General features: G+C 35.3%; 2 protein-coding genes across 2 annotated transcripts; one reads left to right on the top strand and one right to left on the bottom strand.

Annotated features, from left to right (window-relative positions):
- Positions 1 to 26,738: 26,738 nt before the first annotated feature.
- Positions 26,739 to 111,426, bottom strand: LOC118180249 (GRB2-associated and regulator of MAPK protein 1-like). Its single transcript, XM_085809215.1, has 3 exons — positions 110,914 to 111,426; positions 43,263 to 43,411; positions 26,739 to 28,227 (listed from the first exon to the last, which is right to left on the bottom strand). Exons 1-3 carry the CDS (start codon positions 111,185 to 111,187, stop codon positions 27,208 to 27,210), a joined length of 1,443 nt encoding a protein of 480 aa, XP_085665341.1. The 5' UTR covers positions 111,188 to 111,426; the 3' UTR covers positions 26,739 to 27,207.
- Positions 111,427 to 139,505: 28,079 nt separating this feature from the next.
- LOC146992801 (uncharacterized) lies at positions 139,506 to 246,257 on the top strand. The gene is made up of 2 exons (XM_085809956.1): positions 139,506 to 139,906; positions 245,084 to 246,257. The coding sequence occupies exons 1-2, from the start codon at positions 139,732 to 139,734 to the stop codon at positions 245,689 to 245,691; spliced, it is 783 nt and encodes a 260-aa protein (XP_085666082.1). The 5' UTR covers positions 139,506 to 139,731; the 3' UTR covers positions 245,692 to 246,257.
- Positions 246,258 to 262,748: the final 16,491 nt, after the last annotated feature.

Here is a 262,748-nt window from a genome sequence, read left to right as displayed (position 1 = left end):
TCCTGGTGAATTCTTTTGTTACGTAAGTACAATAGCGAATCTGTTATTTGGTGCAGAACGCAGTTCTGTGCCGTTTGCAAGCCCATGCAGAGCATGCATTACATAATACTGGACGCAAGATGGATTTGTAAATGAGTAGCTTGTTGTCATTGGATAGAACGATGTTTCAAGCAATTAAGGGGAAGAGTTGTGCTTTGCGTACTCTAAACTCCTTAATACACTACACTCCAAAAGTTAAGGAGCAGCATGTTTTTCAAAGCTCACCATTAAACAAATATCAGTAATTCTTAAATGCACAGTTTATGTGCATGACAGTAACGAAGTTTAAGAAAATATATGCAAAAACAATAGCTACCACTTTTATTTTATAGAAAGGAATACTTATATAGGAGTTGGAGAAAAAAACAAAATTTGTAAGTTTTGTTCACGAGTGCTGATCTTCAATTATTATTATCAGTTTCGTTGACAATATTCAGGAGAGTCTGTCAATGTCCAAGAGAAGCCGTTTGCCCGATTCGTTAACGTGGCGGACGATTGGATGGATGGAAATAGGGATGTCACAAGCTGATGCTGCTAGACGTCTTGTAGTGCAGTCCTCCGACTATGGAATCAGTTTGAATCCGAAGATTCTGGGTCTAGAAGACATGTTTCAGGCAGACCTAGAGTTACACCACCTGCGGAAGACCGTTATTTAGCTCTTTTGCCCAAAGGAGGAGTAACATTACTGTGCCTCAGCTCATGGCAGATCATTTACCGGCAACAGAAACAAGAAACTCAGCTACTACAGTGCGCAGACGCCTGCACAATACAGGTCTGAATGCAAGACGACCAGTTGTTTATGTACCCTTGACACGAGGACATAGATGTGCCCGTTTATGTTGGGCAAAAGAACACGTCTCCTGGACCAGTCAACAATGGGCGTCTGTTCTCTTCACAGACAAGTCCAGGTTCACATTGGCGAGATAATCAGGTCATCAGCTGATCTGGAGGGAACAACGCACCAGATACAACAAATCCCACATTGTGGAAAGACACAGTTACAGAGGTGGTGGAACATTGGTTTGGGCTGCGATCTCTCTCCGTGGTCACTCTGACATACATGTGGTTCATGGAGGAACTTTGACCGATATGAGATATGGAGACGAGATCCTTGATTAATATGTCCGCCTATATGCCGCTGCTATTGGTCCTGGATTTCTTCTGTTGGACGACAATGCGCGACCACACCTAGCTCGGGTTGCTGAAGAATATCTTAAGGGTTACGGTATGGAGCTGATGGAATGGCCAGCTCAGTCCCCGGACCTAAATCCGATAGAGCATCCTTAGGACTACCCTGGGAGACAGGTTTCTCCTTTACGTTCTCTTTGAAGGTCGTTAGATGCGCTTGAAAAAGAATGCTCCATGTCTGGGTTTTGCTTCCCATTTCACTCACCGACAACTTAATTGACAGCATGGAACGTCGCTGCCACCAATACATTGCAGCTAGGGGTGGACACATTCCTAATTAGAACTCATTTTTGTAATGTTACCTACCCATTTTCTTCCCCAAAACCATGACACACTGTTTCTCCAAAACTGGATTTCTCTGCCAAGAGTGCAGTTTTTTTGTTTTAATTCATGTTTGTGCTTAACTTTAGAAACATTTTACGTCGCATTCATTAAAGAATGCGACGAATTAATGAACATGTCCTGTGAATTGTTGTTTCATTGTTGCTTCATTCTCAAATAAGACAACGTTTGGAGGGCAGTTTAATAGGTGTAATGTGAGGGGTCCATGTGAGAGAATTACAAAACGCCGTCTTAGATAAACACTGACCTGACTTTGTCATAAAAGTCTTACAGTGTTAATAGTCATCCTGGCAGAAGGGAATATTTCCTCCGTGTAAAAATATAAGTATAAATATTACATGGGCATTCAAGGCCTGCGTATAAGCATAGATATGTTAATTACAAACATTGTCTTGTGCAAGTTACATGTGATAGTTACATAAAATCATGACAGTTATGTGTACATTTAAACATTATCTGAATTCATATTTACAATTCTTTTACGGAGATAGTCAAAGTAAACTTGTAATTCATTTACACATTCACTGGATTTTCAATATCATTTAAACTGCTTTACAATATTATTTTTATCAAGTACATATAAACTGGATAGTAATATGCTTACATTACAGTAGTTCTGCTCTTACAGTCCTGTTACTATTCTACTGGGTGAGCTTTTTTTTCTAGTGTTAATTTTCAGTTGTTGTAGTATTTTGAACTGCTATTAAAATTACGCGGCGAAGATACAATTCTTATGGGAGAGGGAGAATTTCTTAGTACCTTGCTGAGCATAGCCTGATCACCTCCTCTATTTTAGTTTTCGTCTGCTTGTTGCCGCAGGTATTCTCCGCCCATTGCGGCCAGTATTCATTACTTGGTATTTTTAAATACAGTTTGTCGGTTTGTGGGAAGTTGAAGAGGAAGTGATCTGCGTCTCATACCGCACCATATTCACACAATTCTGATGCTCGTTGGCCGAATCTCTTAAGATAATGTGGGAAGGGACCATAGCCAGTATAGAATTGAGTTTGTGTTCCGCTGTATGTATTAATTGAGCATGTAACTTTCGGAAAGAACTTCTAGGTTCTCCTCCCCGTGCTTTCCCTTTCCCATCTTTTCTGCCTTTCTTGTAAAAGCCTATTGAGCGTGATTTTTTTAAATACGACTGCGGAACACTTACTGCGTTTTCCAATCTACTGGAGTCATTGGCTGCAGATTTCGCAAGCACGTACGCCGCTTCGTAGCCAGTAATACCCACATGAGTTAAAACCCAGATCAGGATAGGTTTGTCATCTGGTGGGACACTTAGAAGAATTTTCTGAATAACTTGCACCAAAGGACTCCTTGTCTTGTGCCCTCGGATGGACACCAAATTTAAGGCAGAGTCGCTATATATGTTGATCTTTATTTCTAATTGATATTTTGCCAAATTGATGTCTGCTTTTAATGCAAGAAGCTCTGCCTGAAAGACGGTATTTTTGTCTGCCAGTCGTCTTTCCCAAGTTTTAACCACTTCTCCTTCTTGGAGTACACAGTAGGCGCAGCCTGTGCCTTTCTCCGTCTTTGGGCCATCTGTATAAATAGCTAATGCTTTCTCATTTGGCGGGGTTTATTGCATGTATATTGCGTGCGATGAATCTGTATCTGCAGGGTGTCCAAGCATGATCGGCTTGCGCATCTCATAGTCTGTGGGATAGAATGTCTTTTGCCACAGAGAGACGTTATTTTTCAGGCACAATGTTCTTACTAATAGTGATTCTCTCTCCACTAGAAGGTACAGTGGAAGGATACCCGCCAGCACTTGCAATGCCGCAGTTGGGGATGTTCTATTACCTTTGCATACGATCAAAAGTTGCGTTCTTTGTATGGTGAGAAGCTGCCTCCTCATATGGTCAGTAAGCTTCCTTCCCCATATAATATGATTTTTCCTGAGATTGTTCTGTACCAGCTTTTGAGCATAGTGATTGGAATGTCCCAATGAGGTCCTGTTGTTCTAACCATAGAATTACTAAGCTGATTCATTTTCTGCTTAAGCTCTTTAATATGAGGTACCCAGGAAAGCCTATTGTTAATTATAATACCTAGATATTTAAGGTCAGTGACCTCTTTTATAGAGACTCCATTTAACTTAATGTTGGGATTCCTATTTCTCGCTCCATGCCTACATATAAACAGTTGTTTAGTTTTATCTGATGAGATATTTAATTTGTGCTGATTTGCCCAGCTTGCAAAAGTATTGATTGCCTTTTGTGCCTTTAACCTAATGTCTGTGCTACCAGAAATGACCAATAAAAAGTCGTCCGCGTACGCCTGGATACCCACTCATTGCTGTTGGTCATAGAAAGCAAAGGCTGTGTTCCCTACAAGATTCCAAAGTGTAGGTCCCAAGCAAAGAGCCCTGGGGACAGCCTCTTTCCAACTTGACTTTGAGTACATCATTGTTCGTTGTAACCTGTATCCAACGATCCTGCAAGTAGCTGAGTATAAGATTTAGGATTTCCTTTGGGCATTTGAGGATGTCTAGGCATTCGACTACGTCTGGCCACCATAACGAGTCGAATGCCCCTTTGATGTCCAACGAAATAACCAGTGTGTCCAAATTGTTGTCTTTGTTCTGCTCAATGTTATCTAGCAGTTGTTTTAAGGCATTGCCTGTGGACTTTCCTGCCCAGAAGCCATATTGTTTTTCGTTTATAGAATTGTTCCTGTACATGTGGAAATTAATGCGTTGTAGAATTACTTTTTCTAAAATCTTACTGATTGAAGGCAGTAAGCTTATAGGCCTATATGATGCTGGGTCTGACGTGTCTTTGCCTTGCTTGTGAAAGAGTGCAATTTCGGCTAGTTTCATGCTTCTAGGGAAGTGGCCGAGTCGCCAGCAGGCTCTACATGGCTTTGGAAACAAACCTGGGAATTCTTTGTGAAGTTCTTTAACAATGGTATTATCTACGCCATCGGGACCTGGTTCTTTTTTGTCTGCCAAGGCTTTGATGATATTATGAACTTCGTGGTCTGTAGGAAGAGTAATATCTCTGTTGTTGCTTTTCCAGCTTTTCCTATTAAACTTCTGCCTTATTTCTGTATGAGTTACTAAATCAAATTCCATCTTATCTTTAACAAAGATTGTTTCTAGGATAGTGTTTAGAGCTGCTGTTTTGCTTTTTTCATCTTGTTTTACTTTAGCGGTAAGTTGTGGGGGTTGAAAAGCCTTATTGGTGGCTATATTCTGTAATGTACCATAGGTTGCTTGCACGTTACTGCAGTGCTTAAGCCATGACTCTTGTTTCGCTGCCTTGATTTGTTTTTTGTATTGAGCTAGTTCCTTCCTGTAGCGTACCAATTTCAAAATTTTATATTTTCTGTTCTTCATCATTCTCCGCTTGCACTTGTCTTCTCAGGGCTCGTATTTTGCTTCTCCTTTCCTTGAGATGGTTGCTCCACCACGATGTAAATGTTTTCTGCTTAATAGTTTTAAGTTTGTAGGAAGCTCTTGCTGCCTGAGTTAATTTAGTTATGAGGGAGTCATATGTAGTATCCAGTTTCTCCGGGGAGTCGCAGTTATCCAGTTGTTCCGAGATTTCACTCACCCATGGCCTGAGGTAAAATTTTAAAGTATTGTGCCCTCCGTAGCAGGTCTTGAAACGTCTTTTTGTTAGGTACGTGAGTCTACTATTGATCTCATATTGAATTATACGATGGTCACTCAGAGAGTGTATGTCCATTATCTCCCAGTTGTTTATGTACGCGGACACTGATGATGAGACAAATGTGACATCTGGCCAGTCTTTTGCTCTTCCATTGTCGAATGTTGATTGAGAGTCTTCTTTATCTATTACTATCAGTCCGGGTGAGCTATCGCATATTCCAACAATTTCTGCGCTATGCGATTTTCTATTTATGCTCTCCATAAGGGGCTGGTGGCGTTAACCCACCGGGCGGCTCGCATTCAAATCTATTTACGTCTCGAAAACTGCAGTAAAAATTAACCATGTTTACAATTTTTTTTCACTTAGAGTGAACCAAAATTGTCCTGAAAACGGCCTTTGTTACATTTTCTTCCCCCCTCCTTGTAGGGCGATCAACAAGTCGTTTCACTTAAGTGATGGCTTCCTACTGTCCTTTGATTACCGCCTAGAGGCGATTAAGCAGATGGGCTGCTTTTGCCCTTACGGAGGAAGGAACACGTTTTGTGTCCATGCTTTGGTTAGACGAAAAAAGATATTTTTTCTGGAAATCCAAAACAGAAAAGGAAGTTTTGTATTGCATTGCTACTAATTTTGTGCATATTTCTAATCTTAATTGCTTATCAGAGCCGTGCCAAGATATTTTTTCACCTGAGGCAGAAAGGTCAATGCGCGTCCATATAAATATAAAAATAGCTACACTTGTATTAAGCAAAAGTAATTGTATTAAATCAAAATGTCGTAACTCTTATAGCATAATTATACCATAATTCTTAAAGTATTTTTTAATCGTAGTTTTATAAGTTCAGAGAAATAATGTAGCCAATTATTTATAATTTTCAAATGAAACGTTAAAAAATTCGTTTTTGATAAATAAGAAATAACACTGAAATGCATATTGCATTAATTTCCAGGTTTTCTTGCAATTTTTTTGGTTTGTTTTATTGATTTAAGTTTGACGAAGCTTATTTCCCCTAATAATTAAAGTAATTTTTGAATTCGCATAGCCAATTTGGCGCCTCTTCTAGTGAATCACATGAGCCCGGCTTTGTTGCTTTTTAAGTATAAATGTTATTAATTTTTATTGCGTTTGGGTATTTTAACGTACGTTTATAGAATGTTAATTTGTTTTTATATGCATATTTCAGTAATATAATCTTACGACTAGTGAGAGTGTAGTTTAACTAATTTTCTGTTTTTGATTCATGTCATCGAGCTTTAACGCTAAGAAAAAATTTATAAGAGGCTTAAAATACCTAATTCCTATTGAAAGCTACATGTAATTGATAATTAAATTACTATTAAAATAACAAACACATGCTCAGTGTCAGTCATTTCGACATAATGTTTGTAATTCATTTTACCACAAATTTATTTCGTTTATCTTGTTTCATATTTATAAAAGGGGAGTTTACCTTCACCGCATTTATTGGTTGATTGAATATTTTGAAACAAATTTCAGTCATAATAACCTTATTAAAAATTTTCTACATATAGACAAGATGTCACAGATACATCTCAGTTTCCGAACTAAATTACATGGTACTGAAATTCGGTGCATTTTCATATGATTATTTTTGACAGAAAGAGTTACCTTACATAAATCACAAAAGAACATTGTTTTAATTCTTAATTAAATATAGCACTTGTATTAAATTTTAAAATTCATTGTTAGGAAAATCTCGCTCTAAAAAATTAGACACTTTTACTTTTCAAAGTGGAATTTTTGTGGTTTTCTCTGTGCATAATGTGGGCGCGAGTAAGTTTCTCTTAGAATGTCCTCCACGGAGGCATTCCTCTCTTTAGGCAAATAGCTCTCGCGTGCTTTGAACAGGGTTGCCACGCTACCTGGAAAACCGGGAGAACCGGGAAAAGTCAGGGAATTCGAAAATTGACCAAAATATTCAGGGAAAAGTCGGGGAATTTAAGTATTTTTGTCAAAATCTGGAAAAGTCAGGGAAGTTCATACAACGATCCCGCCAAAAAAAGCGATTTTTGCGCCGACGTCGGAAGAGGTAACTTTTTTGCCGAATTATGTATCACGTGAGTGTCATTCGGGTAGCTGGCATAGAGCCAATTTTCGCAGGTCCAATTTGATTGTCTTTTAGAAAGGCAAAGCAACTTTCCCGCAACTTTTGGTTTCCAGTATTCTCGAGAATCGCATGTGCAGTGCATGAACTAAAGAAAGTACCTGTTCTCGTATAAAACAAAATGGGTTTAATCCTAGTATACGGTACTATGGAGGTTAGAATCAAAGAATATGTATTGTAAAGAAGGAAAACTTCTCTGCAACAGACGTGGCTGTGGCTCCGTTCCATCATAGAGGGAAACAGCTGTGCATGTCTGATATATCTGTCACCAAAGCTCGAAACCGGTGTCGAAGTTCGAAGGTCACGTTATCAAGAGTTCATAAAATGAATATCGTTTAAAATTTCTTTAACCACTTGCGCTAAAAAGACGTGCCACGCACGTCAAGATGCTTTTGTCTCAAACCGCGAGCGACGTGAACACCACGTCGATAAGCATTTATCGCAAAAATGAAAATAACGTGGTGCACATGTCGCCTAACAACGAGATTGTTTATTTCTCGAGTTACAGCTCTGGATTGCACTCGCAGATGCGGAGCGGCGTAAATGAGACACTTTACCGCTTGTTATATTGTAGCGCACGGCACCGCAACCGTGAAGTTTAGTCTTAGCGCAAGTGGTTAAACTCTAAAGGAAAAGAAAATATTTTTTGGCGCAAGTAAATTAATTCATGGATTAGTTATTTTCAGAGAAAAAAAAAAAAAAAAACTACGAAAATCCGTTTTTAAAATTATTGCGAAAAATCCAAGAAGAAATGTCCTTTGATAAAACGTTTCTTCTTGGATTTTTCGCAATAATTTAAAAACGGATTTTCGTAGTTTTCTTTTTGTCAAAGAGCGTTTCTTCTTAACACGTGTTTCTCAATTTCCTGTACACATCGCGGAGAGGGAAATTCTGACCGCCAGGTTCCGTCGCCAAATCCCTTGGCAAATTTTCCCTCCGCATTCTAGCGGCATAATAGCATTTTACTTGTATGGAACCTTTTCTTCTTTACATAGACGTTCTTTGGTTAGAATAATAATGGGATTTGGCGACATCTTGATGCGCAGTAAACGGGTCATTTTGGTCTTGGCGACAATTTTCAAAATCGTGCCAAAGCCTTACCGTATACTAGAATTCTACCGCAAAATCTTTTTAACCTTTTTTTTTTTTTTTCTTTTTAATAAATACCTTGCCATTTTGCAGTAAAATAAAAAAATAGTAATCAGTCATCTAGAGCCATGTAATATAACTATATTTGCTAAAATATAGATGATTATTCTAATTCAATTTTTAAGTAATTATTTTTAAGTTATTCATATAATTTAATGTTGCTTCTTCACTCTAAATTTATTTATTATTAGTAAATAATAATTCCAAATTTCAGGAAATTTTCTCTGGCATAATCCTGAAATTAATTATAGCAGTATGATGACATACCATCACGAAATTTAATGCACATATTTTTTCCTTATGTATGCTGCAAAATAAATATAAAATACCTCAATTTATTAAAATAGATTTCTTTCTTTCGTTTAGCTGCAGAATGTCTGCAAAAAAAGCCCTTTTTTATACCAGATTGGGAAGATTCTAATCTCAATCTTCAGTGGAGAAAACAACAACTATTATAATTATATTTGTGTTTTCAAGTGTTAAGGTTTTAAGAACATACCTCACGCAAATTAAATTTACCTAAAATCTAACCTAACTATTTAGCATTGCGTTGTGATTTATAAGGACCGGATTAGCCTCGTGTTGAACTGGTGATGATCATGAGTAATAATTAAATAAAACATACATTTGTTATCCAATATATATATCTTAAATTTTATTAAGTTTCTTAAGTGGAAAACTAAACAAAATTATCAAACAAAGTATACCAAGAATAATTAAGAATAAATGTCCTCTGGGATTTATTGAATAATTAAGTGAATTTGCTACACAATACAAGTAATACCATAATTAATTTACCTCTTAGCACAGCCAACGTACATTACGCGGATAGACTGGAATTTTCTTGAAACACACCTGGAAAACCTGGAAAAGTCAGGGAATTTCATTCTCCTGTTTGAGTTGCAACCCTCTTTGAAGGAAAAATAAAGCAAACCAAAACAAAAGCTTCAAGATTGGTGTTTAACTTTTTTTGGGTTCAAATACGCAAATTACTTAGAGATCTCAATTCACATTATCAAATGTTATTAGTTAAATAAATAAAAGCAAGCTGAGGATTTCCATTTAAATTGTTTGTTTTAAACTAAAAAATAAGAACAGTCAGTTTTGAATAAATCTTGTCAACATCAAGCAGGGACAGGAACATGCCAATGTAAAATTTAATATTAGGCCATAAAGAAACGCTTTGACGTAGATTTTGGATAAAACTTAATCAAATTCGCAGGTAGTCAGAGACAGGCCTTTCTTCAGTAGAGAGAAAAAAATGTTTCTGAAGTATTTGTGTGTTTATTACATAAATGTTTTAATGCTTCCATAGCACTGCTAATCGATAAAATTTATTTGATGAAAAGTAGGAAGTTTGCTTTTAAAATTCCGATTTTTCAACCTTTTTCAGTGACATATGTGGCATCGAAAAACACGTCTGGCCAGGAGGCAGATTAATGGCTGAAAAATTCTTAGAATTTAAAGAGGCATCGAACAAGAAAATTTAGGGATGGCGAAATTCTAAGAATTTGGCACTTGACAACGGCAAATGTTTTAGAATGTAGAGAGCTACAGAATTTAGGCAGGGCAAAATATTTTAAATTTATAGAACATCGGTCAGTAGAATTAAGATCCCACAGCGATTGCACTGAGAAACAAATCGACCTGCTTCTCGATTATGCGGATGGACGCAGATTAACTTCCGAAAGCTCAGTGAAGCAAGAGCTATACATAATGCAGCTATTAACGATTTCTGCTATAATAAACTGAAATTTAATATAATAATTTAACACTATATATCAGTTTACGAAAACATGATGATACTTTTGAGAAATTTTCTTTAATTCCCCAGTACACTAAAAAAAGTACAATAGATTATATAATGATATTACTAACAAAATGATGCCGATGACGCATTTAATTTTTATCTTTTTATTAATCTAAATAAATATGTCATAGAGTTTTCCATAACTTATAGTTTTGCAAATTAAAAATATTCAATAATATAATATGTGATTATGGTATTATTGGTATGGTACTACTCAAGGCAAAGCACACGAGGGTTATCTGCCTAAATGGAGGGATGCCTTCGTGGAGAACTTTCTAAGGGAAACTGGCTCGCATACACGTTACACATGGGGAAAACCACGAAAACGACCATGCAGCTAGCCCGTTCGCGGGATTCGAACCACGGACCGAACTACCAGCGTTCAGCGTCTTTACCGCTCGGCCGCTGGTGGGTAATATGTGATTATGAAAGCTGTGTAAAAGAAGAAAAATTCTTGCACATTCGTCAGGCAGCATACGATGGGCACCTGCTTGAGGAAAAGGATGCGTTTGTAGATGACTTTTTCAGGGAAACTGGTTTGGTATATCCAACCTAAAATTCACCAAAATACCAAGCAACGAACGCATTCGCCGGAATTCAAACTTAGGCAAAACTACCAGTGTTCATTTGCAAAAGAGAGTTAACAACATAAACAGGTAACATGTCTGAAATTAGTATTTATTGCATCCAACAGTGATATGATTTTCTGATATAATTTAATGGAATATCACTGTAAAAGAATGGGAATCTTTTTTTTTTTTTCTCCTTTTGCAAGGAGATTTTTTTCCGCTTTGTTTTCAACACTTGGTTGAAATGCAAATTAAATAAATATTTACAAATGCAGAATATTGGATAGTTATTGATGATTTCGAGATTCAGTTTCTGAAATCCATTTCATGTGTCATTTCCTTAAAAAGGTGATACTGAAACCAACTTTCGAGGAGTAAAATAATTACTAGAAAAGAGTTTCCGATTTCTTTCATTCTTTTATTCCCGTTATAAATTTATCCCGTAGTTCTTAGAACATTCTTCTATCCGTAAGTGATGATTTGCTTTCCGAGAAAATTTTCTGAAAGGAATAAATTACTTAGTCTTCAAACCATGGGAAAATCTTGCCATCGCCGATACTTAATTCCCTTCATTTACTGAGATAACCTGCTTTGTTATAAGTATGGTACTTGTTTTCTGATTTTTACTGAATTTGCATGCTCAAAGATATCTAAATAAAGAAACGCTATTGTGAATATCAGGGTATGAGTACATATATGAAAGGGTTATATATTTTTCAGAATTCCCCTATGAGCTGTTTATTCTTAGGGCAGAAAGAGGAAAAAGCTTGCATACATCGCCATTCCCGGAAACTAGACAGTACCGAAAACATTACTAGACAGTCCGGTTTACCAAACAATAGAGTTTATCTGATTCCAAGTTGTAAAAGCTGACAGTTATAAAAGCTGACAGTTATAAATTGTTATGTTCATGGCGACCTTCAGAAGGCATCAAATTACTTCAAAAGTTCCGCTGCTATAAATTTTCAGACTGCAATTTTGTTCCTTTAAATTTTCGAAAATACCTATTTTTTAAGTATTTTTCGGTACTTATATTAATATTGATACAAATAATATAGAAAGCACCAAACGTAGCTATGATGTATTTTAATTTGTCCTTAGTATTTTCTCACATATAAGTATTAACACTTTGTCTACACGTTTCTAATGTTTCACCATAGTAAGTCTTCTCTTTCCGAATGTATTCAGTTCCTTTTCACTTTCGTTTTCTGCTTCTTCTTTTTTTTTTTAATTTTATTTATTTATTTATTTAATGTTACCATATCCTGAGTTTTACTCTAGCTATTAGTTAGAGTAGCTACTAGGTAGCATTCATTATAGTACATTCATTATATTCATATAGCTACTAGCTAGCATTCATTATAGTACAAAAACTAATACAGCTTGTCAATATCAACACATTTTTATCTTCAATAAAATCCACTAATTCGATTGATGCTGTAAAAATTACAATTTAATACTTTAGCCAATTATTCTGATTATAGTGATTTAAATTCGATTTTAGGCAACATATGCATTCTTTCAGAAAACGCGATATATTGAGCACCGCTGTTACAAGTAAATACTGTACATTCAACCATTTCATAATATGTAAATGTAGCATAACTTCTTTTCGAGTGCTTGCATTGAGAGTCTCCTTCAAGTAAACCTTAATGGAACTTTATTTCATGAAAATTTAGAAGTATTATAAAAGCCTCAGAATTATTTCCATTGCAAACATTTATGAATTATGCAGAAAAATATATAAGAAAAACATCAATGAGAAACTATTATCGAATATACATTTCATGACAGTAGTAAAACATTTTTTCAGTACCGACGGTATTAAAAAGCTCAATATTGTGATAAGATAAATAAAATAAAACGGTATTTAAAGTTTAATATTGTGATAAGTAAAAGTGTACTAATCTATAGCACTCATTTGATATTTTTGCCATTAGAACTATAATGCAATTCTAACTGTTAAAGTAACATTGTATTTGTATTAACTAGAAGTATAACTTCTTTTCGAGTGCTTGCACTGAGAGTCTCCTTCAAGTAAACCTTAATGGAACTTTATTTCATGAAAATTTAGAAGTATTATAAAAGCCTCAGAATTATTTCCGTTGCAAACATTTATGAATTATGCAGAAAAATATATAAGAAAAACATCAATGAGAAACTATTATCGAATATACATTTCATGACAGTAGTAAAACATTTTTTCAGTACCGACGGTGTTAAAAAGCTCAATATTGTGATAAGCTAAATAAAATAAAACGGTATTAAAAGTTTAATATTGTGATAAGTATACTAATCTATAACACTCATTTGATATTTTTTGCCATTAGGAACTATAATGTAATTCTAACCGTTAAAGTAACATTGTATTTGTATTAACTACAATTGTAATTGTAAATTCAATTAAATTTATCAGTACTCGTTGTTTCCTGCACCTTGAGGGAGACGCATTATTATTATTTTTTTCTATTATATAAAATACTGTCCTCAGAAAAAAATGTCTCTAGACATAATTCTGTCTCCAAAATTAATGGATGAGGTGAACAGAAATAATCTTGGAACAGCCTTTGGGCAAGTGCTGCGAGTATGCGAAATGTAAGACTGTAATTAAACTTCGACCATCCTGGAGACTACACTTTCTTAGAATATTGCCATTCGACAAATTATAAGACCTTCCATTTATCTTTAAAGTTTAAGCTATCTGTTATTGACTGAGAAAAGCTGGTAATTCATTGTAGTTACTTTGTAGTTAAAACTACAACTAATGCAGTTATAATTGTAATAGTGCCGCACAGATGGTATAGTGGTTAGGAAAGCCTGACTGCGATACCGAAGGGCCTGGGTTCGAATCCCGGAGAAGGCATGGCTTAACTGTTCGTCCTTTCATAGGAGGCGATGGTGGCCCACATATCTGTAACTGTTCCCAATCTGCCATTGGGGAAAATAATAATAATAATAATAATAATAATTGTAATACAATGATTGTTCGAATTACAATACAACTTCAAAAGCAATTAGATTTTTCGCTCAGCAGCGTAATAAGTCGTCTTTTGAATACTACAAGTTCAAATCGGATGCCCATTCTGGCAAACAATCTAAATGTTTAGATAGCTCCGTGGATTTCCTTATGTGTAACATGAATACAAATCATTTTATTTTAGAAAGTTCTCTATGAGTACATCATTCTTCTTAAACGTTTCGTTGCATTCAATTAAATAAAGATCTTTTCCTTCTTTTATTAACGGGTGATGTGAACATGAGCCAGTTTCCCTTAGAAAGTCCTCCACAGAAGCATCTTTGCAGTCTTTACCGTAATCCAAATAATATGACAATCACAGGTGCATAAGAAAATTGTACTTTTATTTGTTCTTACGTGAAACAATGATGGAAAATAGTTCATGCAAGTGCTTTCACTTGTAACTGAGTAATGCATTTTAACTATTTATGGAAAATGCGTGTTATGTTGAATAAAAGACCAATTCGTAATTTTTTTTTTTCCAATGGCAGGTAGTAGCCGTTTATAGACATTGATCACTACTAAGGCCGGTCGTGTTATTAAGGAGGGAACTAATACGTGGGCCACCGTTGCCACCTATGAAGAGGACGAACAAATTACATTCATGCCCTATCCGGGATTCGAACCCAGGCTCTTCGGTACGGCAACCAGAGTCACGAACCGCTTTACTGTCTGGGCGGTAATTCATAATAAATGGCAATTAAGCATACTGATTGCTGATCAGAATCCTTTTTTACCAGCTAAAGCAATAGGTTGGACAAGCGTCCCGTAACTAATCCTTTGCGAAAACATCCCTTTGCACTGGCATAAACTCTTTGCTTAATCTTGTAATTTAAGTTCACATGTATATCGAAGATCATAAACATACATATTTGCTTACTAACGTTATGTGCATTTCGGTCTATATAAAATATTTCCTTTAAATAAACCCCTATTTATGCTGGTACCACAAACTACAATATATGTAAGATGATTCAGAAGACACGACAGAGAATATTAATATTTTTCTTATAGGTGATTATCCCGTTGTATTATTTAAAAACTCATTATCCAAAATGCAGAAACATTTCGAATATAATATTATTGACTGTAATTTTCAAATATTATCTCGATTTCCCTAGCCTATGTCACTGAAATTATAAGGGGCAGTTGTTTTTCTGATTAAATAGTTATAATCATCTGCTGCGCAATTTTAATTAAGAGGTCATTACAATTGCATTGTAATTTTTATTAGATTATATAATTACAGTTATACCGTTTATTCAATTAGATTTCACAATTGAAATGCAATTATAATTAAAATGCATTTGAGTAAATTGTATATATAATTAAAAATTGTTACATTGTAATTACAAGATAATTGCATAATATTATTCCAATTAATATGTGTTTTCAATTGCATTCTGCAATTACATTTGCAATTAAGATCATGATTTTCCTGGGCTACGTAACTGCTTTTATCAGAAACAATTGCTATCCTAATTACATTATTATAATTACTTACTGGAGTTACAATGACAGTGTAATTGTAATTAGATTATATGTTTGCAGTTGCATTGAATATGAAATTGGATTTCACAAACATAGAGTAATTGTAATTTAAATGAAATTATGTAAATTGTAATTGTAATTAAAAAAACAGCTACTTTTTAACTATAACTACTTAGTAATTGCATAATTTTATTACAATTGCATGTTACACTTAGAATTACAATTATGATCATAATTTCACTGTTAAGTAATTCTAATTATCAGAGACAATTACTTTCCTAATTACGTAGTTATAATTACCTACTGCAATTGCAGTTAAAATTACGTTGTAATTAGCTAATATTACCGTAGTTGTGATTAGATGCAATAAAATTTGTCATTGTAATTAGATTATATAATTATAATGTTTGTGATTATCATTGCATTGTAATTGTAAAACTTAAGAATTAAAATGCAATTACATACATTATTGTTGCATTTAAAAAGTACTTACTTTCTTATTGTAATTGCGAAGCTAATTACAATTGCAATATAATTGAAATCACATATTTCAAAATATTGTTGAAGTTTCTTGCAATTTTAATTTTAATTCCAATTACATTTTGCCAAACTGCATCTAAAATTTGGAGAATAATTAGGCTGGAAAATGAAAATTCTCTTTACAAGCATAAACATTTAAGTTTACTATAGCTGGTATAAGCACAGAACAGCTGAAACAGCTGGAAGTTTTGAACGAGCTATTTATTCCGAGCTGTTATTCAAAACCTAACGATAAAACCCATTTGCCCCTAGCGAATAGATAGTTTCCTCTCCTCAATTACCTCCCGCAGAGAAAAATTATCACCTGTCAGTTTACATTAACAGCAGAGAGGGGAGGGCACTCTGAGACAGGCCGTATATATGCTGCTTTGCCGTTTCGGGCCAAAATTTAAGTTTACGTATATATGCTGCCTTGCCGCTATGAGGACCAAAATATTTGGACGCATATATGCTGCCTTGCCGCTATGAGAGCCATTATTTTCGAACGCATATATACGGCCTTGCCGCCTGGAGGGTTACAGTCAGCAGCCACTATGGTATTCTGGAATGTACGTAGTAAAGCTGGGTTTAATTCCTGTAGCAGGCATTCAATTTGCATGCTTGGGGGAAGTAAAAGCAAGTGATTGCTATTTTCATGTTGTAGGATTCAATCAAGATTGTTACTGTGTAATCTGTCGTATCCAGAAGCAATGGACTTAGAGGGCCGTTATACAAGATGGTTGCCATTCCTGTACTTGAGGCGTAGGATTTACGTGTTGAAGGTTGGCCAAGAAGTTTACCTTCCCTCAAGTACGGTTCTTGTAAGAGTGCCAGATCTGCTGCACTTGAGGACATCACCTCCACTGGAGGACATCACCTCCATGAAATGAGTGTGGCTGCTCTTGCCCTATGGAGATTGCACTGTAAAATTTTGATGTTGGACTGATCTCTGTTATAAACTTTCTCTGTTATTGAGTGGAATCCCTGGCTGAGCGCATTCTCGCCAATTCTTGTATGTAACATGGACATTTCGATGCGCTTGCTGGATGTTGTGTGTCGAAGGTGCTACCTGTCTTCTCGTTCGCGAGGCTGCAGTTGACACAATTGATGGTAACTGAGACACACTTTTCTATCAGGTGACATTTACCATATTTGGAGCAGGCTGTACCAGACTTGCAGTAACGTCTAAAGTGCCTAAATTCTTAGCAGTTGTAACACCGTTTCACTTAGAGATATTCTTTGAAATTGCAAGCGCAAAGTCCAATGTAGGTTCTTTTCTTTTATAATAACTCTTCGGCCTGTTCCCTTGCAACACCCACTAGTCAATGGCAGGTGTTATCCCCCTTTGGGTAGGAACGAATAAGGAATATAAACTCTTTCGTGTTACTTGGGAACAAGTTGGAGAAAGCCTCTGTGATATCTGTAGCTGTACTGTCCTGTGGCACTCCAAAGACTATTAAGGTACGCCTAGGTGGTCTGGGCACTCCTACATTTAATGAGTTATCTAAGTCCGGAATTTCACTGATGGCGGGCCAGAGTTTGTCCACGTCTGTCTTCTCTCTACACCTGATAAGTAGTTAATGCTAGCGCGTAGACCTTACTTGGACGACGTTCATCCCCACTTTCTTAGGCTTAATACTACTCACTAGCTGCTTCTGAACACTTTCAGTAGCGTAGACGTCTTAACTTTTAATAAGAAGTACGTGGTCAGGAAGCTTTGTGGCTGGAGAAACGTGTTTTAGTCTTCTGCGTCTATTAACCACAACGGTAAAGCCTTCGTTTGCTGCTGCTTCTTCCTGCTGCTGCCTGTCCTCTGCTTGCTCTGCTGGTGAAGTTGCTGCTACTTCCACAGTTGCTGCTACCGATGCTAAGGACTGTCGTTGCAAATTTAAATGTCTTGTTAGTTCCAGAATTTGCCCCTCTTGGTTAGCTATAAGGATCTCTTGCTGTGAGGCTAAATTTAGAATCTCACGAATAAAATCCTGTAATTTCTCGTGATCTGCAATTTTAAGCCTCGATCTGACCCTGCACACTGTAAGGTGCTCTCTAATATCCTCCGTAATTGCGTTAATTTTCTCCAGTCTTGAGGCCTCACACAATGGATTGTCTGGAGTAAACAAGGTAGTAATATCTTTGCCTGAAGTAGACGAGGTATCGAGTGTTCCCATTAAAAATGGGAAAAGAGCACTGCTTAGTACACAGTTGTAGCAAAATGATACTCCCTAATCAAAGAAACCTGAAGCTGAATGTACTAAGTGCTGTGGCCAAATATGGCTGCAGGTAAGTACTGGTACTACTGATATGGAGAGCTGTGATGAGAGCCGACAGCAGCAATTATAGGAACAAAACAACTATTCTAAGAGCTTATTACTACAGTAAGTTAAACCCTGAGAAACTAACAACAGTAAGTGTAACAACAGTAACTAACAACAGCTTATATACATACATACATCAAATAAAAGGCGTAAAAATAAATTAATACACAAAAAACTATGAAACTAGGTACCAAAATATTTATCAATGCGTGCTGAAATGTGCTTGTGTTGCGGCATTATCACGAGACCAGCGAAAATAACAGAGCGCTGTTATCCGAATTGCACATAATACACATAATTTAAGTTACTTTACATATACACAGAATACACACAAGTTATGCAAGAAACAAAAGTAAATAGACACACAATAATGAATGATGATTACACTTCTTATATGTTGGTGCTAACTGCCATAAAATTAAATTGAAAAAGAAAATTGTGCAATATTAGATTGCAACAACAAAATACCTATGCACTATGCTTAAAAAAAATCAGATATAGTAAAAACAAGAATTGCAAAACTTAAAAGAAGGGAAATAATAATAATAAATAAATAAATAAATAAACAGTCCAAAAATGAGCAGTGAATGTGCTACAGGAAAATTGCTTATTGATGAGAAAAAACTGTATTCAGAAAATGGGTATGACGTGCTACATTAAAAAAGTTCTAAAGTCCTGTAAATAAACAGTAGCACGTGGGAAGTTGTATTAGCGCAATCCCAAAGTAGACTTTACTCTGAGATGACCTTTGAAGGTTAGGTTGTTATTTTTGCAGGGGGTTGATCAAGTGGACTTACCCTGCGCCGTTTCTTCCTCAAGGACGAAGAAGGGAGTCGGCAGGGGGAAAAATTAAATGCAAACGCTTAAAAACGTGAAAATCAGTTAATAAAATTAGAACTGTTGTAGCTCCAAATCTAAGATACACAGCAAAATGTAGATAATAGAGTGGTCTACCTTTTTACTGTTAAAACGCTGCAACACTCCCAGTAGAAGAAGAGATAATAAAAAAATTAAATCATGAAAATAGCACTTGTAGAGGCACTTTATAAAAGCATATAAAAAGCACTAACTATCACATTACAGACTTGAGACTTGTACCGGAAGCAAGCGAAAGGTACCAGTTTACTGTTGGTATGTAGATTGAAGTTGGATGGCTAAAAGGTGCTGAGAAATCCTTTAATATAAATTCGCGTCTGAGCGGCACGTCACTGAGCTGATCACACCCAATTCCGTTTACAATGGTAATTCCAAAGAGAATGGAAATAACATTATATTAAACCATATCTCTGGAAATATTCGGCGTAGCCACGGGTAGTTGACACCAAATTGAAGCTCTCGACGAGATCTTTTCGTTGATATAAAAATTATACACTTCTTCACTTTAATACAGCACTTTTACCGAGTAAAACGTGAAGCTCACTTCTTCACGTGCGTCTCCCGTATCGAGGAATACTCCTGAGAGAATTACTGAGGATCACCCCGAGATAAGGTACCTACTTAGCCCAGGTAATAGATGTAAAATAAAATTTTAGATTTTTTTCTTGATATTTTTCTTTTTAGTGAACAGGATGGCTTCGGTCTTGTTCACATTTACTGATACCTTGGATTTTTTTAGCCATGTTGTGCGGCAAAATATGCATCATGAATAAAGGAAGGAATGTAAAGAAGTAAATGCATCATGAATCTTTAGCACATAACATAATATTCATTAAAGACTATTTCATTGAAAGAAACACCCAGCGTATGTCTTTCATATTCACATTATTATTAGTAATAAAGTGAGGAGGTGGCCACAAGGCCATATTGCAAACGGTGCCGTCGCACCAGGCGGTTAAATTTTTAGAATTTAGAGATTCACCGAAAAACAGAAATATATAGATGGCCAAAGTTTTAAGAATTTCGGGGACGAACTGAGCGTCTGAATTTAGGGATGGCAATTTTTTTCCAAATTAGGGAAGCAGCATTAATTACCATAATTTAGGAGGCGCTGGAGGACTGCAGCGAGTGACAAAATACCTTACAGTCTTTTACCGCGTATTTCTAAACCCTAATACACTTTGAATTTTGAATTTCACACGGAATAGCGACTAGTTTCTCTCCTGGTAAATAGAAGTATACCCCTACTCACGCTACTACGTTGTACTTTCGAGTGAATCACGGTGTGTAACAGCTGTATTTGTGTCCTTGTTTAAGGAGATTTTTCTTAATCTCTTATGACTGGAAATTTATGTGCAATCTTGAATGAATTCATACTGATTCTACTTCATATGATCTCAGCATAAGCGTTTTATTGTTTTGAAATGTTTTTGTTTAGCAATAAAAAATTGCATTTAGTGGATATGTGTGTGTTGGTTTTTGATGATGTTACTATAAATGTGTTTAAAAGTACAGGCAAAGCTCAAGAAATGCTGAATACATGAGTATATAAAAAATATAATTTACGTAGAAAAGTCAAAGGAATGGGAAAAGAAATTTCTGCTCTAAAATTTTAAACAAGCATATTATTTGTTATTCAGCTTGAATATCAGAGCCCCTATTCAATATTATGTAAAATTTTGAATTAAAAGTTTGCGGTTGATCTTCGGTATACATACTAGTTATTTAGACAATGACTATAAAGGTAATATAATAGACAGATTTTTATCGCTATAAAGACTGCTAGTTAATAGTTTGAAGAAGAACATCAGTATTCTAAAAAGTTTCGAGGTGATAATCTGACATACACATAGAATACCCTTCTCCAAATACAGTTTTGTGTCTTAAATACTTGCAACCACTTTTCAGTAGATTAATAAAATATACTTCATAATTTAATTTATGTTGAACCATTTTAATGTTTACATTATGGATTTCATGGCATTTTTTTAATGAAGATTCCATAGTTGAAAATTTAGAGATCAAAACAGAACTTATTTTATACTTAAATGCTGCTCTGACGGGAAAGTGGTTAATGACTCTAAGGTGGCATATCGAAGGGCACGGGCTCGAATCCCGAAGGAGGCATGAATGTTAATTGTCTATCTTCCTCAGAAGAGACAACGGTGGCTCACATATTAGGTGTCTCCATACTCAAGTAAACACTGCTTTCGGCCTTAGTAGAGATCAACGTCCATATCGACTTGTGCATGCCGTCATGGGGGCACTACGTAAATTATATATTTTTATACTTATCTCACCATTGTGAAAAATAAGTATAGTTTTCTAAAGTATATTAATTATTTTATATATGCATATATATTTCATCCATCAAAAGAGGTATATTCAAAGTCGTTTAATATACAAATATGTTTGGAATCTATTCTTTTGGGAAGGGAGAAGGGATTTTGCCTTTTCATGCATGTTTGTTTTGCTGATACATTAATTTCATTGGATTTTTGTTCAGAATTTTTCTAATTTATACTAAAGCTTTCCGAAATGTTATATTAAAAAATTATTCTGGAAAAACATTTTTCTGTACGCATTTGTTCTGCTTTTTCATTAGAACCACCAGTGGCTAAGTAGCTAAATTACTGACTACTCTAGTTGAACATGGAATCAATTCTAGGCAAACGGACTGGCTGCATAGACATTACCATGGTTTACATCTATAATGTGTGTACTAATCAATTTCCCTGCGAAGGTTCTCGAGAAAGGCACCTCTTTTCCCTTGGGCAGATTTTCTTTGTGTGCTTTGCCATATCCAAATAAATCAATCTAAACTTGCTGTTTGAATAAAAGTTTTGATCGCAGTTTCAGTTAATAGACATTGTAAAGCATTTTATCACCAGTTTTTCGTCCTTATTTCAAAAGCAAAGCATTTTCGTTGAATTGAAATACTAAGAAACAAAAGGGAAAGAATTCTATTGGCTATAAAATTAGGCCCAGAATCATAAAGCAAACCCCATCCTCCAAGACTACCGATTATTTATTTTGCTTACAGTCATTTTAAAACATTTTAATATGTATTTTTCATCTCTGCTTCAAAAGTGAAGTATTTTCAATCTGCTGAAATAGTAAGAATATGAAAAATTTCTAGTAGAAACATAATTCAGCCTAGAATCAAAGCTGAGAAAAACGGCATTGGAAGAAGTAGGCTACTCACCAAATTAGTATGAATTGAAGATTCACCAAATATGCATTTCAGATATAAAAGCCAACATATTTTCACAAGCCTATTTAAAAATATGAAAGTAACGCATCTTTCCGATTATGAAATCATGGTGATTATGAAAACTGGTGTGAATCCCACCAAACTTGCGCCATTGATTCTGGCAGAAATGTGGAGGAACTAATCGCTCTTTGTTTAGTTAGATAATCAAGAGCTACAAGTTACAGATATAGCATAGCCCACAATTATCTTAATGGTTAGAACCTTTAATTAAAAAAATGCATTACTGCATGCTGGGCCGTTTACGAAATATCCCAAAGTTTGATCATTTTGAGCAAATGTGAAAGGCAGTAATTTTTATTCTGAGTCGCAGTCCTGTTTGTGCTTTATGGTGTTTGTAAAAGTCTCATTTGCTTAGATTTTTATTAATTAAAAAAATATTGTTATGAATATTGTACATATGTAAATGATTTTAGTGAAATTGTATGTAAAATTGTGGTATCCGTTTTGTAAACTGTAACATGAAAAACTAAAGAGGCGATGCTTTGCCAGAAAAGTAAGAACACAGGGGAAAGTCTATTTAACATTGAGTAAATGGCTACATAGCTGAATTGGCGAGATATCTCCATACGGATGATGGCTTTGAAGGCTAATTTTTACGGCCAAATTTGGCAAGAAATCGCTAAAAATTGCCAACCTTCGCGATATTTGGTCCGATCATGTATAACTATAATGGGTATTTTAACTGAATAACTGTAATTAATCCTCTATGTAGTTGTAACTGTATCCGAGCCTGATATGTCTTCAAATAATTTCGAAAACTACGAAAGAGTTTTCGGCTGCTGGAGGAAAACTATATAAGACCTGAGAGAACATCAGTTTGGAATAGTAGTAGTTGTTAGTTCAGAGTTGACAGTTGAATTCGGAGTACTGAGATATCTGTGAGATCTTCATCTTTTAGATGCGCTCTGCATTACGTTGTGTTTAACGTTCTTAGTAGTTTGAAGTGTAACTACTGATTTTACTCTGGGATACTGTGAAGAGTTGTAAAACTATTTTCGCTGAAAGCTCCAGAACTGTGAAGTGTTTCCTTTGGTAAATAATTTTTATCAAGCCATCATCGGTTCTATGTGCATTGAATCTATTACGAACCTATACGGAAGCAACAGTTTTTGGTGTCCTCAGTCAGGTAAAATGCCGGTGACCAGAGCGCTGGATCAGCAACTAAGACAGCTGGTGACTGCCTTTGCTGCATTTCAAGAAAAGATGGAAGGGGTTGTCAAGTCAGTTCAAGAAAACATTGAAGCAGGCCAAGAGGAAATGAAAAGAGAAATTACTAACATAATAGAAAACAAATTCGAATCTATGGAAGGTAGAATAGACACGGGTGAAAACAAAGTTGGAGAAACTGAAGAAAAAGGTTTTTTTATGTCAGAGAACAAATCGAAGAGAGATTTCTTGCCGTCGAACAATAGATCGATTACAGAGTTTTTGGTATAGCCGAAGAAGATGACGCTTTAAAGACAATCATAGCCATAGTAGGAAGCCATTCTGACCGTTTCATCTTTACCCATGCCTTATAATCTCTCTCGAAAGCCGTCCACATATGATGGAAAAATCTCCTCTCAAGTGTACAAGATGCAATTCTCTGCAGTAACAAACTCAGATGGATGGAATTCCCAAGCTAATGTTTTCCATCTCGCCACTTCTCTGACAGCAGAGCCAGTGGATATCTTTCAAACTCTTCCCGAAAACCAGAGCCCAGATTTAGAAGCTTTATTTGGCGCGTTGGAGCTACGCTTTGGTGAGAAGTGTCTAAAAGAGTATAGCAGGCATCAGTTAAAATCTCGCCAACAGAAGCCGGTGGAAGCACTCCAGGAGCAAACCGCAGATGTAGAACGGCTATTTCATGTCACCTTTTAGGCCTGCCCATTAGAAACAACTACAATCCTGTCCTTAATACTTCATCGACAGCATTCGAAATTCTGAGATACAAAAAGCCCTGCGAATGGCGGATGTCAAGAATGTGAAAAGCCACGTAGTTTGAGACAGCCCAGCAAGAAAACTGTAGAGATCACCACCCAATCAGAGATGCTCAAGTCTAAGAGCCAGTGGATCAACTAACTGCTCGTCTAGACGATTTAATTAATCAAGCGGTGGGGAAGGCCACGTACGAAGCAACTGCAAAACATCCCAAAGCGCGGAAAATAAGACTGCTCCACAGCAAGGACGCAGAAAATAAATTAGTGGCCATCTCGCGACCAGATAGTAATTAGTGGCCAGATTATGAGAGGTCTCATTTTAAAGCGTTTCAAATATCTGCAATGAGTGGCGGCAGTAATGGACTCTTCATCATGGGACACATGAAGGGAGTTCCTTGCAGCATTAAAATCGGTAAAGAAGCCAATATTACCATAATAAGAAAAGATTTGATTTAACAACTGGAAGGTAAACTCTCATGCTCTTCAGTCTCTACTTCTGACATTTGGTTTGGTTTAGTTTATTATGGCAAAGCACGTTAGGGCTATCCGCCTAAGGGGAAGGATGCCTTCATGGAGGACTTTCTAAGGGAAACTGACTTGTATACACGGTACACATGGGGAAAACCACACAGACGCCCATGTCGCCAGCCCGTTCGCCTGGATTCGAAACCAGGTCTGAACTACCAGTGTTCAGCGATTTTACCCCTCGGCCACAAGCGGGCTTTCTTCTTCTGAGGAGAAGATACTCTAAGTGTGAGAGATGATACCGACGAAGCAGCGAGTCACAGTCGATGAACAAGCATGTTTTCAACTCATCAGTCATGGTTCCGCCTATCAAATGATTGTTGCTGAACTCACCTTCTATAAGATCCTTGCGAGACGGATGTCAATAGAGCTTGTTACAAAGCGCAATCACAAGACTATTGAGAGTATTAACTATTTGGTTTTTGAAGTGCTGGAACTTCCTGCCAAAACTGGTCTCTTCTTGACTTTAATTTGTGGACTGATCAAAGATGCTTTAGGAGGTCTTTGATTTTTTAAGAACAGAGAAATATAGAGAGCGGTGCATAAATAACTACACGACCAACCGAAAACCTTCTTGGAGAATACTCAAACTTGTGAATCTATAGACCAAGTGCATCATTCAGCAAAGTGACTATGCAGAAAAATAACGGATTTATCAACCCATACTTTTGCTTAAACAAACTGGTGCAACACGAGTGCGGATAATTTTTGATTTTTTTCGTATTTCACTATCCGATCGTGTTAGTCTCAAATAGACTTTTGAATGCAAAAGTGTTAGGCAACTTTTATGTGGACTCAAAGAAGCTAAAATTTTTCTATACGTATAAGCTGATCCGAAAATAAAGAGTGCAGCAAATACAGTAAATTCTTCAAGTAATAAACTACAATTATATGCTGAGATGTGAATAAATCCTTTCACGAGTTTCCGGGTTATACTAACTCGATCCTCATGAAGGAGTGCTAATAACTTCTGTTTTGAGGAGATGTAAAAAGAGGATTATAAAAATTACCTGCTTCTATTTAAATAAAAATTCTATATTTTGTATCATAATTATTGTACTTAATTTCATTCAGAGTCCTGCTGAAAACTCTTACACATGCCTCGCTTAGCCTACGTGCCATTAGATGGTAAAACCTGTTTTATACATTTAAACTAAGATTCAATTTATTGCATTTTAATTTTAAGCTTTCGTTCATTTTTCCCCTTTGGTGAGTACTTTTTCACCCTAGCAACAGCATGACTATACGTATAGCACAGCCGTTAACGAAATTGTCACTTAGATTATGTTGTAAAAGTAATTATGCAAAGTGTCAGATCAGAATATTTTTCTCAGTGTTTTTAATTAATATCTTTATTTTGTTCTTTGTAAAACTACTTAAAACTTTTTATCAAATTTTTATTACAATAACAATTTAAAAAAATAGCAATTAACTGAAAATGATAAAAGCAATCTAGAAAAAAATTTTAAGTACACAGATTTTTTTCAGAAGAAAATGTAATTTAGGGGGAAAAAAAGATAAACGTTTTTTTGCTTTCTTTCTGTGTTCATAATACTGCAACATGTTACTTTGTGGGATTTTATTATCGCTGTATGTCTCCCACAGATTTACCTGGTATATTTAGCTTCATTCCACAGGTTTTGGGGCTATGGGTCCTAGTAATTTTATGATTGATAATGATAGAATCCTACGTTGTATATTATATGATATACTAATGATAGAATTATGTAATAGGGATAAATCTAGTTGCAGCTTGTGGGTGCGTTTAACAGTTTCTTTTTTAAATTGTTAAAATATAAGATTTCAGTTATTTATTGCTTGCTAATTACTTTTAAATGCAATTTTAGATTACATGTTCTCAAGTTTAGCAAAGGATTGAGCTGATTTTGCTACAGAAAATAAAATTGAAAATAATTTTGTTATGAAAAAAGATATAATAAAATCTCAAACATGATTTATACAAATGTTTGAAATAAAATATTTATTGCACTATTCTTTAATTGATACATAAAAAAATGCAATTATAATAACTTTTTATGTAAAACGGAATTTCATTATTTACATATTCCTCTTTTATTCACTCTTTTCTTTGGTTTTCAAAACATTCTCTGCGCAGTACAATTTTACCAGTCCAGTAGCACCAAAACAGCAGAAACCAGCGGCTTCTGTGCCGTCTACTGAGCTCTCTACTCACTTAATAAGTATACCGTAGTAAAACGGTAACTTAAAGCTTTTGTTTCAGCGTACAATTTTGTACTTTCGAAAGAACTAAGAGTAAAAGTAGTTATTGCAAGAAAATGTCTTGTTAGGTATGTTAAGAAACTGAGGAAACAGAAATACCTATAATAAAGAAACTGAGAATTAATACGCACGTACTTATTTTTTTGTTAAAAAATATTGCGCTACACACACTTTTTAACCAATCAGCAGATAGAATGATAAATTGATTCATCGTCAGCGTAAGATGTTCCGTAGCCAGCATCTGAGTTAGTACGTCTTTGCACTTCCAATCTAGCTTTTTCAGCATCAATTAACATAACGGAATCTTTAGGCGCAGTGATTTTTAAAGTTAAACATTTTCTACCTTTAGATTTTGAGTAATAGGCTTTTAGAATGTCGAAAGGTAGTTTAGAAATTTTATCGCTGTTATCTGGAAATTCAAATTTCCTAGATTTACGGAACATCCAGAACTTCTTGGGAAACATATAACCACGATAGGTATATTTCAAGAAATCAATTAATTCAAGAGTAGGAAGGGCTGGTTTGATATCCTTGCACTTGTTTGGCTTCGATGTGTCAACGGGCGATTTAGCAAGTGAAGAACGAGTTATTTGCGATCTAGAGAGGGTGGAAAAAGATGTAAGCTTCTCTTTCTTCGGAAGGTCCTCTTCTTTCTTCTGCTTTGAAACCACATGATGGGCTACTCGAATCTGTTGTCTCCATCTATCTCCTTCAACTGTGCACACCTGGCACATGCGTTTAAATGTTTCTGATTTTTGCAGCAGTCTATCATCTGTAGCTTTAAGGAAAGCAAATTCTGAATTAGCGTTTATTTCTAAAAGGATTGGTTCATTGTTAACAAGAGCACATCCTAGTATAATGGTCTCGTGGCCCACATCTTCCAACTTAATAATGTTCGTGAATGGTAAAGATACGTGCGGTTTCGGTCCAGATACTATTCTAACGAAGCAGGGCAGTCTCGATACTTTTAGCAGATTTGATAAGAGGAATAAGTGATTGATGGAATGTGATTTAGGAGTGGCAATGCAGTAAAATCTTCCTTTAGCACTATAAGGTAGATATACCGTTTCTCCATGCTGAGTAAGGCATTTTAAATACATCATAAGATCATCATGGATATTTCCTTTGCTTGCCAATAACACATTTTGCCGATTTAGGTCTTCGTAAGGACCCATTGATTTTAATACATGGCCACCTGTAATCTGCAAGAAAAAAGATTTAAAATTAATGATTTTACATCAAATGCTATTTAGAAAAATTATTGACACATAATGTGGAGGGGGAAAGTGTAATCAATATTCAAAGGATTTTGCTACAGCTTAAATATTTTTCAAATAAATCTAGAAATTTATGCAGAAAATACAGCTACTAATTATACCTATGATCCTACCTTTTGTATCTTCCAATATACGTGTAAATCTTGCACAGAAATATTATTTCAAATGCATCTGTAAGCTGGAGTCAAGCAGACTAAAAGGTATATCATCTGATTAAGAAAAAAGAAACTTAATATGGGGAAAATTTCTAGAAAACTTTGAAATGGAGATTTGAAATGAAAACTGTAAATAAAGACAACCGTTTCTAGAGCAACGTTTTTTTTTTCATTTTTCCCTCAAGAAAACGCTGTAGTGGTTAGTTAACAACTGCAATCAATTCACTGAATATTTTGGAAAATTTTAAATGTCACATATAAATTAAATAAGGATCTAAGTTAAGCATAAGCAAAACAACAGTATTATTCATTTCAAGTGGTGACTGTATGGAGGCTGTAAATTTCTAAATATTGAAATCCTTTTGATTGCAGTGTTGTTTTCGTATAATTGTTGTAAAACAGTGCGCTGTTTTATATAATTATTTGTTTATTTATTGCTTTTGGGTGTGATAATTTTAGGGTTTATTTTAGTGTAATGAAATTTACAGCTATATGTTTTCGGCATAAGCCAGGCACAATTTAAAGAGAAATAAACGGATCACAACAGTATGTAGGCTGAGATGTAGTTTCTATATAATTGAATTTTCCGTTTGTAAAATGAAATAATTCAGCCAATACACTTACCGAGTACCGATTAAATGAACGAATTCGAAAAACCGAAGTATTGCGGCCTTTTTTTTTGCTATATTTGTATTTCATCCATAAATTTACTTTTAAGCAATGTTCATTAGCTGAAATATTTAATAAATAAACACATAGCATCTTTTAATCAATTAAACTCTTTGCAACTAGATAAAAAAATTGAAAGTATAATCTAAATTTTTCAAGATATCCAGCGTCATGTGCAACTAGCGAAAACAGTTTAAGGATACCAGATCTGTACAAAGGAAGTTTGAGCATGATCTTCCAATAATCACGATGACCAATTAAGATCCTTATTCGTCCACTTCAGTGAGGAGTAACAGGAGTGCTACAGCTTTTCAGCTGTCTGACCTCCACGCAGACATAGGAAGACGAATTTCAAAGATTACTATTTCCAGAAGGTTACATAAAAGAAGTCTGCTTGCTAGAAAACCTGTTGTTTGTGGCCTGTATATACTTTTGCGCGCAATGGAGGCCGTTTAGCATGGTGTACATAACATCGAATTTGAATCACTAATATATGGGGAACCATTCGCTTCAAAAATGAGTTGCGATACAAACTAACCCCAAAGTCACGATGTAGCATCTAACCGAAGGGATCCCCAAACTTTTTCTTGAATCAACCTTTTTTAAAGGAAGGGTTGTCTTCATCGAACCCCTTACATATGCTTTGCAATATACAGTATATAAATAATTATGATACAAAAATTTGCACACATATAACTTAAAGGTAACAATTAGATTATGAATATGAGCAACAATTTTGAACAATATCATTTGTTACATTTACGTTTAATTATTGTTTTGCATTAATTATTATTTTCAATGTTACAAATATAAACACGTTTTCAGAAATAAAAATCACGGATAATAATTGCATAAATGTTCGATTTTAAATAATGGGAAGACCTCGTTTAATGTAGTGACCTGTTTATGTAGTAATTTGACTAAAGCCTGCTTCTACACATAAGAAGCGGGAAAACTCAATAACAATTCGGTAACAATTCTTATTTTGGGATATTTTTCTCAGATTACTTATACATTCTAAAAATTAGCGTACATATAGTGCTCTGAATAAGATTGTACGCGAACATCCCTCTATACCTTTCAATGCAGCCAGTTCAGCCGTTCTACATTCAAATTTTCAGCGTCTTGGAAAAAAGCATTAAGATCTTCATTTAAATTTTATAAGCAGCTTGTATATAACAATATATCTTCTGAGGAAGTTTTGTTTTCTGGGTATCGTTTTCGGATTTTTTTTTGTTTTTGTTTTGTTCTTCATGCGTCTTACTCTTCTATATTATACTTGTGCAATATATATGTATTTAAAAATGTTACTTATTTTTAAAACAAATTAAAATATTTTGTGTACTTTTTTCTTTATACTTATTTTATATGATTTTTTCCTTGCCACATGATATAGTTTTATATCTATAAAAATATTTATCCCTTGTGCAATATTAAAAATGTTTGTTTTCAATCAAAAGGACTGGTATGGCAGCGAAGATATAATGGTTTTAACAGGCATCACGTTGGACGCGGACACAAAACTTTGTATATTTGGCAGAGGCTTTGTGACTTTTTGCGAAGTTTCAATAAGATATCTTGGAGTTTTATGTTCACCTTATCCGTTGCGCTGTTGACTCTCAACAACACCGTTACTTCAGGAGTGGAACTAACAGCCACAAGGACGCTCAAATAGCTTATATCCAGTATGAAGTCATGTTGTGAGATTTGAATAATTGTTAGAGAGGACCGTTCCCCGTTATTACCCTTCCTTCTTGTCTGATACTTTGATACTTTAGTTGTATACTGGTTTGCAGCAGGAGAATGAGTTTCCTCCTCTTACCAGTTCCGTAGATAATCCCTTATGGGGCCGGACTATTGTAGAATCTTAAGTGATACTTTCTCGAAATGATGTATACATCATATGAGAAGAGAAATTGAAGCATCTTACTTCGATGATAAAAATGCCAAGACTGAGAATGCCGGAAAAAAGAGGTAAAATCCAAAGATGCTTGCTGGTCATGTAGTATAGTGCGACGAATCCGAACATGTGTGACATGAAGCTTGCCAACTACTTCATGTAATGAAAAATTGCCAACTACTTCAGAATGAAAAATGTAGGAAAAGGTAGAAATAAATAAATGTATTTAAAATATGTACAGGCATCAAAACTGTTCAGATTGAACAGGAATTTTTATGAAATTAGTTTCTATGCTGAATTATTGCCGGGAGGATTGCTTGGCCAATCAGCTACGTCCACTAAGTTCAGAGTCTTTCTTGTCTAACCTGGCAACCTCTCTTGTATACCTTCCGGCGCCGATGAGCCTTAAAAACACTGTTAAAGCCGCTGTAAAACAAACAAAAAATGCAAGTCGTTAGCGCTACCAAGTTACTATTTGCACTGTATTAAGAGCTGTATTTGGAGTGCTCAGTATGGCAACACTTTTTACTATGAAAAAGGTAGTTTTAAGCCTTTAGTCGTTCGATTGTTTAGACGCTTCATAGGAAAATGAATTTTGTAAAAGAATGAAAATAAATTTTAAAATTGCTTTTGGATTTAATAGTATATTACAAACCACTATGATACCACTTGAACATGTATGTCCGATAGTAGCCGAAGGAGCACCGGCTAAATAAGCTGTCGTTTCGAACTTTAAAGATATTAGTCTTAATTGTGTTTTAGCAATGTCAGCAAAATGGCTAATCAAGGCGATGAGTCCTTGCCTTTTGCAAGGAAAATTTTGTAATATTGTGAACTGATAAAAAACCAAAATTGCTTAATCGACGTCGTGGAAACTATAGAAATAGGATTACAAGAACTGGAAATTTTTTTGGAAGATTCAGCTTTGAATGTTGACAAGTTAGGCATTCAAATTAAATAAGATATGGTTTCAGACATATTAGCTCATATCGAATCACTGCAATTGGAATATTACAATGCTGTTGATGATGAAAATTTATCGAAGGTTTATTTAGAAATTGAAGAATTGGAAGAAATAAGGATAAGCTTCAAACACTATTATTAAAGTATAATTTAGTTCATAATGCCTTGGCAGATAAGACTGAGAATCCTAATTCTGTTTCCATTAAGTTGCTTGACACGTTTACCAGAATCTGACGGTTGTATTTAGAACTGGAGTAATTTAAAACAACAGTTTGATAGTTTGATAATAACTCCTCTTCAAGTGGTATTAAAAAATTGTTCTATTTGCGTTCTGCGTTGAAAGGAAAAGCAAAATCTATGGAAAAAGAGTCTTAGAAATTTAGTTGATGTTTGAACAAAATCCTAACAAATTTAAACTTAATGAAATTAGAAACTAATGAACTAATGCACCAATTCTTAATAAACATTGCATTTCAAAAGTTAGATAAAAAAACAAGAAAACAGTATGAAATGAGTTTAACGTCGACTGTATTACCCAATTTTGAAGAGTTCAAGGAAATTTTAGAAAACTTATCCCAAATGTTAGAAGATTTGCCTGGAGTTAATTATCGTCACAGAAAACTAAACATTCTTATCTAAACAAAACCAAAAATTTCGTATTAAAATCAAACAATTATTCATGCACAAATTGTTTAAGAGACAAATATAAGCTTACATTATGCAAATCGAAATATTCCCGTCACTTGTGCTAAGGAAAGCATAATTATCGATAGTGTCGGTTTGAAAATAATAGTCCTTTGTGCGGAAAACACTTCGTCAGTCCAGGATATCTTGCCAAGCACGCAGTCGGGAAGTCTTCCCTTTTCAGAAGCTGCAGCTGTTCATGATGCGCAAAGAATAAGCAATCGTAGCCCGCCAGAAGTAATAAACAATCCAAGCCTAAAGAAAGCGTTAAAGACTCTTACCTCAAGTAAAATATCAAACAAAACAGCTCTGCTTTCTAAAGCCATTGGTTTGGTCACCGATGCTGAATGATTATGCTAGCAGAAGAATGGTACTCGATAGTGTACCTCAGTCGGATTTTATGACCGTTGTTTAGCCCTTTGTTATGCCTTAGTTTTACTCATTACGTGCTCTACCTTAGGCACTACACGGAAAGGGAGGGATGCCTCGTGGTTTTTAGGGAAAAATGGCTCGTATCCCTGTTACACAGGGAAAAACCACGTAAACACCCACGCCGCCAGCCGTTCGCCGGGACTCGAACCTCGGACCGAACTACCAGTGTTCAGCGGCTTTTACCGCTCGGCCCCTGGTAGGCTATGACCCTATTTTACGACTGTTTCATTGACCTTTGCGCTGGGTGCTGTCAAACACAATGTAAACATTCCTGTTTAACAGGAAATGCGATGAGTATTAAACAGAAAATAAATGACGGTCCTATTAACAATAATGATTCTTCTTGTTGTTTACATACGCTCACTTGTCTGACTAACATCAGCTCAAGCCTACGAAGTTCCTTGTGGTAAGGAGCGTGCAAGATACGCCTACGTTGGCAACCGCCTTAAGCACCATGCAGGTGAGAGAGCAATTTAGCTCTTTTTCGCTCCCAGTTTTGATGGAGAGAACCCCGGGGTAATGAGTCAGAGGGTCTCCCATCCCTCTCCTCTTCTACCAAACCATCCGAGAGGGCTTTCGGCTCGCCGCATATTTAGAGTGCTGCCATGCCGCACCGACAATATACATTTTCAAACAACGGGAATTACGAAACCGGGCCCTTCGGTGCGGCAGTCAGCCCCGCTAACCACTATACCTGTTGGAAGGCAGACTCTTCTTTTACTTCACTAACAGACTTTCTCGTCGTACCTAAAATTACAGATTTATTTCCTTTAGCGGATTTTGGTGCATTACACATAGAAATTCTCACTGATCTAACAGCTGAGGCTTTAACTGCAATTTTAAAACGAATTTTTGCTCGTTGTAACATTTGTTCTACAATATTTTCGGACAATGGTACTAATTTCATAAGTGCTAATTAAAAACTGAAAAAACTGTACCACCTCGCTTCCAAACTCCTGAAAATATAGCTACTTATTTAGTGTCGAAGTTCATCCAACTTCAGTTACTTGAAAATTTTTGCCTGCTACGTTTCCTAATTTTTGGTGAACTCTGGAACGCAAGAGTTATATCATTTAAATATCATTCGAAAAGAATAGCAGGGAATTCCAAATTAATTCTTGAAGAATTCGTAACATTTGTCAGTCAAAAAGAAGGTATTCTTAATAATCGACCACTTGTTCCATTAACCTCCGTCATCTTAATTGATCGATTCATTAGTGACATTCCTGCACCTCAACTAATTAATGTTTCGATTAATAGAATTTCTAGACGGCAACATTAAAAAACTTAACCAAATCATTTGGCAAAAATGGTCAAGACTATATTTAAATAATCTCCAGCAATGAGAAAAATGGCAGTTTGAGAAAGGTAATATAAAAAAATAATTCCCTTGTACTGTTAAAAGAAGATAACCCCAATATTCTGTTCGTTAATTGCTTCACGATTTAATACTGAGAAAGTACATTATTTCAGTAAAAACTCATCGTGGGATTTTCAAATGTAGCTTTTCTAATGTACTCTTATTACCGGTAAATAATACCTAAACGTTGTGTACCCTTACAGAATTTTATTATAATTTTTTCATGAATATTATATGTTATATTTTAAATACTGTTTGTTATATTATCGTGAATTTTTGAAAAATTTTATTGTCTAACTTATAAAAAAACTTCTTAACAGTTTTACTAAACCAATTTTGTTGAAATCCAGAGTATTTCAAAGTCGGGTGGTACACTGTAAATCAAATAAAAATTGCAAATCATATACCGCCACCAAATTGGCTTATTTGTATTGTTTGGTATGGCAACCCTTTTTTCTGTGAACAGTGTAGATTTTATGCCTTCAGTGGGCGGAGGTTATCGCACAACAGCGTCCAGCGCTGCCACGATACTTGCTGCCATTACACATAAATGGCCTGCTGCCATTACACATAAAGGCAGAGGCAGAGGCTACCTATGTACGAATCACCCATCACAGACAAGAAGCCACATATGCAGGAATTACGTTCAGAACAACAGACTATGAACTCCCTGGCAGTGTGCAACACATCCACCCTGCCATCAAAGGTAGAGGGATCCATGTCAAAATCCAACATCAGCAATCGCACTCCAAACAACACACACCTCTGCGATTACACAACTGTTCACTGATGGATCAAAACATGATCAGGGAGTGGGCTGCGCGTTTGCTCACTACGAACATGGCACACTAGTAAAGGAATGGAAAGGACATCTCACTAACAGCAATAGTATCTTCTAAGCAGAGGCACTAGCAATATTGAATGCGCTACGACATGCCCTCAACCTTTCCCTTACCAATGCGACTTTTTACACGGACAGCATGTCAGTGCTACACGCACTCAGGGATCACCACCACACTTCACCCATCATCATAGATATACAGCAACTTTTACGCAATAATCATCAAGCCCGCTTTAACATGGTATGGGTGAAAGGACACTCCGACAACGAAGGGAATGACGTCGCAGACCGACTGGCTAATGAGGCTGCCAACAACATCCACGCTCAAACTATAAGAGCCCCTACCCCGTCTCACACCTCAAGAAAACTCTGCGTAATATCTGTAAAGAAAAGTGGCAAGAAGAATGGAATAGTGGCGACACAGGGAGAAGGACGTATAACTTCCTACCAAAGGTAGACACGGAACGTCTTATAACAATAGCCCCACTGACACAGTACATAACGGGTCATGGCCCATTTCCATCTTATTTTATGCGTCATGGCATCTCAGCATCTGACAATTGTGTCTGTTTCATGCTAGGTTCTACCGAGCAATACCTATTTGACTGCGGTCTAACAACAAACCACCACTTACCACATCCAACGAATGATAGAACACTTTACTATCGTTTCATAATCAAACACCCGCCAGCTATAAGGAGTATCTGCGCAGTTGTACAGCAAATCAACGCCCTAGGGCAAGACATTTGCGAGCCACAATAGCATGGTACTGCAGACAATGTACTCAACGATTAGATATTCGCAGTATGTACACATTCTGTAATACACATGTAGAGTTGCGCGCCTCCAACTTGCACGCAACCAAGAGGTGACTGTTGAAACTGGATAAATGACAGAGTCTTGCTAAGGGTTTAAGTCCCTTTTATTCCTTTTATTCCCTTTTATTCAACGTAATAAATTACAAGTGCGTGCTCTTGACGCTCACAAACTACGCCAACTCGGCGGTAAAATAAAAATAAGAACCTGAAAAGAAACTAATAACAAGACTCTAACTACGAGGCTCTCTAAAAGTAACTAACCTCACCGCGTTTTACAATACCGCTGCTAATTCAGCAAACTTGAAGATCACGTTGAACGATTAACAATTCTTCAAGGCAAGCACACAGGCCGAAACGCGGGGTTCTTCAATTTCTGGCTAACTACCTCCTCGCTCGTGAAGTACGAACAGCACACCTCGAACTCGTTTCCTTTCTATTTAACTCAGAATACTTCCGCTGATAATTTGAATCCTTGCGCGTTCAACTGAAATTTACATACTCTGGCATTGGCAGTTCCAGGGGAAAGTAAGGCTTGACAGGAAAGATAGTTTAAACTTAAAATAAATGTTAGTTAAAATAAATATAAACCCTACACACATTCCACATTCAATTTCGAGCCTCATGTTAACATCTGCTTTCAATAGCCAGCAACTTGCAGAAATAATGTTACTGACATGTTTATCTGTGTAAAGCACTGGGCACCCAATGGAATGATGTGTTACCGTAAATCGAAATATATAATATCCGTACAATGCACGAATGTAGCGTATGCAACGAAATATGTAAATCATGCAACAGATGCCCCTAATGAAAATACGTACATTATGTATTATGGGAACTGAGCATATTTCCGCACAGCGCTACTGCTTTACGCACACCTTACTATGTCTCATATGTTTCTTCTGTGTGTAATATTTACTTATGTGCTCTACGTGTTTCCATATGTATTCTATGTGTCATGATATGTATTCTAGTGTGTGTTTTTATGTCTTTATGTTACGTAATTACGAGTGTGTTTTTATGCTTTTACGTTTAATTTTGTATATCTATGTGTTTCAGCTTATATGAGTGTTTTAGTGTTTTAATGCTATTCTTTATATTCTTTTTAAGTTACTTTGTGTTATTAACAACGTCCTATGTAAAAACTACTCGACATCTAGCCCCTGTATGGCCATGTAAACTCCCGGTGCAGCCTCACGGGGTTCCAGCGAGTTGCTTCTTCGAGATAGTGGAGGACGTGGGACATATGCCTGTTTACCTATGTTATACGCCAGGCGTCCCCGTCCTCCGTCACCTGTCACCTGTCTCCATCTTCATAAGGAAGCGGCCAACAACGTCGAGGCGGAAGATATTCAAATGTCAAGACCCATCTCGTGGCTCAAAAAGAGTCTCTTGCAAACAGTAAATGCACAATGGCAGCAAGCCTGGGACAGGGGAGACACAGGGCGTCGCACCCACTACCATCTGCCCAAAGTGAACCAGGACAGTCTCACCGCAAATGCACAGCTGGTCCGATACATTACGGGTCATGGACCCTTTCCAACACATTTTCATAAGCATGGAAAGACAGATTTTGACCAGTGCATTTGTGGTGAGACAGGTACACCAGAGCATTACGTATCAGCCTGCCCCTAACGGAGCAATGGCATCTCCCCATACCGGAGAACAATATGCAGGCCTTCTGCAAATTTATAGTTAAAAACAGGCACACAGCTCGGAAAATAGTACAAATCATGAACCATCTAATGACACTTGTAACGGACCTGTGCCAAATATAAATGTAAAAAGCATCATTCACAGTATTTCAAAATTCATCTGTATATATCTGTATCATTTGTATATAAAGCAGTTGTATGTGTTGCATAGTGCTGCACGCATCCCAAGTGAAAATTACTCCAATAAGATATCTTGTAAAAAGCACAATTTGCAGTATTTCACAATTCATTTGTATATAAAGCAGTTATAAGTGTTGCATAGTGCTGCACGCATCCCATGTGAAAATTACTCCGATAAGATATCTTGTAAAAAGCACAATTCGCAGTATATAAAGCAGTTATGAGTGTAGCATAGTGCTGCATGCATCTCAAGTGAAAATTACTCCCATAAGATGTCTTTATTCATATATGGTAATCAGCATTTCTATATAAAGGCATAAGCTCTGCAGCGCAAATGTGTCATCAATGTGTGATCATCACATCAGTGTATATAACTATTACGTGTGAATTATGTGACTTTGCATTTCATCTACAAAGGCATATGCTATACCTCGAGGGCATTAGTTACAACGTGAACCATTAACGTACTGCCAACTATTTGCATATAACTGACTCTGCATGGTGGAATTTCCCACTAATTGGATCCTTAGTATGGTTTCATTAGACTTTGTAATTAATGTAATCTGTATATTGTATTTCACCAATGTAAATGTATTAATTTGTAAGCAACCAATGGAAATGTATTAATTTGTAAGCAACCTATGCTCACATGCCCCTGTATGGCACTGTATTACTCTTTAGTTTGTAATAAATTCCCAGGGGCCCTTTTGTTCGTCGAACTGCTCCTGGGATGAATCCGGCGTTTTGTCTGGGCGTCTCGTGCGAGCCGCACGTCAGGCCCCACGGTTACCTCTAGATAAGGGTGGGCGTGACCCTATGCTAATTAACTTCTTAGCAAAGAGGTAGTGGTCACGTCCTCCGTCACTTGCCACTTGTCTCCATCTTCGTTGCGGGATCCGGACGATACCCGACTAGTCTATGTAAGCCGTCCGGGTGTCCGGACCTGCTCTCACCTGTCACCTGTCTCCATCTTCTCTTATTATAGCAAAATATTTAAAAATGAAACTAATCTATAAAGTAAGTTATTAAGTTATGCATTTTATATATTTTAAAAAATCATATTTCCGAAATCAATGCAAATCACATGTTAGCAATTATTTTACTGCTGAAATATGACTTTATTTATTATTTTTGAAGTAAGGACGAATTTATTTGAATTAATATGCTGACATAATATGAAACATTTTTACTGCATACAGAGCAAAAATTACAATTTTCGCGAAGATATGATTGTGCGTGAAGATGTATTCACGATTATAAATGGGGCGATTTTAAGAATTCCGAGAAAACGTCCAGTGTTAAAAGACGTTGCATATCCATTCATAGTTAACGGCTGTCTCCAAAATATCTGACGGAAAATTAATGGAAAATGAGAAAGAAATATTAACACTTTTAATGGAAAACGACAAAATTAATGACTTTGATAAATTACTAATAAATGTTGACATCAAAATTAGAGAAACTGTGAACAAAAATACGAAATTCATGACCTACAAAAGTTCTGATGAACTGTTTGTTACGTTTTTGTCCATCTCCATGCATTTAAAAATGCTTGGTGTAATCCTAGCATACGGTACACTCGGGATTTGGCTCTATTGACATTACAAATGTTTTAGAGAGCCCAATAAATATTTTTTGTAAATATAATCTTGTGAGCATTATTCGTAATTCTATTCAGTTGAAATAATTCTTCTAAGCCATTTAAAAAAGATTCTATTAAATTATCAGAAGAACCGTCGAAAGGTTTAATGCAATCGTATAACTCGCTGAAAAGTTACACTGAAACGCCGTTCAACCGCTTGACATTCCATGTGTATAATTTACTGGATGATTATATAAAGGAACACCTGAGTTCGAGGGTTGCGCGCTTTGGCTAACTGCCAAATTCGAACACGTTAGTTAACTGCGCAATAAATTTCAGACTCCATCTTATTTTCAGGAGTGTTTTCTTCCCGGTTTTGAATTTCACCGTTGTAATTAAATATTGGAGAGCTTCAATACAGAAAGAGAATGATGCACAAGAATATAGTGATGGCAGTTTATTTTGAATTGAGGAGAAAGCATCGTTTTAGTGCCGAATTTCTGCTTATTTTGTTTGTGAATATCTGCTCTACAAGACCACACCAAAATTTTGAATTCTGGATGCATTGTTTAAAGAAAATATCGTTTGCAGTGTGCTAAAATCGTCCATATATAGTGAAATAGTGTTCGGTTTTGGTGTTTTATGTGTTACCAGTGATTAAAATTATGTGGTGGTTTTCTCCAATCTTCAGTGACCCCAGCAGTGCAATATTTGGATACACGGATTAGCGATTCGGTTATAACGTCGTACGTGCTATATCGTATATCATTCATATTAATCGATTATTGTGTTGGTGCTCAGAATTAATTCATAAAAAACCAAAAACAACATACAACGTTAAGGCATTTTCTGATTTTGCTGAAAATGCAATCCATGCAGAAGCAACAACAATTCAAGCTGTTATGGTATGCTCATGAGTTTCAAAATAGAAAGAAATTATTGGACTGGTACTTAATATGACCGCAGAAGATGAATTAGATATATGTAATAACATACTAGAAAAGTACAAGGAATATATTAAAATTAATAATAATGCACATTCTATATTATGTTGTCTTTTGTATAGTATGCAGAAAAGGTTAATGATTTTAAAGTGTATGAAATGTATGATCGAAAAAATAGTGTTAAGGAAACATTAGCATTACTATGAAATATTGCAATTTATAATTATGTGATATTTAATTGTGTAATATTAAAAAGCACTAAATATTTTTTATTGATTGCAAATCGCAGTTTTATTGCTTTTCGTTTGGTATCTATTCTATGTAATTCGCGTTTTTTTAAATATTGTCGTTATGTATGTTTATTAGATTATCTTAATAAATTAACGTTGGAAATTAGGTTTTTATCTTTTATTAAATTTAAATATATTCTATTTTCTTCGCTTACTTTTTATGTACTTGTGATATTGCAGGAATTGAAAAAGTAATTCCTGGGAACTGTGAAATTGGACTATTTGCAGATGACATTGTTCTTTGGAGTTCCGGCTCTGATATTGGAAAGGTCGAGGAGAGTATGAATCTGGCTCTAACTGACATGTGGAGCTTTGCTGTAGACCACAAATTAAGTTTTAACCCTTCAAAACTATTACTGTGAGTTTCTTCACAACCAATAGAAAATTATGTAATTTTCGACCAAGAATCATGTTGAACAGTCAGCCTTTTTAAGTGGAGAAACACCCAAAGTATTTGGGCTTCCTATTGGATTCTGAGATTTTAGGTAATAGCCAGTTGAAATATCTTGTTTTGAGAGCTAAGAAACGCATTAATATCCTTAAGTACATCTCGGGCCGTGATTGGGGTGCCGATGCTAGTACCCTCAGAAACACCCGTTTCCCTTATTCGACCCATTTTGGAGTACGGCTTCCCCGTCTTTTGTTGTGCCTCTGATTCAAACCTACAGAAACTTGAACGTGTACAGCTTAGTGCTGCAACGATTATTACTGTCCTTTGCAGTTCATGCCCGAAAGATATCGTGCTTTATGAAGCCCATCTGCCGCCTTTAAGTCTTAGGTGGTGTGGTGTTGGTGTGGTGTATGGAATTATGGTAAAGCACTCTAGGGCTATCTGCCTAAGGGGAGGGATGCCTTCGTGGAGGACTTTCTAAGGAAAACTGGCTCGTATACACGTTACACATGGGGAAAACCACGAAAACACCCATGCAGCCAGCCCGTTCGCGGGATTCGAACCTCGGACCGAACTACCAGTGTTCAGCGACTTTACCGCTCGGCCGCTGGTGGGCTCCTTTAAGTCTTAGGAGAAATGCATGTTTAGTGAAATACCACAATAAGCTCTCCAGTCTTGGCCTCCAGAATTGTACCTCGAAATTTCTAGGGTCATGGAGCAATTACCAGAGGCTCAAACGTGGTACTCCCTTTGGACAGGTTGTTTCTGACCACCTTATCGCCAGTTCTACAGAACATCACAGCCTGTCTCAGATTATCGACCCCTTTGGAGGTCTGGATGGGGTTTACTTTCATATTAACCTTTCTGTCCAAGTCAGCAAACAGATGGATTGCCATGCTTCTTGAAACAGTTACCTCTTGAAATAATTAATAATGTCCCTATGGACGCTGTCCACATGTATACGGACGACAGTAAACTTGTTATTGACTGTTCTGGTAGTGGCATTTATATTAGATTTCGGGATCAAGAAATAAGAATTCAAAGAAGAAATCCAGACTTCTGCTCGGTATTTCGAAGCAAGTTTATTGCAATTCTGGAGAGTCTGGACTCCATCATGTGGCTTCCTCAGTTAAAAGATATTTGAATCTTTTCGGATAGTAGAAGTGCCGTGCAGCACTTGGTTGATTGGCATAATGTGAGGGATAATAAAGTGCAGACATTCTCAGGAGACAGGAGACTAAAACAACTTTCCTTTTCTCATCGGATTCACTTTCAATGGATTCCGTCCCATGTCGACGTTGCTGGAAATGAAATTGCGGACAGCTTGACTAGAGCTGGTGCTAGCGAGACCACAATACCTGCGGTTCCTCTTACTTTATGGAACTATTTTCTAAATGTAAGGCAAAAAATAGGACCGTTTGGATGGTCCCACCAGTGCACCCATAGTGTCAGAGTAAATACCCTGGTGGCTCCTTGGTTCAGAGCAGCAATAGACGAGATCAAACTGCCCTTACTAGATTCCTTAGTGGCCATCTGTTATCAATGACTTTTGTCGGTGGTAACAAACACTTTGAAATATGCATTAGGTGTTCTACCGCACAGGGCTCTGTTGATCACATTTTATCTTGTCTGGGGCTTACCAGACAGGATTTGGTTCAAGACCCCCTTTTTGTACTGGACACTTTCAGGGTGAATGGGCTCATGGACTTGATCTAGTTCTGCTGGTAACGGGGATGAGAAACAACAACATGATACCACCCGAACAAGTACGATTACGTGCGTACAACATGATAATTGTATGGTGTATTTTTTGTATTATATTAAACTAAATCCATACCACATTACCTTACAGTATTTCCCTGAGTTCTGGAGATAATTTACCAAATGCATAAGTTGTTTTAATTTTTAACGCCAGTGTAATTATCAGTATGCATTAAGAATATCCATTTCCTCACAAGATATTTAAACTTTGCATTATAAAAAGTACCATTAATCTAATTTTTCCCACCGGAGATTACATACTCTTGCAACAGAATTTTAAATTGAATACATTTCAGTTTCAACTTTGAATGCGCAGTTGACAGCATTTAACTTACTACTGTGCGACACATTCCCGCATTTGTTGCTTTTAGTCCCACGACTGCATCTTGAACGAGAAATAAACGCACTAGCGCTCTCGATACTTCACCGACGCTGTTGAAATATCCAGCTGTTCTTCCGTCTTTCGATACCGTTGCAAGCCATCCTGTAAAGAAAAGTAATTTTGTGCTATATTTATTAAAGAACTATATTAAAATGAACTTCTTATGCTTGTTTTTAATAAATCAAAGGGAATTAATTACATATTTTGTTTTAAATGCTGGAAAAGCATTCAAATGCAAATTTATTAAGGAAAATGAGAAATTTCTATGAGAATCCATAATATAGGACTTTTAGCAAGTGAAGCCTCAATCGTCATTAGTAAATTTTGGAACAAATGCAGTGGTATGCAAAATATAGAGAATTTGCAAACTATGTCTATTTTTACGAAATGTATTGAACCAATGGTACTAATTATGCCGCGGAAGAATTATGCGAGTCTGTAAGCATACACATTCGTGTCTGCGTATCTGTGATTGTGGAGGGGATGTACTCTTTGACGACATTCGCCGTGTTTCTAGTAAGAATTTTGTAAATGTATTGGGTAAAATGGGTAGCCACGAATGTATGGATAACAGAATTAGATAAAGAAATGTCGGTAGACTGGAGGCAGGCTAGTAGTTACAAGAGCAGGTAACTACAGTCCTCAATGTACCGCCCAGTGTCGTCTGCAGTTTGTGAAAACAGTTTCAAGACCCTGGATCCATATCGAGAAGATCTGGACCAGGTCAAACAAGATTTACAACGACGAATCATGATCTTTAATTGGCACTTTCAGAGCTACGACACAGGACTGCTACAGCTTTACAGCTCTCATGTAAGCTGTATACTGACGCTAAAACCCGAGTTTCACAGTCCCAGTTGCCCGAAGGCTTCATAAAATAAGGCTGTATACCAGAAGTCCCGCTGCTTACTTCCCGCTCACTGCAGCACACAAGACAGCGCGTTTAACATGGTGCAGACAACATGAGCCTTGGCTCAGACTTCAATGAAGCACCGTAATTTTTTAAAGATGAGTCGAAATTCAGCCTGGACACTGGATCTTCGTGTACCTGGATGTGAAGGAAGCCTAGAACAGGATACCATCCCTTCATAATCAGGGAAAAGGATCACTACGATAGTAAAGGTGTAATATTTTGGATAGGTATTATGCTGGACGACCACACACACCCTACATGTGTTTGACAAAGGCTCCCTCACGGCTGTGAAGCACAGAGAAGAGATTTTTACAGCCTTATGTTTGACATTTTTATAGGCGCAATTGGTCCTAGATTCCTGTTGATGAACGACAACGCTCGTCCACGTAAAGCTCGATTGGTCGACGGTTACTTAGAAAGTGAGAATATTCACCGCCTGTATTGGCCAGTTAGATCTTCTGAAATTAATTCCATAGAGAATGTTTGGGACGCTCTTGGGAGGGCGATTTCATCTCGCCATTCCTCTCAGAGACACACCTCGAAGTTAAAAACTGCCATGCCTGCAGGAGTGGGATCAATTGCGACTGGGACTCCTCATTTGACTTAAACTCATTTTCATTTCGCTATCATAACGTGGATTTTGGACATTCCTGCACCATGAGCTATAAATCATGCGTTCATAAAATGACTTTTGAATGGTACTTACACTAATAATTACACTTTCTCCGTTATAAATGTATATTCATGCCAAATTTCATCAAAATGTGTTCATTAGTTTTTCAGAAATTTGACATAATGAGCAAACAGTCTTAATTTTGCACACTAGTATATATAACACAGGTTATTCACTTAATATTTTAGATAAATACGTTCTCTCTGATGGTATCGAAACATAAATACGTAGCGTATTCGGAAACTAAGTACCGTTTCATTCTAGCGCCGCGCAGCGCTGTGATAGGCGTCCCGCGCATGCGCACAAGTCTTTCTTGTTCACTGACTTTCAATTGTTACCATTTTGGTTGTTCTATGTTGTGTTTTCAATTTGCTGTGCACATTTAAGACAATTAGTTCTCCCGCTGAGACTGTGAGATTCGTGCCGTGATTAAATTTTTGAACGCGAGGAATGTTAAACCGGCCGAAATTTATTGTCAAGTGACAGAAGTTTACGGTGAATACGCGATAAGTGATGGAATGGTGAGAAAGTGGGTAAGAATGTTTAATGCAGGTCGAACAAATGTCCACGCCGAGGCTCGGAGTGGTCGGCCTTCTGTTGTCACCGATGATTTGGTAAGGAAAGTTGATGAAGCAATTCATGAGAACAGACGCTTTGTAAGGATCTTAAGTTTTACTAACGTTTATTTTATTTTTAATCTTTACTATCACTTCTTATTTTCTACTTCCGGCCAGAATTATAAGCGTTAATGTATTTATGCAAAGTTTGTCTGGCGAACGCCAAGTATTTAAGTTGTGGCTTTTTGCCAAGCCAGACAGAGGAAGCAGTGAGTCGAAGCAGACCGCTTACCTTAGAAGTTTTACGCAGTTGCTGGTTGCCTTCCAGGCCAGAGGTTTTAAGCGTCTTGATAAATTTTAAACGTATTGTAGTGTTCACAGTTCTCTGTACTACATACGGCTTCCTGTTAATATAAGGCCAATCTTCCACGTTTATTATTTTAAAGTTAAATTAGAGTTTAGTTCTATTTTTATATTTTTACGTTAGACCCCAAGTAGCGGGTCTGTGTATTCCGAAGTACGGAAGTTATTGTAAATAGAGAAAAATAAAGGGTTTTGTATACCCTTCTTGTGTATCCTGTCTACTTCCCACAGTTTTGAAGATAGCTTTAGTAAGCTCTCTGTTCCGAGTCAGGTCCTTGCATGTTCCCGAAGAAGGTAAGACGGAACATTGAACCTGATAGTGGCGCCCAACGAAGAAGAATAACCATGGCCGAGTTTCAAGAAGAACCTGTGCTGTCTGCAGAAGCGGCTCAGAATCCAGAAATGCCAGCTGCCGCCCTGGAAGGATTTGGTTACATCGTCCAGACCATGCGCGCTTCGATGAAACCAGAAGCAACATTTAATGGAAACTCACCGGTAACCAGTTTTTTGGGAAAATTGGATGACCACTTCATGCTCTACCCCGTACACGAATTTCAAAAAGTTACCTTAGCTACCAGCGCTTTGAGGGGCCAAGCGCTTAACTGGTTCAAGTGTATAGGCAGAAGTCTCTTGGGTCAAGCAGGAAGTCCCACCTATACTTACGAGAATTTCAAGACTGCCCTAGTAAAAGCCTTCCCTGTTGTAAGGGATCGTGCGAAATTAGAAACGGAACTTTTCAGCATATATCAACAAAGAATCGAAAATCTCTCAAGCTTTATTTTAAGAAAAATTCACGTCTTCAAACTCTTGTATGGAAACCGTCCGGATCCTGAGATAATTCAAGTGATTTTGCCGAGGTTACTGCCCCAAGTGCAAAACTTTATTGAATTAAGAAATCCGACTACACTGGAAAAGTTATTTGAGCTAGCAATCCAGTTTGAAAGTAGAAGAACGGCGGACGTTGAAAGAAGACGCCAATATCAACAGCGAAACCAATTTGGTGCGCCAAGACTACAGCAAACTCAAGCACACGGCTACGGAAGCAAAGCGAATCAGTGGGCAAGGAAACCCGAGCATTCAAAAACAGCCGGCGAACGTCGACAGTTCAATAGCAATCCAGGAAAAAAGTCTCAAGGCCAGTGGAAGAAGAAGGAAAGCACGGAAATGAAAAATAATTTAAACTACAACGGATTTCTGCTGACGAGAGGGTGCGGAAATCCGAAGGCCACGAAAAGCCCTCTTCCTTCAAGTTAAATACAGTAATGGTGAAAAATTTGACTCTTCCGAAGATTGAAGTGTTGGTGAATAATATCCCAGCCACCGCACTCCTGGATACAAGCGCGCAGTGTTCCTGTGTGGCAGAAGAATTTTTTAGGAAGTATTTTCGGAAATACCGCATATATAATTCGGATAATACGACAGTGTTAGCGGCGCAAGGAGAAAAATGTAAGTGTATAGGTAAAGTACCGCTGTATGTCCGTATCAAGAACGAACAAGTAAAGGTGATGTTTTTTATAGTAAAGAATCTGCAAGCACATATAATTTTAGGAATAGATTTTCTTTCAGAAGCACAAGCAACGCTGGATTTTAATGAAGCGTCCCTTAAGCTGACGATGAAACCAGTTCGTGCAGAAAAGGCTGAACCGCCGATGTTAAATCTTGACCCCCTGCCTAATGACGAGCAAGGAAGAATCCGACAAGTGGTAAATGAATTTGCTTCGTTATTTAGTGATATTCCAGGATTTACTCAGGTTACTAAGCATAGTATTGACACCGGAGATTCAATGCCAGTTCGCCACAAAGCATACCGGTATGATAAGAATAAGGAAAAAATTATAGAATGGCATATCACCGATATGCTGCGTAAAAAGAACATAACGCCCATCTCAAGTAGTTATGCTAGCCCGGTGGTTTTATGTAAGAAAAATAATGACTATCCTTTGACACATCCAAAAAGGTGGAGATTCGCGATTGATTACCGTAAATTAAACTCCATAACTAAATATCCGGTATATCCGTTACCTATTATTGAAGAAATTCTAAGGAACATAACATCCACCAAATATATGACGACTTTAGACTTAACGACTGGTTATTTTCAAATAGGGCTTAGGCCTGAGGACGTGCCTAAGACTGCTTTTATAATCAAGTCTGGCACTTATGCATTTTTGCGTATGCCGTTTGGCCTTTCAGGGGCCCCGGCAACATTTCAGCGATGTATGGACATTGTGTTAAGACCTGTTCTTGGAAAGTCCACATTTATCTATTTAGACGATATCATTATTACTAGTGATAATCTCGACCAACATGTACAGGATTTAAGACAGGTGTTTTCTTTATTAAATGAGGCCGGTCTAAAAGTTAATGTCGAAAAGTGCAAATTTGCAGCCCCTGAATTAAAATATTTAGGTTACAAGATATCTCAGAAAGGAATCAAAAATAATCGCTGTACAAAAGTATCCGACTCCAAACACGGCAAAGAAGCTCTCTTCTTTTCTAGGACTTTGTTCATATTATAGGTCCTTTATAAAAGATTTTGCAGCTATCGCTGAGCCGTTGTTAAAATTAAAAAGGAAAAAGGCAAGATTCTCGTGGACGGCCGAAGCCAATAGTGCTTTCGAAAAATTAAAACAAGCATTAACGCAAGCCCCTGTGTTGAAATTTCCTGAAAAGGATGAGAATTTAGAAATTTCAGCGGATGCTTCGGATTATGCGGTAGGAGCGGTACTTTCGCAAAATCAGCAGCCCGTGGCATTTTTTAGCCGAACTTTAAATCAAACACAAAGAAACTATTCCGCGACCGAGAGAGAGGCACTTGCAGTTCTGTTAGCAGTGCAAAAGTTCCGAGTCTATTTTGGAAAGGCGCCAATAACAGTGTACTCTGATCATGCGGCGGTAACTAGATTGTACTCAGGGAAAAACTTATCCCCAAGGTTAATAAGATGGGCACTCAAGCTACAAGAATATAATCTGGTAATCAAGCATACCCCCGGAAAGGAAAATATCGTAGCAGATGCCCTATCAAGAATTAAAATAGATGAACAAGGTAATACTGTAAAGGTAGCAATGCCCACAGCATGTACAATAAATTCCCGAGAAACTGTAATAACCGAACTGGGTAAGGATCCTGAGTTTGGAAGCATTTATGAGTATTTAAAGGATCCTGAAAATTTTAGCCACCAAGATATTGTGGCGATAAGAAATAGGGCGGCCCATTACGAACTAATAGATGGTCTATTATTTTATACAAAAACTACAAATTCCAACAACGAATTTCGACCTGTTATCCCAGCTAGTCTTAGATTAAATATCCTGCAGGAGCTCCATGACAGCCCTTTAGCTTCTCATGCTGGTATTCGAAAAACTATCCAACGCGTACGCGAGGCAGTCTATTTTCCTGAACTGCAAAAGTTAACAAGGGCGTATGTCCAGTCCTGCCCAACATGTCAGGCAGTTAATTATATTAATTTCCGCCCGGCCGGGTTTCTAAATAGTATTAAATCCGAATTTCCAAATGAAATAATTGGCATCGATTTATTGGGCCCTTTCCCAAAAAGTCAGTTAAATAAAAGTCGCTATCTCCTTGTTATGGTTGATCATTTTAGTAAATGGACCGAAATTGTTCCCTTAAAACGAGCCTCCGCGAAATTAGTTACTGATTCTATTTTAAATAAATATATTTTAAAATACGGGGCGCTCGTAAAAGTTATATCGGATAATGGTCCTCAATTTGTAAGTAATATATTTGAAGACATGTGCCAAAAACTGGGCATACGTCATTTAAAAATGGTCCCGTATCGGCCGCAATCAAATATAGCGGAACGGGTCAATAGAAATATAGTGAAAATTATCCGTAGTTATGTTAAAATTTTTCATAAAAGCTGGGATAACTATGTCAATGAATTTGCTTTCGCCCTTAGGACCGCAAAACATGATACAACGGGCAAAACTCCTGCTGAGTTATTTTTAGGCAGAAAGATTATAACGCCGTTAGATAAATTATTTTATGTGCAACAAAGAGCCCCAGAATTTAAAATGGGTGATATAGAAGAACTAATTAAGGAAGCAAAGAAGAATACTGAAGTAGCACAGAGAAAACAAAAACTCTATTACGACTTGAAACGACAGGGAGTAACTTATAAAGTAGGGGATGAAGTTTTAAAAATTAAGCATTCACATTCTTCAGCACCAGAAGATAAAACTGCCAAATTTTTTCCACGATTTGAAGGACCATATGTTATAGAAAAAATAACTCACGCTGTAGTAGTGTTAAAAGCCAGAAATGGTGAAACCTGCTCCGCAAACATTGATCAAATCAAACCCTACTATGATCGTAATAAAATGCAAATATTTTCAGATCTTTTGCAGGATCCGGCACGGCAGACACCGCAGGCACAAGCTCCAGAGGTGGAAAAACGACAAGTACAAGGGCAAGCCATTAAGAGGCAGGAGCAAGTGAAAAGAAAGTTTCCCCGCGGAAAAATTGAAGGTAGCAAGAAAAAGAAGCCGTTCCAACGTCCAGAAAAGAGAGTTCACGAACACCCCCAGAATGAAGAAGGGAGAAGGACGACGCATGCAAAGAGAGCCAGGAGAAATGACGGCAACTATAACCCGGCTCTAAAACGGAAGATCTACTCATCCGACAGGACTCTCCGCAGCAAATGTCGCCGAACTGCGGAAGGGCCACCAGCGACGGAGGAAAAGTTACAAGGAAAATTTGAACGGCCAGCAACGAGGTCCAAGCAGGAACACGAAAGAAGTTTCCCGGTTCCGCCAAGACTAGCTGCCATCAAACGACCAAGACCACAGGCAGAAGCGAAAAAGAAGGTATTCAAGGGTGACCGAACTGGAGAAAAAAGAAAGCATCTAGAGGAAGGCACTGAAGGGCGAGCTCGTACAAGAAGGAGGATAAATCAAACAACTATCTGCACTACCTTTAAGGACTGGGTCCAGAAAAGAATGTCCGAATATCACAAAGATAAGTAAAATTTTATGTTACTTTGCAAACATTAAGTTAATCTTTCATTCTTACTGCAAGTGGCAGATTTCAAGAAGTTTTACCTCATGCGAGGTCTACCTTTATCGCCAAAAGGGCGAGAAATGAGTTGTTACCGATTTTGGTATTATGTTTTTCAATTACTCGCGCGTAAAACTAAAGTTGATGTATAATAGCGTTGTGTAAAGACTTAAATATTGTAAAAAGTTATTGTATAAATATTATTTAAAACATTCTGGCAAGAAAGAAGTTTTAGTCTGAAAGACTTTTTGAAATGTATTATTTCAATGTAGAAAGAATTGGCACTTGCTTTGAAAAGAATAGAAGTTAACAATGTACTACTAATGTATGTTTTCAAATGTGTAAAATTAACGGCATGTTAATATGTTCTTATATACAATGTGAACTGTTATTTTAAATGTTAAGAAATACCGTGATATGGTAAAAGTGAAAGTAATGTTAAAAATTTTTTTTATTCGTGTGACTGTAAAAAGACTAAATCATGGTGAATATGTGTTAAAGGTTGAATGATGTAGTTAGGCTCTCTAACGCTACACTTCAGAGTTAGCCACTTTCAGAATAGTACCTCAGGGTTTAGAGTTGAAATTAGGGTGTGTTACGAGGTCTTGGTATGTTGAATTTTAACACGTTAGTGTTTTGATTGTAGGAGGAAGTGTTGAACACATAGACATAAACACATTCGTGTTTGGTGTTCTTTTACAACACATGTCAGAGAGCACGGGGAGAGATAACTAAAATAGTTATGAATGAAATAAGAATGTTAAGAGAAATATAATTATACATGTTACTTGCCATTTCATTGTGTAACATTTCATTAAACTAGTTTTCCTTCCAGATCTCTGGAAGGAACCAGATTTGAATAAAAGCTCCTGTTTAGAGGCAGTACAGATGAAAAAAAAATTGTGTGTCCTGGGAGCTGCTATTGTAAAAACAAATTTCTTTCTTTTAAATTTCTAGTTTCTAGCGAAAAATGTTTGTAAAAGATTGGCCTCGCGTTAGATTCTAGAGCTAAAAGTTTTCAACAAGGTCGTTTTAGACCTCAGTTTCAAACTAATTAACTCTGGCGGGAAGTATGTAAGGATCTTAAGTTTTACTAACGTTTATTTTATTTTTAATCTTTACTATCACTTCTTATTTTCTACTTCCGGCCAGAATTATAAGCGTTAATGTATTTATGCAAAGTTTGTCTGGCGAACGCCAAGTATTTAAGTTGTGGCTTTTTGCCAAGCCAGACAGAGGAAGCAGTGAGTCGAAGCAGGCCGCTTACCTTAGAAGTTTTACGCAGTTGATGGTTGCCTTCCAGGCCAGAGGTTTTAAGCGTCTTGATAAATTTTAAACGTATTGTAGTGTTCACAGTTCTCTGTACTACATACGGCTTCCTGTTAATATAAGGCCAATCTTCCACGTTTATTATTTTAAAGTTAAATTAGAGTTTAGTTCTATTTTTATATTTTTACGTTAGACCCCAAGTAGCGGGTCTGTGTATTCCGAAGTACGGAAGTTATTGTAAATAGAGAAAAATAAAGGGTTTTGTATACCCTTCTTGTGTATCCTGTCTACTTTCCACAGTTTTGAAGATAGCTTTAGTAAGCTCTCTGTTCCGAGTCAGGTCCTTGCATGTTCCCGAAGAAGGTAAGACGGAACATTGAACCTGATAGTGGCGCCCAACGAAGAAGAATAACCATGGCCGAGTTTCAAGAAGAACCTGTGCTGTCTGCAGAAGCGGCTCAGAATCCAGAAATGCCAGCTGCCGCCCTGGAAGGATTTGGTTACATCGTCCAGACCATGCGCGCTTCGATGAAACCAGAAGCAACATTTAATGGAAACTCACCGGTAACCAGTTTTTTGGGAAAATTGGATGACCACTTCATGCTCTACCCCGTACACGAATTTCAAAAAGTTACCTTAGCTACCAGCGCTTTGAGGGGCCAAGCGCTTAACTGGTTCAAGTGTATAGGCAGAAGTCTCTTGGGTCAAGCAGGAAGTCCCACCTATACTTACGAGAATTTCAAGACTGCCCTAGTAAAAGCCTTCCCTGTTGTAAGGGATCGTGCGAAATTAGAAACGGAACTTTTCAGCATATATCAACAAAGAATCGAAAATCTCTCAAGCTTTATTTTAAGAAAAATTCACGTCTTCAAACTCTTGTATGGAAACCGTCCGGATCCTGAGATAATTCAAGTGATTTTGCCGAGGTTACTGCCCCAAGTGCAAAACTTTATTGAATTAAGAAATCCGACTACACTGGAAAAGTTATTTGAGCTAGCAATCCAGTTTGAAAGTAGAAGAACGGCGGACGTTGAAAGAAGACGCCAATATCAACAGCGAAACCAATTTGGTGCGCCAAGACTACAGCAAACTCAAGCACACGGCTACGGAAGCAAAGCGAATCAGTGGGCAAGGAAACCCGAGCATTCAAAAACAGCCGGCGAACGTCGACAGTTCAATAGCAATCCAGGAAAAAAGTCTCAAGGCCAGTGGAAGAAGAAGGAAAGCACGGAAATGAAAAATAATTTAAACTACAACGGATTTCTGCTGACGAGAGGGTGCGGAAATCCGAAGGCCACGAAAAGCCCTCTTCCTTCAAGTTAAATACAGTAATGGTGAAAAATTTGACTCTTCCGAAGATTGAAGTGTTGGTGAATAATATCCCAGCCACCGCACTCCTGGATACAAGCGCGCAGTGTTCCTGTGTGGCAGAAGAATTTTTTAGGAAGTATTTTCGGAAATACCGCATATATAATTCGGATAATACGACAGTGTTAGCGGCGCAAGGAGAAAAATGTAAGTGTATAGGTAAAGTACCGCTGTATGTCCGTATCAAGAACGAACAAGTAAAGGTGATGTTTTTTATAGTAAAGAATCTGCAAGCACATATAATTTTAGGAATAGATTTTCTTTCAGAAGCACAAGCAACGCTGGATTTTAATGAAGCGTCCCTTAAGCTGACGATGAAACCAGTTCGTGCAGAAAAGGCTGAACCGCCGATGTTAAATCTTGACCCCCTGCCTAATGACGAGCAAGGAAGAATCCGACAAGTGGTAAATGAATTTGCTTCGTTATTTAGTGATATTCCAGGATTTACTCAGGTTACTAACCATAGTATTGACACCGGAGATTCAATGCCAGTTCGCCACAAAGCATACCGGTATGATAAGAATAAGGAAAAAATTATAGAATGGCATATCACCGATATGCTGCGTAAAAAGAACATAACGCCCATCTCAAGTAGTTATGCTAGCCCGGTGGTTTTATGTAAGAAAAATAATGACTATCCTTTGACACATCCAAAAAGGTGGAGATTCGCGATTGATTACCGTAAATTAAACTCCATAACTAAATATCCGGTATATCCGTTACCTATTATTGAAGAAATTCTAAGGAACATAACATCCACCAAATATATGACGACTTTAGACTTAACGACTGGTTATTTTCAAATAGGGCTTAGGCCTGAGGACGTGCCTAAGACTGCTTTTATAATCAAGTCTGGCACTTATGCATTTTTGCGTATGCCGTTTGGCCTTTCAGGGGCCCCGGCAACATTTCAGCGATGTATGGACATTGTGTTAAGACCTGTTCTTGGAAAGTCCACATTTATCTATTTAGACGATATCATTATTACTAGTGATAATCTCGACCAACATGTACAGGATTTAAGACAGGTGTTTTCTTTATTAAATGAGGCCGGTCTAAAAGTTAATGTCGAAAAGTGCAAATTTGCAGCCCCTGAATTAAAATATTTAGGTTACAAGATATCTCAGAAAGGAATCAAAAATAATCGCTGTACAAAAGTATCCGACTCCAAACACGGCAAAGAAGCTCTCTTCTTTTCTAGGACTTTGTTCATATTATAGGTCCTTTATAAAAGATTTTGCAGCTATCGCTGAGCCGTTGTTAAAATTAAAAAGGAAAAAGGCAAGATTCTCGTGGACGGCCGAAGCCAATAGTGCTTTCGAAAAATTAAAACAAGCATTAACGCAAGCCCCTGTGTTGAAATTTCCTGAAAAGGATGAGAATTTAGAAATTTCAGCGGATGCTTCGGATTATGCGGTAGGAGCGGTACTTTCGCAAAATCAGCAGCCCGTGGCATTTTTTAGCCGAACTTTAAATCAAACACAAAGAAACTATTCCGCGACCGAGAGAGAGGCACTTGCAGTTCTGTTAGCAGTGCAAAAGTTCCGAGTCTATTTTGGAAAGGCGCCAATATCAGTGTACTCTGATCATGCGGCGGTAACTAGATTGTACTCAGGGAAAAACTTATCCCCAAGGTTAATAAGATGGGCACTCAAGCTACAAGAATATAATCTGGTAATCAAGCATACCCCCGGAAAGGAAAATATCGTAGCAGATGCCCTATCAAGAATTAAAATAGATGAACAAGGTAATACTGTAAAGGTAGCAATGCCCACAGCATGTACAATAAATTCCCGAGAAACTGTAATAACCGAACTGGGTAAGGATCCTGAGTTTGGAAGCATTTATGAGTATTTAAAGGATCCTGAAAATTTTAGCCACCAAGATATTGTGGCGATAAGAAATAGGGCGGCCCATTACGAACTAATAGATGGTCTATTATTTTATACAAAAACTACAAATTCCAACAACGAATTTCGACCTGTTATCCCAGCTAGTCTTAGATTAAATATCCTGCAGGAGCTCCATGACAGCCCTTTAGCTTCTCATGCTGGTATTCGAAAAACTATCCAACGCGTACGCGAGGCAGTCTATTTTCCTGAACTGCAAAAGTTAACAAGGGCGTATGTCCAGTCCTGCCCAACATGTCAGGCAGTTAATTATATTAATTTCCGCCCGGCCGGGTTTCTAAATAGTATTAAATCCGAATTTCCAAATGAAATAATTGGCATCGATTTATTGGGCCCTTTCCCAAAAAGTCAGTTAAATAAAAGTCGCTATCTCCTTGTTATGGTTGATCATTTTAGTAAATGGACCGAAATTGTTCCCTTAAAACGAGCCTCCGCGAAATTAGTTACTGATTCTATTTTAAATAAATATATTTTAAAATACGGGGCGCCCCTAAAAGTTATATCGGATAATGGTCCTCAATTTGTAAGTAATATATTTGAAGACATGTGCCAAAAACTGGGCATACGTCATTTAAAAATGGTCCCGTATCGGCCGCAATCAAATATAGCGGAACGGGTCAATAGAAATATAGTGAAAATTATCCGTAGTTATGTTAAAATTTTTCATAAAAGCTGGGATAACTATGTCAATGAATTTGCTTTCGCCCTTAGGACCGCAAAACATGATACAACGGGCAAAACTCCTGCTGAGTTATTTTTAGGCAGAAAGATTATAACGCCGTTAGATAAATTATTTTATGTGCAACAAAGAGCCCCAGAATTTAAAATGGGTGATATAGAAAAACTAATTAAGGAAGCAAAGAAGAATACTGAAGTAGCACAGAGAAAACAAAAACTCTATTACGACTTGAAACGACAGGGAGTAACTTATAAAGTAGGGGATGAAGTTTTAAAAATTAAGCATTCACATTCTTCAGCACCAGAAGATAAAACTGCCAAATTTTTTCCACGATTTGAAGGACCATATGTTATAGAAAAAATAACTCACGCTGTAGTAGTGTTAAAAGCCAGAAATGGTGAAACCTGCTCCGCAAACATTGATCAAATCAAACCCTACTATGATCGTAATAAAATGCAAATATTTTCAGATCTTTTGCAGGATCCGGCACGGCAGACACCGCAGGCACAAGCTCCAGAGGTGGAAAAACGACAAGTACAAGGGCAAGCCATTAAGAGGCAGGAGCAAGTGAAAAGAAAGTTTCCCCGCGGAAAAATTGAAGGTAGCAAGAAAAAGAAGCCGTTCCAACGTCCAGAAAAGAGAGTTCACGAACACCCCCAGAATGAAGAAGGGAGAAGGACGACGCATGCAAAGAGAGCCAGGAGAAATGACGGCAACTATAACCCGGCTCTAAAACGGAAGATCTACTCATCCGACAGGACTCTCCGCAGCAAATGTCGCCGAACTGCGGAAGGGCCACCAGCGACGGAGGAAAAGTTACAAGGAAAATTTGAACGGCCAGCAACGAGGTCCAAGCAGGAACACGAAAGAAGTTTCCCGGTTCCGCCAAGACTAGCTGCCATCAAACGACCAAGACCACAGGCAGAAGCGAAAAAGAAGGTATTCAAGGGTGACCGAACTGGAGAAAAAAGAAAGCATCTAGAGGAAGGCACTGAAGGGCGAGCTCGTACAAGAAGGAGGATAAATCAAACAACTATCTGCACTACCTTTAAGGACTGGGTCCAGAAAAGAATGTCCGAATATCACAAAGATAAGTAAAATTTTATGTTACTTTGCAAACATTAAGTTAATCTTTCATTCTTACTGCAAGTGGCAGATTTCAAGAAGTTTTACCTCATGCGAGGTCTACCTTTATCGCCAAAAGGGCGAGAAATGAGTTGTTACCGATTTTGGTATTATGTTTTTCAATTACTCGCGCGTAAAACTAAAGTTGATGTATAATAGCGTTGTGTAAAGACTTAAATATTGTAAAAAGTTATTGTATAAATATTATTTAAAACATTCTGGCAAGAAAGAAGTTTTAGTCTGAAAGACTTTTTGAAATGTATTATTTCAATGTAGAAAGAATTGGCACTTGCTTTGAAAAGAATAGAAGTTAACAATGTACTACTAATGTATGTTTTCAAATGTGTAAAATTAACGGCATGTTAATATGTTCTTATATACAATGTGAACTGTTATTTTAAATGTTAAGAAATACCGTGATATGGTAAAAGTGAAAGTAATGTTAAAAATTTTTTTTATTCGTGTGACTGTAAAAAGACTAAATCATGGTGAATATGTGTTAAAGGTTGAATGATGTAGTTAGGCTCTCTAACGCTACACTTCAGAGTTAGCCACTTTCAGAATAGTACCTCAGGGTTTAGAGTTGAAATTAGGGTGTGTTACGAGGTCTTGGTATGTTGAATTTTAACACGTTAGTGTTTTGATTGTAGGAGGAAGTGTTGAACACATAGACATAAACACATTCGTGTTTGGTGTTCTTTTACAACACATGTCAGAGAGCACGGGGAGAGATAACTAAAATAGTTATGAATGAAATAAGAATGTTAAGAGAAATATAATTATACATGTTACTTGCCATTTCATTGTGTAACATTTCATTAAACTAGTTTTCCTTCCAGATCTCTGGAAGGAACCAGATTTGAATAAAAGCTCCTGTTTAGAGGCAGTACAGATGAAAAAAAATTGTGTGTCCTGGGAGCTGCTATTGTAAAAACAAATTTCTTTCTTTTAAATTTCTAGTTTCTAGCGAAAAATGTTTGTAAAAGATTGGCCTCGCGTTAGATTCTAGAGCTAAAAGTTTTCAACAAGGTCGTTTTAGACCTCAGTTTCAAACTAATTAACTCTGGCGGGAAGTATGTAAGGATCTTAAGTTTTACTAACGTTTATTTTATTTTTAATCTTTACTATCACTTCTTATTTTCTACTTCCGGCCAGAATTATAAGCGTTAATGTATTTATGCAAAGTTTGTCTGGCGAACGCCAAGTATTTAAGTTGTGGCTTTTTGCCAAGCCAGACAGAGGAAGCAGTGAGTCGAAGCAGGCCGCTTACCTTAGAAGTTTTACGCAGTTGCTGGTTGCCTTCCAGGCCAGAGGTTTTAAGCGTCTTGATAAATTTTAAACGTATTGTAGTGTTCACAGTTCTCTGTACTACATACGGCTTCCTGTTAATATAAGGCCAATCTTCCACGTTTATTATTTTAAAGTTAAATTAGAGTTTAGTTCTATTTTTATATTTTTACGTTAGACCCCAAGTAGCGGGTCTGTGTATTCCGAAGTACGGAAGTTATTGTAAATAGAGAAAAATAAAGGGTTTTGTATACCCTTCTTGTGTATCCTGTCTACTTCCCACAGTTTTGAAGATAGCTTTAGTAAGCTCTCTGTTCCGAGTCAGGTCCTTGCATGTTCCCGAAGAAGGTAAGACGGAACATTGAACCTGATAGTGGCGCCCAACGAAGAAGAATAACCATGGCCGAGTTTCAAGAAGAACCTGTGCTGTCTGCAGAAGCGGCTCAGAATCCAGAAATGCCAGCTGCCGCCCTGGAAGGATTTGGTTACATCGTCCAGACCATGCGCGCTTCGATGAAACCAGAAGCAACATTTAATGGAAACTCACCGGTAACCAGTTTTTTGGGAAAATTGGATGACCACTTCATGCTCTACCCCGTACACGAATTTCAAAAAGTTACCTTAGCTACCAGCGCTTTGAGGGGCCAAGCGCTTAACTGGTTCAAGTGTATAGGCAGAAGTCTCTTGGGTCAAGCAGGAAGTCCCACCTATACTTACGAGAATTTCAAGACTGCCCTAGTAAAAGCCTTCCCTGTTGTAAGGGATCGTGCGAAATTAGAAACGGAACTTTTCAGCATATATCAACAAAGAATCGAAAATCTCTCAAGCTTTATTTTAAGAAAAATTCACGTCTTCAAACTCTTGTATGGAAACCGTCCGGATCCTGAGATAATTCAAGTGATTTTGCCGAGGTTACTGCCCCAAGTGCAAAACTTTATTGAATTAAGAAATCCGACTACACTGGAAAAGTTATTTGAGCTAGCAATCCAGTTTGAAAGTAGAAGAACGGCGGACGTTGAAAGAAGACGCCAATATCAACAGCGAAACCAATTTGGTGCGCCAAGACTACAGCAAACTCAAGCACACGGCTACGGAAGCAAAGCGAATCAGTGGGCAAGGAAACCCGAGCATTCAAAAACAGCCGGCGAACGTCGACAGTTCAATAGCAATCCAGGAAAAAAGTCTCAAGGCCAGTGGAAGAAGAAGGAAAGCACGGAAATGAAAAATAATTTAAACTACAACGGATTTCTGCTGACGAGAGGGTGCGGAAATCCGAAGGCCACGAAAAGCCCTCTTCCTTCAAGTTAAATACAGTAATGGTGAAAAATTTGACTCTTCCGAAGATTGAAGTGTTGGTGAATAATATCCCAGCCACCGCACTCCTGGATACAAGCGCGCAGTGTTCCTGTGTGGCAGAAGAATTTTTTAGGAAGTATTTTCGGAAATACCGCATATATAATTCGGATAATACGACAGTGTTAGCGGCGCAAGGAGAAAAATGTAAGTGTATAGGTAAAGTACCGCTGTATGTCCGTATCAAGAACGAACAAGTAAAGGTGATGTTTTTTATAGTAAAGAATCTGCAAGCACATATAATTTTAGGAATAGATTTTCTTTCAGAAGCACAAGCAACGCTGGATTTTAATGAAGCGTCCCTTAAGCTGACGATGAAACCAGTTCGTGCAGAAAAGGCTGAACCGCCGATGTTAAATCTTGACCCCCTGCCTAATGACGAGCAAGGAAGAATCCGACAAGTGGTAAATGAATTTGCTTCGTTATTTAGTGATATTCCAGGATTTACTCAGGTTACTAACCATAGTATTGACACCGGAGATTCAATGCCAGTTCGCCACAAAGCATACCGGTATGATAAGAATAAGGAAAAAATTATAGAATGGCATATCACCGATATGCTGCGTAAAAAGAACATAACGCCCATCTCAAGTAGTTATGCTAGCCCGGTGGTTTTATGTAAGAAAAATAATGACTATCCTTTGACACATCCAAAAAGGTGGAGATTCGCGATTGATTACCGTAAATTAAACTCCATAACTAAATATCCGGTATATCCGTTACCTATTATTGAAGAAATTCTAAGGAACATAACATCCACCAAATATATGACGACTTTAGACTTAACGACTGGTTATTTTCAAATAGGGCTTAGGCCTGAGGACGTGCCTAAGACTGCTTTTATAACCAAGTCTGGCACTTATGCATTTTTGCGTATGCCGTTTGGCCTTTCAGGGGCCCCGGCAACATTTCAGCGATGTATGGACATTGTGTTAAGACCTGTTCTTGGAAAGTCCACATTTATCTATTTAGACGATATCATTATTACTAGTGATAATCTCGACCAACATGTACAGGATTTAAGACAGGTGTTTTCTTTATTAAATGAGGCCGGTCTAAAAGTTAATGTCGAAAAGTGCAAATTTGCAGCCCCTGAATTAAAATATTTAGGTTACAAGATATCTCAGAAAGGAATCAAAAATAATCGCTGTACAAAAGTATCCGACTCCAAACACGGCAAAGAAGCTCTCTTCTTTTCTAGGACTTTGTTCATATTATAGGTCCTTTATAAAAGATTTTGCAGCTATCGCTGAGCCATTGTTAAAATTAAAAAGGAAAAAGGCAAGATTCTCGTGGACGGCCGAAGCCAATAGTGCTTTCGAAAAATTAAAACAAGCATTAACGCAAGCCCCTGTGTTGAAATTTCCTGAAAAGGATGAGAATTTAGAAATTTCAGCGGATGCTTCGGATTATGCGGTAGGAGCGGTACTTTCGCAAAATCAGCAGCCCGTGGCATTTTTTAGCCGAACTTTAAATCAAACACAAAGAAACTATTCCGCGACCGAGAGAGAGGCACTTGCAGTTCTGTTAGCAGTGCAAAAGTTCCGAGTCTATTTTGGAAAGGCGCCAATAACAGTGTACTCTGATCATGCGGCGGTAACTAGATTGTACTCAGGGAAAAACTTATCCCCAAGGTTAATAAGATGGGCACTCAAGCTACAAGAATATAATCTGGTAATCAAGCATACCCCCGGAAAGGAAAATATCGTAGCAGATGCCCTATCAAGAATTAAAATAGATGAACAAGGTAATACTGTAAAGGTAGCAATGCCCACAGCATGTACAATAAATTCCCGAGAAACTGTAATAACCGAACTGGGTAAGGATCCTGAGTTTGGAAGCATTTATGAGTATTTAAAGGATCCTGAAAATTTTAGCCACCAAGATATTGTGGCGATAAGAAATAGGGCGGCCCATTACGAACTAATAGATGGTCTATTATTTTATACAAAAACTACAAATTCCAACAACGAATTTCGACCTGTTATCCCAGCTAGTCTTAGATTAAATATCCTGCAGGAGCTCCATGACAGCCCTTTAGCTTCTCATGCTGGTATTCGAAAAACTATCCAACGCGTACGCGAGGCAGTCTATTTTCCTGAACTGCAAAAGTTAACAAGGGCGTATGTCCAGTCCTGCCCAACATGTCAGGCAGTTAATTATATTAATTTCCGCCCGGCCGGGTTTCTAAATAGTATTAAATCCGAATTTCCAAATGAAATAATTGGCATCGATTTATTGGGCCCTTTCCCAAAAAGTCAGTTAAATAAAAGTCGCTATCTCCTTGTTATGGTTGATCATTTTAGTAAATGGACCGAAATTGTTCCCTTAAAACGAGCCTCCGCGAAATTAGTTACTGATTCTATTTTAAATAAATATATTTTAAAATACGGGGCGCCCCTAAAAGTTATATCGGATAATGGTCCTCAATTTGTAAGTAATATATTTGAAGACATGTGCCAAAAACTGGGCATACGTCATTTAAAAATGGTCCCGTATCGGCCGCAATCAAATATAGCGGAACGGGTCAATAGAAATATAGTGAAAATTATCCGTAGTTATGTTAAAATTTTTCATAAAAGCTGGGATAACTATGTCAATGAATTTGCTTTCGCCCTTAGGACCGCAAAACATGATACAACGGGCAAAACTCCTGCTGAGTTATTTTTAGGCAGAAAGATTATAACGCCGTTAGATAAATTATTTTATGTGCAACAAAGAGCCCCAGAATTTAAAATGGGTGATATAGAAAAACTAATTAAGGAAGCAAAGAAAAATACTGAAGTAGCACAGAGAAAACAAAAACTCTATTACGACTTGAAACGACAGGGAGTAACTTATAAAGTAGGGGATGAAGTTTTAAAAATTAAGCATTCACATTCTTCAGCACCAGAAGATAAAACTGCCAAATTTTTTCCACGATTTGAAGGACCATATGTTATAGAAAAAATAACTCACGCTGTAGTAGTGTTAAAAGCCAGAAATGGTGAAACCTGCTCCGCAAACATTGATCAAATCAAACCCTACTATGATCGTAATAAAATGCAAATATTTTCAGATCTTTTGCAGGATCCGGCACGGCAGACACCGCAGGCACAAGCTCCAGAGGTGGAAAAACGACAAGTACAAGGGCAAGCCATTAAGAGGCAGGAGCAAGTGAAAAGAAAGTTTCCCCGCGGAAAAATTGAAGGTAGCAAGAAAAAGAAGCCGTTCCAACGTCCAGAAAAGAGAGTTCACGAACACCCCCAGAATGAAGAAGGGAGAAGGACGACGCATGCAAAGAGAGCCAGGAGAAATGACGGCAACTATAACCCGGCTCTAAAACGGAAGATCTACTCATCCGACAGGACTCTCCGCAGCAAATGTCGCCGAACTGCGGAAGGGCCACCAGCGACGGAGGAAAAGTTACAAGGAAAATTTGAACGGCCAGCAACGAGGTCCAAGCAGGAACACGAAAGAAGTTTCCCGGTTCCGCCAAGACTAGCTGCCATCAAACGACCAAGACCACAGGCAGAAGCGAAAAAGAAGGTATTCAAGGGTGACCGAACTGGAGAAAAAAGAAAGCATCTAGAGGAAGGCACTGAAGGGCGAGCTCGTACAAGAAGGAGGATAAATCAAACAACTATCTGCACTACCTTTAAGGACTGGGTCCAGAAAAGAATGTCCGAATATCACAAAGATAAGTAAAATTTTATGTTACTTTGCAAACATTAAGTTAATCTTTCATTCTTACTGCAAGTGGCAGATTTCAAGAAGTTTTACCTCATGCGAGGTCTACCTTTATCGCCAAAAGGGCGAGAAATGAGTTGTTACCGATTTTGGTATTATGTTTTTCAATTACTCGCGCGTAAAACTAAAGTTGATGTATAATAGCGTTGTGTAAAGACTTAAATATTGTAAAAAGTTATTGTATAAATATTATTTAAAACATTCTGGCAAGAAAGAAGTTTTAGTCTGAAAGACTTTTTGAAATGTATTATTTCAATGTAGAAAGAATTGGCACTTGCTTTGAAAAGAATAGAAGTTAACAATGTACTACTAATGTATGTTTTCAAATGTGTAAAATTAACGGCATGTTAATATGTTCTTATATACAATGTGAACTGTTATTTTAAATGTTAAGAAATACCGTGATATGGTAAAAGTGAAAGTAATGTTAAAAATTTTTTTTATTCGTGTGACTGTAAAAAGACTAAATCATGGTGAATATGTGTTAAAGGTTGAATGATGTAGTTAGGCTCTCTAACGCTACACTTCAGAGTTAGCCACTTTCAGAATAGTACCTCAGGGTTTAGAGTTGAAATTAGGGTGTGTTACGAGGTCTTGGTATGTTGAATTTTAACACGTTAGTGTTTTGATTGTAGGAGGAAGTGTTGAACACATAGACATAAACACATTCGTGTTTGGTGTTCTTTTACAACACATGTCAGAGAGCACGGGGAGAGATAACTAAAATAGTTATGAATGAAATAAGAATGTTAAGAGAAATATAATTATACATGTTACTTGCCATTTCATTGTGTAACATTTCATTAAACTAGTTTTCCTTCCAGATCTCTGGAAGGAACCAGATTTGAATAAAAGCTCCTGTTTAGAGGCAGTACAGATGAAAAAAAATTGTGTGTCCTGGGAGCTGCTATTGTAAAAACAAATTTCTTTCTTTTAAATTTCTAGTTTCTAGCGAAAAATGTTTGTAAAAGATTGGCCTCGCGTTAGATTCTAGAGCTAAAAGTTTTCAACAAGGTCGTTTTAGACCTCAGTTTCAAACTAATTAACTCTGGCGGGAAGTATGTAAGGATCTTAAGTTTTACTAACGTTTATTTTATTTTTAATCTTTACTATCACTTCTTATTTTCTACTTCCGGCCAGAATTATAAGCGTTAATGTATTTATGCAAAGTTTGTCTGGCGAACGCCAAGTATTTAAGTTGTGGCTTTTTGCCAAGCCAGACAGAGGAAGCAGTGAGTCGAAGCAGGCCACTTACCTTAGAAGTTTTACGCAGTTGCTGGTTGCCTTCCAGGCCAGAGGTTTTAAGCGTCTTGATAAATTTTAAACGTATTGTAGTGTTCACAGTTCTCTGTACTACATACGGCTTCCTGTTAATATAAGGCCAATCTTCCACGTTTATTATTTTAAAGTTAAATTAGAGTTTAGTTCTATTTTTATATTTTTACGTTAGACCCCAAGTAGCGGGTCTGTGTATTCCGAAGTACGGAAGTTATTGTAAATAGAGAAAAATAAAGGGTTTTGTATACCCTTCTTGTGTATCCTGTCTACTTTCCACAGTTTTGAAGATAGCTTTAGTAAGCTCTCTGTTCCGAGTCAGGTCCTTGCATGTTCCCGAAGAAGGTAAGACGGAACATTGAACCTGATAGTGGCGCCCAACGAAGAAGAATAACCATGGCCGAGTTTCAAGAAGAACCTGTGCTGTCTGCAGAAGCGGCTCAGAATCCAGAAATGCCAGCTGCCGCCCTGGAAGGATTTGGTTACATCGTCCAGACCATGCGCGCTTCGATGAAACCAGAAGCAACATTTAATGGAAACTCACCGGTAACCAGTTTTTTGGGAAAATTGGATGACCACTTCATGCTCTACCCCGTACACGAATTTCAAAAAGTTACCTTAGCTACCAGCGCTTTGAGGGGCCAAGCGCTTAACTGGTTCAAGTGTATAGGCAGAAGTCTCTTGGGTCAAGCAGGAAGTCCCACCTATACTTACGAGAATTTCAAGACTGCCCTAGTAAAAGCCTTCCCTGTTGTAAGGGATCGTGCGAAATTAGAAACGGAACTTTTCAGCATATATCAACAAAGAATCGAAAATCTCTCAAGCTTTATTTTAAGAAAAATTCACGTCTTCAAACTCTTGTATGGAAACCGTCCGGATCCTGAGATAATTCAAGTGATTTTGCCGAGGTTACTGCCCCAAGTGCAAAACTTTATTGAATTAAGAAATCCGACTACACTGGAAAAGTTATTTGAGCTAGCAATCCAGTTTGAAAGTAGAAGAACGGCGGACGTTGAAAGAAGACGCCAATATCAACAGCGAAACCAATTTGGTGCGCCAAGACTACAGCAAACTCAAGCACACGGCTACGGAAGCAAAGCGAATCAGTGGGCAAGGAAACCCGAGCATTCAAAAACAGCCGGCGAACGTCGACAGTTCAATAGCAATCCAGGAAAAAAGTCTCAAGGCCAGTGGAAGAAGAAGGAAAGCACGGAAATGAAAAATAATTTAAACTACAACGGATTTCTGCTGACGAGAGGGTGCGGAAATCCGAAGGCCACGAAAAGCCCTCTTCCTTCAAGTTAAATACAGTAATGGTGAAAAATTTGACTCTTCCGAAGATTGAAGTGTTGGTGAATAATATCCCAGCCACCGCACTCCTGGATACAAGCGCGCAGTGTTCCTGTGTGGCAGAAGAATTTTTTAGGAAGTATTTTCGGAAATACCGCATATATAATTCGGATAATACGACAGTGTTAGCGGCGCAAGGAGAAAAATGTAAGTGTATAGGTAAAGTACCGCTGTATGTCCGTATCAAGAACGAACAAGTAAAGGTGATGTTTTTTATAGTAAAGAATCTGCAAGCACATATAATTTTAGGAATAGATTTTCTTTCAGAAGCACAAGCAACGCTGGATTTTAATGAAGCGTCCCTTAAGCTGACGATGAAACCAGTTCGTGCAGAAAAGGCTGAACCGCCGATGTTAAATCTTGACCCCCTGCCTAATGACGAGCAAGGAAGAATCCGACAAGTGGTAAATGAATTTGCTTCGTTATTTAGTGATATTCCAGGATTTACTCAGGTTACTAAGCATAGTATTGACACCGGAGATTCAATGCCAGTTCGCCACAAAGCATACCGGTATGATAAGAATAAGGAAAAAATTATAGAATGGCATATCACCGATATGCTGCGTAAAAAGAACATAACGCCCATCTCAAGTAGTTATGCTAGCCCGGTGGTTTTATGTAAGAAAAATAATGACTATCCTTTGACACATCCAAAAAGGTGGAGATTCGCGATTGATTACCGTAAATTAAACTCCATAACTAAATATCCGGTATATCCGTTACCTATTATTGAAGAAATTCTAAGGAACATAACATCCACCAAATATATGACGACTTTAGACTTAACGACTGGTTATTTTCAAATAGGGCTTAGGCCTGAGGACGTGCCTAAGACTGCTTTTATAACCAAGTCTGGCACTTATGCATTTTTGCGTATGCCGTTTGGCCTTTCAGGGGCCCCGGCAACATTTCAGCGATGTATGGACATTGTGTTAAGACCTGTTCTTGGAAAGTCCACATTTATCTATTTAGACGATATCATTATTACTAGTGATAATCTCGACCAACATGTACAGGATTTAAGACAGGTGTTTTCTTTATTAAATGAGGCCGGTCTAAAAGTTAATGTCGAAAAGTGCAAATTTGCAGCCCCTGAATTAAAATATTTAGGTTACAAGATATCTCAGAAAGGAATCAAAAATAATCGCTGTACAAAAGTATCCGACTCCAAACACGGCAAAGAAGCTCTCTTCTTTTCTAGGACTTTGTTCATATTATAGGTCCTTTATAAAAGATTTTGCAGCTATCGCTGAGCCATTGTTAAAATTAAAAAGGAAAAAGGCAAGATTCTCGTGGACGGCCGAAGCCAATAGTGCTTTCGAAAAATTAAAACAAGCATTAACGCAAGCCCCTGTGTTGAAATTTCCTGAAAAGGATGAGAATTTAGAAATTTCAGCGGATGCTTCGGATTATGCGGTAGGAGCGGTACTTTCGCAAAATCAGCAGCCCGTGGCATTTTTTAGCCGAACTTTAAATCAAACACAAAGAAACTATTCCGCGACCGAGAGAGAGGCACTTGCAGTTCTGTTAGCAGTGCAAAAGTTCCGAGTCTATTTTGGAAAGGCGCCAATAACAGTGTACTCTGATCATGCGGCGGTAACTAGATTGTACTCAGGGAAAAACTTATCCCCAAGGTTAATAAGATGGGCACTCAAGCTACAAGAATATAATCTGGTAATCAAGCATACCCCCGGAAAGGAAAATATCGTAGCAGATGCCCTATCAAGAATTAAAATAGATGAACAAGGTAATACTGTAAAGGTAGCAATGCCCACAGCATGTACAATAAATTCCCGAGAAACTGTAATAACCGAACTGGGTAAGGATCCTGAGTTTGGAAGCATTTATGAGTATTTAAAGGATCCTGAAAATTTTAGCCACCAAGATATTGTGGCGATAAGAAATAGGGCGGCCCATTACGAACTAATAGATGGTCTATTATTTTATACAAAAACTACAAATTCCAACAACGAATTTCGACCTGTTATCCCAGCTAGTCTTAGATTAAATATCCTGCAGGAGCTCCATGACAGCCCTTTAGCTTCTCATGCTGGTATTCGAAAAACTATCCAACGCGTACGCGAGGCAGTCTATTTTCCTGAACTGCAAAAGTTAACAAGGGCGTATGTCCAGTCCTGCCCAACATGTCAGGCAGTTAATTATATTAATTTCCGCCCGGCCGGGTTTCTAAATAGTATTAAATCCGAATTTCCAAATGAAATAATTGGCATCGATTTATTGGGCCCTTTCCCAAAAAGTCAGTTAAATAAAAGTCGCTATCTCCTTGTTATGGTTGATCATTTTAGTAAATGGACCGAAATTGTTCCCTTAAAACGAGCCTCCGCGAAATTAGTTACTGATTCTATTTTAAATAAATATATTTTAAAATACGGGGCGCCCCTAAAAGTTATATCGGATAATGGTCCTCAATTTGTAAGTAATATATTTGAAGACATGTGCCAAAAACTGGGCATACGTCATTTAAAAATGGTCCCGTATCGGCCGCAATCAAATATAGCGGAACGGGTCAATAGAAATATAGTGAAAATTATCCGTAGTTATGTTAAAATTTTTCATAAAAGCTGGGATAACTATGTCAATGAATTTGCTTTCGCCCTTAGGACCGCAAAACATGATACAACGGGCAAAACTCCTGCTGAGTTATTTTTAGGCAGAAAGATTATAACGCCGTTAGATAAATTATTTTATGTGCAACAAAGAGCCCCAGAATTTAAAATGGGTGATATAGAAAAACTAATTAAGGAAGCAAAGAAAAATACTGAAGTAGCACAGAGAAAACAAAAACTCTATTACGACTTGAAACGACAGGGAGTAACTTATAAAGTAGGGGATGAAGTTTTAAAAATTAAGCATTCACATTCTTCAGCACCAGAAGATAAAACTGCCAAATTTTTTCCACGATTTGAAGGACCATATGTTATAGAAAAAATAACTCACGCTGTAGTAGTGTTAAAAGCCAGAAATGGTGAAACCTGCTCCGCAAACATTGATCAAATCAAACCCTACTATGATCGTAATAAAATGCAAATATTTTCAGATCTTTTGCAGGATCCGGCACGGCAGACACCGCAGGCACAAGCTCCAGAGGTGGAAAAACGACAAGTACAAGGGCAAGCCATTAAGAGGCAGGAGCAAGTGAAAAGAAAGTTTCCCCGCGGAAAAATTGAAGGTAGCAAGAAAAAGAAGCCGTTCCAACGTCCAGAAAAGAGAGTTCACGAACACCCCCAGAATGAAGAAGGGAGAAGGACGACGCATGCAAAGAGAGCCAGGAGAAATGACGGCAACTATAACCCGGCTCTAAAACGGAAGATCTACTCATCCGACAGGACTCTCCGCAGCAAATGTCGCCGAACTGCGGAAGGGCCACCAGCGACGGAGGAAAAGTTACAAGGAAAATTTGAACGGCCAGCAACGAGGTCCAAGCAGGAACACGAAAGAAGTTTCCCGGTTCCGCCAAGACTAGCTGCCATCAAACGACCAAGACCACAGGCAGAAGCGAAAAAGAAGGTATTCAAGGGTGACCGAACTGGAGAAAAAAGAAAGCATCTAGAGGAAGGCACTGAAGGGCGAGCTCGTACAAGAAGGAGGATAAATCAAACAACTATCTGCACTACCTTTAAGGACTGGGTCCAGAAAAGAATGTCCGAATATCACAAAGATAAGTAAAATTTTATGTTACTTTGCAAACATTAAGTTAATCTTTCATTCTTACTGCAAGTGGCAGATTTCAAGAAGTTTTACCTCATGCGAGGTCTACCTTTATCGCCAAAAGGGCGAGAAATGAGTTGTTACCGATTTTGGTATTATGTTTTTCAATTACTCGCGCGTAAAACTAAAGTTGATGTATAATAGCGTTGTGTAAAGACTTAAATATTGTAAAAAGTTATTGTATAAATATTATTTAAAACATTCTGGCAAGAAAGAAGTTTTAGTCTGAAAGACTTTTTGAAATGTATTATTTCAATGTAGAAAGAATTGGCACTTGCTTTGAAAAGAATAGAAGTTAACAATGTACTACTAATGTATGTTTTCAAATGTGTAAAATTAACGGCATGTTAATATGTTCTTATATACAATGTGAACTGTTATTTTAAATGTTAAGAAATACCGTGATATGGTAAAAGTGAAAGTAATGTTAAAAATTTTTTTTATTCGTGTGACTGTAAAAAGACTAAATCATGGTGAATATGTGTTAAAGGTTGAATGATGTAGTTAGGCTCTCTAACGCTACACTTCAGAGTTAGCCACTTTCAGAATAGTACCTCAGGGTTTAGAGTTGAAATTAGGGTGTGTTACGAGGTCTTGGTATGTTGAATTTTAACACGTTAGTGTTTTGATTGTAGGAGGAAGTGTTGAACACATAGACATAAACACATTCGCGTTTGGTGTTCTTTTACAACACATGTCAGAGAGCACGGGGAGAGATAACTAAAATAGTTATGAATGAAATAAGAATGTTAAGAGAAATATAATTATACATGTTACTTGCCATTTCATTGTGTAACATTTCATTAAACTAGTTTTCCTTCCAGATCTCTGGAAGGAACCAGATTTGAATAAAAGCTCCTGTTTAGAGGCAGTACAGATGAAAAAAAATTGTGTGTCCTGGGAGCTGCTATTGTAAAAACAAATTTCTTTCTTTTAAATTTCTAGTTTCTAGCGAAAAATGTTTGTAAAAGATTGGCCTCGCGTTAGATTCTAGAGCTAAAAGTTTTCAACAAGGTCGTTTTAGACCTCAGTTTCAAACTAATTAACTCTGGCGGGAAGTATGTAAGGATCTTAAGTTTTACTAACGTTTATTTTATTTTTAATCTTTACTATCACTTCTTATTTTCTACTTCCGGCCAGAATTATAAGCGTTAATGTATTTATGCAAAGTTTGTCTGGCGAACGCCAAGTATTTAAGTTGTGGCTTTTTGCCAAGCCAGACAGAGGAAGCAGTGAGTCGAAGCAGGCCGCTTACCTTAGAAGTTTTACGCAGTTGCTGGTTGCCTTCCAGGCCAGAGGTTTTAAGCGTCTTGATAAATTTTAAACGTATTGTAGTGTTCACAGTTCTCTGTACTACATACGGCTTCCTGTTAATATAAGGCCAATCTTCCACGTTTATTATTTTAAAGTTAAATTAGAGTTTAGTTCTATTTTTATATTTTTACGTTAGACCCCAAGTAGCGGGTCTGTGTATTCCGAAGTACGGAAGTTATTGTAAATAGAGAAAAATAAAGGGTTTTGTATACCCTTCTTGTGTATCCTGTCTACTTTCCACAGTTTTGAAGATAGCTTTAGTAAGCTCTCTGTTCCGAGTCAGGTCCTTGCATGTTCCCGAAGAAGGTAAGACGGAACATTGAACCTGATAGTGGCGCCCAACGAAGAAGAATAACCATGGCCGAGTTTCAAGAAGAACCTGTGCTGTCTGCAGAAGCGGCTCAGAATCCAGAAATGCCAGCTGCCGCCCTGGAAGGATTTGGTTACATCGTCCAGACCATGCGCGCTTCGATGAAACCAGAAGCAACATTTAATGGAAACTCACCGGTAACCAGTTTTTTGGGAAAATTGGATGACCACTTCATGCTCTACCCCGTACACGAATTTCAAAAAGTTACCTTAGCTACCAGCGCTTTGAGGGGCCAAGCGCTTAACTGGTTCAAGTGTATAGGCAGAAGTCTCTTGGGTCAAGCAGGAAGTCCCACCTATACTTACGAGAATTTCAAGACTGCCCTAGTAAAAGCCTTCCCTGTTGTAAGGGATCGTGCGAAATTAGAAACGGAACTTTTCAGCATATATCAACAAAGAATCGAAAATCTCTCAAGCTTTATTTTAAGAAAAATTCACGTCTTCAAACTCTTGTATGGAAACCGTCCGGATCCTGAGATAATTCAAGTGATTTTGCCGAGGTTACTGCCCCAAGTGCAAAACTTTATTGAATTAAGAAATCCGACTACACTGGAAAAGTTATTTGAGCTAGCAATCCAGTTTGAAAGTAGAAGAACGGCGGACGTTGAAAGAAGACGCCAATATCAACAGCGAAACCAATTTGGTGCGCCAAGACTACAGCAAACTCAAGCACACGGCTACGGAAGCAAAGCGAATCAGTGGGCAAGGAAACCCGAGCATTCAAAAACAGCCGGCGAACGTCGACAGTTCAATAGCAATCCAGGAAAAAAGTCTCAAGGCCAGTGGAAGAAGAAGGAAAGCACGGAAATGAAAAATAATTTAAACTACAACGGATTTCTGCTGACGAGAGGGTGCGGAAATCCGAAGGCCACGAAAAGCCCTCTTCCTTCAAGTTAAATACAGTAATGGTGAAAAATTTGACTCTTCCGAAGATTGAAGTGTTGGTGAATAATATCCCAGCCACCGCACTCCTGGATACAAGCGCGCAGTGTTCCTGTGTGGCAGAAGAATTTTTTAGGAAGTATTTTCGGAAATACCGCATATATAATTCGGATAATACGACAGTGTTAGCGGCGCAAGGAGAAAAATGTAAGTGTATAGGTAAAGTACCGCTGTATGTCCGTATCAAGAACGAACAAGTAAAGGTGATGTTTTTTATAGTAAAGAATCTGCAAGCACATATAATTTTAGGAATAGATTTTCTTTCAGAAGCACAAGCAACGCTGGATTTTAATGAAGCGTCCCTTAAGCTGACGATGAAACCAGTTCGTGCAGAAAAGGCTGAACCGCCGATGTTAAATCTTGACCCCCTGCCTAATGACGAGCAAGGAAGAATCCGACAAGTGGTAAATGAATTTGCTTCGTTATTTAGTGATATTCCAGGATTTACTCAGGTTACTAAGCATAGTATTGACACCGGAGATTCAATGCCAGTTCGCCACAAAGCATACCGGTATGATAAGAATAAGGAAAAAATTATAGAATGGCATATCACCGATATGCTGCGTAAAAAGAACATAACGCCCATCTCAAGTAGTTATGCTAGCCCGGTGGTTTTATGTAAGAAAAATAATGACTATCCTTTGACACATCCAAAAAGGTGGAGATTCGCGATTGATTACCGTAAATTAAACTCCATAACTAAATATCCGGTATATCCGTTACCTATTATTGAAGAAATTCTAAGGAACATAACATCCACCAAATATATGACGACTTTAGACTTAACGACTGGTTATTTTCAAATAGGGCTTAGGCCTGAGGACGTGCCTAAGACTGCTTTTATAACCAAGTCTGGCACTTATGCATTTTTGCGTATGCCGTTTGGCCTTTCAGGGGCCCCGGCAACATTTCAGCGATGTATGGACATTGTGTTAAGACCTGTTCTTGGAAAGTCCACATTTATCTATTTAGACGATATCATTATTACTAGTGATAATCTCGACCAACATGTACAGGATTTAAGACAGGTGTTTTCTTTATTAAATGAGGCCGGTCTAAAAGTTAATGTCGAAAAGTGCAAATTTGCAGCCCCTGAATTAAAATATTTAGGTTACAAGATATCTCAGAAAGGAATCAAAAATAATCGCTGTACAAAAGTATCCGACTCCAAACACGGCAAAGAAGCTCTCTTCTTTTCTAGGACTTTGTTCATATTATAGGTCCTTTATAAAAGATTTTGCAGCTATCGCTGAGCCATTGTTAAAATTAAAAAGGAAAAAGGCAAGATTCTCGTGGACGGCCGAAGCCAATAGTGCTTTCGAAAAATTAAAACAAGCATTAACGCAAGCCCCTGTGTTGAAATTTCCTGAAAAGGATGAGAATTTAGAAATTTCAGCGGATGCTTCGGATTATGCGGTAGGAGCGGTACTTTCGCAAAATCAGCAGCCCGTGGCATTTTTTAGCCGAACTTTAAATCAAACACAAAGAAACTATTCCGCGACCGAGAGAGAGGCACTTGCAGTTCTGTTAGCAGTGCAAAAGTTCCGAGTCTATTTTGGAAAGGCGCCAATAACAGTGTACTCTGATCATGCGGCGGTAACTAGATTGTACTCAGGGAAAAACTTATCCCCAAGGTTAATAAGATGGGCACTCAAGCTACAAGAATATAATCTGGTAATCAAGCATACCCCCGGAAAGGAAAATATCGTAGCAGATGCCCTATCAAGAATTAAAATAGATGAACAAGGTAATACTGTAAAGGTAGCAATGCCCACAGCATGTACAATAAATTCCCGAGAAACTGTAATAACCGAACTGGGTAAGGATCCTGAGTTTGGAAGCATTTATGAGTATTTAAAGGATCCTGAAAATTTTAGCCACCAAGATATTGTGGCGATAAGAAATAGGGCGGCCCATTACGAACTAATAGATGGTCTATTATTTTATACAAAAACTACAAATTCCAACAACGAATTTCGACCTGTTATCCCAGCTAGTCTTAGATTAAATATCCTGCAGGAGCTCCATGACAGCCCTTTAGCTTCTCATGCTGGTATTCGAAAAACTATCCAACGCGTACGCGAGGCAGTCTATTTTCCTGAACTGCAAAAGTTAACAAGGGCGTATGTCCAGTCCTGCCCAACATGTCAGGCAGTTAATTATATTAATTTCCGCCCGGCCGGGTTTCTAAATAGTATTAAATCCGAATTTCCAAATGAAATAATTGGCATCGATTTATTGGGCCCTTTCCCAAAAAGTCAGTTAAATAAAAGTCGCTATCTCCTTGTTATGGTTGATCATTTTAGTAAATGGACCGAAATTGTTCCCTTAAAACGAGCCTCCGCGAAATTAGTTACTGATTCTATTTTAAATAAATATATTTTAAAATACGGGGCGCCCCTAAAAGTTATATCGGATAATGGTCCTCAATTTGTAAGTAATATATTTGAAGACATGTGCCAAAAACTGGGCATACGTCATTTAAAAATGGTCCCGTATCGGCCGCAATCAAATATAGCGGAACGGGTCAATAGAAATATAGTGAAAATTATCCGTAGTTATGTTAAAATTTTTCATAAAAGCTGGGATAACTATGTCAATGAATTTGCTTTCGCCCTTAGGACCGCAAAACATGATACAACGGGCAAAACTCCTGCTGAGTTATTTTTAGGCAGAAAGATTATAACGCCGTTAGATAAATTATTTTATGTGCAACAAAGAGCCCCAGAATTTAAAATGGGTGATATAGAAAAACTAATTAAGGAAGCAAAGAAGAATACTGAAGTAGCACAGAGAAAACAAAAACTCTATTACGACTTGAAACGACAGGGAGTAACTTATAAAGTAGGGGATGAAGTTTTAAAAATTAAGCATTCACATTCTTCAGCACCAGAAGATAAAACTGCCAAATTTTTTCCACGATTTGAAGGACCATATGTTATAGAAAAAATAACTCACGCTGTAGTAGTGTTAAAAGCCAGAAATGGTGAAACCTGCTCCGCAAACATTGATCAAATCAAACCCTACTATGATCGTAATAAAATGCAAATATTTTCAGATCTTTTGCAGGATCCGGCACGGCAGACACCGCAGGCACAAGCTCCAGAGGTGGAAAAACGACAAGTACAAGGGCAAGCCATTAAGAGGCAGGAGCAAGTGAAAAGAAAGTTTCCCCGCGGAAAAATTGAAGGTAGCAAGAAAAAGAAGCCGTTCCAACGTCCAGAAAAGAGAGTTCACGAACACCCCCAGAATGAAGAAGGGAGAAGGACGACGCATGCAAAGAGAGCCAGGAGAAATGACGGCAACTATAACCCGGCTCTAAAACGGAAGATCTACTCATCCGACAGGACTCTCCGCAGCAAATGTCGCCGAACTGCGGAAGGGCCACCAGCGACGGAGGAAAAGTTACAAGGAAAATTTGAACGGCCAGCAACGAGGTCCAAGCAGGAACACGAAAGAAGTTTCCCGGTTCCGCCAAGACTAGCTGCCATCAAACGACCAAGACCACAGGCAGAAGCGAAAAAGAAGGTATTCAAGGGTGACCGAACTGGAGAAAAAAGAAAGCATCTAGAGGAAGGCACTGAAGGGCGAGCTCGTACAAGAAGGAGGATAAATCAAACAACTATCTGCACTACCTTTAAGGACTGGGTCCAGAAAAGAATGTCCGAATATCACAAAGATAAGTAAAATTTTATGTTACTTTGCAAACATTAAGTTAATCTTTCATTCTTACTGCAAGTGGCAGATTTCAAGAAGTTTTACCTCATGCGAGGTCTACCTTTATCGCCAAAAGGGCGAGAAATGAGTTGTTACCGATTTTGGTATTATGTTTTTCAATTACTCGCGCGTAAAACTAAAGTTGATGTATAATAGCGTTGTGTAAAGACTTAAATATTGTAAAAAGTTATTGTATAAATATTATTTAAAACATTCTGGCAAGAAAGAAGTTTTAGTCTGAAAGACTTTTTGAAATGTATTATTTCAATGTAGAAAGAATTGGCACTTGCTTTGAAAAGAATAGAAGTTAACAATGTACTACTAATGTATGTTTTCAAATGTGTAAAATTAACGGCATGTTAATATGTTCTTATATACAATGTGAACTGTTATTTTAAATGTTAAGAAATACCGTGATATGGTAAAAGTGAAAGTAATGTTAAAAATTTTTTTTATTCGTGTGACTGTAAAAAGACTAAATCATGGTGAATATGTGTTAAAGGTTGAATGATGTAGTTAGGCTCTCTAACGCTACACTTCAGAGTTAGCCACTTTCAGAATAGTACCTCAGGGTTTAGAGTTGAAATTAGGGTGTGTTACGAGGTCTTGGTATGTTGAATTTTAACACGTTAGTGTTTTGATTGTAGGAGGAAGTGTTGAACACATAGACATAAACACATTCGTGTTTGGTGTTCTTTTACAACACATGTCAGAGAGCACGGGGAGAGATAACTAAAATAGTTATGAATGAAATAAGAATGTTAAGAGAAATATAATTATACATGTTACTTGCCATTTCATTGTGTAACATTTCATTAAACTAGTTTTCCTTCCAGATCTCTGGAAGGAACCAGATTTGAATAAAAGCTCCTGTTTAGAGGCAGTACAGATGAAAAAAAATTGTGTGTCCTGGGAGCTGCTATTGTAAAAACAAATTTCTTTCTTTTAAATTTCTAGTTTCTAGCGAAAAATGTTTGTAAAAGATTGGCCTCGCGTTAGATTCTAGAGCTAAAAGTTTTCAACAAGGTCGTTTTAGACCTCAGTTTCAAACTAATTAACTCTGGCGGGAAGTATGTAAGGATCTTAAGTTTTACTAACGTTTATTTTATTTTTAATCTTTACTATCACTTCTTATTTTCTACTTCCGGCCAGAATTATAAGCGTTAATGTATTTATGCAAAGTTTGTCTGGCGAACGCCAAGTATTTAAGTTGTGGCTTTTTGCCAAGCCAGACAGAGGAAGCAGTGAGTCGAAGCAGGCCGCTTACCTTAGAAGTTTTACGCAGTTGCTGGTTGCCTTCCAGGCCAGAGGTTTTAAGCGTCTTGATAAATTTTAAACGTATTGTAGTGTTCACAGTTCTCTGTACTACATACGGCTTCCTGTTAATATAAGGCCAATCTTCCACGTTTATTATTTTAAAGTTAAATTAGAGTTTAGTTCTATTTTTATATTTTTACGTTAGACCCCAAGTAGCGGGTCTGTGTATTCCGAAGTACGGAAGTTATTGTAAATAGAGAAAAATAAAGGGTTTTGTATACCCTTCTTGTGTATCCTGTCTACTTCCCACAGTTTTGAAGATAGCTTTAGTAAGCTCTCTGTTCCGAGTCAGGTCCTTGCATGTTCCCGAAGAAGGTAAGACGGAACATTGAACCTGATAGTGGCGCCCAACGAAGAAGAATAACCATGGCCGAGTTTCAAGAAGAACCTGTGCTGTCTGCAGAAGCGGCTCAGAATCCAGAAATGCCAGCTGCCGCCCTGGAAGGATTTGGTTACATCGTCCAGACCATGCGCGCTTCGATGAAACCAGAAGCAACATTTAATGGAAACTCACCGGTAACCAGTTTTTTGGGAAAATTGGATGACCACTTCATGCTCTACCCCGTACACGAATTTCAAAAAGTTACCTTAGCTACCAGCGCTTTGAGGGGCCAAGCGCTTAACTGGTTCAAGTGTATAGGCAGAAGTCTCTTGGGTCAAGCAGGAAGTCCCACCTATACTTACGAGAATTTCAAGACTGCCCTAGTAAAAGCCTTCCCTGTTGTAAGGGATCGTGCGAAATTAGAAACGGAACTTTTCAGCATATATCAACAAAGAATCGAAAATCTCTCAAGCTTTATTTTAAGAAAAATTCACGTCTTCAAACTCTTGTATGGAAACCGTCCGGATCCTGAGATAATTCAAGTGATTTTGCCGAGGTTACTGCCCCAAGTGCAAAACTTTATTGAATTAAGAAATCCGACTACACTGGAAAAGTTATTTGAGCTAGCAATCCAGTTTGAAAGTAGAAGAACGGCGGACGTTGAAAGAAGACGCCAATATCAACAGCGAAACCAATTTGGTGCGCCAAGACTACAGCAAACTCAAGCACACGGCTACGGAAGCAAAGCGAATCAGTGGGCAAGGAAACCCGAGCATTCAAAAACAGCCGGCGAACGTCGACAGTTCAATAGCAATCCAGGAAAAAAGTCTCAAGGCCAGTGGAAGAAGAAGGAAAGCACGGAAATGAAAAATAATTTAAACTACAACGGATTTCTGCTGACGAGAGGGTGCGGAAATCCGAAGGCCACGAAAAGCCCTCTTCCTTCAAGTTAAATACAGTAATGGTGAAAAATTTGACTCTTCCGAAGATTGAAGTGTTGGTGAATAATATCCCAGCCACCGCACTCCTGGATACAAGCGCGCAGTGTTCCTGTGTGGCAGAAGAATTTTTTAGGAAGTATTTTCGGAAATACCGCATATATAATTCGGATAATACGACAGTGTTAGCGGCGCAAGGAGAAAAATGTAAGTGTATAGGTAAAGTACCGCTGTATGTCCGTATCAAGAACGAACAAGTAAAGGTGATGTTTTTTATAGTAAAGAATCTGCAAGCACATATAATTTTAGGAATAGATTTTCTTTCAGAAGCACAAGCAACGCTGGATTTTAATGAAGCGTCCCTTAAGCTGACGATGAAACCAGTTCGTGCAGAAAAGGCTGAACCGCCGATGTTAAATCTTGACCCCCTGCCTAATGACGAGCAAGGAAGAATCCGACAAGTGGTAAATGAATTTGCTTCGTTATTTAGTGATATTCCAGGATTTACTCAGGTTACTAACCATAGTATTGACACCGGAGATTCAATGCCAGTTCGCCACAAAGCATACCGGTATGATAAGAATAAGGAAAAAATTATAGAATGGCATATCACCGATATGCTGCGTAAAAAGAACATAACGCCCATCTCAAGTAGTTATGCTAGCCCGGTGGTTTTATGTAAGAAAAATAATGACTATCCTTTGACACATCCAAAAAGGTGGAGATTCGCGATTGATTACCGTAAATTAAACTCCATAACTAAATATCCGGTATATCCGTTACCTATTATTGAAGAAATTCTAAGGAACATAACATCCACCAAATATATGACGACTTTAGACTTAACGACTGGTTATTTTCAAATAGGGGTTAGGCCTGAGGACGTGCCTAAGACTGCTTTTATAACCAAGTCTGGCACTTATGCATTTTTGCGTATGCCGTTTGGCCTTTCAGGGGCCCCGGCAACATTTCAGCGATGTATGGACATTGTGTTAAGACCTGTTCTTGGAAAGTCCACATTTATCTATTTAGACGATATCATTATTACTAGTGATAATCTCGACCAACATGTACAGGATTTAAGACAGGTGTTTTCTTTATTAAATGAGGCCGGTCTAAAAGTTAATGTCGAAAAGTGCAAATTTGCAGCCCCTGAATTAAAATATTTAGGTTACAAGATATCTCAGAAAGGAATCAAAAATAATCGCTGTACAAAAGTATCCGACTCCAAACACGGCAAAGAAGCTCTCTTCTTTTCTAGGACTTTGTTCATATTATAGGTCCTTTATAAAAGATTTTGCAGCTATCGCTGAGCCATTGTTAAAATTAAAAAGGAAAAAGGCAAGATTCTCGTGGACGGCCGAAGCCAATAGTGCTTTCGAAAAATTAAAACAAGCATTAACGCAAGCCCCTGTGTTGAAATTTCCTGAAAAGGATGAGAATTTAGAAATTTCAGCGGATGCTTCGGATTATGCGGTAGGAGCGGTACTTTCGCAAAATCAGCAGCCCGTGGCATTTTTTAGCCGAACTTTAAATCAAACACAAAGAAACTATTCCGCGACCGAGAGAGAGGCACTTGCAGTTCTGTTAGCAGTGCAAAAGTTCCGAGTCTATTTTGGAAAGGCGCCAATAACAGTGTACTCTGATCATGCGGCGGTAACTAGATTGTACTCAGGGAAAAACTTATCCCCAAGGTTAATAAGATGGGCACTCAAGCTACAAGAATATAATCTGGTAATCAAGCATACCCCCGGAAAGGAAAATATCGTAGCAGATGCCCTATCAAGAATTAAAATAGATGAACAAGGTAATACTGTAAAGGTAGCAATGCCCACAGCATGTACAATAAATTCCCGAGAAACTGTAATAACCGAACTGGGTAAGGATCCTGAGTTTGGAAGCATTTATGAGTATTTAAAGGATCCTGAAAATTTTAGCCACCAAGATATTGTGGCGATAAGAAATAGGGCGGCCCATTACGAACTAATAGATGGTCTATTATTTTATACAAAAACTACAAATTCCAACAACGAATTTCGACCTGTTATCCCAGCTAGTCTTAGATTAAATATCCTGCAGGAGCTCCATGACAGCCCTTTAGCTTCTCATGCTGGTATTCGAAAAACTATCCAACGCGTACGCGAGGCAGTCTATTTTCCTGAACTGCAAAAGTTAACAAGGGCGTATGTCCAGTCCTGCCCAACATGTCAGACAGTTAATTATATTAATTTCCGCCCGGCCGGGTTTCTAAATAGTATTAAATCCGAATTTCCAAATGAAATAATTGGCATCGATTTATTGGGCCCTTTCCCAAAAAGTCAGTTAAATAAAAGTCGCTATCTCCTTGTTATGGTTGATCATTTTAGTAAATGGACCGAAATTGTTCCCTTAAAACGAGCCTCCGCGAAATTAGTTACTGATTCTATTTTAAATAAATATATTTTAAAATACGGGGCGCCCCTAAAAGTTATATCGGATAATGGTCCTCAATTTGTAAGTAATATATTTGAAGACATGTGCCAAAAACTGGGCATACGTCATTTAAAAATGGTCCCGTATCGGCCGCAATCAAATATAGCGGAACGGGTCAATAGAAATATAGTGAAAATTATCCGTAGTTATGTTAAAATTTTTCATAAAAGCTGGGATAACTATGTCAATGAATTTGCTTTCGCCCTTAGGACCGCAAAACATGATACAACGGGCAAAACTCCTGCTGAGTTATTTTTAGGCAGAAAGATTATAACGCCGTTAGATAAATTATTTTATGTGCAACAAAGAGCCCCAGAATTTAAAATGGGTGATATAGAAAAACTAATTAAGGAAGCAAAGAAGAATACTGAAGTAGCACAGAGAAAACAAAAACTCTATTACGACTTGAAACGACAGGGAGTAACTTATAAAGTAGGGGATGAAGTTTTAAAAATTAAGCATTCACATTCTTCAGCACCAGAAGATAAAACTGCCAAATTTTTTCCACGATTTGAAGGACCATATGTTATAGAAAAAATAACTCACGCTGTAGTAGTGTTAAAAGCCAGAAATGGTGAAACCTGCTCCGCAAACATTGATCAAATCAAACCCTACTATGATCGTAATAAAATGCAAATATTTTCAGATCTTTTGCAGGATCCGGCACGGCAGACACCGCAGGCACAAGCTCCAGAGGTGGAAAAACGACAAGTACAAGGGCAAGCCATTAAGAGGCAGGAGCAAGTGAAAAGAAAGTTTCCCCGCGGAAAAATTGAAGGTAGCAAGAAAAAGAAGCCGTTCCAACGTCCAGAAAAGAGAGTTCACGAACACCCCCAGAATGAAGAAGGGAGAAGGACGACGCATGCAAAGAGAGCCAGGAGAAATGACGGCAACTATAACCCGGCTCTAAAACGGAAGATCTACTCATCCGACAGGACTCTCCGCAGCAAATGTCGCCGAACTGCGGAAGGGCCACCAGCGACGGAGGAAAAGTTACAAGGAAAATTTGAACGGCCAGCAACGAGGTCCAAGCAGGAACACGAAAGAAGTTTCCCGGTTCCGCCAAGACTAGCTGCCATCAAACGACCAAGACCACAGGCAGAAGCGAAAAAGAAGGTATTCAAGGGTGACCGAACTGGAGAAAAAAGAAAGCATCTAGAGGAAGGCACTGAAGGGCGAGCTCGTACAAGAAGGAGGATAAATCAAACAACTATCTGCACTACCTTTAAGGACTGGGTCCAGAAAAGAATGTCCGAATATCACAAAGATAAGTAAAATTTTATGTTACTTTGCAAACATTAAGTTAATCTTTCATTCTTACTGCAAGTGGCAGATTTCAAGAAGTTTTACCTCATGCGAGGTCTACCTTTATCGCCAAAAGGGCGAGAAATGAGTTGTTACCGATTTTGGTATTATGTTTTTCAATTACTCGCGCGTAAAACTAAAGTTGATGTATAATAGCGTTGTGTAAAGACTTAAATATTGTAAAAAGTTATTGTATAAATATTATTTAAAACATTCTGGCAAGAAAGAAGTTTTAGTCTGAAAGACTTTTTGAAATGTATTATTTCAATGTAGAAAGAATTGGCACTTGCTTTGAAAAGAATAGAAGTTAACAATGTACTACTAATGTATGTTTTCAAATGTGTAAAATTAACGGCATGTTAATATGTTCTTATATACAATGTGAACTGTTATTTTAAATGTTAAGAAATACCGTGATATGGTAAAAGTGAAAGTAATGTTAAAAATTTTTTTTATTCGTGTGACTGTAAAAAGACTAAATCATGGTGAATATGTGTTAAAGGTTGAATGATGTAGTTAGGCTCTCTAACGCTACACTTCAGAGTTAGCCACTTTCAGAATAGTACCTCAGGGTTTAGAGTTGAAATTAGGGTGTGTTACGAGGTCTTGGTATGTTGAATTTTAACACGTTAGTGTTTTGATTGTAGGAGGAAGTGTTGAACACATAGACATAAACACATTCGTGTTTGGTGTTCTTTTACAACACATGTCAGAGAGCACGGGGAGAGATAACTAAAATAGTTATGAATGAAATAAGAATGTTAAGAGAAATATAATTATACATGTTACTTGCCATTTCATTGTGTAACATTTCATTAAACTAGTTTTCCTTCCAGATCTCTGGAAGGAACCAGATTTGAATAAAAGCTCCTGTTTAGAGGCAGTACAGATGAAAAAAAATTGTGTGTCCTGGGAGCTGCTATTGTAAAAACAAATTTCTTTCTTTTAAATTTCTAGTTTCTAGCGAAAAATGTTTGTAAAAGATTGGCCTCGCGTTAGATTCTAGAGCTAAAAGTTTTCAACAAGGTCGTTTTAGACCTCAGTTTCAAACTAATTAACTCTGGCGGGAAGTATGTAAGGATCTTAAGTTTTACTAACGTTTATTTTATTTTTAATCTTTACTATCACTTCTTATTTTCTACTTCCGGCCAGAATTATAAGCGTTAATGTATTTATGCAAAGTTTGTCTGGCGAACGCCAAGTATTTAAGTTGTGGCTTTTTGCCAAGCCAGACAGAGGAAGCAGTGAGTCGAAGCAGGCCGCTTACCTTAGAAGTTTTACGCAGTTGCTGGTTGCCTTCCAGGCCAGAGGTTTTAAGCGTCTTGATAAATTTTAAACGTATTGTAGTGTTCACAGTTCTCTGTACTACATACGGCTTCCTGTTAATATAAGGCCAATCTTCCACGTTTATTATTTTAAAGTTAAATTAGAGTTTAGTTCTATTTTTATATTTTTACGTTAGACCCCAAGTAGCGGGTCTGTGTATTCCGAAGTACGGAAGTTATTGTAAATAGAGAAAAATAAAGGGTTTTGTATACCCTTCTTGTGTATCCTGTCTACTTCCCACAGTTTTGAAGATAGCTTTAGTAAGCTCTCTGTTCCGAGTCAGGTCCTTGCATGTTCCCGAAGAAGGTAAGACGGAACATTGAACCTGATAGTGGCGCCCAACGAAGAAGAATAACCATGGCCGAGTTTCAAGAAGAACCTGTGCTGTCTTCAGAAGCGGCTCAGAATCCAGAAATGCCAGCTGCCGCCCTGGAAGGATTTGGTTACATCGTCCAGACCATGCGCGCTTCGATGAAACCAGAAGCAACATTTAATGGAAACTCACCGGTAACCAGTTTTTTGGGAAAATTGGATGACCACTTCATGCTCTACCCCGTACACGAATTTCAAAAAGTTACCTTAGCTACCAGCGCTTTGAGGGGCCAAGCGCTTAACTGGTTCAAGTGTATAGGCAGAAGTCTCTTGGGTCAAGCAGGAAGTCCCACCTATACTTACGAGAATTTCAAGACTGCCCTAGTAAAAGCCTTCCCTGTTGTAAGGGATCGTGCGAAATTAGAAACGGAACTTTTCAGCATATATCAACAAAGAATCGAAAATCTCTCAAGCTTTATTTTAAGAAAAATTCACGTCTTCAAACTCTTGTATGGAAACCGTCCGGATCCTGAGATAATTCAAGTGATTTTGCCGAGGTTACTGCCCCAAGTGCAAAACTTTATTGAATTAAGAAATCCGACTACACTGGAAAAGTTATTTGAGCTAGCAATCCAGTTTGAAAGTAGAAGAACGGCGGACGTTGAAAGAAGACGCCAATATCAACAGCGAAACCAATTTGGTGCGCCAAGACTACAGCAAACTCAAGCACACGGCTACGGAAGCAAAGCGAATCAGTGGGCAAGGAAACCCGAGCATTCAAAAACAGCCGGCGAACGTCGACAGTTCAATAGCAATCCAGGAAAAAAGTCTCAAGGCCAGTGGAAGAAGAAGGAAAGCACGGAAATGAAAAATAATTTAAACTACAACGGATTTCTGCTGACGAGAGGGTGCGGAAATCCAAAGGCCACGAAAAGCCCTCTTCCTTCAAGTTAAATACAGTAATGGTGAAAAATTTGACTCTTCCGAAGATTGAAGTGTTGGTGAATAATATCCCAGCCACCGCACTCCTGGATACAAGCGCGCAGTGTTCCTGTGTGGCAGAAGAATTTTTTAGGAAGTATTTTCGGAAATACCGCATATATAATTCGGATAATACGACAGTGTTAGCGGCGCAAGGAGAAAAATGTAAGTGTATAGGTAAAGTACCGCTGTATGTCCGTATCAAGAACGAACAAGTAAAGGTGATGTTTTTTATAGTAAAGAATCTGCAAGCACATATAATTTTAGGAATAGATTTTCTTTCAGAAGCACAAGCAACGCTGGATTTTAATGAAGCGTCCCTTAAGCTGACGATGAAACCAGTTCGTGCAGAAAAGGCTGAACCGCCGATGTTAAATCTTGACCCCCTGCCTAATGACGAGCAAGGAAGAATCCGACAAGTGGTAAATGAATTTGCTTCGTTATTTAGTGATATTCCAGGATTTACTCAGGTTACTAAGCATAGTATTGACACCGGAGATTCAATGCCAGTTCGCCACAAAGCATACCGGTATGATAAGAATAAGGAAAAAATTATAGAATGGCATATCACCGATATGCTGCGTAAAAAGAACATAACGCCCATCTCAAGTAGTTATGCTAGCCCGGTGGTTTTATGTAAGAAAAATAATGACTATCCTTTGACACATCCAAAAAGGTGGAGATTCGCGATTGATTACCGTAAATTAAACTCCATAACTAAATATCCGGTATATCCGTTACCTATTATTGAAGAAATTCTAAGGAACATAACATCCACCAAATATATGACGACTTTAGACTTAACGACTGGTTATTTTCAAATAGGGGTTAGGCCTGAGGACGTGCCTAAGACTGCTTTTATAACCAAGTCTGGCACTTATGCATTTTTGCGTATGCCGTTTGGCCTTTCAGGGGCCCCGGCAACATTTCAGCGATGTATGGACATTGTGTTAAGACCTGTTCTTGGAAAGTCCACATTTATCTATTTAGACGATATCATTATTACTAGTGATAATCTCGACCAACATGTACAGGATTTAAGACAGGTGTTTTCTTTATTAAATGAGGCCGGTCTAAAAGTTAATGTCGAAAAGTGCAAATTTGCAGCCCCTGAATTAAAATATTTAGGTTACAAGATATCTCAGAAAGGAATCAAAAATAATCGCTGTACAAAAGTATCCGACTCCAAACACGGCAAAGAAGCTCTCTTCTTTTCTAGGACTTTGTTCATATTATAGGTCCTTTATAAAAGATTTTGCAGCTATCGCTGAGCCATTGTTAAAATTAAAAAGGAAAAAGGCAAGATTCTCGTGGACGGCCGAAGCCAATAGTGCTTTCGAAAAATTAAAACAAGCATTAACGCAAGCCCCTGTGTTGAAATTTCCTGAAAAGGATGAGAATTTAGAAATTTCAGCGGATGCTTCGGATTATGCGGTAGGAGCGGTACTTTCGCAAAATCAGCAGCCCGTGGCATTTTTTAGCCGAACTTTAAATCAAACACAAAGAAACTATTCCGCGACCGAGAGAGAGGCACTTGCAGTTCTGTTAGCAGTGCAAAAGTTCCGAGTCTATTTTGGAAAGGCGCCAATAACAGTGTACTCTGATCATGCGGCGGTAACTAGATTGTACTCAGGGAAAAACTTATCCCCAAGGTTAATAAGATGGGCACTCAAGCTACAAGAATATAATCTGGTAATCAAGCATACCCCCGGAAAGGAAAATATCGTAGCAGATGCCCTATCAAGAATTAAAATAGATGAACAAGGTAATACTGTAAAGGTAGCAATGCCCACAGCATGTACAATAAATTCCCGAGAAACTGTAATAACCGAACTGGGTAAGGATCCTGAGTTTGGAAGCATTTATGAGTATTTAAAGGATCCTGAAAATTTTAGCCACCAAGATATTGTGGCGATAAGAAATAGGGCGGCCCATTACGAACTAATAGATGGTCTATTATTTTATACAAAAACTACAAATTCCAACAACGAATTTCGACCTGTTATCCCAGCTAGTCTTAGATTAAATATCCTGCAGGAGCTCCATGACAGCCCTTTAGCTTCTCATGCTGGTATTCGAAAAACTATCCAACGCGTACGCGAGGCAGTCTATTTTCCTGAACTGCAAAAGTTAACAAGGGCGTATGTCCAGTCCTGCCCAACATGTCAGGCAGTTAATTATATTAATTTCCGCCCGGCCGGGTTTCTAAATAGTATTAAATCCGAATTTCCAAATGAAATAATTGGCATCGATTTATTGGGCCCTTTCCCAAAAAGTCAGTTAAATAAAAGTCGCTATCTCCTTGTTATGGTTGATCATTTTAGTAAATGGACCGAAATTGTTCCCTTAAAACGAGCCTCCGCGAAATTAGTTACTGATTCTATTTTAAATAAATATATTTTAAAATACGGGGCGCCCCTAAAAGTTATATCGGATAATGGTCCTCAATTTGTAAGTAATATATTTGAAGACATGTGCCAAAAACTGGGCATACGTCATTTAAAAATGGTCCCGTATCGGCCGCAATCAAATATAGCGGAACGGGTCAATAGAAATATAGTGAAAATTATCCGTAGTTATGTTAAAATTTTTCATAAAAGCTGGGATAACTATGTCAATGAATTTGCTTTCGCCCTTAGGACCGCAAAACATGATACAACGGGCAAAACTCCTGCTGAGTTATTTTTAGGCAGAAAGATTATAACGCCGTTAGATAAATTATTTTATGTGCAACAAAGAGCCCCAGAATTTAAAATGGGTGATATAGAAAAACTAATTAAGGAAGCAAAGAAGAATACTGAAGTAGCACAGAGAAAACAAAAACTCTATTACGACTTGAAACGACAGGGAGTAACTTATAAAGTAGGGGATGAAGTTTTAAAAATTAAGCATTCACATTCTTCAGCACCAGAAGATAAAACTGCCAAATTTTTTCCACGATTTGAAGGACCATATGTTATAGAAAAAATAACTCACGCTGTAGTAGTGTTAAAAGCCAGAAATGGTGAAACCTGCTCCGCAAACATTGATCAAATCAAACCCTACTATGATCGTAATAAAATGCAAATATTTTCAGATCTTTTGCAGGATCCGGCACGGCAGACACCGCAGGCACAAGCTCCAGAGGTGGAAAAACGACAAGTACAAGGGCAAGCCATTAAGAGGCAGGAGCAAGTGAAAAGAAAGTTTCCCCGCGGAAAAATTGAAGGTAGCAAGAAAAAGAAGCCGTTCCAACGTCCAGAAAAGAGAGTTCACGAACACCCCCAGAATGAAGAAGGGAGAAGGACGACGCATGCAAAGAGAGCCAGGAGAAATGACGGCAACTATAACCCGGCTCTAAAACGGAAGATCTACTCATCCGACAGGACTCTCCGCAGCAAATGTCGCCGAACTGCGGAAGGGCCACCAGCGACGGAGGAAAAGTTACAAGGAAAATTTGAACGGCCAGCAACGAGGTCCAAGCAGGAACACGAAAGAAGTTTCCCGGTTCCGCCAAGACTAGCTGCCATCAAACGACCAAGACCACAGGCAGAAGCGAAAAAGAAGGTATTCAAGGGTGACCGAACTGGAGAAAAAAGAAAGCATCTAGAGGAAGGCACTGAAGGGCGAGCTCGTACAAGAAGGAGGATAAATCAAACAACTATCTGCACTACCTTTAAGGACTGGGTCCAGAAAAGAATGTCCGAATATCACAAAGATAAGTAAAATTTTATGTTACTTTGCAAACATTAAGTTAATCTTTCATTCTTACTGCAAGTGGCAGATTTCAAGAAGTTTTACCTTATGCGAGGTCTACCTTTATCGCCAAAAGGGCGAGAAATGAGTTGTTACCGATTTTGGTATTATGTTTTTCAATTACTCGCGCGTAAAACTAAAGTTGATGTATAATAGCGTTGTGTAAAGACTTAAATATTGTAAAAAGTTATTGTATAAATATTATTTAAAACATTCTGGCAAGAAAGAAGTTTTAGTCTGAAAGACTTTTTGAAATGTATTATTTCAATGTAGAAAGAATTGGCACTTGCTTTGAAAAGAATAGAAGTTAACAATGTACTACTAATGTATGTTTTCAAATGTGTAAAATTAACGGCATGTTAATATGTTCTTATATACAATGTGAACTGTTATTTTAAATGTTAAGAAATACCGTGATATGGTAAAAGTGAAAGTAATGTTAAAAATTTTTTTATTCGTGTGACTGTAAAAAGACTAAATCATGGTGAATATGTGTTAAAAGGTTGAATGATGTAGTTAGGCTCTCTAACGCTACACTTCAGAGTTAGCCACTTTCAGAATAGTACCTCAGGGTTTAGAGTTGAAATTAGGGTGTGTTACGAGGTCTTGGTATGTTGAATTTTAACACGTTAGTGTTTTGATTGTAGGAGGAAGTGTTGAACACATAGACATAAACACATTCGTGTTTGGTGTTCTTTTACAACACATGTCAGAGAGCACGGGGAGAGATAACTAAAATAGTTATGAATGAAATAAGAATGTTAAGAGAAATATAATTATACATGTTACTTGCCATTTCATTGTGTAACATTTCATTAAACTAGTTTTCCTTCCAGATCTCTGGAAGGAACCAGATTTGAATAAAAGCTCCTGTTTAGAGGCAGTACAGATGAAAAAAAATTGTGTGTCCTGGGAGCTGCTATTGTAAAAACAAATTTCTTTCTTTTAAATTTCTAGTTTCTAGCGAAAAATGTTTGTAAAAGATTGGCCTCGCGTTAGATTCTAGAGCTAAAAGTTTTCAACAAGGTCGTTTTAGACCTCAGTTTCAAACTAATTAACTCTGGCGGGAAGTATGTAAGGATCTTAAGTTTTACTAACGTTTATTTTATTTTTAATCTTTACTATCACTTCTTATTTTCTACTTCCGGCCAGAATTATAAGCGTTAATGTATTTATGCAAAGTTTGTCTGGCGAACGCCAAGTATTTAAGTTGTGGCTTTTTGCCAAGCCAGACAGAGGAAGCAGTGAGTCGAAGCAGGCCGCTTACCTTAGAAGTTTTACGCAGTTGCTGGTTGCCTTCCAGGCCAGAGGTTTTAAGCGTCTTGATAAATTTTAAACGTATTGTAGTGTTCACAGTTCTCTGTACTACATACGGCTTCCTGTTAATATAAGGCCAATCTTCCACGTTTATTATTTTAAAGTTAAATTAGAGTTTAGTTCTATTTTTATATTTTTACGTTAGACCCCAAGTAGCGGGTCTGTGTATTCCGAAGTACGGAAGTTATTGTAAATAGAGAAAAATAAAGGGTTTTGTATACCCTTCTTGTGTATCCTGTCTACTTTCCACAGTTTTGAACATAGCTTTAGTAAGCTCTCTGTTCCGAGTCAGGTCCTTGCATGTTCCCGAAGAAGGTAAGACGGAACATTGAACTTGATAGCTTCACAATGACAACTCTTTCAGAGGCATTTCCACAAATTTCACGTACTGTTTTGTTCGAAATTGTGTCTGACCGCTTGAATTATCGCAAACTGTGTTCCCGATGGGTTCCAAAAAATGCTCACTGATGCTCACAAAACAAAGCGACTTGGTAATGCCCTGATATTTCTCACGCGGTACAGTGATGAGGGAAGAAACTTTTTAAACCAAATTGTGACAGGTGATGAAACTTGGGTATGTCATTTCACACCAGAATCGAAACAACAATCGATGGAGTGGGGACACACTCATTCTCCGATAAAACAAAAGTTCAAAGTGACAGTGTCATCACAAAAAATCATGTGCACTGTCTTCTGGGATAGGAAAGGCGTTTTGCTTACTGAATTTCTTCCCAGAGGTGAAACCATTAATGCGGCACGATATTGTGAGACTAACAAAACTAAGGCGTGCTGAGTATTCAAAACAAACGAACATTCATTTAACTGAGCATTCAAAACAAACGAAGAAGAATGCTCAGTAAAGGAATTGTGTTGCTCCATGACAATGCTCGGCCCCATACTGCTGGTGTCACTCAATCGTTAGTTCGACAGTTTCACTGGGAGCAGTTCGATCACCCGCCGTACAGCCCGGACTTGGCGCCGTCCGACTATCACTTGTTCCTGCACATGAAGCGCGAGCTTGGTGGCAAGCGCTTTGAATCTGACGATGACACGAAAAATGCTGTGGAGTCGTGGTTATCGAAACTGGCGGGAAGTTTCTTTGACGATGGTATACAAAAACTGGTCACCCGCTATGACAAGTGTTTGATCATTGGCGGAAACTATGTTGAAAAACAGTTTAAGACAAGTATTTTCATGTAAAAATAAAATTGGATTCGAAAAAAATTGTTTTACTATTTTTTTTTTTTTTTTTTTTTTTTTTTTTTTTTTTTCAAAACGGTACTTAGTTTCCGAATACGCCTCGTATTTAGAAGAAATAGCATTATAATGATAAGTGCAGTTTTCACGCAAGGAAACTGAATAATACTTAGAAAAGCAAAATTAACTCAGTATTAACAAGTTTAACTTTTGTGGCATTTTAAAGTGCACATTTGTTTTCGTTTACATAATTATTAACTTAACATCTTTTTGCACATTTGCATACCCAGAAACAGCCGATAATATATTTTCATGTTGCAGTTTACTGAAGGATATTTAGCGAGTTCTAGATGTCAATATTAAAAATTCGAACTTGCGAATTTTCATCGTGACTTCATTTTCGGAAGCTCGTACTCTTAGGGATTTTGGATATTTAAAATAAATTACCAGATAAACATCTGGGGAATAATTATGCTATAAATCAATGCAAATCATAAAAAATGTGAATAATTTTAAAATTCATATTATCCAAGTTTATCTAATAATAGGAAGATTTAAATCACATAAAATTTTTTGTTGTCATTGTTAGTCTCACTGAAGTTATCCTTTCTCTCTGGAAGCTTCGATCAAAATGTGCTCGATCGAAGCTGTATTTTTTATTGCTATAAATGATTTATAACAGGCAACAAGAAAACATATAAAATTGCTATTAAAATTCTAGAAAAAATGTATTTCTGATTTAATGCAAATTCATTAACAAAAATTTTAGGAGTGCAATGGTTTGTCTGTATAAAAATGTGTTCACAATAATTTTGAAGAATAATTACATAAGGATTATATTTTTAAAGCACATAAAGATTATATTATATAATGCCGCAAAAACTGATGTAATAAATTCAATTTTGAATTTTCGGCTACTTTAACCCTTCGGCGGTTGCGAGATTAAGCAGTTCTTTCTTTCTAAATGTGCGCGATATGTGGTAGCTGTAAATTTGTAATGCGAGTTGTGTTCGTTTGCGCCCACTGTAGTGCGTAACTAGAATGCAAGTTAGCTTATTGATGACCATCAAAAGGTTAATATCTTTAAGTGGTGATTGATATTAAGACTCATTAAATTTAAATATTAGTAAATAGAATTAGCTTTTGCACTTTGGAAGAAATTCATTTTACAGTATGAGGCCCACCAGCGGCCGAGCGGTAAAGTCGCTGAACACTGGTAGTTCGGTTCGAGGTTCGAATCCCGCGAACGGGCTGGCTGCATGGGTGTTTTCGTGGTTTTCCCCATGTGTAACGTGTATACGATCCAGTTTCCCTTAGAAAGTCCTCCACGAAGGCATCCCTTCCCTTAGGCAGATAGCCCTCGAGGCTTTGCCATAATCACGCACATTTTACAGTATGTATACATTGTACCACAGTATTAAGAATGTAATCCTTATTAGTATGGACTGGGATAGAATTGTACAAATTCTTTTACAGGGCAGCCACTGACACCTCATTAGAATTTACAGATATACATCTCGGGTAGCATTCCTCCCGTATCTAATAAGACTTCAAATGAGTTATGCAAATTCTTGCGCTCCAAATTTGTAGGATTTTATGTTAATTAAACAGATGATTTGAACCTTTACTTCTAATCTTCCTTTCTGTTGTCCTCACCAGAATGCAAATTAGTTGCCGTGTATTTAAGCCTAGGGTTTTAAGGTTTTAGCACTTTCTTGATAATGATAATGAAGATGAAAACGTAAATGAAAATTGAATGTGCAAAATCTTCGCCAGAAGATATGTTAAATACGTTTGATACTTTATGGTGCAGTTTTCAGTTTCAATAATGTGTACCAGAAGGTAAATATTTATTATTATTTTGCGAAAAGAATTTATATGTTTTTCATATATAACTTTGATGGAATGAATACATTAACGTATGCAACGTTGCATTAACATTTCATTTTACTACTATTTTACATTTAAAATTTAAAAAACTTCTCATTTTAAATCCGCTATAGCTTAACTTCCATTTTGCGAATTTTTCCAGTTAGCGAAGTTTTTCGCGGGATTCTTCTACTGCGTTAAATAAAGACCTGATTGAAATTGCTTATAATAAATCAAGTAGGTGTACACAAGCCAGTTTCCCTTTGAATGTTCTCTGCGAAGGCATTCCTACCCTTAGTCCTCGAGTATTTTGCCATAATTAAATAAACCAAAGCTTTATTTAGAAAGAAAGCAATCATTCTCTGCTTCTCTCTCTCTTTCTAGATTGCTGACGTCGCTTTTCTCACTTAACTGCAAATACGTCATAAAAAAATGTATGTTCATTACCTTGGTCATACAATTCTTTAAAAAGGTTCACTAAATTGTTTGCTTAAAGTGTGAAGTTTTAGATTAAAAAGAACTGCAAATTGTTTGTATTTCTAAATTACTAAGGCATAAGAACACAAAAGAAATAACTATATTTAGGTAAGACCAAGTGTTCAATTGCATTAAGATAAAATTGCTAGCTCGAAATTTCTATATTTATTACTACTCAATTTTATTGCAAAGTAGTAAAATATAAAATTCTCTGACATAGTAAATTGACCGGTAATGTACAATCTCTCCCATCAGTATTACCTTAAAGATAAAAATACTTGAAACTTTAGTTCAGTTACCCTTTTATTATTAATGATTCCCTACAACAGTACATCATTAAAAGCTGGCTTCTACTTCTTTCCAGATACACCCACTTTAGCTTAGTTCTGCGAAGCTTGTCTCGAGGGTGCAGTTGTTCCCATGCCAACGACGGGTTGTGGCTACAGTTTGTGTTGAACTCCTTTTTGATAACCTAAAGTAATTTTGAGTCTCGTTTAGTATTGTTCTACCTTTCCAGAAAACTGTTCAGAGCAATGTCCTGATCTTAAGGGAGGAAAAGATAAAATTTTAGATAGAGTTTTTTTTAATTGTGTTTCATGGAAATCATCAGTAATCGTCATGTAAGAGGTTCCGCTTTAGGGAATATTAAAGCAGTTTGTAATTTATTTCCTTCATTCAAATTTTAGAATGGAGTTAAAAATATATAAAAACTTTTGAAGAATGTTCAGTTCTCGATTAACGGCGGCAGAATAATAAAATAAAAATCAGAGTTTATTTATTCGAGAACGATGGAAAAAATACAATCGCAAACCATAAGCGTAAAATAAAACAGCAATTACATAATATAAACAGGAAAAGAAAAGTGCACGGGATAACATCAGGCCTTTTAGGAATTGTTTTAAATCACAATATTACGTCATTTAATTACCGGTTAATCCGGAATATACATTGTTAAATAATCCGTTAAAGATAATTTTTTCGACCGTAAGAATAGATTACGTGTATAGCCACATTAATCTTCTGTTTCACATTGAAAACCATCGAAATGTTCTGAATACTGATTAAATTTATATAAAACCAAATAAATATATTTTTCACATTCAACTACTTGAAAGTACAAGTATATTGTTAATAATAGTTTTCTGTTAATAATAGTTTTCTGTTAATAATAGTTTTCTGTTAATAATAGTTTTCTGTTAATTACAGTATTCTGTTAATTACTTATTCTTTGTCCTCAATCAAGAATAATTTTTAATTAACTGTGGACGTCGTGACTTATACTAACTTGGTAAATGGAGAGCTGTCTGTGCTATATTTCTTAATATTAAGATGAACTCCAGACAGCGATGCAATGTAAAAATCAAACTGCTAGCGATAATATTTATTCTTCATTTGAAACATTCATCAAAAGAATGTTTTTTTTTCTGTACACCTTTCATACGGACTTACAGACCATCAGAGATGGAGCAGCAAAATCGCTGAACACTGGTAATTCGACCTGGGTTTAATTACAGATGAATCGAATGGCTCAGGGGTGTTTTCGTGGTTTTTACCATGCGTAACGTTGACACTAGCCAGTTTTCCTTAGAAAGTTTTACTCGAAGGCATACCTTCTCTTAGGTAGATAACACTGACGTGCTCTGCCATATTCAGATAAACCAATCCCATGGATATACTTCTCCTTCTTTTCCATAATTTTACTAAAAATATGCAGATATTTCTCTAGAAATCATTTCGTCAGCGTATTTTTATTAAGAAGGTTGTTCTCCATGAGAGTTCTAATATCATTACGTTGTTTTATGAAGATATCCCATTGACTAGTTTGGGGATGAATAGCTTCTGCGATCATAAAAGTTTAATAAAACCACAACGACTTCCACGGGTCATTTGTAGATATTTTAAGAAAGTGACTTTAGAATCTCTCTCTTAGTGACTATAATTTTAGGTCTTACAAAAACTATGGAATGGATAACACCAGAAATTTTATGCAAAATTGTTTGTAATATCTAATGCAGAAAGATTATTTTTATTAATCTGTATTAGTTACTATACCAACACATTTCCAAATGTACTTTTAGATTTTTGCAGAAATCAGTTAAAAGGACATATTTTTCAAAACTAAGAACTTTATTGCATCGATTTTGAAGTGCAATAGGATTAGAAGATTGAAACAAAATGATACAAAAATAACAGCTGTAATAGTTATGCCCACCAGGAGGGGGCGGAAGAAAGATATTACATTAGGTAATTGAAAAATTGCTGTTATAATACCTACTATGCAATCAGTAGGATAACTGAATCTGAAAAAGATTTATTTTGAGATCACTTTGATTTCCAAGACCTTAATTGTTTTAGATTAGATGGCTAGGCAGAGGGAAATCTGCAGTAATAAGTCGTTAAAATGTGTAAGATTTATTATTCAAATTAACCAGTTGTTTATAATTTCATTCTTTCAGCCTTTACTTTCTCCTTTCCGCTTTTTCTCCATAATATAAATGAGTTAGACAGTATCGATGCTGAGGATTTTGATTGTAGGATAGAGTATATTTCTGCCTCTCGAGGCCACATTTCATTAGTGTTGCCAGCTCTGATATGTTTGTAAGTATTTCGCTTTGCGTTATTGCTGCTGACATTTAAATCTGATACACTAGTAAGAGTTTTTGAGACACCTTATAAGGTATTTCTCCCACTTCCCTAGCGTGCCTTCGTGGTTCGATTCCTGGCGAAGGCGGTTGCATATTTTTCATCTTTTCTGCTTCCAATTAACCTAATGACACTACAAGTGGCGCCCGAACTAAAAGGGTTGTGGATGATGATTTTCCGCACCCAGGATTTGGCGACTAGGTCTCCTAAAACCCTAGTCGCCCTTTAAAAAAGGGAGTATATAAGGTATTTCTCCCCCTTCCCTAGCCTGCCTTCGTGGTTCGATTCCCGGTGAAGGTGGTTGCATATTTTTCATCTTTTCTGCTTCCAATTAACCTGATGACACTACACTACCTTAGATTTAAATTTAATTATGTAGTCTTTGACTAATAGTATACGTTTTAAATTTGAATTTGACTGCTACTTTAGTTTCATTGCCACAAGTGGTGGTTGATTCTGCTAGCACAAGAAGTACATTTATGTTCAATGGTCTGACCTTTTCAAATCTCTGTAGGAACTCCAGATACAGAGATAATTTGCTTTACGTCTGTTAGGAGTTTAGAAATAGCTTATGCATGAATATAAAAACTCTATAAATGTCAGCCTGGAATTAAAATCGTAACCTAATTTTACGTCTTAAAAGTTTGAATGAAAAGTGTGACTTAAAAATTCAAAATAATACTGTATTTTATGCAAATTAGACATAAATTATTCTAATTGCGAACTTCTCAGAAACAATGAAGCATTCTAAAAAATTAAATTGTTTCATATTATAAATTTTCCAAGTGTTAATATGTACAGATCAAGGGTACAAAACCTCAAATGTATGATTTCTTTTATCCAATCATTTTATTATAGGAGCCAATGGCTGAAGGACATTTCGTATTTACCATAAAGGTATTGAAATGAGATTATGGGAAAACCCAGTCTGCAGTTCCTAATACCTAACTAAGAAGGAAGAGCTTTCAACCACGAACTCTCAACATTTTTAGAAAATATATAACCTATTCATCAAGAAATATATATACTTATGAGCCTATTCATCATAACTTTAATTTTCTCCTAATTATCATCCTTTCCATAGTTTTAGGTAATTATGCAATCGTCATCTCAAATAATCCCTAAGCACTCAGCTGTCGACAGATTTTTAAGTGCCTTCATTTCACAGATACTTTACACCTACAAACTTATTCAGGATTCGAACATGAGTGTGGAGTCAGTCGGGCAGTTAGTCTTCACTAACATTTATTCGTCTGGTGCCTTCAAAAACGGCAAATGTAACTGGGAAGCATATTGTAAAATATGGCAACAGAAGGAACGAAGTAATTATAAAAGTAAAGATGAAAGTGCACCAAAAGTGTTAGGTTGTTTTATTATAGCAAAGCATGTGATATAGCAGAGTATGCAAGAGCTACTATCTACGCAGCATGAAGCCTTCGTAATTGAGGTTGTAAGGAGAACTGATTCATATTACCGTTACATATAGGAAAAACCACGAAAACCGCTATATAGCCATCCCACTCACCGGAGTTTGAACTCGTGTCTAATTATCAAAATTAACGGCCTATTAAGTAACTGTTAGAATTCAACTGTTATTTTCCATCCAGCCGCTAATGATCCAAGCAGCTAATGAGCCAAACAATAATTTTTTTTGCGTGTAATTTACATGAATAATTAATGTTAGTGTAATTATGTAAAGTTAATAGTAAAAATAATTAATGAGAACAATAATTAAGGTAACTTTTGTTTACATGCAGAATAATTAATGTTAGTGCATAAAGAGAGAAAAGTATCGCAATATTATGACTGTTTCTACAATAGATAAAATCTTAAAATTTGTGTGCAGTTATTGTCAGCAAAAGAATTTATGAGGAAGATGATTTAACAGATTTCGACTTAGGCTAAACACGACGTATCTGGGAAAAAGAATAGGGTCAATTCTGTAAGAACAATAATAAATTTTAAATAGTAATCACATTACAAACACCCAAAGGAATTCGAAAAGAAAATCAATCAATTCTCATTTCTTTGCCTATCAGAGTTCTCCTGTGGAAACAAGACTAATAGACGCCAATGTTATAGTAGAGATTCATGGTAAAAATAAAAAAAACTTCTATACAAGCTTTCATTTCAGACACACTTAAAAAACATTAAAAATAATTCTTACTATATTTTTTAGATATCTATGAAGAAGGATTTCCAATGGTGATTACTAAAAAGGAAAACTCTAAATATGTGATTTTAAGCTATAATTTTTACGCTTTTGCTAAATGCAGTAAAAACGTGTTGGGTGTAGAAACTGCTGTCTTTTGTATTTACACTGGGTATCTTTTTCTGCTTTTATTTAAAAATGCTATTGACTGAGATATAGTGCAAAAGGTCTCATAAGTGCAGCTGATTGGCTCTTAACAGAACAAAGCTAACTATTCTGCATATCAGTATTAAATGTAAGGTAAGTCCAAAACAATCTTCTTGTTACAATTATTTATAAGCAAAAAATTTAACTGGCACACATTTATCCACGACATAGCAAATTAAACTTTCACTGTTGAAATTTTTTGCCACACATTCTAGATACTCAAAATATGAGATTCTTTCGTCTTTTGAATGAAATATACTACACACATAAAGTCTGTAGTCTACTTTAGTCTACGTACGCATGAAAGCATATCGGATATAATTAATGCGGCAACATGGACAGTATGGATTTTGAGATTCAATGCAGTCGAAGGGCAATATTTCAGTAAACGCTATGTTCTGTCAAGGGGGCAATTTCAGTAAAAGGAGTGACATTTTTCATTACATTTAAATTTCAATCAAACAAATTACTTTACTCAGTACGCATCTTTATATAAACTATGATACACGCGATATCTGTCAGTAGTAAATTTGTAATGCGAGTGTATTCGTTTGCGCACACTGAGGGTGCGTAACTGGAATGCGAGCTGAGTCGTTGATGACCATCGAAAGTTTAAAGGAAATATACATATTAAAAGTTCTTTAAATACTTCTTAAAGAATTTTTATTTGGTAAATGCTTCTCACAACTAGCAACACCTACAGCAGTGGAGAGAAAGTTCTACTAGTATTACAATATTTGTTCTCGATATCGTATTTTAGAAGAAACTGCAAAAATTCAAAAAGACTGCAATTCCGCTTTCCTGTTTCGATATCCCTAGCAATAACGGAAATAAAACTCTGAAATATTTCTGTCCTAAATAGGAATTTTTCCTTATAAATGTCACCGTGATCATAATTTAGTTGATATCCGTAATTTGCATTAAAAAATTTCGACGGAAAAGAAAAGGTGTAACAATAAATACATAACTGTTGAAATCAAGCGGTGATTTCTTTGAATACTCTATTTATTCTCAATTTAATTCTGTATCACAATTTAGAATCTGATCATTCTTCATCTGCCTCAACAATCCACCTAAGTAATCTCTATGAAATAATATCTTACGCAAAAAATGTCGCATCCTTGCCTCTATAACATCTGAGCGAAATGAAGTAGATGGCGGATTTATGCACTTTTGCTGTTGAGCCACCACATGAATTATGGAAGAGCTGCTTCCGTTTCTAAAACTGAAACATAGCTACATCCAATGTTAGATTTGAACCAATTAAAAGGCAACTTTTGAATACAGAAATAAAATTCTGTTAGCTTGTGCGGTGTTGTCAACGTTAAATAAACTATTCACTGTATTACTTTCTACAGAAAACCCAGATACAAATTTTTTTTTAACTTTAAAATTATTCAGTTTGTGGCGATGAGGCAAACTGTATGTATTATATTTAGATTTAACGCATTAAATAAAGAAAAATTAATTGATGTAAAGAAATAATATTTTTTACATCAATTTCTTCATCAATTTACAAGAAAATTCTTCACCATATGAGTATGAAGATGCTAACGTAGAAAGAAAATACACTCGTGTACAAGGTTTAAACGTAAACGATAATAAATACATGTACTTTCATAACACTGTATACATCTTAGTCACACCGTTAAATTGCTTGTTGTCTTTGCGTACTTTTAGCGTCATGAAATGAATGCTAGACGGACAAATGCTTCGTAAGTCAATATATAACATCTTACCCTTTTCCTACTTGTTTTACTTTACTCGATTTATTTATTTTTGTTCTGCCCTGAAGAGAAGCAAGGATGCTACTATTAAATAATATCTCAGCGCTACTCTAAGATGTGAGATTGAGCTACTATTTTAGAGTGAAATAGTCGGAAGGTTCAAAGCAAAAGAGTCATAGATTGAGGCGTCGAAAGCATTGAATGTGCCGCACGATTTCAAGGCTTTGTAAGAGGTTTGAAAACTCAGAATAATATAGATGCCAAAGAGTAAAAAATCCTTCAAAAACCCTAAATCTCCAGCATGTTCAATATCTTGTATTAACTGAATGATATCATACGAAAGTATCTGTCAGGCAATTTTATGAAGAGTTTAATAGCTGTTTCAAAAGCAAGAGTTTCAAGACAATTGTTGACTACGACAAATAATACCTCTGTCAGATTTTCAAACATCCTGCTCACTCTTATAAAAGAAATGTAACAATAACGATACATGAGTAAAAAATTATAATTTAAAATTTAAGTATATTGAAAGGGTAGTCTAGTCTGTAGAATGCTATGCTGTTCACTCCTCTTGTCGTATTCAGTCTGTAGACTGATTACAGTGGCATACCTTTAAACAGAAAGAGAAATAATATATCATAATCCCACTTAACATCATGTAAAAAGGGACCCATTAACGAGTACTGAGTGCTTAATAACACTACAGCTCAGAACTAGTCAGAGCATTTGGATGAACGTAACTTTTGGCGACTGGAAGTCTTGTTGCTTATTCAGAGAATTAGTTAAGAAGTCACAATTTAAACTGGGAAAGCTGAAATTCTAATCCCATTTATTTCCCAGTCCATCAATGATCAAGTGGATAAGATGGCTAAACCCTTATCAGAACCCTGATTCAAACACCCAATCTAGATTAGAATCTTAACGAACGGCTTGGCTGCATACGCATTTTCATGGTTTTCCTCATGTGTAACTAAATACGAGCCAGATTTCTTCAAAAAAATTTTCTACGAAGGCATTATTCCCTTTAGGCAAATAACCTTGGCATACGTTTTTTAATCAACTGAACAAAAGAGAAAATTATTTAGTTTAATTCGAGTTTTATGGTTTCCTGGTTTTATCTGCTTGCACGCAGCGATGGATAAGCTTTGTAAGGTTTCAGTTCTGTAATTCTGTAAGTCTTAGTATAAACCTTAATTTTATTCCTTCATTGGTTATTGAGTTACAGTCAAACAGTTGTCTCTTTCGCTTTTAAGTAATTTGTTGAAAAAAAAATGCTTTTGTACTTACATGCACGTTCACTTCTTGCATATCTGTTTTTTAGTTAAGTTGTAGAGCCATTAGGTTATTTTGAAGAACACGAAAAATGAGCAATGTCATCACTCGACCAATGAGCAATGTTCGGGACTCGAACCTGGACCTCCGAATACACGCCCAGTGTGCTAAACGTTACACCACGAAGGCATGCTCGAAGGAGGACGAAAATACCTTATATACTATCCATTTCAAAGGGCGACTGGGGATTAGGAGGCGCAATCGCCAAATCATGATGGTGACGAATTATTATCCACCACCTTTTAGTTCGGGCGCCACTGTAGAGCCGTTATTTTATTTTGAAGCAGGAGTACATGAAAAATGAGCAATGCCCTCGTTGGGACTCGAACCTAGACCTCTCGAATAAGCGCTGAGTGTGGTAAAGACACGAAGGCATGCTGGAAGGAGGGAGATAATAGAGGTCAAATAATAAGTTTTTTTATTCGTCGAATCCGATATATATACAGAGAGGGAGAGATATTTGAGTTGATTATGGCAAAGTACACTAGGGCTATCTGCCTAAGGGGAGAGATGCCTTCGTGGAGGACTTTCTAAAAGAAACTGGTTCGTATATATATGTTACGCATGGGGAAAACCACGATAACTCCCATACAGTTAGCCCATTTGCATGGAATCGAAACCAGGTCGGAACTAACAGTGTTCAACAATTTTATCTCTGGACTGCTGGTGGACCCGAATCTGATAAAGGCAACAGTTATGTGCAGAGGCTATGCAATCCTATTATTAGATTTTTGAATTAAGTATTTCAAGTGCCTATTGAATTTAGGTTTCTATTCACCGACATCTACTTAGGGCTAAGCTGTGTGATGACTTTATAAGGTATTTCTCCCGCCTTCTTAGCATGCTTTCGTGGTGTAATGGTCAACACTTTCGGCGCGTATTCGAGTGGTCCAAGGTTCGAGTTCTGGCGAGGTCATTGCTCATTTTTCATCTCTCCTGCTTAGAAATAACCTAATGTCTCTACAGCTTTCCTCAAAAGGAAAAGGACATCAATGCGTGGAATTTCAGCAATAGCAATAGTTGAATTAAACATATCAACCCTTCTCATTCGAGGCCCTTTTTCTCTCGGGCGAACCAGCAACTCGAGATGAATTTCTGTGTATTTGGTGAATTTCTTACAGTTAACTTAAAATGATTTAGCACACAATTTAAAGAAATCTAATGGCTCTTTTGTGTATGAAGATACCTTTTGGTCCTGCAGCTCTTTCGCCGACTTCAAATGGTATTGTGATATTTATTCCAAGTCTGGACATGTTATTCTTTCCGAATTTTCTGTTTTCTCTGGGGAAGAACTGTCACTTTCACATTTACTGTCTTACTACCCTGAATTTTCGTCTTCTTACGCCTCTTTTATTTCATCGCTATTTTCATCACTGCTTTTTTTCTCAGTTTCATCAAACAGTCTATTCATAGACGTAATTTTGTTTTTCATCAACGAAAAATCCATCTTATCTTCATTTGAACTGATTCCTCCATCGTATTCCATGCGTACTAGTCTCCTTAACATTGAAAATAATATTCCTATTGCCACGATTATTGAGTTCGAATTAACGTCGAAGACGCATTAATAACAGTAAATCTAAAAATGTATTTCAGATTAAAGATTGAAAGTTGTATTGTTGAATACACTCGTGAAACGAGATTGCTCATACCAAACCTAAATAAATATCGTTACTGTTCAAATTATCGCGTCAAACCGAGCAGTGATCGAGAGTCACCTCTCGAGTTACAGCATCAAATCAAGTGGTGACCGAGATTTACCTCTCTGGTGCAAAGCGTTAAGGTTTATCTAGCTAAAAAATCAGTTAAAGTAAACCATACAGAGATAACTGGAATGCGATTGTTTTAAAAATACCTTAAAAAATTAAATATATATATTTCGAAAAAGCTTAAAGAACTGCAAATTAGTACAACTATAAACGTACGCTAATCTCTGAATGCAACTAAGACAATTTTTTAGATTACAAGTATAAATTTTCACGGTTGAGAATTTCTTTCTTTCGCATGCAACCTACCTCAGGAATTTCTCTCTCTTAACATTATTTTTCTCAGTTTTGCGCAGTTCTGTTTTTTTTTTTTTTTTTTTCTTCTCGCTACTGAGATCTAGAGGTAAAGCGTCTCAGCTCTGACATTCATTCAAGTCTTCCTATATTTGAAGTCCATACATTCAGGTTTTTTTTTTACCGTCACGCATAGTTTGTGGAACGCTTTCGCGTTTATGTAAGCACGGTTTGAATGGGTTAAGTACTGAGGTAATATAACCAACTCTACAATGATCGACTTTTAGTTTGAAAAGATGATTAAAAGTTTAAATCTTCCCAAGAGGAAACTTTTACACTTAAAAGAAGATTAGAATCGGTATACTGGAATCTTGCGGTACGCATTTTAGGGCCGAATGTGTTCAAGTTTCAAGTTCCTCCTCTTAGGTCTCAGATGTTGGTTTATATTGTCTCAAAGCAACGATATGCAATTCATATAAAACTGTTTGTTAACTCAATGGCTTGAGCTGTTGCAACTGATATATGCTAACCAATTTTTTTTTTTAATTTTGAATCGTTTCCGTCGATTGCTTCATGAAGTAGATATATTTATTAATTATGCTTAACGTGTGAACGCTATTGCACATATATTGATACAAAGTATTTTTACACAGTATAATAATTTATAAACATAAAACGGTGCAAAATCTGGAGAAGAAATTTAGGGATTTGAGACAAAAAGTTCCTTTAAAATATAATATGCAGTTCCTGAAATTTAATGCAAGATCTCCGAATTAGCAGCTTCATGTTCTAACTGTTGCTCTACAAAAGCCCAGGGCTAAATTGTAATTCCATACATTCCTCTCCTTTTCAATTTAAGTCGACTTGGCAAAAGCAACGCGAGCCCCAGACGATCAATCTAAGTCTAGCGACGAAATGTTGTCCATTACTTTAGCTTATGCGCCAGATTTGGAGATCAGTTCGAATTTAAGAGATAGAAATTCATAGCAATAAACCGTAGTTTTATTGGACGCGATCTTGAAGATAACTATTTTGGTGTTCTAATTGTTACAGTGCAAGAACATTGATTCTTTAGAGCTTTGCCTGACTTCAGATTTCATCTAATGCAGTTTTTAATAGCTTAATTTGATATTTAGTTTTTTAGTTGCTCGTTTTACTACTTAATTCGCTTTTAGGTAACATATCTGATTTTTGCCTTATGTTAAAGATTTATACTAAATAATGAAAGCAGCTAGTTAACGTTAGGCACCTTAATACTGCTTTTGTGCACAATGTGAATGAAGAGATAAACTCAGAGATCAAGCTATCACAGATACACTAGCTCTCAAAAAAATAAGCAACATATGCTAAGGAAAAGGTACAAATGTAAAAGGGAGAATTAAAACATATAATTTACATATGAAATATAGGTTGGATCGTCGAATGCAAATAGGCAACTTAAATTAGCATAAAAAGCAATCCCACAGTCCCACCACACGCCTTAAAAAAGAGCTTGCCAGAATTATGACTCAATTTTCAAGCAGCGATAGTTACGTATACTCTGAAATAGCCAAAGCGGAAAGCACGAGCCGTAGACAGCATTTGCACGATGAAATGCGTTGGAGGGCTATCGAAATGTTGCTAGCTGGTGAAAGACAATCCCCTGTGGAGACAGAACTGAATGTACATCGTCATGTCATCAATAGGCTGTGGAATAGTTACCAAAGGAATCAAAACCTCCGTAGAAGACGTGGGTTTGGACGCCGGAGGAAGCTCACAACGCCAGACGATCGCTTCCTGTTGCTATGTGCAAAAACGCTGTAGATCACTCACTGACAGCACGACTGCTGGCGTCACATCTCTCTGCTGCTGCAGGTCGGCCTATATCTCGCCAAACTGTGTCGCGTCGACTGCATGAAAGTGGAGTAAACTCCTGACGATCTGCGGTTTGTGCTTCTTTGTCCACATCGCATGTCAGAACGTAGTTGAATTGGGCCCGTGAACATCGCAATTGGAAAACAGAGCAGTGGGGCAAGGTACACTTTTTTTAACATCCAGAACGATTCCCAAAGGACAATGACATGGCGAGGGCAATTCGCATAGAACAGCCGTACCGACCTCTGTGATTTTCATGGTGATTCCGTCACAGACATCCAAAATTGCTTCGAAATTCTATACCTTCTTGCGCGTCCTTTTATCGATCCAATGAGTAACGACGTGATATTTATAAAAGTTAACGCCCGCCCGTACAGAGCTCGAGTGTTGCGGAGTTATCTGAAGAAGGAAACCGCTGCAAATCTGCTGTCTCCAGCTAGATAACCGCATAGAGCATGCGTGGAACATTTTAGGACAATGGACAGGAAATGGCAGTGTACCGTCACACGCCCTCCACGAGCTCCGACATGCATTATTACAAGAATGGGCCGCTACTGTCCCAAAAAGCGATCAACGACACTATTTGCCAGTTTGTCTCCCCGTTATCAAGTATGTATTTCATCTAGATATTAACACATCTGTTGTTAGAGTGATGTTTCCATTGCACATTATTCCGACTCATTTGGTCGTTTGTGATGTTGATGGTCGTAATATATGTGTTTTTGTACGTTTTTGCTTTATTGTTTGCTATGTGGTTTCGTAATGCTATATCAACCTCTTGGATCAATTTCGCGCATATACATTAATTAGTTTTGGTTTTATTCCGTGTTTTGCTTCTGTTGCTTATTTTTTCAACAGGAGTATAACTTAAGACAAAACACTACTACTATGTTCTCAAAACCAGAAATGTCAAAGAACATATTCAAACATTAACGTAAATGAATCTGAGAAAGGAATTTAGAAATTTGGCCGCCGATCCGGAAGCAAGTAGGTTACTATATCGAATTTCATATGAATCAGAAAAAAATCGCGTTCCAAATGAAAGACCTAAAAATCGATCACGATGACACGATTAGATATTTTCCCTCTCTTTTCGCAATAGAGAGTGTGACAAAACTGAAAAGTAATAAGCTTTCTAAAGACGTCATAGTAGAAAGAAATTAGTAGCAGGGTTTTGCAATAGCCACGGAAGGTTTGATTAATTGAAAAACGTAAGCATTTTTTTAAAAGTTACGGCTCCGCACACGACGATATCCGTCAAAAGGAGAATTGTCCTGTGAAGGACTTTTAAGACGAACTGGCTCGTATCCACGTTCTATATGGGGTAAATCCCGAAAACGCCCATATAGCCATACTCGTTCACCAGGATTCGAGCTCCGGGCCGAACTGCTAGCATTCAGCGACTTAACCGCTCGGCCACTGGTGGGTCAACTGTAAGCAGTGACAGAATTACTTGAATAGATGAGACTTTATTTATATTTTTAAGTCATATATTGAAAAGAGTCAGAGAAAAGGAAAAGTACTTACATTTTTATTATAAAATTTTATGTTCTCTATACCACTAGTATTTTAATCAGCTTCTGCATAAGTCATAAGAAGTTAAAAAAGAATGTATAATATTTTCTGACAAATGGTTTTTTAAGCAGCGAGAGGAATTTTAACACTAATCGGGATAGCTAAAAAAACTAAAAACTAAACTCAGTGGCACAAACAGCCCTAATGGGCCTGCAGTGCCCCGAAATCTGCTTCCTTGACCGTGGACTCCGGGTTGCGTAAGCATATGCCCTGAACAATTGGTCAGCTTGTCACAGGACCCCCAGCGTTTAGTCCCCAAGCTAACTTGGTACTCATTTTTCGAGCCAAGTGATGGAAATCAAGGGATGAAAGGCTGAGTCCCCCTTGCCCAGCCGGGGTTCGAACCCCGGACCTGTGGTGCTGCTGTGCAATGCGCTAGGCACTGCGCCACCGGGCCTCAATCAAAGCAGCTATCTTCATGTTTAACACTGAAGACAAGCTTAAATTAGCAAATGGAAACAGTAGATTAAACTTACCTGCTTTCGTATACGGCTACATCGTGTGCGTGTATTGTACAAATAATCAACTGAAATTATTTACTTCAAAATTAGATGTACATATGTACTCAAACATTAAATAGCATTTTCCTGCACTAAATAAATGCAGCGACAACTAGATAGCTTCTCTAAGAGGATCAACTTCCAAAACAGAAAGCACTGAGCTCTATTTATTTTTGGATTTTTAAATATTAAAACGTGTTTTCTCTTTTAAATATGAGGGCATAATTCATTCTAGTATGAAGACTGAGTTCATTCCATTGGCTGTAAATTTTAGATGTTGACCTCAGACTCTCAGTTTCTGAAGCCTATCAATTTTTCTTAATAATAGTCTTTTTTCATGTTTTTCATTGCTTAGGTCTAACCGGTAGCGTATGCTGATCTAGCAAGGAACAGTTTGAACTTAAAGGGTTAAATAATAAGAATTAAGAGGTTTCTAAACATGCTTCGTCTACTCCATCAGCAAATACAAATGAAATGAGTTTCAATAACAAGCGGGAGCCTCAGTTTATGTGACAGAGAGTTAATAACCTTAAATCTGCGGTGCTGGAATACTTCTGTTGATACCTTCCCCTTTGGCGTTGCACTACGAGCTAATGAGATTGTCTTTCATTGCAATTGCGTTAGTAGTTAATCATTTGCTATCATAATTATTAAAAATATGTGAACGAAATTTAGTCAGTGAGGTACATGATTAAAGTCATGAATCTTCAGGTTAATGTTTTAAACACAGTTTAATAAACATATATGAGTGGCATATCAAATTGCAATTAACAGTTTAAAATTCAGCAACCACGAATGAATAAATAGTGCATGTGATAGACAATTGGAATCATGTTTGCGTCATAGCGTTTATGTATCAGAGTTTTTAGATGCATGCAATACCTATATCTATGTCCAGAATTATACAGACGATTAAACCAAGAATTTGTTACAAAGCACAGAGCACCGATTATTTGAAAACCCTGACAGATTTCTTTGGATGCCATATTGGAACAGTGTGGCACTCAGGGCCATCATGAGATGATTTTAGTTATTCAAATATCACTGAAATTGCAATGATCGCATTCTTTTTTTTTTTTTTTACTGAACGTTCCTACTAAGCGTAGTTAGCTAATCTTTTCCAAAGTTAAAACGTTTCGCAGTTTTTTAGGTTAGGATTTGAAAGATTCGAATGATAAAAAAAGGACGCTAAGTTCCGAGTTGTGGAACTTTAATAGATTTTTTGAAGATTCGCAGGATCTGAGAATTCAAATATCAAATTCTTAAAAGAAACAGAATGTAACTGATATCCTGTTTATATCTAAAGAATTAATTAAATCAGTTATTTAGGGATAGGTTTATCTCGGTATGTCTATTAACTATATTGGAAAAACTAAATTATTTTGCATATAAAATCCTGAAAATGCTAGCAGTCTGTTTAAAAACAATTTTTTTCTCTCGAATAGTGTATATATGAGCTAATTTCCATCAGAAAGTCCTACACGAAGCCAAGGTATCCCTCCCCTCCAATTAGGCAGATAGTCTTCGTGTGATTTTTGCCATGTTTAGATAAATAAAAGAGCAAACAAACAAATTCTCGGAAAGTAATTTCTCCGAAGCGTATGCTGTAACTTTTTCCACAGTTTATTCTTTCCAGAAGACTGCGCATGAACTAAAAAAATGGGGAAAATTACTGGATCTGTTTTCTAATTTAATGTTTTATCCTTCATTCAAATGAAAAGCATTCTTATGTTTTTGTACTCGTAAAAAGACTATTACGATTAATTCTTTCGATTTTAGTGCAGTTTCTGCTAAAATAAGTCAACAATTTAAATAGGGGGAATTAAACCGAGAAAAAAATTAAAAAGGACAAATATCCATTTGCATTATGCAGTTTAGGGTACAAACGTTCCTGTCTGTAGAGCAGGAAATAATTCTATATAACCACACTAATTACGACAACAAACAGCAACAAAAAGGGGAGAGGAGAAGAAAGAAAAAAAAATGCGGAATTTACATTAATTTACTTCAAACATTTCCTTTTATGAAAACGTTTTTCCTTTTTTTAAAGACATAAATACAAAATTGAGGCTTTTTGAAAACATCTATTTGAGATTTGAAATCTCCTAAATCCTATTATGCGCCGCTTGCTGTTATGAAGTTTGAACGTACCTGCAATACACTATGAAGCATGATATTGCCATGGAAAGCAGTCAGACCTCGACAGTCCATCTGCGGCCGAATGACTTTGACCGCTCAAGAGTCTGCTTCTACCTGGTATCAGATCTCGGTTTATGAGCTGGTTGCATGAGCGTTTTCGTCGGTACCCTTTGTGTAACGTAGCTCGTTTGGGATAAAAAGGTCCTCACCAAGACATCCTTTTCTTTGAAAGATACTGTCGTATTAAGTTAAACATCCAACGCCAAATTTAGAGGTGTTTATATGTGTTTAATGAAAAATTAACTTCACTAAATGCGGCAGCATTTTTCTGGAATAACCTAATTACTTGATATTTTACAAGAGTTAATTGAATTGCCGCGATCTTGAGTTACTAAGGTAGTTTTATAAGATGTAAAGTATATTTTATTTGTACCCTTTACTTTCTTTTTTCCCCTCTTTACCATTCCTCATCTCGCTCGTTATCGCCTTACATTATTAAATATATTGATAAAAAACTAGTGTAATATTGTCAGTATACTGTAAGCGAGTCAAGTTATTACTTCTATGAAGAAGAAAATTCCTCCAGTAGATCTTATCGTTAGATGGCATTCAGTCACAGCGTAAACTTGTTTTCATCTATAAAATGATGTAATTTATATTGACTATGCATTTTATAAAATTTGTTTTCTTTCTTCACGACTTAGCTTAAAAAAGAATTAGCATCAGCAATATTTTGTAAACTATTGCATGAATCTTTCTGAAATTTTGAATTAATTAACAAGCATTTAAAGTAATTATAGGTCATAGGTAAACAAAAATTCTCTTCAAAAGAAATGGCGTTACATTTTATGAAAATACATAGACCTGAACTTTAAAATTTACTTATTTTTCAAGAAATACACAAGAAATACAATGTGATAAAATGATGCAATCACTGAATTCGTACAGATATTTAAAAGGGTTTTTACCTGGATACGATTCTGGAATTATCAGAGTCGGATCGGTTGGATTAATGCGTCCTTTGTTATCCAAAGCCAAGGCACGACCGTGAATCTTTCGACATCTGTAAACTTTGTACAACAATATGGGTTGCTGGAGATTAAAACTTCCTGGCGCTTGAAATCGTTTGTTTTCACTATCATGAATTTTAACAATCTGAGGAAGTTTGAATTTTTTGATAAAATCACCAATCGGCAATGGTTCTTTTGACCACTCCGTTGAACGCATTGATTTTACACTCATCTTGATGAGTTAGAAAGCTCCATAAAACAAAACTCTCTCCTATACTCCTGGTAATCAACCTGAATAGTTTGTATACGTCTTGAAAATGATGTAAAATATCCGTCAACTAACGTCGGTTAAACGATTGCTTCATCAAACAGAGGAAAACACTAATCCGAAGAAAGAACTCAACTGGAATGTGGCAATAGTAAGAAAATAGTGTATAATAACTGAGGCTTTTGTTTTATTTATCATGTTCTTTGTATTCGAAAAATGGTGACGCTTTAAAAATGCTTGAGGCTTTAAGTTATTGTTCTAGTGATCTACTCCAGCAAAAGCAAAGAAGTTGAATCAAACAAAACGGGAAATCAAGAGATGCCAGGAGCGCGTCGCTTCACCCGTAACATTTGTAACGGTTAAAGAATGCATATCGAGGGGAACAGGAATTCATAGACATCGGATGCGATTATTTAGAAACCGTGGGATACATGAATTACCTAAATAGGATTTAAAGAACATGAGTTTTCCGAAAGCGTTTAAAAAATTCACCATAAGAAAAGTGCGGTTAGATGCTTATTCATTCTAAAACTCTATGCGGCTATTGATATGTTCAAATCTGATGAAAACATTTATATCTGGGTATTGTTATAGAAGTAAAATTAAGCCAAAAATTACATATACTTAACTTCCGATTTATTAGAACCGATTAAGCGAGCCTTGTTTTAAATAAAAAGGTTCAATTTATATTTGAAATTTGTCTCTACTCACAATTTAATTGTACTCAATGTAATATGTAAACATTCCCAAAACCGACTTCTTGAAGTGAGTTTGAACTCAGTAACATCGTTCAAGTTCCCTCGTAACTTGATCAATATTTCTCATTTTGATCAATATCCTTTATAACTTTGTTTCTTAGTTGCCAATGATGATTTGTCTTCCATTAACTGTAATGCGTTCTTTTTGTTTCAGATATTGATTTAATTTATGTACTTAAATAAACGTATTTTTCAGATTAATTTGCTTGAATTTATAGATCAATTTGTAAGATATTTTTAATAACAGGAGTGATGAAAAATGAGCAACGGCCTCGCCGGGAATCGAACCACAGACCTCTGGAATATGCGCCCAGCGTGCAGACCACTACACTACGGAGGCATGCTAAGAAGGCGGAAGAAATACCTTATAAATTGTTAATAGTATTTTCCCGTTAATTATAAGATGGATTAATTTTCTTTTCTTTTTTTATTGCTTCAGTAACTTGCGTACGTAATTTAGCACTATTAATCAAGAATCAATTAGTGTTATTATTAATTATAAGTAGTGTTATTAAAATTTGCATATTTAATTAGACATTACTTTGTGTTCAGTAATATTATTATATTTAACTATAATTTGTGCTTATGGCAATTTTTGTAGTTATGAACTTTTCCAGCCAAAACTAACTTGGTCTTTGAATTCACAGCTTTGTTCAAAATCTAATCTAGTGATCTTAAATCATTATGTGTGTAAAATAATTGCACTTTTAATTAAATAGAATTTCAGTGTATGGTAATCCGGGTAATTATTAATTTAATAAACTATATAATTTGTGTATTTAATCTAGCATTTTATTGTGATTAGTTTACTGCATTGTAGTATTGTATATCATTAAGTATTATTTCAGGTCTAAATTACGCATTTTTTTTAATGTTAATGGTAATATATGGAAAAAAGTAAGTGGTGTATACTATAATTTTAATTAAGTGCTATAATTTGTGCTTCCTGATGATTATTTTTTTCTTTCCTTTTTTTTATTATTGTACTTAGTTGAAATTTATGTTTATTTATCGAAAACTGCGTATTTAGTTAAATATTAATGAACAGGTTTTATTTATTTTGTTCTTAAGGAGTATTTTGTGGCTATTATTATTATTTGGTGCGTGTGCATGAGTTTAATTTCAATTTGTGTCAATAATAATTTTCATGTAACTGCTGGAGAAAATATATAAATTATGTACGAAACAAGTAAATATTTGCTGAAAGCAAAAGTAACACCCCGAATAATGATTAGTAAACAATTCAAACTATAGCAATCAGCATTAAGTATTGTAAATTTGCAGACAACAGAACCTTTTTCAGTTGCAGGAGTGAAAATGACGTAAGACAAGCTTGTGCTCATTACAGGGAAAACAACAGGCTACTGCTGGTGTTTCGTTTTGGTGCTGGTTCGAGAAAAATGAGACTACATCACGTTCAGATGAACTGTAATCATTTTATTTATGCTAAATGATTCTTGGTTACACAGGGTTTCTTCCTGCAACTTCACGATCCTTGTAAAGGCTGCTTACCACAGTAGGAATTGCATATCAGTCAGTGTTCCAAACAGGCGGTATCCAGGGCTGCTTTGCACCCGTATGTAGTAGGAATTCTTCTGACGTCACAGCTTGCGACGCAACAACTACAAATTCATAAAAGTTAACCCTGATTCCTGTTGTTTAAACAGTCTAACAAATAATCTCGGCATTCAATATCCAGCACTGCAATAAATGCTTTCCGATCTGCCCGTTGTACCTTTGGATGGGCTTAACAGATAGCATCTTTGGATGGGAGAGTATCTGTCAGGACGACAATTACATTCAGACACTCGTAAAGTCTTAGAGTCGGTAGTCATCTCTGGTAACGCTTCTGTCTTCTACACTTGAATTGCATCTGCCTGGGGATGTTCTTTGTCAAAACTTGGATGGACTTGGCTAAAATCATGTTACCAAACACCTGGGAAAATTTACACTGGTAACTCAAGGATTATGACCAGCAACAGGTGCGCACCGATCCACCAATCACTATTCATGAGACTATCCTCAGCAAGAAAATTACGATCCTGAAATTAAATACTTTAATAAAACTCGTTTGGTTAGCTTGGCTAGTGGAGTAGGACAAAGCACATCAAGGCTAACTGCCTAAGAGGAGGGATGCCATAGAGGAGAACTTCCTAAAGGAAACTGGCTCGTATTCACGTTAAAAAATGCATTAATTAACTTGGCTGACTTCTTAGGCTCCCTTCTCCTTTTTCGGCTTACAATGTCCATCATTAAAAAAACACATTGCGTTTAACACATTATTGTGCTTCATAAGTTGTTTATAATTTTTTAATTTTCCAAGTTGCAGGTATAATAATGCACAGCTGAATAATTTAATAACAACAAAATTTTGCCGAAAAAGTCTCTTTTACAGATAAAGGGCTAAAACAGAGATATTTCATTCGATGGATTACAACACAATACCACATATCTTTGGTTATTTACATTGAAAAAACAGTGATAACACTACAGTCCACTTCTGACTTACCGGAATAATATTGGGGTGATGTGCACGGTTAACTGAAAATTGCGATTAATAGCATTACTCCAGTTGACAAAAAAAGAAACAAAAAAAAAAAAAAAAAAAAAAAAGATTTAAGGCATATAATAATAATCAGAAAAATACACTCATGTCCATAAATTAAGGATAATTCGGAGTCACGCGGAAATCGAACTCTAAAATAAATATATCACCTGTGAAATCACTGCACACATCTTCAAGAACCATATGCAAATTTCAGGAAGTAACCAGATGACACAGATGGTACGTCACAATGACGAGAGTGTAAGGGAGTGATATATAAGGAATACAGGCAAAGAAGTAAAATTGTTCGCAGGCGCTTTATAAGCATTTCAATGCAATAACCGAATAGTTATGACATAAAGGTCGCATTTGGATGATTTTTTACGTGGTAGAATTATCGGCCGTCTGGAATGTGGGCGTACCCAACTGGAAGTATCAGACGAACTTGGAATTGTCCAGTGTCATCTCCAGGCTTTGGCAACGATTCCAAGATGATGGTAATGTGAGCAGACGTTACAGCACAGGTCGCCCCAGAGTTACAACGCCGAATGAGGACCGGTATTTGGCAGTTACTGCCAAAAGAAACAGGCGGAGCGCAGCCTCAGACCTATCTCGTCAGCTCTCTTCAGTCACTGGTACCACAATTTCAAGGCAGACCGTGTACAGACGCTTAGAGCAGATTGGTCTATATGCTCGTAGACCTGTTAGATGCGTTCCACTTACTGCAACTCACTGTCGCCTGCGGTTAGCCTGGAGTAGAGAGCATGCATTATGGACACCGCAACAGTGGGCTTGTGTGATGTTTTCCGACGAGTCCAGGTTTAGTTTGCAGTTTGATTCTCGCCGGACTTTCATATGGAGAGCTCCAGGTACCCGTTACCACCAAGAAAACATCATTGAACGACACCGTTACGGTGGTGCAGGAGTGCTCGTTTGGGGTGGAATTATTCTGGGTTCCAGAACTGACCTGCATGTTCAAATTGGAACCATGACAAGCCAAATCTATAGGGACGGCATTCTGGAACAACATGCACGTTTGTTTCGGGGCTCCATGGGCGCACAATTTGTGTTTATAGATGACAACGCCCGTCCTCACCGTGAAAACATCGTAAGCGAATGCCTTTAATCGGAGAATATCAACCGTATGGACTGGCCAGCATTTTCACCGGGCTTGAATCCAGTAGAGCACGTGTGGGATATGCTTGGCCGACGAGTTGCAGCCCGTCAACCTCCTCCTACATGTCCACCGGAACTTCGGAGAGCATTGCTTTTTGAGTGGTGTAATATCCCCCAAGATCAGATCGATACTTTGATACTCAGCATGCCTAGCCGTTGTACGGACTGTATTGCATCGTCTGGGAGACATACAATGTATTAACAATCATACCAACCATGTAATATTGGTTTTTGTAAATTTTTTTTTTTTTTTTTTTTTTTTTTTTTTTGTAATTTACTCCAGGGAGAAAAAATCGCTAATTGTTTTAATAATATTAAACATATAGCATCTGTTTTTGCTCTTTACCTTTTGTTTAATAAATAAGCTTTACAAATATGTCAAATTTGTTTTGCTTCTAACTCTTCCTTTGCCTGATTTTGCATTATCCTTAATTTATGAACATGAGTGTACTATTAAGAACTTATCTGTATTTTCAAGCAATTCAGTCTGGGAAGTCTATTATTTACTAACTATACTAAAAAATACTTAACTTGCAAAACGATATTTAATTAAATACATCATTTCTTATAAATACAAAAACAATACATGATTACTGAATTAGTTACTTAAACTAGTGTACAGTTAATACTGTCAAATCTTTAACAATCTACAAGACTGCTGATTTTTAAATTCTAATAAAATAAAAACTGCATCTAAATGATGAGAAGGCAAGTTTATGAGAATGATAAAAATAAATTTTTGGCCCAACTTCTTTTAAGAAATATTGAGTCTGAAAAACAAAAGTATGCATGAATAATGAGAAAGGAAATTATTTAAAAAAAAGGAGAGAAGGAGATTTTGCTTTATAAATAGCTTGGGGCACCTGTGCATCCATCTAGGTTATTGGGTACTGGCAGGCCTTGCTAGCTTTTAAGATTCCGCCCTGGATGGAATTCCGAGGGACAACCCCTGGGTATATGGTCCGAGGATCTTCCGGCTCTCTTTTCCTCCAACAACCCCCGACAGAATTTTGGCTCGCCGTGTATTAAGAGTGCACCCTTCCTGCACTATACGCCTATAACATCCATGCCTTGTCCGAGATTCGAACTTCGGCCCTTCGGCAGGACAAGAAGGAATAAGTATACGGGACATCAGGACTTTATCTTATGGTGATACAGGTATTGTCCAGTGAAGCAACCTTAGCGACACCAACAACTATTTCAACTCGGCGGCTAATTTTGCAGTTATATTTGAATTAAATTCTCTCCTTGCCTTCTTGGCTCATAAGAGTTGTATGTATGCTGCGCATTGTGTAGTATGCAATTTTTACGGGCAACATACCGTTACGAATTTTGTATAATATAACTTGAAAAGTCTGAAGAGATGAAGCTTTTCGGGAAAAATAAGATTATAGGACAGGGCTACAAAACATTGAGATAAACGGCTATTCCGCTAAATTGGCGAGATATTGCCAAGATAGCGATTGTTTTGGCAACGAATCCCCAAAAGCCTCCAAGTTTGGTGATTATTTGGCGACATTTTGGTCCAGTCCCTGTATAACTGTAATTGGTACTGTAATTAAATAAGTACTACAATTGACGCCTATATGTAACTGCAACCATACCAGGCCTTAGATGTAACTTTAGCCGTATATGCCTTCCATTAATTTCGAGAAATGGAAGGTACAAGAGATTTCTCGGTGGCTGGGGGAAAGCTATATAACATCAGAGAGAGCATCAGTTTTTAGTTTATAGTTCAGAGTATTGAGAGATCTCCGTCCGAGCTTCGTTCTTAACATGCACTTTGCACGGAATTGTGTTTAATGTTCCTTGTAGTATGAATTGGTAACTATTGATTGTGCTCTGTCATTTTAAGAACTGTAAGAGTTTTTTTGTGGAATGCTTCCAGAACTATAAAATGTTTCTTTTGGCAAAATAAATGTCATCAAACCATCATCGGTTCTGTATGCAATCAGTCCATTACAAACACGTACACGCGTAACAATATTTTAATACTGTATTTGTGCAACGCATATTCCATATACTTCAATATGTTATATTTAGCGAACTTAGTACAATTATTTTTTTGTGCTTTATGCATTTGTATGAAATATGTGCATTGTGTAGTATACGTAAGGATTTTTGAGCATCATAATTTGTTATTGTATCTATGCACTGTGTAATTTGCTTAAAGTCATTTTTAGTGTATGTTATATAGGTATTTATGTGCTTTATAACTGCATGTATTGCTTGGTACGTGCGATATGTGATAATATGTGGCATGCAAATCTTATGTACATCATAAAATTATCAAATTATCACTATAGTTATGAATTTTGTTTCTTATTTGATTCAAGGCCTTACTTAGAATATTACATATAAGTATTTATGTGCTTAATAATTGTTTGCATTATGTAATGTGTACCTGGCATGCTTACGCATATGAATTTTATGCACATCATAATTTAATATTGTGTCTATGCTTTGTATATTTTATTTAACTTGATGTTCTATTTGGTGTAATTCGTGTAAGTATTTATGCCGTTCATACTGAATGCTGAATCTTTGCATCGTGTACCTTCTTTAATTTAGTGTTCGACTTAACGTATCTACATAGTGTAATGATCTATCTAGTGTAGTTCATATAGCGAATATGTGTGGATGTTTATCAGTTGAAAATGCCCTCCCATAGCCCAGTATTTTTGTATGTAGTTGCACTTATAATAAAAGTTTTGTGTCTTATTTCTGTATTATAACCTAGATCGACTAATGAATCAGATATACTAAGTCCTTGACAGGCCATGTTATTTCGAAGTAGTTTGTAATTAACTCCCAGGGCTGCCTTTTGCCGCTCCGGGAAATTGATGCCTTTAGATCAGTGGAAACTGCGAACAAATATATCTTTTACCTCTATTAGCAACCAGGTGTCCACTTCCTGCTTCTCTTGTCACTTATCATTAAAATTACATGCTTTCTTTTCCGTAGAAGCTCATCAAACGGAATGTCTGATTTCTCGATCATGGCTTTCCAGAACTCCACCTGCTGCTGTTTATGGCCTTTGCGTTCAGCCTTAAGAAATAGCAATGGCTAGCATAACGATCGCACAAGTCTTGATGTTTCAAAAAGTGCTCAGAGAGTATGGTTTGGTCATAATGATTTACTTTTTACCATATTCAAATTCCGGGAGGTTCTCTTTTCTTTGCATTTGACTCAGCTTTGAGAATAACTGAAGTCAGTTCACTCTCTATCATGTTCATGACCTTGGCATAGGCGTTTGTTATTATATAATCAAAGCCCTTTCCTTGACATGGGAGTGGTCATAATGTTACGGCTTCTTGGTGTACACCCTCAGAATCATTAGAGCTGATATATATACAAGATGCAAATTTGTCGCGTAGTTAAGGAACAAAAATAAGGGATTTATTTCTACATGAGCACTGGGTGTGGTCTATTGTGATCTATAAAAGTTACAGAAACATTACCTTGTACTGAAATTAAAACTGTCTTGGTACCAATCCAGAAACCAGACGGATAAAATGCAAGTTTTGTATGAATAATTATAATTTTTCTTCCTAAGTTACACTGTTCTTCAATAAAATTATGTGTATATGTCACCATATGAGTGAAAATGAATAGCGAAATCTTTTAAAAATAAAAGCACTAATATAGCAGAGAAAAAATATGATGACAATAAGCATAATTTTAATGGGCGTCACGTTATTCATTACTCATTCGTGACCTTTAAAACAGCGCGAGAGAAAATTATCGATGTGGTAAATTCAAGGGAAAAAAATGGTAATAAAATTTATGATAAAAAAAGGTCATCAACTCTGAGTAAAATATAGCGATAAAGTTACAGAAACAGCTTCGGAACTTTCACAAGAAAAGCAAAATTCTTACTCAAGAATTCGTGACACGCAAGCTAATGAAGACTGCTCGCATTTTACTGAAAAGCACGTCGGCAGGTGCAATATTTTCCTTCACATTTGATTGATTTCTCCTATGACACTCTCACGCAAATACGGTATCGCGTGCTGCTTGTTAAAGTGTATGGGCGAAAATTCAGACGAAGCGGAAAACAATTTTTGGTTCTCATTTCGGAGAATTCAAGTGCATTTACCTTCATTTTTCCTGTGTTTGCGGTATGAAACAGAACCTGATATCATTCTAAGACAACAACTGATAAAAGCAGGTGGAGAGCCCATCAGTTATCTGAGCAGTAACCGCTGAACGTTGGGTAGTTCGCCCCAGGCTCAAATTCTGGCGAACGGACTCGCTGCATAGAGGGTTTTCAGGGTTTTCCTTATATTTACAGGAATACGAGCCAGTTTCCATTATAAATTCGAAGGCCTCTCACCCTTTAGGCAGATAACCCTTGCTTACTAAGCCAGAACTTAAATAATCTAATCTGGAAGTGGCCGAGAGTTCGAAGAACAAATAAACATTGCTATTGACAAATATAATTATACTTCCTAGGATGAATAATTTATTGCCTCATCAAAATAATTAAATGGGTGTGGTAAGTTTGCCCGACACTCAGGTGTCCGATAAATCGGTTGCAGAACGCCGTTTGTCCGACAACTCGGTTGCTCGATGGGTACATTTGCCGGATATCCAGTTGCTTTCTTTTTTTCCCCTCCCGTATACTACTGGTGTTCGAGAAAAATATCCCTGGAAAATATATCTGCGGTAAAAATTATTCCAGAGAAATATTGCTGTATATTAATATTAGAAATCATGCTCTGTATTATCGAAACTTAATAAATTTTATAATGCATTTAACGCTAATTTTTTAGCTTTTATATCAGAAAATTACAATCAAAAAAGGTAGTTTTACGTGTAGTGAATCCTGTTATATAAAACGTATTGCGTCAATATCATCCCATTAGATCGACTTACAGTCGATAAAATTAGCCATAAAATGATACTAAAGCAAGGCTGCACCATGTGGTTTGTCACGCAAAAGATATTTCGAAAATTATGTGGTGTATATTCCAAATAAACATAACGTAAAATGTTTGTTTTAACCCCTTGGCGCATAGAATCGTATTTTCTTTCCGAAACTACTTTCAAAAGCCGTGTAGCTGTCTGTTAATACATCTCTTTTAAGAAGCGGTCATATAATATAACATGAAATTAAAATTACTTAATTTTTTATATATTTATGTACAGCTAACAGGCATTATGCTGGTGAAAGAATAGGATCATATTAACTTTGAGCAATTTTAGAATAAATTGATTTTTAAACAAAAGCTACTGATACATTAACTTGTTACTAAAGGAAAAAATTCTCATGGGGTGGGGAGGAAACTGAATTCAGTGACTTTGACTCTAAAAAGCCACCACGGTTCTAGCTAATTTTCGTCTTCTGTGGAGGTAGTTAATGATCACCTCTTTAGGTGATGCTCAATTTAGGTGTTAGATTACTTTCTCAGAAATACTAACCACTTTCAGAGGTATCATCTTAGTGAAATAGCTGCCACGAGAGAGTTCCCTGCATTTTATCGAAACATAGAAAATAAGTAATTCAAATATGTTATTTATTAGCACAATTAAAAAAATAATTATTGTTAATTAGGGTATTTATAGCAAAGGAAACATTATTATACAATTTGCAATAAATAATGTGCAGACACAATCGTCTCTGTCTAAGACGATTACCCGAAGTTCAAGATATAAGGTATTTCTCTCGCGTTCTTAACATGTCTTCGTGGTGTATTGTTCAGCACACCCGGAGCGTATTTTGAGAGGTTCGAGTCCCGGCAAGGACATTGCTTATTTTTCATCTCTCCTGCTTACAGAACCTAAGGGCTTTACAAAGATTTTCATTTTTATCTTCTGTGGAGTTAAGCTTGTCGTCTTACTGAGGTGATGTTCAATATTTATTTATATTTTTAAAATAATTTCAAAGTTGGTTATCGCGAGAAGATTCACTATGTTTAATTTTATCATATTCTACTATACGGTATGAAAATATGAATAACTGGAATGTCTTTTTGGGCACTAATTCCTTTAGCATTCTTTAAATTTATAATTAGCATGGAAACTGAAAATCCTGATCTTAGAAGGAAAAGAGGAGAAGGAGTTCAGAGAGTAAGGTAAAGAAAAATATATACTTTTGCAGAGGAAGAAAAAAAAAAAATTAAACTTACCAGCAATGTTTGTGCGTAACTGTGGATGTTTGTAAATGTATAGTGTCGGGGAGTCATGGCGGTACTCTAAATATGCGGCGAGCCGAAAGTCCTCTCTTGTGGATAGATGGAAGGAGAGAGGAGTGGGAGACTCCCTGATTCCCCTGGGGTGCTGTTCCTCAAAATTGGGGTGGAAAATAAAACTCCAACCTCTCTTTGGAACAGGCTCTGGCAACCATTGTTCCATGTGATATGGACAAGATAACAACAGCAACAACAACGGAAGATATAATAACGAAAATAGTTAACTTATTGTGACTCAGATATTGCTTTATTTTATACAGTTTCTTAAAAAAAAAAAAAAAAAAAAAAAAAAAAAAAAATGCAAATAGTTTCACTCTTAATAATGGTATTACTCACCAGAAACTAGTAGATTATCACGAACAGAAGAACAATCAAGACATTTTAATTCATGAACCATGTCCCGTTTCATACTAACCTGGGTACTGTAATAATACTAATGGGAACATAAATTATTGTTCTCAAGCAACTTGATATAAAAACCAAAAAATATTAATGCGAACTGTTAAGTTGTAGAAGGAGTTATTAACGTAACTAAAATGATGGGCAAAAGGGACTTAATTTAGCGAGCAAAATGAGCGTGGGGAAGGTTATTCTCTAGAAAAGGAAAATCTAGACCACGGTAAATTTTTAGAGATCGTACCACTGGTTTCTAAATATGATATCATCCTAAAAGAGCATTTCAATAAAATAGTTCCACAAAGTAAACAACGGCACAAAAATAGCTATAAAAAATCGAGCTGGGGACTGTTTTTCTTTAATTTTTTAAAAATATTATATAGCATGTCATGTAAATATTATATAGCATATTATATAGCATTATATAGCATTTTATATAGCATTATATAGCTTATATAGCATATTATATAGCATTATATAGCATATTATATAGCATGCTTTTATAGCATGTCGTAAATTATATAATAACTATTACTTCAAATAAATTTAAAGCTAGAATTTCTAATGAAATTCATGAAGGTGGAATGCACTCTATAGAAGCGGACACAACTCAAGATGTTTCCACCACATACATGTTCAGTTGTTATGATATACGTATTTCAAGAAGTTAGCGAAAGATTAATTTTTTTGTTTACCGCCACAATTTAATAGCGATAGGTTTATATAATTTCGTAATTAATGAAAGAGTGCAACAATCTGTATATTTTACAACGCATCCCTGATTCTACAGATTCAGCGGGGAACGTGCAAAGCATTTATCACAAGGCTTTATCGAAAGAAAATTAAAAAGAAAAATGAAAATGAATTTGGTGTTATAACCACATTTTAAATTTGGTTATCGATGATCTTATGAAAGCAAGTGTTAAAGCGTCTTATGTATTTAATTTATGAAATAGTAGAGACATTAGGTTTTTTTTTTTTTTTTTTTTTTTTTTTTTTTTTTTTTTTTGGAAGTAAAGGAAATAAAAAATGAGCAACCGCCTTCGTCTGGAATCGAACCCGGGACTTGTGGAATACCGGCCCAGCGTGCAGAACCACTATACTACGAAGGCACGCTAGAAAGGCGGGAGAAATACCTTATATACTCCCCATTTTAAAGGGCGACTAGAGTTTTAGGGGACCCAATCGCCAAATCCTGCGTGAAGAGAATCATTATCCAACACTATTGTAGTACTGTAGTGCGCCACTGTAGAGACAGGCGCCACTGTAGAGACATTAGGTATTTTTGGAAGCAGGAAAGATGAAAAATTAGCAACCGCCTTCGCCGAGAATCCAACCACGGACCTCTGGAATACCGGCCCAGCGTGAAGAACCACTACACCACGAAGGCAACCTAGGAAGGCCGGAGAAATACCTTATAAGACAAAACGGTCTTATTTTTTCAAGATAGCTTAAACATATGGGCATGTGGCGACAACTAAATACTGAAGACCTCCAAAACACAAAATTGCAAAAAATAAGCGAAACTTGCTGGTGGGCAAAATAATCTGCTTTATCAAGAATTTTTTGAAAATTCAAAATCTGCTCTATACGTTGAATTTCTCCTAGCGTTAGGGACAATTAAAAAGAAAAAAGGGAAGAAAGGGAAAAAAAAAAAAGAAATATAAACTTAGGTACACGTTTTCCCTTGCGTTAATCGTGGAATAGAATATGCAATAATTTTGAATGCCCATGCATTTTTCAGCCTTTTTAACATTACCAACCCTTTATCTAGGTATTTACAAACAGAGGTTACAGATATACTTAAGTGCAATATTATAGTAGAAAGAGCACTTGAAGAATTAAAGAAAAACCCTCCAAAGAGATTTATTTCACTCGTAGCCAATGCAGCTGAAAAAGCAGATAAATCCAAGTGCTATATTGAGACAGATAAAAATAGAAACACCCTTAACAGAAAAACAAATATGAAAAATTTTTAAAAAAATGCCAGTCCAGTGAGGAAAACAAAAGGACGAAAATGAGAGATATAAGGCAGAAACATTTAATTTTTACACAATTATACAATCAAGGGCAGATTATTTCAGCGAAAACTTTGACGTATGTGAAGATTTGAACATATTAGACCCTAGAATGTTTAATAAAATGTAAAGCAAAATTTCCAAAATTTGCTTACAACTCAATTAAACGAAAGCTGAAACCACAGAGTTCTAATGTCACTCTAGAAACATTTCAGAACCAGTTAGATAGTTTTATTTCCAACTGAGATTCCTCAAATCTTGTTGTACTAAATATAACAAAAGCAAAAGGCTGAATCGAAGAAACTGAAAAAAACTGTCGAGTAAGAGAACCAAGCAACCATTATATAGAAAAGCTGGAAAACTTTGCCACGATGTTGTAACACATTCACATATAAATATGATATATAGCAAAGAAGCCTATCCAATACTTGCTTTAGCTTATAAATATATTTGCTTATGCTTACCAATATCTTCAAGGGCTTGAGAAAGTTCTTTTTCAAAATTTAAGTATGCAAAAATCGATTACGCAGTACTCTTGCATAGTCAAATTTAGAAGTATTTATGTTGAAACGTGAAACTGATTTATTAAACAAACAGAAAATGACGATGTAGTTAATGGTTTAGAGAAATCAAGTGAACTTTTTCTAAAAAATTATTATATTAAGGAGGTTTCCTTTCTTACAGATATTTTTAACAATCTAACTGCAAATTTTTATATTAATATTTAAAAATATTTAAACAGATTTAATATATTTGATTCGTTTTTATTCTTTTGTTTTGCAAAATTATGAAAAAATAGTTTTGTAATTCAAACAAAAACATATAACGTTGCGCATTCTTTGTAAGCATAAAATGTACGAAACGTCGAAAAGACTTGGTAGTGAATTTTCACTATGTCTTCGAAGTACCACAGAGACAGGGGAAGGGTGTAAAGGACCCTTTTATTTAACTCAAATAAAAGTTAACAGATGGCATCACTTGTGATTACAAAATCCAACAATTATGGCTTAAATTAAAGTTAATGAACTGACTAAAACTAAGAAAAGTAAATTAGCCTAACAGCTATATAGTTAAGTAACGCGCGCAAGTTGGCTTTGACCTAAGGCTGGCGTAACAAACTTAGAAGCGAGAAAACGCAACCCGCTTCAGAATACTACTAGGAAGAAAATCAATTTAACAACGTGGCACACGCTTTAAGTTTACCCTATAAACCTTTCCTTTAAATGCTCTCTTCTTTCTACTTCATTTGGTGTATGGTGGTGTATTTAATGATGGCAAAGCACACGAGGGCTATCTCGCCTAAGGGAAGGGATGCCTTCGTGGAGGACTTTCTAAGGGAAACTGGCTCGTATACACGTTACACATGGGGAAAACCACGAAAACACCCATGCAGCCAGCCCATTCTCGGGATTAGAACCTCGGACCGAACTAGAAGTGTTCAGCGACTTTACCGCTCGGCCGCTGTTGGGCGCTATCACGCGAGCTAGAAATTTACATTCTGGCAGGAAAATGGAAATGAGGAGGCTCGGAAAGCTGATTAACACAAAATAACTGGTTAAAGAACTAAAACGATGCCTTAAAACAGATTTAATTTTAATTTTTACTATAAAACCATTTTATACTTCATATTTATTAACAATGCGGAATTCTTGATATGAAAAAGACTTTTTTTTTTTAACTTGAGTGAAAAAACATTTTCATTTCAATAGGAAAATCTACCGTATTGTTTACGACTGCATAGAACCAAATTACGTCATGTTGCGTGATTATTATAGATCGTCCCCTAATTTATGCAAATTGTCCAGTTTCAATCGTTTTAGAATGATATATCGTTTCATTATGTTCGATAACAATGCATTCCCGGAACTCATCTTAGTTTTTGCATTCAGTTTCTGGTCTCTCATTATTTCATGTTTGATGCATGATTAGCAAATATCTACTTCTGATCGATGACTAAAATGTTAGATATTCTGGTAGATGTTTTCTTTCCGAGTGTAGTAACTTCTGTGTTTAAAATTTGTTTCACATCGAAGGTAGGTAGTCTTCCATCGAATTTAAAGATTATGACATATTTCTCAGCATGTATCGTTCTAAAATACAAAGATTGGACAATGAACTGATACACGTGGCAAATATAGCCTTCAAAGCCAAATTCTATTGCTAAACAGCTGACAGAGGTTAATTTTATTGGTGTCACAAAAGGAAAATTTAAACAATGTAAAACGTGCGCTGTTCAGCGATGGATCATCATTTACAATTTTTTCTAACTTTTGGAAAACTTTATTTGTGAGGAGCATACATTCACAGACAAGAAAAATTAGGATTGTTTCGTACTCAGAGTGAAAGCGCGGTGAAGGTTTGAACTTCAGTCGTCGGAGAACTCTCCGAAAATATTCACTGATTTTTTTTTTTTTTTTTTTTTTTTTTGGAGGGGGGACGTTCAAATTATTGTACCCAACTAGCATCGGAACGTTCAGAAAATGTTCAATACTAGTATTTCACGCATGCATAAGGAAAGCTCAGGAGAAAAGTTCAGAATCACATCTGTATGTTACAGTTCTATGTATAACAGGCACGTCCGTTGCTAGAGGCACTCTCGTGCAAAGAACGTTCATACTACGTTCTAAATCACGTCTATATGTTACAGTTTTATAACGTACAGAAGCATGTCAAAAACCGATGTTTGTTAAACCCCATGTAATGTATAAATAAAGTCCTATAAACAACTTTCCTACAACGTTCTGTGCCGAGGGGTAAAATTGCGGAATATGGTTTCGATTCCAGGCGACATGGTTTCGATATAGTTTCGATTCTAGGCGAGCGGGTTGGCTGCACGGGCGTTTTCGTAGTTTTCTCCATAAGTAACGTATATACAAGCCAATATCTCTTAGAACGTCCTTCAGAAGGCAACCCTTTCCCTTTGGTAGACAGCCCGACTATGCTTTACCATTAACAACTAAGCCAAGCCAAAAAATAAATAAATAAAATAAAAAAAAATCTGAAATTAAATTTTACACTGCTACCCAAAGGGACTTTTTTAACCTTTTGTGTGTAAGTTATTAAATATCATGTTCTTTGCATTTAAACCATAAAATTCAATTGAACAGCAATATCGCAAAGTAATTTTAAAATGAGTGCATCTTTAGAATTTCCGATACACAGTCTCGCGCGCTGAAGATATTTCCCCCCCCCCGTACAGTTTTGCCATTTATCGCTTTGAAATCATTGAGTTTGTTAACCAAAAATTCGTTGATGTCTTACAAGCTATGAAATTGATAATAAAACAGATTTCAAATTCCAAATTAGGGCTTCCAGATGCCCATAATCTGTGGAAGATTATGTTATTCAAAATTTGATGGCTCTAGGTACCGTTGTTTTATCACAATGCGAGAAACATACATATATTTATGCCTATTCTTTATTCTTTAATTTCTTTAAATATAATTCAGGGTGTTAATATTTGGTGGAAATAATTTGAAAAGTAAATCGACATTTAATAATTTCAACGCAAAATGCCGAAACGAAATTAATAGCCCTTCTGGGCTGACGTCTTTTGGGTTAAAAATAAAAGAAATAAACGTTCTGAATTATGTCCACATGTTCTATAAAGTGGCAATGACAGCCCTTCCGCGCAACATGTAAAGCGTATATTATAAAAAAGCGCCTAAAACATAATCCAAATGGTACATTTTTAGGAAAATGAATTAGCCCTTTTTTATATGCTATTTTCCTAAATAACTCTCGACTTTAAAAATATAAAGGAAGCGTTTTTAACATATTATAAAGAAAATCCGCAACAGGTGTATTTATATTCTGACAGGAATTATTTGATCATCTGAAATTATTTGACCTTGTTTTAAACATCATTTTGATATGACAAACAAAGGTGTTTGATTTTCCATAAACCTTAAAACTTTTAAAACCTTAAACTCGCGGGGTGCCGGACACACTAACTGAAAAAATAGAAGAATAATAAGAATCATATATCATATCGAACAATCGTATAGTGATAGTACAAGTTAAATTTTAGGTTAGCATTGTGAATAACCTATGCAAAAGGAAAACCAATAATCCAAATTCAATTAAAGCTCCATGTTTCTTAAAAGCCTACCCGCTCAAACAAATGGAGTGACATGACAGACCACCAATAAATAAATAAATAAATAAATAAATAGACAAGATAAAAAAATGCAATTAAATTTTAAACATACACATTTATTGATTTCTAGAATAATATTATATTACTAAATATTGGATAACTGATCAGTAATCCTACCACATATTTTTACTATGAAAATATCGCATCTGTCACACAAAATTTCAGCTTACAATAATTAAACATTTAATTAATAATTAACTTTTTTTTCACAAATTAAGAAGGTGTAACATACTTTAATTCTCCAAATTAACTGGTCATTCCCTTAAAATTTCTAATCACTTCTTAATATTACCAGCTAGCAATATTTAATTTATATAAGCAATAAAAATTTATCTATGTGGATAAATTGTTATTAACTAGACCATCATGGCATTTGGAAAGACAGAGAAAAGAGAGAAAATAATCTTAAAAATATCACTCACAGATGGATGACAGTTTTTCCGGACTGAAGGATCTTTAGTGTCCAATCCACTGGGAAATGAGCAAAGACTTTTTTTTTTTTTTCAAAACACTTTCAGAAGCGTCCATTAATTTCAGGAATCACAGGTGTAGGATATTAAATACAAATTCTTCAATCAGCCAGGAACCGCTTTAAATATGTCCATTAAGTGAGGGACAATTTCCGAACAGGAAGAGCTTTAGTGTCCAATCCAATCCACTGGGAAATGAGCAACGACCATTTTTTTCTTTCTCTCAAAACAGTTTCGGAAACGTCCATTGATTTCAGGAACAAGGGGTGCATGATACCTCCTTCTGGAACATATCTGTATCTCATGACATACTCCTTCAACTGGAATGTCTCAAACATGACTATTCAAGGAGTTCTCCAAAGTACGTGATGAAACGGCGAAACTAAATTTTGCGTAGAGCACTTTCGTCACAAACTCTAGCTGTAACAAATCTCTTCGGTCTATAATAAACAATTCTAACTGGAAAACCTCCCTCTAACATGACTATTCAAAGATCTCAAAATACACGATGAAACGATGAAATTAAACTTTGCGTAGAGCACTTTCTCCGTTCGAACAAATTTCCATCAGCGGAAAGCCGTAAGAAACCTCACCTCCGACCGCAGGCGCAACCCCCCCGCAGGAGTTCAAGCCCCACCGAACTTTTTCTTTTCTGCTTTGCATCTTGGCAACCCAAATCTGTCTCCAAATCCGACTCAAAAGCCGGCGCTCGCGACAACAAGCAAGGGGTCAAGCCCCCACTCTTCCTCTTAGCTCGAAAATCAGAATTAGAATGAATTCTAGCTTGCTGCAAGCACCGAAGTAAACTCTCCTCTCCGCCCCCCCCGCAAATTTCATTGGCTTACAAAATGTCATAAAATTAAAATCACACCAATGCCAGAGTTTTACTTTATCTAAACTGAGAAAATTACACCCCCACAACGAATTAAAACCAAGAAAATCTGACAATGAAGCCAACATCTGTACTCAGAAAAAACGTGAGAACTAAAGTGGACCCCCCAACTAACAAGCGGAAACTAAGCTTTACGAGAATCCAATTACCTAAGCTTACAACAACCCCCACTGTCTGAAGTAAACAAAATTGCAACTATAAAAAAGCGAAAGCAAGACGATTTTCGTTTCAAACGCCATTAGTAAAAGGCGACAACACAACACCCTACTGCCTCCACTGTTAGTAAAAAGGCCATAAACTAATAAACCAGATGTCTCTTGCAACCGTTTCCTGTCTTTGTTACACTACAATCTCAAGAACTACCAGCTACATAAGGCTTTAACAATTTAAGAATACTTTTTTCCAGATCAAAATGCACATGAGTACAAATAAAAATACAAGAATAACGATAACTTAAAACTCATATTAATAATTAAAATTCGCGACATAACAGAGTGCTTCTAGTCATTTGACTTGTTTCCGCCGACTTCTATGAGTAAGAGCCTTCCTGCGCGTTAAATTATCCTGTGAGCAGTTAGACTAGATTTATTATATTTTATTTTAAATTCACCGTTCCTGTTTGAGCTGAGCCAGAAGCGTTGGCTTTGTGTAAGCCCAGGTGAGGCTACCAGTTAAAAAATATTGAGTGAATAAAGGGTTCTTTACACCCATCTCCTGACTTTCCATTCTCCTGACTTTACACCCATCTCCTGACTTTAAAGACATGGGGTTGATTCCTCATACAGTCTTCTAGAGCTCGTTAGCTTATGTTCCCAAACAGAACGAAACTCTATAAGTCTTTCACAAGCATGTTCTTAATATAAAGATGCATGAATTTATATTTCAATATTAATAATGAAAGGAATTTTCTGAATAGGATTTTGACTTAAATTTGCTATGCCTGTATAAAAATCTGCAATACTGCTATATTTAATATTCAAATAAATGTGATAAATATGCTTTGAGAAACATATTTAGCACAATACTTTTAAAGAAACATTAGAGTTTATTAGCTTTACATTTTTTACATAGTTTATTATATTTTGGGTATACTTCATATGCTTAACTGTGAACCATTATTTTACCTATACAAAATTTTGAAAATGATTTTGCAATAAATGGCATCCAAAATGTGTGTCCTGTGAAATTTTGGGTTGAAAGTTATATTTCATTAATGTAAATTAAGATATTTATTTCTTTCATAAAACATTTTCTTTTGAAAAATATTATAAAACTAATAGTATAAAACAATATTGGATAGCTTATACAGTTAATACTAACTATCTCATTTCAATACAATTTGATATATACTATACTTGTAGAGACATTAGGATTTTTTTTAACCTGGAGAAGTGAAAAATGAGCAATGCCCTTCTCGGGACTCGAACCACGGACCTCTCGAATACGCGCCGAGCGTGTTGACCATTACACCCCGAAGGCATGCTAAGAAGGCGGGAGAAATACCTCATACACTCCCCTTTTTAAATGGCGACTGGGAATTAGGGGGCCCAATCACCAAATCCTGGTAGTGGAGAATAATCAACCACCCCCTATTTAGTTCGGGCGCCATTGTAGCGTATATTAGTAGCAGGAGAGATGAAAAAAGAGCAATGCCCTCGCCGGGCCTCGAACAACGGACCTCTCGAATACGCGTCGAGAGTGCTGACCACTACACCCCGAAGGCATGCTAAGAAAGCGGGAGAAATACCTTATAAGCGTCTCTTTTTCGTAGCTCCTTTCGTTAGCAGGATGTAGATGAGTACGCATATTTAAGTATAAATCCTTGAAAGTTCTAGGAATAGAGCTTTTGTCAGCGAAGCTCGCAGCTGTATTCTCTCTTTCAGCTCTACTACGTCAAATAGCGCCTTTAGCCCCTTTGGTAACCGAAGTTAAATCGTGCACTGAATATTTGAGCCAAAGCTTAATTAGGCACTTGGTCTTGCAATCTCCTGCTAATTTCCTTAATTTGTGAATTTGATTTTCTATTATCTAATGCTCACAATAGGCGGCGTTTTAATTTGTATGCAAAAGTTGTGATATTGTTGAGTTCAAGATTTTAATATAAAGGGTATTTAAAACTTTCTTAGGACATTGTTGAATTTCTTAAACGGAGCGATAATTAGCTTGCCAACTTAAGTAAGGTAAGGGCATTCAAATTAAATTACACATAGTAGAGATCCTACAAGTATTTGTTCACGTACTACGATTCTGAGGCATCTGTTTCTGAATGAAACATCTGTTTCTTGAATGAGGGATATCTTGCATCCGCTATTTTGCTTTAAATTTACTTTATTTTTAATTAGACACTGGCAGACTTAACTGGTTCTAGGATAAACTATGATGAGTGAGGGAAAGGCTTATAGAATATAGTTACTCCTAGACTGCACAGGTATTCATTAATAATTAAGAAAGCAGCAAACGTTTGAAAATATTATTGTCAGAAAATTAACATACTAGCAATAAAATTTTAAGTTAGGCACTGAATTTGTGTTTTACTCTTGCAACTAACTCCCGGTGTGGGAACTAATATTGCTAACACAGAACTAAAAGAATTTTCAAGACTTTTATCAGTCAGTGTACATGTTTACAACTCGTACTTTATCACTGAAAGCAGCTGTTCATATATGTGTATGCTGTCAAAAATAATGATTCTGCAAAGGTAACTAAATCCAGATTTTTTCCTTAACCAAAGATATTTTGTAAAACTAGGAGACTTCAATTAATTAAGACTTTTTTGATGTCACCTAGCTTACGAACTGAACTTATGGTTGGTTGTCCATGCATGATAAATTACATTATATGCATTTTATATAATAGTATTCTTAGTCAGATTTAATAAATAGCAGTCCCATTGTCACAAAGCGGATAAGACTATTCTAATGTGGTATTGTGCTTGGGTACAATACCTATCAAACGTATGGTTTTTCTCACACTTTATGAATAGGAGATATTCTTAAGAAGAACGAAATGCACACGAGGAACTTGAAATGAATTTTTAATACAAATTGTTAAGTTAAAAGAAAAATATATATATATATTTAAATTACGATTTAAATATTGAAAATCATTAGATGAATTTGAAACAAGTAGCCCCAAAATGAATTATTATGCTCTTATCTCTCAGATCACTTTTCCCTTTCAGTTAATTTATAATCAAAATTAAATAATAAAATAAACAATTTAATAATTTTTAGATATTTAATCAGTCATCCTTCTCGAATACATATATATATAAAAGAATCAGTAGCCCCATGATGAAACTTGGCAGAGAAGTTTAGTTGAAAAGAATTTTTTCCCCCTCAAATAAACGAAATAACGGATAAAAAATAAAGTATGTTGCCCGGGAGATCAACCTCAGCCACAGTAGTGTTTCAAGGCTTTGAAAATCATTTCAGACAAATGGAATGTGCAGCAAACATTACAAGTGAGGTCGTGTTTGCAAAACGACACCCACAAATGGTAGGTACACTGCGGGGAAAAAAAAAAAAAAAAAAAAAAAAAAAAGCAAAGAAAAAAAATTGAAAGGTTTCAGATTTTAAATGACGTCCAAAGGAGCGTTTTTTTAACATTTTGTGTGTTACCTTTATATATTAAATATCACGTAATATATAAAGTAATATATTAAATATCACGTATATATCGCAAAAATAATTTTAAATTGAGCATATCTTTAGAATTTCCGATACGCAATCTCATGCGCTGGAGATAAAAATTTTTTTTTCTATACAACATTGCTATTGCTCGCTTTGAAATCCTTGAGTTTGTTAATCAGGAATTCGTTAAAGTTTTACAAAATATGAAATCGATAATAAAACAAATTCCAAATTTCAAATTTGGGCTTGCAGATGCCCATGTGGCAACAGTTTGAAAAGTGAAACGGACATTCAGAGTGATTCGACGCAAAATCGAAAAACGAAAACAATAGTCCCTCAGAGACAAAGCCCCTTTGGACTAAAACAAAAAAATAAGGGGGGGGGCAGACAGTTCTCAGTTCTATGCTCTCGTTTTACTGGGCCGATTGACGAAATTCAAAATTGCGTTTTCCACGTCTTATTTTATTAGCGTGACTTAGAATATACATTAGATTTTTATATAGCATCATTCTAACATAGGTATTTTGACACAAAATCGGACATTTTCTGAAATGCATGGCGGTTTTTTCCATATTTCGATTCTGACTCAGATTATGCCAAACCGCCAAGTTTTGTAAAAATCGCATGAACAATTTTTAAAAAATTAGCTCTCAAAGTTAATTCTATCTCCTCAATGTTAATTCAGTCTGGTAAATATTTATTAATATCTCTCTTTTTATTACTCTTATTGATTCCTTTTTTCACAATTCGAAATTTAGGTTCATTCCAAATAAAATTCACCCAGTTTCATGATTTATTTTTTTTTTTAAATTTGCATTTTTAAATAACTTTTATAAATTTTTCGAAAAAAATTTCAATAACATATAAAATTTTTATTATCATCTTAAAGTAGATGTATTTCTAAGCATACCTGTAAAAAATTAGAACTTTTTATTCAAAATTTCCGAAGATATACGTGATATACGATATACTGGCGCGTTTTGAAATTTGGCATATTTGTTGAAAGCGATAATAACATCTAATGTGGTTTACGCGCTTTGTTAAACTTATTTGAGTTGATAATTTACAAAATTCAATCGGAATTTGATACCGATTTTAATTGAAAAGTTTCATTTAATTTAATTCTGTCTAAATTGATATTAATGACCTACTACAGCAATTTGCTTTTATTTTGCATTAAGTTATTTAATTTACAAAAATAAATGCCAAATAAATATTTGATTTAAGTACTTTTTTAATTATAGAGGATTTCTAGCTTTTAGATCAGTCAGTTATCAACAAAAAAATTTTTCAATAAACTTTCACAGCAGTCAATAACTAACAATGTCCATAATTTATTGACAAAGGAAGGTTGGAAATATTTTTAAATTACTGATAAACTAGAGAGACTTGCAACATTTTTATGTATAAAATGTATGTACGCTGCGGAGTTAAAAAAAGTGGAGACAGTTCTATATATCCCGTTCTACTGGGCCGATTGATGAAATTCAAATTGTGCTTTTCACGTCTCCAAAGCGCGACTTAGGATATATATTAGATTTATATATAGCATTTTTCTAATATAGGTATTTTTACACAAGCTCGGACTTTTCTGAAATAACATACCAATTTTTTTTCCATATTTCGATTCAAATTATGCTTAAATGTTAAATTTAGTAAAGTTTGTTGCGAAATTTAAAGAAAAATTCAAAAATTTATCTTGGCGTATTTTTTCTAGTTTCCGCCAAGAATAATTCCCTTGGCGAATTTCTTAATTTATGGCAACCTATTTTCCTTTCCCTTTTTACATTGTGCATCATGAGAGGGAGGAGAAATTCACATCGTTCCTATGATGTCTCACATTTGTTAAATCTTACCTTCTCTGCATTTTATTATAAAAGTTATCGTCCTTTTCAAAGCAAAGTCAAGCAAAAAACATTATTTATACATAAAGGCTTAGGTTAATGGCATGAAAATTTAAAAATAAAAACGCATTTTATGTGATTTAGAAATGATCTAAGAGAAATCCTAGAGCATTAGTTTCAAACTGTATGCGAGGCAAGTGCTCGATCTGAAAATGGCTAATGGGCCACAATTTTTGTTAAATGAAAAATTTGCTTAACAAAATAAAAAATATTTTAAATAAGTTTTAAATTTCGCTTACTAAATATACAATAAGAATAATAATATCGCAAAAGAAAAAAAAAATTCAAATTTACATTTATTTTCTATCTGAAATCTGATGTTTGCTACTTATGACACATTTTTTTGTTACACTTCGCAATTCAAATATATTAACAGCTATGTTAAATTCTTAAACACTTTCTTTCAACTAATACTAACATGCCTAATTATTCATTATGTAACCTTAATTTAATTTAAAATGAAGATAAACAGATGATGAAAATTTTCTAAGTTTTCATTATTCCGCTGCTGCTGCAATCGTTCTCGGTAGAAGCATTAAAAATTAATATTTTGAAAATTTGCTTATTTAATGGAAACTGCTAAATTCGGAAATTTCGAACAGCAAACTTGACCGCGAAGCAGTACAAAAGCAGAAAATTTTGCGTTGAGTTATTAGGGTCCTGTCATTAGAAGTTAATTTTAAATTTGGCGTGATAATGATTTAAAAATGGAGAATGTTTCGCAATTTGTAGATACACGTATTTGGAGAAAATATTAATTTTCTTTTGAGGAAAAATAAATCATACATTTGGCAGGATTTTGAAAAGAGAGCTTGAGAGCATTTTCATTTATAGAACACATGGAGATAATACCTCGTGAACCGAAGACTTCTCATTGGTGGATCAAAAAAATTCAATTTCATGTTATAAGGAATGTCAAAGTTTCTAAATTCTAGTCTAGAAAAACAACAGAAAAGCCATTTGGGGGCAGAAGCATGTGGATAAACATGATACTTATCTTCAAACGTTTTATTACTTAGACACAGAATTACATCTTTTGACATTCTATAGTGGCTCTTCCTCGAAATACTTCAATGTGAATTTAACGTTGCTTTGTAAAAAATCAACTCTATTAATAATATTCTTTTCTTTTAATTGAATCAGCTTTTATGATCGAATCGAAATCTTTTTTCAATAAATGGTGCCTTTATTTTTAATAGCGGCATTTAAAAGCCAAAATAATTGACCTCAGATGATTAGTACAAAATGTTCCTTCGAGTCTCTTCCTACCCTTTTCATCATTGAATATTTCTCAGTAATTAGGCACTCAGTGTATGAAAATTGACCAATCTCACTATTTCTTCCGTTTCCTTTCGTATTATCTCAGCATGAAAATAACTACCAAAAGTAAAAAAGAAAAAATAATAAAATAATAATAAATAAATAAATAAATAAATAAAATAAAAGGAATGACATCAAGTTCTCAATCCGTGCTTTGGGGATCACTATATTCAGAGCAGTCATTGCGTTCATCATAACGAAACGGTCACATTTTCCTGATGTCCCTTACATCTCCTGACTGATAACTACTTTGTGATCCCATCAGTGTTTGAGTAATTAATACTGCTGCATACTGGTAGTTCGACCCGGTTTGGGTTCGATCACAGCCAAACGGGCTGGCTGCAGAGTGGTTTTTGTGGCTGCATGGATGCTTTCGTGGCGAACGGCCGGGCTGCATGGATGCTTTCGTGGTTTTCCCCATATGTAACGTGTATGCAAGCCAGTTTCCTTTAGAAAGTCCTCCCCGAAGGCATCCCTCACCTTAGGCATATAATCCTTGAGGCTTTGCGATAATCTCATAAAACCAAACGAAACCAGGAAAGTGGTTACTGACTCTGACTGCCGTACCGAAGGGCCGGGTTCGAATCCTGGAGAAGGCATGGATTTAATTTGTCCATCCCTTCATAGAAGGCAACGATGGCCCGCCTATTAGATTGTCTCCATAATAAAAGGTTAGGTTAGCTTAGGTTATTTAATTATGGCAAAGCCTCGAGGGGTATCTGCTAAGGGAAGGGATGCCTTCGTGGAGGGCTTTCTAAGGGAAACTGGCTCGTGTATACGTTACACATGGGCAAAACCACGAAAATACCCATGCAGCCAGCCCGTTCGCGGGACTTGAACCTCGAACCGAACTATCAGTGTTCAGCGACTTTACCGCTCGGCCGCTGGTGGGCCTCCATAATAATAAATTTTAAAAAAAGACCACCGCTTACGGCCTAAATAGTTGTCAACACCTATAAACGGCTAGAGAGCCCGCTAGTTTTAAAAAAAAAAAAAAAATGGTAGAGAGAGGAAAAATCCATTCCCTCTTGACTCTGAGTTTAGAATGTATAGATTAATTTTTGAAATTTTGAGCGGAAACGTCTGTTTAGTGGTTATCACTTAAGAATTTCATACTCGAAGTAACTCGAGCCTTAATTTCCCTTATGACAAGAAATTCGTTAACCTTCATATTCCATCGGCCACAGCAATTCATCCATACCACAGCGCGCCGACGGCGAAGCTGTTCACTAGATCGAAACAAAACAGCAACTCAAGGGTAGCGCAATTTCAAGTTCCTCTTCACTCTATTTTATTAAGTTACTATTGTAAGAATGAATTTACTTAATTCCTATGAAGTAAATAAAGGATTTCGATGAAAAAGTTTTATGGTAAAGAAAACATGTACAGATTTTAACAAATAGTAAATAATAAAATATACGGCAAAGCACGCGAGGATGTCTGCTTAAAGAGAAAGGTAGCATTCATGGCAGACTCTTTGAGGGAAACTGGCTTGTATCCGCGTTATGCATGGGGAAAATTACGAAAAACCCATGCAGTCAGTCCGTTCGCCTAGAACACAACTCGAACTACCAGTGTTCAGAGACTTTACCACTCGGCCGTTGGTCGGCAAAATGCTTACAAGATTTAAAAACTTTCCAAAAATACACATTTAAAATTCCTTTCACCCTTCTTTGGGATACTCCGGCGTCTGCCGAGTAATAACGTCGCTGAATACAGGACCGGCAGACGAGCGGGTAAAGTCTCTGATACCGGTGAACGGGCTAGCTGCTTGGATGTTTTGGTAGTTTTCCATATGTATAACAGGGATACGAGCCATTTGCCTTTAGAAAGTTCTCCATGAAGGCATCCATCCTTTTAGACAGGTAGCCCTCATGTGCTTTGCTATAATTAAATAAACCAAACTAATCTACTCTTTTTCGGCGCCTAAAGCCTTTCGCTAAAATTCAGCGCTATTTACAAAGTTAATTTTGTTTATTTTTTCATAATTTTGCTATATTTCTTTTTGCTCTTTTAGTATTCTTGTAAACATTTTGTACTTTCAGTCAGTACCTTCTGTATATAACATCAATAAAATAAATTTCAGTGTTACTTCAACTTTACTGCTCTTTATCTTCGGCATACATTTAAGTTTCATATTCAAAATGCGTATAAATGCATACATACATACATACTCGAAAGAGTGAATTATATTAATTAAAAGAAATTAAAAGGAATTTGAAAAAAAAAAAAAAAAAAAAAAAAAACAGTCGAAATACGAACAAGGCTAGAAAACAAAAAAGTGGAAGAATTACGCTTTATAGGCTACGAAAAAGAATTATTTGAATGTTTTTAAATTATTGAAAAATATTTATTTTTCTGCTTCAGTAAGTTATAAAAGTTCTGAAAAGATGTCGATAGTAAAGTTCAAAAGTTTCTTGCGTCTCAGAATTGAATGGATTTTTTGTCAAGAGAGATCAATGGTCTCGCAAAAAGTTAAAGGGTCTGTAAAGGTTTTGCTGTCATTCTTGAATATATTGATTCTGTTTCTAACCAGAGGGTTAGCATTTTCTCTCTATGAATTATTTATATCGAAATGCTTCGATCATATGGAACGAACAAAAAAAAATAATAATAAAAAGATAGCGGCGCCGACAAAACTATTGAATTTATTCTAAAAGATTTTCCGGGAACGCATATTTTCATGCAAAGCTTTTCATGGATATTTCCCGATAGCTACTTCTGTCGACGGCTTTGCAACCACCTGATGGCAGAAGCTAAAATAAAGGTAAAAAAATCGATCGTGGTCCTTTTATACTTCACACACGCGCACCTCTGAGTTAAAGAGCTAACGACATTAGACCAAGAGACCCTGCTCATGTGAGCTGTTGACCAAAAAGTTAACTGACTTCGGGGTACAACCCAGTCGCAGATTTCACCGCACTTGCGTGGATCGCGCATTAACGGCTATTTCTAAACTTCCGCCAACTTCATTAAAAATCAACGAAAGATTAAAGTAATTGACTCGATCAACAGTTATTTGATCATATTTGTAGTTGTCAATTATGGGGTGCTCAAACACAAAGTCTTTTCCATCAGCAGCAGCAATGGATAACAATGCTCCTTTAACAAATGCGATGAACGTTTTAAATGCAATAGATGCTCCGCAAGTTGCGGCTGAGGGAGAGAAAATTATAGATGAAGGACATAAGCTCATAGATGAAGCAAAAGAAGCAATAGGTAACAAATTCTTATGTATTTTTTTATTAAATATGTAAATCAATTAAAAATGAAATTTGATTATATATGTAGGCTAATTATTTGCTTTAGTTGCTTATTTCACATTCTTATTATTGAAAATAACTTAACCAGTCTAGTAATTTAAAGTTAAATACGCTTATCATTTAAAAGTTTGTAATCAGATCGCAATTAATTTTTTTTTTTGTTTGTTTTTGTAATGCCATTGACGTTTTAAACCTATTTTGGCATTTGAAACGTATTGAGATTTAACGTACTCAAACGCCAAAACGTATTTTGACATATAAGTTATGAAATAAATTTTTAAGATGCGTAATATTTTAAATATTTACACGTGCTTTAAGTAAATATGCCTTTTAGCCATGTTTGACTTACATTCTCTCGATGATACTCAATTTATAAATAAATACACTTCAATATTTTAAACGGGAAATTTTAAAATCAAATTTGGTTTCCTTATGAAATAGAATATAAATAATATTTTATAAATATAATAGAATGCAAATTCAAACATAATAATCCTGACATACAAATTCAAATATTTTCTTTTTCGGTGGATTTTTTTCACTATGAAATTTAGATTAAAAATTGAAGAAAATGTATAGATTACAAGGATTAAAATATTTAGAAGTGTGAGGAAAGCGTATATAACTGGAAATTACATCGTAATACGTTTGTAGAGTCATTAGGATTTTTTGACGCAAGAAACACGAAAACTGAGCAAAGCCCTCGCTGAGCCTCTAACCTGAAACTCTAGAATACGCGCCGAGTGTGCTGCGTTGTACCACGAAGCCATGCAGAAGGGAGGGAGAAAATACCTTATATGCTCCCCTTCTTAAAGGGAGACTTGGGATTAGAGGACACAATCTCCAAGTCCTGGTGGTGAAGAATCATCATTCTCCACCTTTTAGTTCTGGCGCCACTGTAGAGTCATTAGAATGTTTTGAAGTAGGAGAAGTGAAAAATGTGCAATGCGCTCGCCGGAATTCGAACCTGGACCTCTCGAATACGCCCCGAGTGTGTTACCGTTACACCACGAAGGCCTACAGAAAGGAAAGAGAAAATACCTTACACATTTTATAAATCTTTTATAAAGTGTTCAGGAAAAAAAATTATCTTCAGAAATGGAATTGCTATTAGTTACTAAAATTATTAATAAAAGCTTTTTTCGGGAAAAAATTTAGAACCGTGGATTAAAAGCTATAAAAATTTTAATTTAATTTAAAATTTTCAGTTCTTATATCATATCTAGAAATGTAAATTTAATTTTTAGAAAGAAATTTTGGTTTGCAAATTTTTTCTTCTGTTATTTTAGCCATCATGCTTTTCCTTTTCCTTGCGCATTTTTTGCATAGATATAGCGATTTTACCGATAATGGGTTATTTTGAATAATTCAATTAAAACTGCACAGTTTTAATTTAAATTTCGCATGCAAAAATTTACTGACTTTATACAGTCATTATCCAAATGCCAAATTGAAGCCCTGGTGAATTCAGAGGTCTGCGAAGTTGTTTCGGAATTTACTTTATACAGTAATTCTGACCTAATTATTCTTCATATATAAAAGGTGGTTGTAAAAATATGAAATTAAACTATTCATCGAACCAACATTCAAGAAATTCCTTCGAAGTTGTTTTTCAAATAAGTAAGCTGTTTTACTAGAGTGTTTTAGTCATTCTGTAACTAGTTTTCCCCCCAAATTTGAAAGGATCCTGAGATACGATTTGTAAATGAATTAATTCTTTTTTGTTTTAATGCAGTTTGATATAACTGTTGATTTTTTAGCCGAATAATTTATTGAAGTAGTTACTATTTTAGCCGATGATATTACAGAATTAGCAATCACGATTTTGAACTGAAATAATAATTTCGCATCAAGAAATTCTCTAGTGTCTGATGTTTTAAATAAGAGAATAATAATTGCCATAAGTTCTACATAGCTTACATGAAAAATATTATATACCTAAAACTAAATTTTAAAGAAATAGCTAATCACAGAAGTAGAATGAATGTTGTTGATAGAAATTTAAGTTCAAAGTGTGAGTTTTTAGTTCTACATATTTAGATTTTATTTAATTTTTTGAATATTGCTTTAAGCATTTATAAATAATTCGTTTATTTCTAAAAATCAAACCACATATGATTTTCCGAGGTTTTAAAAACTGTACTTTAATTAAGGAGACTTTTCCGAAACCCAGTAATATCTACAAATAAATAACAGGGAAGGTTTCCAGCCTTGAACTCTCAATTTTTAGGGAACTGATTCTCAAGTTTTCATAAAAAAACGTATATGAATCTGTTCTTTTAGGAACATAGAATAATAAAGCAATTAGCTGCTAACATTCTTTAGATAATCAGTAAAAAAATGTTAAAAACTAAGTTTTTGGATTTCCTGTGGCAAGTCTTCTGACGTGTTTGATCACGAACTTTCTGACGAAATTTTAAAATTTCCTGAAATCTCCAAAAGAGCGCGGCGTCACCAAATGTAGTCTATTTGGGTACTTAAGTATTATCCCGTTGACCAGTAGCACGAGTTAGCGCCAATTGTGGATGGTCACTTCCTTCAGGTTTTCACAGTAACGATTGGCGACTGGCGCCCTTTGCCTAAATCCTCGCTATCAGCCGATGGGGTAAAACGTAAGTATCTACTACATTTGCGTATTTTCAATTTCTGCTAACAATCATCTATAAATTAATTTTTTATGTACTTTTAAATGAGCAAAAGCATTTTAAATTTTTTACTGTTACCGTTTTCCTATAATCATATTTTATCGTAACCGATTAACCAGTTTTCCAATAAAACTGCAGTCCACACTTACTTGAAATCTAACTGGATTTTGGCGGAAATATAGTAAATTCTATACCATCAAAAAGAAAGCTATAAAACTAACTGCTGAATTCCTATAGATGTAACAAAAATAAAGAAGCAAAAAAGAAATGTTTTAGTCAGCAAAGGCAAACTTTTTCTCAGAATTATCTGCGAAAAATACATGCTTTACATTTTTCAAAAGATTTTATCTCTGCATAATGTCATGTTTACAGACATTCCAGAAATTAATTATAATTTTATTATTTAAATTTATTAGCTTAAAGGGAGTCAGCTCAGAAGGGCTATTAATTTCGTTTGGCATTTTGCGATGAAAACTTTAAAAGTCTGAATCACTTTTCAAATTGTTGCTCCAAATATTATCGCCCTGTATTATATTTAAAGAAATTAATAATGAAGAATCTATTATTTAATTTCTTTAAATATAATACAGGGTTATATTTAAAGAAAAATAAATCTATGGTGTTAATCTATGGTGTGGATAAACGTATGCATATTTCTCGCACTGTGATAAAACAACAGAACCTAGAGCCATCAAATTTTGAATAACGTAAGTCTTCACACGAATATGAGGATATGGAAGCAAAAATTTGGAATTTGTTTTATTATCTATTTCATATTTTGTAAAGCATTCATAAGTTTTTGATTAAGAAATTCAATGATTTCAAAGCGAGCAATGGCACTACTCTACGAGGGGGCGGACATTTTTATCTCCAGCGCGCGAGACTGTGTATCGGAAATTCTAAAGATATGCTCATTTTAAAATTACTTTGCGATATTGCTATTGAATAGAATTTTATGGTTTAAGTGCAAAGATCATGATATTTAATAAATAAAGGTAACATACAAAAGGTTAAAAATACGCCCCTTTGCGCATAATATAAAATCTGGAAGCTTTCCGATTTTTAATTAGGTATTTTGCATTTAATCTGATAAATTCATTGCATCTACTAATTGATAAATATTGTTTTCGATTTATAATTTTATGTTTTGCTGTTTTTTATATTTAATTTCTGTAATAAATAAACTGTGTTACAAGTAAAATTTTATTTTGAACAAATAAAATGCACTCTTATACGTTATTTAAAATTCAAATAAAGAAAAATTATATTCATACGTTCCAGATGTATTTATTGTCCTCGAACTCTTAATAAGAATTCTAAGAATTCTTTTCTTTCTGTAAGACAGTATTTCTATGAGAGGTTATCCAACAGACTATTGTACACGTCTGCACTTTAATTCTCAATGTGTCCCTCTGAAGTTAATGTCAATCAAATTCTTTACACTAATTTTTTTACCTTACATACAGTCCCTTAAATGCTTTTTTTATTGTTATTTTCATTTTTGCAAGTTGTAAATAATTCTATTTTAACTTGCAATCAACTTGATTGTCAGAGTTTAAAAAATAGTAAGATATTGGTTTAAACGTTTAATTCTAAACTAAGTCTTTATTTTATATATAAATACGTACAGTATGGTGTGGATATTATTTCAGGGTTATGCAACAGACATTTGAACTTAAGAGATTTTACCCGAGAAGATATCAAGTCAAAAGTCTGATTTCTGATATTTAAAAAATTCTAAAGGAAATTACGGGTGAGGAAGTAATAGAAGAAATTTTCACCTTATCCCGCTAAAAATACTGGCTTTGAAAATGAATCAGTTGTTTGTCAAATAATGAACTAGCTTAAAAGGTGTTCAAAATAAAATTAAATATACTTTTTGCAGACGAAAACTTTGTAGTATTTTTATTTTTAATGAGCTTTTTAAGAAAAATGGTTCATATTTACGTTACCCATGTGATAAAATACAAAAAAGCTCTCATATAACCGCTCCGTACACCGTGATTTAAACACAGCTAAATTATTTGTGTTCAGAGGTTTTCCCGCTCTGCCCCAGTGTTCTTGTAATTTCAAAATCTTTGCAATTGGATTCAGTTTGTAAATTGTCAGCTGGTGTAAAACAGATTATTACATTGATCATTTTATATTCCCTTCATCTGCGCTACAAAATCAATTCGTAATCAGTATATTTATTATTTCATTAGCGGCAGCGTTTGCATAGCACTAAAATAGTTTGATTCATCGTTTCAAAGTTCAAGTTCAAGGTTGGAATATCTTCCACATAAGTGGTTCGAATTAGTAAGTTCTACTAGCTTTGTCTAACAAGGTATTCTTGATGGAATGAACCGACCACGCAGATGTTTTCGTAAAATACCCTTCCATGTAGTTAGAAGCTCGTTTTTCTTTTTAAAAATTCTGAAAAAGCAGCCATTATATTGTTGCTATGGCTAATCTCACTTATCTGACTTAATCAGAACAAGCCTGCGAATTTTATCGCCACAAGGAGTGCAAGATTTCGTTTGTCGTTGACATGAGCCTTGAGCACTATATAAGTGACAATACTACTTTGCCCAGTTCCTCCCCGTTTTTGAGGAACAGCACCACGGGGAACGAGTCCAAGGGCCTTTCTTTCCTCTTACCGTACCACCAAACAACTCAACTTGAGAGTACTTCCCCGTATATTTTGATTGCCTCCATGCGGCGCAGATATTATACACTTAGAAACATTCATGGCCTTCTCCGGAATTCGAACCCGGCATTCAGTGTCTTTAACCATTAACTAGTCTGAGCGGCAGTAGCCATTCTAAGCTTAGCCTTATTAAGCTTTGCTATAAGATAGCTATACTTTATTGTTTACAGAACAAATTTTATATAATGGTTAGTGACTCTGACTGCCGTATCAAGGGGCCTGGACTTGAATCCCAGAGAAGGCACTGATGTTTGTATACGTATAGTGTCTGTGTGGCAAAGAGATCCTCAAATTAGATGCCAAACCGAAAGAAAGTCCTGTCTATTGATAGTTGGAGAGTGATGTGAGACCCTCGGACCACCTCTTGGAGGCCTTCATTCAGAATTGGGGCAAAGCTGCACAGTTAGGGCGGTGGGATTATACTTGTACTACTTTATGGTGAAATTCTCCTACCCCCACCCACTTATGTATGAACCTGTAAGATATTATTGCATCAAATTTTTCATAATTCTCAACTCATTCTTTTGAATTCCAAGTATAATAAATTTCATTTAAAAAGGTGGCATAAATTTCAGTAATAAATATAACCAAATTATACATCATGTTTTATGTATAAATTATACGGTTATAAATCCTATTTTATGCATAAATTAAAAGTAATTCATCGGAAAATAATTTTTATAATATTATACATAATATTTCTTTGATTACGTTTCAAACCATTATAGGCTGGAAAAAAAAAAAAAAAGTGGGAACTACAAAGGATACGTAGCCAGAATTTTGATTTGCAGATGTATTTCGCAATTATTCTTGTAATAAATTTTACTAAACGAAAAACAATTTTACACTCCTTAACTATTCATAATAGACTAAAATATTCTTCTTCAAAATAATTTAGATCTTATAACTGAGGTAAAACTGGACATTTTTATTTGTCCTGCATAAGATTTTAATGCGCTTGTGCACAGATTCTTTTTTGTGCAGCTTCATTATTAGTCTTTGAGGTTTATAGCAGCACCAGTATCACTTTTAGGAAATGACTGTTTTTACTTTATATCTCATATTTATATTCCATAAACGTTTATTAAGTCACATGATATTCTAAAACAGTTTTCTTTTACCAAGGAGATAAATCAACTTTCATCCTCTTGCTACTAAGCGTTATTTGTTGTTCGGAATCTGGCAGCAGTGTCTTGAATCTTTTTATGTTATGTTCCAGATAATAAAATATTGTGTTGTAGTTTTGCGGCATGTTGTTTTGATTTGAGGTTTATGTAATATGTCTACAACTATGATGAGTTTTATTAAGTTAAATCTTGAACATTGAGTACGCAGTACGTTATCTTAGGTTCTAAGTGTATTCAGAATTCCGAAAAGGATAGCCTTAATTTCATAGCGGAGTTCAAAATTTGGCGTCCGCTAGAGGATCTGCAAGTAAGCTGATTCAATTTTGTTTGTACTGATATGGATAAATTAAAAGGGTCTCGAAAAGAGAATAGATGTTTATTTACCATTTAGGGTATAGTAACTTTCGTGAGACTGAAGTACATTACCTAATCATGAGAGAATTTCGAAGCTAATAGAATCTAAAGCCAAACTAATGTTAACATATGAATATGAATGTAGAGATACTTTAGTAGAATCTGAAAAAAATTATGAGTTTATCGATGAAAAAAACTAATGATTCAGAATGCTACATTAATAAATGGAGATTATTGGATAATACATAGATTGAATAATCTTCTAAGTGAGAAAAAAGAAGACTTCTTCGCTAGCAGTGTTAACAATTAGCCAGACACTTTATTGCCTTATTCCAAAATTTAACTATCCTCATATGACAGTAATATAAAGAATTGGCTAGGTTTTTTGGCCTAATTTAAGAAGATAAGGATCCGAATCTGGATAATCATGATAAATTATTATATTTGGCACAAGCCATGGAGTCTATCAGCTGAAGAGTTAATAAAAAGTTTTCCACCTGGTGGGAGAAAGTTATCACAAAGCCTTGAAGCAATTACAGGCTCGCTATGGCAGGGATGAGTTACTAATAGAAGTCTACGTGCCAGACCTACTATCGATGATAATGGGTCAAAAAAGTCAGAACAACTGCCCTTAGCAAATTGTATGATTAAGTAGAATCTAAACAGACAGCCTTAGAATCTATAGGAGATAAACGAAGGATAAGTATGTTGCTATGCTTTAACCTCTTGTTGAGTCTGCTGTCCCTAATGAGACGTTGCATGGATGGGAGAGACTCAGATCTGCGCAAGTGATTTAGACCGCCTTCGTACATTTTTTTTGTAAAATGGGTATTAAAGCCAAGAGAGAGTTTTTATAGCAGCTCAAAGCTTTAATCGTTCTATAAGAATAAACCATTCTGATGATCGCCAAGAGACCAACTCAAGAAAGTACCAGTCCCGCATTTCTACGGCAAACCAACTTTTATATTCTACTGAAAACAACAAGAAATCGTGCATGTTTTACTGGGGATCGCAAATCTTGGAACTGTAGAAAAGTTCAAAAAATGACTTTGCAAGAAAGAGAGATTTTTGTAGAAAATGCACATTGTTGTTTCCTTTGCCTGAAAGAAGGACTCGGACTTAAGGTTTGCATATCGAAGTTCAGCTGCCAGTTTTGTGGAAAAAGGCATAGCTTATTGTTATGTAAGAGTTTTCGAAAGAGCTTACTTCTGCAATGAAGCAGAAGTACGACGTAGAACCGGAAGTGTTACAAGATGAAGCTCTTGCTAGTTTGTCTGAAACTTCTAAGGTTAGTTAACAGACATTGACGTAACCATAAGAGGAAAAAGAATGAAACGTAATGTAAGGGCCACTGTATCACAGAGGCCATATATTCTAAGGTCTACTGCTAACGAAATGAAAGAAGTATCAAAGAGTACCTACAACATTCATTGCTTGGAGGGTATAATACAACAGTTTGCCAACATTTATGTTTTACAGTGTATTTATCAAATTCGTCCGAAACACATAACTGCCATTTTAATGCTCTGAGTCAAACAATAATTTGTGAAACAATATCAGCTGTGACGCGAGAACCATACATGCAAGAGCTCTCCAAGTGTGACTTTCATCACATTCATGATATTAATAGACCTTCTAGATATAAGAACTTTGACTTTCAAGGAAAAATAGAGGCATGTCCCAGAGCTCTGAATCCAGCTGCTCTACTCAGTAGAGATTGTTTCAGCCATCAGTTACTGAAGTCAATTGGTGGGAGAGATTCCAGTGGTTATATTTATCGTATGACAAATCGCATTCTATTGAATTTGCTGCTGATGGAAATGAAATTCTTAAAGAGCAAAAAATGATGTTGTTTCCTCCTCAGATATTGTCCTAATTTCCAAAAGTGAAATTGTTGAAACTGATTGGTATTATTGCTACTATTATCAGTACGAAAGGAATGTTATTTGATTCTATAGATTTTTGAGATTATTAAAAAACTGTCGTACTTCTAAAATATTAAGAAAACAAGGAGGCCTTAATTCAAAAGAATTTGAAGAAGCTTAAAAGGTAATATTAATGATGATACAAAAGGATAAATTTCTACATAAAAATGATACGAAACTGAAGACATTAGAAATACTTAAAGATCAAGAAGGCATCATTAAGTCTGAAAACAAAAATTGCTTCTAGAGACGACTGTGGCGACTTTAGGAGACCTGCAATATTTCCTTCAGGCCACGAAAAATTAAGGGGTTTGATATTTTATTACCATGTAAGAAATGGTAAGAAATGGTCATGCTTGTACTCTACTCAGATACTACCAAATACTTTGAGGGAGCATTTTTGTGTATTAAACAGCAGAAAACGGTGAGATCTGTTGTCTCTAAATGCACTAAATGCAAAAAGTAATCTGGAGAGAATATAGACGTCATTACAGCTCCCATAAAATCCTGTTGAAGATGCTGCAGAATTCGAAATCACGGGTGTTGACTGTGCTGGGCCATTCCTTTTAAAGGGACAACAGAAAGTCTGGGTTTGTCTTGTCACTTATGCATTCTACAGAGCTGGTGCACCTAGAATTGATTTTGGCAATTGCGAACGATGGAGGTATTACATAGATTGATAATAAGAAGAGGAAGGCGTTCAGTGATCCCTTGTGACAACGAAACGAACTTTGCTGGAGCTGCTAATGCATTGCAATCCTTATACTGGAATCACATAAGCGAATTTAGCACAGTTAATAGCATTCGATGGAAATCTAACTCTCCAGCTGCATCGTGGTGGGGCGGTTATTGGGAAAGTCTAATATACTAGTGAAAACTTTACTGAGAATATTAGGCCGAGTATGTTTATCGTATGAAGAGCTGATCACAGTATTATATGAATGCGAGTCCTTCATAAATTCCCAACCTCTTACATGTATCTTAGAAAATGCTTCCGACCTTATTCCTCTAACACCATCATTATTTATGCAAGACATCAAGAAATCTGGTGATCCATATTGTGACGTTGTGAAACACGGTATTTTTAACAAAAGGGTGAAATATAGACTGGCTCTGCAAAGGGATTTGAAGAAGAGATTCAGGTCAGAATATTTAGGTGCACTTATTCAAAAACCTAAATTTAAAAAATGGTTAACTGTAGCTTCGAGAGATACAGTTATTATTGGAAGTGACAACCGAAAACGTATTAATGACTTCTTGGACGAGTTACCGAGCTCTTTTCTGGAACCGAAGAAGTCATCAGATTTGTGAAGCTCCAAACAGCACGTGGAGAATTCATTAGGCTTATACAGTGTCTCTACCCGCTGGGAAATGCAACTTCTGAAGCTAACAAAGTTCAATCAAGATTTAAAGGATATTCCACCAAATACAAATGTATCACAACAACGGAAGATAACCCCTGTAGTGCTTGTGAAAGAAATTCAGAAAAACTGATATGGCAAACTATTAAAGTTCCAGAAAAGATTAGTCTTATAACATTTGATTTATTGAGTTATGGCACCTCTCCAACTTAAGGTAGGATGATGTTAGAAAATAATTGTTTTTACTTTATATTTCATATTTTTGCTTTATAAATTTTTATCTAAATCAGGTCAAAGCTTCAATTAAGGACTGAAAAATTCATAAGAGGACATTGCAAATAGGACCGCCTTGTGGGTAAGGTTGTGTGAGAGTTTATTTCAGCGCCCTTCTAAATTATAGGGACCTGAAAATTAAAATGTAATTAATTTTAAGAAATTTCTATTTATTTAGGTATTAAATACTAATTGTGGCATGCATAAAGCGAAGCCATCTGATGAAATATATTTTCTCAACAATCAGTCAACAAGAAATCAACTTTCTCAACAAGAAGTGATTTGGTGAAAGACTATCAAAGAGAGAGAGAGAGAGACCGCTATGGAAAGGAGATCTATTGTTAACTATCGGTGAGGGAAGGAATTTTTGGATAAAACGTCGTTGAGCGAAAAAGCATACCTAATTCGGAAATTTTCTCCACTTATAAGAATCGAACTCAATTGTTTGGCAATACACTCTTTTTTCGTACCAGATTGATGATTTTCTGCTATTGCTTAGTCTCGTATCCGATTATCTTATGTCACTGCTTTCCTTTGCTTTGATATGGAGGATATATATTTTTGGCTTTTAAAATCAGCTGACCACTGAGACATTACTTTAAAGAGTGAGTAACAGCTAACTCTTTTAGCCGTGGGGTTACACAACATGCAATAAATGCTTAATGGTATATTACATTAATTGTGAGGTATTACCATAATTGTATTACCATAACTGTTTCTTCTAGGCGAAAGGTTTTAGTCACCTGAAGGTAGAAGATCCTCGAACATGTTCCACCCCTTCGGGAGTGTTCTACATCAAAACTAAGAGAGAACTCGTTGAACCGTTGTCGCGGGTATAATTTCAGCTGTCCTCTGCGCTGCACTCCGGGCAACATTCTCGACGATGAGACAGTTAAGTGATCAACAGGTATTGGTCATTCCTAACGAATGCATTATATTACCAGTGCCCGGCCATTTGAAACGGCAACAATTTTTTTATATGCTGTGAGCTCTGTTAAGAATGGTTTGCAGTGTAGATCTTGAAAGAGTAGGTATGCAAAAAACATAATGGGCATGATTTTGTCATTATCCACAGACGTAGCGGCTCTTTCGTATCGACAGCTTTCAACTAGCCTCCATTCGACAGGCATATTCACAAAGCCTACAGACCATTTCTTCTACGGTCTGCTCTCATTGGATGAAACATCTGCTTGTCGGTCATATTTGGAATGGCGAGTTATCGCTTTGTAGGCGTAATAATTAACGCCAAACAAACCTTGTAGGCTTTCAGTACAGCGAGGAGAAGCAGCTTTTATTTCATTCGATAATTTTTTATTTTATGAATGAAAGCTAAGGGGAATTGTGTGGAATATATTTTAAATAACCTACTGATCTTATTAATAGTTTATTTGTATTTGAATTTAAACTGTTAAAAATACGAATTGTTTTGAAGGAAAATGTGTTTACAGTTAATATTTACAATCAATCAATTCAATAAACATTTAAGGGCGTCGGATACCTATTCTTTTAGCCTAAATTATGAGTAAGTATAACTAAAATTATATTTTATTCCATAATGCGCTGTTTCTATTGAAACGCTTTTCGGGATCTTGGATCATATTCTTGCTACTGGTATCTACTACAAAGAGTACAAACCAGTAGATAAAAATAAAAATTAAAAAAAAATTAGCATTAACAAAAATAGAGAAAATGAAAGTGTTAAATTTTTAACACCTCACTCGAAAGCAAAAAGACCAATAATGATAAAGTCATTCAATAAAGTGAGGATAAGAACAAATCCGTCCAGGTCAGAGCTCGTAAAATTTCACGAGCGGGATAGAACCGGCGAACTAGAAGTCCGAGAAATTTGTTCATCCGCGTTACCGTTGAGCTGCGGTTTCGCCGTTAGCTTTCGCACACTTTACGGTACACGAGGCTGATATAGAAGTAGTATAGGCGATGAAGCAAAAGTCGCCAAGTACAAGATTCTGTAACCCTACGTTTCCTGTTTTAACCAATCGGACCAAACAGTAGAAGAAACTGTCTGTAGGCTTTGTGAATATGCATTCGACAAATAGTATGTTTGACTCCGATTAATGACTGCTGGTCTTCATTTGATCTTCATTAATGATCAGTCCATATCATAAGTGGTGGGAAATGCACTCATGAATGCGCATTTTCCTCATTATTTACCATACAAAAAATTCTTGTCGTTATAATAAAACAAAAGGATTATATGAAACGCCGCTTTTACTGTGCTAATTAGTGCAAGATTGCCCAGATTTGCTTGAGACTGTATGTGAAAATTGTGCGTCATTAAGCCCGTCATGTTAACCTGGATGTTTGCGCTGTCACATTCAGCGCTACGCCTAGGCAGTTTGTTTTCTTGGAGTAATGGAACTATTCGATGCTCCATGATAACATTTAAACACCTGCGTGAAAGTGCTCGTCTTTTTTTTTTTTTTTTTTCCCTCATTAGCGCTCTTCATCTTGTAACTTTCCCTGCAGAAGTTACAAAGTCACTTTATCTATTAAGTCAACTAGTAGTCATTGCCATCTGTTAAGGCAATGTGAAAACTATGTATCAGTAAAATCATTGCTTTTGCATTGTTTCATCTACTGACTGTGAAAAACCAGACCTAAATTTTCTAGATGATAATATATGTGGCATGTGATTTAAAATGGTATATATATATATATATATCTGCAGAGAGAGAGAGAAAGAGAGAGCGAGATTCGTAAGACAAATATATATAAATAGTTGTCTTACGAATGATTTGCTACCATAGCACAATAGTAATAAAAACGCTTATTAAATATTTTCTAACAACTGTATTTTTGACTCGTATAGCTCTTAAATACAATGTTTTAACATTGGTTTTGGTGTGATTTCATTTTTTTCTATGTTTTTTAGAATAATTTGTTTGGTTTTACACAAAATTTTAAATCTGAGCAAGGAAATAACCATAATAGCTTGACTTATTTGAATGATTTTCTTCAGTGCGAACTGACAATTGTACTTGCATTTATCATCATCAGGAAGGTCAATCAATTATTTATTGCGCAAAGTAGAGAAATATGATTACCTTTCCTTATATTTATTTGGATTATAATAACAAAAAATAGGGAAAATTCCTTGATATTTGGCACAACCCGTATGCTACCATCTTTGAAAGTAACCATCAGTTCTGAGCCTGTATATAAACATCGATACTGAAAATAACCGACAGTCTTGCTTTGTAAGATGACCACCTCAACAGAAGTCCAAAATCATCCGGGGACGTCAAATATCGTTCTAGGAAGGTTTTACTGCTGCAAACATTTTTGCTTGGATTGGTTTTTCCACTGAGGAAGCAGGACCTATGTCTGATGGCCCTCGAAATCGATAGAGTTTTATTCAAAATTTACGCCAATCTAAGATTTCCGTTTTGCCTAAATGTGAGGCAATTTTTTTTTTTCTGAAGATAATAAATTTTAACTGCGAACTGAAATACATTCGATTAATACTGACATGCTTGTTTGTTCTCTTTGTTATTCTGAACATTATCTTCAGCTAAGATATAATTTTAATCCAGCATATGACATAATATTTAGAACACAAGGAATCTTTCTCATTCTAGAAAAGTATAGTTCAAGCGATACCGATTTTTAAATGTTTTTATTTTATTTCGAACGTATTCATTAGCCGTAAAATAAAGAGATTGGAAATACATGAAGTGCAGAGGTTAATTGTAGATATGGAATTTATTTCATGTTTCCTTATAACCAAAAGCTTAACGCATTAATATAATTTTAATTCTAACGATCATTGAGTTTTTGAATGCAAACATTAGAAACGAAAACAGAAAAAAAAGCAGTATGTTAACTTTCGCCATTTGATTTAAAATTCTATTTCAGTGTCACTGACTTACTGAATGTAATGAAACTATTGGTGTACCTTTTGATTTGTTGCTTTTCAAAATACTGGTACTCATGCGAGATGGTGTAGTAGTGTATTTAATTATGACAAAGCACACAAGGGCTATCTGCCTAAGGGGAGGGATGCCTTCGTGGAGGACTTTCTAAGGGAAACTGGCTCGTATACACGTTACACATGGGGAAAACCACGAAAGCACCCATGCAGCCAGCCCGTTCGCGGGATTGGAACCTCGGACCGAACTACCAGCGCTTAGCGACTTTACCGCTCGGCCGCTGGTGGGCACTCATGCGAGAAGATTGCAATAAGCAAATGTATTTTCCTCGGTTCTTAACATTTTGATGACATTGAATTCATTTCTAATTTGATCCCCAATGTAAGCTTTACATCTCTGTACTCGAATCCTTCATTAAATAATAATTAATTCATATAACAGGACACGGTCACTTCCTCACGTACTTCTACGCAAGGAATATGGCGAACTCTGACATCTGTATATGGGGGGATTAGGGAATTCCTGATTATTACACTTTCTCATGCACCTTAACTGAAAATAATCACATAAAATCTCCAGGAACTGATCTCCTGACATTCCATAGGCATCTAATTATAGGTAAACATCAGTATCTGAAGTTTCAAAAAATAATGCAACAATTCTCTTCCTACGGCTTAGATCTTTGTCAACTGTAAGTTGCTCGTGCTGCATAAATTTGATGAATTTTTACATCCTGTGAATATATTCAGAAGGGTTCCACTCGTGAACTTTATAAACTACAAGCATAATATTAACCTGCTCCAACATACCATTTTAAGTATTTTTTATAAACTGTGTTGGTTTTTTGTGAAAAGTATGTTCTGAATTAAGACACAATAACACGCCGAATAAATACTAATTCACAAGTCAAACAACAAAAATCAGCGTTAGTTTTACAAAATTTTCACAGCTGTGAAAATACATTCTGGAAGAAGGAATCAATTAATTTTAATAAGAAAAGAGATATTAATAAATATATATCAAATTCAATTAACATTAAAGATCTAAAATTTTGAGAGCTAATTAAAAAAAAAAAAAAACTACTCGTGCGATTTTTACTAAATTTGGCAGTTTGGTATAATTTGAGTCGTAGAATATAAATATGGAAAAAAATTGGCATGTCATTTCAGAAGAAATCCGACTTTGTGTCGAAATACCTATATTAAAAGAATGCATTATATAAATCTAACACAAATCCTGAGTTGCGCTTTCGAGACATGAAAAACGCAAGTTGAATTTCGTCAATCGGCCCAGTAGAACGGGAGATATAGAACTATCTTTATATATATATATATAATCTAGTCTAGATCCTTTGGAAAGCTTCGGTTTCACATCTCCTCAACCTTTCTTTGTAAACTCTTATAAAGCTTGCATTTTTTTTTTTTTTTTTTTTTTTTTTTTTTTTTTTTTTTTTGTGGGGAGGCAGGGTTAGTTAGTATGGGAAGGCATTACCAGATGATCCATGGCACATCGTTGGTGTCCCGATACTTTTACCTGTACCTATACCTATGTCGTTTGATTTATTGCTTTGCAAAATACAAGTAACTCTACGCCAAGATTGTAAAAACAAATGCATTTTTATCGATTTTCTCTGCAATAATCTAAATATAGATTGAATAATAGTTAACCAGGTTCAGATGTTTCAAATTTTTATTTACCATGAAATTATCTTATATTGTAAATATATTTTACTTTACAATTATGCTACTTAATTGTAAATATATAATACTTACTAACTAATTTTTTATTTTATCAAAAGAAATATAAATTAAATATAATTCCATAAGAGTATTCTATCATGAAATGTAAGTTTTTGAACAGTCTACACAAAACTCTTGGCCAACGCTTAGAAACTAATGACCAATATTCTCAAAATTACAGTCTGTCAAAGCTGGCTTTTTAATTATGCTGCTCCAATTAATTTATTTATTACTTTTATTTATTTAAATTTCCCTAAATTACTTTTTTATTTTAAAAGAGGCTTGAAACAAAATTTCAGCTATCACTAAATACATGTGGCAAAGACAAAATCATAACCGATGAATAAATAAAAAATTAAATTAGCTATTTTCAACAGTAGTTTTGCTTCTGACTATTGCACAATACGTTTTCCTTCCAAGAACTTTCGGAGTTAATCCGATGAGTGTTTGCTCACAACATCTAAAAAAAAAAAAAAAAGAAAAGAAAAGAAAAGAAATTGGAAGTCTAATATAGACTGACTGCTATCTACTAGAATTATGTTTTCCTATGTAATAAGAAATGATAATTATGCATGTTTACGTACGCATCCGTTCTCATGCTTTGATTTGAAAATATTGCATCGATCGTAGTATAGTGTCGCAGATTCAAAAAGCAATGATTTTACATTCACAAAATTTTTAAAAGCAACATGTTTTTCAAATAATTTTAACAATGTACGTAAATCACATTTTCGTTATTATCGCTTATATACACCAAATTTAATGATAAAGCTTTAAGAGTTACCATACATTTTTATCAGTCGTTCCTCAGTTTATGATAACAATGTTCGGTTTTCTTAATTAATATTACCAACTTTTTTTCTTTTCTTTTCTCTCTCTCTCTCTCTCTCTTTTTTTTTTTTTTTTTTATTTTTTATTTTAGCTTTATTTGTTAGACATCACTTATCGCACTTAACATCATAAAATTCAACAACAGAATCATCACAACATCTTTGAAAACGCATGTTATTAGAATTCCCAATAAAGTGTTAACTGTTGTCAGGCATTACTTTTATTGTTCGCAGTATTATTTATGTTTGCTGTATTATTTCGTTAAAAATAATGCATAGCGATAACACTTGGTGGTAGCATCATTTACCATTTTATTCGACGCAAAAGGGAAACGAACACCAAACTCAGGATTGAGACGGATACATTTAATTGCTTCATTATACAGAGCAATACATTCAGTTGCTTCAAAACGAGAGATTTTATACAAAATCTAATAAGTTGCTCTCATTGATATAAAAGGTCTTGAATTCTAAACTGAAACGCTTAGGGTTATATTTTAATACGTTTCTTCGATAAAAATTGTTATGTAATGTATCACTTCTGTTTGTCCAATTTTATCCCAAATCTAATCTACTCTTCACATGAATGCAGAAAGCTTAAATACAGAAATTAGAAATTTTTGAATGCTTGTTATAAGTGTTATCATAAGCGAGAAACCGTCACACACATACATACATACAAACATCATTATAAAGATAGTAAACACGTGTTGTGGAACTCTAATTCATGATTACACTGAAAACTTTAGAAATTTTGGACCAAAAATATTACCTTCCTTACCTATGCATACGGGTTCGAAGGTAAAAACTGCAGAACAAATTCATAAACGTTAGATTTAAATGTATTATCATATTTAAATAACTGATTAGTGCTTAGAATGCTGTTGGGAATAGGCGCCGCCCAGACGAGATAATTATTAGTGGCACTGACTGCTATAACGTAGGACCCTGGTTCGTGTCCTGGAGAAAGCATGGATGTTTGTAAACGTACAGTTTCTGCTCGGCAAGGGAGATTCAGAATAGATGGTGAATCGAAACCTTCTCCAGAAGCTGGTGGTATAGAGAAAGGTGTGGAATACCCCAGGACCTCTACTACGGTATTCTCCCTCGTATTCCAATTAGGGTGGAAGCTCAGTAGTTAGTCGATACTTAATATCCCTACATGGATGCACAAGTGCCGGCTTACTTCAGCTTATAACTGTAGCAAACAGGCAAATTTGGTTCCATATTCTAAGTTCCTGTAAGTTGCAACGTGCTCTTGAATTAGGGGTAAGTATGCATATTGCAAAAATTAGAATATTTACGTATTGTAAGAATTCTTGTATAATCTCATTTTAATGATGCTCCAAAACTGCCCAAATAGTTATGACATTTCACAGGATCATGCGTCATAAGTTTCGTATTTGATATTTTTTTACCAAAAATCTGAACTTATAAGGTATTTCTCCCACTTTCCTAGCGAGCCTTCGTAGTGTAGTGGTTCTGCACGCTGGGCCGGTATTCCAGAGGTCCGTGGTTCGATTCCCGGCGAAGCGGTTGCTAATTTTTCATCTTGCCTGCTTCCAAAAAATACCTAATGTCTCTACAGTGGTGCCCGAACTAAACGGGTTGTGGATGATGACTCTCCACACCCAGGATTTGGCGATTGGGTCCCCTAAAATCCCCAGTCGCCCTTTAAAAGGGAAAGTATATAAGGTATTTCTCCCACTTTCCTAGCGAGCCTTCGTAGTGTAGTGGTTCTGCACGCCGGGCCTGTATTCCAGAGGTTCGTGGTTCGATTCCCGGCGAAGGCGGTTGCTAATTTTTCAATCTCTCTTGCTTCCAAAATATCCTAATGTCTCTACAAACTAACCTGGTAAAATTGACAATTTTATATGATTTAACTAAAACAGGATATTTTAAGTCTTTAGTAGGCATTTTATTATTAATTTGTTCAGCTTTGTTTTTTTTAACTCTATTTAATACAAAATTAAGTTCAACTGATACTCGCTAATGTACACTGCCCTCCAAAAGTTAAGGAATAGCAGTTTTTCAAAGCTCATCATTACAAAAATGTCAGTAACGTTAAAATTCACAGTTCATATGCATGACAGTAACGAAGTTTAAGAAAATATAGCAAAAACAATAGCTACCATTTTTATTTTATAGAAAGGAATACTTACATAGGAGTTGGAAAAAAAAGCAAAATTTTTAAGTTTTATTCACGAGTGCTGATCTTCAGTTGTCATTAGCAGTTTCGTTGACAATATTCAGGAGAGTCTATCAATGTCCAAGAGAAGTCGCTTGCCCGATTCGTTGAGGTGGCGGACGATTGGATGGATGGAAATGGGGATGTCACAAGCTGATGCTGCTAGACGTCTCGTAGTACAGTCCTCCGATTATGGAATCAGTTTGAATCCGAAGATTCTGGGTCTAGAAGACATGTTTCAGGCAAACCTAGAGTTACAACACCTGCGGAAGACCGTTATTTAGCTCTTTCGGCCCAAAGGAGGAGTAACATTACTGTGCCTCAGCTCATGGCAGATCATTTACCGGCAACAGTAACAAGAAACTCAGCGACTACAGTGCACGGACGCCTGCAAAATACAAGTCTGTATGCAAGACGACCAGTTGTTTATGTACCCTTGACACGAAGACACAGAGGTGCCCATTTATGTAGGGCAAAAGAACACGTCTCCTGGACCAGTCAACAATGGGCGTCTGTTCTCTTCACAGACAAGTCCAGGTTCACATTGGCGAGATACTCAGGTCATCAGCTGATCTGAAGGAAACAATGCACCAGATACAACAAGTCCTACATTGTGGAAAGACACAGTTACAGAGGTGGTGGAACATTGGTTTGGGCTGCGATCTCTCTCCGTGGTCACTCTGACATACATGTGATTCATGGAGGAACTTTGACCGGTGTGAGATATGGAGACGAGATCCTTGATTAATATGTCCGCCTATATGCCGCTGCTATTGGTCCTGGATTTCTTCTGTTGGACGACAATGCGCGACCACACCTAGCTCGGGTTGCTGAAGAATATCTTAAGGGTCACGGTATGGAGCTGATGGAATGGCCAGCTCAGTCCCCGGACCTAAATCCGATAGAGCATCTTTAGGACTACCCTGCGAGACAGGTTTCTCCTTTACGTTCTCCTTCTAGGTCGTTAGTTGAGCTTGAACAAGGATTACTCTGCTTGGTCGTGGCTTCCCATTTCGCTGACCGACTACTTATTTGATAGCATGGAACGTGGCTGCCGCCAATACATTGCAGCTAGGGGTGGACACATTCCTAATTAGAACTCATTTTTGTAATGTTACCATCCCATTTTCTCCTCCAAAACTTTGATACACTGTTTCTCCAAAACAGGATTTCTCTGCCAACAGTGCAGTTTTTTGTTTTAATTCATGTTTGTGCTTAACTTTAGAAACATTCTATATCGCATTCATTAAAGAACTGTTTAGTAAACATGTCCTGTGAACTTTTTGCTTCAGTGTTGCTTCATTCTCAAATAAGACACAAAAAACATGCTGCTCCTTAACATTTGGAGGGCAGTATAATAGGTATAATGAGTCGGGTCCATGTGAGAGAATTACTAAGGATCACCCCGAGATAAGGGACCTGCTTAGCCCAGGTAATAGATGTAAAATAAAATTTTAGATTTTTCGTGATTTTTTTTCTTTTTAATGAACAGGATGGCTTGGGTCTTGTCGATATTTACTAATATCTTGCATTTTTTTAGCCATGTCGTGCCGCAAAATATGCATCATGAATAAATGAAGGAATGTAAAGAAGTAAATGCATCATGAATCTTTAACACATAACATAACATTCATTAAAGCCTATTTCATTGAAAGAAACATCCAGCGTATGTCTTTCATATTTACATTATTATTAGTGATAAAGTGAGGAGGGTGGGCACAAGACCACGTGGCAAACGGTGCCGTCGCACCAAGCGGTTAATGTTTTAGCACCGAAAAACAAAAATATATAGATGGCCAAAGTTTTAAAAATTTCGGGGACGAACTGAGTGTCTGAATTTAGGGACGGCAATTTTTTTCCAAATTAGGGAAGCAGCATTAATTACCATAATTCAGGAGGCTGGAGGACTGCAGCGAGTGACAAAATACCTTACAGTCTTTTACCGCGTATTTCTAAACCCTAATACACTTTGAATTTTGAATTTCACACGGAATAGCGACTAGTTTCTCTCCTGGTAACTAGAAGTATACCCCTACTCACGCTACTACGTTGTACTTTCGAGTGAATCACGGTGTGTAACAGCTGTATTTGTGTCCTTGTTTAAGGAGATTTTTCTTAATCTCTTATGACTGGAAATTTATGTGCAATCTTGAATGAATTCATGCTGTCTATTTAATAAATTAAAATTTATATATGAAGAAATACAGATAACTTCCTAATTATCAAAATACTTCATTGTTTCTATGAAACATTAAAATATACTAAATTAGTAGACTTTTATGACATTAAGCGTCTTTGTGACTGTGTTAATACGTTCTGTTTGATAAAAATTAAACTGCCTTTATTTATTTGCTGTACATGAAAATATTATCTGATTTTGTCTTAAGAAATTCTATAAATACTTGTACAATATTTGCATCTTAGTATTCATGAAGGAAGAAAAAATAGTCCATATGATCTCAGCATAAGCGTTTTATTGTTTTGAAAGGTTTTTGTTTAGCAGTACAAAAATTGCGTTTTAGTGGATATGTGTGTGTGCGTTTTTGATGTTGTTACAATAAATATGCTTAAAAGTACAGGCAAAGCTCAAGAAATGCTGAATAGATGAGTATATAAAAAATATAATTCACGTAGAAAAGTCAAAGGAATTTGAAAAATTTCTGCTCTAAAATTGTAAACAAGCATATTATTTGTTATTCAGCTTGAATATCAGAGCCCCTATTCAATATTATGTAAAATTTTGAATTAAAAGTTTGCGGTTGATCTTCGATATACGTACTAGTTATTTAGAGAGTGACAATAAAGATAATATGATAGACAGATTTTTATCACCATAAAGGCTGCTAGTTAATAGTTTGAAGAGGAACATCAGTATTCTAAAAGTTTCGAGGTAATAATCTGCCATACACATACTCGTACAACAACGTTCCCCAAGTACAGTTTTGTGTCTTAAATATTTGCAACCACTTTTCAGTAATTTAATAAAATATGCTTCATAATTTAATTTACGTTGAACCATTCTAATGTTTACATTATGGATTTCATGGCATTTTTTAAATGAAGATAGTTGAAAATTTAGAGATCAAAACAGAACTTATTTTATACTTAAATGCTGCTCAGACAGGAAAGTGGTTAATGACTCTGAGGTGGCATATCGAAAAGCCCGGGCTCGAATCGCGAAGAAGGCATGAATGTAAATTGTCTATTTTTCTCAGAAGAGACAATGTTGGCTCACATATTAGGTGCCTCTATACTCAAGTAAGCACTGCTTCCGGCCTTAGTAGAGGTCAACGTCCATGTCGACTTGTCCCCGCCATGGGGGCACTACGTAAATTATATTTTTTTATGTTTATCCTACCACTGGGAAAAATAAGTATAGTTTTTAAAAGTATATTAATCATTTAATATATACATATATATTTCATCCATCAAAAGGGATATATTCAAAGTCGTTTAATATACAAATATCTTTGGAATATATATTTTTTGGGGGAGGGATTTCGCATTTTCATGCATGTTTGTTTTCTGATACATTAATTTCACTGGATTTTTGTTTAGAATTCTTGTAATTTATACTAAAGCTTGCCAAAATGTTATACAAAAGATTTATTCTGGAAAACATTTTTCTGTACGCATTTGTTCTGCTATTTCATTAGAACCACCAATGGCTGAGTAGCTAAATTTTTGAACACTGATAGTTGAACATGAAATCAATTCTAGGCTAACGGACTGATTATATGGACGTTACCATGGTTTACATCCATAATATGTGTACGAATTAGTTTCCCTGTGAAGATTGTCGAGAAAGGCATCTCTTCCCTTGGGCAGATGTCCTTTGTGTGCTTTGCCATATCCAAATAAATCAAACTAGCTGTTTGAATAAAAGTTTTGATCGCAGTTTCAGTTAATAGACATTGTAAAGCATTTTATCCCCTGTTTATGCCCCTTTATGTTGGGCAAGAGAACACGTCTCCTGGATCAATCAACAAATGGCGTCTTTTCTCTTCGCAGACTAGTCCACAGCTCACCAGATACAACTAATCCCACATTCCAGAAAGACACATATACAGAGGTGGTGGAATAATGATTTGGGCTGTGATCTCTCTTTGTTGGTCACACTGGACCTGCATGTGTTTCACGGAGGAACTTTGACCGGTGTGAGATATCGAGACGAGATTCTTGATGAATATGTCCGCCCACATACTGCTACCATTGGTCATGGATTTCTTCTTGTGGATGACAATGCGCTACCGCACCGAGCTCGGGTTGCTGAAGAATATCTCGAGGGTCACGGTATGGAACGGATGAAATGGACACCTCAGTCTCCAGACCTGAATAGGATAGATCAACTTTGGGACTAACTTGGGAGACAGGTTGCTGATTTAAGTCTTCCTCCAAGGTCGTTAGATGAGCTTGAAAAAGATTGCTCCATGTCTGGTTTTTGCTTCCCATGTCACTCACTCACAACTTAATTGACAGCATGGAACGTCGCTGCCACCACAGTATTTCAGCTAGGGGTGTACACATTCCTTATTAGAACCCATTTTTCTAATGGTACCACCCCATTTTTTCTCAAAAAGCTGTAATATACTGTTTCTTTAAGACTGAATTTCTCTGCCAAGAGTGCAGTTTTTTGTTGTAATTCATGTTTGTGTTGAACTTCAGAAACATTCTATGTCGCATTCATTAAAGAACTGTTTAGTGAACATTTCCTTTAAATTTCTCGTTTCTATGTTGCTTCATTCTCAAACTAGACACCAAAAACATGCTGTTCCTTAACTTTTGGAGGGCAGTGCATTTTAATAATGGGCAATACTTATTTTTTGATTTTAAATGAAAATTCTCAGCACGGCTCAGATGTCTTGCCATATACTGAGCGTTTTTGCCCACTCTTAAAATCAATACAGTATAAACGCGGAATATTACGAAATATTAAATAACTTGAGGGTATCATTACTTAGATCTGATTCTCAAGTTCATCTTCATCTATACTACACACCAGATTTGACATTATGACTTTAAAAAGTTGTGTGAAAAATAAATAGGCAGACAAAATAAATTATAAGTATTGCTACCCCAAAAGTGAAAATTTATTTTGAAGCATTTTAATAAACTTTGCGGCACAAATTAAAAAATAATTAAATGCCCTCTTATGTAGAAACTTAATAGCTTTGATTAGTTGCGTTAAAGGATAATTTAATTTAAAAGATATTTGCTTTTACAAGTAGCAATGGATATCTCAGGTAAATTTATTAGCTTCCATGAACTGTGGTTTTAGTTAAAATTAAGTAAATATTTTAAGAAGGGAATGCAAAATAATCTTTCATTTAAATTGTGAACACCTTTCCTAAATTATAACGCCCATCTATAGCAGCCTTTTTATTCTTTAAGAAGAGTACGTATTCATAAACATTAAGATTGTAATGATTTTACTGTACATCAAATAGAAAAACTTGTTCTTTCCTAGCTCTTAAGCATTCATTGTTTTATGATTCAAAATAGATATGATCCCAAACTACTAAAAAAATTTTCGATTAAATTTAATGATAGTAGTTATTGCAGATGATCAGCGCATAATATGAACTGTCGGTATACTGTCTACCTATAACTACTTCAAGCTCAACTCCTGCCCGCTAATTGTTACGTAAAAGCTATCTGGTAAGTTGTCACAGCTAGCTTATTTAAGTGCTGAAATAATACAAATACAAATGTCAAAATTTTGCTCGAGTTTACTCTGCCTCACTCAGAATACACGGAGCATTCACAATACACAGAAGTCCTCTCGACTGGTTGGTGTTAGGGGAAGAGTGGTCGGAAACGCTCGAACCACAAGTTTGCAACAGGCCACGAGGCACGGGTTCCTGAGCCGAAGCTCTATCTTAGTGCACTGTAAAAAAAATCTGTAAGTTTGCTAAGAAACTGGGATGCCATGGGTTATTTGAGTAACAGTAACAGGTGTATTCTTTGTAACTTTACATGAATTTTGCCTGTAATGGTTACAGATCTTTTTCTTGTAAAATCACAGCATATAGTTATATAAGTAGAACATATTTTTCTCATGTAAAATCTCAAACGATATATCTGTAATGGTTACAGATTATTTGCGTGTATTATTACAGCAAATAATTATGTAAAAAGAACATGTTTTTCTCATGTAAAATCTCAAGAGATATATCTGTAACCGTTACAGGTTATTTGCTTGTATTATTATAGCAAGTTATTATGTGAGTAGAAGATACTTTTCTTACGTAAAATTCCAATGGTTGTATCTGTTTCTGTTATATCTATAGGTTTCAGATTATTTCCTTTTAATATCCCATTAAGTAATTATGTGTGTAGAATATATTTTTCATAGATGAAACACTAAAGGATATGTCTATAAAAGTAATAGACTTTTTGTCTAAAATGATGCTTATTATAATAAAACATATTGAAATCAATACGTTTTGAGTAAAACAATTATATCTGTATGTGTATATATATATACATACAGATATCATTGTACAGATATATGCAAGTGAAGCATAATAGTTTGGCTTTTTAAGTTAGCCAATTTGACCTCAGAATAGCAATAATTTAAAAGATGTTCTTTCAACAGCATTTAGTGTTCTTTTTCAAAAAGTAACATTATTCGGTTGCAGAGCACTTTTGTTCTATGAAGAGAAACTTATGTCTGATATTATTGAAAGGCCTTTCATATTATCATTTTGATTACTAATTCAGAAGTCAAACAACAAAAATCAGCGTTAATTTACAAAATTTTCACAGGACTAGTTTCGATGGTTTTACCGAACCATCATCTTCAGCTGCAAAACCGCAAATCATTTGCGGTTTTGCAGCTGAAGATGATGGTTCGGTAAAACCATCGAAACTAGTCCTGTGAAAATTTTGTAAATTAACGCTGATTTTTGTTGTTTGACTTCTGAATTAGTATTTATTCGGCGTGTTATTGTGTCTTAATCATTTTGATTAATTTAAAAGTTCAAATTGATATGCTACTCCTTACATTAAATCACATGTATATCCTTTACATAAAATAATGGAAAGCATCTGGAATTTATATTTGCCCTGTAAAATAGCTGAAAAAAAAACAGTATGTATTTGCATGTTTTAGTGTCAATTAATAAGATATGTTCTAGAACTTTCTTTTTAGTAATTTTAGCTAAAATAGACACGTTGCTTTAGATTTAACTTATATGAGTAAACGTGTTGCATGTTCATGTGATCATATTATTACAGTAAAAGACATTTTGTGAAATATTTCTATGAAGAACTCAGAACAGCTGTTCTTCATGTTTCAAAAATATTATATTCTCTCCTTTTAATAAATGACATTTTCAGTAAATTAAAGAATTCAACATAGCAATGAACTTCATTTTGTTACTACAAGGATTTCAAAATTGTGTTCATATGCTTGAATTTCAAAGTCTAACTAATCTTTTTATTCTTATCTGCACTCAGTGTTTGTCCACAGTCTGCTATTGTTTGAAATAATAGATGGTAACTGCATAACGTTTTTACCTTACCTTCAAATAATTTCCTTTGAATAAACAGATAGAAGTTTTTCATTAAAACCCTAATATGCTTTTTGAATAAGCATAAAACTTCACCAACTAACCTTAATTTTTAAAGCCTTGATTCCATTAAAATTCTTCATGCTTAATACAATTATGCCTTTAACAAATTTGTTTCAAAAATTAATACTTCAGTTTAGCTTAAAATTTAATGCATTTTAATTTTACCTATAATTTTTTACAAACATGATATGTAATAAACCTAAGCTTAATATTTACCATTTAGAAAGTGATACTAAAAAGTATTCCTAGTTATTATAAATTTCGAGATTTGCATACAAAATTGTGAAATATACATGTGACAACAGAAAACAAACTTTATGCTCTCTGTATATATATTACAGCATGTTAATTAAGAAATTTATTGAATTTATAATTTTATTGTGAAACATTATGAATCAAATAATATGCTAATTAAAATACAGAAGTAAAAATAATTTATTACTTAATTCATAAACTTTACATAAAACCTAAAAAAGAATTAATTAAAAAATAACACAATATAACATTTCATAAAAATTCGTTTCGACTGCTTAGAAAAAATGAATGGATTTTCCCCTTTCTGTAAACCATATCTCCTAAATAAAGAAAAAAAAAACATTTCTTTTAAAATCATAATCATGCTCTTAAAAAGCTTATAAAATTATTTTAATAGATGTTTTAAACATGTGCTTATATAACACTTTTAATCATTTATAATTTATAAAATATTAATGAAATGATATTTTTGGAAATAATGTACAAAATTTTAGTTTTCCTTTATAACTAGTTTAACGAATTTTTAGAAAAATATTTTAGGTCATTTCCATCTTTTCCCTGTTGATATTGGTATATTAAAATATATATGGAATAATTAAGTTGCATCTAGTTAGTAAAACAAAAAATTACGAAAAGTATGATGCGACATATTTTTAATCAATATAATTACTTCATTTTGGAATTATAACATTTTCGTAAGAAATTAATACCATTGAAAAAAATAATATTATTACACTAAAGAATAAACAAGATTCTCGACCGCGTTGTTCAAGTTTTTGTAATTTTACATCATAACACACTCGTACATAAACATATTAGACTGAATTATAAACCAAGTATAATTAATTAGGTAATCCTAGAAAAAGAATAAACTAAACCTAGTAAGCAAAAAATATATACATTGCATTCAGAATTCTATATGTTTACATAAACGTTTCTCGCAAGGCCTGCCGGGAAAAAGATGTCAAACGTTCTTTGGTCAGACGATTGCAAACGAACGCTCACATGATTAATTTTGTTTTCAACACATTACCGTTTCAATTAAATACCACAACAGTGATTAAATTTTGGAATAATTAGTTATAAATAATAATACGGGCAATTTAAGGCGTAATTTATCGGATGCACAATGACAAAATACTACTATTCGATCTGCATTTGGAATAAATATTTTGCACTCTTTCAACTCATTAGACATTACGAAAACTGATATTAATTAATCACAAAGCTTAAACGTTTAAATACTTACTCACTACATATAACAGTGCAAAGTACATGAGAATAATCTGCATAAAATGAAAAAAAAATATTTCAAACAGTAATTGTAAACATTTTCTTACTTACCTGCGCTATACAACCAACATGCGTTCAGCCATGTTTTTTCTGCAACTAGCTTTCAAACACTTTTCTCCTGATTGGCTAATTTCCAGTCTGTCACGTGATTCTTCCGCGCGGCTTCTGAAACATTATCTGTAATGCTACAGGCAAGTCAGCTGTACCCGCCACAGTTTGCTTTCAACCTGTTACTATTACAATAAATTCTTGTGTAACTTCTTGATTTCTGTAACTTTACAAAACTTTTGCCTGTAAAGAGCGAACTTTTTTTTTACAATGTGTAGCAATATTACGTATAGAGCATAGCATGATTATCATGTATGGTGGCGGCCTCCGAGTGTTCTCCACCAAACTTAGGACGGAATTTAACAGGGACAAGTACAGGTGGAAGTGGGCGGGACACCGGAATTTCACGATTGGTCGTACAGTTATAGTTCCACCGTACTAACTATGCAGTTCCGCTCCAGTTTTCAGAGAGAACAACAGGAACTACAGCTAAAGGTTAAAGCAAGGTCAGCATCTGTGCAACCATCTATGCATATTAGGAACCTTGATAACTACACTGGTTATCATAAATTAAGGAAAAATCACAAAAATAGCGATAACTCCCTCAAAAATAAGCCAAACCGTGTAAAATTTCAATATAATGCCAAGTAAGAGTAGCTGAGTAGAACTGAAATATGCAAATTAGTCGCGCTGCACTCGGAATACGTCATCTGCGAGGAGAATAAAAGTCCATGCTTGAGAGCAAGCCTACATATTTTACTGTGATAGTGACATCAGAAATCTGAGATAGCCAATTCGTAACAATGACCTCCAGGCATCATTTGCCTGCAGAACTACGATGGAGAGCCATTGGGAGACTAGAGGCAGGATAAAGTCAAACAGAAGTGGCCAGATGGCTAAATGTGAGTCTTTCTGTGGTTCATAGACTTTGGAGGCGATTTCAAGCCACAGATTCGGCCTCTAGGACGGATCGCCGATGACCAATATTTGACATTATGTGCACGCAGGAATAGAACCGCTACTCCGACTCTTCTTAGATCCTCCCTTGCTGCAGCCACCGGAAGGTTGGTGTCAAAGTCAACTGTGCGCAGAAGGCTTCACGAAGGTGGTCTGTATGGGGAGAAGACCAGCCATTTGCGTGCCGCTCACGTCACGCCATAGAAGGGACCGTTTGCAGTAGGCACAACAACATGTCCACTGGACACTCGATCAGTGGAGGGCTGTTCTCTTTACGGATGAGTCCAGGTTTAGTCTAGAAAGCGATAGTAGGCGTTATTTGATATGGAGAGAACCTGGAACCCGTTATCATCCGTCAAACATCCGTTAAAGAGATGCATACGGAAGAGACAGTGTCTGTGTTTGGGGTGGCATCTCTTTGGGTGGACGCACAGACCTCCATGTCTTTCCAACGGAAACCGTGAATGCTCCGGTTTATAGAGATGACATCCTTAATGCTTATGTGTGCCCATGTGCCGGAGCAATAGGTGATGCTTTCCTGTTACAGGACGATAACTCAAGACCACACAGGGTTCACATCGTAGATGATTATCTTCAACGGGAAACAATTATGCGCATGGAGTGGCCAGCTCGATCCCCGGACTTGAATCCTATCGAGCACGTTTGGGATGATTTAGAGAGACATCTAGCTGCTCTCAGTCTGCCCCCTCAGACCCTTGCCGCGCTTGTAACAGCTTTGCAAGAGCAATGGCTCTCGCTTCCTATGGAACTGATAGACCACATAATTGAAAGCATCATGCATCACTGTATGTACTGTATTGCTCCTAGAGGCGACCATATTCCTTATTGAAGGTACTTTTCCTATAGCAAACTGATACCTTCGATTTGTTCATTTTATACATGTGTTAATTTCTATCCTACCATAATTGTCTGGTGATTTATTTTTATGTTATTTGATACCTTATTATGTGTTGTATATTGTGAATAAGTTTCATAAAATTCTACATGTAACTTTTTCAGTAATCATGATTTTTGTGATTTTTCCTTAATTTATGATAACCAGTGTACTAAGTTTCCGCCTCAGTTGGAATTTCGAAGGAGAACAGCCCGAGGGGGGGAGGGATCCAAAAGTCTCTCACCCCTCTTTTCCTGCCACCTATAACTCGGGAAAACTTTTGTCTCATCGTTTATTTTGAGTGCTCCCTCTCCACAGAGCCTATATATGCTTACAAACATCCATGCCTTCTCCGGAATTTGGACTAGGGTTTATCGGTTTGGCAGTCAGCGTCACTAACCATTATACGGGATGGGCGGCAGTTTAACAGTTAGCAAGTTGACAACAGTTTATCTGTTTTGAGCTACCTGTAACTCATATAGCAAGAAAAAGCTTATGTTTTTCAGTAATTAAATACGACACGCGTAGAATTTCGGCCGAAAATTTTGAAGCATGCATGAAAAACAGCAATTTACAGGGATAGCCCGAAGAAAAAAGGAAAATAAAATTAAAATATTAGAATAAGAATAAAAAATAATGAAACCGAGCATTATTGAAATACATTTTAATATTTCTCTGGTCACAAATTATTACAGGGATGCATGATTAATTATTCTTTTCATTCCTTTCCTTTTGTAAGCTTACTTCCTGCTTATTTTTTGTGGGTTTTATAGACAATATTTTTCTTCTCCCCATAAGACATAAATTGAGATTTTGATAACATCTACAAGAAGTGGAACATTTATCCCCGTATAGCGCTTAGCGTTATTTTTCTGTGGAGCAGCAAACAATGAAGTCTCAGCTTTGTGAATCAGACTTAGTGAATTTTGGTGCTGGATATGCTCTCACATTAACTCAGGTTGATTAAAAACAAATTCCATAACTTACTGTAAAAACATCTTTCAGATTTCGATGTGATAAATAATAGCGAATTTTAGTCATACCTATTAAAAAGATCGTGAAAGCAACCATTCACGAAGTTTGTATAATTTCATTTAACTGGCATTTTATCTGCATTACGCTTCCCGATACTATGTTTTCGCCAATTCGTACCATGTGCTATTTGGTATATTACGCAATGGTTATCGATGTTACTCATGCGTACAAACGCTAGATAATTCCCATTGCATGATCATTCTCGCGTGCATAGAGCTCTGAGCAAAAAGCTATGTAGCTGAAAACACAGTGATAGAAGTATCACGAATGGTAATATTGTAGAGGTTAACTAATACAACAATTTAATCACTGTTGGTACAAAACCGCATAGTAGGCGAACCGAATTAACCGTCCAGTTTCAAAACCTCCGTTGTTTGGGGGGGGGGGGTTGTTTGGAATCAAATCTGCGCCGCATAAGTAGTTGGAGTAGTGTGATTGCATTTAGCATTTCCGTGCTGGAACTAGCAATTTAAAACTCTCTCAGCGTTGTGGATGGAAAATTCCATTTAGATGGGTGGTTTTCGAATTCATTACGCATGAAAATTTCTGCAGTTTTAATGTATCCGATTCCGGGTTGTATGCATATTGGAGAAAAAAAGGAGTCAAGGTACAAAAGTGAGAGAGTTGTTTTTTTAATTATAATCAAGAAAATACCATTTATTCATGATATTTCGAGGAAATTCGAAATTTCAGGGCTGAACCCGGAACGCTCGGAGGGTTAAGAAAATTACATTCTAGGAAATATCTAGTATCAACTTTAGATTTTAAACAACTTCCTGATAAACTGTCGAGTTCAAGTTTTATACATTGAGCGTTTGTGGATGTCAACACAATGTGGTGAAGCGATTTTCTTTTTTTAAAAAAAATTTGATTTAGATCTTTTTGAATTTAATACTGAAACGATTTTTCGCACAGATCAGCATTTATCAAACAAACTAAAAATCTCAGAAATCAGAAATTTACTGTTTGCACCATCCATTGAGAGTGAAAAAATCTTTTAAATAAAATTTGCATAGAATTTTTAGCTTAATTCCTAATTTTTTGGCGAATTTTTGAAAATATCATTGGTATTTTTCCGACTATGTTAGGTCTATGATTTTAAAATTTCAACAATTAAAAATGTATCGGTTAGACAGTTTTGAAATGTTCGCCGATTGTAAAACAAACTCTTCGCTCTCTTCTAAAACAAGAATCAGATAAAAGATATTAGCTGAAAGATTTTGTTTTTAAAACATATGTTACCATATGAAATAGAAGGGGAATTATCGGTTCTTCAGTTTCAAGGATATAATGTCATTACATCATTCTCTGGTGAGCTATCCAATTTAAATTTTGCAAGCTTACTCAAAGTGGATGACAATTTGGTGCAGCTATGTTTCCAAAATTTGATTTAGATTTTTAAATATTTAATCTTAAAATGACTTTGCGTACTTACCTAACCAACTAAATCTCTCAGAATTTACTATTTGCGCCATCAAATGCAGAACAGAGAAACTTTAAAGCGAAGTTTATATAAGACTTTTAAATAATTTCCTATTTTTTGAAAAAAATTGCTTAATTTTTGTAACCATTTCAGATGGTTTTCAGTTGAATAATTTGATTGAAAACGTGTCATTGAAAGTAAAAAGATGAAAATAAAAAATGTATAAAAGCTTTAGAAAATAAGCTTTTATCTTAAGCACATAAATTCATGAATGGACTAAAATGAGAAAAATATAATTTATCATGTAGCTCTATGGGAAAAAAGACTAAATAATTCTCTTTGCAAAAATCATCTACAATTTTATATCGCGATTCTAAGCGTGGGGTCCTAAATAATAAAATGAAAGAATCGAATTTCTTTGTCAAAAGTATAAGCTATTATCTTCTAGCGTCATTAGATTATTTTGAAGCAGGAGACGTGAGAAATGTGCAGTGACCTCACCGAGACTCGAACCCTGGACCTCTCGAAAACGTGGCGAGTAACTTCCAATTACACCACGAAGGCATGCGGAAAGGAGGAAGAAAATACCTTATATAATTCCCCTTTTAAACAGTGACTGGGGATGAGAGAAACCAATAGCCAAGTCCTGGTAATGATGCATTATCGTCCATCAGAAAATAATGAACGGGATGGAATGTCGCACTGCCAGTAGGGAAGCGTAGAGACGGTTTTATGTTTATCTGCGGCAGTATATCGGCGAAAGGTTTTGTCCGATTAATTTTATTACAGCAAAGCACTCGAAAGCTATCTGCCTAAAGGGAGGAATGCCTTCATAGATGACTTTCTAAAGGAATATATAGCTCATGCCCACGTTACAGATGTTAAAAACCACGAAAATGCCCCATGCAACTATCCCTTTCTCCTGAAATCGAAGCCAGGTCGAATTACCAATGTTCAGCGACTTTACAACTCGGCCTCTAGTGGGCCTGGTGAGAGGTGTAGGTCACTTAGAGTTTGTAGGGATTTAATTATCTATTATCTTATAATTTTTTATCTTAATGTCACTTCTACTTTCCTTGGCTCCCAAGAGGATTCAAATTAGTTAATGTATATAATTTTTAGAGCTCTTCAAGATACAAGTTCAGGGATATCATTTCCAGGCTATTTTCGCCCAGCTTTTGGATTTATCTGAACCGGCTTTAGCCTTTGCCAGCCATGTTTTTGCTCCCGTAACTAAGAGAGCTTGACCCAAAGCTTGTACTAGGATTTTGCTTTGTGAATTGTATACCTCAGTTGCTTATATTCCGTTAAATCCCTCAATAACCGGGAACTTTCTTCTGTTAGTCACACGTGACGTATGAGTTGTTAAGTTGAAGTTCTAATAACATTTATTTTAAACCTCCTTTTGAGTTCGCAGTTGATTTCACTGGAAGACTAAGACGCGGATGATAGTCGTAAACAGATTTTCAGCACTAAGGTTGTAAGGTTCCGTACAAATTTGCCAACAGCATCATGAATAAGCATGTTATAAAAACTTTGATTAGGCAATAAGCAAGAAATAAGGTAAGGAATAAACACTAAAATGACACTTTATAAGGTATTTTCTCCCTTCTTTCCGCATACCTTCGTGGTGTATTCGAGAGGTCCAGGTTCGTGTCCCGGCAAGGGCACTGCACATTTTTCACGTCTCCAGCTTCCAAAGAAAAAAAAAAAAAAAAAAACTTAATGACTCTACAACCTCTAACAGTGCACCTGAAAGTTAAATCTGAAACTAAATTTCTTCCTCCCAGACTACCATGTCATCAAATGTAAAGCAAAAACATTCAAGTTGCAATTGCTTTACTATTTTTGTAGCAAAAAATAATTTGGATTATCAGTGGCATCGCTGGAGAATTATTTGATTGAAAACCCGTGGTCATTGATTTCTTTCTATCAATGACCACTGTCCTAAAGCACTTATATTGTGAGCACAGAAGGCTTAAAAGAATGGAATAAAATATAGCAGAAAATTCAAAAACATACTCAATAAAATACTGAACACGTGATTTTATTTTAAAGGTGTGGTGTATTTAATTATGGCAAAGCACACTAGGGCTATCTGCCTAAGGGGAGGGATGCCTTCGTGGAGGACTTTCTAAGGGAAACTGGCTCGTATACACGTTACACATGGGGAAAACCACAAAAACACCCATGCAGCCAGCCCGTTCGCGGGATTCGAACCTCGGACCGAACTACCAGAGTTCAGCGACTTTACCGCTCTGCCGCTGGTGGGCCATTTTTTTTTTTATTTTAAAATAAAGAACGTTATGTAAAGTAGCTCTTGATTTTTGTGATTTGCATGTTCAATAACAAAGGCTCTTTTCGGATAAAATTAGCACTGTAATTATGAGCAAAGAAGACTTTAAAGAAAAGTTGCGCAAAAAATGGAATGAAATATAACAGAAAACTAATAAAAAACCCTTGCACAATTGGTTTCAAAGAATCAGTTCCAAAGGACATACAATAAAATAATTTTAAACATGTGTTTTTTTTTTTAAAACAAAGAATATGATGCAAAGCGGTTCTCGATTTTGCATTTTCAGTTCGTAATTAATTCAGCTACATCTAAAATTTTAAATATTTAGATATCTTACTAAATGAAATTATACATATCGATGAAACATTAAATCCTGGCTGAAAGGGTATGCGGTAGTTTTGAAGCTTTTGCTGTCTTGCGCACCTTTATTTATTGTTTAAACTTGTATTGTTATTATTATTAGTTTATATATTCTTGCGTTAGTATGTTTTATGTGTCATCGTATTATTTTTATATTTATCTACGTATGATTACGTTACGTATTAATGTAGTGCATTATTGCTGCGTCATTTCTTCTTTGTAGTAGCATTATTTTTTATGCAGTATATTGTTATTATTGTATTATTATTATCATGATTTATTTTCTTTTCAGTAGTAGTAGTACAGTCTTATTACTTATAGTACATTTAAAGCTTTCTTATTATGGTAGGCTTTGCATTATTACTTATTCTCCCCCCCAGATCTAGATATCATTTATTATTGTTTTATTGTATGTCCTTTGTATTAATGAGTTTTACTATTTACTACTATAAGACTTGTGGCATACTTTATGGAACACGAGAAGTTTAGCATTTATTTTCTTAAATAAAAAAAAAAAAAGAGGGGGTGCGGTAAAGATGGTCGCTTAATTTTGAAGAACACTGTATCAACTCTGAAGTCCTTTTTCGGGTTGATTTGAAAATATCAAAGCTCTCGAAGTCTACGTGCCTAAGGGAAGGGATGCCTTCGTGGAGGAATTTCTAATGGAAATTGGCTCTTATACACCTAGCACACGGGGAAAACCATAATACCGACCATGCAGCCGAACCGTTCGCCGGGAATCGAACTTCGGACCGAACCAGTGTTTAGCGACTTTTCCACTTGGCCACTGTTTTCCGCTTCGCCACTTTAGCCACTGTTGGGCTGCGCATTGCAGCAGAAATCGTCACTTTGATATGCGAACTTTCAGTATGCCTCAACTTTCGATATATGTAAAATTTCAAAATTTCAGCTTTTGCAAAATTGCAAAATATTTGTGCATTTGTAAAATTAAAAAAAAATGTAAGAATGAATACAGTCAATTAAGACTAGACGATATATTTATAAGATACTGTATACTGTTGGGAGATATTTTTTATATATTTTTTTTCGATCACAGCTACTGTTTTCTTATCAATGTTTGCATAGAAGCGTAATTTCTTCCTTGTTGTTAAAAAAGCTGAAAGCAAGAATTGACACAAGAAAAGCTGGACATTATTGTTAATGATTTTCAAAGAATGACAGTAATCGATATGAAATACATACTTCTACAATTTCATCGATTTCTCTTTCTATGACATTTTAACAACATAGGGTAGCATCAAACTTGCGTGTTAAGGTTATTATTCATTTGTAAATATGCAGCTATTATTGTTCAATTGTCTATTAGATGAGTCAAAATTAAAAAAAAAAAAAAAAAAGAAAGAAAATAGAAGTTGCGGTAGCAACCAATTTCATTCGTATAAAATACAGGAAAACAGATATCCCAAATAAGGGTTGCCGAGACTACGAAAATTATGCACAAAATTTGAATTTCTGTGTGAGAATAATGTAATTCTTTATATTTCGAATCTCTGTTTTATGAACGAAAATCAATACTTCTGAAATTTTTTTTTATAAAAAAGAAAAAAATAGGTAATTAACTTTCATGTGATAAATTTGTGGTTTGGAAAATCTGTCCGTCGCTATAACGGTTGCATCTTAAGGATTCGTATATAAAACGGATAATTAGTTTTTCATAGAAATTAGTAACAATTTTTTAATAAAAGATGCAATCAATGTTTAATGTAATGCTCCTCCATTTTGACACTAACTGACTTGTTTTGGGGCCACTTCGTTACAATTAATTACTAACCAATTATAGATTAGCTGTACTTGTACATATCAAACTTGGTATAAATACCAGATAATTACGCAGCTAACGACGTCATTCTTTTCCAGGCTTCCGCTACTGCTAAAATATCACCGCTGATTTGCTTCTCCCTCTAAAAGGATGTCACCCCCGAACGAAGAGACAACGTTTTTTTCTGTTTCAACGTTAACCCGTGTATATGAGAAATTATCGTAATTTTTATTATCGAAACGTATATTGTCTACGAAGAATGATTCTAATGTGCCGAGAAATAAAGATGGTAATTAGCTGAACTTGGACTGCGTCAACATCTTCTTCCGTCTTTCCACTCGACTATCGAAAGCTGCTAAAAGTACCGGTGTTAACTGCGCACAAAATATCCATCCTCGATCATGACGACTGCAAGCTGATTCCTCTTCCATGCTTCGAAATTATGACTTATATATTCATCCCCTTACCTGGCTTAAAATTTTTACTCGGCCTTTATTTCCACTAGCATTGGTCGTAGACATACACTTCCAATTACAAAAGTGTTTTAAATAACAAAAATATTCAAATTTTGGCAATATCAAATTAAAAAAAAATTAATTTTCGGCAAATAGCGAAATCTAACTTTTAGCGCGATCTCCCTTTCCCTGTATTTATATTTGGGAAAGTTTTATACTCGTTATGGAAAAATAGAATTCTAAGAACTTTGACTTCAGTCCGAAGAAAACTGACCGGGATATTTAATTTCGAAACTTCCAGTTTTTGGTGTCATTTTCAACTTGCCTTGAGAGAACTGTTCAATAAGTTAGAATAATTCGAGGAAATAAGTTTAAACGAAGTGCAGTAAAACATACGTACAATTTAATAAGCCGTACAAGGAAATAACGTGGAGTCCGCATTAGAATTTTTCATTCTTTCAAAACTGAAATATAGTTTAAAATTTACGAATTAGAATGGGGTGTGGATCTGCCTTTCAGCCACATATATCTGGGAAATAATCAAAGATTATTACTCAATGTATTGAAGAGTATTTTTCAAATTTATCACAATTATTAATTTTGAATGCTGTTTTGGAATTCATAAAACAGAGTCCGTTCCAACGACGACAGGAATTTAAAAGTGAATGGAGGTAAATAATGCGATAAACAAAGCCAGTACTCGCATAGCAGAAAATTTGCAATGGAGTGAATGAAACGGCAATGAACAGTCAAACAATTATGTCGGATTTAATTAATAATGTTCAGGGTAAAGACATAACGTATAACAAAGGATTAAATCGATCGAATTGCTTCCGGGTCAGTTTTTCTTGGAAAGAAACATCTAGTGCCTCCACAGAGGCATCTGAACTAAAATGTTGTGGACAATAATACCAAACCACCACCTTTTTGTCAATTTGCTTTCCAAGTTTTACCAGTCACCCTTTAACTGGTCAGAATGTAAGGAATTATCGCATTTCTCCGTGCGTGGTAAAAGTACATTCGCTTAGCAATCAAGAGATTTTGGGCTCGAATCCAGGGAAGGGAATAGCTGATTTATCGTGTTTTTTGCTCAGAGAAAAACGTTGTCTCTTCGTTACATTTTTCTCTTACTTGCAAATTTGAATTGTATATTCAAATTTGGAGAAGCTTCTTTTTACTTTTTTAATTCATTTTTAACAGTATTTTAAATTTGTATAAACTATTTATGAAATAATAGTATTTTCTTTCCTGTCAAAGTAATTGTGAATGGTGTCGATATCAAGTCAAAAGGTAATAAAGAATGATCGATATTGATGATCTTTTGATTTCCAGTCGTTAAATCACAAAAATAGATATATTTAAAAACGAAACTCAAATATTATAATTTTGTCTTTAACTTAATCAATTCTCAATTCAATCTGTACTCTGTGTGCATCGTACAAAAATAATTCAATAACAAGATGATTCAAAATAAGTAATACTTACTATAATTTTCTTATTATTCCTAAAAACAGCACATACTAGTGAATTTTTGATACTGATATTACATTGCTCTGCTGTCCAATTTCCTGGTAGATCATAAACGAAAAATGTCTTATCTTAACCTTAGTTAAAAATGCGTGCTTAGATTCCGTTCGCGAAACTACCGCGAAGAAGTGATACCTGCTGAGAACCATTTATTCGCAAAGAAGCAAGAAATACTAATTTCTTTTAGTACCGTTTTTATGCAACACCGTATGTTTATAAATACACTATGTATTTAAAGTGAAACTTTGATTTAAAATTTTTTTGCATTAAACTTCCTTTCATGTCATCAAATAATTCAATGACGAATTTTAACACTTCTAACGATCGTAAAGACGTCAAGCTTTAAAGACATGCGTATCTTGGATGACAGTATACATGACAATGCAGTAATTAAAAGCACTAAATGTCTCCTCGTACCACACTTGCAAGGATATGTTTAAAAAATAATATTCAGAACCATTGCTTTTTTTGATTTAAAACTTTGCACTCGCCGTTCGTTGACCGTTGTCGACCAACTTCTAAGAAAATCCTGCAATAAAGGAAGAAAACGAACGGAACATGTTACTACTGGAGACGTCAGTTAGAAAAGATGTGTTTCTGGAAAGGCAGACGGAAAGAAGACCCGAATAATGTCATATGAACACTTTTTTTAAACACATCAACTGACTGGTATATGACGCCCCTCAAAATCTCTTGGAACTTCAGTCGCATTCTTGGACCACTGACTGATGCATTGAAAAACCCTGGGCCACTTCATTGCCTGCTGGAAGCGGTATCTTCCACTTTGACAGCCGATGCTTTAAATTAAACACCAAACTTTGTTACAACAAAAATAAAATCCAGTTAAGTTGTAGAGACATTAGGTATTTTTAAAGCAGGAGTGATGGAAAATGAGCAACGCCCTCGCCGGGAATCGAACCATGGACCTCTGAAATACGCGCCCACTACCACTACACTACGAAGGCATGCTAAAAAGGCGGGAGAAATACCTTATATACTCCCCTTTTTTTAAAGAGCGACTGGGATTTTTAGGGGAACCTATCGCCAAATTCTGGGTGTGGAGAATCATCCACCACTTTTTTAGTTCGGACGCCACTGTAGAGACATTAGGATATTTTATAGCAGGAGTGATGAAAAATGAGCAACGCCTTCGCCGGAAATCGAACCACGGACCTCTGAGATACGCGCCCTGCATGCTGGCCACTACACTACGAAGGCATGCTAACAAGGCGGGCGAAATACCTTATCAAATGTTTATTGGTTCTACAGTTTGTAGGTTACTGCTAAAAATATTACAACTCTTAAACATCAATCTTCACAAGTCTGAAAATACAAGTTCCGAATACCTAGTAAACAGGCTCGTAAAACGTAAGTATGATCTCTAAACACAGATACCAGCAAAATGCCTAAAAGCGCTTGCTAAAACCAGAAAATACTTCAGGAAAGCCAAAACACAAGCTAGCACCATGACTGGTTAACATTATCAAAACTCACTTTTAACTTACGCTCTCGCTCTCTGCTTAAATCCCAACTAATTTAAATTTCTGATGGAGCTGGCGGAAGAAAATAGAGGCACAAGATAAATTTAATGTAAAAATAACATGTGAATCAAAATACATCTTAAACATTTTGGGACAACAGCATTCTTAAAGTAGGTATTCTTAAAGTAGAGGGTCTTTTGCTTAACTTTAAAATTGCAGGCGTAACTTTCAAATTGAACAATAAAACTAAATTTCTGCTAGTTGCGGTCTGATAACACAGTTGTAGCTCGATATTCACAAATCAAATATTAAAGACTACACTGGCTCCTAAGGTAATGCGTTTTATCATGTAACTAAAAGAGAAAATTGACTCACTGACAGGTAACACACTAGCAGGGAAAAACAGGATCACCAAATTTCGGTCTGTACAGTAGTAGATTATTTAGATCTAAGTAATTAAAAATTTCAGTTATAATTTTACTGAAATTTTTAGACAGCTTTCTACTAAATTGCGTTATTTGAGCTATGTCGATGTTCTTCTCAAGCAGAAATTTATACAGCCGTTTAAGTTTTACTTTATACGTCTGTTATAAATTCTTTATATTATGTGAATATAAATTTGTTTCCCTTCTAAAGTATCATTATTTTCATTTATTTCTAATGAAATAATTACTTCGAGTAGCATGAAATACAGAAAGTTTAGTTCATATTCTATTTTAATTGTGTACTGGCTTCCAAACGTTAAGTATGCAAAGAAAATTGAGAAAAAGAAAATTAAATGCATAAGTGTCCTTTTAATAATTTGAAAAATAAAGATAATAAGGAAAGAAATAATTAATAAATTAATAAAAGAAATAAGCAATACTGAAGCATTTAGAAGCTTAAAATTTCTATGTAGTAAGCTATATGCAAGGATAAACTTAAGCCTAGCATTTAATAATTTTTGAATAAATATATGTATAAAATAAAGGCACTTAACTGGGTATAAATGTTATGAATGACAATCTCCCCATATTTTGGTGACACTATACCATGCTATACGTTGCAAATATCTAATTTATCACTTGCATCTAGCTAAAGTACCCAAATAACTGATAAATTTAAGATATCTGAATTTAAGTATAAATAATATTTTATTATAAAAAGACATTTCTACAAAATCTATTCTGATCACAGTACAATAACTTATTAAAAAATTACATTATCTTAGCTAGAAAGGTATCAATGTAACAGATTTAGGTACTTTTCTATTATGCATCTGCTATGCATTTTGATGTGTGTGTGAATAACAGAAAAGTGCCGTATGTGTGTGCACATATACCACCCCGCACACACACGTACGAAAATGCATGGCAGAAATATAATGGAAAAGTTCTCTCATTTATTTGGCATTCTTTTGTTGAACTATTTAAATACTTATGTAATATATAAAATTTTCGGTACTTCCTTATTATAGGGGATCTCAAGACTGAATCGCTAATCAACCGAAACATCTCATCGAAATCTTTCCACGTATTTCTCATACTTTGTTACATTTTGGTTGATAACTAATTAAATTTATGGGACATTTTACTAAATTTTCAAATTTTTTTGCGAAACTTTTACATGCAAACAAACATAAGGCATACAAAACAGAGGACGAACTAACAATAAAAATTATACTTAAATAAGCAATACTGAAGCATTTAGAAGCTTAAAATTTCTATGTAGTAAGCTATATGCAAGGATAAACTTAAGCCTAGCATATAATATGGTACCTGACAATGTGATGCTAGTAATCAGAAATGAAGAAATAAGTATAGAAAGTACCATATTATAGAAATAAGTATTGAAATTAGGAGGAAACCTCGCAATCTTCTTCTGGAACTGGAACCTGATGTAATTCTTATACAGAAAACGCATTTGAAACCTGCGCTAAAAGTGCTTTACGCAAATTATTCTATTTACCGTACGGATCGAGAAACTGGACGCGGAGGTGGAATTATAACTTTTGTTAAAAGGAGCATCCAACATCAACTCAAACAAAACTTTTCTACCTTTTTTGAAAGTAATACTTTTGAAATTCAAATTGAGCACAAAAAATTCATTATCTCTAATATCTATATACCTCCTAATAATAGTCCGATCATTTCTGAAATTGAACAGCTACTGGATTTTAACTCTCCTGCTTTAATTGGAGGAGATTTTAAAGCTAAGCATCAATGCTGGAATCAAGGAGCTAGCAATAGCTCCTTGATTCCAGCATCAGACGAGAAATTTTTGGCATGATTCAAAATAAAAAATATACCATTCATGCCTCTGATGAACCTACGCTATAATAGTTCTTCTATTATTGACTTTTTCCTATCTAACAAACTCGACTATAATTGCGAAATTTCTGTTATTCCAGCTCTCTCATCTGACCATAATCCCATTCTTCTTGAAATCAGCTTTAATAGTTACTTACCTTCACTGGGCAAGAGTATTGGCGCTACGGACTGGAAAAAATTCTCACAAATCATTTCAGATACCATTCCTGGAAATCCCAAAATTACCAATGAAGGCGATATTGAGTCTGAAATCAAGAAATTTACCACCTTTATTCAACATGCTATCAATTTTTCAACCAAAAATTCATTAGTTTCCATCCTTTCCTTCCTTTTCCAGCCAGCATAAGGCAAAAAATCAAATGCAAAAATCGTATTAGAGAAAACTGGCAAAATACAAGAGACCCAAGGCTAAAAACTCAACTGAACGCTCTTCAACGTAAGATCACAAAGGACATTAGTAACTTCAAGACGCAACGCTGGCGTAACTTCCTCAACTCTCTCGCAACTGAAGGTAATTCTCTTTTTGACATTGCAAAGAAATTTAAGAAACCTTTCAAGAAAATTCCGCCACTCAATGGTATTCATTGAATGATTTATTCAGACTAAGATAAAGCTAACACCTTTGCAGATATTCCAGAAGATACGTTTACTCCCAATACTCCCTACGACAACATTCATATCTCCAAAGTTAATGATACTGTTAATACCTTCCTAAAATCCTAGGTCCTTTGAACTTTACATTCCTTGCCACGCCTAAGCTGGTTGCCGATTGTATTAGCTCCTTAAAACCCAGAAAAGCTCCTGGTGTTGATGGTATTTCTACCAAAGCGTTGAAACATCTTCCTATCAATGCCATCATTTGTCTTACTAAGATAATCAACTCTATCATCAAATTCTCTTACTTTCCTAATATATGGAAATATGCCATCATCGTCGTCTTCCCAAAACCGCATCAAAATTCAACGTTTCCCCAGAACTACCGCCCAATCAGCCTTCTCAGTCAACTTTCTAAAATAGTTGAAAAAGTTATTCTTTATCATCTTAATCAAATTATTCCACAGAGCTCCTACATTCCAGACGAACAGTTTGGCTTCTATCATCTTCACAGTACTAATCACCAGCTGCTTCGTGTCATCAACTATATTACTGACGGTTTCAATTGTAAGTTCCCTACCGGAGCCATTTTCCTTGATATTGCGAAAGCTTTTGATATGGTACGGCACAGGGGACTTATATACAAACTTATCAAGTTAAACTTCCCCGATCATTGTATTAGACTTATTGCTTCCTATCTCCAAGACATAATCTTTGCAGTGAAAACTGGCAGTTCTGTTTCTTCCACGAGAAAATTTCCGCTGGAGTGCCTCAAGGATCTGTACTTTCTCTATATTTATATAACATTTACATTTACGATATTCCGAAGGACCTACAAATTACCATTTGCTCTTTTCGCTGATGATAGTGCAATTATGACCCAAGCTTCTACTGTTACTGATGTCCAGATCCTTCTTCAACATTACCTCAATCATCTAAAAAATTGGCTCACTCTTTGGAGGATTGCAGTTAATACCGAAAAATCAAAAGCAATAATTTTTCGCAAAGGTCAAACAAATTTCATTCCACCTAGACCTCTTCTGTTTGATGAAGAAATTGACTGGGTTGACGAAGTTAAATATCTAGGAGTCATTCTTGATAAAAAATTGACTTTTCAGAAACATCTCAGGGAAACTGTGAAAAAAAATCAATATCACGCTTGCAACTATGCGCCCACTTCTTGGCAGAAGAAGTCATATGTCCGTTTCTAATAAACTCCTCTTATTTAAATCTATACTTCGACTAGCATTACTCTATACTAATCCTGTTTGGGGCCACGCTGCCAAAACTCACCTTCAACACATCCAAGTTCTTCACTCAGAGACTCCGAGTTCAAGCACTCAGAGAGATCATCAACGCGCCATGGTTCATTCCAAATTCTTATATTCACCGTGATCTCAAAGTATATACAATTCAAAATTATATTCAAAAACTTGCCAAAAATTTCTTCTATTCAGTTCTCACTCATCCTAACAACTGCATCAACTCTCTTAGATGTTCTCTATTTCCCAGAGAAAGGCACAAATATCCATATGACATTCTCCGCCCTTAACATTTTTTTCTTATACTAGATTCTTCAGTTCACTGATTTGGATCTTCAACTAGACACTCACCTTTTTCGTCGACTGATGGCGGCCACCTGACATTTACTTTCGTCTTTTGGTTTTACTAATGTTCTTCACGTGATACAGAGTAAAAGGAGGCGCTGCTTTCTGAAACTCAAATTCACTATATGTTCTTAGTATAAACAAAAACATTAAAATGTGTTTAAAATATTTCGATTATTATTAAGTCCTTTTTTCACATCTGGAATGAAAGCAACATGACATTGTGAAATTTTTTAACATATTTATGAAATTACATAAAAAAAGAAAATTAATACTTATGTGTGAAAATTAATCCAGGAATATTTTTCAAAAATCTATTTGTGCATCCATATGCAATATAAGCTGACATGCTTCAAAAAGAAAAGGGAAAAAAAAATGTTACAATTACAGACTTCCTTGCACAAGTCACAGCGATAATAGTAACATGGCCGCCAAGCTTCACCGTTTGAGTTGAACCTTCCTTGTCATTTTCGAAAGCGTAGTTCAATTTGAAGGTTTGAAAATTCCTGTGGATGCAAATGGCAATATTCAAATATCCTACATTGCAGCCATTTACGATTGACTGCCCGAACGTATGATAACCAAGCAGACGAAGACGACAGCATTCTGAAGCTTGAAATGTTTATTTAAATGTTTATGAATTTCTTAAAAGATAATTTTTTATCATATTCGCGTTTCTGTGGCTAAAAGAAGACTAACATGGACAATGACGCGCTATCAGACCTATTGAAGAAAGACTCTTAATCAAAGATTTGGCTCTTTTCTTTAGTGCTGATCATTCGTTAACTTTTTAAATGTGGAAACAATTCCAAATAAGTCAAACAGTTGTTCAGAGACCTGTGCCTGTTCGATTAAGGGTTGCCATTCCTTCTGAAAATCGGTATATTGTTATAGTAGCCAAGCGGAATCGACGGGTGACTTCCATAACCGTTACATCCATTGTTACAGCGTTACTTGGTAAGACAATTATGCATCAAAGACTTCATCTGAAAGGACTCTACTTCCGAGTACGAAACATTTGTGTAAACCTCCAGTCCAAAAATAGTGTCGTCAGTATTTCAAATGGATTGCCTCATATTGATGAAACATTCCATTCCCGGACGAGTTCAGATTTACCCTAAAATCAGATAATAAGCGTGTAAGGATTTGAAGGAAATGAGGAATATGGAATCAGCTCCAAAACATCACCAAGCATGACGAATTCAGAGATGCGAGCATCATAGAGAGGACTGGAATTTCAATGGGATATTGCATCCAGCAGCACATCTTTAAAAATGTTTCTGTGACGACTGCGAGGTACAGGGATGAAATCCTACACCCCATTAACTTAACGCTGCAGCAGTTGGACTCTATTTTCTCCATATGAATGATACTGCCTTTCACCATCGAGCCAACATTATTAACTAGTGCCTGAAGAGTAAAGGTATTTCTCGTATGGAGTAGCCGCCATATTCCTGCGATTTTAATGTCATTGAAAGTCTTTGAGATTCCCTTGAGCATGCTGTCCCTGCGTGTTTATTCCCTCCAACCAGTCTCAGACAACTGAAAACTTTCCTAATGGAGGAATGACCGTTACTAGCATCTGGAATGGTTATTTAACTCATCTAAAGTATGGGTAATCGCTCTAAAATTTGTGTGAAGGGCCAGATGGTCAGATACTTTATTAATGTAAATTTTATTTCTTTAGTTTTAGCTTAAAACATTATTAATAACCCGAATGTGATATCATCATGTGACTTATAAAAATGAAATATTGTTTCCATCTTTTTACATAATGTTTGTTTTCTCTCATGCATAAACATGTTTGCTACGTTCACTTGCAATCTGATGTTAATCAAAGCTTTACTTTTCCATTTTTGTTGATTTTACGATCGCGTGCTTCACTTTTGGAAACCAGTGTACTAGCAAACAAAGCGTCCTGCATTCTATGATATTTTCATGAAAAACATTGTAATGTTGCGCGCTTCCAACCTGCACGCAACAATAGTGGTGACTGCTATGAACTGGAAAGTATACAAAGTCTTGAGAAGGGTTTAAATCCCTTTTTATTCAACTTTAGAAATTACAGATGCGTGCTCTTGACGCTCACAAACTACGCCGACCCGGCGGTAAAATAAAAATAAGAAACTAAAAATGAATAATAACAAGTGACTACCTACGAGGCTCTCTAAACGTAACTAACCTAACCGCGTTCTAAGATACCGCTGATAATTCAGCAAACTTCTGAATATTACGTTGAAAGATTTAACTATCTGCCGAGGCAAACACACAGGCCGAAACGCGTGGTTCTTCAATTTCTAACTAGCCACCTCCACGCTCGTGAAGCAAGAAAGCACACTTTCGAACTCGTTTCCCTTCTATTTAACTCAGAATACTTCCGCTGACTATTTTGAATACTTTGCGGGTTCTACTAAAATTTACATACTCTGGCATTGGTAATTCCAGGGGAATGTAAGGCTTGACAGGAAAGATAGTTTAAACTTAAAATAAATGTTAGTTAAAATAAATATAAACCTTACATTTGCCGCTGTCAGAATTTGGTAAACTTGGAAGCAAGTCCTACAAACGACCTGTTGAAAAGTTTCTACAATTCTGAACTAAATTTTAAGTCTCGTTTACATAAAAAAAAAATCTTATCTCACAAAAGGTATAATAAATTTCTGTGTATACTTATTTAAATCTCTCTTCTTACAGCAACTTTTCCAGGACTTCAGCAATCAATCTTGTTCTTTTCCTTCCAGCATCTGGAAGGAATAAGTATCAGTATCTTTCTAAATACATTATAATTTACACTTTCTTGACAATGAATAAATTTTTGTTTTTAAACGATTTATTTTCCTTAGTTACTGCTTAATTCACATTCATTCAAGTATTCAAACATGAATTTAACTTTACCCTGGCTCTCCACCATGTGTGGTGTCAAACGGGAATATTCGTGTTTTAGTATTGCAACACTTCCCCTAACCACAATGATTTCTTAGAAGTCAACGACCAAATAGACGCACCTTACTCGACATTCTACAACTCGATGAGCTACTTTAACATTCTTAAAAATTCAAGTGTAGGTGGAGAACCCTACAAAACACATTCATTCAAACTTCCCCCTCATTCATCTTTAGACATGCAGGCTTTCGCTCTAAAGCATGATTTTATCTACAGTTTAATACTTAAATTTGAATTCATTTCTTTTGAGCATTTACTTTTAGCATCTAAAATTTTATGCTTCTAGACTAAATTCTACTTTTACATAACTTTCAAGTATTTACGCATGTTTACAAAATTCTAATCCATATGATTTTTACAATTTACCATAAAATGAATAAGAGAAAAATAAATTTTTACTTTACGCATTCTTCGCCAAGCTGGCGGCACTGAAACTAAATTTCTTATTAATACAAGAATACGAAGTTATTTTTATCTTCGGCCAAATTTTGGCTTTAACATAACAGAATTAGTCTTTCGACCAACAGAAACTGCTTGTTCTTAGATTTTATACTTACAGAAAATAATACTTTTGCCTTAGCTAAATAAAGTAAAACAAAACTAAGTCTCAACCGAGACCAATTGACGTCCGTCAAAACATAGAACTTCGTATTTACGCATAACATTTCGGAACAAAAGAAAAAAATTTTATAGAAGATTTTAACTTATCTTTGAGTTTTCGATGATTGGAACTCCGACATCCTCTTCTGGCAGAACTGCTCCCACGATATGGAATTCATCGACGTCAGTCGTCTCCTTTGTGTCCTTCGAATGTCGTCCATGTTGATATTTCTTTTTCGCCCTCTGTATGCTGGCCTCTTGGAGTGGTAGACGTCAGGTTGCTGTCTTTTCCGTTTTTTCCCTGGACGGCTGGTCTTGGCGTCCTCCGGTCTGGAGTCATGCTTGAATTTCTTCTGTTGGTGGTGGTCTTTTCGTTCCTCCTGCTGTCTTTTTATTTTCGGGAACGGCGGCCTTGTTTGCACCTGACACTCTGGCCCTGGAAGCGTTTTCCTCGATGCAGAATTTCTACTGCGATACGTTGTAAGTGGTCTTTTCCTCTTTACCAAAGCTTCTTTACGCGGCGGCGGTGCTTTCTTGTATTTCTTAAATGCTGGAGTCTGAACGTTTTCATTTCTTCTTTACGGTACCGTCGCATGAATTGTAGAAGGGCTAGGTTTCTCTTCAGTTCTCTGCTTCTTGGGTGGTGGAGCGGGTGACGTTACTTCTTGACCTTCCACTTCTTTTACGCTTGAGTTCTGCAAGAAACTTTTAAGGATTTCAAAATCATTTTGATTATAATATTTTTTCACCTGGTCGGGACTTGCTTTACAAATTTCCCCTCTCTCGTTCTTAAGGTACAATACGACTCCCTTTATTTCCTGAATTACATAGGGGCCTTCAAATTTTGGAGCTAACTTTGCAGTAAAATTGTTTGGGGCACTTGATAAAGAAAATTTCCGCTTCAACACTTTATCCCCAACTTTAAAATCTGCTTCACGGCGTTTTCTATCATAGTAAAATTTTTGTCTATTTCTTGCCGTATTCGAGCTTTTAACCTCCTGGTCAATGAGTTTTTGCACATCTTTTTGTTTAAATTCTTGCTCTCTTTGTTGCACAAACAATAATTTATCTAATGGCGTAATTAACTTCCGTCCTAAAAATAATTCTGCTGGAGTTTTTCCCGTAGTATCGTGATTTGCCGTTCTTAAAGCATAAGCTAACTCATTTATGTAGCCATCCCAGCGCTTGTGATGTGTGCTAACATAAATTCGAATTATTTTTACAATATTTTTATTAACTCTTTCTGCTATGTTTGCCTGTGGTCTATATGGAACCATTTTGATATGGCGTATGCCAAGTCCAAGGCAAATGTTTTCAAATATTTGGCTAACGAATTGTTTACAGTTATCGCTAATGGCTTTTATCGGTGCACCGTATTTTAAAATGTATCTGCGTAAGAATGCATCTGCGACTGTTTTGGCTGACGCGCGTTTAAGTGGAACAATTTCTGTCCATTTTGAAAAATGATCTACTATTACTAAAAGGAAACGATTTTTATTTAACTTGCTCTAGGGGAAGGGACCAAGAAGATCTATGCCTAAAATTTCATTCGGAAATATAGCGCAAATGCTATTTAAGTACCCGGCCGGGCTGTAATTAATATCATTTATTAACTGACATTGATTGCAGGACCTGACATACGCAGTTACTATTTTGTATAATTGCGGGAAATATACCACCTCGCGTACCCTTTTTTAAGACTTTCTGACCCCTAAATGACCCGCTGTTTTCGCGTCGTGTAATTCCTTCAAAATGCTTAATCGAAGCGAGGCTGGGATGACTGGATTGTACTCGAGATATTCGTTTGTGGTTTTCGTATAAAATAATAATTATCTATTATTTCATAGTTTTCTGCTCTATTTCTTATCGCATCGATGTCTGTGTGCTCAAAGCTTTCGGGGTCTTTCAAATATGCATAGATACTTCCAAATTCAGGATCAGCTTTCAATTCAGAAATAATTGTCTCTCTAGAATCTAAAATTTTTGAAGTCAACACAGCGCATTTGAGTTCATTTCCTTCATCGTCCAGTTTTATACGAGAAAGTGCGTCAGCTACATTGTTTTCCTTACCCGGTTTATATTTTATTATTAGATTATATTCTTGGAGTTTTAAAGCCCATCTTATTAACCTGGGCGTTAGGTTTTACCCCGAGTAAAGTCTACCAACAGCCGCATGATCCGAAAAGACTGTTACTGGCGCTTTGCCGAAATAAACTCGAAATTTATGTACAGCCATTAATACGGCTGATATTTCTCTCTCTGTAGCTGTATAATTCCTTTGTGTAGGGTTCAACGTTTTACTAAAAAATGCCAAAGGATGGCCATTTTGCATGAGAACAGCACCTACAGCATAGTCCGACGCATCTGCTGCAATTTCCAGGTTTTCGTTCCCCTCCGGGAATTTCGAAACAGGGGCATTGATGAGCGCTTCATTTAACCTTTCAAATGCGGTATTTGCTTCTGCTGTCCATGTGAATTTACTTTTCTTTCTTTTAATTACTAACAAGGGTTCAACAATATTAGCAAAATCTTTTGTGAATGACCGATAATAAGAACATAACCCAAGGAAAGAAGAAAGTTTCTTCACGGTGTTGGGAGGTGGGAAATTCTTGATGGCTTTTATTTTTAAATCTTGAGTTTCTATCCCCTTTTGCGAAATTTTATAACCCAGATATTTAAGTTCTTTAGTTGCGAACTTGCATTTTGAGGCGTTAATTGTAAGACCGGCCTCTTTTAGTAATTTAAAATCTTCTTCCAGGTCTTTAATATGTTGTTCCAACGTACTACTCGTTATAATTATATCATCTAGATAGATTAAAGTCGATTTTCCTAGGACAGGCTTTAGAACAATGTCCATAGCTCTCTGGAATGTTGACGGGGCCGCACACAACCCAAAGGGCATGCGTAAAATGCATAAGTGCCCGATTTTGTTATAAACGCGGTTTTATGTATGTCTTCGGGTCTCATAGCTATTTGGTAGTAGCCAGACGTTAAGTCCAACGTAGTCATGTATCTTGTAGATTTAATCTTTCTAATAATTTCCTCTATACCGGCAAAGGGTAAACTGGGAATTTAGTAACACTATTAAGTTTTCTGTAATCGATAGCAAACCTCCAAGCCCTTTTATCCGAAGGAGGAAACTCGTTCTTTTTCCTACATAGTACGACTGGAATCGCGTACTCACTATTTATGGGCGTTATTATTTGGTTCTTTAACATTTCCTGAATATGTTCTTCTATGATTTGCTCTTTCTGTTTATCATAGCGGTAAGGTTTAGTCCTACAGGGTTTGTCGGCAGTTAACTGTATCTCATGCGTAACTATTTGACAACTACCAGGACGTTCTGAAAACAGGTTTGAAAAAGTACTCACCGCTTGCTGGATGGCTTGGCTTTCATGGTCATTCAAATGGCTAAGGTCGACTTGCGATTGTTCCACTGGTTCCACCACCCTCCGATCCATCTCCAGCACAATAGAACTTTCCTGAAAATTCAGTTTGGCCTTCGCGGCTTTTAAAAACTCCATACCTAAAATAAGTGGACTTTGCAAGTTTTTTACTACAAAAATTAATACTTTAAGGCTTTCGTTTTGAACCTGAATTTTTAAAGATAATTTTCCAATACAGTGACAAGTTTGTCCTTGCGCTGCTATGATTTCTGTGTTTTTATTTTTAAATAATCGTAAAAAAAATATCACTCATAAAATTACCTTCTGCTCCTGTATCAATGAGGGCTTCTACTGGTACATCGCCAACCAGGACTTGTATAATTGGTAATTGTGAGTTTTTTACGATGACCGTATTTAAGTATCTTCTTGAGGGTTTTTTCAAAACTTCCGGGGTCTGGACCCTCGCTTTTACAGGCCCCTCTACTCGTTTAAAGCTTTCCTTTCAACTTCTGCCTTCTGGGTACGCGAACGGTTGTTTTCAAATTTCCTTTTTGGGCCTTGACCTTCGAGCTTCGATGAGTTAGCTTGATAGCTCTTTCCCCCATAAGAGCGATTTGCATTTCTGGTTTGCTCATTTGAAGATTGCCTTCGGATACTTTGAGAATACGATGCCCCTCTAGCTTTTTCCGCTATTCTGCGATTTTGGAACTTGACCGCCAATTCGAAGAGTTCCTGTAATGTGCTTGGGTTTCTAATTTCGAAGTAATCTTGAACAGCAGGTAGCAATCTTGGTAATATTATTTCAATAGTCTCGTCGTCGGGTTTCTTCCCATACAGAATATCCGTCAGCTTAATTTTTCGTAGAATAAAGTCCGTTAACTCTTCTATATTCCGTTGATAAAAACTATATAGTTCGGCTTCTAGCCTTGCTCGGTCTTTCACTATGGGGAAGGCCTTTAATAACGATTTTTTGAAATTTTCAAATGTATATGTCTGGCCTCCGAATTCCCCTAATAAAAATTTGCCTATATTCTTCCACCATAGCGCTGCCTGTCCTCTTAGTGCAGATGTGGCGATGGCAACTTTTTGCCTTTCAGGCACAGGTTAGAGCTGGAAGTGATTTTCGAGGCCTTCTAGAAATATCGCCACCGAATTTTTTCCGTCGAAATTGACGTTTGGCTTGATTCACGCTCTCATCGTCTGGACCAGGTATCCAAATCCTTCCAATTGGCTTGCCATTTCTTGTTGTTGTCCAGCAGCTTCCATCCAGTTTTCGGCCGTTTCACTTCGACAAGTGTTCGGGCGCCAATGTAATGTTGCGCGCTTCCAACCTGCACGCAACAATAGTGGTGACTGCTATGAACTGGAAAGTATACAAAGTCTTGAGAAGGGTTTAAATCCCTTTTTATTCAACTTTAGAAATTACAGATGCGTGCTCTTGACGCTCACAAACTACGCCGACCCGGCGGTAAAATAAAAATAAGAAACTAAAAATGAATAATAACAAGTGACGTGACTACCTACGAGGCTCTCTAAACGTAACTAACCTAACCGCGTTCTAAGATACCGCTGATAATTCAGCAAACTTCTGATTATTACGTTGAAAGATTTAACTATCTGCCGAGGCAAGCACACAGGCCGAAACGCGTGGTTCTTCAATTTCTAACTAGCCACCTCCATGCTCGTGAAGCAAGAAAGCACACTTTCGAACTTGTTTGCCTTTTATTTAACTCAGAATACTTCCGCTGACTATTTTGAATACTTTGCGCGTTCTACTAAAATTTACATACTCTGGCATTGGCAATTCCAGGGGAAAGTAAGGCTTGACAGGAAAGATAGTTTAAACTTAAAATAAATATAAACCCTACAACATAATTGCGGTATTGTCTCCTGCTAAAAATGCCCCGTAAAAACCGATAAAATATTTTACTGTTACCCGTAAAATCTTATGGGTTTTTATTGACCTCTGCTGGTTTCTACAAATCTATACGGGGTTGTTTTACGGGTACTAGTAAAATCCTAAAGTGCCCAACAGAAACCCGTAAACATTTTTATGGATTCTATAGGTTTCTATTGCTCTTTACTGGTTTTTCTTACGGGTACCAATAGAATTCTAAGAATGCTCCGTAGAAACCTGCAAACATTTTTATGGAGTTTATGGGTTTCTTCCAACTTCACTGGTTTCTGTTGATCTCTGTTAGTTTTTCTTATGGGTATCAACAGAATCCTAAGAATGCCCCGTAGAAACCCATAAAAGTTTACTGGTCTGTACAGACCTCTGATGTTTCATATAGATCTTTACTGGTTTCTCTTACGGGTATCATAGGAAATCTGAAAGTGCTCCACAGAAACCAGTAAGAGAGTTTACAGGCTTATTACTCGTTTTTTTACTGTTATAAATGAAATCATAGTATTAAAATACAACCGAAAAGTCAATACCAAGAGTACTTTCTAATGTTTTACATTAGTTTATATTGACTATAAGTTTTTTTTTTTTTTTTTTTTACCTGATATCAACAAAAGCCTGATACAATCAAACCGATGCAAGTATACTCTTTCTGCTGATTTATTGACTTCGTGCTTTTTCGGGAGGGGATGTACTTGCACCAAGAGAAACCTACTGATAATCAAATTTGATATCACTAAACTTTGATAATATGGTTTTCTAAGATTTTATTACTGACATTAGTACAAAAGAAACTAATACAAATTTATTTATGTTTGTGTTGCAAATATTCAGGTTGTTTCATTAACGTAGTCTTTTTATTACAAATGTTAAAATTGTTCAGTTTGAACACCCGAAATAGAAATATAAAGTTAATAAATGTATGTGCTATATTATTTTTTAAATTGTTTTTAGTCAAAAACAGGCTACTAAATTACTTTACATACTGTAGTTTTTCCTGGGATTTGACCTATTGTTACCCATACAATTATGGTTTTTTTTAATGGAGATTTGGCCTATGGATATGCATAAAGTTCTACTGGTTTCTGGCTATGGGTGTTTACAGTGATTTGAGCTACACGTACCCGTACAGCTGTATGGGTTTCTTTATATAGGTTTTTACAGGAATTTGTCATACGGTACCCGTACAGCTGTACGGGTTTCTTTCTATGTGTTTTTATGGGGATTTGGCCTACAGGTACCCGTACAGGTATACGGGTTTTTATAGGAATTTGGCATACAGGTTTTAGTCTGTGGGTTTTTACGGGGATTTGGCCTACGGGTACCCGCAGATCTGTATGGGTACCAGTAGTCCAATTCCCCATAAAGTATTTTTATGGGTTTCTATGGGGCATTTTATCATTTTTAACGAATTCTTTGCGCTGAGTTAATACACATAGCGCGTGATAAAGGATACAAAAAATTTTAAGGATGTTACGACCAGTTTGCATTTGGTAGAAAATATACAAATGCCGTCGAAATGTTGAATTTCGGTACATTAACCAACCTTTTTTTGAAGAATTCATACTTTCATTCAGTTTTTCGATATAAGCACTGAATATTTTAGTAAAAACTGATAACATTTTGAATATTTTAACATGCATGCTCTGAGAAATAACATTAAACTACCTAACGAAATATTTCTCATAATCCACTGTAACATGGTTATGTGTCAGTTTTTTTTTTTTTTATTTTTTTTTTATTTTATTTTACATTTACAGTACATTTTTTTGTTTTATACACTTTTATCTTACTTTCCTAAATTCTGTGCGAATATTGCAACTCATAAGTGGTCGAGTGGCTAAGATGGTTGAAAGGTAGTAAATTGACCCTCGTTCATATACCGACGTCGTAGGAGCTGGATGCATAGGCGTTTTTATGGCTTTTCCCATGCTTAATAAGTGCATAATCAAATACTTAATTTTGTCCAATACTGCACATTCTTCTAGCCTAAAACCTGCAGTTCTCGCGATTCCTTTTCCACTTATGACGTAAAGGACGAGAAGGATTTGTTTCACTATAAATTCTATCCTTTCAATGATTTTTTGGAGGGGATAATGGTTTCTCTGTATCGTTTCAAAATTTATGATTATTTGCACTCAGGGGTTTAACATTCGGAAGAATTACGTTTTTTTTTTTTTTTTTTTTTTTTTTTTTTTTTTTTCGTATTTCGACATGCATGACATTAGCCAAGCCATGCATTCGATCATGAGATACGTGTAAGAATACACGTGGATTTACAAGCTTCACATTTAATCGTCATTTTGCTGAATAGTGTGTAAAAATGTAAATATTGTCTACAGAGATCTTTGTTTCCCCTCCATAAAATTCATAAAATTTCTTATTTTTATTTTTATTTTTTTAAATAAAGGGTGTAGGGTTTATATTTATTTTAACTAACATTTATTTTAAGTTTAAGCTATCTTTCCTGTCAAGCCTTTACTTTCCCCTACAATTGCCAATGCCAGAGTATGTAAATTTTAGTAGAACGCGCAGAGTATTCAAATTTTTAGCAGAATTTTTAGCAAAAGTAATTTGAGTTAAATAGAAGGGAAACGAGATTTGTAAGTGTGCTTCTTGAATCACGAGCGTGAAGGTTGCTTGGTAGAAAGTTTAAGAACCGCGCGTTTCGGCCTGTGGGCCTACTTCGGCAGTTAGTTGAATCTTTCAACTTCTTAATCAGAAAGTTTGCTGAATCTCAGCTGTATCTTAGAACGCGGTTAAGATAGTCACGTTTATAGAGCCTCGTAGGTAGTGACCTCGTTATTTATTCATCCTGTAATTTATTTTTAGTTGTACTTTTCTATTTTTGTTACACCGCCGGGTCGGCGTAGTATGTGAGTGTCAAGTGAACGCAACTGTAATTTCTAAAGTGAAATAAAAAGGGATTAAACCCTTCTTACGAGTTTGTGTAATTCCCAGTTCATAGCAGTCACTACTACTGTTGCGAACAAGTTGGGGGCCACGCAACATCACAAGGGCTTCTTCTTATTATTATTCGTTAACACTGCAAATCAATCTGCTCCACAAGCATTGCACAGTATTCCTGTGATGTAGATTAATTTTTGAAATGACGCACTTTAGAGATGTTTATTATAAGCAATTATTACTTTTAGAAAGGAGAAATGCCCAAATTAAAATGAAGAGTTTAGACACTCTTGCAAACTTAAGTTAGAATTTTTGTGTTATATATTTTTAATCTTGCATACATATTCACATTTTTGGATGATTTTAAGTCCGGCTTTAAGCCGCAATGGAAGTACCACTATATCACTGAAAACTATCAGATGCAGTTTTTTTTATTGCTTTCATTCTGATGGATGAAGGAAACAAAAACCTGCTTTTCATAATTTTGGTGAATTTGTTATGTAACACTGAAGATCAAAGTTTAGTTTTTTTAATATTTTTAGTACCTTTACTTTCAAACTGAAGTACAAAAGGATTTTTTTGTTGTTGTTGTTTTTCATATAATTGTAATTACTTAGTATTTTGGAACTGACGGTTAACGGAGGAAAGATATTTCATCCAGCAGACTGAAAACGTTAGACTAGTGTTTAAAGTAAGTCAAATTCAGTTAATCTTATAACATTCGTTTAGCTTTGATTTCTATCTTTCCAACTTTGATTTCGAATGAAAAGTCATTGACTTTGGAAAAGCAAACTGTTGTGGTTTCTGTTCTCAGTAGCAAAGTTTTCTGAGTGTGAAGACTGAGATACTATCACCACAAACATAGTCTACATGTAATTACTAACATTCTTTTTAAATATAACTGCCACGTATCTATCATTTTAAGGGACGAAATTTTTATTTTCTAGTTTTTCTACAACAGGAAGCATTAAAAAAAAAAACTGTCTTGCTGTCCTTTGGATTCCTTCTATTCTTTGGGGGGAATTTATTTTATTTACTTAACAGTTAATTTTATTTTGAAGTAACCTTTCCTATCGCTCTTGCTTTCAACTCAAGCTTTCTTGTCAGAATGTAAATGAGTTAGCGCGCATGTTTTCAAATCAGGTAGAAAGAAGTTTGTATTTAAGAGAAAGATTTGGAAGGAAGGTGAATTTAGAGCGTGTTCTGCCTGCCTGAGGGCCACATTGCTATATTTGATTTACTAGAAATTAGATTTCTCTGGCGTTGAGCGCTTCTTGCTCTTGCGGCTTGTTTACGCCGACTTTTACAAGTCACAGCCAGCCCGCGCGTTAAGTAACCTGTGAAGCCGTTAAACTACATTTAATTTTAAATTACTCATTACCTTTAGCCAAAAGTGTATGCTTTTGAAAGTACGATTCGGGGCCATCTGTAGAGATAATTTCCTAAACAGACTTTTAAAGTCTAGCTAATTCATGCTACCTAAGTATACGAGACGTTATACTTTATTTCGGGTTTTTTTTTTTTTTTTTTTTTTTTTTTTTTAATTCACATTTTCTAACTACACACTCATTATATTAACACTTAACCAACTTATCCACAGAATAAATGAATAATAGTAATAATTATAAATAAAGTAACTTTTTTTCTTTGTTTTTGTTAATTTAGAATAATTGTACTTACCTTGTAGAGTCATTAGGTTATTTCGAAGCAGGAGATGAAAAACGGGCAATGCCCTCGCCAGGACCAGAACCACGGACCTCTCGAATATGCGTCGAGCATGCTGACCACTACACCATGAAGGCGGGAGCAATATCTTATATACCCCCTTTTTAAAGGGCGACTGGGAATTAGAGAACCTAATCACCAAATCCTGGTGGTGGAGCATCATCATCCACCACCCTTTTAGTTCGGGCGGCACTGTAGAGTCATTAAGTTGTTTCGAAGTAGGAGATGAAAAACAAGCTATGTCCTCGCCAGGACCCGAACCACGGACCTCTCGAATATGCGTCGAGCGTGCTGACCACTACACCACGAAGGCATGCTAAGAAGGCGGGAGAAATACCTTATAACCTATTATTCCGTCGAACGTGAAAATTGTCTATTATCGAACACCATGAATTTTGGCTTAGATGTCGCCAAACTTGCGCCAGTCGTTTCTAAAGAGTTATGAGCCGCCTTTCTGTCTGCAAATCGTACAGTAAAATATTCGTCACTCTCTCTGCACAATTCATCAACTAGCCAGTGCAGTTGAAGTATTCGACCTGCTTCGTTTTTGCGCTTCGTAAAAAGGTTTTCGTCAATATCTATCATTTTCCAAGAAACGCCGACATTATAGGAAGCTCTGTTTAGAACTCTGTGAGTACAAACTTCCCACAGGCAGTTGTTTCAGTCTATCACTATTTTGTCGGCCGTATCCAGCTGTCTTTTCCACATTCAGCAGCTATTAAGTCCCTCGACTAGTATTACGTCTTCAAAATTTGTATCTAAAGAAGCCATGAATTTTTGGCCTTTTTTTCAATATTTCTGCATTCTTCAAAATTGTAATTTTCTGTTGAACTCTTCCCAATTATTTTCTTCAATAAATTTCCAAAAATTTAAAGCATGTAACGTTGCACTGCGAAAAAATTTGATTTACACATTTTAAAATTCAAAATTGCTAAACCTTTGAGCACAAAAAATCTAAATTTATGTAGTCCGAAAACAATACAGGTTTAATATAGTGATAAAACTTTATTCTCAAAGTACTCCATGGCCCTTTTTGAAATCTAACTCTTATTTAAACTCATTTTAAAAGTGCCAGATGTATGTTTTCTATAGATAGGTTCAGCTGACTGTGGTTCACAAACTAACAATCATCGGGTTGTTATTTTGACATAACTTCTCATTTGGTTTATCTTTAATATATTAAAATGTCATAAATTTTGTCATGTTAATTTTTATTTTATCTTCTTCTGATGAATTTAGAAAGCGAAGCGATATTCATTGTTTTCGCAAAGCAAAATTATATTAATATCTGTGTTATGTTGAGACTTATCTCACTTGTCTGAAAGTAACAGCAGAAAAAACCCACGAGATTCATCGCGGCAAGGAGTGCAAGAATGCGCCTGTCGTTGGCAAGAGCCTTGAGCATCATAGAGGTGACAATACGACTTTACTCAGTTAATTACTGCTGGTAGATATAATGCGGAAAAGGAAAGAGTATGCTTTAATTATACATATATATATTTACATGCACATATACATATATATATATATATATATATATATATATAAATGTATATGTAATATACTATATATACATTTAAGAATTTTGTAATGCAGTTAAAGCTGATTTGGTTTCAAAATGAAGTATATGTCCAGCTTTGTTGCTGTAATTTTTATTATTCGGAAATAAGAAAGTATTACATCTGCAGTGAATCGTAGTAAACCACTAGAGATTTATAAAATATTCTAGATGCAACATGAAACAACTAGTACTGTCACCATAGTTCAAAAAGTCTGCGTAGGAAACTTATATTTTTTACAATTATTTCTCATTCATTCACTTTTCTTCGTTTTAAACTTTTACACTAAAATTAAATTGCTTAAAATTAGCTGAATGCGATTTTCCCTAATAGCACTCTGCATAGTTAGAGGAATGAAAAAAACCTTGTAAGATACCTTTGATGTAATTTTTGAGATCATTCATGAAACAGCTCGTTGTTAATTTTCATGTATTCTTAAGTGCTACCTAAGATGCTGAAATAGGCTATTTTAAAGTTTCCTCCTGATTTCCTTGATCAAGGAAACCTTAAACTACTATATAATGTACTGAAATCCAGTCACCATTATTATTTCACCCATACCAGTCTGATACTTCGTAGTTGGGAGCAAAGTAAAGTAAAACGTTTCTATGTCCCACAGTCAGAAAGATATTAATAGACCTTTCAGACTGAGAATGTCATGGTTTGGAGCGCTGTATACATGTATTCCTTTCCGGCTTGACTTTGAATAACACAAAAGCGTAGTCAGTATCGCTTCATTGCACAAGCGCTCACTCGTGTCAGAATTAATGGTCCTAGGACGAAGGCAAAACAAGTCCTTACTATCAGTTTTATTCAAACCAAATCTCTTTCATCTAATTTGTTATAATACTTTCAATGTCAGGAAACGGCCTTAACTGATTTGATTTAGTTACAAAGGTATTCAAAGCGCTCAGTATGCAACAGCTTATGAACAAAAGTCCTTCGTATCTGCAATCAGTAATTTATTTATTTTCTGCGTTCTTTTCCTCAACACAAATTTGTAAAAAATTATACAATTTTTAGTTAAAAATTTTTACTTAATATTCATAATATTCATAATAAGTTACAGTAAGTAAATTCACCACGGAGAAGTATCTCGAATTATGTGGAAAAAGATTTTTATAATTAAAAAATAAATCATCAAATCTAATGGACGGTCGGTGTATTTAAGCCACTATATCTCTACTTGTCAGCTTTCATAGCTTAAATAGATAAAGTAAGCTTGTCACCTTGACCTTAACCTAAAGACCTGGTTTGAGCTACACATTTCTATAAATTATCACCAGCACAAGAATAAACAGCTTGCAGCACAACTAAACAGCTAAGTTGCTCGAACCATAACTTATAGTTTATCTTAAAAGGATATACGGCATAAGGAATAGAAGATTCGCTAGCTAATGATAAATACCAAATTGTTGATTTAATAAGATTAACTGTTTTTAATTCCATTTTACACCTCTGGAAGTGTTTTAATTTTCTCCAATTTCAAATTCCGTTCCCTCTAAAAAAAATCCTCAAAGTCACTCTCAAGTGGCAGAACAGAAGCAACCTCCAAAACGTGATGAGCATTCAAACATAAACCAGTCTATGTAAGATTTATCATAAAAAAAACACAAATATTTAAACTTGGTGCTGCGTAACTGAAATTTTCATAAAACTTCTGAATTGGGATCAATTACGGAAACCGACGCAAAGAGAGATAATGCCGTGCAAAATCTTAAAACTTAACTGTAAGCAAACTAATATAAATCTCACAAGCTATCAAGCTATTTAGGAATTTTATAGGCTTACCTAGTGCTCAACTAGACTAATTCAGTTATCCAAGTAAGATAATTATTATAATGACGTTAAAGCATGTTTTAGAACAAGTTATGACTGCAATAACAGACCGGAACTTTAACAGAGCATATTAGCATGGAAAAGATTATTTGAACCTACCGACAACCTAGTTAGAATACCAAATATAACCTATTTTCCGCTGTGCGTAACAAAATTCAAATTCAAACTGGATGCAAATGGAACGAAAGTAACATAAATTTGAAACTTAACAAACCAGGGGAATAATTCGGATGACTGTCGTGCAAAAACCTAATCGACTATCATATGTAATTATTTTCTCCGATTCCATTGGTTCGGATTCCACGTTTCTAGGATAAAGCAATCCATTAGTAATTGTGATATCTCTATTGCTATTTACATGCAGATCCTTTACTTCGAGTTAAGTCCATTTCCTTTGAGGATTTGTTATTTTTAAGTGACCTAGATATATAGTCTTTTCCATTGAAAATCATAACTGCTTAGCTGTACTCGGAAAAAAAAATAATCAGAATAGGAAATTAGAGCTTTAAACAGAAATTTAAGTAACAAATCAATTAACTAACACCTCTATGGATAAAGAAAGAATGCCGTATATTTCCGAATATGTTATTGCTTCAAACAACCCGAATCTTGCTGCCTAATGCATTCATCTGGAATGATTTATTAGATAAATTTTAAAAGAAAAAGAATTATCTGAGGAAAGATACTTCTGAAGATCTGAGGTTTTGGTAACAAAGCAATCTTACAGCAGCTTCAACGCAGAGCAAAGAGTATAAGGTATTAAGGCTTTAAAATTTAAGACAACAACAGGGAATAAGAAAGCATGGTCAAGATTCTTAGGGTAATAAAAATGTACGTACATAAAAAACTATAAAAAAAGAAAACAGAAAGAAAGACACCGATATAACTATGTAAAAAAAAATATCATTTTTAAAAGCACCGAGGGGAAACTCTTCTGGAATACGATGGAGTTTTCTTCATACTCCCAAGAAATTTTCTGGAGTTTCTTTAAATGAAAATGAAGTTATATTCAGTCATACAGTTGGAGAGGCATCATGATATAGAGTCTCAGTTTTGTGAAACGCTAATTATTACATATTCATTGCGTAATTTAGCAAACTCCGGAAAAACCGTAAGCAGAGCAACAGAATTGCGAATAGTCGTCCACCACATTTTTTTTTTTACTTCGAGCGCCACTTATAGAGTCATTTACAATTTGTTTAAACCAGGAAACGTGAAAAAATGGCCATTGCCCTGGCCGGAACTCGAGTTCTGATCTTTCCGATGCTAGGAAATGCATTTTCCAATTACCTAACGAAGGCATGCGATAAGGAACAAGAATATACCTTAAACTGGTTAAATAAAAAGTATGTTTGTTTATTGAAGAACGGGTGGAAATATTTCTGCTATATACCAGCAGTGTAAAAACAAAACTGTACTTCAAAAATAAAAAGAAAGAACAATGCAGGGAATAATCACAGTGATAGCAGGTGAAGCATTAAGGAGTTGTTTTTATCTCGCATATATAAACATCATTAAATCAGCCTTTAAAAGAACAGTAGGCTCTGGATTAACTGGGATAATTTTGGGGTCGATGTCCATGGTTAACCCAAATTATGGTTAATTTGACAGCAGTTAACACAAGAAATAGAAATAACATTACCTGCATTGATACCTGTTTGTGAGAATAATTTTTCTATCGTTCTGCGATAAACAAACTGAAAATATTTTCAGACAAATAATCTGGCTAATCCTTCCTCGGTTAATCAAGAGTTGTGTGTAAATTGATTAATCATAAAAATAGGGCAAGTATGCAGTCATTAATCTTCCTTATTGTATTGATTCTTATCCAAATTTTAAAGTTGTAGAGTCATTAGGTTAATTGGTAGCAGAAAAGATGACAAATATGCAACCGCCTTCGCCGGGAACTGAACCACGGACCTCTGGAATACCGGCCTAGCGTGCTACCGTTACACCACGAAGGCACATTAGGAAAGTGGGAGAATTACCTTATATACTTCCCTTTTTAAAGGACGACTAGGGTTTTAGGGGACCTAGTCGCCAAATCCTGGGTGCGGAGAATCATCATCCACAACCCTTTTAGTTCGGGAGCCACTTGTAGAGTCATTAGGTTAATTAGAAGCAGAAAAGATGAAAAATATGCAACCGCCTTCGCCGGGAATCGAACCATGGACCTCTGGAATACCAGCCCAGCGTGCTACCGTTACACCACGAAGGCACGCTAGGGAAGTGGGAGAAATACCTTATAAAGTAAAGTAAGAAAAACAAATTTCTTTTCCTTCTGAATGCTGATTTAATTTACTTCAAACCAAAGGAAATTATTCTTCAGATTAAACTGCTTGAAAGTACAGATAAACTGTTTATAGTGTTTTTCAGATAATTACAATATGTAGTATTCCTCTTTCCCGTGCCTTTTTAACTCCCCTCTGATAAATCATGATTTGGGGTTAGCCGTGAACGTGGTCTGTGTTACCCCGGTTAATCAAGAGGTGACTGTATGTAGTTCTAACATCAGAAACGTCAAACAGAAGAAGCATTTAAACATATTAAATGCAAATAAGAAACTCTGTGGAAATCCTTTTTAAGAAATATATGCTTGATTATGGTAAAACACACGAGGGCTATCTGCCTAAGGGAAGAGATGCCTCAGGGAAGGACTTTCTAAGAAAAAAAGACTTGTACCCACGTTACCCATGGCGAAATCACGAAAACGCTCATACAGGCAGCACGTTCGCGGGCGCAGACTTTATCACTCAGCCATTGCGGGAAATTCTCTGTAAGGAGACTCTTAGAAGTTACTGAGACGTTAACAAGAATAAAAGTAAACGATGCTAAATAAATTTCCTTAAAGTTTAAGACCAAGATCACTTCTTTGCAACATTTTCAAATAGCGTGCTTGTGAATAACAGTCACTTCTTAAAACCGAATTTCGAAATTTAACCACAAAGCAATAAAATCCTTTACTTACAATTACTTACAAAATGGCTCATATCACTAAAATTCTCTTTATTTGGACAGCTGAGCTGCTTCTACAAAGAAATAGTCGTGCCTGTATTTTTTTTTTTTTTTTAATTTTATTTTCTCGTAGCAGGTTTAATCAGAATTGTGTGACTATTGCAGAGACAGAGAGCAAACAGAGCGTGATTGTATTATTTGTCTGAAAACATTCATTTCGTTCCACAAATAATTCTCCTGACTCATTTATTGTTTTTTTGCAAGTGCTAATTTGAGAAGAAAAATCGAAATAATTCCAAAATCGGGATTTTTACTTTTCTTTCTCATGAAATTAATTTTTTTCCATGAGAGAATCCCTCAAAACGATATAAATATTCGGACTCTAGAGATAGTAATTTTGTCAGGTTCAAACAAAAGAAATCTGTTTAAACTTATTTGCCAACGGTGTGATATCTTCTATTGTTTATAAACGATTGTACAATGATCAGTTACATTGTGTTTAAAAATATTACATCTAGAGAAAAATACATTTCTTAATCACTGTCAATCTTTCCATACCAGTTCAACATAATTTTTGAAATAAAAAAAATTGGACAGAAAGGATTGGACACCATTTTATTTTACTTTACAATTATATTGGATACCATTTTTTGGTGCTGTAATTATAATATAATTGAAAAAAAAAAAAAAACTGGACGCCATTTTTTTTTTACAATTATACTGAGATCTGGATTAAGGTTCCTCACAAAAATGCTAGAAAAGTAGCTATTTTATTTTAGTAATCTTGCGGTGCTTTAATGCAATAATTAATTCTATCTACAATTTTGCTTTGCTTATTTAGACGATAGAAGAATATACATAGGCATTTACCAATATCACTCTTCAACCTTCGTTTCTTATATACCTGTTTAAACTACTGGAATTTCACACTATGTTATAAATCTATTTAAGTGTCAATATGTTAAGTGCAAAATTATTTCAATCTTCTCCCCACGTGAAAAATAGTTGCATTCAAATAATGGCTTCAAAAAGTAACAAATATCCATTTTTCGCACAAAAAAAACTGATCCTAGGTTTAATACACATGGGTTACGAGCAACATTCCATCTAAGCTGCGCAGTAATTCTCGTATACCGGGCAGGCAACCAGCTGAAAGATATCTGCATGTGTAAATATTATATATGTATACATAACATACATATAGATATTGTAGAAAATTTTTAATTTCGTCTGCGAACATTTTTTGAGCAGAGGAATTTCTTCGCTCCGCAACTAAAAGAAAATTTGAATGAAATATTGTTAATGTGCATGGCTTCCCACCTTCTGATCACAGAAAGACTGTAAGAGCATTGTATTGTAATACCTGTTGTGAGTTTCAAATAACTTAGCGACGCCTGTTACCATAAAAATAAGGTGTTGCGTTTGTTGTTGTGTGAGGTTAATTATCACCACCAGAATAGCCAACCATCAAACAAAAGACATAGAATTTAAACACTTTTAAGTTTATTCTACCTCACCACTTGTGAGTGATTAAATTAAAATTGACAAAACACAAGTTTACCAGCCAACCTGGACCTGGTGTTTAAAACTCAAAGCCTCCCTTCACAAAGGATATAAATTCACCAATTTAAAGCTAACTTAGGCAGAGGCTACAATATTACTTAGGCCTCGAGAGAATATCGAACACACATACTTAACAAATAGGGTCTAATCTCAGTTTACAATATTCCCAACAAGAACAGTCTCTTTTTCGATGAGCAAGGCCTTGGAAACAGGCGAAACTCTCACATTTATATACTTAAAATTCTACTCTTTGTTGTAAAACTGCTTGCTCTTCAAAATCTACATAATTTCTGAAATGAGCGAGCCCTTTATCGAAAAGAAATTAAATTAAATATGATTTTGTTAATAAAACTGAAACAGAAATGCCCCACTTTATCTTCAAAAGGGCAAACATTCATGCATTTTAGTTGCATGATGCCTCTTTAGCTGCATGTTGCGTTTGCATAGTAACTTCTTGTTGTATGGTGCTCAGGACTTCTCAAACTTTTCCGTTGGGCAATCCTTTTTTATGAGCCTAAAATTTTCGAGTTCATATAGAGGCATAAAATCTAAGACTACGAATTCGAACACACGAATTTATACAAGAATATAATTTTTCCATATATTAATGGGCCGAGCGGTAAAGTCGCTGAACACTGGTAGTTCGGTCCAAGGTTCGAATCCCGCGAACGGGCCGGCTGCATGGGTGCTTTCGTGGCTTTCCCCATGTGCAACGTGCATACAAGCCAGTTTTCCTTAGAAAGTCCTCTACGAAGGCATCCCTCCCCTTAAGCAGATAGCCCTAGTGTGAGTTGCCATAATTAAATAGACCAAACAATATATTAATGCAAATAATCATACTAATGAACTTGTAAAGCCTTAAAACTTGAAAGAATAGTTGATACTGTTGGAAGTAGTGTTTCTTCAATATTTTGTAGAGCTAAATGATTTTTTTAAATTTTGAAAACATTAACGCTAAATATGCCGCTTCAGTGCAAAACGTTAGAAATATGTGTAGGATCATTTAAAAACGTTTTGAAAATTCTCTCCTAATCCCCAAATTCATATAACAACTTTTTTGGAAAATTCAGGTTTGAAACCTTATGTTGTTCGATAACACTGCGAATTCATTATGAGAGAATAATGGTAAATTATTGACATTAAACCTTTCAATTTAGTATAGTTTATAAGCGAGAAGTTCCTTTTTGAGCACCGAAATTTGAAGGGAAGTATTTTTCAAATTGTGTCTCTAGCACTTAAAATAATCAATTGAAACTTTTAGCGTTAAATCTTCAGAAAGGTTATTTTCAATTATAAAAGCATCTGTATCTCTATTTTTTGATATATTCACTTTTTTAACAAAGCTTTTAAATTTATATGTCATAATTAATTTCCTTGAAGTGAAATGTTTAAATCATTCAATTTTTCAAAAATAAATATCTCAGCAATAATACAGTTTTAAAAGCTACAATTGGATATGGGAAAAAACAAACTAGCTTTCTGCTGAATTAAAATATTTCATATTTCAACTACAAAATTCCACACAAGTTTCATCTTCTGAGAACCACTGTACATGTAGTGATTTGTTTTTAATAATCGGAATTCTTAAACAGTACCCGCCGCTTATTAAAACCACTTTTGTTCCAAACGTAATTGAGTTTATTAAGCGGCTGAGTTTTACAGCGATTTTTGTATTGCTGATCGTGACATCACTATTAAAGTTTTCAAGTAAAATAATAACTAACAACTGATTTAATAGCTAATCCTAAAATAATAATTAAAAATTAAACTATTTATGCAGTTTTTAAATTCATTTTGTAATATGTTTATAAAAATATTTTTATCTTGAAGAAATTTTATCAGAAAGTCACTCTTTCTAAACGTTGACTCAACGTATTTACGAACTCGAACATATTCTAAAAATTAATCTTCATAATTTCCCTTATTGGCATCTCAGTCATTAGTTAATAATTTGCAACTTCTCTGGGGCTATTTTATATAAAAACCTCATTTCGAAAACAGTTTTCAATTGATTTTAAGAGATAGTATTGATAGTAATATGCATGACCTCTAGCAGAAATACCGACTTATTTATCTCCTTCGAAATCCTTGCATTTTTTAGGAAAATTCAATTCTGCTGATAATTTTCTGAATATTTTTTCCGTAATGATATATGCAAGTATTTATAATACCCTAGAATGTTACAAATTATATTTTCAGGAAGAGAAATTTATTACACTTACCTAAACACTAAGTTATTTTTTTATTTTTCAGTTCGCTGTCCCATTTCAAAAGAAAATAGTAAACATACTACTTGTCATCTGCGAGTTCATATTACTATGGTAAATTAAATGTAAGTTCTCGACTCTTTTCAAACACTGAAGTTTTTATGCTTTTGTCAATAACCGATGCTGTTTTCTTAATTGGTCGGTCCATATTGCACATCAGTAACGCAATAATTTATTCCTTTAGATTTTAAACGACTTGAGTTTCAATCTAAAACATTAATGTGTGTTCTTGTAAAGTTCTGTAGCAGTCCAGTTTGGTCTGTGTTATAAATTTCATGTGTCTTGTATTTAGCTTAGCAGCCAAAATAAAATGTCCTTTATCCAGTTATCAACTGCATGATCCTTCATTTCTTCTTCTTCATCATGGAATTTTTGATGAACAGTATTGGATTTCTCTTTCCCAAACGTAGGAGCATTTAGTTGATTTAAAATCCTTTCCTAGCACTTAGTGAATAAGTGAAAAAGTTCTAGAAATAGGATTCTAGTTCTAGAAAAATATTTTTTAGTTTTATACCTTGAAAACATTCTAGAAAATCGGTTTCATAGTCTTCCAGTTTTCTATCTTTTTTGAGCTTCCTTTGGGTTTTTAGTTTTTTTTATTAGTTCTTCATTAATTATAATTCCTTGTTAATGTAAATTGCAGAGTTCTGTTTTGGGAAATTCCCAGTTTAAATATAGCTTTTCTCTGGCTGCAATTACCAAGAATATCAAAATCTCATAATAATTAATTATTTTCTTGCAAGTTAAAGTCTTTTCGCACTGCATGCTCGGCAAGTTATAAGTTGAGCCCACAACATTTTTTTAATAAAATGCTTTTCTAATGATCTATTCAAATTTCAAAACTTACTTTTCTGGCTAGCAGAAAGATTGCCCTAAGTCTAGTTAGTCGATCTGTCACTTCATGATTACAAGCATGATCTGCTTTTTCTTCAGCCTACAGTTATAACTTTCTTTGAATTCAAAGACTATTAACTTGTTAAAATCCCTCCCGTTCCAAACATAATTTGAGTTTATAAGGTGGCTGAGTTTAGTAGACGCAGTTTATGTATTACTAATCGTGATGTCAGTTTTAAGCCTTCAAGTAAAACAATAGCTAACAACTAATTTAATAATTAATCTTAAAATAATACTAAAACTGAAGTATAAATGCAATTTTGGAATTCATTTTTTAATTTTTTATAAAAACATTTTTAGAATTATGTTCTCAATGAAATCTTCTCTCTGACAAACAACTGTTCTGTCTGTGGGATTTTCATATTGTTCTACAACAATTTTTCAGTTTTATTTTCAATTTTGTAAAACTGCTGATAGCTTCTTGCAGTGTTTTTCTAGATTTGATTGCTTTCGGCATATTATCACAGTCTCTGTGTCACGTTCGCTGTCAGTTTCTGCAGTCCTTTTAACACTTTCATAGTCAATTTTTACACGCAACTTTTTTTCCAATAATTTTGCGAGTTGACACATTCTAAAAACGAATTTTCATAACTTCCCACACTAATGTCTGAAACATTGGCCATGGTTTGAAATTCTTCTAAGGCATCTTCTACATAAAAGCCACATTTTCCAAAACAGTTTTAACTGATTTTAAGCGATTATTCCCTCCATGACTAAAATATGCATTCAATTTTCACAAATGTTTGAAAACAGACGACTATTGAGGGCTCGACCATTTTATGAACTTAATAATTTTTATTGTATCGCAAAGCCCGACATATTCTCGCCAGAAGTACTCTGCGATGGCTCATACAGTGAGTAAACAAATGTTCGTTGTCATTATCTGTAATATTTGACATAAGTCCAGTACTGTCACTCATTAATGCTCCAACACTGTCTATACAGACGCAACTCCTGCATAGTAGTCCTTCACTGACGGAAATTTCATAAGATAAATACCATCCCCTCTTCTGCTCTCTTCCAAAGGATCATTCAAATTTATTTATTTCCTTCATTGAAAAATCAGAAAGCGAGTGAAAAAGCAACTATTATCTTGTTTCATTCTAAAATTTATAAAAAGAACTGGACAAAATCTTTCTACTGTGAGTACTGGAAAGTGATCGAATTTGGTAAATTTTTTTCAGAAACATCTCTGCGAATCCCCCATGCTAAGATATGGACTAGGAAGTTCCTTACGGGGCAGGTGCCATATAAGAATTTGCATCTTATATTTCCAAAATTCTTCCAACCCCCAACGCTGAAACTGTTTTCATAAAATTACGTATCTTATTTTGTGAAGCTTTGCAGCTTTAAGCATAAGTCTAGAATCAGTATATAACAGGGGTGGTCAAGCTCCTTGATAGTCCGAGCCATTTTTCAAAATTCGAAATTTTTCGCGAGCCGCAATTAAATACCTATTTAAAAGGTATGCAAAAAAGGTATTAAAAAATTTTTTTACAGAAATTATATTTATTGAAAACATATAAATAAATGTACAAAATATGTGTATTTAAATGTTAAAAATTAAATACATTTATTTTACTTCTCTTGATAACTCTTTAAAATTTGGTGAATAATTGGTGGCAGCACTTCTCAGTAATTCTTTGAGATGCTGGTTAGTTAATAATAATCGGTGTTTGGATTTCACGAATTTTAAAGTGGAATAAAATGATTCACATAAGTAAGTTGTTCCGAATATTGAAATAATTCGACAAGCAGCCTTTTTTAATTCAGGATACTTCGATTCTGGTACAAATTTCCAAAATTCAGTAATCGGCGTCGATTTATATTTTAATTGTAGAGCTTGATCTTCTCGCATCTATATTAATTCTATTTCTCCAGATGCTTTTTGGGTCATAATTATATACTGGAAATGGAAAACTCAGCTTGAATTATGTTAATTTCAAATGGATTCAGGGAAAAAAAATCAAGAGACGATGGACGGGAATGAAATTTGTTACAATGTTGCACTTAGTCTTTCATATTTGTTGTCTGTAATTTAAGAGACATTTTGAAACACATACGGAACGATAATAATTTTTTAAAATATAATAACACAAAAATGAAAAAGGAACTGGGGTACATTTATCGAAAGCCATAAATAATTCTTCAAAGAGCCGCATATGGCTCGCGAGCCACAGGTTCGCCACCCCTGGTATATAATGTAACGAAGCTTATAGCCACGTTTTCATTAATTATACTAATTAATTACTAATTAATTATGACTAATGAAAATCTAAAAAGAGATCTTTTACACAAAAATATACCTTTTATTTTCGAGTTTCTTCTAAAATTTACCTGCCTTCATTTTTAGCCAAATCTAAAAGACTAAATGAATTTTACCGAGGAAGATAGTATTTTGCTTTTCAAAGTTTAAAATTTAAAAAATATGTATTCAAATAACCTTATTTTTCATTCTGTCGAGTAATGATAGAATAATTGTTTATATTAAGCCCTTCAAAGTAGATCTTCACTAGGCAACGTTGCTATGAAACCCTACTATTTCTGTAAACGGTTAATAAAATAAATTCGTGATTTATGATTGTGTGTTCTTTTCCGATGTGGTTCGATCGTACCTGGGAACAATTTATCACTAAAGGATCGATTTTTGCTTAAATCCGGATCGATTCCATTTAGTTAGGCTTACTAGAGAACTAAAATATCAGTCAAAAATCAGTCGACAGAAACCACAATAATATTTTTTAAAAAAAATCAGTTTTTAAAAGAAAATGCTGAAAAATGCATATACTCTTAGAAAATGGGAAAATTTAAAAATGGTATGGCAGATTTCATTGCAGATATTTTAAGCACTAATCAGACTTTAAATTCTTTCGGTTTAGAGATCAATGAAATTAAATTAAATGCAATATCTATCTATAGCAAGAGAAAATATCACTTATAAATTGGGAAAAAACTCTTATAGTAAACTTAATTTGTTTGTAAAAATTTGTTTCTAGCTTGGATGGGAGATTAATAAATAAGGAATAAAATCAACATTAGAGAAATCTATGCAGAAATAAGAAAACCTGTGTGACGTAAATGACATCATAGCTTCGAAACTGTGTTCCCGAGGAATCACGTGACGCCTAAAGAAGGATTGATTCTTCCCCTTCTCCTTAAAAGGATATGGTAGCATATCTTTTTCATAAAAATGTAGAAAATCATCCAATCTCTTCTTATCACTCTTGTTTTAAAAGGCAGCGAAGAGTTTGTTTTATAATCTCTTAAAATTTCAAAACTTTATAATAGATACATTTTTAACGAATATACGAGCGAAAAATTGTTTCAATATTAAATTTTAAAATCTATAAATCGAATTTGGAAAACGTGGCATTACCCGAATGTATTGCCATCCACAAACAGTATGTGGACAAAATTTGACCTCGATAGTTTATCTGGAAATAATTTGAAATCAATACAAAATTTTTCCCATTGCCACAAACACCATGCATGAGTTAAATGAAAACTTATAATAAAAACATGAAATGTACCCGCAGCTTCAAAATTTCATCCAAGCGCTGATTTTTATTTGAGTGGTCGTTATTGCTGTGATTTTAGTGCAACATTTTCATAAGAAGAAAAACAATACGTGTTTCTGCAAGTTCTACTTATAAAACTTCATATAAAATGCCTAATAATGTTTAAACCAATAGCATGAAGAATTATGAAATCTATAAATGTGATATATCGGGATAAAAATACTTATAACGTGAAAATAACGCTTAAATGTAAATTTTTCAGAAAATGTAAATTTCAAAATTAATTTACATTTCAGAAAATGTAAATTAAATGTAAATAATGTAATTTTTTTCAAATCTGAAAAATGTGTCGATTTTTCAGAAATTTATAAGCTTTACTCGTTAAGGAAAATGAATAAAGTTTCTAATAATAAATAATGGGGAAAGCATTTAACGAAAGTTGTTATAAAAAACCTTTTACCAATATATTTATCCATTAATCCTTTTTAAATGAAATTCTTTCTTTTTTTCATCGTCATTAATTTCATTACCCATGATTTTTTTTCGATCATTTAGAATCGCTAAATAATTATAATATTGTTGTTATAAATTTTCCTAGAAATAAGAAAATTGTAAATTAAATATTTGGTATTAGATAGGTTTGCGTATTTCACGAAACTCCAAACAAATGCTTGCTGTCTAGCACTCACCACCTGAATGACTAATGTATTGGAAAACAGCTTTCAACTCTACTTATCTAATTAAACTGCTTAGAGCTTTGAAACTTCTTTGTAATTGTATCCCTACCGTAGTCTCACAGGAGTCTAACTCATACGAGATCCCCATTCACCGTTTATTACAGGACGTGACTCCGCCAGAAGCGACCCCGCCCTCGGTATGAGTTGTGCGAGGATTTGTAACAACTCTAGAAAAAGTATCCATGCCAGTTATGGTCATGCTGCAAGCCGCTTAATTTAATTGTGCTTAACTTTTATCATATACATTGCACGGAATTGCATGTTTTATAATTTCCGCCATTACTATAACTTTTCATTTCCGTATTCGTCACCAGAATGCAAATGAATAGCGAATATTTAAACTGAGGTTTTGGGATTTTAAGACAGATCATGTTTCTGGCAACATTATCAGGACTTGTGTTCCTCTTTACTTGCCTTGGAAACATGAACTGTCCTGACTCGGAACAGGGAGCTTACTCAAGCTATGTTCAATAAATTGTGAAGTAGACAGCACACACAGGAAGGGTATACAAAACCCTTTATTTTTCTATCTTTACAGCGATTTCCGGAGCTTCGGAATACAGAGACAAACCACTTGTGGTCTGAACGTAAGAATATAAAAATATTAACTAAAACTCTAACTAAACTAACTTTGGATTAATATACAAGTGCCTAACTTTAAGATTGGCCGTTATTTAACAAAATCCGTATGTAGTACAGAGAGCTGCTAAAACTACGATACGTTTGAGATTATCAAGAGGACTAAACCTCTGGCCTTGAAGGCATCTAGCAAACGAGTAAAACTACTATGACCAGCGGCCTGCTTCTAATAACTCCTCCCTCTCTCTTGCTTGGCAAAAAGCCACAACTTAAGTACTTGGCGTTAGCAAGACAAATTTGCATAAATAAGTTAAAGCTTTTAATTCTGGCCGGAAGTAGAAAATAAGAAGTGATAGTAAAGATTTAAAACAAAATAAACGTTAGTAAAACTTAGGATCCTTACATACTTCCCGCCAGAGTTAATTAGTTTGAAACTGAGGTCTAAAACGACCTTGTTGAAAACTTTTAGCTCTAGAATCTAACGCGAGGCCAATCTTTAACAAGCATTTCTCACTAGAAACTAGAAATTAAAAAGTCGCTTTTACATTATCAACTCCATGGACAAGTCATTTTCATCTGTACTGCATCTATAAACAGGAGTTTCTTAGTTAAAATCTGGTTCCTTCCAGAGATCTGGAAGGAAAACTAGTTTAATGAAATGTTACACAATCAAATGGCAAGTAACATGAATATTTATATTTCTCCTTTTAAAATTCTTATTTCATTCATGACGTTATTTAATTATCTCCCCGTGCTCTCTGACATGTGTTGTAAAGGAAAACACTAAACACAAGCGTGTCTATGTACAAGTGTTCAACACTACCGCCTGCAATCAAAACACTAACGTGTGAAAATTCAACATAACAAGACCTCAGAACACACCTTATATTCATTTCTAAACCCTGAGGTACTATTCTGAAAAGTGGCTAACTCTGAAGTGTAGCGTCAGAGAGCCTAACTACATTCATTCAACCTTTAACACATATTCACAATAATTTGCTCTTTTTACAGTCACACCAATAAGTTAAAATTTTTTTTTTTTTTTTTTTTTTTTGCATAACTCTAATATTTTCACTTTTAACATATCACAGTATTTCTTAACTTTTAAGATAACAGTTCACATTGTATATAAGAACATATTAACATGCCGTTAATTTTACGCATTTTAAAACATATATTAGTAGTTCATTGTTAACTTCTATTCTTTTCCAAGCAAGTGCCAATTCTTCTACATTGAAATACTACATTTCAAAAGTCTTTCAGATTAAAACTTCTTTCTTGCCAGAATCTTTCAAATAATATTTTATACAATAATTTTTACAATTTTCTTAAGGTACCTTTCTCAAAGATTATCAATGCTTTTACAATATTCAAGTATTTACACATTCCTATTATACATTAATTTTAGTTTTACTCGCGAGTAATTGAAAAACAATATCAAAATAGGTAACAACTCATTTCTCGCCTTTTTGGCGATAAAGGTAGGCCTCACATGAGGGAAAACTTCTTGAATTCTGCCACTTGCAGTAAGAATGAAAAATTAACTTAAGGTTTCAAAGTAACATAAAGTTTTACTTATCTTTGTGATATTCAGACATCCTTTTTTCTGCCCAGTTCTGGAAAGTAGCGAAGACTACCGTTTGGTTTATCTTCCTTCTTGTGCGGGTTCGCCCTTCAAGTCCTTCCTCCATGAGCTTTCTTTTCCTTCCAGTTCGGTCATCCTTGAAGACCTTCTTATTAGCCTCTGCCTGTGGTCTCGGCCGTTTGATGGCAGTTGGTCTTGGCGGAACCGGGACAACTCTCTCTCGTTCCTGCTTGGATCTCATTGCTGGCTGTTCAAATTTTTCTTGCTTCTTTGCATCTGCAGCTGGTCTTCCTTCATCCATTCGTCGACATTTGCTGCGTAGACTCCTATCCGATGGGTAGATCTTCCGTTTTGGAGCCGGGTTATAGTTGCTGTCATTTCTCCTGGCTCTCTTTGCATTAGTCGTACTTCTCCCTTCTTCATTCTGGGTGTGGTCGTGCCCTCTCTTTTCTGGTCGGTGGAACGGCTTCTTTTTCTTGTTACCTTCAGTTTTCCAACGGGGGAACTTTTTTTTCAATTGCTCCTGTCTACTCATGGCTTGCCCTTGTGATTGTCGTCGTTCCACCTCTGGAGCTTGTGCCTGCCGTGCCGGATCCTGCAAAAGATCTTGAAATATTGGCATTTTATTACGATTATAAAATAGTTTTATCTGGTCAACGTTTGCGGTGAAGGTTTCATCATTCCTGGCTTTTAACACCACTACAGCCTGAGTTACTTCTTCTATGACATATGGTCTTCCAAATCGTGGATAAAATTTGGCGGTTTTATCTTCTGGTGCTGAAGAAAGTGAATGCTTAATTTTAACACTTCATCCCCTACTTTATAAGTTACTCCCCGTCGTTTCATATCGTAATAGAGCTTCTGTTTTCTTTGTGCTACTTCAGTGTTGTTTTTTGCTTCTTTAATTAATTTTTCTATATCGCCCATTTTAAATTCTGGGGCTCTTTGTTGAACATAAAATAATTTATCTAACGGCGTTATAATCTTTCTGCCTAAAAATAACTCAGCAGGAGTTTTGCCCGTCGTACCATGTTTTGCGGTTCTAAGGGCGAAAGCTAATTCATTGACATAGATATCCCAGCTTTTATGAAAATTTGCAACATAACTACGGATAATTTTCACTATATTTCTATTGACCCGTTCCGCTATATTTGATTGCGGCCGATACGGGACCATTTTTAAATGACGTATGCCCAGTTTTTGGCACATGTCTTCAAATATATTACTTACAAATTGAGGACCATTATCCGATATAACTTTTAGGGGCGCACCGTATTTTAAAATATATTTATTTAAAATAGAACCAGTAACTAATTTCGCGGAGGCTCGTTTTAAGGGAACAATTTCGGTCCACTTACTAAAATGATCAACCATAACAAGGAGATAGCGACTTTTATTTAACTGACTTTTTGGGAAAGGGCCCTATAAATCGATGCCAATTATTTCATTTGGAAATTCCGATTTAATACTATTTAGAAACCCGGCCGGGCGGAAATTAATATAATTAACTGCTTGACATGTTGGGCAGGATTGGACATACGCCCTTGTTAACTTTTGCAGCTCAGGAAAATAAACTGCTTCGCGGACGCGTTGGATGGTTTTTCGAATACCAGCATGAGAAGCTAAAGGGGAGTCGTGTAACTCCTGCAGTATATTTAATCTAAGACTAGCTGAGATAACAGGTCGAAATTCGTTGTTGGAATTCGTAGTTTTTGTATAAAATAATAGACCATCTATTAGTTCGTAATGGGCCACCCTATTTCTTATCGCCACAATATCTTGGTGGCTAATATTTTCAGGATCCTTTAAATAATCATAAATATTTTTTAAATTCAGGCTCCTTACCCAGTTCGGTTATTAGAGTTTCTCGGGAATGTATCGTACATGCTGTGAACATTGCCACCTTTACAGTATTACCTTCTTCATCTATTTATATTCTGGATAGGGCATCTGCTACGATATTTTCATTTCCGGAGAAGTGCTTAATTACCAGATTATATTCTTGTAACTTGAGTGCCCATCTTATTAACCTTGGGGATAAGTTTTTCCCTGAGTACAATCTAGTTACCGCCGCATGATCAGAATACACTGTTATTGGCGCCCTTCCAAAATAGACTCGGAACTTTTGCACTGCTAACAGAACTGCAAGTGCCTCTCTCTCAGTCGCGGAATAATTTCTTTGTGTTTGATTTAAAGTTCTACTAAAAAATGCCACGGGCTGCTGATTTTGCGAAAGTACCGCTCCTACCGCATAATCCGAAGCATCCGCTGAAATTTCTAAATTCTCATCGTTTTCAGGAAATTTCAAAACAGGGGCTTGCGTTAATGCTTGTTTAATTTTTCGAAAGCACTATTGGCTTCGGCAGTCCACGAGAATCTTGCTTTTTTCCTTTTTAATTTTAACAATAGTTCAGTAATAGCTGCAAAATCTTTTATAAAGGACCTATAATATGAACAAAGTCCTAGAAAAGAAGAGAGCTTCTTCGCCGTATTTGGCGGCGGATACTTTTGCACAGCGATTATTTTTGATTCGTCTGTCTCGGTTCCCTTCTGAGATATTTTGTAACCTAAGTATTTTAATTCAGGGGCTGCAAATTTGGACTTTTCGACATTAACTTTTAGACCGGCCTCATTTAATAATGAAAACACCTGTCTTAAATCCTGTACATGTTGGTCCAGATTATCACTAGTAATAATGATATCGTCTAAATAGATAAATGTGGTCTTTCCTAGAACAGGTCTTAGCACAATGTCCATACATCGCTGAAATGTTGCCGGTGCCCCTGAAAGGCCAAATGGCACACGCAAGAATGCATAAGTGCCAGACGTGGTTATAAAAGCAGTCTTAGGCACATCTTCCGGTTTAACCCCTATTTGAAAATAACCAGTCGTTAAGTCTAACGTAGTCATATATTTGGTAGAAGTTATGTTCCTTAGAATTTCTTCAATAATAGGTAACGGATATACCGGATATTTATTCATGGAGTTTAATTTACGATAGTCAATTTAAAACGCCACCTTTTCGGATGTGTTACCGGATAGTCATTATTTTTCTTACATAACACAACCGGGCTAGCATAACTACTTGAGATGGGCGTTATGAACTTTTTACGTAACATAACTCGAATGTGCCACTCTGTAATTTTTTCTTTATTCTTATCATACCGATATGGTTTGTGGCGAACTGGCAGTGAATCTCCGGTGTCGATATTATGGTTAGTAACTTGAGTAAATCCGGGAATATCACTAAATAACGAAGCAAATTCACTTACCACTTGTCGAATTTTTTGTTGCTCTCCCGTAAGCAGGTGGTTGAGATTTAACGTCGGTGGTTCTCTTTTTTCTTCTCGAACTGGTTTCATCGTCAGCTTAAGGGACGCTTCGTTAAAATCCAGCGTTGCTTCTGCCTCTGAAAGAAAATCTATCCCTAAAATGACATGTGCTTGTAAATTTTTTACGATAAAAAACATGATCTTTACTTGCTCGTCCTTGATACGAATATATAATGGTATTTTACCTATGCATTTGAATCTTTCTCCCTGCGCAGCTAACACTGTCGTATTATTCGAATTATATATGCGGTATCTACGGAAATACTTCCTAAAAAAATCTTCTGCCACACAGGAACACTGCGCGCCTGTATCCAGGAGTGCGGTGGCTGGGTTGTTGTTCACCGGAACTTCAATCTTTGGAAGAGTCAAATTTTTTACAATAGCTGTATTTAACTTGAAGGAAGAGGGGTTTTCTTGGCCTTCGGATTTCCGCACCCTCCTGTCTACAGAAATCCGTTTTAGTTTAAATTTTCTTTCTTCCTTTCCATGCCTTCCTTCTTTTTCCGCTGGCCTTCAGACTTTTTTCTGGCTTACTATTGAACTGTCGACGTTCGCCGGTAGTTTTTGGATACTCAGGTTTCCTTGCCCACTGATTCGATTTGCTTCCGTAGCCATGTTCTTGCCTTTGCTGTGGTCTTGGCGCACCAAATTGGCTTCGTTGCTCATACTGGCGTCTTCTTTCAATGTCCGCCGTTCTTCTACTTTCAAACTGGATTGCTATCTCAAATAACTTTTCCAGTGTAGTCGGATTCCTTAATTCAATAAAGTCTTGTACTTGGGGAAGTAACCTCGCCAAAATCACTTGGATTATCTCAGGATCTGGACGGCTTGCATACAAGAGTTTAAAGACGTGAATTTTTCTTAAAATAAAGGTGGAAAGATTTTCGATTCGCTGCTGGTATATGCTGAAGAGTTCCGCTTCTAACTTTGAACGATTTCTTACGGTAGGGAAGGCTTTTACTAAGGCAGTCTTGAAATTTTCGTAAGTATAGGTGGGACTTCCCGCTTGACCCAAGAGGCTTCTGCCTATACATTTGAACCAATTAAGCGCTTGGCCCCTCAAAGCGCTGGTAGCTAAGGTGACTTTCTGGAACTCATGGACTGGATACAGCATGAAGTGGTCATCCAATTTTTCCAAAAAACTGGTTACCGGTGAGTTTCCATTAAATGTTGCTTCTGGTTTCATCGATGCACGCATGGTCTGTACGATGTACCCAAATCCTTCCAGGGCGGCAGCTGGCATTTCTGGATTCTGAGCCGCTTCTGCAGGCACCACAGGTTCTTCTTGAAACTCGGCCATGGTTATTCTTCTTCGTCGGGCGCCACTATCAGGACTTGTGTTCCTCTTTACTTGCCTTGGAAACATGAACTGTCCTGACTCGGAACAGGGAGCTTACTCAAGCTATGTTCAATAAATTGTGAAGTAGACAATACAGACAGGAAGGGTATACAAAACCCTTTATTTTTCTATCTTTACAGCGATTTCCGGAACTTCGGAATACAGAGACCAACCACTTGTGGTCTGAACGTAAGAATATAAAAATATTAACTAAAACTCTAACTAAACTAACTTTGGATTAATATACAAGTGCTTGACTTTAAGATTGGCCGTTATTTAATAAAATCCGTATGTAGTACAGAGAGCTGCTAAAATTACGATACGTTTGAGATTATCAAGAGAACTTAACCTCTGGCCTTGAAGGCAACCAGCAAACGAGTAAAACTACTATGGCCAGCGGCCTGCTTCTAATAACTCCTTCCTCTCTCTTGCTTGGCAAAAAGCCACAACTTAAGTACTTGCAAGACAAGCAAGACAAATTTGCATAAATAAGTTAAAGCTTTTAATTCTGGCCGGAAGTAGAAAATAAGAAGTGATAGTAAAGATTTAAAACAAAGTAAACGTTAGTAAAACTTAGGATCCTTACAACACGTGCGCGCTACGTTGTTAACCTCCTCTCAGCGCTCAATAGATGTACTTATTTGGCTTGCGTACTGTTGCTGCAGACTCTTTAATTCTGACGCTTCAGGAGAATTAGTGAGCTGGCTTCTAGTAGTATTTAATTGCGTAGCCCTTGAGAGCTGTTCAACGTTTGATTCAATTTGGACTCTTCTATTTTATGTTGCATCACCACGAGTTGGGGAAATAGTAGCACAACAAGTGTTTTTATGTTCAAAACTTTGTTTAAATAAAAAGGTTAGTTTAATCTTCTTAAGGCTTTATCTTTGTTTTCAGAGATAGCGATAATTCGTTTCACCTCTGTTAGGGTTATTAGACTAAAGCAACATTGCCAGATCAAGTGTAACCCTATAGCATTGTACGTGGTAGTTTTAGAATACACTATTCCTAATTAATACATATTAGTCACATTATTACTTGAGATACAATTGTTATTGAATAAGTTCCCAGTTTACATGATGTCGATACGTTGTAAATTCACAGTTTTATACAACATGCATAATATAATATAACACAATGTGTTGTTAAATATGCAATATTACTGTGAATTTATTACACAAGTTTTATTATGAAAGTACTCAAGCTTATGATTAACGAATATCGTACCCCATGCCCGCTCATTCAAACGTTTCCCAGTTTCGCAGCACATTCATATTACGTCTTCTTAATACAGTAGCACTCCAATTATCCGAATCAATTGGGACCGGATCCCATTCGGATAATTGGATTTTTCCCGAAGAAAGGGGCTACGTACACTTTAATTAATTATTGCATGTACTGTAAGTTGAAACTAGGAGCAAAAAACTAGTTTTAAAGAAAAAGAAATTTTAATTAATTGAAATGAAAAGACAACACTTTTACGTAATGTTATATAGCGTACTATACAGTACTTACCAGTGCTGAATGTCATAGCATGCTGAACATCTCAGTCAAAGTAAGCTGTCTGACTGTTTTCATCCGTTTTCGGGCAGCCAAGTCGCGCGTGCGCTTGACAATGAGAAGTTTCATGTGGTCACTCACGGGCTGACGCTCCATTCACTTCAACGCAGTTTCAAGGCCGGCAAACGCTTCACTAGCTGATGGTCCCATGTCTGCTTCATCTTCGACATTAAGGTCACCCCCTTCCTCGACACGTTCTTCTCTCACACTTTCAATAAGTTCATCAACATTTAGAATTTGAAGCCCAGGGTCTGGCGAATCACACATCATCATATGCTATTTGCTCCTTAATGTCTGAAATCGTTGAGTGACCAACACCGTAAAGCTCAGCCAACTGTTTACCCTTTACTCCTTTATCTGATTGCTCCGTAGTTTATAGTTTGTCTGCTAACGATAACACATGTTTTCTTTTAGAAGGCGTGGTGAATGACGAAACGTACTCACAAACAAAACTACGCGCGGATACGACAGCGTACCGTATTCTGAAAGCGATTCGGATAACCAGCGATTCGGATAGTCGGAGTTCGGATAATTGAAGTTGTACTGTATAATATAACTTATAAAATACTAATATTTTATTTACTGAGGGTATTACTAAGATTCGTTTTCATTTGCATTGTGACCAAGATGCGTAGGGATATAATATACGCATATGGTATGTTGTACTGGTACATTATAACATATGCACAGTTGTTAACATGCTCAATACATAATGCGTGAAAATATTGTTACGAATTTTATACATAGATAGACGATTTTAGTGCAGTTATATGTGAAAGTGTTGTATTTTTCTGCGTAATGTAACGCGAAACAAATTTTTAATAGAAAGCTATGCTGGAAAAGTAAGAATACAGGGGCAAGTACATTTAAATTGAGTAAATTTGGTATCTTGGTAATTTGGCGAGATGTCGCCAAGCTAACAATGGTTCTTTCGACTTCTTTAGTCGCTAAAATTGGCCGGAAGTCGCCAAAAATCGGCAGATTTGGGAACCATTTGGCGGCATTTTTGTCTAGTCCCCGTATAACTGTAATATATGTATAATAATAAATGTAATTGACCGCTATGTTAGCCTAACCGTATCCAACACTCTTATTGCTTTTCAGTAATTTCGAGAATCAGAAAGTACTAGAAATATTTAGGCGGCAGGTTGAAAACTATAAAAGCCCGGAGAGCGAGCATCTGCTCTCAGTTGCTTAGTTATTGTTGTTGCGAGTTGTAGTTCCGCTTGAACTGAGGTAAGTCCGAGTTAGCTTTCTCTTTAGATGCGTTGTGTTTAACGTTCTTAGTAGTTTGAAGAATAACCACTGATTATACTGTAAACACTCTTGTACGAATATTTCTCTAGAAAATTCCAGAATTCTGAATTTTTTTTTTTTTTTTTTTTTTGATAAAAATCAATTTTATTAACCTATTATCGGACTTGTGCATTCAACCTATTACGAACCCGCATGCAAGCAACAATATTATTAGTACGCATTACAACCTATATCATACAGTTATTTATAATTACACATATAATTTATAATTACACTGCTTATCGTTAAATTGCTATACCATGAAGGAAAGCAGTAGCAGAATTATATTTACTTCACAAATACTATCAGGACTGCTTGATCTTCTAATCTGTTTAGGGAACATCTAATGTCCTGAATGGAAACAGGGAGCTTACTCAAGCTATGTTTGTGTATATGTGGAATGGACAAGTAAGAAGGGTTGACTTTACCTTTATTCTCCACGATATTACAGGTACTCCCGCACTTCGGGATACAAAGACCAACCACTTGTGGTCTGAACGTAAAAATATAAGAACTACTAACTAATTAAATTTAAATAAGAGCTAACTTTGAATACTTTACACAGATGACTAACACTAAAGTTGGCCTTTCAGATTATTACGTATATAGAACGCAAACTGCGGAAAACTACAATACGTCTTAGATATCAAGAGGACTAAACCTCTGGCCTTAAGTGCGGAGAGCAATTGATTGAAAGCTCGCGTGAAATACAGTGGCACGAAGGCTCACTTTCTCTCCATCTAACTCTCTAACCCTGTTCTTGGGGAAAATCCACAACTTAAATACTTAAACATTAGCAAGTACAATTTGCATAAACAGATTAACGAGTTTATTCTGGACGGAAGTCGAAAATTAGAGAGGACAGTAAAGTTTTAAAACAAAATAAACGTTAGTCAAACTTAAGATCCTTACAATACATTATAAGAGAAGAATGAAATAATTAAAATTTCAGAAAATTTTGAGATACAAAAATCAGTACTCAGTACCCACCTCTGTCAAAACTAGCAGTTGTTATCTAGTAGGCATGGAGTCGAATAGACGTTGGATGGCATTTTATATACATTGTGTTCCATGTGGCTTCAGTTTTATACCAGAGTTTATCCGTAATAGTAGCTGATGTATGTTGTCATGCCAGTCTTTCTACAACCAATGACCAAATGTTTTCAGCTGGTGAGAGTAACATGGAAATATTTCAGTACTCTAATCAAAAACATGCTACCGGAGCCGAAATTCTGTGTACTGAGAAAACGTTCTGTAACATGCAGTATCGTAACCGTCCTGTTAAAATGTGGGGTGATGAAAGCCCCGAAATATGGCACAGCCACGGTAATTTAATCCACGTCAATGTAACAGGTGATTGGTCAATGAACTGGATACGGCTGCTAAAGGTGAATGAGGTGAATCTAATGGCCCAAATTTATCATTTCATATGCTAGACAAGTATGAAGATCAAAATTGCAGTCTTCAAGTGTTCGTTTCCCTCAGTGCCTCCATTTACAGATTCACTTCAATTCCATTGATGGGTCCATGTGCGTTGCTGAACATACTCCTCAGAAGTTGATTCCTATACTACAACGCCAAGCAAAGTCGAATCAATGGGCACCTTGCTGACGAACCAATGGTCACCTCACCCTTGCGTTGCAGACATTATTACAGATTAAATGCGGATACTTGGTGCTGTAGATGTAGAACGCATCCAATTTTCTGACGATACGTGATGTAGCTGTTCGATCCTAACAGTGATGGCAACAAAATATCTATCATGTCGGTCATTGGTATTGAGGTCCTGCACGTCGCTCCATGTGGCCCTCTTGGACTCATTGACTGAAAATTCTCTTAAAATCACTGAATCTCAACCAACGCGAGTAGCATTTGCGCGGTTACGTAAATCCGAAGTTCGGTAGACTACGACTCTTCTACTTGTATGATCGAATTCTGAGACTTCCTTCTTACAAAGGGCATAATACGGTTCTCAGCACAGAAAGCAAAAAGTAAACTTCATTTCCCCCGAATGAACAATCAGCATTTCAGTCTGCACTTTTTATACTCCTTCGAGGTGTCATTCCTCTTGCTTGTAATATGCTTATGCCGTAAGACCCTAGTCATTTCCATATTCTCAGCATATTCCACCTTTTATGTGAGTTTCAGATTTTTTTCGTGTGCTTCTTCTTTGGTGTACCAACTATCTCCATCAATGCAGTTTAAAGGTAAAACTACATGATTTTTCCTTAAAGTACTCTGATAAGTAGCATGCAAAATTTCAGATCAATAATGCTTAGATTTGAAATTATAGGCACTTAACGATATTTACTCCGATATTTTTTTCTCGATATTCCCCTTCCCCTAGCTTTTTAGCCCCACGTTCTGAAAATTTTAAAAATATTCGAGAAATTTTCCCCTTCTTCATTGCGTTCAGAAAACGAGCTACCCTGAATTTCAAAAGGGATTCTTCCACTTATTGATTGCTTTCATTTTTCTATTAAAGACAAATCCCCGCGAACTAACTGCGAAGGTCAAGCCGAAACTTTCCTTTATAAATTTTATGAATGTCTAACTTTATAAAAGCCTAATATAAGAACCGACGCATCACAGCAAAGCAAACACGAACTGGCATTTAGTCTACGATTTCCTTGAATCAACTGCAAATTCACTTTTTGTAATTGTTTATGGATGATTTAAGGCCTAAGGAGCAGCAGAGACAACAATAAGAACGGGTGAGATTCAAGTTACAAGGAAGTTGAAAATGAAGACATCGTATTAGGTAATTCAGAAGTCAAACAACAAAAATCAGCGTTATATTTTCAAAATTTTCACAGGACTAGTTTCGATGGTTTTACCGAACCATCATCCTCAGCTGCAAAACCTCAAATAAAAAAAAAAAAAAAAAGAAATTTTTCCCCCTCCTTCCTCCCATTTGCGGTTTTGCAGCTGAGGTTGGTGGTTCGATAAAACCATCGAAACTAGTCCTGTGAAAATTTTGAAAATATAACACTGATTTTTGTTGTTTGACTTCTGAATTAGCATTTGTTCGGCGTGTTATTGTGTCTTAATCGTATTAGGTGTTATAATGTTAATTATTAGATATTGTAATGCTGTGTATTCTTATTATGTTCTCACCGCAACCGCATCCTTCAGAAATTAAATTACTCGCATAATTTTCCCCTTTTCTACATTTGGACAATAAAATTAGTTAAAAAAAATGAAAAAAAAAAAAAAAAAGAAAGAAAGAAAATACGCAAAGAAAAACAGTACACCTCTGACCGCTCTAACACAGTACAGAAACCCAACAAAAACAGTTTTCTTTTACACTTTTCATACGTTCAGGAAAATGAAAAAAAAAAATAAATGTAGTATAAATGTAGGTCTTTTAAGAGAACCGAGAACACAAATCATATTTTTAGATGAGAGTTTACGACCAGTTCAAGCAAAAAGAAGACCTAATCAAGCAAAACATTTCTTTCAACCTAATTCTTAATACTTAAATGTCTGAGAGCCAGGAGATCAACGAATCGAGTTGAAAAATGTGAGCAGAAAGGTTTTCCATGTTTAGAGGAAGATCACCTCGGGAACGGGTTTCTCATCAAAAATGTCACACAATGTTGTTCTGAAAAGTGGATATCTAAGTGTAGAAAGAAATACAGCAGTGGTTATTTCTCGAATTCTTTAAGACGTGCAGAAATTCAAAATATCTGGTACGAGCTGCAGTTGGAAAAATCATTCTCTTTTGCAAAGAGAAGAGCAGCTCCACTAAAACGTTCCGAAGTTACACTACCACAAGAAGTGAAGCAATTCATGTTGTGTGATAGTTGAAACCATCTGTTGTGTCAAAGCTAGAATTTTAATATGGAATGTCTATCATAATATAAAAAAGGCATTAATAAATATCATAATATAAAAATAGATAAATGTGTGCGCTTTTAAGTGTGTAGAGCGATTAGGTATTTATTGGAGCAAGAAAAATCAACAATGCCCTCACCGGAATTCGAATTCCTGACCTTTCCGATCGCCAGCCAGATTTGCTTCCAGTTACATCATGAAGGCACATCGTAAGGAGGGAGAAAATTCGTTACAAATATACCACTATATATTAATATCTCTATATAAATCCACATTTTTATTATTTTAAAATTTAGGGAAAATTTCTTACTCAATTTTATTATTGTATATATATATTTGCTTGAGATATGATATGGGAAAGATTTCATGTTATTATAAATAATTAAGCTTAAGATCCAAATGAGTGCTAGCTTTGTTCTAGATGTAGCAAAATTTATGTGAGTTTACTGTTAAGGCAGTTATTCCTTTGAGAATCAGGTTAAGGACTTCTAGTAGTCGTCTGTTGTATACTGTAGCAAATTGCGGCTATAGCTAACTGTCCTTTCATAAACTGTTTTGTCAACGAACTGAAGATGAAAAAGAATCGAACATCAAGAGATATAACTTCGCTTCTCAAAGCTTGGCAACATGAAAATAATTACGCCATACAGCAAGAAATTACTCTAGTCCCTCTAGTCTGGACAAATGTGAGCCTCACAGGTCTTACTAAGAGCAGTCACAAAAAGCATAAGTAAAAATAAGAAATTAATTTTAAAAGAAAATATATAATGGTAACCAAAATAATTAAAGATAGGTTAATTAATTTAAATTATTTTCTCCTTTTATAAATTATTTATTAGCTTAACTCAAAATTTTATACAGGTGTTTTTAATAGCTAGTTGTATATGAATTCCAAGACCAGGGTGGAAAAATTCTGTGTTACAAAGAATCTTTGCGAATTAATAACATCCAAATTAATTACTTCGTTCTGAAGAGTACTTCGTAGTTTATTTTCACAAATTGTAGACAGGTCCCTAAGATCCTTTAGATCCTTAAGTCCTTTCCTTAAGTTCTTAACTTTTGACTGAATTCTCCTGAAGCTGGGAAAGCAGAGTCTAACAACAAGAAAGGAGCTACTGGCTGTCGCTTTAGGAGCCGAAATGAAAATGTTAGAATACCTGTCTCAAAACTGATATTATCTACAGCAAATATATCATCTACGAAGTTTCAACAAGAACTTTTAAAGCATTTTATTAGATCAGGAAGACATATTTCGCCAGTAACATGTACATAAGTGATAAAAAGAGAGTTAAAGGAAATTCAAGAAATAAATAAATATCTCATTTATCCTTGAATCATTTATCTATCTATCATTATTTATATCAAATATCTCATTTATCTGACAGAGCACCACCAGCAGTCAAACTGTTAAGAGAGCTGAATACTGGGGATTCAGCCTTGGTTCAATTCCAGGCAAACGGACTAGCTGCGAGATTGAGTCATTCAAGGGTTTATAATGGCTCGCTGTTACGTGAACGATATTTTAAAGCTGGTTGTACTGCCTTTGCTATCAGGTCGCCCATGTGCCATTTATCAGAAAGACAACGCTCATCCAAATACTGCGCGACTCTCCCAACAATGTGTTCAACGATATGACGTATTCCAGTTGTCTGGCCAGGTCACCAGACCTCTCGCCAATATATGCTTGGAAGGCAACCGCAGCCATCCCGGAGTATTGGTGAATTAATTATCCATTTGCAAAGATTATGGCATGATCTTTCGCAGGGGGTCATCGGTGGTCTACTTGATTTGATGCCACGGCGTGTTTCGGCTTGTATAGCTGCCAGAGGTGACTATACTACTTACTGATTTGTAACCTTTATCATGCCATAACTTCTTACTGTAACGATCTTTTGTCCTGGATTCATAATCATTTATTTACATCCTCATACACTACATACATGCTAAGTTTCGGGATAGTAGTTCGTTTCCTTCTAGGTGCATATATTTTTTTGGGACAGAATGTATATTTAGTATTATAGTGGGCTGTATCACAGTATAAAATGGCAATATAGGGTGGAAAAGACCCTATCCATGCAGTGATGGCGTTGTTCGGGTGCGAGAATGCTCATAAATTCTTTTTGGATACCGTTATTTAAAAGCCGACCGCAAAATCAGTAGAATAGTTGAGTTAACATTGTAGAGTTTTATGTTAATTAACCAATCATATTATTATTTTAGTTTTATTTCTACTTTCTCAAACTCCCACCAGGATGCAAATTAGTTAACGTATATAAGCGCAGAGTTCTTGATTTAGGGAGAAAGCGTTTAGCATCTATCTGTGAGAACTTCCTAGTACTTATGATGTAATACTTTGTCTTTAATATTTTAAGTTAACTCGAGAATTAGTTTCCGACTTTTCCGTAAACTGTGGAGATTTTATTTTCTGTTATTGTGATCAGTTTTGGGAAACCACCAGACTGACGTGTTCACGAAAATTTATTTAAAGCCTTTTGTAGTTTATGAGTAGCCTTTTGTAGTTTCTCTACTTAGAAGTTACAATAAGATGATAGGTTGTTTGACTGCCTTTAAGTTTCTGTGCCCTGGCATTTAAAATAGTGCGGAACTGAGCAATATAGCCTTTGTTATTTCTTCTGGTGTTGCAGCAAAGGCCTGGTGTAAGATATAACCGTTAAAAGCGGTAAGGAACTTACAGCACGTAACTTTTTCCGGAGCCTAAAACACGGTAGACATTTTCTAAATGTACATAATTCCATGTGCCAATAATTCCAAACGTGTGTCGTAACTTTAACCACTTTCTGCGGCCTACATGCATTTCACTAATGTTTTGCCGAGTAAAAAAATTCTTTTCTTCTCTTACATGCTACTCTTTCATTTCTTGGTGCCTCTGTTACGCATAAAGAGAAACGCTTCTGACACTGCATTTCTGTACGATCTTTGTCCTTCTAGAAATTTATAAATGCTTATCTCAATAACCCTGTATGTAGCAAAATTTGCCAGTGCAATCTAAGTGCAACGAGTACCTTAAAAACCTCAAAGATTATTCAACCAATGCACGGAAGACATTTCGAATGCGATTGTAAACATAAAAATGAAATATTTTGATTTTCACATATTAATTTAGATGAAAAACGATCCTCTTGTTTCTAATAAGTTATTTTGAAACTCCAAAGCTTACAAGAATAATCACAGAGCTTATAAGAATAATTACAGGAGATATGTGTCTTACAATATTTCTCGTGTGCAGTAATTTATCTCATTACGAAGTTCTTTCTGTATCTGTTTCTAAAGTAAAGTTTATATTTGATCTGAATTCTTAATTTGACTAGAAAGGGTTGCTATGACATTATGTTTATGGTAATTTATTTTATAGTTCCGTTTCCAGTGAAAAATACACATAAAAGCGATTTTCTCATTTTTTTCGAGTTCACTCTGTACAGAGGGCAAGTAGTGCTGTGTAATTTTAATTAGCGTCATGACTAATGCAGTTTTCTTTAAATAAGCTTAGAGGTTTTTTAAAATCTCAACCAAGATGTCTCATTTCAATGAAGTGGAAATCTGTTATAAAATAGAAATAAATGTTGGGATAATTTGTGTAATTAAATACATTATCATACCTTCTATGTTAATAGTAATGATTTTGAACGTATTTAATTAACTTAATTAATGTTAAATCTAATATTTTCTATTATTCTTTGTCAGAATTAAATTAGTGTTGCAAAATATTAGTTAGTTATTGCGGTATTTTTACTGATATTTCTTTCCAAATGAATTTTCATTTTACATAATATTTACAATAATTTTTATGCCGTTGGAAATGAGGTTATAATTTTACTCATTGTCTAGCTAAGAAACATTTTCTTTTCAAACAGCTGTATCAGATACAGAAGTATTTCCTACTTGCTACGATTCGATTCATTGCATTTTCACAGATTATTTTTCCTCCAAAATTGTCATTGAAATCGTATTCATATGCCGGATACTATTAAGGAAAAGAAAAACGTTGCTCTCTACAGAACGGAAAATACTAGTTACAATGTTGTCAAGGACTATTTTGAATAAAGCAATATCTCGTGATGTAGACAGCACTGAGATCGAAAAAGAAATAGATTTGCATGTTTACAAGAATTTTCACAGAATTCTTTTAAACTTCCAGAATGCTTCTTGCTATACTAAACGGATTAACTTCTTTTTACTATATAAAAAAAATGTGGTTTAGTTCATTATAGCAAAGCACATTAAGGCTACCTGTTTAAAGGGATGGATGCCCTCCTGGAGGACTTTTTAAGGGAAACTGACTCCTGTACACCTTACACATGAGAAAAACTACAAAAACGCCCATGAAATCAGCCTTTTCGCCTGGATTCAAAACGAGGTCGGAACTACCAGTGTTCAGGGATTTTACCGCTCGGGCGCTGATTGGTCTGACAATTATGTAAAAGGCTATCTGTTTAAAGGAAGCAGTACTTTCGTAAACGACTCTTTCATATTCACATTGTATAATCCACGAAACATCTCCTGTAGCAAGTCCATTAGCCGGGATTTGAACCTGGGTCAAAATACCAGTTTCAATGGTCTTACCGTTCGGCCATCTGCACCATGCAAAAGTGTGCACTCAGTTCTAAAAACACTTAATCTTTTTTTCCCCCTTTCCTAGACGCCAGTGTCAGGCTTTAAACACTTCTTTTAAGGCATTCGAGCTGAGGTTAAAGATTCAGCAGATTCTTTTGTTTCAAAATGTGGATAACAAAAAAAAAAAAAAAAAACTAATGTAGATTACAAAATTCTAAGATATCTTTTTGTCGGATTAAAAAACACACAAGCATTTTAGGTAACAAGAGAACACACTTATTAGATAAACAGGATATCTAAAATGAAAATGCCAAGTTATATAAAATGCTCACCAAAATATTGTTACGAATTTTATATTTAGTTAGATATTTTTAGTATAATTATAATTAAAATTGTTGTACTTCCCCGTGCAATGCAACACAAGACAAATATAAAGAGAATGCTATTCCGGAAAAGTAAAAACACAAGAGCACGTGCATTGAATAAATGTAATAAATGAACTTTGAATAAATGGATATATCGGTAATTTGTATTAAAATTGAATAAATGTAATTGACTTCTACGTTAGCTGTAACCGTAATTACATCCTCTTATTCCTTTCCAGAAATCTAGAGAAGCAGAAATTACTAGAAATTTCTCGCGACCGATAAAAAGCTATAAGTGTCTAGAGAAAGAGCTTCTCAGTTCTGTTGTTTAGTTATCTGCTGTTATTGTTGCGAGTTCGGCGAGAGATAAGATTAGCTTTCTCTTTGCATTGCGTTTTATTTTAACGTTTTTAGTAGTTTGAAGTACAACTACTGATTATATCGCGTGATACTGTGAACACTTGTACGAATATTTCTCAGGAAAATTCCAGCATTCTGTTATATTTCTTTTAATAAGGATAAATTTTATTAATTTATTATCGAACTTGTGTGTTCAATCTATTGCAAACCCGTACGCACGCAACAGTATCACCATTCTTAAACAATAGCAAACGAAGCTTCCTGAAATGTAAGTCAACATAATAATTCTTCCTTTTACCACCTGTTTAGCGCTTTTGCACTTTTTTAGAAATTACTAGCAACCACTGAACTTGGAGAGTTCTCAAATTACTTTAAACAATTTTATATTAAAAAAATAATACTTGGTTTTCAAGACGTAGGCTGCCTTCACATTTGTGTCCAGGATTCAAGACCTTTGGTAAAAGTTCTTTTCTAAGGTCTTGGTCAGCTACTTCTTTCTTTAAAGTCTTGGTAAATATGTCGAGCGATTCTTACGCTATTCTTCACACAATAAAAGAATATCTAAGGTTTAAAATTTTATGAAAACCATTTAAAACTTTCAAGAATTTTTTTCATTTATTATTACTCCAACTTTGTATTAATATTGGTATATGTTTTTTTTTCCCCGGAATTTCTATGGTATATAATTCCATAACGGAGAAGACAAACTCTAAGAAATGGTACAGCACAGCGGAATAATATTTTGTCATCCAATGCATGGTCAAAAATGAAACACAAAGGCGATAGAATGAGCTTTATGGTTTAGCCAAGGAAGTGGGCAACAAACCCGATAATGATACACAAGATTAAAAAAAAAAAAAAAAAAAAAAAAAAAAAAAAAAAAAAAACTTTAATTATGAGTATAGCTATAGCGTCAACCGAAATTCCGGCAACAAATTTCCCCATGTGATTCAAAGGAAGTCTTTTAAAGCTTTTGAGATGTCCGCATAAAATTAAATTTAGACACCCCATATTGAGCGAAAGCGGAAGTTTAAGCATGGGATCAACTTGTCGTAGCCCAGGAAAGTGACATCTAGATAATTCGTTATGTCTTGTCGATAACTTGCTGGTGCTCTATCGCGCGTAAACAAAGAGGCCGCTGGATGCCTGCCGGAATATCCTCCAGCACTTCTGGGCCTCCTCTACGAACTACGATGTTTCTTCCGTAGAGTTAGGAAGCGTTCGTAGGCCTATTTTGTAAATCATGTACTCATCTATTGTCTCAAAAGTTATAGCAGCGGCTTTTGTGGTTACATTTATGCTTATGGAACTACCACTTACCAGCAAGCAAGCGTAAAATTTTGTCCCGAAAATGTAACCAGCTGATTTGCTAAAGCAGCACTTTCTAAGACTACATCCTAATTATATTTAATTTTAATACTATGCATAATTTAATCTAAACGCTGTGTTCCTGACTATAAGACGAACTCTCCTCCTGTCTTTCCTTAGAATCCAATACCGCAAAGCAATAAAACCGTAAAGCAATTGCAATACCGTAAAGTAATTTCAATACGGTAAAGTAATTCCAATACCGTAAAAGTAATTGTAAGTAGTTGTGACGCCGAAACCTGGACCTCTCGAATACGCATCGAGTATGCTTCCAATTACACCACAAAGGCATGTGAAAAGGAGGGAGAAATAAGCATTTATTTCATTTATGAAATGCTCTGGCTGATTAGTTTCGATTTCGCTTATTCATCAAATCCACATTAAAAGATTGGTGACCGTAACATTGGATTGTGGAAGGAACATCATCGCTGGAAACTTGCAAGGTGAGTGTCAAAATTCCACCTTTTTGGCCAGGAAAGCCTGAAATTTGGTTTTTTTCAAATAGAAGCTCAATTCGAAATTAATGCCATAACTGTTGATAGTACCAAATTTAATTATGTAGTATCTCAACTAGAGCCAAAATATATTGAAATAATTTGGGATATCATTACGGATAAAACGCCTGATAATAGTAAATATGCTTTAGTTAAAGAAAGACTGTTAAACACATTCAAAGAGAACGAAAATAAGCGAATTAAGCGCTTTGTCACTGGCCTTGACCTTGGGGATATGAAACCCAGTCAGTTACTTCAAAAAATGAGATCGCTCTCTGCTGATGACGTTTTGGATAAAGTACTCAAAACATTGTGGTTAGAAAAAAATGCCTGACTCGATAAAAAATGTTTTACTGGTTTCCGATGAAGGGTTAGACAAAATAGCTTTAATGGCCGACAAAATAATGGAAATGAATTCAAAGCCTGAAATTTATTCCTCTGACAAAAATTTAAATTCGGTTGATGAGTTACTGCTAAAATTTCGTTTCTGGAAAAACAAATAGAAACTTTAAGTCTTTCTCGCCAATCTCGGTCTCGGAATCGTAGTAGCGATAGATACAGAGAGCAAAGTAGAAGTAATAAACGTAAAAGATTTAATTCAAATGGAAAATATTGTTATTACCATTACATGTTTGATTCAAAATGCATTCCTGAAAAGTGTCAACCTAACTGCTCTTGGGATCAAAAGAAGTCGAAAAACTTAAACCAGCAGCGGAATTAGCGGCTGATTTTGCTGCAGGTTATGTTCAGGATGGCCGCAAACACCGAATATTTCTGACTAACAAACACACGGGTTTTCATTTTCTAATTGATTCCGGCGCAGATGCTTGTTTATTACCTGATACAAAAAAAGATAAACTTCAAAGTGACTTCAAATTATATGCCGCCAATGCCACAGAAATTCCCACTTATGGAGTAAAATTTCTAACGCTTGATCTTGGCCTTCGTCGAGCTTTTCAGTGGCCATTCATTATTGCCAAAATTAATAAAGGCATAATGGGAGCAGACGTTTTGGATCATTTCAAGTTATTAATTGATTTAAACAACAAAAGATTAATCGATGGTGTAACTAACCTTACTACTCAATGTGACATTACATCCATCTCCAAAATGAATGATATAAGTTTAGTACAAGATAAGTTAAAATATATTGATATGTTATCCAAGTATCCGAATATTACAAAATCTAATCTTTTGATAACAAATGTTAAGCATAATGTTAAGCATAATGTTAAGCATCACATTTTGACTGAAGGTCAACCGGTGTATTCCAAGCCAAGACAGCTAGACACTAAAAAATTACAGGTTGCCAAACAAGAATTTCAGTATATGTTGGAAAACAATATAAGACAGTCTACATCTCCATGGGCTAGTCCTTTCCACTTAGTCTCTAAAAGAGATGGAAATTTTCGTCCCTGACTATCGAAGACTTAATTGCTCTAACTATTCCTGACAGATACCCTATCCCTAGGATTAATAATTTTAACCACATTTCAAAAGACAAAAATGTATTTTCCAAAATTGATCTTTTCAAAGCCTATTTCCTAGATTCCTATAGCCGAAGAGGACAAACAGAAAACCGCCATAATTACGCCATTTGGCCTCTATGAATTTAATGTAATGCGATTCGGTTTGCGAAATGAACCAGCTAATTTTCAAAGATTCATACATGAAATATTTCAAGGTTTGGACTTTACTTTTCCATATCTCGATGACATATTAATTGCTTCTGCCTCAGAAGAAGAACACAGACATCACTTGAAACTTGTTTTCGATAGATTAGATAAATACAGTTTGAGAATCAACATTTTTAAGTCGATCATGGGTGTTGATAACTTAGAATTTTTAGGATATCTTATAACATCGGAAGGATCTCGTCCTCTACCTGAAAAAGTCGAAGCAATATTGAATTATAAATTACCAGAGACTATCCATGATTTGCGAACTTTCTTAGGGAATTTTTATCGACCGCTTCTGAAAGATGCTGCTAAGACACAAGCCTTAAGGGTCATGAATGCCTTAAGGGTGCTAAGAAAAAGATAGAAGAAAAATTAAATGGTCAGATGAAGCTATATTTAACTTTAAAAAATGTAAACAGGATTTGGCAAACGTAGCTCTTTTAAGTTATCCCAATTCAGATTTGTCCTTGTCACTACGCACGGATGCATCTGATTGGGCTATTGGCGCAGTTCTCCAACAGTTTGAAAATGGAGCATGGAAACCTTTAGCGTTTTATTCAAAAAAATTAACTAGCACTCAGAAAAATTACAGTACTTACGACCGCGAGTTACTGGGAATATAACTTGCAATTAAACATTTTAAACATATGTTAGACGGTCGCGATTTCAAAATTTTTACGGATCATAAACCACTAGTTTATGCTTTCAGACAAAAGAGCGAAAAGGCATCACCAAGACAAATGCGCCAATTGCAATACATATCTCAATTTTCTAGAACATGTGCCATATTAGTGAAAGTGAAAACATTGTCGCAGATCAGTTATCCATAATAGCCGATGTCTCTATTTCACTCATTGATTATGATAAAATTGCTGACAAACAAGTTAATGATAAAGAATTACAAGATTTACAAGCTCAAAATAAAACATTAAATTTCAAAAGTTATTTACTTCCATCTGGTAAAATTCTGTGGTGTGATACATCTTCTAATATTAGAACATTTATACCCAAGCAGTTTAGAATGGATATATTTCAACAAATCCATGGCCTCGCTCATCCAGGAATCAAGTCGACCGTTAAAGAAATGACGTCCAAATTTATTTGGCCAAATATCATAAAGTATATACAAACATGGAGTCGTGCCTGTATTGGTTGTCAAAAAAATAAGGTTTCACTTCATACAAAATCTGCATTAGGAACTTATCAGCAGCCTGATGAACGTTTTACTATAGTTCACATTGACTTAATAGGTCCTTATTCACCACCTGATATTTTTGTGTAATGCTTGACTTGCATTGATCGCTATACTGGTTGGATGGAAGCCATTCCTTTGTGTGACATAACAGCAGAAACCGTTGTCAGAGCTTTTTATGAACATTGGATCACTCGTTTTGGAGTGCATTACGAAGTTATTACGGATCGTGGAGCACAGTTTACTCCTGAACTATTTCGCACCTTGGCAATTATATGTGGAGTCAAAATTCAACACACAACTTTTTATCATCCACAGTGTAACGGCAAAATTGAGAGATTTCATCGAACTTTGAAAAGCTGCTATCAAATGTCATAATTCCGTTAAGTGGTTTGAATCCATTCCAACAATTCTTCTAGGTCTTAGGGCAGCCTTAAAAGAAGACTCTGGATATTCCATTGCACAAATAGTTTACGGGAAAACAATCAAACTTCCTGGAGAATTTTTTTGATAAACCGATAGTTTCTACAACATCTCAAACATTTTTGCATAAATTTCAAAAACAAATGGAATTGTTCAAGCCCTCTGCGGTACAGCTAAAAATGATTCCTAAAGTTTTTGTCCATAAAGATCTAAATGTGTGTACTCATGTTTTCCTAAGAACTGATAGAGTCAAGAAACCTTTAGAAAATCGTTATGAAGGACCTTTCAAAGTACAGTACTTTGAAAAGTATTTTTCCATTCTGTCAAGTACTTTAAGTACTTGACAGAATGGAAAAATACTTCTTGTTACAAATCAAAGGTAAGGAAATAAACATTTCGATTGACAGCCTATTGTTTAACATCAGGTGAGCAAAGGCTGGAACCAGAAACTTCTGATACCCAGCCCAAGACTCTGTTAAAATCTGAGACCAATAATGAACGACTCGAGTCTTACGAACTGGACGACTAATAAAACGTCCTTTACGTTTTAGTAACAATGTTGAATATTTTTCCTAACCTCTATTACTGAATATGTTTAATTGTAATTGTTTTTATTTATCGTATTTAGTATTTTTAATTATAATGTTAGCTTACGCTACATTACTCCACTACCAGAATCTCTTAAAACGTAACACAGTTACTGGAGGGGGAGTAATGTAGTGAAACATAATTTAATGTTTCTATATAATTATTAAGACTTCCTAAGTTGCAACATGATTTAATGTTTTGAGTAGTTATTAAGATTCGCCGTGTGGCAACAACGAGTCGAGCTAAAATAACGTAGTTACTTGGAGTGTTCCTTGATAAACGCTGAGTAAGCTTTATTTCTTAAAAATTTGTTATATTTTTATGTAAAAACTAAGTAACATGTTGCAAACAAGACTGGAAATTGTAAAAATAAAGATACTATATCTTTTAAGACCAAAATAAGCATTTATTTCATTTATGAAATGCTCTGGCTGATTAGTTTCGATTTCGCTTATTCATCAAATCCGCATGTACTTTTCCAGTTTTCTCCAACCCCGCCTCGTTCAAGCCGCATTTTCTGTGCAATAGAGCCCAAACGTGCCTATATTTTTTTCTTCCCCGAATTCATGTTCACTCGTTACCAGTTCAGCTTCATGAAAAACATATCATGAGGCCCATCGTGGAATTACTTTAAATCACACGAAAGTACTACGTATGTAATAGAAATCATCACATACGCAAGCATCTTCAAACTTGCTTTAGATTTTGCTCGAATGATTACTACTTTAAATCAGCTTAAGGCTAGTTTACATCTGTCGGAGCAGCTCGTAGCGAGCCGCTCGTTCGGGTGTCTCGAACTGAGTTTAGTTTAGTTTAGTGACGGAGGACGCGAGCACCATCTCTCTACCATAGCGGTTAATTGGTATAGCACCGCGTCCCCCTTTATCTAAAGTAACCCAAGATGGTATGGGGAAGGGAGGGGGCCGCACGAAATCCCCAGAACAGTCGCCGAGACCCAGCATATGTTTTGAATGTCATGTAATAGAAATAAATAAATAAAAAACAAGAATTAAGATCAAATTAAAATTTAAAATTAAAAAAAAATGCCAAACAAGGGCCATTGCAGATAAGTACTTTGCCAGAATTAGTGCTTTAAGTGACATACATATGCAGTATAGTATTATATGAGACATTCAATGATACATGATATGTGATATTACGTGAAATATTACTGGATGATACTCAATGGTACTGACATTGGTTAGTTGTATAAGTATAACATTTAGACTGTTGCATACCACACGATACATGAAAACTATATATAACATGAATCTTGAAGACATGACTATATACTACATAGGGACTACAGACCACATACTACATAGAGGTTAAAGGCTACATACTGCAAAAGGACTACATATTACATGATATAAGAGACTAAGAGATGCAATAATTAAAATAATAATGATTTGCACGATATAACATATTGCTGCATTATATATGGTATAAAGATATAAAGCTATATGAAAAGTAACTTTGAATGATATACATGATGCAGGATAACTTATTATGCCTGATACCATATGATGCGAATGATACCAAAAATAATATGCTGTATGACACCACGCAAGGCATAATGCAACATGGTAGATAATACTAGTGATACTATAATACAGCATGATTCTACATTATTCTACAAATACATTTATACTGTATAATTACATGATTATATGTTGCCACATACATAGAATAACTTAGTACATGATATGTACTAAATAACAGGCGATTCCGTTGAGACTATGTTACTATTTGAAACTACTTAACAGACATGATGCATTTATTACTGCATAAAAATACGCCGAAGAGAGTATAACCTAGCATAATACACAATAGACATATCATAGAACAACATAATACTACATAAAATAATGCAACATAATACCACATAATACTAAATGATACTACACAATACCACATGATACATACAGGATACTTCCATTACCACGCATTACTTTGTGTGACAACAGGATTGTATGGACGATACCATGTTCCTACACAAAACTAATGGCATAACGTTATATGATACTACATGATACATTTTGGGTGATAGAGAATACATAAAGAGATACAAATCAATAATGTGTCCAATATTAGCATCGTGATATTTATTACACTTTGTTGGAGTACCATATGTTACTACGTAAAAATAATGGCATAACATAACATTCTATGACACTGCATGATACATATGGGGTGTTAGAGAATACAGAAAGACATATAAGTATGGGTCTCGAACCGAGTGAACGAACCTGTACTCTGATAGATTGTTTACACCAAGGAGGTTAGAATAGAAGGAGGGAAGGTTCAACTCAAACGGTGAAGCTTGGCGGCCATGTTCCTGTTATCGCTGTGACTTGTGCAAGGAAGTCTGTAATTGCAACATTTTTTTTTTTTTTTTTTTTCTTTTCTTTTTGAAGCATGTCAACTTGTGTTGTATATGGATGCACAAACAGATTTTCGAAAACGATTCCTGGGATTACTTTTCACGCATAAGTATTGATTTTCTTTTTTTTATGTGATTTGATAACTATGGTAAAAAATATCACAATGTCATGTTGTTTTCTTTCCAGATGTGAAAAAAGGGGACTTAATAATAATCAAAATATGTTAAATACATTTTAATGTTTCTGTTTATAGCTGGTATCTTTGTTCCTTAAGATACAATGATGTATGCTAGGATTTAAACTGTATAATTTGAACGTTTTAGGTAATTCGTTTGATAATTTTCATGAAAAGTAAGACACCAATTGTTACTATTTTTATGAATTGTAAAGGTGTTAAATAAAGCAACGCTTTTCTTTATGTATTAATCATTATTCATTTTTACGTTTTTGGAACTATTAAGAATATAATTTGAGCATTTGATCAAGAAAAACTAACTTTTCTGTTGTTAATTTTTTTTGGCATAAGTTTACAAATTTGTGGGCAGTATAGCGATAAAAGTAAGTAAAATATTTACACAACTGAACATGTGGAAAGATGTATCCAAAAATATAGGTATGGTTCTGTAATTCAGCTTAATTCAAGGCAATTTCTTTGAGATTCATAAATATGAAACGCGCATAAACTGAAATCACTGAATTCACATAAATCTGTTTTATTTTATTAATATTTATTTTCTTGTTGTTATAAGGTTGTTGGTTGTGAAAAGAATCTATTTAAAACTTTCATTAAAAAAAATGCAACCTGTGACTATTTTTTGGATAATTATCTGCTATTAATTTCAAGTTAAATATATTTTAAATGATTCTTTAATAAATTACAATATTGTTAATAAATCCGAAATATCACTTCTTAAAGGAAAAACTGGAAAGTACACCCAACAGGTTGCTAATAAAACCTAAACAAATTCTTGAAATATGCAGAAACATTATTTCTAAAGGCTTTAATGTTATGCACATGCATTTAGATTTCGAACTATTTCTTAATGGTTTTCTGTACGTATTAAATTACGGATATCATCTTTATAACTTTAAAACAAAATTTCATTATAAATTTTACATATTTTTAGTGCAAAATACATGCACGGAACAGCTTAAAAACACATACGTTTCGTTTTGAAGTAACAAACATGGACGCCGCTTGTTCGGTGAAGTTTCATTGCCCGATAGTGCAGGAAACTGCGAACCCTCCCTCCTTATATTCTAATCTTCTTGGTTTATACCAATCAAAGTGGACTGACAACTCGCCTCCGTTTGTTTACGAAATGGATACCGACGTAACAGCTGCAGCAAAGAATATGCATTGAATATACATAGATGTTCTTTGGCTGCAAAGAGCTTAAAATATATTCTGTAAACGTAATTGAAATTTATTCACTTTCAAAATATATTCATTAATCGATTTAAAAGAAATTCAGTTTATTGAGGGAAGTTAAAAGTAAATCGATTTAAAAGAAACTCAGTTTATTGAGGGAAGTTATTTAGTCAATTGTGGTTATTGAAATTCAAATTAACAAAGTTTTGCTACTATATACAATTGTTTATTTACACCTAATTAATCATTTACAAAATAATGTAAAAGTAATAATGTGTTTTATTATTTATTAATAGAAAGAATATATTTATTCATCCAGCATCCACAGAATCAGTAGCTCTTTGTGCATGTAATTAACTATGCAGAGTTCTGACTGGAACTGTGTTATTTCTAGAGAAGAATGCAAAATTAACACGTGGAATATTTATTCAAAGCTACCATTAACACGACAGAAGTAAACTGTATAATATCTACCTAATTATTCAGAAAATCTTAAATAAATAAGAAGTAGCAAAAACCTTGGGAGCATTATCACAGGTAAAAGAATATATATATTATGACATAGTTCAAACAGGAAGATATTTATCGCAGATTGTTACTTTTGGATCCTACTGAAATTGTGTTTCTGGACAACACACAAAGTGATATCAACAAAATTAATAATGATTAAATATAGTGATTATACATTACTTTTAAAATTCTAAAACGGATAGTTTAAGAAGATTAGAATTCATCTAGCATAATTTGTATAAACCTTAATACAACTTAAGCACTTGCGCTCAGTGTTTCACATCCAAGCTGAATTGTAATGAATTATAGGCCAGAAATTTAAATATCCCCAATAAAACAGATCTACATATTTTTTAATAATTCCATTTTTATTTTTATAGTTTATAATATCATATATTATTGCATCCTCATGTAGGGATGCTTGTAGAAAAATGAATATAAGCTCACATAATTATAGAAGTATGCAACTTCTTAATGAAGCAGTGAAGTGTTCCCTAAAACACTTCATAAGATGCGTATGCATTAAAAAATGCCATGGTTTATCTATCGCTTAATATCGGCATTATAGAACTCACTGTCACGACGTCCCTGCGAACGCTGCTCGGAGTAACTGCCCAGATAGATTTTTCAACAGGTTCAAAGTAGAAACGGAAGCACTGACTCATCTCCCCTACGTTTCTACTCCGTCGAAGTGAGCGTTTACATTGTCAAAGTAATCGTAACGAGCGGCTCGCTCCGAACTGCTCTGACAGGTGTAAACTGACCTTTAGTGATCCTTGCTATAGATTTTGCTCTGTAATTCCGGTGATCTGCAATATTCCTCACATGATAAAGAGTTAACGAGTTACCTCAGTTTTTCTCCACGCGTACTACTGGTGGTACGCAAGAGAAAAATAGGTGGTACACAAAGAAGCACGATATTTTTAACTATTAAATTCAAAACTTGAAACCCCAACATCCTGATTGAGGTTTTTCTCTAACACTCGTAAATTTATGCGATCTGAGCTTTGTTCAAGAGTGGTGGTGGTAGTATTAGTACTTTGTAGTGGTGGTACTAATTTTTTTTTAGATGGTACACGTTAGTCAAAAGATTGAGAATAGCTGTAATAGGTTATTGTAGCTGCTTACTTTAATATGATATAGCGTAACCCCCTCTCCTAAAAGTGTTAAGAAATCCTGTAAAACTGGTCTGCCTATTTAAGTCTACTGATGGTTTTATTTCTAGTTTATTATGGCAAAGCAGACTAAGGCTGCTGCTTAAGTGGAGGACTTTCTAGGGGAAACTGGCTCGTACACACGTTACACATGGGGAAAACCACGAAAACGCCCATGCAGCCAGCGCGTTTGCCGGAATACGACCCCAAATCCGAACTACCAGTGTTCAGCGTTTTTACCGCTCGGCCGCTGGTGGGCCAGGCTATCGAGGGATCCGAATACGTAGCACATAGCAATACTTTAAATTATTTGTAGTTTTTGTTTTGTGGGTTATGGCTATGCAAGCTAAATTAGTAAGCGTGTTTAATTGGAAAGAATAAAATGTATCTTCACGTTATAAGATTCTGTACTGTGTACTTTAAAGTTACAGCTAAATGTGAAGAATCTTAAGAACTGATAAGTGAATAATAGCTTGAGTTCGTGGTACACAAAACAACAAGTAAGAAGGGTGAAATAACCCTTTATTATTCCAATAAAGTGTAACAGAACTCCATCTTGGATTAGTATAATAAGTCGACACTCGGGCTTGAACTTTAGAAACTATGAACTTAATTGAACTAATCTTAATTATCCGAAGCTATCAAAATTCTAACAGAGTTGCCCCCTTAACGCTAATTGACTGCGAAGCTATCAAGGGCCTAACGTACGGCCGAGCGAAATAATACCTTAAGAGACAGAAGCCTAAAAAGGCGGACGCGTGCTAGCCAGAATCTCTGGCTCTGTCTGACTAAAAGACAGTAGGACTTCGCGGTTAAATACCGCTCTTCCTCATTTGCATTCAAACGTGATTCTAAAACTACGTTCTGGCCGGAAGTTGTAAGTTGAAAGTCAGAAATGATAGGAAAGGAAGCTTAACTCAAAATTTAACTGTTAGATAAATTAATATAATCTTTACAAGGTAAATCGAATATTTTGTTGTTGTTGTTTTGTTTTGTTTATGAGGAAGGGTCTTCAAATATTATCTAATTTGTTTGTATGCACTGGTTAATATTCTTTATTTCCATGCATATTCTATTTAATATCACACTTTATTCATTTATCTGCTGGTTATAAATTAACTGAACTGCAAATTATCCGTTGAAGAATTACTTCTGTTTTGCTGTTTTAAAACTAAAAATGAACGGATAAGGAAATTACAAAAAATTGTCCGAGGATAAATTCAGATACGGAAATTTGTATCAGCAAATATGTGGATTTGCTGTACTAAAAGCAGAATAATATTTAAAGTACACATTTATGAATGTATTTAAGGTACGCATTTTTGTACTGAAATAATGTAATTAGTTATAATTCCCAGGTATTAACTGAATGTTGTAATATATTGTTTTCTGTGCCCTGAATCCCATTTACTAAAATGCACGTTTTTGCTTTCAGAGAAATCAGCGGCTGCTCTGGAATCAGCAATTGGCAAGAATCCCTTTGAAGATGAGTCAAATTGTCTATCCGAGGAACCTCCAAAGAATCCATTTGAAGAGGATTCAGTTGAAGAAGCCTCGAATAATCCCTTTGAAAATGCCGAAACAAATGAAGCTAAAACAGGATTCACACAGATAACAGAAACCGAAGTTATTAAGGAGAAGAAAATAGAAGAAATAGAAGAAATTGAAAATAAAGCCGATGAAACAGAACTTTTACAAGCAGCTGAACAATATGTTGTTACTTCTCCAACGGAAAACTCAGAAGCTGACACCGATAAAGAAAATGTTGAAAATGGTTCTGAAATCAAAGTTGAAGAGATTGCTTCCGAAGATAAGGCCAGTGATGAAGAGAAAGCAGAAAGCAAGGATCCAGATAATACACCTGATCTTAATGAAGGTGACGAAGAAGCTAAAGGTGAAGAAAAGTTTGAGACTGAAAACAAAGAAAGTGAAGAACAAACAGATGTTCAAAATAATGCAGAAGAACCAAATGTCGAAACAACGGATTCACAATCTAGTCCGACACAAGAAGAAAATGAAAATGCAGAAGGAAGTGATAAATAAACGTCATTGTTCTTCATTCGTGTGTATTTATATTCAAATGTTCCAGACGAGTGAGTTTCAGAAAAGTGTTTATTCACTCACTAACTGTTTTAACTAATAGACCATATTCAGAAAGAATGCTAAAATGAACTTCCATTTTCATACCGTTCATGTATATACGAAAGGAAATATAGTTACTGGATGATGAAAACGAATACGATTACAGCGAATATTTGAGGCAATATTTTGGATTTTTCATTATAAGTCCTAAATGTTTCTACTAGAGGATTTACTTTTAAACTTTACATGTAATATAGAAATTCTTTTAACATGAGATAAATTCATTTATAACACATGAGAGGTTATATAATCTCTTTGGATAGCCAAATATTCAAAGTCAATGTTTCAAATGCACTTAAATATCACCCAAAAATATATCTTTAAGCTCTGTCACTCATTTCTATTTCAATGAATACTTGTTGCATATTCTTGTTCATCTTAATTTCTCATAATGGCTGTAAGAAAGATATATATAAGCTTATGTCTATCATTAAGATGCTCATGAAAATAAAATGTAATTAATTTTTGTTGATGTTTTTTAAGCTTACTTAGCAAAGAAGCATATTCATAAAAGACCTCGTGCCCAGCAGCAGCCGAGTGATAAAGTCCATGAACACTGGTAGCTCGGTCCGAAGTTCAAATTCCGCGAACGGGCTGGCTGCATGGGCGTTTTCGTGTTTTCTCCATTGGTAACGTGTATAAAAGCCAGTTTCCCTTCGAAAGTCCTTAACGAATGCATACCTGCCTTTAGGCAGACAGCCTCGAGTGTTTTGTCGTAATCGAATAAACCAAACCGTAAAAGACCCCAGTTAGAGTTTACTAAGAATTTTCGATATAAATATGGGAAATATGCAGAAATAGTGTCATTTAAATTCAGACAATAAGTGTTTTCTTTCGATTTTATAGATTTAACGCAAACTGAATATCTAATTCATTTCGTATTTAATACGGATTTAAATATATATAATAATTAAATAGTTATGTAGAAAATTCCGGAAGTTTTCTCTGGAAATTAATCCAATTGTTCATCTCATGCACTTATCTTTATCACTTATAAAAGAAGAACAAGACTGAGGCAATGCAAGAAAATCTGGCTGATGTCTGGTATTGTTTTATTCAACACTAAAACACATAATGCATATATACTAGAGTTGCAGTGAAAAATCAGTCATTTAGGGATAACAAATTAATTATAGAAAAATCTTCCTGTAATAACCAGATAATACAGACGACAAATAAGCAATGATTACAGAATAAAACATTACAGCTACACCAGAGGGGGGGGGGAATTACTATACTAAAAGATATTATAGCAATAAAATATTGAATTATGATGTACAAGAAAAAAGTTTTCTTTCTTGTGCAGAAATAAACCTCGCTTACTGTCTATTAAACATGCAACAAAAGCTGTTTTAAGAACGAAAATCTAGTAACAGAAATTCTGTAAAACATTAGCACAGATAGAAGAAAATTGTTGTTGTGTCATTTGAAAATAAAGTTAAGAATATAAGCTTCTACTTTACACTAACTAATTTTATCACGTCCTCCAGTCTTCAGCATTGAATAGAAGTCTGCTTACTCACCTGTATTCACGCTATAGTCTAGAGATAGCGTTAATATGATCGAATTGGGCCACTATCCCAAAACTTACACATATTTATCACATGCCTAGTTTTTATATAAAATATGCATGTTTTCACATACTTTTTAAATATGACAGACTTTAAAAAAATTTAAGTTTTTCAAATAAAAGATAAAAATCAAATGAGACTCAAAAGATTATAATATCGCAAAGATTCATATATAAATAAACTTTATAATTTTATTTTCCAATATGTTTAGTCTGATAGCCCTTTTGTTGAACCATCATACTGCACCTTGATTTTCTAAATAAAAGACCTTTTCTTAAAACATCAAGGTTGATTTTATTCCACTTCACCTTCACAATCATCCAGAGTCCATCCAATTATTTTTGGGATGGCGCTTATAAAGAGCTTGTTTTGAAAGCCCAAATACACTATAATCCAAGGAGACACATCAGAGGACTTAGGATGCATTAAAAGGGAATAGCTTCAACTTTGGTTTCATTTATAATTTTTTTTTCAAAAAATAGAGCAGTAGATTTAAAGGTATGGCTTGGAGCCTTGTCTTGATGAAAGTTAACCCAGTCAAGATTGTTTGGATAAAGAGATGGAATTCTTCTTTTAAAAATAGGTTTAAAACATATTTCTGATAGAATTAATCTTGACATTTTTTTTCTACTTTCCTTTATTTTAAGTTTTCCGTTATAAGAGGATCCAGTAATAACCACAAAACTTTTAGAAAAACTTTCCTTGCTTTCTCTGAACCAACATATTCCTTTTCTCCTCTTTTTTCGGTAGTAAATCGATCTTTTTCTATTTCAATCAAATAAGTATATCCAAGCCTCAGCAATTGTAACTATATATTTCCATTTTTTACCTACCAAATAATTTTCATACAGCAATATGCACGTTGTTTTACGCTAAGAAACATGTTTCGACGTTAGGCGATGAAAATCATATTTGGGGGGGGGGGTGTTGTTTTTGTTTTGATTAGCTTTAAATCATATTTTATAATTTTGTTCACAGTTCCTAGAGAGATATTTAAACATCTTGCAATAGCACTTTTGGGGGGCCGGATTTTCCTTTAAAAGATGAGCTGCGATTTAGATTAGATTTAGATTTAATAAGAGCTATACGTGCCTTATTAAATCTAAATCTAATCTAAATTATGGTGGGTATGCATTTTTTGCCTTTTTTTTAGTCAGATGTAAACTTTGATATTTCTTTCCATTCATATTAATTCACTTATTTTACGTGTAGAAATATTAAAACCATGCTTTTCACATCTTTTTTTTTAATAATTGAGTAAGAGTACGTTTCTTCGGACAGCACAAAAATATAGCCTTCGATCCATTGTTTATTTTTCAGCGATATTTTAAAGAAAAGAATATTTTTAATGTTGCAGAAGATAATTAAATCCTATTCCAATTTGACGACAGTCACGTTTATATTTTAAAATTAATATTTAAATTCACGGAGAAAATCAATATTGTTACTAAAATGTGTGAATATCCTCTGTAGTTTTTAATTTTACTAATATCTGCTAATATATTTAATTTTTAACTTTAATAATATCTGCTTGTATTTTGAGTTGCCGCTAAAATTATTAGAGAGGCCTGAGTACACCAGAGTGCCATCTGTTCATATTATTCTTCAACTGAAATAAAAGTGGTTTTTTTTTAACCCTTGTTATATGTTGTTACTGATACAAGTTGAACTTAGAGAATAGTCACTTCACAGTTCAAGTTAAGATTTAGCCTTCCAAGTAGCTTTAATTTAGCTATAATCTTGTAAAATTATAAATTCTTATTAATTCCAATTTATAAACTAATCTAGGGTTTAGTTGAAAAGTGCTTACTATTTAATAAACATTCAAAGTTTGCGTAGATAACAAATGGAACTCTCATTGACCGATTTTAATTATTAAATTTTATAAATTCACCTTTTTTCAGGCATTTTAATTTTACAGTTTTTTACAACCTTTTTCATACTATTTTAATTTTTACATGACCGTAAATCTAATAAACATCTATCACACCAATGTACTTGAAGTTATCCTATTTGACTTCTTAGTAGTCTACACATACTTTTGATCCAAAATAATGATCTTTTACATATACGAATTTTACATGTTTTTCTAATTTATTTTTGCTACATACTAATGCAATGAGTTCTTTTTTTTCACAACCATTAAAACAGACATTAACAGATATATCATTCAGTTTTACAAATTTTTGTAATTTTATCTAAAGAAACAGGAAAATCAATTCCTTCGAAATTTAATTCATTCTCATATTCTTAATAATTTGAAACTCTTTCACAATGATTGTTTACTAGGTGAATTGCAGTGAAACATAAATCAATATAACTCGATCATTTTAAAGGATCATATTTATTTATTACCAATTCTAAATGTTTTATTTTGTATAGACTTCATCCCGAACCTTCTAATTCAAGTTCAGTGGCGTCTGCTAATAATTTATCAGCACAATAAACACAAATTTCATCTAAATCTATATACTTTACTACAATACTATCTTATGTTTTAAGTTAATGTACTTTAGTTTTTATTCAGGATGATCAAAATCTTTTTTTTTTATAATTACAAAATATTTTTAAATTAACTTTTAAACACTTTTTCTTATTTTAAACTTCATTTATTAAATATTTAACAATCTCGCCTCTTCTATTTTATAAAAACTCAATAAGATCCTTGACCTCATGGATATATATAATCTAATATGTTTTTCTTTTGTCTGCAGTTCAGATTCTTTCTCGTATTTTTTTTTAAATAGCCAAATTTCTCGTATGATTCAAGTTATTTTAAAAGCTTCTAAAACATTTTCACATAGATTTCAAATTTGTATTTTTTTTAAATACCTTTTTTTTTTAATTCCTTTATTGAATTTTCAATTTTTACTTCTAAGTACAAGCATAATGTTAGGCATCTCAAAATGTATTTTTTGACAAGAGATTTCCCTCAACCATATTCTTAATTTTGGATGAGGTTATACTAGTTTTGAAATAACATTTTCATATTTATTTAACTATTTTTCTTTTATAATTTAATGTAATTTCATGTGTTATATAAAAATTATAAGCCTCTCAGTACTGTATTTGTATGATAATTCTTAATTTCTCAGCTATGACATTTCAGTATTGATTTAGTATTTTATTTCAGTATTGATGATCATATTACTTTTATTTACATTACACATTAAAATATTCAGAGTACATTAAAGCTGTGAAAGCTGTGGATACAAATTGGTATGAATACAGCTTCAGTAATTTTTTTAATTTCCAAAGCTTTTCTGAATCAACAGATACTTTTCTAAAACTGTAAACAAATTTTACATGATAAATACATAAGTGCATGCTGATGCCAGTTCACATTTTAAACCTCTGAAAAATTTAATAGTTTGTCTACATGATTCTTTTTTTAATCTTTAATCTAATTCTTTTTTTATTTTTAATACGTTATTTGAAGTCATTTGGAATCAAACGTCTATTATTGTAGCAAATTTGTTAAAAAATGTTGTGTGTGTTTCCAAAAAAGGCTGCTAAACACTTCATGATTTTAAATACTGATTCAGGATATACGCCTTTAAGTTATAATATTTTTAGAATGAAGTGCAAAATGCTATAAATCTACTTCAATGCTCAGATGACTGTGGGATTCTATATTTAAAAAATCAGTTTTTATATAGATTTAGTAGAATAAAAATTCCATTAAAATTTTTTTGTTCCTTATTTAGCTAAAAACAGCATTTAAAAAATATATGCACAAAAAAATAAAAATATTACCTTTACATGCAGAATTTACAGATACTATTTAAAAATATATTTATTTGCTGTTGATGGTTACTTTTTATTATACTTAAAAAAATACTGTAAATTTATAAGAACTTACATACATATGCTCTTAATATTATACGTATCTGAATATTTAAATGATAATTCCATAACATAATAATATTCAATCTATATCACAGCAAAGACAATACTTAAATCACAGTTCCTTTATTTTAATTAATTTGCATAAGTAAAAACATCAAAATATTATTTAGCTTCAAATCTATAAAATAAGAATTCTAGTAACAAACATATGACAAATACATACGATGAAAATAAAGATGAATAAATAAAAATGTTTCGCTTTTTTGTCTAATGTAGTGCAATTCATTCTATTATATTCAAATTTTTTTGAAACATACTGTAGTAATTGAATTTTTTCCCATTATACGTCAAACAGCTTTATATAGAATGATATTATATTAGTTTTACTTTACTGAATTCTCATTTATATGTGGAGATGTCGGAATAAATGCAAAAAAACCATCTGAATAAATCTTAGCCAACACTATTCAGATAGTATTCTTATTTTCAAGGTATATCATTTTAATTTAGTTCTTTTTCCATTAAAGGAGCTAACCTAAGAGACTTATTTTATTTACATATATTTCATTGATATACTATAAATATAGTTTAAATAAGTTTTATGTGCATACTCAAAGGAAAAAAAAAGAAAGCCTTGATTCAAAACCTGTTTTAAAGCAATAAGTAAAAAAATAAAATACACTGGTTCTATTAGCATCTAAAAAATACTGTTATGTACTCTATAAAACAAATCCAAATTATCACATCATAATACATAACACTAGTACAAAAGAAGAAATGTCTGATTAGGAATATACACTATTTATTTGATAAAAAAGAAGAGTAAAACATATGCAACATCACATTATGAAAAATCCTGCAAGCCATTACAATACTATAAGACATTGATTAGTAAGGTAAACATCAGTTGATCATTCTCTCACAGAAGCAATAAATTTTTCATTCAAAATTCTAATAATATGCCAAAACAGATTTATTATTGGTGCTTCAGATTTAAGGTCACACAAAAGTTAATTTGATTTATCTGACTACTGTGGAGGACTTTCTAAGGAAAACTGACTTGTATTCACATTACACATGGGGGAAAAATACTAAAAAAAACAACCATGCACTCAGCTTGTCCAGAAATAGAACAGAAGATGGAACTCCCAGCATTCAGGAACTTTAACCATTCAGCTGTTGGTGGGCCTAACTATTATTCGAAGAGACAAGCAACAATTTTTCAGTGACAACTACTCTACTTTTTTACAGACAAAACTGAACAGTAAAAACTTCTTAAACTCTTGATTAGATTCTAATTTACTTTCTTCCTTTTAAAAGCAGGAGATGCAAAACTTCGCCCATGCTGCTTTTTATTTTGAAGAAGCTTCTTGAGACCAATTCGACGGGCAGTCAAATAATGTTTTATTATTATTTGTTGTACGTTTTGATATTGCAACCAGGAAGGAATATTTATCTCACCTGCTTTCTTACAAATCATATTAATAAATTCCTCATCCATAGTTACATTTCCGCATATTATTTCGTCTTGAAAATTTTGAATTATTTTCTCACACAGAAGGCACAGTTTAAAAATTTTAGGAGAAGGACATTTAACCCACCTAAATTTGCAAAATTAATTACATAATGTTTATTTTCATCAATGGAAGGAATAATTTGCTCACAAACAAAGAAAAACTGTGAGCATAAACTACAAGCATTTTCCAGTACAGAATTTATGCTCTTGCAATATAGCAGACATTATTTTCCTCATTAAGGGTGAGATCCTGTAGAGATAGATCAGAAACTTCTGATATGGGAACAGGCTCTTAAAAAAGCTTTTTTCCCCTTCAGAAATTCAAATTCGTCTTTCGCATAGTTTAATAAATAAATATCTGAGTCAGTAGCATAACTGGAGTTCTTAATGTCAGATATAATGTGAAATAAACAGATAAGCTTTAATGCTTTCGCAGCTTGCAAAGCACTTGGCCTCAAACCAACTTTTTTGCATATCTGAAAAACTGCATTTTCTAGAGCATCTTGTGTCAATCTGCTTGTCAAAATAAACTGGAAATCATTCAGAAAACATGCCTCTGCTAACTGTATGGCTGATAAAGTTGAGAGAATCACACCAGTATGTAATGATTTCCACCCTTTACCAATTTCTACAAGCTGTACAACATTAATAAACTCAAAAAGTAACTCATTTTTTTTTCTTTTATTTGTCACAGAAATTGAGTTCTTTCTATGTCTAGAGGATAGCATTTGAAACCACTGGCACATAAATCTTATCCACCATGCTGTTGTAAGAGCATTAGGGCGTACCTCTTTTAAAGCTACTGCCTTCTCCAATCCTACAGCTGTTTTAATTGAAAAAAAACCTCACAGCAGAAGCAACATTCATTTTATCAAAATGTGAAGGGAAGAGGTCTTCTTTGCTGAGATGATGCACAGTCCTCAAACCACAATTTTGGTTTGTTTCTGTAATCTAGATATCTTTTATAAATCCTGCAGATACATGCGAAGTAACCAAGTTTTCTTTACAGCAAACATAACTGGGCAGTTTTATACTATGATTAAGAGTTGCAGGCCAGATATTTTTTAAAGATGTGGCACATCTGCAAATACATAGATAATTTTCCTCTTAATTTCTGTAGTGAAATTAATTCTTTAGTTTTGAGAAACAGATATTCCCAAAGAATTCCACAGGCTTATATTTACTGCTGCCATATCGCTAACAATACCAACAACATTAAATTCCACAGAATTAACAGTTTCGATAACATTGACAACAAGTTGTTTCAGCTGGCATCCTGTTACCTGTCCAGTTACCTCATGGGCAACCACTTGCTTCCATTTCAGCTTCAGACCTCTTAGTAAAATAACTAAATAGTAATTTCCTGCACACTTTTGATTTCCTAATGTACATTTACCAATAAATTTACGTTTCGAAATATCACAGTCAGGATTGCCAGAAATCTCCATTTCATCCAATGATAAAATACAGTCTTTATCACTAGCATCCATTTTTTCTTCTTTAATTTTCAAAAGTTCAATCATATCACTGATAACTCTAAAATTCATTTCCAGACCTTGAAGTCTTTTATTTAAAGTGCTGTATGTAGGTACAGGAAAGCCTATTCTGTGCAAGTAATTATAACCATGCTTGCCCAAGACAAATCTAACTTTGACGCCTTTTATTATTCCTTCGTTAGACCATTTTGCAATGCTTCTACCTGGGATTTTCAACATTGCTATTTGCTCATCTGAAAGGAATGTTTTCACTTCTTTCAGCAATTCCTCATGCTGTACTTGAAGATCGTGAAGTTGAATTTAAGTAGTGCTATGCCATTTTTTTTAAAACATTAATTTTTTTTTTTTTTTTTTTTTTTTTTTTGTTGTTGTTGTTGTTGTTGTTGTTGCTGTAAGTTTTTTCAGAAATAATTTATTTTGGCGCTGCAGAAGCGAGATCAATTCAGTCTGCTGTTTTATAATATTCCTTGAAAAACATCCTGGAATTAAGAAAAATCTATATGAACATAAACATCAAAAAGTACCAAAAAACAATTCTGAAAGGTTTCAGATTTTAAGTTACATCCAAAGGGGCTTTTTTTAACATTTTGTGAATTACCTGTATTTATTAAATATCACGTTCTTCGCGCTTAAACCATAAAATTCAGTTCAAGAGCAATATCGCAAGATAATTTTAAATTGAGCATATCTTTAGAATTTCCGATACATTGTCTCACGCCCTGGAGATAAAAATGTTTTTTCTGTACACCATTGCCGTTGCTCGCCTTAAACTCCTTGAGTTTGTTAATCAAAAATTCGTTTAAGTTTTACAAAATATGAAATACGTAATAAAACAAATTCAAAATTTCAAATTTGGGCTTCCAGATGCCCATATTCACAGTAGAATTACATTATTCAAAATTTGATGGCTCTAGGTACCATTGTTTTATCACAATGCGAGAAACATGCATACATTTATGCAGATTCTTCATTATTTAATTTCTTTAAAGATTATACAGGGGATAATATTTGGTGGCAACAATTTGAAAAGTGATACAGCCGTTTATAGTGTTTCAACGCAAAATCACAAAACGAAAACAATAGTCCTTCAGGAACAAAGCCCTTTTAGATTAAATGCCAAACTTAAACAGATAACAAATCCACAAAATAAAAATACAACTTCCAAGTCTCTTTTCCTATACTGTGGTGGGTTTTTAAATTTGACTTTTTTCTTTTCACATATCTAACTTCATTTCAGCATTTCCTACATTATTTTCGCTTTATTTTCTAAACTTTATTAGAATATTTAAAATTTATTTCACTTAAAAATAGATTTTTAAAATTTATTTCCTGCTTTTCAAGGGTCAATTATCTCCATAATCATGAGCAATTTAATAACACACAAAACATCAGCTTGCATCACAGCCTTCACAAATAGATGGTATTTCATTGCAAGATGAGGAGAGGTTGTTCTTGCAAACAAACCTGAAATATACATAGAGAATTTGCAAATATTGATGAAATTAATTACATTCCTTTTACCAAAAAATTACTTTATGGAACATTTTAAATTTATATAAGGAAGCAATTTAATAATACATTAATTATCAACTTACAGCAGAGCCTTCACAAATAGATGGCATTTCATTGCAAGATGAGGCTAAAGGTTGTTCTTGCAAACAAACCTGAAATGTGCATAAGAATTTGCAAATGCTGATGAAATTAATTACATTCCTTTTACAAAAAACAAAACAAAAAAAAAGTTTATAGAACATTTTTGTATAAGCAAGCAATTTAATAATACACTAATTATCTACTTACATGAGATCCTTCACAAATAGTTTGCATTTTATCACAAGATGAAGTTGAAGCTTGTTCTTGCAAACAAACCTGAAATATATATATATAAGAAATTTACAAATACAGATGATATAAACTACATTCATTTTAAGAAATAATTATTTTACATAACATTTTATAATTCACAAACAGATAATAAATTTTTACACTCAAAATTAAAAAAATAATTCCATAGCATAACAGCCAGATATAGTACAGCTGTTTAGCAAGGCACACAATAAGACAAACAATTTCATATTTCAGAAATCATATTAAAATTTCTTAATATATGTAAAACATATGACATCTCTCCAAAATATGAAGCTGAAGGTTGTTGCAAATGAACCTAAAAGAAATAATATATGAAATACGTGGAAGTGAAAGAATTTTAGAAACTCTGGTCAGATAAAAATAATCATTACCATTTCAAAAGTAATTTTCAACTTATAAAAAAGGAAAAATACATTGGACTGTTCATAGCATCCATACTTCTTAAACTTAGTTTAGGTTATTTAATTACGGCAAAGCCTCGAGGGCTATCTGCCTAAGGGAAGGGATGCCTTCGTGGAGAGCTTTCTAAGGGAACTGGCTCATATACACGTTACGCATGGGGAAAACCACGAAAACAGCCATCCCGTTCGCGGGATTCAAACCTCGGACCGAACTACCAGTGTTCAGCGACTTTTTACCGCTTGGCCGCTAGTGGGCGCCTTCTTAAACTTAAGAACATATTACGTTATCATATTTTCCAATTACAGAAACAGTGTTAATACTTTTTAGAAAAAGTTTATAGTAGTAAATATTTAATAACTGTTGAAATGAAGACTTCCAACAGATGGTTCAGCAACAGAAATCACTTCAGTTGATAAGCTGTGCAGCAAGCCACGCTGAAAATGCTGATAAATAAAATATACTTAATGTAATTTTAATAGTAAATGATATAAATATTCCTAACAAGTTTTGTAAATCTTTAAACAAAAATAACAACATTCAGAAAAGACATATAAGGCAGTAAAATATACATTTAAATCAATGTACGAGTATTATTACTACATTACCATATTCTTATTAAAGTTATTAATTTCAGTATTATTTCTTTTACTTACTCTATGCGTATTCCTCTCTATTTATCTAGAATTTAAAATTAAGCAAAAAAAGCAACTTTAGTTTAATCCAGATTTTGACTTAAACTCTTTCAACTTTGAAGGCAATCAGATACAAGTTTCTCCCTTTCAGGAGCAAGTTTGAAGAAAACAGATCCACGCATGATTGTCCTCGAAAAACTATAAAAACTTCATCAAATTGAGGTTTTATGCCTAATTTTAAATATATGATTATAATAACAAAGTACATATTTATTTATATATTTATTTATATATATAATAACAACACAATTTTAGCCAACATTATGGATTATTATATCTTATTAAAAATTTTAATTTTTTAATCTAATCTTAGGCACTGTAATTACAGCTTTATCACATAATGCCTTAATTTCAATATTTTGATTCTTCTATAAAGCAACTTAGTCCATTTGTAGTAAAAAAACGTATCTTTTTTGAAAACCATAAAAATAAAAAACACATACATTACAAAAATTTAATGTAACTTAATGGTGCTTTCGTAAACCAATGCATTTTAGACGCTGTTGGGTCAACAGTTGTGGCGGATTAAGCACATTGAAAAGAGTTGGCACAGCATTGGGCTTTACGTTTTTACGTCCATCTTGCCTAGAGCAATTGACTTAAATTTCTCGATTTAAAAGATGCCTCATAAGCTCAAAAAACATTTGAAAAAGTCATGTCACATTTGAAAAAGTATTTAGAAGAAGCTCTATAAATAGAAAAGAAATAATGCATAATTTTAATATTAATTATACAATAAACTTTGATCTTAATTTTTATAATCCTTAACCAAATAAAATCGAATTACCCTAAACTTTTTCCCTAATGTAATTAACAAAAACTTGTGAAAATATTTCATTAAACCGTTCTGAGCAAAATGTTCTGTGAAAAGTATAGCATTTAATTCCGTCCAGAATAAAATGTTGTTTAAAAATGTATTCTTTTCACATACTTAAGACTGAAATATTATAGAAAAAGAAAATATATACATTTATATATTTACGACGTAACTACAAAATATTTACATCCAATCGTGTCAAAAGCTATTGATCTTAATGATAAGTCACTCAATGTTTTGGTTACCACGAAGGGATCGCTAGTGTTTCAAAGCAGTGTATGGCTCAAATCGGTTAAAGCCTCTCTTTCTTACTTCTTACCTCCATCAGCCTTCTTGTCACCCACATAAACGATGACCCTTAAGTAAATTCAAGAACTAATTGTGACTTTAGAAGTATAGAATGGACTCCAACTTTTTCTGGATAGGTATAGTGTTTCATGTACTCGCGGAAGCCAAAAGCAGAGATAGAATACGTACACTAGTTACAGTTATAGACCTAAATTATGAAATTGCCCAAACACAGGTACCGGGATTTCACGCTGGAAGAGTTTATCTAGAATAATAATAAATAAATAAATAGTTCAGATATAGTGGTCCTTAAGGGGCCCACCGGAAAAGGGCTCACCAGCGGACGAGCAGTAAAGTTGCTAAAAAAACTGGTAGTTCGGACGAGGTTCGAATCCCGGCAAACGGACTGACTGCATGGACGTTTTCATGGATTTCCCATGTTTAACGTGTATATGAGCCAGTTTCCCTGAGAAAGTCTTCCACGAAGGCATTTCTGCCTTTAGGCAGATAGCTATCGAACGCTTTGCCGTGATGAAATAAACCAACCCGACAGCGGAAAGCAAGGCATCAGTTCAGCCAAAACCCTCGTACAACTGCGTAGATCATAGTGAACTATAAACGGCCGTTTGCATTAGGGTTTATCTGAGCACTATCTGTTGACATCTAGCACAGCTGAAACTATTCCATGATGTCGAGAAATCTAGCTTTTCTTTAGTTTAAACATTTGTAATTTGACGTATAATGGAGCTAGTCGACACATGGAACTGAATTTTATTTTTAAACCAGTATGAACGGCCAATTACGTCTTTCAAGCAAATTTTCCTGCTTTTTCTCCCAAAACTCAATTCTATTAAGAGCTGAAAAGCGATAAGGATAATCCAAACAGACTGGACACTAATAAAATCGCAACGTGACGTTTGAAGAAACTGAAGATGCCTTCGAAAATATTTCTTTATCTTCTATAGGTAACGCTAAGAGAAACCACATTTTTAAACTGAAAAATAGTGCTAATGTTGCTTATTCTCTCAACAATCATGGAAGAGATTAGTGAACTTTAAAATTAAATGCTTGAACTATTGTCTCGCACTAATCTTGCAATTAGAGAACCTCAGCTACTTCTTAAGAAAACATCAAAATTTGTGTATACCGCCCTGAAAATCTTTCGCTACAAAATACCACTTTCATTGTTATGAACTAATTTTAGAATTTACCACATTATTTGCAAAACACAAATAGAAGCCACTTGATTTTATTCAGATTCAAGCGGTGAACGGAAAGCACGGTCTTTTCATGTCCCCCCCCCGTTCTGTAATAGCCAGTTTTCCTTAGAACTTTAAGTCTATTTTCCTCACAGGAGGTAACCACTCCGAAGGTAGGCAAATAGCCCTCATGTAGTTTAAAGTCTTTCCCTCGAGTCCAAATAGACAAAACCTCAAATCAAATCAAACCGTTTCTTAGTTTCCGCAGTATATAGTAGAGCAAGCTACTTTGACTGCGTCTATTGAAAGTTTGTGCCCTAAAAGGCGTTGGTAATTTTAAAAGATGAGGCGAAAATCGCCGCGCCGTACAAGGCGAAGCTCGATCAAATACTCACACGGAATGTAATTTGTAGAATTTTACATGAGAAATTTGCTTAAGGTTGAGGGAGCTTAGCGGCTAACCGTCCGAGCTGGGAGTTGCTTCAAGGTGGCTTCAAGGTGCTTCGAGGCCAGTCACGTGGGTTGTCACCCACCCAAGTACTAACCCAGAGAGGAACCGCTTGAAAAAGAAGTTTGCGTGTAGGCAAAGTTTTGTTGATACTGGTCTTTCTGTAGATAACATTTTTTTTTTTTTTTTTTTAATTTTTTGTTTCAGCTACTTGCATAAGATATTGGAATATCTGAAATCCTATTCTCAGTTTCTCTGTGGTGTTTTTAGCGTTTTTTAATTTTTGAATTAATATCAGATTTTGAAAGTGATTCATGATTCCGGCATCTTGGGAAGTTGACTGCAGGTTTCGAAAAGCAGTGTTCAGATTATCTTCTGTTAATTTATTCTGTAGGATATTGCTATAGCTTGATTTCTTAGTAGTGTACATAACATTTTGTTTAGACAAGTTCAGAAGCGGGACGTTTTCAGCGTTATTCTCTGGTATCTGTGGCCGTGGGAAATTCTGAGTTTTCTCAGTGGGTTTCTTAGCGATGTTTCTTCTATTTATTTCTGCCATTCTACTTTGATATTCACTACATCCAGTAAATGAACTCACGTCATTTTTATTAAAGAAAACGCATTTAGGAGGATCTGTCTTCTTTAGATTACATTCTTTAATTCTGTGATTCGAACCGCATTTGCAGCTGATATGGATTTGATATGGGATGGTGACATCGATGTTGGGTATGCCTATACCGCTGGCATTTATAGCACAGGGTTGGGCGTTTTCCGTTATTTCTATATTTCTCGATCCTTACATTAAAGCTAAAAATGTTGTTTACGTTGTAGATTGCATTTCCTTCGTCGGTGTTGTCAAGTTCAGCAAAATATAGGGGAAGTTTTTCGAAAGTGTCTTCTACTCTTCTGGTGAATTGTTTGATTTTGCGGAAGGGAAATTTTCTTTCAGTTAAATTTCGAAATATTACTTCGGCGGAGATGATTTCTTAAATTCCTTTGATGACACCCTACGTTACACAAAACCTCACATAACTTCGTACTTTAATCTCTTTGCAGTTATTTCTTTACTACAGCCAATAGAATTTTAGCATTGGGATTTTTCTTCAAACTATAGGTGTTGCACGAGTCGCTGCAACTTCAGTATTCCGCTCTTTCCACAGTATTCAACTTATAATCGCCTCATTCGGAGCTGTGATAGCGAGCGTGAAGGTCGCACGTTGGATAAGCTCTGTTACTTTGTTTCAAGTTGACCCAGTCCTGTAGGCGGTCAGCGAATAAATAGTTACTTGTGGTATAGCTACCCTCATACCTCATAGTTCTAGTTAGTTCTACTTCACCGCTTTAATTGCATGCGATTATTATTGTTTGACTGTGCCATATTGCCTATAATTGTCGGTTATCACTTATTTTAGCTGATTTTTGCGGTGCACATTTTACTTAGGTTCTGGTCGTGATATCCCGTATAGTTACCCCCAAGCTTTCGCTTCAGGTGATTGTTAGGGGCCTTTCGGGATTTTCGCCTGCACATCTGTCTGCCGGGACGCCTTTGAGCGAGCCCGGTTCCAGGGTGCAGAACTCTACTTATTTGGGGTCGCTGGATTTTTTGGATTTGACTTGCGAACATGGATGCGGTACTAGGAGCGGTTAGAGTGAAAATTAAGGACTTAGAGGATTTAAGAGTGAAAAACGGAGACTACGGATACTGAATGTAAGTTATTTAAATTTTTACACAGTATGTTAGAAATGCTACAATTGGTTCATGATCAATTAACTAAGGATAAAGCGACAGAAATCCCGAAAAATATCAGGCTATGAGGAAAAGATTCACGAGGTTTATGATAATCGAAAACCGATTGAGGATAATGAACGTAGGCGAAGCCCAATCAAACTAAATGATTTTTCGACTAGTGAAAATGAAAAAGAAATCCCATTAGACCAGGTTACAAGTTCTGAAGATGAAACCCTAATTAGAAGAAAGGGTGATCAAACAGTCAGAACGAAAAGCAAATACTCCCATGTTAAGAAAATGAAATTTTCAAACATGACACAAATCAGGACAAACAATTTACCCATTAGTGACAACACTGACAGCTCCGTTACTCAATTAGCAGCACAGATTGATAACACACATATTGAAAATCACGATATGGACACTAATAACCATGAAACAATTAGCACGGATACTAATACAAATAATACACTCATGTCCATAAATTTAGGATAATGCAAAATCAGGCAAAGGAAGAGTTAGAAGCAAAACAAATTTGACTTATTTGTAAAGCTTATTTATTAAACAAAAGGTAAAGAGCAAAAAAAGATGCTATATGTTTAATATTATTAAAAAAATTAGCGATTTTTTCTCCCTGGAGCAAACTACAAAAAAAAACCTATTTACAAAAACCAATATTACATGGTTGGTATGATTGTTAATACATTGTATGTCTCCCAGACGATGCAATACAGTCTGTACAACGCCTAGGCATGCTGAGTATCAAAGTAGCGATCTGATCTTGGGGGATATTACACCACTCAAAAAGCAATGCTCTCCGAAGTTCCGGTAGACATGTAAGAGGAGGTTGACGGGCTGCAACTCGTCGGCCAAGCATGTCCCACACGTGCTCTACTGGATTCAAGTCCGGTGAGAATGCTGGCCAGTCCATACGGGTGATATCCTCCGATTGAAGGCATTCGCTTACGATGTTTGCACGGTGAGGACGGGCGTTGTCATCCATAAACACAAATTGTGCGCCCATGGCGCCCCGAAACAAACGTACATGTTGTTCCAGAATGCCGTCCCGATAGATTTGGCTT

The sequence above is a fragment of the Stegodyphus dumicola genome, chromosome X2 (assembly GCF_044657685.1).
Source record: "Stegodyphus dumicola isolate Sdum_Otavi_A_Nest chromosome X2, ASM4465768v1".
Taxonomy (NCBI): domain Eukaryota; kingdom Metazoa; phylum Arthropoda; class Arachnida; order Araneae; family Eresidae; genus Stegodyphus; species Stegodyphus dumicola.
This window is presented reverse-complemented; position numbering and strand designations above follow the sequence as displayed.

Coding starts and splice junctions, on each gene's coding strand:
- LOC118180249 (XM_085809215.1), bottom strand. CDS start 111,187: ATGAGTGTAAAATCAATGCGTTCAACGGAGTGGTCAAAAGAACCATTG. Junction 43,412..110,913: donor AATTCCAGAATCGTATCCAG/GTAAAAACCCTT, acceptor TTTTCTTTACAG/GATGGCTTGCAACGGTATCG. Junction 28,228..43,262: donor CGGGAATGTGTCGCACAGTA/GTAAGTTAAATG, acceptor TTTTTCTTGCAG/ATTACAGGTGGCCATGTATT.
- LOC146992801 (XM_085809956.1), top strand. CDS start 139,732: ATGGGGTGCTCAAACACAAAGTCTTTTCCATCAGCAGCAGCAATGGAT. Junction 139,907..245,083: donor TGAAGCAAAAGAAGCAATAG/GTAACAAATTCT, acceptor TTTTGCTTTCAG/AGAAATCAGCGGCTGCTCTG.